This window comes from Colletes gigas, unplaced genomic scaffold, assembly GCF_013123115.1.
Source record: "Colletes gigas isolate AHSC1104 unplaced genomic scaffold, ASM1312311v1 Colletes_gigas_Sc00012, whole genome shotgun sequence".
NCBI classification, from domain to species: domain Eukaryota; kingdom Metazoa; phylum Arthropoda; class Insecta; order Hymenoptera; family Colletidae; genus Colletes; species Colletes gigas.
In genome coordinates this window covers 9,268,336-9,518,130 of record NW_025106641.1, presented here as the reverse complement: position 1 = coordinate 9,518,130, position 249,795 = coordinate 9,268,336, and the positions used below count along the sequence as shown (strand labels likewise).

At 34.6% G+C, this 249,795-nt stretch overlaps 31 protein-coding genes across 46 annotated transcripts; 15 read left to right on the top strand and 16 right to left on the bottom strand.

Moving 5' to 3' along the window:
* The first annotated feature begins 9,422 nt into the window (after window positions 1-9,422).
* Window positions 9,423-15,930, top strand: LOC122398761 (bestrophin-4-like). Of its 4 annotated transcripts, none has more exons than XM_043398922.1 (11): window positions 9,423-9,644; window positions 11,129-11,261; window positions 11,342-11,641; window positions 11,886-12,020; window positions 12,085-12,251; window positions 13,255-13,412; window positions 13,485-13,715; window positions 13,840-13,920; window positions 13,986-14,137; window positions 14,214-14,351; window positions 14,441-15,930. In XM_043398922.1, exons 3-11 carry the CDS (start codon window positions 11,463-11,465, stop codon window positions 15,216-15,218), a joined length of 2,019 nt encoding a protein of 672 aa, XP_043254857.1. In that variant the 5' UTR covers window positions 9,423-9,644; window positions 11,129-11,261; window positions 11,342-11,462; the 3' UTR covers window positions 15,219-15,930. The 4 variants fall into 4 exon arrangements, with proteins under 4 accessions (XP_043254857.1, XP_043254858.1, XP_043254860.1 ...); XM_043398923.1 differs by having other exon boundaries at window positions 9,423-9,777; XM_043398925.1 differs by having other exon boundaries at window positions 9,425-9,463.
* A 259-nt stretch (window positions 15,931-16,189) lies between these two features.
* On the bottom strand, window positions 16,190-32,720 carry LOC122398759. The gene is given in 13 exon segments (XM_043398921.1): window positions 16,190-17,091; window positions 17,227-17,751; window positions 17,866-18,319; window positions 18,471-18,478; window positions 18,541-18,956; window positions 19,605-19,806; window positions 28,033-28,385; window positions 28,894-29,246; window positions 29,415-29,667; window positions 29,787-29,996; window positions 30,732-30,819; window positions 31,105-31,158; window positions 32,596-32,720. Coding segments are annotated over 13 exon segments (3,786 nt in total). The 5' UTR covers window positions 32,656-32,720; the 3' UTR covers window positions 16,190-16,281.
* A 1,686-nt stretch (window positions 32,721-34,406) lies between these two features.
* Window positions 34,407-43,597, bottom strand: LOC122398691 (mitogen-activated protein kinase kinase kinase 7-like). 2 transcript variants are annotated; one of them, XM_043398789.1, is made up of 10 exons: window positions 43,456-43,597; window positions 43,055-43,376; window positions 42,200-42,425; window positions 41,834-41,951; window positions 41,390-41,719; window positions 38,870-38,982; window positions 38,435-38,724; window positions 38,094-38,166; window positions 35,548-35,801; window positions 34,407-35,412 (listed from the first exon to the last, which is right to left on the bottom strand). In XM_043398789.1, exons 2-10 carry the CDS (start codon window positions 43,130-43,132, stop codon window positions 35,245-35,247), a joined length of 1,650 nt encoding a protein of 549 aa, XP_043254724.1. In that variant the 5' UTR covers window positions 43,133-43,376; window positions 43,456-43,597; the 3' UTR covers window positions 34,407-35,244. The 2 variants fall into 2 exon arrangements, with proteins under 2 accessions (XP_043254724.1, XP_043254725.1); XM_043398790.1 differs by having other exon boundaries at window positions 43,446-43,550.
* Window positions 43,598-44,710: 1,113 nt separating this feature from the next.
* On the top strand, window positions 44,711-47,027 carry LOC122398835 (protein phosphatase inhibitor 2-like). 2 transcript variants are annotated; one of them, XM_043399063.1, is made up of 5 exons: window positions 44,711-44,781; window positions 45,205-45,277; window positions 45,806-45,976; window positions 46,274-46,353; window positions 46,640-47,027. In XM_043399063.1, the coding sequence occupies exons 1-5, from the start codon at window positions 44,760-44,762 to the stop codon at window positions 46,885-46,887; spliced, it is 594 nt and encodes a 197-aa protein (XP_043254998.1). In that variant the 5' UTR covers window positions 44,711-44,759; the 3' UTR covers window positions 46,888-47,027. The 2 variants fall into 2 exon arrangements, with proteins under 2 accessions (XP_043254998.1, XP_043254999.1); XM_043399064.1 differs by lacking the exon at window positions 44,711-44,781 and having other exon boundaries at window positions 44,813-45,277.
* A 4,849-nt stretch (window positions 47,028-51,876) lies between these two features.
* On the top strand, window positions 51,877-54,111 carry LOC122399235 (charged multivesicular body protein 1b). 2 transcript variants are annotated; one of them, XM_043399765.1, is made up of 5 exons: window positions 51,877-52,203; window positions 52,724-53,044; window positions 53,246-53,390; window positions 53,502-53,654; window positions 53,757-54,111. In XM_043399765.1, exons 1-4 carry the CDS (start codon window positions 52,182-52,184, stop codon window positions 53,611-53,613), a joined length of 600 nt encoding a protein of 199 aa, XP_043255700.1. In that variant the 5' UTR covers window positions 51,877-52,181; the 3' UTR covers window positions 53,614-53,654; window positions 53,757-54,111. The 2 variants fall into 2 exon arrangements, with proteins under 2 accessions (XP_043255700.1, XP_043255699.1); XM_043399764.1 differs by having other exon boundaries at window positions 51,878-52,203; window positions 53,502-54,111.
* A 308-nt stretch (window positions 54,112-54,419) lies between these two features.
* Window positions 54,420-58,541, bottom strand: LOC122398965. The gene is made up of 13 exons (XM_043399235.1): window positions 58,399-58,541; window positions 57,827-57,954; window positions 57,697-57,739; window positions 57,375-57,516; window positions 57,071-57,159; window positions 56,643-56,791; window positions 56,486-56,571; window positions 55,955-56,299; window positions 55,662-55,839; window positions 55,259-55,490; window positions 55,005-55,070; window positions 54,762-54,907; window positions 54,420-54,614 (listed from the first exon to the last, which is right to left on the bottom strand). Exons 1-13 carry the CDS (start codon window positions 58,539-58,541, stop codon window positions 54,502-54,504), a joined length of 1,860 nt encoding a protein of 619 aa, XP_043255170.1. The 3' UTR covers window positions 54,420-54,501.
* Window positions 58,542-58,963: 422 nt separating this feature from the next.
* On the top strand, window positions 58,964-61,092 carry LOC122399234 (IST1 homolog). The gene is made up of 6 exons (XM_043399763.1): window positions 58,964-59,586; window positions 59,746-60,022; window positions 60,116-60,277; window positions 60,522-60,650; window positions 60,756-60,809; window positions 60,898-61,092. The coding sequence occupies exons 1-6, from the start codon at window positions 59,318-59,320 to the stop codon at window positions 61,075-61,077; spliced, it is 1,071 nt and encodes a 356-aa protein (XP_043255698.1). The 5' UTR covers window positions 58,964-59,317; the 3' UTR covers window positions 61,078-61,092.
* Window positions 61,093-62,069: 977 nt separating this feature from the next.
* LOC122398894 (odorant-binding protein 59a) lies at window positions 62,070-63,543 on the bottom strand. Its single transcript, XM_043399160.1, has 6 exons — window positions 63,451-63,543; window positions 63,124-63,344; window positions 62,712-62,913; window positions 62,586-62,621; window positions 62,189-62,380; window positions 62,070-62,093 (listed from the first exon to the last, which is right to left on the bottom strand). The coding sequence occupies exons 1-6, from the start codon at window positions 63,511-63,513 to the stop codon at window positions 62,070-62,072; spliced, it is 738 nt and encodes a 245-aa protein (XP_043255095.1). The 5' UTR covers window positions 63,514-63,543.
* Window positions 63,544-64,165: 622 nt separating this feature from the next.
* Window positions 64,166-66,093, top strand: LOC122398683. The gene is made up of 3 exons (XM_043398781.1): window positions 64,166-64,273; window positions 64,908-65,200; window positions 65,400-66,093. The coding sequence occupies exons 1-3, from the start codon at window positions 64,256-64,258 to the stop codon at window positions 65,560-65,562; spliced, it is 474 nt and encodes a 157-aa protein (XP_043254716.1). The 5' UTR covers window positions 64,166-64,255; the 3' UTR covers window positions 65,563-66,093.
* Window positions 66,094-66,242: 149 nt separating this feature from the next.
* On the bottom strand, window positions 66,243-69,371 carry LOC122398682 (1-acyl-sn-glycerol-3-phosphate acyltransferase gamma-like). Its single transcript, XM_043398780.1, has 7 exons — window positions 69,044-69,371; window positions 67,993-68,249; window positions 67,656-67,828; window positions 67,420-67,581; window positions 66,998-67,336; window positions 66,703-66,922; window positions 66,243-66,611 (listed from the first exon to the last, which is right to left on the bottom strand). Exons 2-7 carry the CDS (start codon window positions 68,171-68,173, stop codon window positions 66,526-66,528), a joined length of 1,161 nt encoding a protein of 386 aa, XP_043254715.1. The 5' UTR covers window positions 68,174-68,249; window positions 69,044-69,371; the 3' UTR covers window positions 66,243-66,525.
* A 1,460-nt stretch (window positions 69,372-70,831) lies between these two features.
* LOC122398661 (trafficking protein particle complex subunit 8) lies at window positions 70,832-76,860 on the top strand. 2 transcript variants are annotated; one of them, XM_043398741.1, is made up of 11 exons: window positions 70,832-71,259; window positions 71,660-72,101; window positions 72,177-72,422; window positions 72,491-72,994; window positions 73,122-73,641; window positions 73,828-74,013; window positions 74,100-74,840; window positions 74,917-75,076; window positions 75,158-76,229; window positions 76,332-76,615; window positions 76,792-76,860. In XM_043398741.1, exons 1-10 carry the CDS (start codon window positions 71,121-71,123, stop codon window positions 76,597-76,599), a joined length of 4,278 nt encoding a protein of 1,425 aa, XP_043254676.1. In that variant the 5' UTR covers window positions 70,832-71,120; the 3' UTR covers window positions 76,600-76,615; window positions 76,792-76,860. The 2 variants fall into 2 exon arrangements, with proteins under 2 accessions (XP_043254676.1, XP_043254675.1); XM_043398740.1 differs by having other exon boundaries at window positions 70,832-71,277.
* A 1,434-nt stretch (window positions 76,861-78,294) lies between these two features.
* LOC122398758 (dynein axonemal light chain 4) lies at window positions 78,295-79,055 on the bottom strand. Its single transcript, XM_043398920.1, has 2 exons — window positions 78,923-79,055; window positions 78,295-78,543 (listed from the first exon to the last, which is right to left on the bottom strand). The coding sequence occupies exons 1-2, from the start codon at window positions 78,980-78,982 to the stop codon at window positions 78,295-78,297; spliced, it is 309 nt and encodes a 102-aa protein (XP_043254855.1). The 5' UTR covers window positions 78,983-79,055.
* Window positions 79,056-79,202: 147 nt separating this feature from the next.
* LOC122398757 (probable cytosolic Fe-S cluster assembly factor GJ13047) lies at window positions 79,203-82,008 on the top strand. The gene is made up of 8 exons (XM_043398919.1): window positions 79,203-79,432; window positions 79,659-79,728; window positions 79,795-79,890; window positions 79,967-80,122; window positions 80,211-80,481; window positions 80,553-80,801; window positions 80,869-81,246; window positions 81,669-82,008. The coding sequence occupies exons 2-8, from the start codon at window positions 79,663-79,665 to the stop codon at window positions 81,908-81,910; spliced, it is 1,458 nt and encodes a 485-aa protein (XP_043254854.1). The 5' UTR covers window positions 79,203-79,432; window positions 79,659-79,662; the 3' UTR covers window positions 81,911-82,008.
* A 1,112-nt stretch (window positions 82,009-83,120) lies between these two features.
* LOC122398866 (josephin-2) lies at window positions 83,121-84,794 on the bottom strand. Its single transcript, XM_043399121.1, has 5 exons — window positions 84,588-84,794; window positions 84,302-84,503; window positions 83,984-84,198; window positions 83,713-83,893; window positions 83,121-83,620 (listed from the first exon to the last, which is right to left on the bottom strand). The coding sequence occupies exons 2-5, from the start codon at window positions 84,353-84,355 to the stop codon at window positions 83,366-83,368; spliced, it is 705 nt and encodes a 234-aa protein (XP_043255056.1). The 5' UTR covers window positions 84,356-84,503; window positions 84,588-84,794; the 3' UTR covers window positions 83,121-83,365.
* A 477-nt stretch (window positions 84,795-85,271) lies between these two features.
* Window positions 85,272-87,319, top strand: LOC122398786 (WD repeat domain-containing protein 83). The gene is made up of 5 exons (XM_043398974.1): window positions 85,272-85,668; window positions 86,089-86,167; window positions 86,252-86,495; window positions 86,574-86,800; window positions 86,878-87,319. Exons 1-5 carry the CDS (start codon window positions 85,657-85,659, stop codon window positions 87,246-87,248), a joined length of 933 nt encoding a protein of 310 aa, XP_043254909.1. The 5' UTR covers window positions 85,272-85,656; the 3' UTR covers window positions 87,249-87,319.
* Window positions 87,320-87,941: 622 nt separating this feature from the next.
* LOC122399004 (very low-density lipoprotein receptor-like) lies at window positions 87,942-134,397 on the top strand. Of its 2 annotated transcripts, none has more exons than XM_043399298.1 (13): window positions 87,942-88,438; window positions 93,558-93,680; window positions 109,936-110,058; window positions 120,067-120,189; window positions 125,761-125,996; window positions 126,978-127,179; window positions 130,321-130,632; window positions 130,835-131,135; window positions 131,215-131,506; window positions 131,586-132,066; window positions 132,418-132,504; window positions 133,938-134,206; window positions 134,297-134,397. In XM_043399298.1, exons 1-13 carry the CDS (start codon window positions 88,345-88,347, stop codon window positions 134,339-134,341), a joined length of 2,688 nt encoding a protein of 895 aa, XP_043255233.1. In that variant the 5' UTR covers window positions 87,942-88,344; the 3' UTR covers window positions 134,342-134,397. The 2 variants fall into 2 exon arrangements, with proteins under 2 accessions (XP_043255233.1, XP_043255234.1); XM_043399299.1 differs by lacking the exon at window positions 120,067-120,189 and adding an exon at window positions 118,506-118,625.
* Window positions 134,398-134,542: 145 nt separating this feature from the next.
* LOC122399010 (ribosome production factor 2 homolog) lies at window positions 134,543-143,521 on the top strand. Of its 2 annotated transcripts, XM_043399305.1 has the most exons (6): window positions 141,416-141,539; window positions 141,781-142,022; window positions 142,338-142,470; window positions 142,558-142,997; window positions 143,073-143,217; window positions 143,303-143,521. In XM_043399305.1, the coding sequence occupies exons 2-6, from the start codon at window positions 142,000-142,002 to the stop codon at window positions 143,519-143,521; spliced, it is 960 nt and encodes a 319-aa protein (XP_043255240.1). In that variant the 5' UTR covers window positions 141,416-141,539; window positions 141,781-141,999. The 2 variants fall into 2 exon arrangements, with proteins under 2 accessions (XP_043255241.1, XP_043255240.1); XM_043399306.1 differs by lacking the exons at window positions 141,416-141,539; window positions 141,781-142,022 and adding an exon at window positions 134,543-135,355.
* On the top strand, window positions 139,101-140,547 carry LOC122399009 (probable protein arginine N-methyltransferase 6.1). Its single transcript, XM_043399304.1, has 5 exons — window positions 139,101-139,146; window positions 139,231-139,285; window positions 139,368-139,482; window positions 139,555-139,921; window positions 140,001-140,547. Exons 2-5 carry the CDS (start codon window positions 139,241-139,243, stop codon window positions 140,485-140,487), a joined length of 1,014 nt encoding a protein of 337 aa, XP_043255239.1. The 5' UTR covers window positions 139,101-139,146; window positions 139,231-139,240; the 3' UTR covers window positions 140,488-140,547.
* On the bottom strand, window positions 143,513-145,785 carry LOC122399006 (probable cysteine--tRNA ligase, mitochondrial). The gene is made up of 8 exons (XM_043399301.1): window positions 145,537-145,785; window positions 145,141-145,436; window positions 144,860-145,058; window positions 144,492-144,754; window positions 144,266-144,402; window positions 144,059-144,184; window positions 143,732-143,986; window positions 143,513-143,650 (listed from the first exon to the last, which is right to left on the bottom strand). The coding sequence occupies exons 1-8, from the start codon at window positions 145,779-145,781 to the stop codon at window positions 143,609-143,611; spliced, it is 1,563 nt and encodes a 520-aa protein (XP_043255236.1). The 5' UTR covers window positions 145,782-145,785; the 3' UTR covers window positions 143,513-143,608.
* A 398-nt stretch (window positions 145,786-146,183) lies between these two features.
* Window positions 146,184-148,486, top strand: LOC122399005 (cysteine-rich protein 2-binding protein). The gene is made up of 4 exons (XM_043399300.1): window positions 146,184-146,646; window positions 146,730-146,878; window positions 146,956-147,183; window positions 147,252-148,486. The coding sequence occupies exons 1-4, from the start codon at window positions 146,243-146,245 to the stop codon at window positions 148,208-148,210; spliced, it is 1,740 nt and encodes a 579-aa protein (XP_043255235.1). The 5' UTR covers window positions 146,184-146,242; the 3' UTR covers window positions 148,211-148,486.
* A 922-nt stretch (window positions 148,487-149,408) lies between these two features.
* Window positions 149,409-153,008, top strand: LOC122399007 (dnaJ protein homolog 1). Of its 2 annotated transcripts, XM_043399302.1 has the most exons (3): window positions 149,409-149,573; window positions 149,631-149,831; window positions 151,010-153,008. In XM_043399302.1, the coding sequence occupies exon 3, from the start codon at window positions 151,021-151,023 to the stop codon at window positions 152,080-152,082; it is 1,062 nt and encodes a 353-aa protein (XP_043255237.1). In that variant the 5' UTR covers window positions 149,409-149,573; window positions 149,631-149,831; window positions 151,010-151,020; the 3' UTR covers window positions 152,083-153,008. The 2 variants fall into 2 exon arrangements, with proteins under 2 accessions (XP_043255237.1, XP_043255238.1); XM_043399303.1 differs by lacking the exon at window positions 149,631-149,831 and having other exon boundaries at window positions 149,410-149,573.
* Window positions 153,009-154,863: 1,855 nt separating this feature from the next.
* Window positions 154,864-157,716, bottom strand: LOC122398823 (A disintegrin and metalloproteinase with thrombospondin motifs adt-2-like). Its single transcript, XM_043399045.1, has 4 exons — window positions 157,524-157,716; window positions 157,193-157,405; window positions 156,344-157,113; window positions 154,864-156,226 (listed from the first exon to the last, which is right to left on the bottom strand). Exons 1-4 carry the CDS (start codon window positions 157,638-157,640, stop codon window positions 155,038-155,040), a joined length of 2,289 nt encoding a protein of 762 aa, XP_043254980.1. The 5' UTR covers window positions 157,641-157,716; the 3' UTR covers window positions 154,864-155,037.
* A 798-nt stretch (window positions 157,717-158,514) lies between these two features.
* Window positions 158,515-168,354, bottom strand: LOC122398821 (histone-lysine N-methyltransferase, H3 lysine-79 specific). Of its 3 annotated transcripts, XM_043399042.1 has the most exons (12): window positions 167,824-168,354; window positions 166,978-167,034; window positions 166,618-166,797; window positions 166,187-166,513; window positions 165,826-166,093; window positions 165,065-165,746; window positions 164,526-164,994; window positions 163,681-164,304; window positions 163,090-163,514; window positions 162,769-163,002; window positions 162,436-162,686; window positions 158,515-160,965 (listed from the first exon to the last, which is right to left on the bottom strand). In XM_043399042.1, the coding sequence occupies exons 1-12, from the start codon at window positions 167,899-167,901 to the stop codon at window positions 160,526-160,528; spliced, it is 4,035 nt and encodes a 1,344-aa protein (XP_043254977.1). In that variant the 5' UTR covers window positions 167,902-168,354; the 3' UTR covers window positions 158,515-160,525. The 3 variants fall into 3 exon arrangements, with proteins under 3 accessions (XP_043254977.1, XP_043254978.1, XP_043254979.1); XM_043399043.1 differs by lacking the exon at window positions 166,978-167,034 and having other exon boundaries at window positions 158,516-160,965; XM_043399044.1 differs by lacking the exons at window positions 166,978-167,034; window positions 167,824-168,354 and adding an exon at window positions 167,426-167,722 and having other exon boundaries at window positions 158,516-160,965.
* Window positions 168,355-170,785: 2,431 nt separating this feature from the next.
* Window positions 170,786-173,343, top strand: LOC122399156 (bifunctional arginine demethylase and lysyl-hydroxylase PSR). Its single transcript, XM_043399600.1, has 6 exons — window positions 170,786-171,156; window positions 171,633-171,838; window positions 171,929-172,211; window positions 172,310-172,665; window positions 172,783-173,018; window positions 173,171-173,343. The coding sequence occupies exons 1-6, from the start codon at window positions 171,084-171,086 to the stop codon at window positions 173,196-173,198; spliced, it is 1,182 nt and encodes a 393-aa protein (XP_043255535.1). The 5' UTR covers window positions 170,786-171,083; the 3' UTR covers window positions 173,199-173,343.
* Window positions 173,344-173,646: 303 nt separating this feature from the next.
* On the bottom strand, window positions 173,647-184,044 carry LOC122399152 (kinesin-like protein KIF21A). 2 transcript variants are annotated; one of them, XM_043399592.1, is made up of 16 exons: window positions 183,672-184,044; window positions 181,931-182,315; window positions 181,205-181,651; window positions 181,018-181,126; window positions 180,711-180,914; window positions 180,311-180,612; window positions 179,995-180,238; window positions 178,645-179,546; window positions 178,204-178,553; window positions 177,939-178,127; window positions 177,712-177,834; window positions 176,399-176,567; window positions 176,232-176,337; window positions 175,452-176,006; window positions 175,034-175,304; window positions 173,647-173,833 (listed from the first exon to the last, which is right to left on the bottom strand). In XM_043399592.1, exons 1-16 carry the CDS (start codon window positions 183,704-183,706, stop codon window positions 173,755-173,757), a joined length of 4,470 nt encoding a protein of 1,489 aa, XP_043255527.1. In that variant the 5' UTR covers window positions 183,707-184,044; the 3' UTR covers window positions 173,647-173,754. The 2 variants fall into 2 exon arrangements, with proteins under 2 accessions (XP_043255527.1, XP_043255529.1); XM_043399594.1 differs by having other exon boundaries at window positions 179,995-180,193.
* Window positions 184,045-184,741: 697 nt separating this feature from the next.
* LOC122398964 (eukaryotic translation elongation factor 1 epsilon-1) lies at window positions 184,742-185,542 on the bottom strand. The gene is made up of 4 exons (XM_043399234.1): window positions 185,459-185,542; window positions 185,172-185,375; window positions 184,970-185,065; window positions 184,742-184,873 (listed from the first exon to the last, which is right to left on the bottom strand). Exons 1-4 carry the CDS (start codon window positions 185,540-185,542, stop codon window positions 184,742-184,744), a joined length of 516 nt encoding a protein of 171 aa, XP_043255169.1.
* On the bottom strand, window positions 185,240-189,994 carry LOC122399153 (inosine-5'-monophosphate dehydrogenase). Its single transcript, XM_043399595.1, has 3 exons — window positions 189,481-189,994; window positions 185,459-188,504; window positions 185,240-185,375 (listed from the first exon to the last, which is right to left on the bottom strand). The coding sequence occupies exons 1-2, from the start codon at window positions 189,805-189,807 to the stop codon at window positions 187,260-187,262; spliced, it is 1,572 nt and encodes a 523-aa protein (XP_043255530.1). The 5' UTR covers window positions 189,808-189,994; the 3' UTR covers window positions 185,240-185,375; window positions 185,459-187,259.
* Window positions 189,995-191,490: 1,496 nt separating this feature from the next.
* On the bottom strand, window positions 191,491-195,356 carry LOC122398962 (homeobox protein 2-like). Its single transcript, XM_043399232.1, has 12 exons — window positions 195,293-195,356; window positions 195,171-195,225; window positions 194,959-195,102; window positions 194,762-194,881; window positions 194,550-194,693; window positions 194,384-194,456; window positions 193,998-194,279; window positions 193,562-193,907; window positions 192,218-193,457; window positions 191,905-192,116; window positions 191,619-191,809; window positions 191,491-191,523 (listed from the first exon to the last, which is right to left on the bottom strand). Exons 1-12 carry the CDS (start codon window positions 195,354-195,356, stop codon window positions 191,491-191,493), a joined length of 2,904 nt encoding a protein of 967 aa, XP_043255167.1.
* Window positions 195,357-196,768: 1,412 nt separating this feature from the next.
* Window positions 196,769-201,687, bottom strand: LOC122399154 (solute carrier family 35 member F5). Of its 3 annotated transcripts, XM_043399597.1 has the most exons (10): window positions 201,637-201,687; window positions 201,005-201,334; window positions 199,743-199,959; window positions 199,522-199,659; window positions 199,392-199,448; window positions 198,740-199,003; window positions 198,487-198,669; window positions 198,060-198,376; window positions 197,730-197,975; window positions 196,769-197,644 (listed from the first exon to the last, which is right to left on the bottom strand). In XM_043399597.1, the coding sequence occupies exons 3-10, from the start codon at window positions 199,902-199,904 to the stop codon at window positions 197,575-197,577; spliced, it is 1,437 nt and encodes a 478-aa protein (XP_043255532.1). In that variant the 5' UTR covers window positions 199,905-199,959; window positions 201,005-201,334; window positions 201,637-201,687; the 3' UTR covers window positions 196,769-197,574. The 3 variants fall into 3 exon arrangements, with proteins under 3 accessions (XP_043255532.1, XP_043255531.1, XP_043255533.1); XM_043399596.1 differs by lacking the exon at window positions 201,637-201,687 and having other exon boundaries at window positions 201,005-201,573; XM_043399598.1 differs by lacking the exons at window positions 201,005-201,334; window positions 201,637-201,687 and adding an exon at window positions 200,563-200,641.
* Window positions 201,642-210,781, top strand: LOC122399155 (Bardet-Biedl syndrome 4 protein homolog). The gene is made up of 10 exons (XM_043399599.1): window positions 201,642-201,848; window positions 202,337-202,479; window positions 202,562-202,674; window positions 203,119-203,213; window positions 204,774-204,936; window positions 206,012-206,165; window positions 206,755-206,877; window positions 209,334-209,505; window positions 210,026-210,219; window positions 210,610-210,781. Exons 1-10 carry the CDS (start codon window positions 201,764-201,766, stop codon window positions 210,703-210,705), a joined length of 1,338 nt encoding a protein of 445 aa, XP_043255534.1. The 5' UTR covers window positions 201,642-201,763; the 3' UTR covers window positions 210,706-210,781.
* A 9,439-nt stretch (window positions 210,782-220,220) lies between these two features.
* Window positions 220,221-239,063, bottom strand: LOC122398961 (G-protein coupled receptor dmsr-1-like). Its single transcript, XM_043399231.1, has 4 exons — window positions 238,471-239,063; window positions 221,561-221,672; window positions 221,233-221,417; window positions 220,221-220,629 (listed from the first exon to the last, which is right to left on the bottom strand). Exons 1-4 carry the CDS (start codon window positions 239,061-239,063, stop codon window positions 220,221-220,223), a joined length of 1,299 nt encoding a protein of 432 aa, XP_043255166.1.
* Between the last annotated feature and the right edge of the window lie 10,732 nt (window positions 239,064-249,795).

Here is a 249,795-nt window from a genome sequence, read left to right as displayed (position 1 = left end):
TAGTATCACAGACGAGGTATATGAATAGATCTTTCACCTAATGTAATTTTTCGGCCCGAGTTTCTGGGGTCCCGGGACCCCATTACCATTTTCGTGTCACTCGCAACGTTATCAACAGATTCAGAAATTAACACAAGAGGAAGTGAGACAGAAAATAAAATTACATAAATTTTATTATTTTTTAACGGAATTAAAGCTGTAGGGTCCATCATTGGACATTAATCGATTAATTTCATTGGAATAACCAATCGATTGAGATTATTTAAAGATTTCAAAATTATTAAAATACGTAAGGATCTCATTGATAAATACACCGCAAATCCTCTATTTTTTATTTTAAATTGTAATATATAATTTATTTAAAAACTAACTCGGCAAAAACGTATTTGCGATTCGAAATCAGTGTTATTAGACCGCACACCAGGACGAAGAAGGTATGTGGAACTATAAGAAGAACGCAGCCATTAGCTCATTTTATTTGCTATGTAATTAATAATTATATTAATTACATAGTAAATAATATGACCCGGGTCTCACCACGTGGAGGTTGCTGCGACTGGAGACCCACCCTAGCCTCGCCCCAACCACCCTTCCTTTGGCGAGAAATTCGAATACCTATCTAAGGGAGAAGCTATCGAAAAGTTAAAAACGAGCTAGAAAAGGAGAGTTCTTAAAAGAACTGCCCAATCAAGAGATGAAGAACCTAACAAAATGTCAATATATGTGAGATGATACACATGTTTTCTAAAAACGAAATTGAAATGTGCAACTGCATGCACGAACTCTGACCGATGAAGAGATCAAAAACCTAACAAAATGTTGATGTTTCGTCGCGGAACCGTCGCGACTCATAAACCGTAGCATTCGGTCATGTCATAATTTTCCTCAGTTTTAAAGTTCGTTTCTTCACTTTTGTCATCGAAATTGCAGCCCTTAACATTCTCTCGTCCTCGATGGCTAACAGCAGGGACCGTAAAAATAAACTGCCGAAGTGGCCCGAGGCCGAATCTAATGGCCATTGTTTGGGTCACGTCTCGGGCCCCAAGCCCAACGGAGTTTTCCCTGATGCGAAAAGCCTCTTCACCTCCTCCAAAAGAACCACGTGGACACTACCCACTCCGCACGGACTGCGTTTCGAGCGCACGGAATGGGTGAGTGCCCGGAGACCTGTCATTCAATTGGCTGGAAGGAGGCACCAATTAGAAGCCGAAAATCATCCCCTAATTTTCCAAATTCAAAAAAAAGGCTACGTCGCGTCGGGACAGAAGACGAGAAGACAGACATCTTAGAGCGCCTATCCAAGTCACATCGAAACATTCACCGTACATCACTGTTTAACTTTCACACACACAAATCCTAAGCAAGTCAATTAAATAGTTAATGGTTAATTCTCTCAATTTCATTTTCCAACATCCTTTCCTCGGTAATACGTGGTAGGGGACGATAACAACGCGGTGTCGTACAAACGGAGTCAAGGAGTTACGACCCTTGTAAGCGCGAGCTGCCACGGTTCGTGTCTCACCGCGGAGTGTCGAAAAAACAGTTGATACATGTGAAATAATCCACCACATGTTTTCTAGAAACGAAATTGGAATGTGCAAATGCACGTATGAATCCCGATTACTAAATTATCAATATGTACTTTATTATTAATTGTTCCTTCTTAAATAAATACTTGGATTACGACAGTGCCTAACAAGACACTCGTACAAAACGAAGAAAGGATCCTGAAGATCCAACCAGAAATGTGCAACTGCACGTATGGACTTTGCATATTAGAATACTAATATGTATCTTAATATTAATCATTCCCACTTAAATTTACGCACACGTTTCGGTAATATTTAATAAACGGCAGGAGAACGCTTTTTTATCTTATAATCTATATACATTTGTACTTATATTCTAACGCAATCTGTAGAAACATGAAGAAATATGAGGACATATTTTCTTCTTGGTGGCTTCATCAATCCCACGATGTTTTTCTAAAACATACACTAATATACAATAAATTATAACCGACATGAAACAAAGAAATACGACAAGATATTTTCTTCTTGGTGTCTTCGTCACTCTCACGATGTTTTCCTGAAACAAAAATTCATATCCAATAAAATATATAGCTCATATAAAACAAATAAATATGAAAAAATATTTCTTCTTGGTGTCTTTATTAATCCCACGATGTTTCCCTGAAACATAAATCAGACAATAAATAAAAATGTACAAAGAAACTAACTACATCAAGCTACTTCAAACTACAATAGAGTGGCACATATGGGGATGAAGTTAGACGTTTTAAATATCGCAACACTACGGGGCAACAACGCGATAAATCAACAATCGCAACGCTAATTTATAATAAAAAAAATTCCAAACGCGACTTGTAAGAATAAAAGCAACCCGCGAATGGTAATTATTCGCAACACTACCCTGAAAAGCAAACGCGAAAAATAGTAATTCGCAACTCTAATTCGCAATCGCGTTTACTAAAAATTCGCAACGCTATTTTTAAAGCAAACGTCCGGTTCCTAGGTTTGCATAAAGACAATCACGAATCGTATTTATTCGCAGCACTAATATATCAACGCGATAAATATTTGTTCGCAACTCTACGAGCAAACGCGAACATTGTATATTATTTGCAACTCTAACTTTAATCAGGGGCTATTGGTACATGTACATAGACATGTACTGGCCACAAAATAAACTAACTACTACTAGTACTACAATTGGGGTAGAATTTGGGCATTGAAAATATCGCAACGCTAAATAAAAAATCGCACGATTAATCAAGATCGCAACGCTAATTTATAACGTGAAAATTACAAACGCGGTTGACATCCATTATTATATATACATATAAAAGAGTAAAAAAGCAACGCGAATCGTGATTGTTCGCAACACTACCCTGAAAAGCAAACGCGAAAAATAGTATTTCGCAATTCTACGAGCAATCACGTTTATCAATAATTCGCAACGCTATTTTTAAGCAAACATTCGGTACCTAAGTTTGCAAAAAACCAATCGCGTATCGTGCCAAGGCGCAACACTACCCTGAAAAGGAAACGCGAAAAACAGTGATTCGCAACTCTACAAGCAAACACGATTATTGCATATTCGCAACTCTATGTATATCATAATAGCGAGTTATGGGGAGGGATGGCTGGCATGTATGGTGCAATCATGTACCATCAGGTACATGCATACGTGAGCCAGCCAGAAAAATAAACTAACTACAACTACAGACGAGTTAAGTGACACAGTAGTAACAGTAATGACTTTCCATCCTCATCCAAAGATGAAGATGAAAAGCCATTCGTTGCAGCCCACTCTTGAGACAGTTTGTCAGGGCCTCTTCAGCTCATTGAGAGCCTTTTCTTTCTTCGGCGGTCCTGCCGAAGCCTGAAACTTACTTAAGACTGAGCTCGAGATTTCGTGCAATACGTAGTCTTCCAACAATATACGAATTGTTGAAAGAGCAACGTGGTCATCTCGAGCGGGACGAGCGTTTCGAAAGGGACCTAATCACGACCGCGAGCGCGAGAGAGCGACTTTAAGAGTCGCGCGATTCGAGGAGTCGAAAATAAAGCCGAAACAAACAGCATACACCGTTTGAATCAGCAAGATTTCTACTCTCGAAATCGTAACTACAGGAACAGGACTGCCACGCGAAAACGCGCCTACCCGAATTACTAATGTGGACAGTCCTGCCCTGACCCTACCTACTTAGGTTTAAACACACACACCAGAGAATAAGTTACCTACCTACCTAACCCTATATTTAAAAAATTGCAAAACTCAGTCTCTCAAACAAACACTCCACGGTTCTCATTCACAATGTCCGGGCGCGACCTAAACTAGAGAGGACTCCCCGGGGTTCCTCCGACACCCGGACACAACTGACTCATTCATACTCTAAATGTACATACCAGATTCTGGAATCGTCTGACAAAGGCTAGCGACCATTGCGTATTTATATTATAGATAACATTTTAATATAATATAAAATCTTTATATAATTTAATATAATACAAAGTCATTCATCAAGTATATTGTATTTTTTATTCTAGTACGAATTACTAGAATTATCGTGTATGGAAAAGAATACATAAATAGCAAAATCGATAATTAATTTGATAAATTGGTAAGTAAAAATTGAATGTTGCAGTTAATAGAAATCTAGAGAATTGTAGTGAATTGTTTAAACGACGCACTTCCACAACCTAACCACAGCACACACATGTGGACAGTACGTCGCGCACGATTCGCTAACCAATGTCAGTCGCCAATATTATTATAAATTATAAATAAAGTCATCGTGCCCCGTTGCCTTCGCTCATGCAAATAACACCTGGGCATGTGCATCAGCTTAGGCAACGAACACGGAAAATTATCCTGAAAATCCTGACTAGAAGAACTGGTTATTAATAATTAACTAAACGGTATCTATTCTCAGTTAAAATGACTCGACTTGTTACATGTAATATATCAACAACAGAGTACGTTAATATTGAAAAATATTATTATTCAAGAAAAATTTGTAACTGAAATTTAATTGTTTAAAATGAAAGACTTTAATAAAAATTTCATGACAAAATAATTTACTTTGCAAATTGAAATAAATTTATTAAATTATTATTCAAAATATTCAATTATCCTTGGTCGATTCTCTCGTCAAAGTAACTTTTTTAAAAGATGAAACTAATATGCTTGTTCCTTTGAGTTGAAAATCGACCAGTCGCGAAACGCCTTCTTGCACATAAAATACATCATATGATGTATTAATTAATGAAACGAATATTTAATAATTATATTAATGTTGTAAGATATTCTACTCGATCATATGATTAATATAATATTTTCACATTATATTAATTCATATTCTACTGAATTATATAATTCATATAAAGTTAATAAAAATATCTCATATATTTTATCAAAATTGTATAATAATCATATTGTGTAATATTTATTGGTAACATTAAAAAACGTGCAAGAAGATCCTAGCCTGTACTAAAAAAATATAACAATTGATGTTACTGCTCACGGGTATTTTTCATACCCGCGGTCACTTAACTCGTCAAAAATACCAAGTATACAACTGGTCACCCGTGTTGATTCGGATCTTTCATCCTACAACATGGTTGGGGACCAGAGGAACACAAATAACATGCGACTCACCAATGATGATCTTGTACCTCTGGGATGACTGCATGATGATGCTGCTGCTGCCCAGTGGAAGTCATCAAAGCCCTCTGCATGGTCCTGCTATAAAGAATAAGAAAGCAATTATAATCTATTGTTAAAGTTATAGAGATTTTTAATTAAAAATTTCAAAATATAAATTTATACTTACGTTGTTCGCTCGTGGTCCACCGCCGGATACCCCCCAGGCACTGCTGCTGCTTTTCAGAGACTGTAAGAAAACTGTAAGAAAACAATTTGAATCTATTGTTAAAACTATAGAAATTTTTAATTAAAAATTTCAAAGTATATATTTATACTTACATTGTTTGCTCGTGGAGCCCCGCCAAATAATCCTCTTCAGTGATGAACTGACTCTAATCCCGGTAACGAAGAATTTTAATTTCAAATTTAAAAAAATAATCAAGTTTATTAGATATTAAATTACATTATCGCGACCGAAGATTGAAATCGGCGAACAAATGACTCTATTTTCGCGATTCAAAATACAAGAAGAGCCACGATACTCTGGAAATACTTTAGAATAGCGTAAGAAACACTGATTCTATTCTCGCGTTTCCCTGAGATATGTACGACAACCTATTGGGGGTCACTTTGCCCTGAAAAACATCTGTTACTACGCACAAACACTGAAGGTACCGGCCGCATTGCGCGCGGCCAACAAAATTTCCTGGAAAGATAAGAAGGAAGGACACAAGGAAAACTCAAGAAGCACACCTGTGCTCTCTCAATATTTTTTCGTTCTTCAGTTACAAACAATCAATGGAAATACTGCTGTTCACATTGAATTACATCAGAAATGTAAAACTTAAATTTTCTCAACAATTATAAATGTTAAAATATTATTAATGAAATCAATTATAAAATAATTGTTGGATTTAAAAATATTATATATCAGCTTTTATTTATTAGAGTCGTAAGTGTAATGGTATTAACTGAATTGAATTTTAATATATATTTCGATTTTTATAAACGTTCTGAAACGTACAAAAATTAAAGTTTGGTATTTAATTGTGCCTGAATAGCACATAATAATTACGCAATTTCTATGTTTTACTCAACTTGCATAGAAAATTGTACGTAAATAACAATTGGAACAATTCATAATGATAAATTTGGAAAAAATAGTAAATATTTGTCACCCAGAAATATATAATCGCGATCAAAATGCAATAAAATAAGCAAATTAATTCCTATTTAATTTGCCACATAATCGAAATCGATTATAAAGTAATTTAAAAGATTGTTTATTATTTAAACTCAATTATTCAATCTCAGCACTGATATCTCACACTTTCGACAAATAATAAATCGATAAAACGATAAAAATAATAAAATATATATAAATTTTACCAATCCTTACTGAACCGTTTGAAAATGACACCATTTGAATATTTTCAAGTGTAATGGCGGCCATTCCGGTTGCCGGTACCGTGCCTCGTATTTGAATTCCAACCAGAGTCTAACAGAAATAAAATACAAATTGTAGTCAAATGCATCACAGTAAACATGTCTAACGACAATTAAACAATAATTCAACTTGAAATAATGTCTGTAAGATACGTTATTTTGTTTCGAGAGATATGAATCGACACCGATTAAACATCGAAGAAAGCGTACGAAATACGATTTACTTTTATCCACAATTCCCGCTCAATTTTACGCAAAAATATATTAATTTTAAACAAATGCACCGTTAGAGAGTAAACGCGAGCAATATTAATGATGAAATACGTACCTTCTTGTTCGCGAGAAGTCGTCACGTCTTGACGTGTCGGAGCAGGTTCGAACACGTCTCGCCGCACCGATTTCTACAATAGAAATGGCGGCCAATCGCCGTACCCAGCATCGTTCGCGAATTAATACGGAGGAATCCGATGATTGCCGAAGCTTCTATTTCAAAATGAATTCCTTCAACTTCGAATTCCGATCAGAAACTAACAGAAATAAAATAGGAATTACAGTCAAATGCATTACAGTAAACATGTCTAACGACAATTAAACAATAATTCAACTTGAAATAATGTCTGCAAGATACGTTATTTTGTTTCGAGAGATATGAATCGACACCGATTAAATATCGAAGAAAGCGTGCGAAATACGATTTACTTTTATCCACAATTCCCGCTCAATTTTACGCAAAAATATATTAATTTTAAACAAATGCACCGTTAGAGAGTAAACGCGAGCAATATTAATGATGAAATACGTACCTTCTTGTTCGCGAGAAGTCGTCACGTCTTGACGTGTCGGAGCAGGTTCGAACACGTCTCGTCACACCGATTTCTACAATAGAAATGGCGGCCAATCGCCGTACCCAGCATCGCTCGCGAATTAATACGGAGGAATCCGATGATTGCCGAAGCTTCTATTTCAAAATGAATTCCTTCCACTTCGAATTCCGATCAGAAACTGTAACAGAAATATAATAGAAATTACAGTCAAATGCATTACACTAATCATGTCTGATAAGAATTAAGCAATTATGGAACACGAAATAATATTTACGAGATACATAATTTCGTTTACAGAGATATTATGAATCGACGCCGGTTGGATATCGAAGGAGACGTACGAAATACAATTTACTTTTATCCATAATTCCCGCTCAATTTTACGCAAAAATATATTAATTTTAAACAAAAGGATCGTCAGAAAGTAAACGCGAGTCATAATAATGAGGAAATAGAGCGTTAGAAATACACACCTCGGTCGCGAAACGGCGACAGGTCTGGACACGATCAGACACGTCTTACCCCGCCAATTTTTACAATAGTAATGGCGACCGCTCGCTGTACCGAGTAACGTTCGCGAAATAGGCTGGAGAGTGGGGGCGCTCCCGATGTTTCCCGAAGCTTGTATTTCGAAAAGGAAGGTTGAGCCTCGTTTTCGAAACTACGTTAATTCGCGAAACGACGGATGCCACAACTAGAAACCGCGGATACAAAAAAAAAGAACGAGGATAAGCGGTATGTACTAGAACAACGTAAATACCTTGACTGTAGAACCATACTGATGAATGAAAACTCGTTCACATTATTCACTTTTACGATTATACGAAATTACGATGCACAAAGTTACATTTTTTAGCCATAGAGTGCGTACGTGAGACGACGAACGTTCCCATTCGATTATCGATCGACGAATTTTTCTATTCTTTTAACAAAACGAATAAATTTTATTCTTTTACTTTCTGGGTACATAAAACGATAGTCAAGGTTAGCTTAATTCACTAGCTGATTATTTAATAATTGTCAAAAAGAAATATGATACGTGTTTTATTAAAATTTATTCATTGTAACGATAATCGATTGTAACGTTGGAATATCTCAAAGCTGTCGACATTTTCCATTTGGTAGCACTAACTGATTCTAAATCACACGTTTTGGAATAAATATATCTCTTATAAGCAATAATTTAATGACTTATTAAGTGTTGTTTACACCGCCGATTGAACACGAGGTTGTGTTCTAACTAATCGAAATACTGATCTCGTAAAAAGTCAATAGTATTACAGCACACTCTGTGTTTAAAGGCAATGGCTCCGAGAATCATATTTTACCCGATCATTGGGGTCGGTAACATCAGCAGAAACATTCTCAACGACTGTGAATATTTGTAAATTTGTATAGTAAAATATTACACATAATAGATATAAAATAACTCTTCTAATAAAACGCTATCAGCTATAAAATAAACTAAATGTGGCAATATTTAGTCTTAATTCCAACCACTAGAGGCGCTAACTTCGAATTCCAATGAGAACCGATAACGTTGGAAATGACACAGAAATAGTAAGGGGGCTCACGAACCCCCAATGTTTATTCTATATCTCGTCTGTGCACATAGATATTTGCATACTTAAAAATAAAAAGAATATTTAATTGTAATTGCTAAAAAAATTTGGTGTATCGCAAAATACATCTATGTCGGTTACATTTTTTTTTTATACAGAATTTCAACCGTTCGCCAATACTAAAATAACATAGTCTAACTAAAAACAATTAATTTTTCATGCAAACCGAAGGACATTGAATTGGAACAAATTCCAGCAAGACAGGTGTGGATTTACAGTGTCTGCTGATACGAGCTTGACATTCGAACCCTTTTAGATTTGGGTATCTGCCATCAGATCAGAATTGACCAGCTTCAATGTTAACATTCGCAATGACGATGCGGATCTTCTTAGCGAAGCAGTTTGCTGCTAACGAGCTTCGTGTCAATATCTGCGCTCACGCACAACAAAATGTTTACAGTAAATATTTACAGTAATTCACAGGGACAGTGATGCGGCAGTATACGTATTAATTTTTAACTATAATACAATCGTGACAAAAGCATCGTGTGTTAACGCATCGATTATATTGCGCACATTGTAATTAATTGGAAACCAACAATTTAATCCTTCGAGTGCAACGGTCTCGAACTTTCGAGCGGTTAGTGAATGAACATAACGCGTGCGGTGAACGTCTATGGACGTTTTGCGAGCATGATTAACACGCATAATTATCAACAACCCTCCATACACGGCGTATAGTCTGTGATCAACATTTAACAACGAAAAAAATTGTAAGAAGATGTGTGTGAAAAATTTTTATTATATCATTACAGACCAATCGATCGAGGCAAAATGTGATATTATTAAGCACCAAATCGAAAATTTTAATTATTATTTCCTTCGTTCCATTACTAAAAATCTCATCGTCAAAGTTACATCGTATCCGCATAATATAATAATTAATATAACAATGGTAACGACACGTTTAGAAGGTGCCCTCCTAAAATAAGAGAAAATGTTTAAATTATCCACATCTTTCTACGTTACAAACTTTCTTTCGCGCCTCCTTTGTAATGTAAGAACCCCTCCCACTTTTGAAAACGCTACTCAAAGTGATCACAAAAATAACTTTTCGAAACTCGATATCAAAGAATTTCATTCAACTTTTATACAAATCTACAGTTCCAGACTGCTTGGTTACTTTATACACCGTGCTTTTCATTAATCTTCCACTGTAAAAAAACAAAATGGACGTCTTGTTGCATTCTGCTGTGTACGATTCGAAAGTTACATTTTCTTTTATAGACTCTTAAATAGGTTGCTACAAAGAACAAACCGCTTTGATTTAGTTCAAACTGACTCAAGCTGTGCCATTACATCGAAATCTGAACGGAAGCATTTCGAAGTTCGGCCAATGTCGCATGCTTCTGTCCAACATATTTTTAGACTGTTCCCTCGAGGAGCATCCTGTGTCCGTCAGACAATCTGTTAGACAGAATAATGACGGTACGCAAACGGGTCATATCCTATATGTATGTACGTTTGCGACACTCGCAGGCAAAATGTTACTTTGTCTATAACATTTACTCACAAATAGAATCAGACGATTGAAACTGTGACTGAACAATTGATTTTTAAATTTTAACATTTCGTTCATCTTCCTCCCCATTATTCTAAACAAATCATTTCGAATTTTGATTCATTAAAATTCCTACTAAATACTTATTCTCTTAAACATATTTAGAAGTCGTATCGTATATGTATAAATTCGCATCGGTAATTAACGCTTAGTCGGTCGTTTCAATTGTATATTCAGGAGCCTCGCGCGAATTGTATGTTTAGACAAGCGGTAGTTATTCCAATATCCAAAGTTATATTTAACTATTTCGGTGCATTTTGGCGGAACTCCCAAACAACTCGGCATTATTTACGGTGCGTAGACCGAAAAACTCTACAGCCAACATCACCAGACGACGATTCTTGTCTGAATAATGACGTTCTCTTCGCGACGTAACAACTATGTCATTCCTCTATGTTTTCCACAAGTAGACATATAATACGAACTTTTAAATGTATCGTAACATCTGACAAAATCTTGAGAAATTTAAAAAAAATTAATCTTATTTACCTATTTGTTCACAGGTATATACAATGGGCTTACAAATAGTGAACTCTGTGTTGGACAAAACATTGTGGATAGCTGACACGGTGAACCTTTTATATTAAACCGAGACAATGCTTTATTCTACCACATTTTCATTCCACTAAGCTTCAGGTACAAATTGATACCAAGCTTTAAGTCACTTCTTCGATTAAACTTAGAAAAATTGTAATTCAACGAATCGTTGTTATCAGGTTACTTAAGGCGAAGCTTACAATAACAATGAAAAGGAGGAAATTATTATTCTTACGGCAAAGTTACTTTGTTTTGAATTGAACTTTCATTACGAAACTGACAATTACCGAATGAACAAAAATGACGGTCTCGTACCAGTCTCAAATCGCTAATTCCACAAGATGTGGATTCACCAAACTCTTATTTATGCGGAAAGGTTCACTTTACAAGCTAATCTACAGGGAACTTATCCTATTTCTAATGCTTTTTGGCGCGTTGTCTACTATCTACCGGCATCTACTTACTTCAGCACAAAAAAAGTGTGCAATTGATCAGTATACTTTTCGTTAAATATCAATTCTATTAACAGCGATAGGATCAAATCTCGTTATCTCAAAAGAAATATATCAACTTCTTTTACCAACATTAGTAATTATTTTCAAATATTTAATTTTTAAATACTCGTAAATAGATAATGAACCTATCGCTAGTTAAAACATAAATTAGGAATGAAAAGGACGAGCTAGAAAACGAATGAAACTTTCAAAGTCAACTTTTTTCCAGGGACTTCGAGAAGGTTGTTCTTTATTGTGATAATTTTATTAATTTAATTCCATTAAGTTTCGTTCTTGGATTCTACGTATCCTACGTTGCTCAGAGGTGGTGGCAACAATACCAAGCGATACCTTGGCCTGATAAGTGAGTTTCGAGAATGAATGACCGATCACCTGTTGTAATATTTCATACGAATATGTTTTTACAGAGCGATGCATTTAATTGCGTTATATGTTACGGGGAACGACGAGTACAGTCGTATGCTTCGAAGAGCGCTCATGCGTTACTTAAATCTTTCTTTAATACTCGTTTTGCGATCGATCAGTTCGGCAGTGAAAAAACGATTTCCAACGCTCGAACACGTCGTTGAGTTTGGTAAATTATTTAATATTTATTAAAATAGAAACTCTACTTTAAAACAAGGTTTCTTCTAACGTAAACGTACTAATTTTAACCCATAGCACGCGCTCAAATAGGACGCGTTTAATTTACTTACGTTGAAGAAAATTAGACTGATAAGGCCAGACCTATGACAAACTGGTGGATTCAATGATATAACATTCTCAACTGTAAAAAGAATACCTTTCCGATCAATTAAAACACTCTGCGCAATGGGTATACCTTAATTACATTTTTTGTATTATTTTTGTTTCACAATAAGTTTGATTTGTTAGAAAGTTAACATTTTTTATGATATTATGCACAGTGAAATTTTACTTAGATTTTTGTTAATGCTAAAGCAAATTTATTTATATATACAGGGTGTTCGACCGCCTCTGGGAAAAATTTTAATGGGAGAGACAATCAAGAATATCAATTTCTTGATTGACACTTCGTTGAAAAGTTATTAAAAAATTAACTTCAAAAATTTAAAATCGTTCTAAAAAAAATATTTTTGGCTGCAGGGGTCAATTACAATCATTTTTGGTGAATAGACATATCCCCGAAATCCTACCCACCTCTTAGAAAAAAATTCGAGAAGGTGTGACATTTTTCGACAAAACTAAAAATCTCAAATCGTTCTGGAAAAATTATTTTCGGTTGCAGGGGTCAATTACAATCATTTTTGGTGAATAGACATACCCTCGAAATCCTGCACATTTTCGAGAAAAAAAATTCACTTCGGACGGAACTTTAAACGTTAATAACTTTTTAACGAAGCCTCCATCAACAAATTGGTACTCTTGATTTTCGTCTTATTTTGGCCTCTAGAATCTCCCATTAAAATTTTTCCCAGGGATGGCCTGAACACTCTGTATATGTTTACGTATCAGCTTTTTAAAGTATTTCGTAAGATTTATGAATACATCTTTATTAAATACAATTACCACTAATAGTGTAATTAGTATGTCACTAATGTATTGTTAATATTTTGTAGGATTTATGACGTCATTAGAATTGGAATTGTTTCTGGCTGTACCAAGTTTAGAGTTCAACACTTATTGGATCCCTTGCACTTGGTTCATCAATCTTCTAAAGGAGGCACGTCAAAGACAGAGAATTCCTGATCCACAGGGATTAAAATTAATTATGGAGGTACGATGAAATTAAATGAAAGCTAACTAATCCAGCTAAAGACAACAATTTATAATTCAATGTTAATTACAGGAATTTAATGAATTTCGCACAAAATGTGGCCTCTTATGGAGCTATGATTGGATATCTATTCCATTAGTATACACGCAAGTGGTGACACTGGCAACATACAGTTTCTTTGCCGTTGCTTTAATAGCTCGCCAATACATCGACGGTAAAGAAAAACAATTCCAATTGCAGATCGACGTTTATGTACCTGTTTTTACGATTTTGCAGTTCTTCTTCTTCGTAGGATTATTGAAGGTATCTATTTGTCTTATTGCATTCGCTTCACGAATAAATTTGATTCCCGATGACTTACGATATTCGTCTGTTTTTAACATTGTCCTTTGAACATCATTCAAAAAATCGAATCGCATTTTAATAGGTAGCCGAACAATTAATTAATCCCTTTGGCGACGATGACGAGGATTTTGAATTAAATTGGATAATTGATCGTCATACTAAGGTAATTAGTTTAATTCTCGTTTCGAGACCGTTTTTATGTAACTTTTTATTTCTAAATAAATTTAGGTATCGTATCTTGGAGTGGATACTCTTATGAATCGATGTCCGCCGTTAGTTAAGGACATTTACTTCGACGATGAAAATCTGGTTCTACCATATACGGAAGCAGCGGCGGCTTACAAGAAGAAAACATATCGTGGCAGTGTGGCAAATATGACGTTAGTATTTCTTTTATTTATAAAACAATTCTTTAAAATATAGATCGAACGGTAAATGATTAATTCGTGTTTATAGTGTTCCCGAAGAGAAACAAAGCATGTTCTTACCAAATGTTATGGAAGAAGAAGAGGAGGAAGTTATGAAACAGTCACTTCATACATCGAGTATAAGTTTAGCTACTCATAATAATGATAGCCCATTAAGCGAAACACGGTAAATTTTTTCGAAACATTTCTGCAATTAAATGAAAATAAACTTTTCGCGCAAATGGAATTTTATTAAGTTAGATTCGTTTGTTTCAGCCAGATCAGCCGGCGCCCTGATACACCTACGAAGATTGCTCAAAGTTGTCCTGAAACAGTTTTACAATTTGATTTTCAAGAACCGTCGTCGTCGTTTGACGAGCCGGTGAAGAGAGTTTCATCCTTCGCGAAGTATTCGGCATCGCGAATCGATCCGAATCGAAAACCATTTTTTACGATATCTAGAAGCCCCAAAGTCGTTATGCAGCCCTCATCTAATGGATCCTATTTATCAAAATCTGTCAGACAAATTATTGACACGCCTATAGTATATAGTCATGATATTAACCCGTGGAAGGAGTATGCTCCAAGTGTATCGTACCAACCCTCGTTAGAAACCTTAGTTGCAGATCAAACTGCAAGAACGGAGGGACACTGTGATTTCGAGAATATGCATCCATCTAATAATTTCAGTACGTTTACAAATGATAGTCCTCGTTCGAATGCATGCCAGTCTGAATCTCATGCCGACGCGTGTCATTTACAACTACCAGAAACAAACTTATCAACTTTACTGTGCGCAACACCGCAGGGCAGAGGTCTCAAGCGAGTTGTGAGAAGACACAAATCGATGGAGATTGTTAAAAAGAAAGGCATACAATGGAAACAAATTATGAAAATGCAACATAGAAAAAAGGGAGACGACGTGCTAGCGATCGAAGAAGTATTGTGTCAAACGAGGAGCTCGCCAAATTTGAAACACTTGGACAATGACTCGTTGAATACAAGCAAAGACAAACACGACGACGACATAAATTCCACCGATAAAGGAAAATAAGACTAAAACTCGAAAATGTATACATGTGATAGCAATTACGAAGTGTAGAGAATGTAAAACAATGTAGAAATTTGTTACCATTTGTTGTTCAATGACATAATTTGACCAAACATTTCATACAAATCTCATTCATTATTTATATATGTATGTATATTTCAATGTTATCGCATAAAAGGTTTACGTCACCTTTACGGTAAAAGGTTCACATTTTTTGTTACAAAATAATGGTTTTACTTTTTCAAAATAATAAAGAACGAATCCCATCGAAAAATCGTAATAATTACAAAAATATGATGCTTAAAGTAATAGTTTATGTATAAGTGCTGACGTGTCGGACCAAAAATAAAAAAATTCGTAAAAGTACCCCCTGTTTTGTCGCAATCAAAGTGACGTAATTCCTTCGGTATAATTATACTTAAGGAAAACCAATGCCGCTTTTCGTAGTATCAGATATCAGAAATTAATATTTTTTACTATCGTTTTAGTACGATATTAAACAACATTAAGGGAATAATATTAAATTTAATAATTACAACATTGATATCATGCGTAAGATATTGTTAAAATGTAAAAAAATGTAATCACATATTCAGAATATATATATTGTCGAATTAATAAACACTAAAAATATTTAGACTATACAAAAGCTGCATCAACATTTAATGCGCATGCACATTAATTCTCCAATTATATATAAAAAAACGATTTAATCGATTCTTTAAATTACCACATGTACAAGTTTAGTATTAAATAATTAAAGGGATACCGTTTCCATCTGGATTGATACATACCTTTAAAAGTGCAGTAAACGCCTTAATTAAAAAGTTCTGATTTGTGCATATTATTACATTTTACTTTTAGGAACTCGTTATAATTCTTTTCAAAATTTATTTCATATATTGCATTTTTCTATTACCTATTTCCATTTTGGCACTTACCTTATATTATCTACTCTTGTTAATTGTCCGTTTGTACTTATCACTCTTTAAGAGAAAGTAAAAAAGAACACACCAATAGTTCTAAAAAAGACATTCTTATTCAATCTCCCGCAGACGTTATTATCTTACATATTTGGATAGATTGTATAATAGGGGTTCTTAAATTGCTTTGAATTAATTGTATAAACATTTGGGTCTTCCACCGTAAACGGTTGAATAATATTTGACCCCAAACTCTTCTGATTGTGCACATTTGCAATCATGTATTGCGGTGTAGGTGGAACTTGTCCAACAGTTGTGTTCTCCACTAATTTTCTTTGAGAATAAATCAAAACTTGTGAAAGATTTACATCCTGTTGCTGTACAGAGTTTTCCACGGAAACCGCAAATCCAGTATTAGTTATTTGCTGCGCCTTGCACTTCTTTCTGTGTGCATAAAGTGATCCAGCATTGTTATATCTCTTCGTACAAATTTTGCACGCATACGGTCTTTGTCCAGTGTGCGTGTATGTATGTTCATTCAACGAGGTCAGTCTTCTAAACGACTTTGTACAAATTTGACAATGATATTTTGCTTCCCCTGTATGCATCGTTATATGTCGCGCCAATGTATTTGCACGAGCGAAAGCTCTACTACAATACTGACAAATATAAGGTTTTTCTCCACTATGCGTGCGTAGGTGCAATTGTAAATAAGTGCTCTTTGTAAACGCCCTACTGCACACATTACAAACATACGGTTTTACACCCGTATGTGTACGCATATGCGCAACAAGAGAACCGCTCTGCGCAAAACACTTGCTGCAAACCTCACAAAGGAACCTCTTTTGAGTTTCTTTAACACGTTTGTGACGTTCTATGTGATTTGCTAAGGACTGTGCCTGCGCAAAGGATTTAGGGCAAATTGTACATTTGTGTGGTCTATTGTGACGATCCTAAAACAGTTTTCAATTCTATGAAAATTATTGTAAAGAATACGAATTCTTCACTCTGATTATAAAAGTTTAAATATAAGTTTACATAGAAACATTTTCAAAATATCTTATATCTGATAATTTCAAACAACTTACTTTTTTCCTTTCTTCTATACAGTCTCCCCTGTTTATACTATCCATATCCATATCGTCTCTATCGTCCAAATCGGAGATAGCAAATAATTCAACTTTATGTTTCGATTGTTCATGATCTTTCAATTTATCTACTCTCGAAAATCCTTTACCACAAGTCTCACAAGTATATTTTAATCCACTGTGTGTGGAAAGATGCCTCTTAAGATTTCTCTTTGTAGCAAATAATTTTCCACATTGAGTACACTGTAGACTTTCAGCAGGAAGGTTTTCATCCTCGTCATCCTCTTCGTCGTCTTCTTCCTCTTCATTTTCTTCTTCTTCTTCTGCAGTTTCTACTGACTTTTCTTTCACTGGGCACTGATAAGGATCATCCACTTCTTTTTTATATTCCGCGTGACTTTTAGCGTGTGTTACAAAAGACTTCTGATAAGTAAATTGCTTTGAACAGACTTTACAAATAAATTTGAAACTTTTTCGCTGTTCCTTTAAAGAGCCGTCGTTTTTCTGCATTTTTATTTTTTTATCCTAAAATACAAAAATATTAACAATACCAAGTTAAACACTGGAATAATTATAGTATCACTTGCAAAAACAGAATCTGATGCATATAAACAAAGATAAATTTTAACACACGCTTACTTGAACGTTATTAATTCTTTTATCTTTTATGTTTGCAATATCTTTCTCTTGTTCATAACTGACTCTCTTATCTTGTATATTTTCCTTCCTATCATGTATCTCGTGATAAATCTTAACATGATTTTTCATTTTTGCCAGAGTTGAATACTGTTTGTCACAAACATAACACACATATCGTATTTTAGTCTTGCGTTTATGTATGATAGCGTGCCTCTGTAGTGCCACCTTTGTACGGAAGGATTTAATACACTGTGAACAACGTAATCTAATTGTGCGTGATATAAGAGGTTTTTCTTCATCGTCTTGTATACCATCTGTTCTTGATGTGTCTTCTGTCTGTTGACGATCTGACGCTTCAACACTTTTTACATCACTGTTAAATGGAGTATTTTTATTTTGTTCCACGTGTTCTTGAAACAGAGATAATTCTTCTTCTTTAATTGAATTAATTTGACTCGCTGAATCTACTACATTATTCTGTGCCACATGCTCATCAAACAAAGACAATTCTTCTTCTTTAACAGAGTTTACTTGCGTTGCAGAATCTTTTAATAGATTCTTATAAACATTAACGCTTTCTGTTCGTTGTTTCTGTTCTATGTTACTTAATTGACTCTGGGATTCTCTTTCGAAACAAAACAATTCTTCTTGTTTAACCAAGTTGATTTGCGTCACAGAATCTTCTAATAGATTCTTATAAACATTAACACTTTCTGTGTGTTGTTTTTGTTCTATGTTACTTAATTGACTCTGGGATTCTCTTTCGTAACAAAACAAGTTTCTTTCTGAATTCAAGCAAAAAGAGGTTTCATCTTTTGGAAAACAAAAATTATCAGGACAGAAATTTGTAGAACAAACTTCTTGCCTTTCATTGTTTTCCTTCTCAGAAGATATTACACTAGATATCACATCAGCAATTATTGCTGTGACTATGCTGGCGCTGCTAACAGAATCATGAGAAGAAGACTTGAATTTGAGAAGCTGATGGAGTTTTTCATTCGAACTTTGTATTTGACATTTAAAATCATAGGATGCATCCAATCGTTGATTACAAGGCAAACAAATCACTGGGGGTAAACCATCTCCTTCTTCTACCTAAAAATAAAAGATATGTATTGTTTTAGTATGAAAAGTGTATAATTTAATAATATCAACAATCTATTATCGTAAATATTTATGTCATCAAAAGTTGAATACATTACTTTAAATATTACAAATTTCAGTTATGAGTGATTTTAACATTGTTTATCTATACATATAATATAATTCTGTAGATAAAACTGTTATTATATTAAGTTTAATATTCTATATTTAAATTCGTAAAAACGGTTAGTGAAAACAAGCATTACTGGAAACACTGAAGATTTTTACCATAAACAATTATTATTATCATAAAAAGTGGAAAGTATTAACAGAAATTTTGTATATAACATGTCATGTAAATAGTTGCTTTATGACCAAACAGTTGAAGAAATCCAAGTGTAGAATGTTAAACCTGTTGAAAACACAGTGAGTTCTAATTGTTGTATCTTTTCAAAATTTCAAACTACATAGTTTCTATCCACTCTTGTTGGCATCAGTCATTTGGAGTTAACAGGACAAATCACATCAATCCTAAAAACTTCTTCAAAAGTCACAAAGAACATACAATATTAAATTTTAAAGAATATATGAAACAAAAGATTGAATTTGAACGAAATTCGATATTCATGTGCTATCACAGAAAAAGAGTGGCAAACTAACCTGTACGGAAGCAACGGCCATAAGTTTACGAGGTATAGCGTCCCCATTTCGAAATAGTTCACAAATTTCAACAGCCCTTTTCAAACAAATCCGACATTCGTCTCCATAGATCTTCTCATACGTATCAGCTAACTGATCATTTTTCGATACTTCCATTTTAATGCATTTGGAAATCAAACTACGACTTCAACTCCCCTCCTCGGAAACCGAAGATGTTTTTGACATTTTTCATGCTCAATGTACTTGTAATTATTGAAATGTAGTTCTGTTTAAACTTATCGAGAATACTACAAAGAAATTTGCTAATCAATTCGCGGTTAAAATTTGACAGAAAGAATCAGTAAAATTAGTTGTATTTTTGTAAAGGAATACAAAAAATGATTCGGCTAATACAAAAACACATAAGACTGATGCAAGTTACTATGTGCTAATCAGATCGCAGTAATTAATGTGAATTAGTTATTCAATTTCGAGACATTTTGGAATGTTAATGATTTTTATGGCAATTAACATCAATCTACGTTCGTTTTATAATTAATTTTGATTTGAACATTTTGAGGAATAATAGAAAACGGAATGAGTTGAGGAATCAAACATAGAAGCATTTATTATTGAGTTTTCGATTATTTTTTATTATTCTATCAATTTTGTTAATCGTGTTGCCCTTTTACAACATTCTTTCCTAACCTCTGTACACACTGCATAACAAAACTTAATATAATCGTCCCTGTTACGTTCAGGTGACATGAAAATTTAATTCGATCTTTTACGTTAAATAAATAATCATATTGATTCATATGTAATGTAGGAGTAGATACATGTTAATAATTATTTATTTCTATGAATAAAAACACAAAAGTGTATATACAAATATGTAAACGTTACTTAAGAAATCGATATACAACGCTCGATATCAATTCATAATGATACATTGCATGCTTATATGTAGATCGTGAATTAATCAATTAAAAATAATCTAATTAAAGAATATGTAGTTTTTTAACTGCAGACTTATGTTAAATTAATGTCAATTTGGCAAATATCAAAAAATTATCTACTTTGTTCGATCTAAAAAGAAAACACAAATAAATTCGAATTGAAAGTAAGCAAGGTTAAGGTAATACTCTATTATAATTTGAAATATATACTTGTTATTTCTTATTGTTTGAATTTATTACTCAAGTCCAATCAATATTACATTTCGTTTTAAATATACATATCTAGTATAGACATGTTTCAACAAAACATACACAAGTATCACAGAGTAAATACAGTTGCATTTATTCAAGTACTATCAGTTACAATTGTAACGCATTTATAATAGGGCAAATCTATCGTTTGTTCTTTCTATTACTTTCCGGTTTTGTGCTCATAATTTCATGTTGAAATAAACTCTTATTAGAGTAAATTAATTATTCAAATAAAATTATGATGCCGCATAAGGTACTTTACAACGTATGGTATATTTAACAAATAAAATATCATTTAACCGAAAAGATGAGCGTTTACATAGACATATAATCATTATATATACATCGATTTTTTAATACATACAGATCAGCTTGATGCTCTTCTAGTGTTATGATAATCATCAACAGTTCAGTTTATTGTAAATAAAACAACTCGTAGAAAAGCAATTACATTTTACTATACATATGATTCAATTCAAAACTCGTTACGCGCTCATTTAACTGTACCTACTTTCATAGAATTAGATCAGTGGTTCTCAACGGAGGCGATGTGTGAACTGAAAGGGTCGATTTTGTATAGACTAATGCAGTATGTATTTCGAAAAATTGTTATGCTTCCTTCTTTTAAATTCGAAAAATAAGAAAACATGAACGTTAGTGTGTTTAAAAATCGCCCATCTGCATCAGGCCATTATAGGAAAAAGAATCTTCAAGCATCATACTTTCTCGATATTGGATCGTCGTTTCTTCGATGACCGAAATAAACAAAAGAATCATATTAAATAAAAGAGGTACAAATTAATTTAAGCATTAATGTCAAACATTAAATAAATAAATAAGAAGGGGGTTGAAGGGGGTGATCGAAGAAAAGAGATTGAGAATCGCTGCATTAGGTAGTTGCAGCTTATACGCATGCGTATCTTATTTGAATCCAGTTACAAGTTCGTTATTTCGTACCTAACACACTTTTTTTCCTTCAGAAAATATATTATATTGGAAACGCGGTGAGAAAAGTGAACATAAACTTAAAAAATAATTTAATTGCAACGTAAATTTCTGAAATACTATACGTACATAACAGTTCACTATTTACACGTTTAATATGAGTGCTTGAAATACTAATCGTTTATAATTCGAGTAATGGCTGCCATTTGAAAATTTCAAAAGTTATGTACGTATATAAGATATACGTAATTATATATTATTCTATATATGAGTGTTATTACAAATACAATTATTAGTTCTAATTTTCTCATGATTTAGGAATCCAGAGATTGTGGATGCGATGGTGTTGGAGAAGCTTTTATACATACTAAAGAATGAGGTAAATTATAGTTACCAAATAAAATGAATTTAGCTTTTATATTAATATCCATAACTTGATCAATTGCTATATAATGATTATTGTTGGTTTTGACAGGCAATAAAGAGGTTCTGCGAACTATTCTAATAACACAGGAAATGAAATTACACTTAAATTTAACACAAATTTGCTGAACAATATGTATCAACTCCATCAAACAAAGGCCAGGTATATTATTTTTCAAAAATTATAAATATGCACATTTCTGTCTTGTCCACATTTTGTACTCATAAAAATTAAGTCAAGTAGAAAATATATTGAGCTACGTTAGCTATGTTTCAGTAAACACAATGATATAATACAAATTAAAATTACCTAATACTTGATTTAATTTAGTCCATAAATCGCAAATATTTTGATAATGTACTATTAGATGCTTATGTTTTTTTAAATGATGCATGTCACAGAATCATCCACATTCCTAGGTACTCTTTTAATATATCTTATTGTTTTATTTAATTGGCCCTCATTACAGAATGCCTTTAATTGATTCTTTAATCCTTTCAAACATTCATGTTACTTTAGCATTCTGTTCGCAAATATTTAATGCCGACCAGTAAGTTTGAATTTATTCCTTAGCATTTTTCAAACTTTCTTGCTGGACGTGATCATGACACGAATAGGTGTACTTTTTCTATAGATCTTACTTGTATACATAATCGGTTGGACATATATATACTTCCTGTAGAATCTTTCTAAGATTGTTCATTTTAAGTTTGTTCCTCTCTTAATGATTCAGTTAATTATTCTCAACTTTATCCATATAATGAATAATTAAATTAATACTTTCTGTTTCTTTCTTAAAATCTCTCATTATACCTTTTCTAGTAGAAATGTGTTTCAATCTGTGTAATAATTAAATGTTTAAATACAGAAAGAAAAAATTGTTAACATTCATTACTACAAAAAATATCGAAAATAAATTCTGCACGCGAGTACAGAACCGAATAAGAGTCTCTGGTGTTCAAAATTTATTCATTTTCAATACAAAGCCCTATTGCACTCTGTTTTAACCATTTTCAGATCTACTATTGCTCCTATGAACGTATCACTAACATTTTACGATTTTCCAGTGCTTGATGACTGAACTTTCAAAGCAATGCAGCATTTAAAAATATTTTTAATGTCAAAAGAAATGTTATGGTATTGTAATACACAAACACCGATTGTTTCTAAAAAAAACAGCATCTAATGTTGCAAATTGATAATAATAATTTTACAAGGTCGTATCTATACAGGTTGTCAAAAAAAATCAAGAATAGCAATTTGTTGATTGAGGCTTCGCTAAAAAGTTATTAAGATTATATTATATCAGATTATATTTTCGGTAAGGAATTTTTTTCTCGAAAATGCGTAGGATTTCAGAGGTATGTCTATTCACCAGAAATTATTGCAATTGATCCCCGGAACTGAAAATAATTTTTTTAGAAGGATTTGAAATTTTGTTTTCGCCGAAAAATTTCTCCACCTACTGAATTTTTTTCTCGAAAATGCGTAGAATTTCGGGGGTATGTCTATTCACCAAAAATGATTGTAATTGACTCCCGCAACCAAAAATAATTTTTTCAGAATGATATGAAATTTGTTAATTTAATTTTTTAATAACTTTTTAATGAAGCCTCAATCAAAAAATTGATGTTCTTGATTTTCGTTTTATTTTGACCTCTAGAATCTCTCATTAAATTTTTTCCTAGGAGTGGCCGAACAACCTGTGTATCATCGATTAATTCTGGTCTCAATTACATTCTCAATCGGATATACACATACTTATAAAAGTTAACGTGGTTATATCCGAGAGTTGGACTCAAACAAGAATCGTATGAAGTCTTTCACAAAAAATACTAAGTACTATATCCTTTGTCCGCTATGCTTTCAATTTTTTACAACTTCGTAACTGCTTTAAGGTGAATGGTGCATGAAGATTCAAAATTCTTTGCTAACTGGCTATTCAGTATTCTAGTATCGTGTCTTTCGATGATTACCCATCCTGATTTAACAGAGTTTTTCATGGTTTTCATCAAAGACACTGACTAATGATAAACAGTGCATCACACATAATCAGAACAATTCTTAGATACATTATTAACCCGTTAGATAATAACATATTTATGTATAGTACAGTCTTGTGAAAAATAATGAATTTCTGTTTATCGTTTTAAAAAATACATACTTCAAGGGATATTCTACACCTAACGGGTTAGATCACAATTAATTATTGCACCGCGTAATTATTTCAGAAAAAAGACCGTCTATGTACAAGTTATTTTATGGCGTTTCCTTTGTGCATCTTAAATGCGGTTAAAAAAAATTTTGGAATTAGGAAAATGGTCGTCTCGAAAGATATTATAGTTTTATAAAAAAATTCGCTTAAAAGCCAATGATAACGACGAAATACTTAAGTAATCAATCATCAATGTTTGGTTTAAAAAAAAAGTTATATAAATTGGATGGAATAATAAGCTAATTCACACGATTCTTTCAAGACAGACAAACTATGCCGAATAGTTGAATAGTTGATTATAAATCTATCTTCATAGCTGTACAAATAAGCGAAAATATATGCCATATCGTGAAAATTTACTTCTTTTCGCTCGAATAGAGTAAATCAATTATAGAAAAATACAATCACGGCTATAAATGAAAGACTGCGATTATTTAAGAAATTAGGAACCTGTTTCGTTTTCTTCAAAGATCCCAAATTTATACATATAGTATACATATAATATATACTATACTAATATCTTCATCGTGATTCCAAATTATCGCTTTTTGTTTCATACTTGTCTCTTAATTGTTGGTCTGCAACGCACGATTGTCAGTAATGACTATTTTTTTTGTTCGTTTTATGTTGTACATATTTCCAACAATCAATCTCAATTCGTTCGTATTAATTAACAAAAATACCGAGTGCCCGTATAATATACTATCAACTGTTGTGCACTAATTTCCATTGTGTCAGCGAATTCACTATCTAATGACTATTATATCATTTATTACTGTTGTTTATCATTATTATATATTTTACATCGGTAAGACTCACTTTGAGAACGTCTCTATTCATCGAACTAATATAAAAAGTGCGTACAAACTACTGTGAATTTACGATCGAAAAAATTGCTTTCGTGAAAGAAAGTATTACACTTTTCAAAAGTCTTGTCAATTATAAAAAGTACAAAAAGAAGCGAAACTGATTTGTTATAAATAATGTGTTATATACAAGTGAAAGTTGTTCGTGCCATTTTTTTCCTGTACAATGGAAGCATATTTCGTAAGCAAAAATCGAAATCAAGTAAAAATATGTATGGGAAACGCGGTTTAAAGATAGTACAAATAAGTTTATTTTACAATAGTTTATAAAATGTAATACTTTCACATATATAGTCTATATAAATAGGCAGAAAGTTGAATACATATACAGGTACACTTATACACATGTTATGTACAAATTTACGGACACTCGGCAGATTTTGCGCAAACTCTTCATCGTAAAGACTTCAATTGGAACATTTGGAGTTAAATATTTCATTCTCCTATTAATTTTCGTTAAATACTTTCGTTATCGTGGTCTTTGATTGTTGTTGTTTTTTCTTTTCTAATGAGTAGCATTCATTTATATTAATTAATACTTATTAGGCCTAATATATTGCATTTCTTAAGATTCAATGCAACAGAATGATAAAATATTCTTGAATTAAAAATAAGACAATTTACATTTCATTTGATTACTAAATAATCAATGCACATATATATTTTAGTGTATTGGTTATTTTCGATTAATTTAGTTGCATACATGTTGGTAATATATGGTCAGAAAGAAGTAACAATAATTGTAAAATAATAATTTAATAACATCGGATTAAATAAAAATGATCCTATTTTAAATTTTCAAATGCCTCATTTCGTAGTTGCACTAAATCTCACGAAACATTCTTATTTCTCTATTTATTTATTCTGTTATACCTATACGATTTTGAAAAGCAAAATAGTTTGATTTCGTATTAAAAAAAAATTACACCTTTTTCTAAACACATTCCTAAACTTTCAAGTATCAACAGTTATTAAAAATAATGTTTCTAAGATATTAAAATAAGTATCGAATAAATGTAAATAACAAAAGACAATAAATTCATAAATTTACGATACAACAGGTATTTAATGTAACAAGAAATAAATGAACATTATCGTGTTACCTTTTTTTTTTTAATACAAAATCGTAGTACACTAACCTTTTCTTTTCGTTATATGCTTCTACGATAAAGATTCGAAAAATAGTGTCGTAACAGCTTAATATTATTTGTTATTTAATTATAATGAGTATTCTTTTTATCGACAAACAATATTTTCGGTTACACTGAGTTTACATCCAATGGGAACGATGCTCCTTTGCACGTATTAGTTTTATTATTTATTTATCAAGTCAAGTATGTATCGTCAAAAAGGAGGAATAGAATTCTCCTTTTTACTTCAGTGTCTACTGACTCACTGGATTCATCGACAATCATATTAATAAATATTTTCTTAAATACGTCCAACTTTTACTTCGCTATATTAAGTTTGTTAACACTTCCTGCCATAAAGAAAGCAATATCAATTCAAATGACCTTATAACTTCAAGTATTACTTTCCAGGCAGCTGTGTTCGTGAATAAATATTATATACAATTAAACTTAAGACAGATTGAACACTTTTCACACTGCCATTAATAAAAAAAAAAATTTTTAACAGTAACTGATTAAAAGTAGTATTTTCATTTAATTTATGAGCAGCCGCGTTATATCCGACATACTCATTCGGCTTGTTAAAAATAAAAATAATTATAATGTAATTAAATAAGTTATTGTTCATTCAATTCCTGCTCGTATTTACGTTACATGCTGGCAATTACAGAATTACTTATCCGTTTGATTAATTGTACATATTTTTTATACAAGTTTTCATCCAGGTACGCGTAAAATTCTATTTGACAAGAGCTGAGTAACTTTCACAACCTTTCGTAAAAAAAAATGCTTGAACAATTTGAACGTAATAAAAGCTATATATACAATAATTTTTTAATCTTTCATTGCTATTTTGTTTCACTTGGAGTTTGAATGTAACGCTAATTAATATATTTTAGAATAATCATTTAAATATCAGTTGGTAGCGTCCACCCGTACAATAATAAATATTAATACAATGTATATTGTTAGGAAGCTTTAATTATTATGTACAGAATTTAATTTACTCAGCTCGTATTAGAAAACATTAAAATTAATATCAAAGCTAATAATAATAGTAATAAAGCTTTCAATACACGTTCTGTTCGTCTGTTCAAAATATCTTATGAATCTTGCATTATTGAAAACAAAAAATCTGTTCAATGCAAGTTGTGTGGTGCATACATAGTCTATAATCTTTCGTTTAAAAATATTCGATTTCACATCTTTAACAAGATAAATGCTGATAAATTTAACAGACAAATGTTTATAAATTCTCAAGGTACGTCGTTTTCGACATACCCTAACTGTTATTTTAAAGCTCTCTTTTGTTCAACATATAACGTTTATTTTGCATTGTTCTATACTTTATTTTGGCGTTTAAAATTTTATCCTACCTGTATTAGAAATCACGGAGAAATACTTTTGATTTTCGTCTTTTGATTCGGTAAAACACTCTATAAGTTGTGTAAATTACGAAAAAAAGCAAATCTTAATACAGTTTTACGAGTATCATTCCGTTCCAGAATTTAAATTCGATTTCAAAAGTACAAAAGTACCTGATCCAAAACAGCGACTCGCGCGTTCATCAACGTGAAAGTTACATCGGACTGATGGTGCTGGTGTTCGAATTAAAGGACGAACTGTTCGAACTATCGATACAATATGGCATTACCTTTCCGTGCACACAGGAACTGGATGTGTCGCAGTTCAAGATCAACAATAGCAGCCCGGAAACAGCAGCGAATACGCCCGCGGTCATCAGACCTAGCGCGGGAAGCTTCTTGGGCGAGAGAACTGGTCCCTCTTCGAGTTTGAGGTAGCAGAGGCCAGGAAGAACGTAGGCTAAAGGTACAGCAGCTAGGATACCGTTCAATTCAAGGACCAATCCGAGGCAATCCGTAGACATCGAGATCAGGTATGCCACAATTACTATCGTCAGTGTAATGATCAGGTACTTCCTGTCGGAATTAGGAACATATGCTGTGTGATCCTCCACTTCGTCCGTCCCTTTAATCGCTGTTAGGACTACCTGCGATAAAATATAACAATACACGATTAACTTTCACCAAAATCTCTATGGTGAATTTCCCACGACTCAAAACTTCGGAACCCGATACAAATAAGTGAGAAGAATCGTAAATTTCGAAGCGCGCTTATACAAATTTCGCTCGCTGTAAGTATTGATCTATCATCGTTCGCCTCTATTCATTGTACTTCGTTCCACCACGTACTCGCTATATATTTGCATTTACGTCGTTCCCCTGCTCATTATTCTACATTTCCCCCTTTATGATCCACCCACTTCCACCAGTTATTACACATACTATTGCATTACTCCGATCGTCATTATATCCTAATTACACTCGTACGAATGCTTGCGTTCTCTTCTTATTTAATTTTAGCTTAAAGATCACGTTACTCGAATTATCCCGATATTAATTTTTTACTTTTCTAAAACATTTTAAACAATTATTTTGGTATCAGGATTTTCACGAAATTGAGGATTATGATTTTTCTTTCGAGAATCGAAAACTCACCTCCCTTGTAACGAAGCACTCGATGGGAAAGGTCAAGAGAATGGTTCCGCTGAACATGACTCTTGCGAAGTTCATCAGATCATCGTCCCAGCAATAATTCTCCATAAGATCACCTTGAACGTACGCGGTAAAAGTGGCGTATCCGATTATCCCAAAGGCTGTCGCGATCAAAAACGAAGTGAAAAGTGACCAATGAGTGACGACGTCCCACTTTTGTTGCGTGGCTCTCTCTATGGATTCGTAGATAAGGAACGTATTATGATGGCACATAAAGGCGAATGCCATAATTCCAACGGAGGGTATTATGCCGGGGAAGTTTGCGAACCGCCAACTATCTTCCTGGCTTGGCCTGAAAATCGATTGGTATTTAATCATTTTCAGCGCCGTTGATCTAAAATTTATGTTCATTGGTCCTGAATAAAACTTGCCCAACTCTGGTTTGATCAAGTATCTTTTTTACCAGGTGTTGCATGTTTTATTGAACGTATGCGAATCTTTGATGGATTGAGTCACTTACACAATTGCGGACATCGTACCCATCCGAATCAAGATGGCCAAGAGTATGAAACCGACACAGACCAACGAAAGGAAAGAGATCTTGGCCAAACGAGCAACGTTTCTGTAAAGACACAGTGGTATTGTAATACAGACTGTCGCGAAGAAAATTACCACTTGACGGTGAGCGAAGATGCTCGTCTCGCTCATCCCTGTTACCCTTATTAGTACTTTCGTCACTGTGTCGCCGACAACAACGTTATAAGAGACCATCGCTGTAAAGAACGGAAGATTTAATTTAGCCCACGAACAATGGTACTTGTACGTAAAAGTGTATTCAAGTACGTTCTCTAAACGATACCGAATAAACCTATGGACTAATGAGAATGTTTACCTATGAATGGGTAAATAAACTGCAAAGTGGTGAGAATGTAAAATCCGGTACGGCCAAAACTGGCTCTCATTAAACCCTGGTAACTCATCTCTCCGCAAATATGGCCACTTCTGACCATTAAAATTAAAGAGTAATCAGTGAGACCAGCTACTAATATCAGTAATGCTATCCCAAGGCCGAATCCAGCTTGATGAAGGGCATAGGGTATGCCTGAAACGTTCATCGCCCTTCTCAATCATTGAGAATAATTGTTACTTCTTAAACACCAAAGTAATTTTCATTTTAATATCAATTTTGATACTGTCCATTATGCTTCAGTTATATTGAGCAAAACCAGCACTATGGCAGGTGTTTCCCGATGAATCATTCGTTATATAGAATGTCCAAATGAAGTTAGGCACCAAGCCAATAATGTCGCCTGAAGAAACAAAGCTAATACGAATCACTGAATTTAAAGAAGGCCAAGGATTTTGATTTTGTCTACGAAGATTTACACGTACGAAAGGGTATATAGCCGAATAAGGGGGTCAAATGAGCCCTTGAATCAAATTTGACATACGATGGATTCGTCGATAGAGCATCAGAATGAAACATTCTGTGCCAAGTTTCTCCTCTCTATCTTGTTCGGAAGGGTAGTTGTAGGGAAAATTCGGTTTATCGAATTTGTGCCTATTTTCCGTATTTAATCGAGTACGAAAATTACGTAAAAAATCTGGTGCACTGTGGTTATCGAGATACGTGTTCAAGAATTTTTTTCGATTTTTCAAAAAATTAAACATGCAAAAAAAAACGCAGAAAAATACGGATTTCGTATAGAAGCTTTCGAGACACTAGATTTATATAATTAATTTCCATGTTGAGCAGAACAGTGTATAATATATACATGTAATATTGATCAAACTTTGGTGTTTAAGAACGATTTATTGTATCATGTATCCAAATTACCAATGACACCACTGCCAATAATGGAATTGATGAAGTTAAAACTAGCCAGAGGTAGACTATTGAATTTTCCGGATTCTTCCTCCTTCTCCTGCAAAATCAAATTTTACGTGTCTACAAATAATAAGAAAACAAAAATTGTTCAGAGAAAAAGTGAAGATATTAATAAACTGACAACAAATTCGAATCCATACTGTCTTGACACATCGAATGAAAACCTGAATTAAATTAACTTGTGGAAGAAAGAGACATGAAGTCAATCTTGAATCTGTACTAAAGTAGAGTGCAAATTAATACAAAATCGATTTCATTGCATACAGCTAGAAGATTTGTTAGTAAACCACAATTCTGGATTAGTTAATTAATTGATGCTTACCCCGACTAATTGTCTCATATCATCGTAAGACTCTTCTGAGCCAAGACTGCCACCCTGTTTGGAATCAAAATAAACCGTTAATTAAGCGTTAATTAAGCGTTCATAGTATAATGTTATCATGGAATACACAGCCCATGCACTGCATTATCCTTTTATTTTAAAACGAAATTACAACAAAATATTTTAAAATGTCATTCTGATCATTTATTCAGCAATAACAGAAATCTGATTTCGTAATTTTTTACGTAAAAAAAAACTTCACCATATTCAAATTTTGAAGTAAAAATTTCACTAAAAATTCATTATATGCTGTATATCATCCAATTTAATTATATACCAGACAGTTTTATTCGTATGTTATTCAAAATATTTATACTGTTCTATTCAAGTGCCCCACCCTATTGAACCATATTTATGGATGAACTTATGACATGTTAAAACTCATTCCATACAAATATTTTATTATGATGTACAAGATTATATATGTATATTAATTTTATTGAAATTTATATATATATTAATTAATATATAATATATATATGTTAATTTTAAATAATATATATATGTTAATTTTAAATAACAATATTATCATGTGCCTATTATATCGTTTTTCGTTTGAAAATTAATTAATTGTTTTCCTCGATAAATAGGTCAATAACCCCCTTGCTCTCAGAAAATGTTAATGCTGAATAATAAAAAGATTTTCAATCATTCCTCCTTCACTTAATTTAAATGATTGAACCTATATATGTGAAAAAAAAGAATTTCAACCTATATCAAGTAGGTGAACAAAAGAAATACATAGGAAGAGCATCCATATACACATGTGAGATGACTTATAGATTTTTTCCTTTGTTGCAATAGTACAGGACCTTCGAAATGCAAGATTTACTTCTTGTTTTTTTTTCAAATGAACATGACTCTTAAAACTATATTCGGAACAATTTTGTAAATTCTTTCATTTTTCCTCGTTATACAACTTAGAAAACGTTTTGTTAAAATATCGATTCAAATTTTCAAATGACAAACTTGTGCAAATTGTGGAATCCATGTAGAATCTATATCTGTTATATTTCCATATTTTGAAATACGAATTTTTGCAAATGATACAAATCAACTTTTCTATTAAATTTCGACGATACTAATACGTTCTTTTTCATTTTCACCCGTTAATCAAGGTTTTGCAATTCAATCAACCTTGACGAGTGATAGATCAATTTATCTGTTTGCGCGCACCTGCTAACCAACACACGCAAACAGGAAAATCGTCGCGCGAATCACTTGAAACAAGTAAATGGATCACGTAAAATCCTATATTCTCGCTAATCGAGTTATCCCTTAGTGTACTTCTTTAATCAAACAACCGACGCTTATTTTATCGTGGCGATTCACTGGGTAGAGGTACGGGGAATACAATCTTTACTGTATCGCGTACATCCCTACGTAGGATCAAAGGACAACGAGGATTACGATAAATTAAACGTTACTTACATCCTCGTAGCTGTTCCTCGCGTCCAAGATGTAGCTTTTCTCGTTGGTATCGATAGTCATCGTGGGTGGTAGTTAAAGGGAAGAATCGAAAGTGTAACCGAATGAACGGAAAGCTTAAAGGGAAGGTCCGATGCAAGAGTAGGATCAAGCAGACGTTTAAGGCGACTGCACCCTTCCTATCTACGCGAGCTTCCGTTTTCACCCCTTGTTCCACCAGTACTATGTATGAACGGTGGTTGCAATGGGTGCGTGCGCATCGTACGTTGATGTTTTTCTGCGTTATCGAAGGGTGACGGTGTCTCTCTTATCACGTAATCGGGTGTTTCCACTTTTCCTCTAAGTCGATTTCCTGGTTTTCCTTCGGTTCTCTCGTACCGTGGGCTTCTTTGAGGCAATCGGACGATAATGAATGTAATCACAGATAGCTGACGGGGGCGTATATTTGCAAATTATTTCGCAACGAATCATTCTTATGATTTATACAGTATTTACACACTAAGCGATATTGTCGTACTTCCATTGGAATTTTTTCTGTTTTTCTTAGCTATCGACCGCGTCTTTTCTTTTTAACAACAATGGCCACGTGCCAAGTAGTTCTTATGAATTTAATTGATTTCTACGTCGGTATCTTTAATTATTGGATTTAACAATATGCTACAATAACAGAACTTACAAATAGTATTCGACAAGCGTGGGATAGGTAGTATAGACGTAGAAGCCTTAAAAAATTTAATTGACAATATGAATAACAGAATTTTTGAAGTTATTAGAGAAAATGGTGGTACCAAGCACTATTAACCTGTGAAACACTTTGTTTTTGAAGTGGTTAATAATATAAAAACATTTTTTCTTAACTCTCGTTTATTGGTTTCTAATAAAATTATCGAGTCTATTGAATTATCGCCTTTTTACTGGCGCGTACAAAATGGAACAAAAAATAATTAAATAATTTATTTTATCAAGTTTATTATCTTTAAACAATTATTTTAGTTACCACTTTATAAATAGCATAAGTGTTATAAACATACAAATAATGTATGAAGTAATAGGAATTTATATTAAAATAATTAAAAAGTAAAAAAAGAATCATTTATTACATACAATTAAAAAACAAAAAATCGTAGTTTTCACGTATTTTCACAAATGTTAACAAAACGGCGACATATGTTTTATTTAGATAAATATCAACAGGGATTAACTAAATAGTTAATAGATACATACACACTTTAAGCAAAAAACATATTTTTCAACACTTCTTTAAACACAAACAAGTCTCTTGTTATTTTACTTCTAAAATTAATTATAATGACTATTTAATACATAATAAATTTACCATAGGAAATAAGAAATCCATTACTAATACTTGAGATATCAATATTTAATGAAACATAATTATTAATATTTACTAATTATATTACTCATTAAATACTTAATTGACTGTACAAAGTAACTGTAATGACGGAAATGAATTGTCAGTAAATTATTTTTGATAATAAAATAATGATGCAATATTTTCTTAATTACTTATCATTATGTACTAATTGCTACGTCGCAGTCAATCAGCTAATCGTTAATTACAAATTACGAATTACCAATTATATAATTGCAGAGCTAATCTAATTTATCAGCAGTTTTTGAAAATTATTTTCATACATAGAATTTAAATTTATATAAAATTAAATTCAAGATGCGAAAGCGTAATTTTACAAACATGATAATCTTTTTCTTTAAATAAAATAATCACAATAAAGACAGACAAAATAAAAATTATCTTATACAACTTTTTTTATTCAAAATTAAAAATTTGCCGTAAATGTTTTTAAAATGATAATATGAATATTTTCTCTATATTTTAAGCAGTATAACATAGCAATTCGCGATTCCAGCAACTTATATCTTTTTAAAACCAATGTTCTAATACACGACATAAACGAAAAATTGTGTCCAAAACTAAGAGAAGAGATTTTCTGCATCGCTTCAAGATGCATTAGCATAACGCTTGTATGACACTGACCTGAAACAATCTTTTTAGTCGAAATAGTTACGACAAAAGCAGACAAAATAGTAAAAGTTATTCTTTCTACAGACCCACAACTTTTTAGTCAAAAAGCTTAAAATTCTCCGTAAACATTTTTAACTCTTTACGGACGGACATTTCAGATCACGAACATTAGGGAAGCGCAGAAAACTAACGTATATCTAAAAATTACTTTATCCAATGTATAAGTTTTATTTTAATGTAACGAACTGTTACATACGTATTTATGAAATCAATATTTATCAAGTTATGATAGTGGATTTCTAAAGAACTTCCTGATGCACGTCCGAAACAATAAAAATATGTTATTCGGTATATGCTGACACCGTCCGCAAAGGATTAAAATCTGTGGGAAACTTAACAGAAGTTTCAATCAAATGCAAAAAAAAAAAGATCTAACATTTAATTATAACATTTTGAATAATTTATCCTATGGCGTAATAAATACTTTTTCAAACGTTGATTTTCTGAATCGTTTTTGCAATGTATTCTCGTCACTTTCACAGAAAATTGCTCATTTTTCGTTAAAGTTAAAAGACGATAAAAACTTCTTTTTTATAGACGTAGTAATAAAAACAAACTTATTTATTTTATCTGGATATTCCTAATATTCAGGAGTGCCTTGAAGGATCTTGACAAGGTACCACAAACCATCCATTGTTTCCTGAAACTGCAGGACCCACCATTTGAGTGTTATTTAAAAGGGCACTATTTATTCTCTGATTCTTCATTATCTCCAATTGTCGTTTTAGATTTCGATACAGCTTTATCAAAGATTCCTGCAATTGGAAAATGGGCATAAACTTATTACATTCAATCTTAAACTTGCATAAATTCATGGATAAAACATTGTAAACATATTTTACTATATAAAACAATTGCTAGATCATAAGTCATAAATTAAATCAACTTGCTTTTTCATCTTCAAGTTTTCTAAGTTCCTCCTGTTGCCTTAAACTGTCTATAGTTAAATTTTTAAGTATTTCGTTTTTATGTTGCCCCAAAAGAGCTATTTCCGTTTGAACTTTCAAATACTCTTGTGCTAGTTGTTTGTGCTCTTCAAAGATTTCTTTTGATCTTTCACAAGTTTGATCTGGTGTTAATGGCCTTAAATCTGCATCCAGCAGACGGTACACATTATCTAGATCTTCGTTAGTTGTACTATTACCTGTTAATTAATGATAATAAATGAGAGTCAATCTTTAAACAATTAAGAGTAAATTATTTCTTTTAAACGAATTCTTATTAAACTATTTTTTATAATATAATAAATTAATTTTAGAACTTCTTTATTCGAATTAATGACAATTAAATACATTATTTATACCAATGGCTCACTTGATTTTTATGTTAAAACTTATTCTTTTATTTTGAACTTTGTTTCGGTTAAATTAATTAACTTCAAACATTGATTATATGGTCAAATTACAAGAAATTATGCCTTTAATCAACAACGTTCATTTATAAATGAACTGTGCCGATCGGATGGGTAAATTTTCAACCCCTATTCGCCTACTCCAAATTTTCCATTTTCCAATCTTAAAGAAGTCATCCTTCTTGACAGTGGAATAAACAAACAAAAGTACTAACGCAAAAGGACCCAGCACCGTTTTAGGGTGTCCGTGGCTACGATGTTTGGGCATTCCTCGCACATTTCCAAATACTGGAGCCTATCGAGGCTTCATTCATAATAAAATCAAGATTCTCACATGAAAGGTGTCACACCGATCAATCTCCACGAACTGCTCGATTTCCGAGGATATCAACTAACCGAACGGTGAGAAAAAGATGAGAAAAAAATTCGTAGGAATGAAATTTCCGATAACGAGGATAACAGAAAAAGAAGAAAGAAGAGGAAAGACCGTCGTTCTTGATGGTGGGTCGGGAAAGCACTAAACAAACGTGCATCTATATTGGGCCTGGTGAGTCAGCCACACCTGCTTCGAGGTATCCCCCACCAGACATGACGTGCAAGCACGAGCCAAGAAGAAAATACGGTTCTTCAGCTCTTAATTCATCTTCAGGGCTGATTAGGTCGAAACTTTGATTTTTACAACGATGTCATGGCAAACAACTGAAGAAGCATTCGTGAGAACAGCAAATACAAATCACATTTTGAGAAAATACTGCAAGTGAACTCGAATCTGCTACAAAAGAGTATTCGCTTTAATAGACGAACGTTACGCTACACTCTTAACTGTTAATTTCAATACTGGCGAAGGATAAACATTCGCTGAGCTTTACCATGAAATATTTCGTGAATTATTAATCATTTATCATTGAAACAGTTTTTCATTACTCTGGTCCCACGCAATCTCTGTCGAGACTGTGTTTTACTGTGCTATTTACAATTCTTTTTTTTTTTATTATTGAAGACTTTAGAATATGACCTTTATTACCGTCGATAGGTGTCAATCAAGAACAGGTTCTACCGATTAGTCGTCAGTTAAATTTAGTGTAGCTGCACAATGTGACTGTTTTCGCGGGCCCTTTGCCAGGGTAGATTTCGCCGATCGACGAACCCCAAAGGAATTTGTCACGGCGAAATCGCAACGTGCCAGGTGCAACGTTTAAGTTCTCTGCAATTCCACTTTTATACATCTCCGCACAAAGAACGCGAACCATTCATAAAACACGTATGAATAAAATAGAACGATGGCATAAAATTATACGAATACATAAATATATACAAATAAGATTGTAAACAATGTACATTCAATTTTAACAATGAAATTATTAATTAAAACCGCGATTTTTACATCTAAAAATTAATTTCAATTTCTCGTTATTTATTTATTATAACTATTGTCGATTACATCCGATCGCAAAAGTATAAAAAAAATCTAAAATTTGATATTAGTGAAAACATTGTATTTTTTTTACATAAAACGAAAATAGTAAAACATAAATTATGTACTTTTCGAAAGTCTAACGAAATTATATTCGTCGCTATCAATTATTTAAAAAACTTTTGAATGGCGACAATAGGTCTGCGTTCACACATTCCGCGCTAAAAGCAAGGTTTTGTGGAACATACGAAGAACGTTATTTTGGGATTAGAGTAGTATCGCGATGAGTCACAAATTCGAAGCTCTCGCCCCCGAGCGAGATCCCCTTCTTTTGCAGCTATAGAACAACGACGAACTTATCGACGAATAATTTAATCATTTGTACCGTGTTGCGCTTAAACAATGAGTGAAGAAAAATAATTCTTTAACAAAGTAAAATGGAAAAACATATGATACAAAAATTTTAAAGCAATCAATGGAAAGATTAGTTTTTACCTCAATATTAATATAACAACAAAATTAATATAATAACTAGGTTCAAATGACTCGTAATTATTTGAATACTTCACTCATAAAATTAATATTTCACTGAGAAAAGTAGAACATTTTAAAATATAAATATTAATTAAATTATTCGTAACTTATATGGTTTATAAAAATATGGCACTTACTTTGCGCAGTATTTTTTGCTTTCAATACGGGAGAGACTAACGGTGGATCAGAACTTGGCAATTCCCAAGCATTCTGTAATTATAGACATAAAAATGTGTTACAAAAATAAGTGTGAAAATATATTAGAAAAGGAGATATAAAAATTTTATACGATCTTTCCAATGACTCAACTATTAATAAATTATTTTAAAAACAATTAAAATAATAAAATCAAATGTTACTTTATATTGTCTGTGTTACTTCATTAATCAATTAATGTGAGTAATTGCTAGATACAATGGCTATAAAATCTAATATTTAAACAAATATTATTATAAAACTTGGATCAAATGATACTAACCGGATCGCAATCAATATGTAGTGGTGCAAAATTTTTGTTCTGCAACTTTTTATGGGTTGTATTGTCTAATGAATTATTATTTTTACAAGAAACATTCCTGAAATCGTAGAAGGGAGTGGATGAACTATCTCTTCCATTTGGAATTTCCGACTTTTCTTTGGAAACAGGTACACTAACTCTGATAGTACCATTAGCAGCATATCCGTTTACTTGAGAGTCCAAAGTACTAGTCACATCTAAGGTGTCATCTTTCAAAACATGGTTGTCACTAATTTCCTCTGATTCGGCACCTACATAATAATGAAAATACAATATGAATGTTGGCACATGTATTATTTTAAATGACTTCGTTTTAAATTCGTTTTAAATTCTTTCTACTATACATATGTACATCGTGTTTTTTCTTATATGTATATTTACGAGTAGTACACATACTTAGAGAATATTCAACAGGTTCCAAATGATCACTAAAAAACTGTGACAAGGTTGTCATTATTTCTACAACTTCGTCCATTGATGGTCTTTCTTCAGGAGATTTGTGCCAACACCTGAAAAATTAATTATTTCTTTTTCATTGGATAAAAACAATTTGAAAATGTTGGTCTTGGAATTATAAATCCATGTTTTCAATTAGATTGTAAATATCTATGTCAAATTTAATGCTACTTAAGATTATAGAAAACATTACATATATTATATTGTACTAGTATAGTTGATAATCTTTTCAAATAAGTTAAGTACAGATGAACCTGTAATAAATAACATTTAGTTTAAAGAAAATCAGCACCTGAAATATTAAGAACATGTGTTAATATTATTCCCATGATGGCTTGTGGAATAAACACGAAAGTGACTTAAAAAGTCGTAATTCGATGTGAAATTCATACTTGTTAAGCAATTATTAATATAGACTGTATAAAGTTAAATGACATGAAAACCTATATACTGATATTAAACCAAGTATTTGTAATTACTGAATTGTACAGTGTCTATAAAGAATTTATATAAAAATGAAGAATTATGAAATAATATAAGGTAATAACAAATAGAATCACAGCAGATATCAAGTAAAATATTTTCCAAAAGTATTCTTTATTCATAATTGAATAAAATTTTAAATATGAAGTGATTTAAAAAGCAATTATAATAAATTTTATAATTTGACTCAACAGAGCACTAAAATAGTACTATAAATTTGTAAAATATTACTATAATTCATACATAAAATAAATTATATTGCAAGAATATCCAAACCATTGAAAAGGACACAGGACTTTTTCATAAAGTTGTTGTATCAAGTAATACACTAATGTTAGAGGTAATGTAGGCATAAGCTGTAATATGGTACACTTAATAATCTTGATTACAAGGGTGGACACATTAAAAATTCTCTTAAATACTCCTAAACTGTTTTTTAACGAGTAATGTAAAACAAGAAGTAGATACCTGAAGGTAAGATCTTTCTTTAAAACACTTCTTTCTACTGGAACTATTTAACAGTTGTTCCCTTTTACCAACAATACAAACGTAATTGTGTACAATGAATGTACGCAATTACGAGGATATGGAAAACTATCCATTGTAACATTTCTTTCCTAGAATTATTTAAATGTACACCTTTCTGGAAACTATTGAAGATCTCTAGCTAATGTACATTCAATTACTCTATTAAATATTTTCCATCTTCCTGAATTCAACACTTTTCTTTCGACATTTTACTGTCAGAAAAGTTTGTGATGAAAATAACTGGGAGCATTCATCAAATTTCTTACAACAAAATCAACTCACACTATCATAGACAACAATTTGAGAAACAAATCGTACCTTTTAACATTCAGTCATCATGAGAAAAACAAAAGGAAATGTAGACGAGTCATTAGACCTAATGGAATCCATAATGGACAAGTATCATTGAAGACAATTTCACTTACCACTAAACTTTGCTCCCAGTGCCTAAACATTGAGGGGGATGAACGAGTGGATCGCTGACTCGAAGAAGAATCCGGAGTTGCTAAAAGACCCCAATTTCTTTAATGAAAATTTTATGATGAACTATGTGCCCCAATCTTCACCCTCACCTAGGATAAGACCTAAAATTCATAATAAAAAATTTAGAAAAGCTCTAAATAAAGACGTAAATCAATCTCAGAGCGAATGAACTTTCCACAATTACAACTTGTGAACAAGGGTTTTCTAAAATCAAAATCAATCGAAATAATGAAGCAGTATCCATTTCTCTATGAAGAATAATTTAAATTGTGGAACATTTTGAAGAAAATAATTCATCCCTTAATCTACTATAATATATTATTCATAACGACATGGGTACAGTGTACATAAAATTGTTTGAAGGTACTGTACACTGATGTTATCGTCATTAGCGATAAAGGAAGTACGAACACTGTGAAGAGGATATAAATTGCTGAAGAAATTTTATGTCAAACAAACAACTAATATATTTAAGCATACTTGCAATATGAGCAGAAATTTCTTGCTGAAATTTAGAGAAAAGTATAATCGTTATGTTTATTGTAATCATTATTAACATTATATTTGTAAAAATATTTTCTGTCTATACTTCAATTAATAGATTTATTTTAGATAAATTTTGTGTCTTGTATGAATTTACACTTCAAACATCATTAGTACTTTTCAATGGTTTGTATTACTATAAATGATATTGTACTCTTACATACAGGGTGTCTGGCCACCCCTGGGAAAAATTTTAATGGGAGATTCTAGAGGCCAAAATATGAATCAAGAATACCAATTTGTTGATTGAGGCTTCTCTAAAAAGTATATTAACGTTTAAAGTTCTATCTGTAGAACGGCAATCTACGAACAGTTGCGCATTCATTGCATTTTGAATCATTAAAATCCATCAATACATCCAGAAAACATTTCTGGTCACACATTACATTTATATACTGAATCATTATTGCTACTGATAGATACCTGGTCATGAGATCTTCGATTGGTTTTGGGCATCCTTCAATTAAAGGAGGTCTTTGTCCCACATGCACTGCCCACATTATTCTATATGCTGAACCACCAATTTCATCAAATGGTTTTTTTCTGGACAATAGCTCCCATAGAATAACACCCCAACTAAATACATCACATTTTTCTGTATACCTAGAACCCTCAAATACTTCTGGAGCCATCCAAGCAGCAGAACCTTTATTATTAGTCATGTATGTATTTAAATCACAAGCTGTACCAAAATCACAAATTTTAAGAGTTTGTCCACCCATTACCAATAACAGATTTGGTGGCTTTAAGTCTCTAAAAATACAAATAAAAATAATGCGATATTCAAATAACATATTACATTTATGCTAATGTAAAATCAGATTTCCAACAAATAAAAATATAGAAACACACATTAATTTATTTTACCTATGTATCAGAGGTTTTGGTTTCATATTATGAAGATATGCAACACCCCGTGCGCATTGTAGAGCCCAACTCATTGCATGACCTGCAGTATACCGCGGCTGAGGATTACAGTGTAAAACTGTAAAATGATAAATAACAGTTAATGTCAAATACTAAAAAACAAACAAAGAAACAAATAGATTGTTCTTTCTTTGTGTTTTGTACTATATAAACACTATTATTATTGCTTACTAATTTTACTATAAAACAGAAAACAAAACATATTCAAAAATTAATCTGAGGAACAACAATAATAATGGGTATATATGCAAATATTATATATAAATAATTGCAATATAATTTCACAAAATAAAAAATGAAAGATACCATTGTATAAGGAACCCCCTTCTGCATATTCCATAACAAGACAAACTGGATTTTTTGTGCAAGCGCCATAGAGTTTAACAATGTTAGGATGCATAACCCTTGATAGTTGTCTCACTTCTACTGTAAAGGCCTTTCTTTCACCTTCTGAATTTATGTATTTTACAGCAACATATTGTCCTCTCCATTTTCCTTTCCACACTACTCCAAAAGAACCTTTTCCTACTACCTACATAAAAAAGTAATTTCTTTCTAGATAACATAAAACTTTATTTATATATATATACACAAAGTAACAAAAATGTTTGTCTAAATTACAAATGAAGTAATTTATATAAATATCATATTTTAGTGTTCTTTGAATTAAGAGAATGTTGATAAAATAAAATTAACATTAATAAAACCAGCATATAAAATACAATTTAAATTGAAATAATAATTCAGTAATAACGTTTTTGAATATCCTGACTTTATGTACATAATTTTATTCACTTGTATTAAATTTGTTTGAAATTTTAGGAAGTGATAAATACAACAACAATCTGTTAAAATAAAATGTATTCAATAAATTTTTGTATTAATAGTCTTTTAAATGGAAATCTTTTTCTAAATCTTATCTTCAAAATAACAATGTATAAAAATTCAAGTACACTTCGTCAATAGCAATAATTAGAGTTACTTAAAGAGTCTTCTGATATTGTTTAGGTTATGTTTAAAAAAAAATCTATAAGGATAAATCATGGAAATTCCGAATAACTGAAAATAATCAATGTTAATTAATATTTTATTATAAAACAACAGAAAGTTAAAAATAAGTTTGTTTAAGGAATTAAGAAAATGACTGCATAATTAAGATACCTGCTCGGTTTGAATTTCATCGTAGTTAATTTCTTCAACAAACTGCTGCTGATGGCTTACTAACTGTTTACCCGCCATCACATACAGTCGACATCACATTAGTTTCAGGGTACATTTAATTACTGGGCAAACTGTCACGTTTAAATGTTTATTCAAACTTCAAGCTCAAGCTCTTTCAATATTTTCCATTTTATTAACATTTAGAATGCATGTTTAGTGAAAGGATGCATCGATAAATGTTTCTAGTTCGATACATCGATACGTTGAAACACGATCCATCGTTAAACATGGAGAACATGATGAAAGTACGTATTAACTTTTCCTATAAAAATTAATTGAAACATGTAATTAAAATTACGTGAATAGAATATAAAGATACATGTGTACATACAGATAATTACTATGTACTATAATGTGTGGTTGCTATGCTAAGAGATTTTCTGAATAGATAAAATATTATTCAATTATAAGCTTGCTTCTTGATGCTTGATATACTTTTAAATGGAATTTGTAACTATGTATAATATATATTTTATAATAGTATTTGTATATATTTTTCTTTTATTAATTCTTTCACTGGAAAACTGTCATTATTATACATCAATAGTAACATATATAATTTCTATTAAATCGTCATCTACAGATTTAAGCACAACTTCTAGTCATATTTCAATTCTATCGTAAATCATATGGTTTTATTTATACAAGTTTTTTCTCGTTGAACGAGAAGTGTAAATACGTAATGTTGTGGTCGCCGCCTGGCGCCGTGTAGCAGAAGCTCTGGGGGGCGCGAGGTTTGAATAGATTACACGAATGTAATAGGAAAGGGAGACAAAGTGGAGCCCGCGCCAATTCTACGGATTAAAAGAGGTTAATGATTTCACTTCGGGAAATAGATTAGCCAATAATTTATTGGAGACGGATGTTTGGATCATCGTGAGCTCCCCTTTGATCCCTTCTCCTAAGTGTGTAATTCCTGGAACTTGGGCCGTGCGCTATCGATAGCCGGAAACGGGCTGCGTGGAAAAGACGATAACGACCACGTGCCGCATAGGACCGTTCTCGAGGGATGGGGGAGTGTGCCGAGGAACGCGTGTGCGAGAGTTTTGCGCCCGGCCCGAATGAAAGAAAGGACGATCTGGAGGGGCCTACGTGTGGGCTGGGCCTCGACCGGCCGGCAGAGCAACACAGTTGAATCCGGAGATCGAAAGTGAACGGACGTATCATTGTAACTTAAGCGAGATCGTACTTGTATTATTTTGAGTTAGTTAATAGAGTTGAATCGGCAACGAGAGAAGCATCTTGAATTAAGAGAGCGGAAGTGTACGAAAGGGTCACAAGATTCCTGCGAAATCTTGGTTGTCTTGTTTTATATTCTTTTATTGAGTTAATTAAAGTACTATTTACGTGTGTTCAAATCCTTGTATCCATTTATTATTCTCCTTATCTAGCGATCTTCGTTTGAAACTCCCGCGTCCAAGGAGCAGAGTGCCTAAGCACTCCACGGGCAGCGTTCCCCGCCGAATTCCCTACGGAGAGTCGGAAATACGCCGCCGGACGCGCAACAAGTGTAAATACGTAACAAAATTCCTTGGAAACTTACTAGTAATTTAATGCAAAAAAGGTTACTGAAAAATTTGTGTTGGTAATAAGATATTGCTTTTTGCGTTTCAGTATTTTCAGTAAGTCGCATCCCGAGCCGAGTATGCATCGAATGATGTATAATAGTATGTAAAACTTCTTTTATAGTTATAAAAAGTCCTTAACTTAATTAATGGATTAGTAGATAATAAAGAATGCTTTCATGTATGAATATTGCGATTCCTTCTCTGTTACATTATGGTGATAATCAAGGATTAGAATTTAACGTTCCACTAACCATTCTAAACTCATTGAAATGTTGCAAAGTAATGTGCTTGAAATATTCTTCACTGTATAACGTGTTGTGCAACATGGCACCAATCACAATTCATGATTTTGTGATCTAAACTAACAATTTTCAAGGTGGCAAATTGCCATCATTTGTAAACAATTGTCATCCTGATTAGCCCTGATTTGTGTGAAAACGTTGTGACGAAAAATTATCCTTATAAAGATCGGTCATGTTTTATAATTATCAACTGTGAATTCAATTCTTCTCAAAATGGCAGAAAATCTTTCAAAACGGCCTCCCAAAGGAATTTTAAAAACATCCAGCAGCTTTGATAATCCGGATATACCTAGGTAAACATTTTTCATATCTTATACAATATGTTAAATTTATATTCTTCTATTAAAATTTTTATTTCCTTTTAATTGTCATAGAAAATTATTGAAAAAAGAGATAACTATTTTTTTAATTAATGATCAGGTATTAACAGTAGATTCATAAAATTTTTTTTAGGTTAGGTTAATTAGAACGTATGTTATTATTGCGTACTTTAATTTCTCGCAGTTTTACTTTATTAATTCCGTTTCATGATTATAAATTAATATTTGTTTGTTTCATCTCTTTTCAGTTTCAAATTATTATTAAAAATTAAAATTAAAAATGTTTAACTTTCAAGTGAATTAATATTCATATTTAAAGTACAATTTCAGTTAGAACTAGATAGAATGTATTAAAAGTATAATTTCATATAGACTCTGTTTTTGAAGCATCGTAGAACAATTTTAAATATTATGTAGAAAACAATTTGAATTAGAATTTAATTTGATACATATTATTATTGAAGGCAGAATTTTAATATTTTATTATATTTATTATTATAGACCAAGTAAAGAGATGACATGGGATGAAATGAATATAATAGCAACATTACATCCACCAGAAAAAGATTATGGTCATATGAAGATCGATGAACCAAAAACCCCATACAACTATGAAGGCCTCCACACTGAATTTGAATTTGATCAATTAGATTCGACTGCTGTTGCTGCCAAGTAAGTAATTTTTTAAACATTTATCTGCAAATTCTTTGTATCTTTCTATAAAATACATACAAAAAAGAAAGAGTCAATAGCATTTAGCAAATTTGGATTGGACATTTAAATTATATTAAAGTAGATTAGAAAGGATTTTGGTTGCACAAACACAGGACATTGTATTGTAGTCATATATAAAATCATTAATTACTAACTAAAAATTGTAATAATTAGAATTCATGAATACTGTATTTTCTTTTATGATTTGTTTATTATGAATTGGATATTGTACAATTTATTTTTTAACTTTCATAGGTTAGCAGGAAGCAGTAAACCAAAAATTTTTGAAGAATCAAGTGATGATGAAGAAGAAAAAGAGACACCAGAGGAAAGAGGTAAGTAATTAATTTTATAATAAGAATATTTGAACAATTTTTAATGGTCAATCGATTTCTTGTACCTTTAATCTTTTAACTACAAAATTTATACTTTAAGTTTGATTATAAATATTTATTATTAAGGTTATTATTATTATTGTTTGGACAAAATTCTTATATGTATTGTGAAAATATATATAGGGTACTAATCAGTAAGTTAAATTTACTCAAAAAAAGAAGAATATGTGTGAAGATATTGTTTAAAACGACAAGAGAAATATCAATCTACTTATAAAAATTTTAGAAAAACGAAAAGCATTTGAAGCGAAGAGAAAACGCCATTATCGAGAGTGGCAAGTAGTTCAGATGGCACGAAAGCAATTACTTGAACAAGATGAAGAAGATGAAGATGAAAATGACACAAAAGATGAAGCAAATGAAGAGGATATAGAAAAAGATGAAGATAATAGTTCTTTTACTTCTCAAGAACAAATTAACTTCGATGTCAGATTCAAGTGCATGCCGTCCTGTGATAAAACAGAGCAGAAGTGATATGACTAAGGACATTGATAAACAATATTATGGATTACTAAAATTTAGAGTTCTTTTATTTAACATTTTCAGTTCACGGTAAATCTTCAATGTTGTCTGACAGGTAATAGACGAATTACTTTAATAAGAATGTCCATATTAGATTAGTTAAACTATTAAGTCAATAAATTTTTGTAACTGACTGGTTTACCACTTTCCAATAATTGATTTATCAATTAATATGTGTAATTAATTACACAACGAATTTATTGTCAATGTATAAATAATTAATTGCGTAATTAATTACAAACATAAATAAATAATTAATAATTAAACAAGTATTTAATTTAATTCTTCGTTTTCAATTTGTTAATTATTAAACACTTACTAATTGATTAATAAATTGAAAACAGTACATAATTATACAGAAAGTAAAACTTTGACGCATCGTTTCAAAAGTAGAATTATAGATTTATTTATTTATTATGATGAGGTTGCAGTATTTCTGTGATATACTTTAATACTTTGGCATGCAATATAAAAAAAAACTAATTTAATTATTAATTATTTAATTAATATTTAAATAGTGTTTGTCGGTTACTAATGTGTCAATCAGTAGGTTACTTTGGCATAGATTAACTGATATTTAATCAATCATATGGTTACATAATTTTTCAATTCTTTATCACAATTGTAACTTTATTCATGTGTCATTTATGCTACATCATCTTAACTATATATTTCGTAATAGATTATTAGTTTGATAATTTTATATTTGATTAATAAGAAATTAATTGATCAATAGGTGAAATATTATTGTTTCACCAATTAATCAAGATATTTTTGTTTTTTAGCCATTTTTAACACCTGTTTTCTAAAAACTATGTTCCAATTAATTATTTTTTAGTTATCAGTATTGATTACTGAAATAGTTAACCCATTTGGGACGAGCGCCGAATCGGTGCGTCACGAGCCCTTTTTTAACTTAACATAGGCCTTTAACGCCGATGGAGACTATACATTTCTTCAGCAATATTAATTGTTTCTAGTATATTAGATCATGAATATTTATTACATTAAAATTCTTGCATGTTTACTGTGCTTGATGTTTGAAACACAAATGATCTTTTGTGCAGAGCTTAATCAATATCAGCTCAAAAATCAGTGAACGCCGACAATTCATAATTTTACAATTTATTAGAAGTATACTCCGCATATAACTGCAATTCGGTATGAATTTTTAAAGCCACAATAACATGTTAAAATACTCACGTAGAACTCACTGGTTCATGCCATTTCGGTGCTCAACTACACCTTGAGGGGAAATCTTCTCGCGTTCGTCCCGAAAGGGTTTGCAGATGTTTATGAAATTATGAGTATTTTGTTAGCAAATGTTTTATAATATTAATATAATTCGGAAACAAGCGATTCCTGACAAATAATACTTCCTAACATTTTATTGCAACTAATGTTGATTGACTCATTGAGTTGTTACTATTATAAATTGTATAGCAAACGAAAAAAGTGTAAAAATAATAGACCGAATAGCATTAACACAGAAATTTATAATATATTGTTAAATGAAAGCATAACAGTTCTTATTTTAAGTGGAATGAGGATCTCTCATTTTTTAATTATATATTACAATTTATAAAGTACTTCCTAAACAAAATTTTCCATAAAATATGCATTAAATGAGATATCCCCGAATTAGAATCTAATTCCAAATGTCTTCACATTGGCATGATTACCAGTACTAATTATTTTAATAAGTGATTATTAGTATTAACAGTTGAGATTAATTATATCTAATGAAATGTATTATTTCAGCATATAATATTTTGTGTTTTCTTATGTAATTCACCTTGATCTTGCTTAAATCAAAAAGATACCTTTACGAGTAAAATAAGCGAAAATATTTAATTCATAGAATTTTTTGCTATTTTTTTAAATGTTTTTTTATTACGAATTTTGTTTCGTCTCATTATTACAGGTGTGTTTCATTTGTGTGTTTTCTATGTTTACTAATCTTTTGAAAATGAATTTAAAAAAGGCTGGATAAGGTGACCAGTGTGGATTCATTTAAATAAATTTCAAACTGTTTGCTGTTTAATTCCATTTGTTTATAAAATTGTATATCCAATGAATGCATCAGTTAAATTCAAACATGTTTCTCACCGCATAAAGGCCTTGAATCCCTTAAAAAATTTATATTAAAAGACAAAATTCTGTTATTTCTGAAATTAATTAACTTAATTAACATTTTCATTAGATTTGTATGCACATTACGACATCTAATTATTAAGAACATAATACAAGCAATTGAAATTTGACAAATATTGGACTGCTCTTTTCATTCTTTTGTCATGTATAGCTGTTTCAAAATTTAAATTATCTGTAGGATATTTACTAACGAGAGAAGTTATACAATATTCTTTGTATTGTTGCAAAAGGGATCATTGTTTAGACAATCGAACTTAGTTGTCGTTATAAACACTCTACATAGCATGTAATACATATTTTTGTAGATTCAAAAGTTGCTTGTCTGAATTAGTTATAGATAAATATATAGATAGCTTCCGTCTAAAATATAGTATATTGTTCTAGACTGTATACTACATTGTAAATATGTGTAATAACAACGAACTCAATATATTAGGATTTATACATAGAAAGATACAGATCTGCAAATCGAAAGGCCATTTGAACATTTCAGTTATTCAAAACTTTCTTTAAAGTTTAATATCTGCATTTTGATAATTTAGTAAAATGTTAAGGGATACTAATGCATGTTACATTCATGTGCATATTATAATAACAATAATTTGGTTGCATTTTAAACTTGACATTACTAATAAATTTTTAAATATAAATAAATATGTTGCAACGTGAAAACATTTTTGCTTAAAAGATAATTTCATGGAAATATGTCTGCTTATAATTGCTTTTTTGTTCTTGAAAACTATTATAATTATTTACAGATAAGCATTTATTGTGTACGAAAAATAATTAAAGTAATTCATTAATTTGTATTAATAAAATAAGCGATACAATGATACAATGTAAATTAAACTCTGCACATAGTGCAAATTATCACTTGATTATATTACTATAATGATGAATCTTTCTAATCAATTTAGCCATAGTAAAAAGATTATGCGTTTGATTCTCTGTTTTATTGTATTAATGTATACAAGCTCTTACGCTTACATTAGCTAGAATACTCAAAGCTGCAGCTTTAAGCTTAGTATAAGTTAGCATAGAGTGAATTACACTGGATAAGTAGACTAAGAGTGATCATTGATCATCAATTTTGATTGAATTTTGAAATATGAGTAAACAGCATGATGTAATTTACAAAATCGTATAATGATTACAACTTGTGTAAAGTGTTCAATTCAAAATATAATATAATTATAATATAATGCTCATAGGAGTTTATATTGCTTTCAACTGAATATTTTTAAAGAACATTTCAAATGCTTATCTGCTTATATTTTATATAACACCGATTGTATTTTGATAAATCAAAACTGTGATATTAATTTTGTGAAAAAAAGAGAAGTACAACAAACAGAATTTTTGCAAGTATTTAAACACCACATTAACTGATCTTTTTTTTATAGATTAAATCAGTTCCTCGATAATTATTTCTATTTAATTTTCAATTGTTGAATACTACTATCCTGAGTAGATAGTCAATGACACAATCAGCTTAGTCAAAAAATTAAGCTAAATCCCATTTTTAAGGAATGGGAAAGGAACCTGACCTGGGGGCTTTCAATACGTATGAAATTGTGGGAGAAGCAACGGTATAATAGAATTCGTTGCTTCTCCCATTGTTGAGTACAGTGCACGATAGTGAGGACCTTTACGTCATGTTGTCAAGCTTATTTTTTTTGGCTACGTTAGACATCGTCATGTCCCCCGAGCATGGTTACCGTTTAGAATTCCCGGTCTTCCCCATTCTTCCCGCCGACACCGTTCAAAGCCTAGACGACGATACTTTGCCACTCAGTGTGGCTAGATTTGGCATAATTGAGTGCATCAACAGCGAGTAGTGCCGGACTCTTACCGGCTAAAACCCCACGGTGACCATCCTCGGGCGCCTGGTCACCAACCAGAATTAATTAACACCTAGAAATCAAATAAAATAAACTGTTCATAAATTAGCTGTTCAAGATCAAGAAGGAAAGGCGCGCATTCGCCTTCTTTATCGATTTCCCGAAGTTGCACGAAGTTACACGAAGTGTTGACCTGGCGTAACATGCGGCTCGTGCGGTAGAATATGTCTGCTCTCCCCACCACTTTGTTAGATGCGAAGGAAGTTTGTCGTTACTAGTGTCGCCGTCGATGCACTCAATTATGCCAAATTTGGCTGCATTGTTGCCACTTGATATCAGGCAATGTTGAAAGGAAGAGCGGAGAACTTCTGGCGGTTGAAGTAAGAGGAAGTGGTAAATGACCATTAATAATGCCACTTTTCTACCTAGCAACTCTGATCCCGAATCATCTGAAGTAATTTCTCTTATCTCGTTTCGAACATGGAATCTCGGGACTTTTTAATTTCCGTACACCACTAATTTTGGAATTTCTCTTTTTAATACGCTTAAATCAAAAGTGTTCATTTATCTAGGTTATCTATACGTGCAACAGATAAACATTTTTATAAAATTATAAATTGTAAAAAATGGGAGTAATGAAACACAACGGGCTCTTTTCATTGAACAGATAGTGAACGAGCAAACATGGCGGCCAACGTAATCCACAAAATAAGGCATTTTTAAGCGCGCATAACTTTTGGTTCCATATCTTTCTAACATTAAGTTCATAATTTTTAGAATCTAGATCAAAATCTATCCAATTTTGAAGAAATATCTCCATAATTTTTGGTTCCATAAAGTAACCAAATCCAAGTGTTTAACAACAAGTTTTTTGTGAAATCTAATTGACTTTCACGTCTAATAGTTACATTATTTAAGATTTTCTGTATCGGTATGGCAGTTTGTGCACTAAAAAGTATTTTCGATCTTTCCATCTACTAAAGAAAAATTCAACTGTCACTTGTGTTAGATCAAAGAAAATTAGTAATACTTGGTAATAAAAGTGACTAATAGTACCTTGTGCGAAGTGTTTTAAACCGATAATATATAATCCTACAGTGAAGTAACATCTATTGTTGATGTTTGTCGTGTTAATTTACTCAATGGTCGAATGAAATTCAGCTCAATCGAGTCGTGACTTGAAACGGGAAAATTTATTTTGTTCAAACGTTTATTTTTTTTTTCGCCACAACGGGTGCCGAACAATCAGTCATGTCCGTCTCTCAGATGGAAAGTATCCTTTAAATATTTCACAAATGTAACATTAGTTATTTTGAACGTTAATTGCAGATTTTATTAAGATAAAATCAATTTTGTGAAGTAATGTGAATTGTTTATTGTCTTTGCTAAAATTTTCTAATCTGTCAATTCTGATTAAGACACTCAAACGAGTCTTAATAGTTTTGATTTTAAATTAAATTATTATAGATTATACCAATTCTAATTGACATTTGCATCTAAATACTGATTACAGTATTGATTGACAGTTTCATCTTTTTAAATAAGGTTAGGATAGATTTGACGAGGTTAGGATTTAAAGTTTCAATCGAAGAATAAACGTTCATTGGATTCATAAAATTCTCTTTATAGTATTTTTAAATATTTAAATAATATAAAACGTTTTATTTCTGTTTGTTTTCTTTATGAAATATACAAAAATATTGAAAAGTGTATGTAGTTATTATCAGTATACATTCAAGATAGAATAAAATAAATTTAAAAAAAGCGAAGTATTTTCCTAAATTATTGATAAGAAAATTTATTTAACCTGAAATTTGCGGTGAAGGAGTTAGAGAGAAACTCCAAAAAATGCGAAAAAGAAGAGAAAGTTGAAAAAGCCAAAATAAAGAAAGCTATTCAAAAAGGTAATATGGAAGGTGCTCGTATTCATGCAGAAAATGCAATTCGTCAAAAGAACCAAGCATTGAATTATTTGCGTATGAGTGCAAGAGTTGATGCAGTAGCTAGTAGAGTACAAACTGCTTTGACTACTCGTAAAGTCACTCAGTCAATGGCTGGTGTAGTTAAAGCAATGGATGCTGCAATGAAATCAATGAATTTAGAAAAAATTTCAGGTAACTGAACAAATATCAATTTGATATATTAATTAATATCATAGTTTTGAAATAATGTAGATATTTATAAAATATATTTTTTTTTACATATTATTATATTGAAACTAAAAAGAACTTTTTATCATGCATACTGGTAAAATATACCATAAAGTGTAATTGCATGATCACATTAAAGTTAATATTTTGCGTAATTAATTGTAGGTCTGATGGATAAATTTGAAAGCCAATTTGAAGATCTAGATGTCCAAAGTTCATATATGGAGAATGCAATGTCTCAAACAACAACTACCAATGTTCCACAAAATGATGTTGATTCATTATTACAGCAAGTCGCAGATGAAGCTGGGTGAGTATCTATCCTAAAAATGATCGTATAATATAAAATAATTAATTACTTAATGTAACGATGAAATAAAGAAATATTAATGTCGAATTTTATTTCATATTATTTTTACAGATTGGAATTAAATATGGAATTACCATCTGGACAGTTAGGTAGTATAGGAACGTCTACTGTTAGCCAGGAACAGGATGAACTTACACAACGATTAGCAAGGCTTCGCGAATAATAATGCAAACATAAAAGTTACTTATAGCACAGATACATAAGGCAAGTACATTTAATGCTTGTCTACTATAAACAGTACTAACCTATTCAAAAAAATTGCGGTAAGAAATTGTTTCAAATGTATCTTGTTTTCTTTAAATGCAGATATATATATTTGTTTCATTGAATTGATCAATCTCAACCAAAAATAACTGAGGAGTGATAATCAAATTTTATGTTAATTTTTTAAAGTTATAATTTAAGTAATTTGAAAGCAAAACATATTGGGAAGAAAACTTAAACGATAAAGTTCTACTGAATAACTGTAAAAATTTCAAAAACATAGATCTCTATTAAAAGCTGCACAGTACAATAATTATATTGATATCTGCTGCTATACGCGCATTAATGTTTAACGAAATATCATTAATCGATCAATTTCAAAATTAGCTACGACGTAAATATATTTTTTTAATCTAAAAAGGCCATTGTTCCACCTCGTGTATTTATTTTGAACAATTTCAGAATCAATCTGATATTACAATTATGCTGTGTAATATAAAGTTGGATAGGTAACATATATCTGTAATTAATTACTATACACAAAATATAATTTAATATAAAGACAATTCGTCAATAATGTGCTTTATTAGTACAATATTATTTATACAACAATGTAATTCACGCAGCTTGTATTTTAAAAGTAATTATAGCAAAGAAATATTTGTATTATATGTATATTACTAATTGAATACGCAATATACAAAATTTATTGTATATTTCTTTTATAAAAATAAATTCATACTGAGTATATTAAAGCTTAAATTTAGACAGTATATCTTAATTATCGATATACGCATGCATGCACATGTATGCACATGCATACGCACACTTAACTATTACGAATTCGTTATGTTGTATGTGCATTACTATCATCGCTACTTTCTGAAGGGTGTCTTCTTATAAAAATTGGGCCAAAAGATTCAGTCTGGGTTAAAATTATAACTTTCTCTGCATAGTATTCTAAAAGTTCATAATAAAAGAAAATAGAATTTAAAAATTATTATTTATATAAACTTTACAAAAATATTTGAAACAACTGCAGTAAAATGCCGTTTGACTTTAATATCGTAATTAAATATGTTAAATTGAATGATCGATTGCACTTACCTAAGCAGTAGTAAAATGTGCACGCGGCATCAGTTTTATTGTAATTACTAGGTGGAATTACATCATGAAATTTGACTACGCTTGTATCATGCCAAAGGATTTCCAACAATGCTAAGAACTCTCTTTTTGTCACACTATTATTAAAACTACAATAAAAAGCGAAAAGATAATACATAAATGTCATATGCTAAAGTACTTATTTCATCGTATATATAAAATTTACAAGTAACAAAGCATACTGACCTAAGAGTATCGGACAACATTGATTTATCTTTTGTTTTTCTCCTACTTAATTGTGGAGTAGTCTCTCTGTAAACATTAATGTTTAGTGAAATTTGCATACTGTCATATAAAATTAGATTTAATGTTAAATACTAACTTTAATATGATAAGTATGTAAAGAAAAAGACAAAACAAATTTATATAATGAATACCATGTATAACATAAAATTATAAATTAAATGTAGTAAATTCATTAATTAAGTATTTAAGTATACCTAAATTTCTCTTCAATATCGGTAACTTCTAGAAGCGGAACCGAAGGTTCTTCAATTTCTTTTCTCTGTTGTTCTTCAGGCACTGTAGGATAACACTCAATAATCGAATGTAATTCTTTTAACGTCTTAGAATGATCAGATGTCTCAGTTGTAGTTATTCCAATTTTACTAAATAATTCTTCTACTTGAACGTGTGATTTATTCGATGTGTCCGGGCGTATAGTTTCTCCAGCTATGAAATTACAATTGTACAGATATATGTTTAATTTATAACGTATCTACATAAAGATAACATAAAGACACACATTGAAGTTACACTATATAATCTGTATAAAATTGCTAGAACACTGAGCCTAATCTCTTAATCAATGTAATAGAATTGAAACGATATTATGTTACTTACATTTTGGATCAATATCAAAATCCAGAAATTCATTCAAGACAGCAGAAGGTTTATTAAGATGTCGTTTGAAAGATTTAGTCAAAGATTCTGCCCATGGTCTGTTCAACAGTTTTAATGCAGGCTGAGTCAAATATTCATTTGCTGATGGTAAAGTATTAGCAGCATGCAAATGATGTTGCTGAAAAATAATGAAATAAAATGCATTACATAACTTTTCTGTGTAAGTTATTTACTTATTTATAGTTTGATTATTTCTAAAAACGTGCTAGGTTTTTCATTCTTAAATAACTTACCGTAGTATGGGCAGCAACATTTGCAATCAAGCTTCGCATTACAGTATTGGGTAGACTAGTTTCTGTGTCAAAAAGTTTTCTTCTTCTTTTTGGCCGTATTGCGCGTATTAATTCGGAATTTTCAATAGCAGGAAGTTGAATTTCAAATTCTGATGCATGTTCAACTGCAGCCATTTGTGCAATTGCCTCTCTAATCTGCAATACATATTCTTCTGGAAATGGTAGAGGAAGTACTTCTGATGGTGCAGGAGCAGGTACTTCTGGAGGTACTAATGTAGATATTTCTGAAGGTTTCAGGGCAAGTACTTCTGAAGGTTCCAAAATAGGTACTTCCGCAGAACTTAACTGTAAAATAAGACATTAAAAATAGTTCCAAAATTTAATTACAAGAGTATTAAACCAAAAATGTTACTAATACTATAAATATTCAAAGTAGAAGACAGGGTTAGAACAATTTTAGACTAAAGAAAATTATTAATGTTGAAAACAAACATGACCCCAATTGAATTAAATCTTTTCTCCTTAAGATACCTTTCGTTTTTTCGTTGGAGTTTCACTACGAGATTTTGTACTTCTTTTTTTGGGAGTTGCAGGGGCAGGTTGTTTAAATTGGGTTTCTGAAAAATACAATTGATAAAAACGACTGACATTTATTAATAGTATATTATTAGATTAGTAATTTAAAGACCTTCATTGATTTCCAACTCTCCCTGATCTTTCCTAGCAGAAAGCATTCGTATTTCTTCTTCGGCGTTAGGTAAATCAAATTCAAATGTATTACAATTGCCTAAAGGTAATAATATTGACTCGTTCCAATCAAATCTTCGTATTTCGTTCCTAGTGAATAGATACAAATAACTCTATAATTGCCAACAAAGTAAAAATAGACAAGCAAATGCAAAATATTTCAAAGATTAATAGAAAAAAAAAGGACAAATGTGGAAAGGAAAAAGGATATACTTTCGTTTACCCAAAATACAATAATGTTTGAAGATAGTTTCATTTCTCTTTGCATTCTTATAAATTAATTTTAAAACTATTAAACTTCAAACTTGTCAACTTATGAATGTAAAAGGAATTGGAGCTGTGGGACCAATGGAACTATGGAAAACTAACAGGAACTTCTGTTGTTCTTCTGCTTCAGGTAATAAGAATTTGTCCATCTCAAAATCAGTCAACATTCCGAAACTCTTTTCATCTTGCATCTACATTTAAATAATATTTAAATTAGTCTAAAAAGTAAAATGGATAGAGATCATGATTGCTGAAAGTCTCAGAAACACGGTGTTAGTGGTGAAGAAGTATGCACTTAGGAACATATTTGGTTCAAGCAATTGTATGTTTAAAAAAATCATTAACAAATTTATAACTTATTTATGTTTTAATAATATTTTAACATAGTTTGATCAAGCTTTCTTACCAAATGTTCCATAAGGGAAGTATAAGGTTCTTCTGTGATGAGATGTAATTTTAATGGCGATGCTAGGTCATGTAACATCCTATGTACAGGAAGATCATCTGGTTCCTTAAAAGCCACTGGTAGATTAAATTGGTTTCCATGTCTGTAAAAATAATATGTGTAATTTTGTTTTGTTTTAATTGATTAACAGTTTTTATTAAATAATGTGCATTAGAAATTTGCCATGAAATTGAATTTTTCGAATTACAAAAAAATACAAAAATTGTGAATGTTTGTAAAAACGTATGATATCATAACTTATGATTTTTTAGTTCATTGTTACCTGTTCATTTGAATCAATTTTATGTTTAATGAGAATACCTCATCTGTAATGAAAATAAAAAAAATTAAATTATCTTTACATTTGTTAATTTTTGTTTATTATTTTAAATTCAAATGTGTAGCGAAATTACCTTGAAGTAGTTTGGTCTGATAAAAGCGTATTTTCGTCGCGCCGTACATTAATTGCGAAGAAAGGTATAGACTAAATCTGCAATAGTTATCGCTATCCCGTATTTGGACCGTCGACAAAATCTCACCGCTAGAAATTTCGAAACAATGGAAATAATTATTACGAAAAATTGACCGTAGAAAATGCAATGATACTAATAAAAAAAAAGTTAAATAAACAATATCTTTATATAGATCATATGCTAAAGGAGCAAGTTGTGTTTTGAAGAGAATAATCGATCAGAAAATTGATCTATTCAAAAGAATCCGTAACTTTTTCGTATCTAATCCCATATATCGTGTAATATTACAAAATTAACTCGGGGTACGAAGTATTAGCTGCTAAAGGTGATTGAACAGCTACCCCCATCATACCGTTTAAATAAAACCTACTGGCGAATGCTTTTTGTTTCTTAATAGAAGATCAACAAGTTGCTAATGGGAATTTTAGTTTTATAACAATGCATAACAAACAAAACGATACCAAACATTAAAAAACAAATGCGTAATATATGCACATAAGAGATGACTTTACCAAAGAATAGCCACGTCAATCTTCGTAATCGATGCCGACCTACAAGTCTTTTTAAATATTGCCTCACTGACAGTTGCGGCTAACCAGCATCGCGCGAGTTTGCCCCTTCGTCGAAGTGAAAGCAGATCAGCCGAATAAAACATTGAAAACCCGTGGAGTTAAATGAAATTACAAAGTATAAAATGTGAGTCGTCGCACCGCCGTCTTTTCTTTCGGTTATATTATATGCGAACAAGACTATCGCCAAGTAATCGATCGATCGATTTTTTCTTTTGAAGGAGCCCTCTAAAACGACTGTCTTTTATACATAATTTAACTTCAACAATTAATACAACTTTGTTTGAAACAACGTATAAAATATAATTGCATTTACAGAGCATTTACTATACGAATGTTCAACAATATTATACTTAAAATTTGATTTATAACAATATTAATAGTATTATTAGATACGTCGGAAAGAACTTCGTATTTGACTTATATTTCTCCTTATGCGCAGATGCAACGCGCATTGAGGAAACTACAGACTATACCTGGCTATGTTCAGGTTCAACTCTTTTGTATTGTAGCATTGTAGCACGTTCAGTGTGTGTAGAAATATCTGTGACGTATGCGATACGCAAACAATGCGCCTTCATATCTAAAGTTGCTTCCTAGTATTTTATTTATATAGTGAACCTTTCGTTTATATTCTCTGTTGTATAATCATTTAAATCTCAATGCAAATTTGATAGATGGAAGATCACATATGAAAAATACAACAATACGTGTACACGATAAAATTATATATTGAATTAGATTTGGTCTGTCTGAGCTGTCATTTCTGTCATTCTCCGACTAACCTCTACCTACCTCCTACGTAAGAGTATGAGAGGTCATATTAATTTCTCACACCTCTGATAAGAACAATTAAACGAATATGTTCTCGAGCGGGCCAAATTATACAAAATTGAAGACGCATCTGCGTCTAGCAATAAATCGGCTCAAATTGCTTGAAAAAAAGAAAACCGAGCTTGCTCAAAAAGCACGGAAAGAAATTGCCGATTATATTGCCGCAGGCAAAGTTGAAAGGGCAAAAATACGCGTCGAACACATTATTAGGGAAGATTACATGGTCGAAGCTATGGAATTACTTGAAATGTATTGTGATCTTCTTTTAGCACGTTTTGGACTTATTCAACAAATGAAGTACGAGCAATATTTTATTGATGATTATAAATGTCGAATTTGTTTTATATTTCAATTACGTCGCTCAAATTTTTAACATTATTTTCTTTTTTAGTAATATACAAATATTAAATGCATTTAGTATATCTTATTATGCTAATTATATTTTCATAATTACAGGAACTTAGACGACGGATTGGCAGAAGCTATTTCTACAATAATTTGGGCTGCTCCTAGAATTCAAACCGATGTTCAAGAGATTAAAGTGATCGCTGACATTTTAATGTCCAAGTATGGCAGGCAATATACAGAAGCTTGTAGAGAAGAGGCGGTGCAGACTATCTCTGAAAAGTTGAAACACAAGATGAGTGTGCAATCACCGTCTAAACTTCTTGTTGAAAAGTATCTTGTGGAAATTGCAAAGAATTATAATGTTGAATATGAGCCAGATCCTCAAGTAAGCATGATAAATTAAAATCAATGATAATTATAATAATACATAATGTATTGCAATAAAACCATAATAAATGCATAAACTTTAACACCATAGGTAATGGATGAAGGACAAGATGCTATGTTAATAGACATTGGTGCTAATGGAGAAACTAGAAACAATTTGGATATAGCTTCTGGTGGTGGTATACCACAACCAGTTGGATTCATTGGATTTCCACAACCTCCACTATTACCCAATCCATCAGCTGATTTAGTAGTATGGGATATTTCTATGCTTGAGTATTTTTTATTTACTGTAATATAAGAAAATTTTATAGACATATTAACAAGAAGCATCCGCAAAGTATCCCTCTCCAATTTCTGACAAAACCTTCTAATGCTATCTTTGAAACTATTAAATATACAAAGAAACCTTTTAAACAAATTTTGTATTGGTTTTGATAAAAAATAACGTGATGAAAAAAAAATTAGTAATTTTTCATATTAATTTATATTTTTAGAATTCAGAAAAAGGACCTATAGGATTTGTACCTCCATCAGGGCCCTCAGATAGTAAGAGTCAAAGTGTTCTTTACAATCCTAATGTTTCTTACAACATTCCATTAGACAATTCCAATGGTAACAAGCCTGTGAGTATTCCTAATGTTACTTTTCAAAAACAATTGAAATATACAACACTTAACATGGTTTTATTTTCCGTACAATATATTTTAACGATGGAATTTTATATTTAGGAAAATGATTTACCTCCGCCATATTGTTCATTCCCGCCTGATTTAAATAAGCAGGTAACACAATAATAAGAATATTGGATTACCGTAATATCTCGTCTGTATTCGGTAGTTTTAGTAAATTTTGAAATTTTTTTTATTACAGTCTGATCAGAAACCAAAACCACAACCAAGATCAAAAATGCCAATGAATGACTTTCAGCTCCCAGATTTGCCAGCTGTACCATCAGAAGATGATCTACCTCCTAATGATCCGTCTTCTAACGAAGATATTGATTTTGACGATTTAATGAAACGTTTTCAAGATTTAAAGAAAAGAAAATAGTCTTTTATATTTATACAGATATATCATATTCATATGTATGTTATAATATAATATATGTAGGTATAATTGTAAAAATTGAAAATAATATAGTTTATTCGTTACATACTATTTTGAAATGTAAGTGACCTAATAATATTACTATCAACAATTTATATAAAATATTTCAGAATTAGTAGCTTTAAAACGTTTTGGCAAAATGTTGTGTACACTAACACAAGAATGTAAACAAATTTACAAACAGATTTAACCAAAAACGATGTATGCTGTGGTCTTTTTAAATACTTAAAATTTAGCAACATTCAAATATTATTCAATATTTATTAAATATGGATTAGAAAAAATTATAGAAAAAAATTTATAAAAATGGAAAGAAGAACGTAAAAGAATATTATTCTGCTATTGACTAATTTCGACCTTGATTTTCTTTTAGTATTCTGAATGCACTGTAAAACATTAAATTCCGCTATATGATCTCGAAAGTATTGATGCATTGTTAATAGAATAATTATTACCATTAAATTATCATGAAAATTTTTCTGTTGTAGCAATAATTCCTAACACTTATTAAATCTTGAAAAAATGATACTAATCATGTAACATTTAAAGTGTATAAATTATAATATTTTTGCAATTTTTATGATCACAATGTGTAAAGTTTAAGACATCACTTGTAAATGTTGTAAAAATCTAAATTCTAATGTCAACTGAACTGTGTGAAATTGTACTGAAAATTTTTATTACACATGTAATGTTTTCGTAGACACTATTTTTAATGCAATTTATAACGTTGTTATAGAATTTCAATTATTTCACATCACAATTTAATAGTTCATACAATACAGTGAATGATAACTGCAATATGGAAATTTTGCAACATTTATTGGATCAAATATATTAAATGTTCAGTATTTTTATTTACTTTATACACATTGTTTCTACGCTATTTTTTGTTTTATAATATATTTTAAACAATTCTGATGGATTAAGTGTCTTCAATTTTCCCAGTCTTCGCACCTCTGGAAATCGAATAATTTTTAATTTTGATTTAAATACTTGATTTTAATCAAAATAGAGTTATTACTAACAAATGCGAATTTAAATAAATACTTACTTCATGTCCTTTTTCAGCTAAACATTTCAAAAGGTTCTGAGAAAATTCACACTTTTCCCTCTTATTTGATTCAAGATAACGAAAGCATTCTATGATCGATTCTTCAACGAAATCTTTCAATTCCGGATCTTGAATATTTTGACTCATCAATGGAATCACCGAATCTCGTTCTGGGAATCCTTTTTGGTCTACCTAGTATAATTTTTCACGCGTTTAAAGAGAAACTATTTTAACAAAAGATATGTAAGTAAAATTATTATTTCAAGTTTAATTAATGAAAAATTTTAGTAAATAATTATCGACTATGTACATACATATCGTCATTATTATTTTTGTTCAGTTTTCTTTTTACATAAAAGAATCATCAAACGAAATGAATAAATTGAATTATACTTACGACGTTCAATTCGTTGAAGAAACATTGCACGATACACTGCAAAATGTTAAGTCATTAAAATTTAATAAAATTTATATTAAATTATAAAACCGTCTGTTTATAATATAGTTGTAATTTAACTCTTACAGATTGTTCTTGGCCAGTATTGTTAGTGTAGCGTGTATCTTCGTTATAAAATTCATCTTTTTTATTATTCCGATTTGAAGAATTCCACGAGTTTCGATCATTGGTGTTACGAATATTTTTTGAATTTGGAAAATCCCTGACGTTTCTATTTGTTGAATGATCGAAAGAATAGGATTTTATGTTACTGTTCCCTTCGGAAGTTCTATATCCATAAAAATATTAATTAAAAGACTATAAAATAAAATTAACATTTACTATTGTTATTATTTTTATTAATCTTCTGTCAATTTTAAATTTTGTAATTTGTAGATGTATGTAATAAGATATCAAGAAATTCGATTTAAGATAGATGTAGATAGCAATATGACTTATCAATATTATCGTTATGACTAATTTATAATTTAAGTTACACCTGTATCTTTGAGTATTCATGGATTGATTGTAAGGAGACTTATCCATTTTTGTGGAAAAAAAATTATTATCATCAACATCCTCTTCAGAACTAGAATCACTTTCCGAAGACATAGAATCTTCACTGTCTGTATTTGAATCAGAATAACGCTTTTTACAGGTCTTCAGTACCTTTTGAAATTGCATATTTACTTCCTGATTCCCCGAACGGCATCTTAATGACTAAAAAAATAATAATTTTTTGTGTAATTTTGAATATTACTAATTCTCCGTAAATCGAAAGATAGTAAATATTGCATTTTATTAAGTACTCGTTAAAACAACTTACTATTCCCTCGTTAAGGAAAAATAGAATAATGCAGCATAATGCAAGCGGGAAAAAGTTTCTCATGATACTTCACCAACGTTTCGTCAATTTAAGGTATGGTTAATAAAAGTTTGTTCCCATTCGGTCGGGTATATAAACGGAATTAACAGGAAAACGTTTTGACATTAATTGCATGTCGTTTTACTTTTGAAAAGAATACGAGTTCAGTGGACGTTCCAGTGACACGTTGTATCCGGAATTATTCATTTCCTGTTGCATGCAAGTTGTGTCATCCGAACAAAAACCAATGTAAAATCTTTCATTGTCTTTTCAGAACATTTTTCTAACCAGGAAAAAGCTTGTTTTGTGGTTCTGGATGAGAGACTCGGTATTGCAAAATGTTCGTTCTTATAGTCAAGAGCAAAACATGCGGATGGCGATCTTTGGGGTGCGATAACAGTGGCGAGTATCGATCAATTATAATTCTCATCGATCGATTAAACAATTAATTTCAACTGTCAATTACAATTGACGATTTAATTCAATTATAAAATTGCATAAATTATTGGAAACTTCTCAAAAAGTATTTTTACTTTAAGTTTGATGGAATTTTTTTAGTCATCCCATACGTTCGATAGTTAATATCGATTCTAATCCTAGAAAGATCGATACAAAGGGAAGGGGAAGTCGAAGAGGGAGAAATGTGGAGGAAAGTTGTTCACAAGTTACAATGGAACAGAAATGAAGCGGTAATTCGTTTAAGAATTTTGCACGAGAATTGTCAGTCTTTTTCCTCTTCTTTCTACTTCCGCACCAAAGGCACAAAATGCGTATTACATTTCTTGTAAGTAAAGATATTCTTTTCTAAAAGCTTTTCACATAACTCGTCCGTTAAATAAACTTTAACGATTTAAATCGAATTTGAATCGACGATGTAAACGAATCAAATAATTGCCTTTCTGAACACATTAGTATTCTTTATAAATATTCTTAATCTTTTATTTCTTAAAAATGGTACCTGTTAAACGATATATTTCTATATAATACAGATTATAAGGGAAATGATTTTGCTAAACAATAATTTAACGACACTGTGAATTATTTTGGAATATCCCGAAATATAAATTTTTCGCTACTTCGACACTTTTGTATTCGTATCGAAATAGTTCCGAGTAGATCCAAAATTTTTATTGCATTGTTATTATTAGTTTTATTGTTACAGCAATATGAAAATATATTTGTCACTTCGATACTTATAAACTTAATTTCATGCAGTAGTAGCATGTAAATGGATCGTAAGTCGAGATAATAGTAAATTGCGAGATTCGATGAACCGTAAAAACGCGTGAAAGCGAGACAAATCAGGAATGAATTGCATAGTTCGGAGAATCGATCTATTTCTCAGATCTTGAATACCAAATTAATCAGTGTAAAAATTTACGTTTTCTGACAATTATTTTCTCGTTTCTGTCGCATAGATTTTAACAAATGCAGTCCTCGTATTGGCAGCCAATCATCGACTTCGCGTAGACAATCAGGAATTATCATCACACCGTAAAAAAGATTTGAAGTTTAAAACGGAAAAGAACACTAATATCACATTACATGGTTCGAAAGAAAATAAAATTACAAACGATGAACGTTCAAAAGAAAGAAAAGAAGAATATGAGAACCCTTGGAACTTATCAAAAGAGTCAGATAGAATACAATTTCAAATGGAAGGTCACGAAGGGCCGCAAACGTACATCTTTGGATTCGATACCGGGCATGGGTGAGTTGTCTAAAATAAAAATGCATTTTAAATAAATAAATTAATATAACTTTACTCGTAAAAATTTGACATAAAATGATTTATTTATTACAAACGCTTAGCTTAGAATTTGTATATGTATGCACATGTGTCATCATAAACAAAATATTATATATTTTTTATAAGTACTTAACTAATAATACGTAGTACATTTTCTTAGAAAGAGCAGACAGTACAGATTGGAAGAAAGGCTCCAAGATGGCACAGTAAAAGGACAGTATGGATATTACGACGCGAGAGGGAAATTAAGAACGGTTCGATATGTTGCTAGACCTTTTGAAGGCTATACGGAAAAACATCATGAAATAACACACCGAAATTAGACAACAGAATGGTAGGTTCTCGTTTCCTTAAAAGATATTAGAATGAAGTGCAAAATATATTTGTAGAAATTAAAATTCACGCGATAAGATTCGAGTTGTATTGCATTAAACTTTTCGAAAGTTAGAAAATAATTGCTATGGAATTTCACGTCTTTAACAAACTTCGGCAGTTATATACTACACACTTTAAAAAATACAGTTATTTGGATTAAATCATTTATTTAACAGTAACAACAGCTATACAAGAAAAATAAAAACAAAAATGAAAGTTAAGTTCAAATGTTAATTTGAATACAGAGATAGTAAGAAGACTCTTCAGAAGACATACCCAAACATATATTTGTATATGTGCGTATATGTATTTCCTTATATACATAACATCCACACTCATAACATACACCCACTTACAAAAGTATTTGAATAAAAACGTTAAGGTAAAATATATACCTTAACAAAATTATTTGCAACTATATTATTTAATTAATATCAGCATAATATTAGGCGATTTTTCTTTTTAATAAAGTGTGCAGTCTTATAATAAATAGAGTTAAGATCCAGAAACTTCAATTTTTAATTATAACTTTCAAATTTGTTTCTTTTCTCTTAAACAAAATTTTACATTCTATAAAATTTTCAAAAATTAAATTCCAAAAATATTAAACAGTTAATATAAAGGCACGCAAATAACTAACCCAATATTATTATAACTATTGAAGCAAACAATTCAAATATACAGTTGCATATATTTAACAAGATGAAAAAAGGTACCATTAACAGTGTACAAATCAAATACTTTCGCAAGCCATTATAAACATGTCACGTAAAGTGATTTTGTACAGAGACCATCACGTGGAACACATTACGCGGAGAAGATAATCCGATAATACTCATTTAGCAATAGTCTCTAAAAAAGTATCAATTTTTTCATGATGTATTCCATTTATTATTTTCTCCTCTTCTGTTTCACTTTGATTTACTATCATCAGCTCCGTAAGAAGAACTTTTACTTATTTCAGACATTCCTATCGTTTTGTGCATGAGTAAATAGACTGAAATTAAGAAAACAAAAAACAATTGTTGTTAGAACAATAGAAATGAATGATAAATATAAAATTTCGTTTATATTACCAAAATACTTACACAGGAGAAGTATACCCACACCAATAGAAAGATATATGGTTGATCCAGATAAGAAAAGAATAATTAAATAATAAAGCATTGGTACTAAAACTACGACTCCCCAAAATATCGTATTTAAAAGGCTATAATGTCTCCTGGGAAGTTGCAAACAATCTGTTTTGGGTACACCACTGGTTGCAAAGAAATCACCTGTCTGAATAAAACTCTCTGCCAAACGATCCTGAGAAAAGAAAAGAATTTAATAACTAATGCGATGGCTGTTGATATTTCTGCAACTACTTTTACGAAATCTTACCTTTTTTTGATAAACTTTATACAACCATTCGGTTGCAGCTTCATCATCTTCTGGCACATCCTCTAATGGAATTCTTTGTATGTGCATGTGACACACAACTCGTTTTCCCAATAACAAATTGGTCATTGTTGGTTTCACTGGGTCGCTCTGCTTAAACTGTACTTGTACATCGTAAATTGCTGGAATTTTACCTCGCATGTGCGGTATACTTGCCGTAAAACCTTTTGTTCGTGGAGTTAAATGGTATTTTAATATTGGAAGACCCTTTTCTTGGGCAAACTTTTGACTAGCTTCTAGTTTTCGTGTCGTAAAACGTGTCCCCTCAGCATTTAAAAGTAACTGTAGTTCATTTAAAATAAAATAGTGATTTCAATATAACGTCTTAAAAATGAGATGTAAAAACAAATATTAGTATTAATTACCCATATACTGTCTGGATAGTTTGCAAGTTCCGTAATTTGGCTACTAATTATTTCTTTATCTTTTGCCCAGTTTCTTTCCAAGAATATACTTTCAGCAAATTTCCATGCCCAACCCAATGTTGGAATATATTGTATCGCCTTCTTTGCATATGCTTTGCAATTCTGAAATACACAAATGTTGTGTACTAATATGACTATAATTTTGATCTGAAATAGTGTGTGTATGTGTAACTTACACCAAGTACTTTAATTCGTTCGCATAAAACCCACCCAACGAGCCAGTCTATTTCATAGGTGTGGTTCATTAATACAAGCCCATGTTCATGCCCAAAGTATTTATCAAAGTCATTTTTATCTGTGTACAATATTAACTCTAATCCGGACCACCATTCTGTCAAACAAACCAACTCTAGAAACATAAATTTAAATTTAATTACAACTCTTTTAATATTATATTAATACTGCAAATAAATAAATAAAATAAAACAAAATTAATAGAATTAATTCTATAAACTGTATTTAAATTATAGATAAAATATGAAATATGATATACAGAATGAAACATTGACTTACGGGTATAAAAAGAATAGCAGAGATAATAGTTAATTTTCCGATAAAAATATTTGGAAAAAGGCCTAAGGCAAATGTACAAAAGACACTGGAAGTAATTGATTATCAATCCTGATGTGAAAAATGATATAGCAAACATCAGGTGAATTATTGTGGATTGCTTCAATATTGACATCAACCCCATCTTTTGAACTTTATTGTATGTTCAATGAAGAAAAAACATATGTATGTATCACTCGTAAATCTTAAATTCTTTGTTCCTGAAACAAACAATTTAATGTTTATGTTAAAAAATTTTAAAGGTATTTAAAAGGTATTTAAGATAAGGTAATACTATAAAAAATAATAAATATCAATAACAAATATTTATGACAGCTTAATTAGTTTCATAAGAATTATTAACAAAAAGGTCAAAGCTACACAAATTTGAATCCAAATAATCTTATAATTTATTTAAAAATTAGTAACATTTAATAAATTTCATCAATGATAAAATATATGTGAAAATTATATTTATATATTAATAAAATTAGATTATTAATATATCATATTAGTATTATGAATCATAATTAGATTACAAGAATCATATCAGTTATGAAATGTAATTCGGTAATTGCTTAATTACTCAATGAATTTAGTTGTCCATCAAATTAATTCGTCCGGTTAAACTATACATTTATTAGTTTTTCTGTATTATTTACTAATACTCTTTAAAACAGACTGTTCATCCTAACCTATTTCAACAAGAAGGAAACTCTTTCAAAACTTTCGATTTTTGAATAAAAAGTATCATAAAAATAATTTTTTAATTGTCCTTAATAATAAATTTATACAATATAGACAATTATAAAAGATTTTATTCAAATAAATCGGGCGATACTTATTTAGATAAATTTCTAAACATAAAAAGTGAGTCACTGTAAAATATGAAAGATCTAAAAAGTCTGAATGAAATTACGCATAGCGGACAGAAATTAATTATGATTCTGCGACGCGCTTTTTAAAAAATAGAACTTACAGTAAATAATAAATTTTCCATGAAAATCAAACTCACCCGTCGCAAATCATTTCTGGAATATCGGTACAACCAACCCTTCCACCTGCCACTTGGAATGTGCTGAAAAATGGTGATATACGCGAAAAATGTTAAGAAAATAGTTCAGACTTATAACGGGCGTGGATAGAGAGAAATCACTGTAGAAATTGATTGGTCAAATGAAGATAGATCTTTGTCATTGGCGGATAATAATCGTTCGATAAACAACGATCAAAGTCAAATCACGCTTAATAGAATGGATTGCATCAAAATGTAATCCCGAATGATTATCAAATATTTCGCTGGCTTTTAAACAAAATCGAAAGTATTGATATAAAAACTGGTATTAAACGAAGAAATATTACTAGATTAATCGTCAGGCAGTTAAACATACAGGATTTCGAGTTAAAAAAGCGCAAATCTCAATTTCGACTATGGCCTAAGGTCAAAGTCTTATTAACTCTACTGATACCAACGAGGTTAAACTTTGCTTTGTTACTGCATACTGACATTGACATAATTTATACAGTATTTATTTCTGATACGCGGACCAAGATAGTACGTATTAAGTAATTAATTCAATTGCGTTTATACCAGACGTATCAAATATATAGAAAATACAAATAAGATACCATACAGCGCAATGCTATAATATTGCAGCAATTACCTGTGCAATATATACATTCTGTTAACATATTTTGGAAATGTTCCAATAATATTATAAAGCAACTATGATTTTGGGGTACATATACAGGGTGTATCTCGTAACGCGGCTTCATTTGAATTATTTTATTATATTGTTATAACAATCTCCACTTTATCCAAGTGCAATTTCTGCTCGATACATAATTTTCCGTTCTTATAGAGCTCAAAGTTGAAATCTACCCTTGCCTCTTTGTTGATGGTGACCCATTTTTCAATATTATCTTGAAATCCCCTCCTTTACGATTGATTTCACTTATTATCTAATCACTGCCACGAGGCAAGAGTTTTCTTTTTGATCTTCTTGTGTCTCTTGTTCCATTGTTGCTATTTTCGTATTGTGCATACACATGTTTTGGAGCAAATTACTAGTGTTGCGTCGTAACTTTTTTTATTTAATGTATTCTGAAACAAAGTTTTCATCATCGATGTATATTTAGGTTTTTTTATTTAATGTATACAGGATCGCGAATGTAAATTGTTGCTGAAGTGTATTAAATTATTCATAAACGAACGCTGTCTGGTAGCGACGCTTATAAATCACATTTATTTGCCTTTCAAATAAAAAATAATGTGTGAAGGTCGAGACATATGTATATCTGATACGGATCCCAGTCAATGTCGGGTCATAATTAATGCAACAGAAATGAATGGTCGCACGCATCTTCGACGCGACACAATGCATTCATTTCTATTGCACTAATCTTTCAGCGGTGACATACATACTGATTTTACGACGAAATTAGTTAAAATATCTGTAACATCTGTAAAAGATGAAACTACCCTTCGAAATTTAGTTAGAAACATACTTAGTTTAATATCTTGAAAACGATTAATAATTGATAAAGCAATTCTGCTTTCGGATTTAATTTGTGTTGAACGATTAATGTATTAACAAATTCCGCCGAAAGTATGGAATAATAGTGTATAAATTGTATTATGCTGTAGATATCTGTAAAAGCATGTACATACAGATTCATGTATAAAATTACATTTGATATTTGCAACATTGAGAAATGTATATGTAGGTGTATTCTGGATGCTGGTAGGGGACGATGATGCCATATTGTTGAACACGATTAGTACCAAAGATGGCTGGCTGTCTAGTGACTTTGTATATTTTCTAGTTAAAGTTAGTATTATATGACCCCCGAAATCAACGATATGTATATGTCATCTTCATATTTTTACCCTTCGTGGGTAAATATCCACAAAACAGCTGTTCGATAGAGATGTTTATCTCGATGCCTTGGGATGCATTAGAAGTTCGGTTTCTGTCGATTGCTGAGATAATAAATGTCAGTAATGTAGCGTCCAAAATGATCATCGTCGTGTAATTGTACTTCTTAGTAATACGTAACCTCGATTACCTGTAGAAATTGTAAGAATTATCATGGCTCAATGTAAGTTAACCCCTCGTGAGTTTATAAATAATGCTTTCTCCCCACAAATTGCTGCGGTGTGTTCAACCGCGGCCGATGCAGCTTGTCAGAAAAATAATTTATCATTTGTTGAACTTCTACAACCGTTCTGTAAGTTAAATACCGAAGGTAGGATTTCATGATTATTTTTATACATTAGTTTCCAACATTAATTTTATACATTAATCCGCGATATGTCTATAATTTTGTTGTAAGATTTATGTAAAACCGAGACTATTTAGTTGCAATAAAGAGAAAGCAGCATTTTGTTATTACCTCTCTTTATATTATGTTTTGTACAAGTACATCGTACATGTAAAATACTCTATGTAGGCATAGATAATATTTTAATGTCTACTATATGTATAATTTTTATCATAATAAAGTTAACACACTACATATTATTAAACAAAATAAATATACAGATTATACATTATAAATATATTATTGTTTGTATTATATGTAATCTTGTTGAACATTAATATATTGTATAATATATTCATTTTCATAGGTCATTTTAAAGATCCGCAAGGAAACACGGTAACTATTAGGAATCTTCGACTTTTTATACAAGATGTTAATGCACAGCCACCAGACCCAAGCATCGCTAGAAAAATGTTGAACGAAGCAGTTAATTCAGTTATGTGCGAGCATACAACTTCTATCCGAATTGGAACAACAGAGCTTGATATACCTGTCTCGGTTCCTTGGTTCGAAGCATGGAGAGAAATGTTTCTAAGCGTTCAGTTTCCATCAGATCACGAATTCACAAAGCATTTTCTTGCTTGTATGGTAGTCATTTCTACAGCAGAAGACAATCCTTTGGAAAAGATACAAAATATGGGTGCACAGTTACATCAAAGTATACCTGGAAAATTGCCAAAGTGGTTTAATAACAATACACTTAGATATTATATCTTAGTACATGATGCTATACAAGACGACAGGAATAAGTATTTACATTAATATTTTTTATTTTTTATACGTTGAATTTTATTCGTTCAAATTAATTATCTATAATTTTGCAGGGCTGAACTAGTTTTTACAGAAATGAAAAATATTTATGGTGCTAATAATTGTTTTTTATTACAAATGAATTCAAGACCTCCTGGTCAATTTGACGACAATACTCATTTGCCAGATCCTTGGAGTCAATTTTTAATAAAGCCTTCGGAAACATATGGAGGTAGCGAACAAGGTAGTTCTCCTCGTACACCTGCTGATACAAGCGGTGTTTCTGCTATGCCAAATGAAGTTACAACAGATACAGACAAGTATGTTTTTCTTTTTTTATTACAACCTTTAAACGTTGATAGAATGTATATGCAAATTTTTATTTCAGAACCAGCCAGGCTGGAACACCAGTAACTTCACAAAATTCTGTATTAGTTTCTCCAGATGTAAATAGTACTGTTAGTTTTTCTTCCGAAATATCTGAATCTGTAAACACACCTTTAGAAGTTGGACAAGAAGCTGTTTCTGTTACAATTCATCCTTTGAGTCCAACAATTGAAAAATCACAAAATCTAAATTACACTGTACATACGAAAGGACAAACAGTTAGCGATACTCCAATAAATGTAAATGTTTGGGCAGATTCTCCTAGTTACATAGCAACACAACATGGTGCTAGATTGTCTACGCAAGATCTTGAAAGATTACGAACATTAATAACAGAATTTTGTTTAAAAAGTTTATTTCCCTATGTAGAAAAACAAATTGGTTTACTGAACGATGTAATTTCAAATAAGAAAGGTGTTAGTAGATCACTTTTTAGTGCTACAAGACGATGGTTTGGAACAAATAAACCTGGAATACCAGGACCTACTCCGTCGAATGCTGTAATGTATGTTGTTTATCAATACTTATATACCATCCTTTCATATAATTATAACTCATATAGTATTAGATATGAAAAAAATTGTAACATAGCATATATAAATATATAAAGTTCCAGCTTGTTTGGATTTCAGTTATACAACAGAATCGCCAGAATTACAATTGCGTCGCTTAGGTGACTTATGTTTCATGTTTGGTCACTATTCACTTGCTTACCAAGCATATCATAGTGCAAAAAGAGATTTTGCAGCAGATCAAGCTTGGCTTTATTATGCAGGTGCTCTTGAAATGGCTGCTTTAAGTGCATTCATGCAAGGTGAAACTAATAGAAAGACTATTGAATATATGGATGATGCAATATTAACTTATTCGAACAGTTGTAAAAAGCCTCAGTTTGCAACAAGGGCAACACTTCTAAGTGCTGAATGCTTGAAAGGCAGAAGTTTATACGGAGAGGCTGCAAAACAATTGATCCGTATGACTAGTGAAGATTCAGATTTGCGTTCTGCGCTTTTATTAGAACAAGCAGCTTATTGTTTCATTCGACCAAAAATGATGCGCAAGTATGCATTTCACGCTGTTCTTGCTGGCCATAGATTCTCAAAAGCAGGCCAAAGAAAGCATTCGTTACGATGTTACCAACAGGCATACCAGGTACTTTTAATTAATCCATAATCAAAAATATCTGCAAAGTATCTCTTCCCAGATTTTTACGAAACTGTATCATTTTTTCAAAAGTTTTGAGAATATAGACAGTAAAAGCGATGTTTCAACTTTTCTATTAATTTTGTTCCCTTGTGTTATTTTCCATCAAAAACCACAAAGAATTTATTTTAAAAGGTGTATAATGGAAGGGGTTGGTCATTAGCCGAAGATCACATACATTTTACCATTGGCAGACAGGCTGCATCGCTAAAACAAGTTTGTGAATCTGTTCAAGCATTTGAGAAATTGTTGAATGCTTACAGCAAACAAGCAGCTCCACAACAAGCTACATTTTTACGTGAATTTTTACATATCCATAATGTATGTATATATATTGTTATTAATTGAATTCTTTCATTTGCACATATTATCTTCCTTTCACATAAATCATAATCTGTATATTACAGCTACTGTTACAGGGAGGTTTATCAAATCATCAAGAGCTTCCTATCTTACCTTTACCATTAATAGATAATAATAATATTAAAGTATTATATGGTCCTATGGCTGTGCCATATGGAAATAATATTCCAGCAAATCATGTTTCATTTGATATGGAAGAATGTGATGATGCAAGATGGTCAAAGATGGAAGAGATGTTAATAACAGAAGCTCAGGGATCCTCGCCTATGATATTCAGACCAACCATTTCATTATATTCTAAGACAAGTAATAACAGCATAAAACCAAATGCAGTTTTGCATGAACCAGTGCATTTTTTTATCGAAATGTATAATCCATTGCACATACCGCTGCCATTATCTAACGTGACTTTGTTATGGTTGTTCATTTCTGCCGATGGACAAATTACAAATGAAACGAAGTTGTCGGAAAATTTAAAGCCAACAGAAGCGCAAGTAATCGAAACAATTATCTTGCAACCAGCTTGTAGACAACATATTACATTGTATTTAATACCAAAACAAGTAGGGGAATTAAAAGTGTTAGGTTTAAGCTATGATTTATCTAATCCAACACATGCAATAGATCCTCCAGTTGTTAACCCAACAATAGCTATTACTGGCAAAAGGTTATTTGAAATTAAAGGTCCTAAATTAAAGAATATTAAAGAAAAACCTGGTGCAAATATGTATGGCATAGATTATAGATTGGAAATGAATGTTATTGAAAAGGCACCTTTTATGCAGGTAATTAACTTTCAAATACAGTTACGTGTAAAAAGTTTGATGTCTTCCTAACATAATTATATAAATTTATTTATAGATTTTCTTTAGTAAGCTGCCCTTGAAAATGTTATGTGGTGAAATTCAAAAAATAGAAATTACATTAAAGAATGTAGGTAATGCACCATTATCAAATGTCTACTTAGCATCTACGGATGCTAAACTTTTCTCATTAAGAGACGAGGATATGAATGTACAAGGTATATTCTCATTTTAAAGTATAAAATTGAAAAATGATTAATCGTTGATAAGTTTATGGTAACATATTGTTGTTATTTCAGAGAATACGGTAAAGAAGAATAATAAACTTGTAACAAAAATTCCGTTAACCACCAATAACGATACATTAAACGTTGGAGAGACATGTATAATACCGTTGTGGATATGTGCACCCCACGAAAAGGGGACCCATCGCTTAGATTTACTTTTTTACTACGAAAATATCGATTCAAAAAGTATGGTAAAATACCGACTTTGCAGACATACATGGCATTTTACAGTTTTTGATTCCATACAAATTAGTGCAGTTGCTTCAAGAAGTGTATTATTTAAGGATATTTCCCCCACGTTGAATTTAATAGTGTGCATTAAAAATGCAAATCATATTTATGATTCCCTTATGAATGAAATCATGCTGTCTAAAGTAATGTTTGAAAGTGATACGTGGTCTGTATTTAGTTCATCTGTCTTGCCAACTGATATTAAAATACATCCTCAGGAAATGTCTCACTTAATGCTTAAACTGAGAAAGAAAAACGAGAGTGAATCAATATTTTCTGACGTATCCTTAACTCAAGAAATCGTTAGCGCAGATATGAATTATCCATATATCAGTTTCATCCAAAGAAGACATATTCCGTCGTTAGAAGCGAATGAAAATGTAAATGAAATGCAACAGCAATTTCAACGATCGCCGCAAAATGTTAACCAAACATCTTTGTCTGTGACTATGTCATTAAATTCTACTTTAATCCTTAAATGGCAAGCGAAAGTAGTTGAAGGTGGAATTATTACTAGACAAGCAATTGGTCAACATCATCTTGATCTCGAATATTTGAACAAAACTTATAAACATCCCAAGGAAATTCAAATTGAACCAAGCGAGTATGGAGGGTGCTTGAAAATCTTTGGACCAGATAAAAACATACCCACTTTTTTGGCTGTGGCTAATAAAGAACAAATTTTAGAAACAGAATTTTTGAAGAATATAGTTTCCTTTTCTTTGAGTCATACTAGACAAATCACGCATAATTTTAATCGAAGTCGATTGTGCTTTGTCCCTGTAATAATGTATATACAGAATCATTTAGAAACACAAATCGATATTAAAGTCAGTACAATAGGAACTAGCAGGTATATATTATTAAAAGATTAACATACGTTACTCTTGCGTACTTTATTTAATGTCAAAAGTAGCGATTCGGCAAATGTACAAATCACTCTGTTTCTTTTCAGTGGGACACATCTTCCAAATATAAAATCACAATTGTACTCTCCGCAAGCGTCTACGTTTTATAGATACGCTTGCCATTCAGCTATTTGTTCTCAGATACAACCACTTACCAGCAATACTGTAAAACTACAAGCTTTACTTCCAGCTCCTGGGACATACGATTTAGCCGCGCGTGTAGAAGTTTTTGTAAAACTTGTAAATACTAGAGAATTCATCTTGCAAAAGTGGAAAATGGAGAGCATATGTATTATTAATGGTGATAGTAAATAGCTAAAAAATTATAAAGGTATTATTATTACTATTAAATAATGTAATAAATTAATTTCATTTATGTAATTTAAAATCATTCCTCAATGTTATGTAAATATCTAGTGCAGATTATTATTATTATACTATAAATTATTAAAATTTAGTATGTATTATTTAACTTTTTCCATTTTTTTTTTTTTTTAATTTTTTCAGATACATCATAGTACGAATAAAATTATATATGTTTATGCATATATAAACGATTCATTACAGTATAATTAGAGTATCTACTCATAGTTCACTCTAAAATGATTGTTGTACATTTTATTATTATAGATTGATATATTAAAGTCATCTTACATAAAAATATGCTCAGTTATCATCTCTCGAGTAAATATCGAAATTATATTATAGTGACTATGTCATGAATATATTTTTTGAATTAGCATTTCATATCTTTTAAAGTATAATTGCGGAATGCTGTGAACGATAGATGGTCAAAATATAAATAATAAATGTTTATAATGGAAATTAAAATTCTTGTATGGAAATACATATTCATATGCCAATACAATAAAATGTGGTTAATTGTAATAAGAAATTACAAAAATCAATGTTTCGAACTTAAAAATAATCATATCAGAAAATTGAAATAATAAATATACGTACATGTAAATCAATTATACAATATATCGAGTGAGGATATTTGTGTAATATTATGCGTTAATAGTACAAGATATTAGGAGAAACATTTGGGCAACAGATGATATGATAATTTCGTTTATAATGGATTCTGTAAGTAATATGAATCTGTATGGAATAATCGATCTAAGAGATTGTACAGAAAACGGTAGCTTTAAATATTTAGTCAAAGAAATGCCAATTCAAAAATACTTCTAAGTAATATGTAACATTAAAATATAAAAATAATATATTTGAAGGGGCATGTATTCGTATAACAGTGACGCGTATTTATTTATGTATAATAGCTTATATTTTATACAATTAACATTATACAACAATCGGGCTTAACACCTTCACATAAATAATAAAACAATATAGAACAGTCAATTTCGTAACTGATAAATTATAAATATATTTATACACGCACGATTCTTTGCGTGCGTATGTATATCCAACATTCACACACAAAAGTAATGGTAAATTTGACGTAAATGAATCACACATAATAATTTACATCTTACATAGTCAATGTCACATAACATTATGCCACGAAGATTTCTGGGATCATTTATCAATATAAATATATATCGTTAATTAAAATTTCACAAAACATTAATCAAACGGCATCAATTGATAAAAATAAATAAAAGTCATTTAATATAGCATAAAGCTTTTTTAAAGATAAAATGAATATTAAAGTAGCTATATTCCTTTCATTTATAATATATTACATTTTTTTTCTATTTGTAGAAAAATTATAAAATTCTTTTTATCGATGTTCCGTTTATATGAACTTTAGCGATGAGAGTTTTTAAGGTACAGACGCATATAAACAGATGTATTCATACGTAAATCTAGATGTTTCTTACATACTGTACCAATTACGATTTCGTAAAATTTGTACAATATTTTTTTATCTATTAATATTCGGTATTATTCCGAACTAAAAATCATTTTTTGTAAAATCATAGTGAAAAAATTTGTACGCTTTGTTTGCATATAATTAATACTGTTCAATTTTTATAAATTTCACTATGCCGATTTCCATATGCATATCGCTAAATTCCCAGCGCAATACATGTATAACAGGTGTTTCAGTTGATAAGTTATTTCAAATCCGTAGCCTTCGCCCACAACCGTGTGCCACGAAGCGCCGAATTTCTTATCCATCGTCTCTTTGATCATTCGAGAAACGTTTTCATAATTATCGGCATATTTTTCGGCCGCGGTAACGCACAGTTCCATTGCTTCTTGTTTCATTTCATCCGACATATCGCACTTCTACAACGCAGACAAATAGCACAAACTTTCATAAAAATTAATCACATAAATTATTAAACGAAGTGATAAATTTTTTGGGTGAAAAAAAATATGTTAATACTTGGCCATAAAACAATGCAATTTAAACACGTACTCCGTTCAATTGTTTCTTTTCAATTTAATTTATTCGGAAACAGTCTGTCAAGATAAACATTTTATTAATGATAATAATCTAACACCAAAATTATTCTAATGAAAATACTTTTATATATATATGTATATAAATAGTACTTTTCAAATAATGACTTCTTCTATTGATCAAACACCGACGGAAGCGACCGAATTTATTTTTCTTCGATATATTCCCTAATATGTTATGTGTAAAGTAAATTTTACTTACTCTACATAGAGGATACGTATGTAGAACTTTAATGACGTCATCTTTCTTCACTTCGGTCATTTTTTAAAATAAAGCAGCATCAAAATCGTATCAGGTACTGCTGCCTCTATTTGAGAAACAATTAGGAAATTGCCATCTTTCAGGCGCACGTTTACTCCTGAAGTTCAGTGTTACTAACGCTACCCCTAAGTCAGAGGTTCTCAAATTGTGATCTAAACTTTAGGGTGCAATAATTAGTAAACAATGCCATACATCAGATTGTATTGCATCCAATTTATTATTTTACAATCTCGTAATCTGTTGAAAATGTTTGATTAAATATCTGTAACAAATGTATTACTACTTCTATTTTCGAGGACTCTAATTTTCTAAATTATTGTCCGTTTATATTTGCCAAACTTTTTAAATAGTCCTTATACAAATTTTAATTCATGTGATTCAGCATAAGTATAACAAAAACAGTGAGGATTGGTACATTTTTCGATCGTGAGAAAATATAATAATTTAATTGTTAAGTATATTATTTATTATACTGTTTGATATATTTTCATTTTTAATTGAGCATTATATATTAAGATTTGAATCTCAAATGATCAATTTTAACGAAGTTTTGGTTAAATATTCTATTATTTAGTAATTGAAAATTAGGTTAAGTTTTGTACTAGAGAATTTGGTTACTGACTAAAAAATCAAGTATTTTTAAAACATTAAGACGATAATTAGATATTTATTTTAGAAAAATGACATCCCGATTCAGTGGAGCATTACAAATTTCAAATTTGGATGATTTCATCACTCCATCTCAGGTATTTATATTATTCATTTGCTTTTCGATTTTTGATATGTTATTACAAATAATCCGTTTTTGACAGGAATGTATAAAACCTATAGAAATTCAAGCATCGAAATCAAAAACTGGTGCAAAAATAAAAATCGAAGAAGATGGGACACCTATGATGTTAAATGATGTATGAAAATTGTTAATATATTTGTTGACAAATATTGTTATATTATTTAACAATTTGTTCGTATTGTGTTTGATAGGCTGGACAACCTGAGAAGTTACAAAAAGTTGAAATCACACTTACCGATTGTTTGGCTTGTAGCGGTTGCATTACATCTGCAGAGAGTGTATTAATTACACAACAAAGTCAAGAAGAATTATTGCGTGTATTTAGAGAAAAACAGTGTCAATGTCAGGTAACACTGTAAAAGAATTCTTACTTTTGCTGTTATATTTCTTATAGCTTTATATTTATTTATAATATGTTTTACATATATTGTTTAGAGTGCGGACGGTACATGTTCAACCTATATAGTAGTTAGTCTTTCTGTACAAGCGGTCTTGTCCATAGCAGAACGTTATAATCTAAATCCAGAAGAAGCACAACAAAAATTAGCTGGTTATTTTTATCAATTGGGAGCAGATACCGTGTTAGACATGACTGAAGCTGATGATTTTGTTCTTCTAGAAAGTGCTAAAGAATTTGTAGAACGTTACAAAGCAGCTAAAGAAGGCTTAAAAAATCAGTTACCAATGTTATCTTCCTCTTGTCCAGGTAATATTAATAAAAGGTTACTAAATAATACTACTTGCTGGTTATAAATATTTACGTGTTTTTAAAAATAGGCTGGGTATGTTACGCTGAGAAAACTCATGGTAATTTTATACTTCCTTATATAAGTATAACAAAATCTCCTCAACAAATCATGGGATCGTTAGTTAAATATCACTTGGCCGAAACTATGGTTCTTCCGCCAGAACAAGTATATCATGTAACTCTTATGCCTTGTTACGATAAAAAATTAGAAGCGTCTAGAGAAGATTTTTACAACCATGAAAGAAAGTCTAGGGATGTAGATTGTGTTATAACGCCAAGTACGTATCTTGAATTATGTTATGATATTCGTGTATGGTATATGTATTTACAGACATTTTTTTACAGTTGAACTAGAACAAATGCTTAACGAGAACAATGTGAAATTAAACGAAATAAACGCGAAGAAAATTCAAAGACCTTTTGGATCGCAAACTGCTAATTTGAGAAACGAATTATATGGTCATAGTGGTTCAGGATCTGGCGGTTACGCCGATTTTATTCTTCGTTATGCTGCTAAACATTTATTTGATGAAGCGGATATCGCAGTTGAGTTTAAGAGTCTCAGAAATCCGGATTTTCAAGAAGCAGTTTTCCAAAAAGATGGACAGACCCTTTTAACATTCGCAATTGCTAATGGATTTAGAAATATACAAAATCTTGTACAAAAATTGAAAAGAGGAAAATGTCCATACGATTACATCGAAGTTATGGCATGCCCGTGTGGTAAGTTTCATTTAATTCTCTACAACGTGATTAAGCAAATTATAATTTTTTAAGGAAAAATTTGATTGATGTACAATATTCTCCAAATAACTGAAGTAACTTTTTCTTGAACAATGAAGACTCATCACTCTTTACGTTTATTTTAAAGTTGGTGGATATCTTGTGATCCAGCCTTAGTCATATCATAGTTAACAGAATTTTTTGTTTTTATTTAAATCAAGCTATAGGCCGCATTAGTCATTTGTCATATCACATAATGATCGGGAATTCAAGAAATAATATTGTTTAGCTCGAACGTTAATTAATTTATGAATACATAAATAACTAAAAAATAATTCCTTTTTAAAAAGATAAAAGAAAATGAATGCAATAGAAACTGAATATATTGCAATAAAGATAATATATTTAAATGTAATTGCTAGGTTGTTTGAATGGAGGCGCACAAATTAGACCCCCGAATAACATTCAACCACGCGAGTTAGCACTGAAATTGGAATCTGCATATCACCAACTTCCTCAAAGTAATCCTGAAGAAAATCAGGTTGTTCAGACTTTATATAAAACTTGGTTAGGAGGAGAACACACAGATAAATCTTTAAATTATTTCCACACTCAGTACCACGAAATAAAAAAAATGAATACAGCTCTTGCAATAAAGTGGTAATTATAACAGATAAATTAGATTTAAGGTTGTATGTATACTTTATGCTACTGATACATTATCTTGTAATTAAGTTATTATTGTCTGAAAATATATCGTGAACATTAAACAGATAGTATGAAAAAACTAATTTGTAAATAGATTGTTAAATAAAAATTTGTAAATACTTTTACTAATAAACAAATAGATAGGATTCTTTTACAATGAATGTATAAATGAAACAGTACCAACAGCAATATTATTTAAATAATAGATTTATTAGATACAACTTTTTCACAAAAAATAAAACATATACCTCAACGAACATAAACTATACGTTTTATAAAATAATAATCTTATAATTAAGTTTATTCGGTATAACGCTAAAATGTACAGCAAATATAAAACGTTACATAGATTGTGTACCAATTATTTTTTTTTTATCACATTTACATAGTAATACATTTGTTCAAAGTGCAAAAGATTGTCTTTCATAGTTTTTTTCATATTGTTTCATTGAATAATCTAACATGACTAGTAATAAATATTGAAAAAAATAGTACTTTCAGAGAAAACTATTCTTTTATATTTTTTGTTTAACAGTGTAATTGTACTTTATATATACTTCGACATAACATCCTGTAACTTAAATATATATATATATATATATTTGTATATATGTGCAAAGTAATATTTTAACTTAAGTTCTTTACCATAATATTTCACTCCTTAAATTATATATTTTATATTAAATTAGTTATTTGTTCAAAATAGTATACATTCTAACTAAATAATACTGTTGAAGTAATTGTGAAGAATACAGACAGAGAATAAAAATGTATATGTATAGAAATAGAAACACTGTGAATATTAATTTTCTTAAAATAATTACATTAATATAATGGTATTCAGTTTTAATGAAAGCGTGCTTAACGCAAAATAACACAGTGTGTTTTTTACAAAATAAATAGCAATATACGTTTAAAAACATACATATTATTTTGTTTAAATAAATATGTATTTCGTTTTGTTCAAAACGATTATATATTATAAATAATAACTTATCTTTATAAATTATAATAAAAGTAACATATAACAATTTTGCCACAAATTTATATTAAAATTAACAATTAGTGACACTATGCATATAATTGTATATATTATCTACCTTTTAGCATATTAAAATTTCCTTAATTTTTTAAATATTATATAATAATTTAAAAATACGGTCACATTTTAAACAAGTAAGAACATTGCACGATATATTAATATAAACTGAGTAGAAATGATTGCATTTTATTTTTCTTTGTGCACAAAAGTTTATATGCAATATTCATAATCTTCAATTTTTTATATTCTTTGCTATTCAATCTCCTGGATTTAGAACATTCTCATGGATGTTTTATTGCCACATCCGTTCTAAATTTATTTTGGCCTGAAGCATTGAGAAAATAACTCAAAAAACTGAAAGAACTTCAATTACCTAGAATTTTTGTTATCTACAGATTCTTCGTTTTCATTCATCTCTTTAGACTCTTCTTTTTTTAAGTCTATGTCTCCATAACTATCTTCAATATATGTAACCAACTCATGGTTTGTACCGATTTCTTCTTTATTTGCATATGTATTTATTAACCATCCTTGATTGCTATCTATTTCTTTTGACACAACAAGAAATAATTCTTTCTCCTTGCTGTCTATCTGGTCCTTCAAATATACAAGTAAATCATGCTCCTAAAAATATATGACTTTTAATGATAATTTATGATAGTTCATTTATCATATATAGGAAATAGATAATATAAATAAACGAATCGTTAACTGACCTTTCCTATAAGTTGTGGAGAATCAAGCTTCGAATCAAGGTTATAAAAGGCACCATGAATTTTTTTCAGGGCAATCCAGTGACGTCTTTTTAAAGGAAGTAATACAAATCCTAATTTATATTCTGACGGTACATTTAATATAAAGCCTTCAATATTATCTAAGCACAGACACTTAGGGTCTCTAAAAAATTTAACAAGTATATAAATAACAAATTTTTTAATTTACAATGTAGCAATAGCACATTATTAATAATTATTAAATTTTACAAACCTGCGTTTGTCAAACCAGACTGCTTCAAGTCCTTTTCGTTGTAAAGCTGCCATAATAACATTAATATCATAATTACCAAACCCTAACAATGATTTATGAGGATTAATCCATACATCTGGACTTAAGCTATAACAAATTTGATCTAATTCTTGTTTACTAAATCCTCTTTCTTGAAATAAATTATTTAATGCATGTAATGCGCAAAGCTCTTTTACCTATAAAGAAGAAAAATAGAAATGTCATAGAATATAAATTAATATGGTTTTTCATATGTTGTACAATCATAACTTAAGAGTACAAAACAATTTGGTAATTTACTTGTCTCTCATGATATATGGATCCAATCATATTAGCTGCTGTACTTGCAACCATTTTATCTACATAATTTCCCGTCTATGTTATATTATGAATTTTATTAGTTCATAAATCGCATACTTTATTTAAAATCTTTGCGGTACAATAAAACTTGAAAAGTTTTACAATGATATCATGTAACGATAACCTTCAATACCTGGTCAATCTATGAACAAAATCGAAAGGTTATTTGCTCAAATTTGATGAGAGGCTATATTAATTATTAAATAATTGCAACGGAAATACATACTGCGACGAAAATTAATTATTGTCACTTTAGAATACGCTACAATTCCACGATAAACTAACGAAAAGTATCGCCGACAATATTGATATAATATATGTAGGTATGTTTGTATATACTATTTGTTTACGTTCATTCATAATTACACTTTATTATATATCCTTAAGCAGGTTTGGAATGGTTTAGAATAACATTCATGACATTCATCCTTGTAAATGCTAATACTCAATTTCGTTTTGTACAATTACATAAAAATCGTTTGAACCTACACTACGCGTACTATCTTTATTTAAACTAGAATATCACATTGCTGATTGGAGATTTTTAGATTACTGTGGATTACTAACTAGATAATATTCGATTGCTATTGAAACTGCGAAATTATCTTCATATTCAAAGTTTACATTTCAACGTGAATACATAATAATTGACTTTTCATTTTAAATTTTATTTGAAGGATGTGTTAATGGGAACGTAATTAATACAATTTATTAATTAGTACGCACCTGAATTTTACAAATATACATTGCTATTGGTCAATACAGTGGCTCTCCAAGGATATGTGATACCTTTAGCAACACCTATTAATGGTGCTCCTCATACCAACAATAAGATTCTAATTTTTTAGGATTACGATTATTTACTATTATTATTTATCGATACCTATGGGTTTATATTCTTTGTGTACATTTGGAAAATAATTATATTATAATATATTTAATTATAGTAACGCACATTGCGCGACATATTTTATATGAAGTGTAGCTCGTGTATTTCGGAATGTTTTATTAGTTATTTATAAAAGATGTAATTGAAGTAGAAAAAGTCAACATTATGACCATCGAGTAGAGCATTACGATTCTCAAGAGCTAATCTCTAAAGCAAATACCAGACTATATAAATTATTCTAACGATTTTCACAGAAAATCCCATAACGTACTTATTTATTTATGCTATTGTGGGCTATTTGTTTGTCAGGATTCGCTGCATTTTAACGACTAATAAAATTGCATACACATGTCGTTGTTTTGACGTTATTAAATCACAAAATGACAGGCCCAATTTGATAACATAGATGTTGATCTTTGTTAGTAGTATAAGCATTTTTATCTTATTCTAAATTTATAGAAAGTTTCAAGTTAAAAAGACGTGTGGTAGAGCACATTAAAGACAAGAGGGTCTTAATTTTTACATATTGTAACGTTTAGATTTAATTAGATTATTTTGCGCTCTTAAATAATTAATTAATAAACTTGAATTTGAATTCGCTAAAGTAAGGTTAGGTTAGTCTGTGGTTGGAAATGTATACAACCAATTAGAGTTAAATATTATCTTTACGCCTCTTTGACTTGAGATTCATTATACATATGCTCTATGTTTGAATACAAATTTCGTAAGAATGATGCAAAATTATTCTAGAAAAATTAAATTATCAGTTGTATCAGAAACGTGTTAATTCCATCAGTTTTCGAGATGTTTTATCTTTAAAAGGAATCATTAAATTTAGGTTGTAATGGATGTTGAATACAAATTAATAAGGGAAATAGATTGTAAACAAGGGGCAGTAAGAGCTGTACGATTTAGTGGTATGTACAATATTTATTTTAAATTAATCTTCTATTAATATACAATGTTAATAAAATAGTAATTTGTGTACAATACTTTTTCAGTTGATGGTACTTATTGTTTAACTTGTGGGTCTGATAGAAAACTAAAATTATGGAATCCACACAGAGGTGTTACATTAAAAACATATGGAGGACATGGAGACGAAGTAATGGATGCTTGTGCATCCTGCGATAGTAGTCAACTTGTATCTTGTGGATTAGATAAATCAGTTATTCTTTGGGATGTAGCAACTGGAACTCCAGTTCGTCGTTTAAGAGGTCATGTGGGTCCTGTAAATACAGTAAGGTATGTTTAAAAAAATTTAGTGTACACACATATGTCAATACATTTTTAAAATTTTATTAATTTTCATTGTTATGATAGGTTCAATGAAGAATCTTCAATGATCGTTTCCGGATCACGAGATAATTCAGTTATGTGTTGGGATGCGCGTTCTAAGGTACAGGATCCTGCACAATGCTTAGGCGAAGCTAAAGATTCTATTTCAAGTGTCAGAGTATCAGACCATGAAATTTTAACATCCTCGTTTGATGGTAAAATACGTAGGTATGATATTCGTGTTGGTGAAATGTATGCAGATTATATGGGAGGTTAGTAAATAATTTGATACAGTGTAAATAAGTATTTTAAGTACAAATTGTAATTAAGTGTTGTACAAATATTGTAGATGCAGTGACGTGTGCGAGTTTCACAAGAGATGGCCAGTGTATAGTGGTTAGTTGTGCGGATGCTGTAATTAGATTAATGGATAAAGATTCAGGAGAGTTGCTTGGAGAATTTGTTGGTCATGAAGCAAATAATCTGTGCCTAGAATCAAGCGTGAATGTCCAAGATACTCATATTCTCTCTGGATCAGCAGATGGAAAATTGTGGATATGGGATTTAGTTTCTCAAAAAGTTGTTGCGAAACTTTCAGGATTTAAACCAACAAAACATCCTGTAGTGTCGTTGAGTGTTCATCCGCAAACAAACTGTTTCTTAGCTTCCAATGGACCAAATATATTAATGTGGAGTGTTGGGTCTTTGGTACAAGAATAATTTACTAAAAGTTTATAATCAGGACTCTTTTGTGTATTATTTAATTTAAAATACTTTTCATGCCAACAGTTTAAAATAATGAAATATAAATACAATGCTGTATCGTAATAAAATTATTCAACTATTTGTTTCTTTAAATAAACATGTTCATTTATAATACCGACTGTAAAAAAAAAGCAGAACATTGGATCAATAATTATAATACCTTAATTATGAAAATTTGTAATACACAAAGTCTTTTTGTAAAGAAGGGCTATACTTTCTCTGTACAAATTTCGCGCTATTATTACACCACGATATCTTTCACCTGTGTTTAAAAGGGATAGAATATGGGTTAGGTTAAGCTGGGTCACGATATACAGTTAAAGAAACAGGCTATGAGTACGCGCGTAGCGTAACATTAGTAATAGAAGGAGCGAAGGAGAGAGAGAAAGGTGGGAGAAGGACGATGAAATGAAACGAGAGAGGGAGTACTTGCGCGCGCAGGTGGCGCGATATCATGGTGCGTCAGAATCAGTGGTCGCCCTGTCTCGTCCGGGAGAGGGAAAGGAAAAGAGAGAAAGAGGGAACGGTTCTGTACAGCGGAGAGAAATAGAATAGCTGTGCAAGAGGAAGAAAGAGCAACGGTTTCGTACAGGGAGCGAAGAAGATAAGAGAACAGAGGGAGTAAGAGATATACAGCAAGTGATACGAAGGTGCTCGCACACGGGGCGGGCCTGCTAGTCTCAACCACTTCGTGGAGTGCACTTTTTATTTTGTACTCGAGCACGCAGCCACTCTCAATTGTCGACTGTTTGCACGTACACGATTGAGGTTCTGCGACTCGCCCGATGCAGAGTAGAGGCTATTGGACCGCGTGGTCTTATCAGACTTTGCTGGTAATCAGTCAGTACATCGCGAGCAAGGATTGTTGTTGTTGTTATTGTTGATCGATCCCCCCGGCTTACCGGCTGTCAAAGTCACCGGAAAGACAGAAATCGCGATCAAATCAGTTGCAAGCGTAAGCTGAATTTGAAAATCTCGGTGACAGTGTTAGTGGTGGAAAGTGGTGGTGGAAGATACGAAGGAGACGGGTGTGCGACGAAAGAGGGTTGTTATGGGGCGAAGCTGTCGTCTGCTGGTACTTTCGCCGCTGCACTTGCTGACTATATTCGGCTTCCTCGCGGCGGCTGATGCTTTCTCCACTGACAGTAAGTTACATTTTTTAAATATCGAAACGAGCTAAGCGGAAAAGGAAAGTACAAAATAGATGGGAACGTTGTTATTGGAAATGTATGCGACCTACAGTATTGTTAACTGACAAAACACGTAGGAGATGTGCCATGCGCCGGTGTCGCTTATATAATCGACATCTTTCGCGTACATTTTTGATGAGATCTTACAAATCGGCCGACGTAGGACGCGGGAAAGGAGGACAGTCGCCGATATAAAAGAATATCTGACGTACGAGCTCAATATCTAAGATCTGTATGAGGGGGATGCTGTTAGTGTGGAGGTTCGTTGATCTGAAAATGGGGGAAGACCGCGATAGATGGAAGCACGTGAAAATTTTGCCACATTATGCTTCTCGTTTGGAGTTCGGGGTATTCTTTGAAACTCGTAGAAAATACAGAAATGTTTAATACATATATGTATATGATTGAAGTTTAGAATTTTATTTTTTTGCGTTCCAAGCGCGGAATTTTTCGGACAATATGGACATTTACGTAAACATTGTTTTTATCGTATTTTCAAAGAAAGTGGAGAACCGAATTCACGACACTAATTTTACAATAATAATAGGCCACTTTTCTGTCTTCTTGTAAAGAGGAAATTAATGAATGCAAATTTACATATTTACCGTGTATCGAAAAAATGAAGGCATGGGTTGTTATTATTCATCGCCAATTAGAATACGAATTTTTACTGATTACAATTTTCGTAATTGCTACCATGTTCTGTATCAAAGCATGTTTTTGATTCTTGCTTTTTTTATGATGTGCAAGAAAGGTATTACTTTCAAAGTATACTAATTGTAAATATACTTAACCTTTTCATGTACGTATCTAGGTATATCAAATATTATTTATTCTTCTTTTTTTTTTTAATGTATTTATCTCAGTTTTTTTTGTTACGCGTGTGAAAGTGTAGCACAGAAAATAAGAAAAAATATAATGCAAATCGGTTGTATGACTTTAAAAGTGATCCACACATGCGGAAATATACATTTGTTATTGTACTAATAATAAAAATTATCTGAAACTTGTATGTATTGATAATGAGATACGGTGGGCATTCAGGGGTTAACATGGTTCTATTATTTAGTACATAGACTATACATACAGTAAGGTAGTCCATTTCGCGAATTTATTGTAAATATACATGAGTAAAATTGATATATAAATAAATTTATTACGATATTGATAAATAAAATGCCAGCAGAATAGTCGTAAATAAAATATGCAAGTTCGTACAGTTCAGTGAATAATAAAACTTTGTTAACTACTATGTACTATATATTGTTTAATAATTTATGAATAGATAGAGTAAAGTAATAAATTTGTTATATTTCACATTATTAAGGACGAAGTCATTTGACATTTAACAGTCAGTGAAGTAATAGAAAAATTTTCTGGTTCGATGGTCACAATGAAATATTTTCTTTTATTTTACACAAAAATATTGAATTCAATTCAGCCGTAAATTAAAGGTGAATAATGTATAAAGTTTTCTATCAGTGTTAATAATACATCGAAAACAGAATGTAATGAAAGCTGAATGAAATTATCGATTATAGACATTTTATTGTATAATCTGACCAGGCTTTTTTTTTATTTTTGTTGTAAAAAAGATTTAAATATACAATTTAATGCCTCTCGTAAATATTGAAGAATAAAGCAACGGCAACAACGACAACGAAACGTTGTTCATTTTTCGTCGTACAAATTTTGTGTACGTGATTCAAATTTTATTTAAAGTTGTATATTATTATGGTAATTATCTTCTATAATATTTAAAATGAATGTGAATATCCTGATGCAACGACAATTAGTACTGTGACGTCGTCTTCCATGCTCGCCACCAGAGGGGTCGCGCTCTCACAAGCGCTCGACCAACCCTTTGGTATATACAATTCTCGACTGACTTCCCAATATGCCAGTCGTCTAAGACAGGCCCTGCTAGGAAGCCTTAACGATGAGTCCACTAGCAGGCCCCCCCCTCCTTTCCTTTTCTGTCCTACGAAAATTCTCCGAGTTCACCACAGTACAATGACATTTTTAAGTAAATTGAAGCGTGACAAAGTTTGAGAATTTGTGTTGCTAGGTGATTAAGCCCGTTGATTTGTTCGAGCACAATCGCGTGTTGATATGTTTCTACATCGCCCGCTATTAGCGCTGTTTGAATAATTTCTCTGAGGAATTTATATCGGTTGGTACGGTACAAGCAAAGAGAATGAATTGATGCTTGTCAGGCATTATGTCGGCAAATTATTTCAGACGTTACAGAGAAAGGTATGCGTCGAAGTACCAATGCAAGCGAAACAAATTAACATCCGACTGTATGATCACAACAAGCAGTAATCGAATCGTAATAATTCCCACAGGTAGACGAGATTAAATTATCCATTTCTCTACCTTTGAGATATCGGGTAAAGCTTTGAAATTATTTCAATTTTTTTCAGTTGTTTCCCGTTTAAGTGTTAGTAGCTTTAACTTGGAAAAGTGCAATTTCAATCGGACAAATGAAAGGTACGTTTCATGAGTTTCCTTACCGACAAGATATCTAATTTGTCAAGCGTTGTTGCAGTTATTTTAATACGTTTACTTTTCTACGCGATTTACCATCATAGGGTCATTGGTTTTAAACATTCAGTATAATAAAATGTTTTCTCTGGTTATGAAGTATTCAAATAAAGGCACAGTGTACACGCAAATATCAGAATGTTAATATTGATCCTCTTAAAAGGCACTGTGTGATTTTCTTCTCCACAACATCGTATGTGTTATGATATTGATAGATTCATGCAATTCAAATAACGTGATTAAATCAATGAGTATCTCGCATTTGTAAAACGTGTTTTGTTATCAATAAACGCATATACGATTCGTGAAGATAATTTCGTTCGTTTAATGAATGTCAACACGATATTACGTACAACTTCGAGTGGTTTTTGTACATGAAAAAGCAAAGACTAATATTTTCACATTTATGGAAACGTTTCTCATGTTTTTTTAAGCTTTTTTTTAACACTCGTGTCTGACGCGATTCACGAGACACCTCTGTACGATTTACGCGCGTAATTAGGCTTCTTATGTAGATGGCACTACTGACGTTCAAATTTAATCGTAGCACTCTACATTAAAGCTGGGACCATTTCGAATAGTTCACTACATGTTTGGATACTTGACAAATATTTTAACTTTACGAATAAAATCCGTAAGTACCAGAATTTTCATCGAGAACTAAAACATTTTACGCGGATCGATTTAATATTTGCGTTGCACGACGATGGAATTCGAATTTAAAGAGCTTGCGTGCATCATTGGTCATCTTCCGTCATGGTTTTAACAGTACCGCGAACACGTCCTGAATTATTTTTACTACGGAACCACGGACGTGTTAATTTTTATGAAAGAGATTGAACGAGGTCACTTCGCAAAATTGTGAATCGCATTCAATGTTGTGCGGACAAAGAAATGTAAATGAGCGCACGTGAATAAAACCGCGCGTAATGTTCAGACGGTGCACAGACCTGAAATCATCGAGTTATCCAAAAAGGCCGTAGAGTTTCTCGACAGATGTCAACGTTAACGAAATTTTAAGTATAGATTTTTATATTTTAAAGAAGCGTTTCCATAAAGTGTGGCGCTGCTCTGCTGCGGGTAGGATCTCGGAGAATTTCGTAGGATTACAGAAAAGGAAAGGAGGGGGCGCGTTTCGTTCGGGCCCGCTAGTGTGGACTCATCAGTAAGGCTTGATGGAGGCTTCGTTAAAAAGTCATCAACGTTTAAAATTCCGCTCGTACTGAATTTTTTTCTCGAAAGTGGGTAGGATTTCGGGGGTAGGCCTAATGACCAAAAATGATTGCAATTGACCCCTGTAACTAAATATAATTTTTTCAGAATGATTCGATATTTTTTAATTTTGTCGAAAAATTTTACACCTTCTCGAATTTTTTTCTCGAAAGTGGGTAGGATTTCGAGGGTAGGTCTAATGATAAAAAATGATTGTAATTGAACCCTGTAACTAAATATAATTTTTTCAGAATGATTCGATATTTTTTAATTTTGTCGAAAAATTTTACACCTCGAATTTTTTTCTCGAAAGTGGGTAGGATTTCGAGGGTAGGTCTAATGATAAAAAATGATTGTAATTGAACCCTGTAACTAAATATAATTTTTTCAGAATGATTCGATATTTTTTAATTTTGTCGAAAAATTTTACACCTCGAATTTTTTTCTCGAAAGTGGGTAGGATTTCGAGGGTAGGTGTAATGACCAAAAATGATAGTAATTGACACCTGTAACTAAATATAATTTTTTCAGAATGATTCGATATTTTTTAATTTTGTCGAAAAATTTTACACCTCGAATTTTTTTCTCGAAAGTGGGTAGGATTTCGAGGGTAGGTGTAATGACCAAAAATGATAGTAATTGACACCTGTAACTAAATATAATTTTTTCAGAATGATTCGATATTTTTTAATTTTGTCGAAAAATTTTACACCTCCTCGAATTTTTTTCTCGAAAGTGGGTAGGATTTCGAGGGTAGGTCTAATGATAAAAAATGATTGTAATTGAACCCTGTAACTAAATATAATTTTTTCAGAATGATTTGATATTTTTTAGTTTTGTCGAAAAATTTTATACCTTCTCGAATTCTTTTCTCGAAAATGGGTAGGATTTCGAGGGTATGTGTAATGACCAAAAATGATTGTAATAGAGCCCCACAACCAAAAATAATTTTTTCAGAATGATTTGTAATTTTTTAATTTAATTTTTTAATAACTTTTTAATGAAGCCTCAGTCAAGAAATTGATATTCTAGATTTTCATCTTATTTTGGCCTCTAGAATCTCCCATTAATGTATAACAACCGAGAGGTCGGTCGAGCGCTTGTGAGAGGGCGACCCCTCTGGTGGCGAGCATGTGAGGCGACGCCATAAAAGAAAAAATTTTTTTTTAACTCGATAAATTACAAATTAAGATTCCGTTTTGTACTTTTCTTTTTCCGTGGGTTCTCTCTGTCTATCTTTTGCACGTTTCTCGTTGTTTTTTCCATTTCAACACAGAGTGGCATTTCATATTTCGTTTTTTCTATTTCGTTTCAGGAAACTCTTGTTCCTTAAAGCAATTTCGATGTGCGAATAATAAGTGTATACCGATGTTGTGGGTCTGCGATTCCACAGACGACTGTCTAGACAATTCCGACGAGACCGCCGAGGAATGCACAGGTGAGAGACGGATATTCAAATGTATCGTGCACTTTGCAGGAACGATCATCGACAATGCAGTAGTTCTCGTATAAAGACCCGAATAAAATGCGAACTATACGCGTGTCCCGTTCTCTCTCGCGTTTCGTTGAATACAAAAACCGATATTGAATAAAAGGCGGGCTCAATCAATATAAAGTCTCCAATACGTTGACCGCCGGGTACGTGTTAATTCGTAGCTGACGATCTGTTATCGAAAGTCACTTACACGCTGCGACAAAAAGATATCGCGTTTAATAATTTTATTTACAACGTAAAAATAAGTTTAAAAGAAACTTGTAGCTTCGTGGTATGGTATTTGTTTCAATTTCAGTCCCTTGGGTAAGAAATAGACTTGGTTTAACACTGATTCTACCAAAGGTAGCGAAAGACGCCTTACAAAATTTTAATTAGTTTCTAAGTTTAAATCGTATTTTTAAAAATAACATAATTCACGTTAACAATTACTGCCACAGTTATTTTCATAAAAATGCAATCAAAATCATTCACCCTTGCATATCTAACCTTCGTTCCTTCGTTGTTGCTTTCCTGTTCAGTTCGATAAATATAATTATTTTCTTCTATCCTTGCACATTTAGCCCTGGCTATTAATATCTGACCATTGTCCTTCCCCTGTTTGTCATGATACTCTGGAGTCAAACTACACCTTACGTATCTATACCACCTATTATACCTTAACCTTGACCTTTAAATCCAATTGTATTGCATTTGTACTTGTACCTTCTTTAATATTCCACCAGCATCTCTATTTTTATTCCCCTGCTGTCCTATATCTTCATTGGTATTCCCATTTCTGTTAAAATATTCTATTGCAGCTACGTCAGTTATACGTAGCTAAATTTTGAGTAGAACTTTTGGTGACCGGTCTAAAATTAAAATTCTATTATGAATCAATATGATCTCTTATCTTTTATCTTAAATCAATATCGTAAGTATTAGAATATAGAAACGCTTGAATTTAGTCACGTTGCCAATAGAAATAGTTCTTTCGAACATATTTTAGAACATGTTTGTTGTAAGTGAAATGCGTTGTTTACCTTATTGTTTTTAATTACCAACGCATACCCCGCTGGAGAAACAACAGAATCCATACGAACAACAATGGAGAATGTTATTGCAAGTATAGAGTTTCACTATCATGTTAATTGGATAAATATTTTCCAAGAAAAGCTGCGCGTCGCGACGCCATTCGATGTGGATCAGTTTACGTTCGCACGTACCGGAGCAAACGTTTATTGCTGTAATTTTAGCAGTGGCAGCTAGTAGCAGCTAATGTTTTTCTAGGAATAAAGGCAAAACATCAGTCTTAAAAATGAGACTAAAACGAAACCCTCAGCTCGCTTCAGTCCTAATTAAAAAATGGAATGAAAATTCAAAACATTCAAATAGGCATAACTCAAAAGTATCATAGATATAAAAATGTAATTTGCTACAATTCCAGTAAATACTAGATAAAATTGATTTCGTCGCTCATTTAATTTAAAAAAAAACAACACAGTCGTAGACGACGAATTTAGTTTCGAACGATTTTGAGATTGACCACTTCAGAATCCCCTAGTCGTCACCAGAATTAACAAATAGTAAACAAAATTATGCTAAATCATTACCCATATGTTCAGTTAAATAAAATAAATTTTTCATTATACTTTTAAAAAAATGATTTATTATTTTCGGGAAATGGTACCACTGTGCGTATCGATTATATTATGAATAATTCAATTTACCAGCAAAAAATTTTTGCGTTAGTAATTCTCTTTCATTTTTGCAACAATCTCGACTCGCGCGTCGATTTTTTCGCTTTGAGATTCGCTGTAGCGATACAGCGACGATCTCCATTCTTGCAGTATTTTGCAGCGACTTGTCCAATGTTAATATTTAATGCTTGCATAATAAGCAGTACAGGCTAGACCTTGCTTCATCATTGAATATGTAAGTAGCTAGGTAGATCGCGATTTCTACGTCGAGAGCATCGCTTTGCGTCATTATTAAAGTGACTTTTCATAGAAGAATGTTCCAACTTCCATTGTTATTTTATGAGCCCGCCTAAACGACATTCTGCTAACTTTTCCTCGTTCGAATAGCCGTGAATTCGGATTACTGCATCGATAACTGGAAATATTAGATCATCTCATAAATAATATCGTTTTTTATTTAAAGAAATTAATACCCACGTCTGCCACATATGTAAATCTCCAAATACTCCGTAGAATATTTTGCTACTCTCCATCAAAACATTAAACGCTTTAAAATTAATAAAAGAAACAAATTTCAATCGCCTCTCGTCGTTGGTAATTCTTCGACGCGCGGGTACGCGAAACGAAATATTTATAAAAATAAAATTAGCCGGTGGTATTGTCGTCGTAACGCGATATGAAAACATATTTCGCAACCGTATAGGCGCGAATATCGTCTATTTACACGCCGGTGCGTTTATTAAACGAACTATTCAGTTGGCAAACACATACGCGTGTATTTATTCGCGCCGGCGTAACGTAAAACTATGTTTAAGGTGGTTTTAAATATAGTGCTTCTTGGCCGTAAAGCACGAGACTCCGGCCAGGGATTAATCACCCGGGATTTGTTTACGGAATCAGCAACTACCGCGCGACCTGGTAATTTAATAATATTTTCAACAAAGTTTAAACGTAGCCGCGACCGCGCGGAAGTTTCGTCTTCTTTTCAAGTGGCGTACGACGGGTCAATATTTTGCAAACGTGTCTTTTGTTCCCCGACGCCATACGAGAGATTCGATCGCGTGCTATAAATTCTGTGCTGTTACCTGATATAGGTAGTCTATTTTGACGAGGCATTAGGGGAAAATGGGGTAAATTGGGAACGCTGGTCAGAACGGGGGGGGGTTGCATTTTATTTCGCTAATATGTGGCGCACGTTAATGGCACTGGTGGTAATTAGTGTTGAATGTGGATGTGTTGGTTCACGGTACGCGATTCCGTGTACAAACGTTTACAATCATTGAACAAATTATTTCTATTTAAAATGTCTTCTTTATCTTAAAAAACTGAATAAAATTGGTAACAGCAAGAACGTGTTTTATACGTACCAGCTCGGTAGCGAGCTGCAATCGTTTCGTTCGTAATAAATAAAGAAAATAGACGTTTGCAAAGATAATTTTATTTCGTCTAAGGCGGTTAAGTTGTTTTTCTATTAACGGGACGATGTTTATAATCGTTTCTGATTGCCGGATAACATGGCGGTGATTCGATTGTAAAGCAATTATAGAACTTTCTCTGCTGTGTCAGCCTCTTTGTCGTGGCTGTTATTCAATCGTTCAACTTCTTTTAACTGACCACGCACATTGAGATCAATTTATTTTCGCGATCGCACTCGGATTGCTCGCGCTAGAAAAACTAATGGTCATGTGGATGCGCGAATTAATATCGAGAACAGACTGTTTTAACATCTATTAAAAATAATAACTTTTTTAGTTACTTTCTAATAAATTTGTGACGACGTACAGTGACCTATGGTTAAGGATCATTCAAGATCGATGAAAGTCAACTACTGGTTGTTGACCAATCATAAAATGATCCAAGAATCCAAGAATACTATTAGTCCGTGGTATCGACCAAAGTGCTGTTTTGTAATATTCAAACTTTTAAAATGGCGTTACACGAAAACGGAGAAAGTTAACGCGTTGAAGACGATGAAAAAAGCAGAGAGATACGATAGCAATTATTCCTCCCTATATACAATCTCTGTCATTTATTTGTCAATGATAAGCCTTTTCGAAAAGTGCACCTTCGAAGGACAGCGTTCAGCGATAAGATTTTTAGTTTCCGAGGATCCAAAACCATCTAAAATTTAATCCCGCATGCAAACATTTTATGAAACGTTCCTAACGTGTAACGTATGGGATTGTCCAAATCGAAAACCGCCCGTTTATAGTGAACCATCCTGTACAAACGACATACGTCGCGACCTTATAGTGAACTCGTAGCCCACGCCGTTATCGAGTAAAAATGATGCGTTGTATCTCGATTGACCCATTATTGAATCCAAAGCCTTCGATTCGCTGGGATTGATCTCGGACGATTAATACGCGTGTGTGTGTGCGCGCGGGGTTGTCATTCATCGATTTTACAAAAATTCCATGTAATTGCAGGGTTTAAAGATCAGGAAATCGCGCAAGTATCGCGATAACGCGTACTTGAGCGTTAACGTTTACTTTATGCAATACGAGGCCACGCGATACAGGAACAGTTATAATCTCGGAAAAATTACTCGTACGATGATTGTAATAATTTTATGGGCGCTCGATTATAGGTTTCGACGAAATTCCAGCGGCGATAGCGATAGAAAAAAAGCAGACGCCCTTGTTAGTCCCGTGATTTTCAGCGTTACACGGGGGAACTTGCATCAGGTTCTTGGCGATCTTGCATCAGACAGGTTAGGCGTTTCTAATGTACTTTTTCTCGTGGCCGCTGAAAGGCGAGCGACTCCGAAAGGTGGACGATCATTCGATATTTAGTCGAAGATACTTTATACTAAATAATTATTAATCTCACGATTAAAATCTAATTGCAAGAATTCCGTGGAAGATCTCGTCATGAGCGTAGAAACGAAGTAATACGCATAAAGCGCTTATATTTAACAAGGAATAACCTCGAGCATCAAGATGTCGGACGCAGATGCCTGGAAGGCGACGTCTGGAAGTTACGAAGACTATACAGAAAAAGAACAGTAAAGTGTAACATCGTTTAAGGAACCGGACGACAGCTATAGAGGCGAAGACTTTCCCCTGTTCTGCTTCTCGGAACATGTTGATCATTCGCACGCAAACCTCGTCCGCCATGTTCCAATGGATTCTTTATCGAATTATTCGTACGAAAAATGAATAATTATCCGCTATCGATAGTTTCGTTCGATGCAGCGATTATTTCCTAACTTACTTACCAGATACGACTGTTACGGTCCCTTTTGTCGTACTCGTTTGTTACCTAAGAAACGTCTGATGGAGCCTCCGCTGGCGGAGTAATTTTCAGTTTAGCATTCGCAGAATATCCGTTCTGCTCTCGGTCTTTGATTTACCGCCGTAAATAAAACCACGATGCGATGTTTGACTCCAAATTAGCCAATCTTACTTTATAAGCCAGTCGGCCGACTCCGCTTCGGGATCTTCGTTTTGTACCAGACTCCGTTGCTTTGTTCCTTCGTTCTCCGTTTCCTTTTGTGCTTCTTTTTTACCCCTCCGTTTCTCGTTTCTATCGTTTCGAGATGTACCTCGACCGACGACGCAAAATTCCCATCGGCTTTCATCTTACCCCGCCCGTTACCCGAACGATTTAGAAATTAAACAGAAGCGCAATCGATCGCGTATTTTGCTCCCCGCATAAAATTTCTATTTATATGTAAATAAAATTTCACGGGAAATTTTCGACATTCCGCCGGTCTGGGTTTAAAGGGATCGTCGCGATATGCAAATTCTTTCTTCGACATAGGACGGAGTAACTTCAATATTCGACCGCCATTTTTACTGTATTTAACCCTTCTAGTCTAGCTTTGAAGTTACATACTCTTTAATGTTGTAATATTGTTTATTTATTTGTTACATGTAAACACAGTCGTTTTCTTTCATCATTGTTTTGGCAAACAAAGTATACGTGACTAGTTTCAGTTTTCATACATTATTTTCAACAAAGTGTTTCTTTTTTTATTATATTAATCGTTACATAAGATTTTAGGTTTGAAACGTGGAGTTGCAACCATCGGAAGAAGGGCAAGACCTACTAAAAAAAAAAATTCTTTTATTCCTTTTTTATTTCGCGCAGTTCTGTGAAATCGTTGCGTGCGCCAATAATTTTGTGACCCATTGTAGCCGTATTCCGTGGGGACCGATGCGCAGTAAGAATGGTGGATGATTTTCGGGCGCGAGCGACTGCACAAACGGGTCGAAGCTACCGCGAATCGGCGTTCGCGTTGAAATTTCGTTGGAAGCCGAAGAAAGGTATTCGAAAGGATCGCGGTTGTCGGAGTGAAGCGGCTACCAGAGCTTAGAGCAGCGTTTCCCAAACTTTCTTGGCCGCAAAACATTTTTCGTCTTACGACACATTCACGGAACGATCGCGTCCGTTGCTATTTAATTTCTAAAATGGAAAATATATATCCAGAACATCGAACAAATATTAAAAACGAACAGTTTTTGCACTCCAATTTAAAGTTAATCACGGTTTTGTTTATTCAAAAATTGTAACGATACAAATAGGCTACGGATACGTGGAATTTATTCATTTCGTTAATTATTCATTTTGTGCCACGGAGCAGACGAGTGACGCTGAAACGCGTTTGGGAAACGCTGGTTTAGAGGACCCCATTTGTTTCTGCGTTCTCCTCCCGTGCCAAACTTGGTCCTCTCCTCCGTCTGTCTGCGACTTTTTTCTTGCTCTTCTTCTTCGCTTCGTGCGTCCCCCTTCCCTCTTCCCCCCTCCTCTCCCGGTACCCTGCCGTTTCGACGCGCCTAGGGCTATCGTAATTTGTAGCGCAAGGCCTGCACCAGTTGCATCAGAACGCACGGACGCGCATGCACACGAGAACGGTTCCCGGTCTCCCGGTACCATATAATTATGGTGAAAGCCAGTCGTGCTCGGCGATCGCGCGGCATGGTGTGTATGGGCACACAGCGCACCGAAGTCAAGTGGCCGACACATTGGCGGCCGCCATCGATTGCTCCTTTCTCGCCGCTTCTCGAGGGTGTACCCCTCCTTCGTCAGCTACTTTCGATCGGGCGTATATAGGCGCGCTGTTTCAGCAAGCTCCGCGTGCATCAGCCTTCGATTGATCCTAATTGAGTTAGAAATCGTTAACGGAGCCTGATTGGTCCGCGTCCGACATAAAAGAACGAACGGTACGTTTTGTCGTACGTTCCCACGACGAAACTACCCGACGCGCAGGTTCCATTTGGGAGGTTAGGGTTAATAACTGCGTAAAGCCTCGTCTTTGTAGCTTAATAAATGTATACTCGTAGAAATATTATATTCTAAAATTCCAATGGGAGATTCTAGGGGCCAAAATAAGACGAAAATCAAGGATACCAATTTGTTGATTGAGGCTTCGTTAAAAAGCTATTAACGTTTAAAGTTCCGTCTGTAGGACGGCGATCTGCGAACAGCTGCGTGCGCACGATAGTGGTTCTCACACACAAGACTGTAAGGTCGTCGAGACGTCAGTAAGTAGGGAACGTTAATAACTTTTTAACGAAGCTTCAATCAACAAATTGGTGTTCTTGATTTTCGTCTTATTTTGGTCTCTAGAATCTCCCATTAACCCCTTCCCGTACTTTAACGAGTCTGACCTGTGATGAAGATTTTGACCCAAACATGACTATCACGAGCCAGACTCGCGGACAACAAATCACGATCGTGATTGAGTTTTAGTTCCTATCAGTTGACGTCTACCGTTTGGTCCCGGATTTCGTCGAGCTAAATGGCACGGGAAGGGGTTAAAATTTTTCCCAGGTGTGGCCGAACACCCTGTATATAGTATGGCAGTTAGAGAAACGTGGAAACGAAATTCATTCGTTTTTATCTTCACGAAGCAAGATTCGTCTATGTTCCGCAGTAAATCCTTTCATTGTGTCGCTTCTTCGTAGCCGGACAGTGACGCAATCAAAGGGCAGGAAACGAAATGCAATTGCTCCTTATCTCCTCTCGACGAGAGGCTCGCTCACGTTTGTATACGTCACAGTAAAAACGTGGACTTCTTCACTATTTATGCAGAAATGCATACATACAGGGTGTTCGGGAGAAGAAAGAAGAAAGTGAAGAATGAAAATTGCATTTTAGATTCGTTTACTTCTCGATCTTTTGAGGGAGGTATTGTAATAAACAGAACTCCGTAACTTTATTTTTATAGAAAAATACCCAGTGTTCTCGTAATGTATGAATACATTTTTCCTGGACAATGAAAACAACATGAATACATTTTTCCTGGACAATGAAATTGTTGGTAACAATTTCGAATACACCCTGTATGGGTTACCCAGTCTGAGCGTAGCTCGCGAACACCAGGGATCTCGATAAGACCGATGCAATTTGGTTTATAGTAAATTACCAGCGCCGAGCCTAAATTACTGCTCTCTAGATTTTGGCAGTACTTCCAGCTGATTGCACCAAGTGGTTCAGTAGGAACGTGAATTATGTCCGGAGTTCCACGCTAAAGACCACTTAATCGTCAAATTCGAACTGCCTTAACTTTGGAAGATTGTTATGCATTTTCACGATGACGCGAAAACTATTTACTTCACACAGAATTTTGAATTACAAGCATTCCGAACTTCAACAGCTTCGTTTTACTGTGGTTATTAACGGTTATCAAAGGCTTGAGTTCGTTGTGTCCTGTTCAACTTGTAACGATTTATGTTTACGTATAGATACAACGTTTCTAAAAAAAAGTATTTCCCCCTTGGTGAGATTCTATTTCAGTCTTTCGAAGGATTTCTGTTTCCATAAATCAACGGAGATAAGTCTCGGTCAAGCCGGGAGATAAAAGCACGACTCTCATTGCACCCGCCGCGTAGAAATAAATTTATCCATCACGATGGGAAAAAAATCATCGTTTTATTCCTCTGAAGGCTGTAAATTTGTTAAAAATGGTACAATGTTGGAAACAACGTGTAAAACTGGGTCAAGTTTTAACACCGAAATCTCGCTGCGTTTGAGCTTGCACTTCGCAGGTCGTAAGTTTTATTTTATTTTCGAGTGTTCTCGAAGTCGCGCTCTGCCTCTTTGGGGCACATATTTCACCGAAAAGGGCAGAAAGAATACGAATCGCAGCTTGGAAATATATTGGAATAATGTTTAAAAAAAGATCGAGTCCCAACGTTCAATAATTTCCGCGTTTAGATGCGGACTATAAAGTCTTATTAGGGCGCAGAGTTGACAGAGAAAGGTTTAAAAAATAAAATAATACTTTTTAATTCAAGATACATTACTTCCGTTCTACTTGACCCTCTATTGCAGCGTTTTTCAAAGTAGGGGAGGAGGATTTTTAACGTAGCAAAACATTTAAGTGAGAATATTTTTCTCGTTTCCTTTTAACATACCACTCGTCTTACAAAAGTACTCTTACATTTATTTAACGTACATTCGATAACATTATGCTTGAAGTAAATTCAATTTTTGATGATTCTGGGGTTCGCAGATTACAGGTTGAGGGCCACTGCTCTAAACGGATCACCCCTCTTGTGCAGGGGGTTAATGTAGAGGTTTAACACGAGTACGAGTATCGAGCTACGCGTGTTCCCCTTTTTGTTGTAATTCGTTGCTGCAAAATTATTTCGTCCCATGAAGTCGACTGTCAAGTTAATGACTCGGATGTAACTCTTATTACACGATTTTCCTTATCTTGGACGCAGATCGCTGGCGTTACCGAGACGCGGTTAAATTTCAAGCAGCATTGTACAACGCCGGAAAGACCGGATATTACGGGCGCCGCTTTATAGCGAGCATTTAACAAGTGTTACACACGAATGCTATGAAAAAGTAGTTCGAGATCCCTGTGAATTGGCTTCTCGCAGGGAGAGCCTTAAAGGCGAGAGCTTCGTGCTTACATCGAATGTCGAACGAAATGAAGATCGCGCAACAGTAGTTTTTTGGATACGAGGCTTAAAATTCGTTGTCTAATTTTCTTTTTAACACAACTCCCCCAAAAATTATTTTTAATTAGAAAGTTTCTTGCTGTCGAAACATTTGTATTAATTAAAAGTTCGGTGCGGTCGTTCTGGTTTAATGTTTCGCTATTGCAAAATGCTCTACGAAAGAAATTAACCCCCTTTCGAATAATTGAACTAAAATATTAACTTCCCTTTTGCATATTATCCGAGCTAAAATGGTTGTCAGAGTTAAGATTACTCGTGAAATACATTTTTATTTTATCGTTGATTTCTCTGCAACAAATTGCAACCAAGAGAGAAATAAAATTTGAGTCAGCCCACCGACGACGCGCGAATGATCGAGGCGATTAAATTATGTGGTTTGCCCTGTATATGTCCGATAGTGTTTATCACTGCTGGTACACATCTATGTGTACGGAGTGTTTAAAGAGGAATCGAGGATTTTGGAAGCGTGTAAAATAAACAAAAGCTGTCCAGTGATCGTAGATCCACGATTCATCTTTATCGATGTCTTGACGCAAACGATTTACGTAATTTTATTTGTCAAGTGTTATGCGCGAGTGCAGGTCATTGGTGACTATTGGGACACTGTACATGTAAGTCTGTTTAAACGCTGCACAGGAGGGTTTAAAGTCAGGGTTACAAATCTGATATCTCGTTAATAGAACATTTTAATCTCGAACTTCCTTTTTGTAATGCTCCATAAATCTTTTATCAGTCGACGCGTAACGTTCTGTTTGCTAGGTGACGAAGGCTGGCGTCCAACGATAAAACTCTGCTTTTGAAAAACTTTCGGAATTCTGGAAATCGTTTTTCTACCGACTGTCGAATAATATTAAATCTGACACGCGTACAGGCAGTTCCGTTTTGCGTTGATTCGAACCGCGCAAAAAATTGGTCGAATCGAACGCAACAACGTGCAATCTTCGTTTAAAAGAAAGTTCGGGACACTGGAAACATTTTTCTTCCGTGTCATGGTTCTCCATCGATAATCGTTATTTAATATTCGCTTGTTCTTTTTAAAAGGCACGTTTTTTGCGCGCTCTCGCGACAATAGAATGCTGCTGTTAATTGCACGGAGGAGGGGAAGAATCGTTATAATGCTCGGCGCCGTGCATTTTGCAATTTCTTAATCTCGTTTGAAATTGTACGAGCATTCAACTAGGTTATTGGAAGGGAACGTTCGATAGCTTGAAAGACTTGAACGTGATAATAATTATCGTCGACGCCCAACTAAATTACCTATTCACGACGGAAATGCGTTTATTTTACCTTTACTTTCGAGCACACGCAATTCTTGGTCCAAAGTTTCCAACAGAACGTTGAATTTAAGCCGAAACAGAGATAATTTTTTCTGTAACTGGAAAAGAAAGGGGAATGAAGAGCAAGGCAATCACGGAAATCGATAGGAATTTTCCTGTTACTTAATCGCAATTCAACTTTCACCGTTTCTTCGTGTCTTTATTTATTTACTTGGATCATTGGAATTGAGACGCACAGACAACGCGAACGATTATTTGATAAATAAACTGAGAAGAGCTGTTACGATTAATAAGAGTGATAAAATGCAATTGTATACTCGTTATATTCATCTGGGATTTATATTGAAAGTTAAAAATATAACTTTCATTTGCCGTTAATGGCTTTTAAGCTGATGCGGCGTTAAACAAATAAACGAATAGGAGGAAAAAAGTGAACGTTCCACTCGATGAATCGATAATTTCGCGATATCGGATCGCGTCTCCCTTGCCAGTGTAAAGTTTGGAAAATATTGGACGTGCCCGCTTGATAACCGTAGCGCATTTCGAACGCCATTTTCGCGTAATCACGGATTTAACAGCAATTAGTAATTCGAAATTGGGAGCGTGTAGCAACGAGTTTATTCGATCGACAGGAAATAAATAGTTTCGAGGTTGAACTGGTTAAAAATGGTACGACACGAGTGACCCCGTTAATAACGGAACACTCGTTATCCAAGCTGAATGAAGAATACGCGATATAAACGATACATCTCTTTCCGCACAAATCAGTGCACTGATTTTGACATGTTGCAACATGTTAAACTGTCAAGTATTTTAAGGAGAAGATTCCTCGATTGGAATAGCCAAACGCTCACGGTTCTTAACAAAAGGAAATTCAATTCTTTTGTTTGCTCCAATACTATTCGCAACTTCCGTAAAAATATTTTTATTTATCGCCACGTTTCGACCATTCGTTTTTGCTCTCACCGGAAGAGTAAAAATAAAATATTAACGTTTATAAATCTAAAATCGTTACGGGATAGAAAAACAAATTCGCGCGAGGCATTTACGTAACGATACATTTAACTATAAAATTTGAATACATGCGAATGCGTACGGATAAATATTCATAAAGACTCGGTAAAGCTCATGAATCGTTTCAAGTTTTAGAGAGTTACTGAAACGAGAGCAATGTGGATATTGCATTACTCGAAACAATTTCGAAGCTTCGGGGGATTTTTTCCACGGTTGCGTGCGGATACCCTGTGTTTTCGATTTACTTTTGCACGGGGAATCGTCTCTTTCTTTTATCTTTTGCATTTTAATGATTAAAAAATGGATATTTGTGGCGGGAGGATGGCGAAATTGCTTCCTAGATCACCGAGTGCGCCATCGGGCTGCGACACACATAAACGGGCGCACCAAGGGGTGGCGATACGTTAAAGGAAGGACGGACGAGTGGCAAGTTTCCGTCCACAAGAATCTCGTTCCGTACTGCGTCTCCGATTGAAACCGATAGAATCGTGTTACCTATCGCCGATTGCCTCCACTTCGTCGTCTGCATTCTATCGTAAACCGTTCAACTTCCTGTTGCCCTGCGCGCCGGTTTTTCAATTCAGATGCACGCCGGGAATTCCTCGCTCGGTGCAGAACGATTTCACTTTCGAGGCATCATCGCTCGTGAAATTCAACGTCGAAGATCGATCTCCATACGACGCTTTTTCTTTTTCTGCGTTTTCACGTTACACATCCAATTTAATTGAAGGGGCGATCCTCGAGGTTCGTGTCAACAGATATTCCACTCGCGGCGATCGTGACAAAATAAGTAAAAAATAAAACGTAATATTATTAATACAGGGATAAGTGGAGAAATTTTACGACGAAATTAAAAAATTTCAAATCATTCTGGAAAAAATATTTTTGGCTGCAGGGGTCAATTACAATCATTTTTGGTCAATAAACATACCCCCGAAATCCTACGCATTTTCGAGAAAAAAATTCAGTAGGTGCAGATATTTTTCGCCGAAATTAAAAAATATCAAATCATTCTGAAAAAATTATATTTAGTTACAGGGGTCAATTAAAACCATTTTTGATCAGTAGAAATACTCCCGAAATCCTACGCATTTTCGAGAAAAAAATTCGAGTAGGTCATGAAATTTTTCGCCGAAATTAAAACATTTTACATCGTTCTACAAAAATTATTTTTAGTTGCAGGGGTCAATTACAATCATTTTTGGTCAATAAACATACCCCCGAAATCCTACGCATTTTCGAGAAAAAAATTCAGTAGGTGCAGATATTTTTCGCCGAAATTAAAAAATTTTAAATCATTCTAAAAAAATTATTTTTAGTTTCAGGGGTAAATTACAAACATTTTTGATCAGTAGAAATACTCCCGAAATCCTACGCATTTTCGAGAAAAAAATTCGAGTAGGTCATGAAATTTTTCGAAGAAATTAAAACATCTTACATCGTTCTACAAAAATTATTTTTAGTTGTACGGGTCGATTACAATCATTTTTGGTGAATACACATACCCCCAAAATCCTACGCATTTTCTAGAAAAAAATTCCCCGAAACATGCGTTTGTTTAAAACATCATAACTCCCGAATGGATTGGAGGATTTTAATGTTTCAAAATGCAAGCAACGCGTATTTTGATGAAGAATATGTAGAAGTTCTAAGAATGTCCAAAATGTTGTTTCTTAACCCCGTAAAATGAGAAAAACCCCATAAAAATGGTCCAATTCCAATGGTCAAATAGTAAAATAACAGATATATTGATTAAATAACATGATTCGATAACGCCTGAAGCATGCTTCAAGATTCGTTAATGTTTGTCACCGTCCTTTCTCTAGAAAATCATTTCATACGCAACAACCCAATAGCATCTCTTGGGTTTCGCGCGATTATGAATCATATATCGCTCATTGTATCGTGCGGTAACGCTCGAAAAGACCACTGGGGTGGACTACGAACCGCAAGAATCTTATTTCATATTGCGTCTCCGATTAAAACGGACGAAACTGTTCGCGTATTGGTCGTCTCGACGTATTCCCGTCCCTCGTGCTCGACTTCCTGTATTTCGATTCTCGATTTCTTTCTTCGATCAACGAAATTTTCCTCTAGCAATTTTTCCTCCGCGAGGTTTCAACAACTGTCTCAAACACGAGGCGATTTCGCCCGCGGTCAGCTACGTCATTACTTCTTCCAGACTTCCTGAATTCCAGTTCGATCTGCTCTTCAGTCTAATTGCGCAACTATGTATTTCCAATGCACGTTTCGCGACTAAACATTCGTAGACGATGGGCAGGATGAAAAAAAGTAGACCGTCGTTATCGATACGCCGCGGATCGACCTCCTGAAATACATTCGTCCGTTGCTCTTGCGTCGATCGCGTTTCGAGCGGAGGCGCGTCGCGTATCGCTCTATTAAAATTCAATGGAACGAAGCGAAACGATCCTTTCGAGATCCCTAAATGACTTCGTTCCCCCTTTGTTCCGTACGAAAGTTTTGTTTCGAACTCTCGAGGGCTCGGCTCGGGCTTAATATCAGATTTTAACATCGGAATATTTTCCATTCAAGCTCGGTTACGTTTCGCGAAACCTAGTTCGAGGCCATACGAGCCGTCGTTGTTTGTGTTGCCGCGTGCGTTCCATCGACATATCTGGTTAACCGAGAAGTTGGGTTAGAGTATCTGGGTTCAGCCTAAACAGGCGATTCGACTTCCATACATGCTCGGATGTCGCGATGCTGTAAACCAGACTCGAGCGTTCGGAATAGAAACACCGATAAAAAAAACATACATTTTAACTCATTTGCACCGATACAGGTTTTACTCTCCAAATTAACCCTCTTCTAGATCATACTCACCTTTCCACAAATCAAATTTCTCCACAAATTTGTTCTGTCGAGCTGTTGTAACGGAAATAAAATTTTTTAGAAAAATTGTTCAATTTTGCTTTTTGCCGTACGTCGGAAGCAAACCTATCAAATGCAATGGCACGGAGCTTGGACGGAAAGCAACCAAAAATCGAACAATACTAATATACATAAAAAACGAGATCCATCGACGCCGAATGATGGTCGAACGAGAGTCCTCCGTTTAATTTCCGTCGATGGAAACAAAGCGCTCCAAAGTGGACGCGTTCTCTTCCCCCTCCCCTCTCTTTATTCCCCCCTTTCTCCCAGCAAAAGCATTCTGACGCTGTAATAGCCACGGATTGCGTGGGACGCGAATCTGTTTCATTGCCACTTAATCGGGCTCATCGCGGTTCTTGATCGTACGAGCCACGCTCGTATTTCCTGATTCAGCGAAATGGCGGTTGCTTTCTGTTAGACACGCAAAAAGGAATATAACAATTGCGTTCGATTCGTTCTCTCCCCTCCCGACGTTGGTGGTTGGTGCACTCGGCAGTATCGCGTGTCCGTCTTGGGGCCCATATATAGGGGCCCGTTTACTCGGCTTCTGGCTTAAACCATTCGCAGCCGCCATCGTGAGTGCATCGTCGTCTCCGGAGCAACACTCGATTCGGGGAACCCCGATAGCGATTTCTGATCCGTTCGCGTCGCGAGTGGCGGAGAATTACCATTCGAGAAGGGTTTTGCTCCCCGAGGAGGTAAAGTTTCGAGGGAAAACATGCTCGTCGCCTTCGACCAGTGATTCCACGAGAGATACAGCAGGAAGGGACAGGATAAGTCGGAGTTTCGCGTAGGATTCTGTCGTTCGGCGAGAAGCGAGCCGATTTATTGCAGAATCGTTCGTTCGCGAATAATCGTTTGGTCTTGAAAGTGGTCCGAGCAATCCGCCAGGAGACCCAGAAGAAAAGGACCAGAGTATCTGTGACTCGAACAGGGACTGGCGGTTCGAAGATCCGAGGCGAGGATTTTATTCGAAGATATACGAGACCAATGAAGCTCGAAAGATGCTCTGAATAGATGCTGTCGGTGTTGTTTCGTGCTATCTCCGTACTGTTGCCTCGTTGACTCGACCTGGTACAGTTCCGCGACGGTAATCGTGTACAAGACGTTTTATCGGTTCCGGTGCTACGTAAACGCTCGAGACTCCGCGGAGCTAGCAGTAAAACGATCGACGGGCAATTTTCTGCGCGGAAAGCTTCTAATAGCGGATCGTCGAGCTCACACGACGCCGAAGAAACGGATACGCGGGTTTCGCGTGAGGTTCAAGGGACACGCGGAAAGTCTTTTCACGCGAATATGCGGCTCGTCGAGAGACCGACGCGCCTTTTCACCGCGTCGGGATGCGTGTGCACGTTGCTGCAACTGGCTTCCATCGCGGTACTCGTATTCGGTGGATTCGATCATCACCACGCTGGGTTTACAGGTATACACAAGTGCACCGAGACGGAGTTCAAGTGCACGAACGGCAAGTGTATACCCGGAAGGTGGCATTGCGACGGCGACCCGGACTGTCCTGACAGGTCGGACGAGGATCCAACAGTTTGCAGTAAGTTCCATTTTATTTAGTACCTTTTTCGCGTTTAAACGATGGTTCTCTTTCAGTAGCTATTTACTTGGGCAAAATGTCTTCTATTCATTTTCTTTTGTTATCTTTTAAGTATTTGGAATGTAATAATTAGACTGCGGATGTATATGCATATTAATTCTAACAAAAAGCTACAGAATGCACTTAACGTGGGAAAATATAAGAAATACTTGAAGTAAGATACGAATTATTATATTAAGTGAGACAACCCTCTACAAAGCTCCTATTCGTTAATTCTATTAATAAGAATATGAATTTGCACAAAGAACCGCAGTCTAGTGTACACTCTGCTAACAAACGTATCGTTGAGAAAAGAAACAATACGTTTTGTTGATAGTGTAAACATAAGCTGCTGAGATATAGAACGTTGCCTAATACCCAACATGATCAGTGTACAGGCCTTTTACGGAAGCAGCAATTATGTGAGCACGTATGTACAGGGTGGACCAATAACGTTGTTCACCTTGAGTATCCCCATTATTTCTAAAGATAGTTTAAATTCCTTTCGAAGAAATGAAAGGAGCTTTTGTCCAACGCAATAGCCTCTAATACTGTTGTTCTCTTTCTACGATGTTTCGTGGAAATCAGACTTTATTTGGGCATAGTTAATTACATTCGAAGGGGCAGGGGATTAATAATTCTGACTAATAGGACTTGGATTCCTTTCGGGACAGTCAACTTCCATCAGTGCAAATCACGATCTGCACGGTTTATGAGAATCGATGCGTTGCTTTACAGTCGTTTACTGATCCCGAATGATTTTCACTTACTTATACAGAGTGAACAGTTGATACTGGTTCTCGAGGCTTCCGGATCTGAGCCAGTGTGTGCGATCTTGCACAGTGGAAAAGAGGTTCTTTCGCTTCATCTCGTCATACTTTAACTTAATATGGCGTTACTAGTTGGCTGGAATACCAACACGTTTACTGTACGCTTATCTGTTACTGTCTAACGTCTATACAAGTTTTGCACTTCGTATCCTATTGACATTAAAAACTAAAATTATAAAATAAATGCACGTGACGCAAATACATCTTACAAATAGATTTCTCATGGTGCCCTAAGTAGAACTAAGTTATCATTTTCAATAACTTGCAATAAAGATTAAAAGATTCTGTAACAGTCGTCGACGTAACTTTTGCCCAGCTAGATTAACAATCCATCATACTGCGCTCTGACACTTGCAAGAAGTTTGAAAACAAGCTCAGATCTGTTCAGAGCCTTGATTAAACAAGTTGTAATATTGGCAAGGAAAGGCTGCAAATTCGGAAGCCTCAAACGGAATTATTTACCAGGATTTGCTTTAAAGGTATAATCGGATTTTCTTCTAACGAAGGGAGTCTACGATCCGAAACAAAGCTTTTGGTTCGTTATTTCTAGTACAACCGACGAGGGGGTGATTCTTCGTAGAAAAACAAGTCGAAAAGAAGGAATGAAGTTTCTTCATACCGAAGCTTCGTTTTCAAGAAAATCGAGTTGGAAAATATACGGGATCACGTGTACTTACAGTGTTCGGTATAAGTAGAAAAAGTGAGTAATGAACAGACGCGCCAGCCAAATCGTATTCGATCGTACACGTACACGGGAAATTTTCAAATATTTTAAATTATAAAAATTTGTTTTTCCACGAGGAATCGCTCCCCCTAAAACATTAACGCTAGTTGAAAGTCGTTGATTATACTTTCTTTATCAAAATGACTGATCGCACAATGTGTTCTTACTCATCAGTCTTGCAACTTATCGTAACGATAGCTATTGAAACTGGTTCGCGTTCATTTCTATGCAAATTCGAGCAAGTTTGTCTCACGATTTTTCGAATAATCTCACGACTATATTTATCCATTCTTGAGCGATCGTTCGGAATCAAATTATGCTCGTTTTTTCCAAAGAACGTTAACGCGCGCGTTTAGAATTTTGAAACGCCCCCGCTGGAAAAGAATAAACGAAACCGAAAGAGAACAACAGAGGTAAAAGTTCAGCAACTCTTCGCGCTCGAAGTTGCCATAATTTCATCCGCCGAGCGGGCGAGGAGATTTAATTCTCAATATCGTAACCGAATAAAACGCACGAGCGCCAAGAGTTACTGCAACAATAGCGTCGTTTTATTTTTCATAAAGCATGTCGTAAACCGATTCGAAGCCTTGCGCGCGCAAGGAAGAAACGATATCTCGTAAACGGTTCGTTTGTTACGTTTAACGACTAAATTATTTGCTCGTGGGGGAGGTGTGGGGTGGGAGGGGAGGGGGGCAGGGTAAATCGCAGGCAGCAAACAGAATTATTTCGTTTCGGGACCGTTCGCGCGTATTTTATTTAAAACGGCCGCGCGAAACGTTAATCGACGCCTTTCTCTGTAACTGCTCCGGTTTCGCGCGCGCGAACGAACAAACCCCCGGCGCGATCGTGATCGTGATCGTGATCCAGCGAGCATGATATAATTCTTATCGCGATACGCATTGTTATTTTTCAGAGGTAAATTGTAACGCGATATCGCGTTAATAACTAACGATGCGCCGTGCGTCATTTCGATTTCGACGCGAAATCCAGAATTAATATTCATGCGCGCGTGTTTCGGTCGCGCGGGCGGGCACACGTTCGGTAATTAATATTCAATTATAATGGGCTCGCATGTAAATACGGGGAGCAGCGCTCCGCCGCTGATTGCTTTCGCGTTTTGCTAATTGTTCGGTACGATCGTCGCTCGGTAACGATTATTTACAACTTTCCGGCCAATTAGGCCCCTCGAAACTGGTTTCGCGACGTTCATCGACGACCGAAACTTTGGAAACGGTACTTCTTTCGATTGGCCGGTCCTCGAATAATCGGCTCGAAAATGCAATAGTTCGTATCAAACATTTGGAATCGTATTATACTTGTTACGAGGAGAACGCAAGAACGCGTTTTTTGAGAATCCATTTATCAAGATGGCTGCGTAAGGAACTCAATACGTTTTCAGTTATTTGTAATTAATGTTTCATCATCGTTCGCAGTTTACTTAGGCGTTGTATGTAGCGCTTGGAAAAGTTGTGAAAATATTTGTTTCAAACCGTTGTATAAGTTCTGGTTGAAAATATGAAGAACTTTTGTTTTGAATAACTTGTGAAAAACTTAACGTTCAAACTTATATCGGTTTTATACTTGTTTACTTTGTTTAGTCGTTCGAAAATTCGAATATTTTTTTATAAATTTTGTATTACTGTACACCATCGGAAACTTTTTGCCAAGGGTTGCGTAAAGGATATAAATGGACGCGAAGGGGTTCCTATAATAAATGGCCGTCGTAAACTCTGGATTTCCTCTTGTGTCGAACGTTTATGGGAATCGGATTAACGAGTAAACAAGGAACAATCACATAGTAAGATATAATTGAATATTTATTAGAACCCATGTGTATAGTTTCTACAGAGATATTACTAGAAAGAATGCCATAAATTGTTGAACAACAAGACGTGCGGAAGAATATATTGATTAAATTTATTATTATAGTTTGTTACGATGGTGTACAGCGAATCGTGAAAGTATTTTAACGCTTACAAATAAGAGATTTTTTAAATATGTTTTTTGATCATATTTACAGTTACATATTATCGGTCAATATTGTATTAGCAATCAGTCGTTTAATTACTTTTGTAATATTCATGTACACTCGTGTTTATAATTAATAACTTCATAATTGCTTCATGGGATGACGTATTTTCTGCAAATTCTGCCGAAGTAACTTTGACAACTTTATCCCCAGCCAACAATATTTTGAAAATTGTAATGTAACTGGTGTTTACCTCTCGTCACAGTTTCTGCCTAAAATTATTCGAACGTGTCACGAAGTAAATGTGATGAAACATTAATTTCTCGAACTACTACATCTTCCATTCATTCTATCTAGTCTCTTATTATTTCGTATAAGCATTGATTTATTTATACAAATGCTACAATTACATTTCTTTTCTTAAGATTCACGAAATTAGAAAATATCGACGGAGCTAAATGTAATTTTAATATAAAGACTCGAATCTTGAAATCGAAACGTATAAATAAATTAATGTTTGCTTATGGAACTGCAATGCTTTGATCTTGAATTAATGTCGTGCCATGCGAATATCGACCAATGGATATTAAATGTGCCAATTAATAATAAAGCGAGCGTTGGTCGGTTGATAACGTGTGCATATCTCGTATAAAATTTATGTCGCGCGCGTGGGGACAAACAGGCAAACGAAATATCTCGTGTTGATTTTGGGAAGACGATCGCGCGACTCGAAGCGATCCACGATCGACCTGTGCAAAAGCGATTCTCTTGCAGACACAGGTATGTGAAAGTGCAACTTTTCGGACCGGTTTCATGCAGGCGAGACAGATTGATGCACGAACGAAAGCTACCGTTAGTTTTGCGACGATCTGGACCACTTCCGGCTGTTCTTCTCTTGTTCGACTTCAGTCAGAATCCCATGAAGTTTCGTTGACCCTTTTAAACATTTTTTTCTGGCGACAAAGACTCGTGTAACGCTGGGTCGAGCCCTTAAAAAACATTACTCTCAAACGCTACCGCAGTTATTTATTTATACTAAATATTATAAATTAAATTAATTTTCTATCTTAGTTTTAATACTTTTTGTTACAAGTTTTAACCATTCGAAGCGAGAAAATTTGATTTGTTCAAAAATAATAACAGAAAATTCTACCTCAATGTTGCCAGTTTATTTATGATACGTTTGAATTGTATTTTTGATATTTTAATTTTTATACCATAGAAATGTATATTTATTTTTAAAAATTTGCAATTTAGCGAATTGTATTTTCACAAGAGCTCGTATTATCGTGTTGTTGAGTACGTTCTATCGATTTTGGATTTGAATAAAACACAATGTCTGTCGAAATAGAGAAGTGTCATTCGTCTATACTTTCGGAAATGTGGTATAAAAGTTGAACAAAAATTAGCTTCCTCAGAAATATTACAATTTATTACGGTGGAACGTTGATCAATTATAATGTTAATCTCAAGTAAGCCTATTACCAGAGCAGATTAGGTAAATCCTTCTGCATAATCCATTCTTAAAATATTCAAATTTGATTAAAATCAGTTTTCTTTGAACATCTGCACGATACTATGTTAAATAATTGCAAATGAGATAACCAGACTTTTAATTAAGCTATCATTTTTCATTAATAAATAATACTGTAATAAAATTATCATATTAATAGTACAAACAACAATCATGTGTTTCAATCAAATTGAAATTCGTACAAAAAACGTACCCCCTTCGAATTTAACTTTGGTTCGCTGTTCGTGTTGCTTCGTAATTTGTCATTTTGTATCGAAACAATTGACGAAATATTGATCGTATCGTTTGTAGCTAGGTTCAAGGTGTTAATTGATATATTTGATCAATACCGTTTGGCAATACATTTCAGTTATCAAATTCTGAGAACCCGTCACATGTTCGTGAAATTGGCAATTTCATATGCGTTCACTTAATAATTGTGCGCGGTAACGCGAATTATATCTTTCTTAATAATGTGCAGTCACTTTATTTTCGTCCTTATCGCTCGATCATGCGAAAATTCGTTTATCGAAAATGTTTTTGTTTCCCCATTATTCTCGATAATCGACGTTGCAGCGTATTAACGATTCTCACACGTAAAAAATAATAGCTCGGGCGCATACGACGAGCAGCGTGAACATTCAATGTCCAATTCACTCATTTTCAGAAGAACGGAATATTTGGAAAATGACATCGTCCCTGTTCATCGACGCAATTTATTTTATTTCAACGACATCAATTTTCCCGCGCAGTAAATTCCAGAACAAAGCGTAAAGTTTTAAAGCGAGATACCGGGCACTGACAAAAGAGACATATTGTCGCGTGTTGATGGAAGTCGAATCTCATTTGTCAAATCAGAACAGAGTGTTTTTAATCTGCCACGTAGAAGGTCCTATAAATCGTAGTATAATATAAAAAGAACTTTTATACAGTGAGACCACAATAGAATCTTAATTATTGGAACTAATACGGAGACATGTGTGTTCCAATAATAGAATTTTCAGATAATGGAACGACAGCTTTTCCTGCACGACATTTGATTTATTTCGATCACAAATCTCACCGAACACGTTACAAATGATATAACTAATAAAGAATTATTTTTTTGACTGCTAAATCACATGGTGTTTTTAGCTAGCTATTTAAAATTGTATTTAAGGGTTAAATCTTGAATTGTTTTCGTGATTTTTTATTAACTCTCCTCTTTGAGCTTGATATTCTAGTGTAAATAATGCACGGAATAAAACGATCGTAAATACCACATGAAACAGCCGTTTAATAACGTACATTTTCATTAATCGAGGAACGATACAATGTAATATTCTGTAGCTTGTTACCTGACCTCTTCATCGGTCGCATTTCCAAATAGCAGCGCCGATACGGTTGCATTTACCTTAGCGATATCGAATAGCGTTTAATTTACATAACTCCTCATTGTGCTGTCTTGAACGAGTCGAGTGGTATCGATTCCTCTTTGAGGAAATCATTGATCACGAATCGTGTTCGAGTTCGTTCGGGAAGATCGCGCTACGTCCGAGGTTACGCTTTTAATATTAATTGCTCGGACTCGTGACGCAGAACCCTTTCGATTGGTTTAATCATTCAACGGTTTCAATATTGCAGTGCCAATTAAGCCACGGAGACCGATAAAAGGTGAAATTCGGTAGACAACAACGTCACATGGCACGTGGCAGAAATTGGCAGAACTGTCTCTATATTAATTGAGAGCATATCAAATTTTCTCGTTTTTGACAATTGAACTTTTAACAAAGAGAACGTTAAATGTTTCCAAAAGTTTAATGGCAACGAAACCAATATTATGCATAAATGTCACCACACCAAATGTGGTTTTTTTGATAAACCATTACTGGCATATGAAACAAAACAATGATCAGCGTTCATACAGATAAAATACCGTACAAAAATGTCAATACATTTCTACTGTCTCATTAAATTATTCGTAAAATCACACGCAATTAAACGACACGTAATTTTCCTCATTTTTATGTATCTAAAAATTCAAATGCATCCTTTTCGATGCAGTTTTTTAATGTCTACAAAAACGTAGCTTTATTCCTTCGAATACTTGAGTTTCCTAAGTAATTACTCGATTGCTTTGAGAAATACGCGCTAGAAATCACGCTGAGCGCCGAGGACCGTAATTTTTCCTTAATTATTCAGAATATCGAGACTAAAACCGGACCGTGGCCAATCAGTGCGAGCGTTGTTTTCTGCGGTCGCTGCTTAAAATCAGAACCGATGACATCGGTGTGCAAATGCGAGGTGTCAAAGGCTAATGAACGGCTCGATAGCATTTCACAATACGACGTTTTGTCTCGCGGTGCTTCGAGCAAACATTCCGTGCGATATCCTTGGGAATAGCTTACAATCCATCAATGAGAGGATTCGGTGCACAACATGCCACAGATTCATTAGCACATGCATCAATTTTAATAGTAACACAAATTGAAGCAGAACAACGACTCAGGTAACGGTGATTTTAATTAGTGGGAACCTGGGTTTACTTTACCAATAAATTGTTTTGATAACTCGTTAAAGCCAGGATCGAAAACCTACATTATCTAATTAATATTTTCGTACTTGTATTTATTTATAGAATTTTCTTGTGAACTACATATTGAGTAATAGAGTAATAGAGACCCTGTATTGATTAAGTTTTTTGAAACTTCCACGTGTGAATTGAATGGCCCATACTTTTCAATGCAATAAAAATAGTAGGAGTTGTAGATGAAAAACAAACATACATGGTGTACACAAAATGGTAGTGCTATTTAACGTCAAGAATGGAGATTATTTCTCAACTCTGGTGTCGATCATAAGGGAAATCAGAAACCCATAAACTTCGCCTCTTGTATTAGCAATTTTGCAGAATGTTCGCAAACGAGGTTCTGCAAAATTCAGTTCATCGATCGCAAGCAATCAAGAAAGTCGTACGAGATATTTCGGAATATCTTTTTCCTCGTGTCCGAAGGAAATTGTGTAGACAAAATTCCAACGATTGAAAAATGGATATTTGTGGCCTGGGGGTGCAATTGCACGCTCGCGTCTCCCCGGGCGCAACCACTGTCTTGGCTCGAGATCCTCTTCCCGAAACTAGCGACACGAGAGAAACGCCAATTTGCCTGTCCCGATAAATCGCGTCCGACGATAATAAATCGCGCGACCGATGAAACGTTCATAATGCACGCGTTCGCGTTAGCGGCCCATTAGCGCGATAAAATAGAATCGCTGAACGGGGATAAAACGAAATAAAAAAAGAAAAACAGGGATTGGGGGAAGGGGTGAAGAAAGGCGTGGGAGAGAGAGGGGGGGGGGGAGAAACGGGAATGATAGAACAATTGCGATCAAAAGGGGCGAAACCGTGCAGCTCAACGGAGTTCGAGTGCAGCCCGGGGGAGTGCATACCGAAAATCTGGATGTGCGACCATCAGCTCGACTGCACGGACGGTCTGGACGAGAAAAATTGCCGCAGTAAGTTATCGATAAGTCCTAGGTCGATCGTTGGACGAACCGGCAAAGGGACCAAGGAGGAACGAGAGAGTCCAAAGGCTGAAAACTACGGAACAGGCGACGAACGAGATTATTAGGGGGGAGAGATGTCAGAGTCTTGAAATCGCAAATTGCATCCCTTAACCGTTGAACTCGTTTCCCATCGAAACGGAATTGCGTCTCCACCGGAAGAAAATAAATTATCGATCCGGTAAATAGCTTTGAAATATACGTAGACGTGGTTTTGACTGACGTTTTTATTTATCCTTTTTTCTATTATTATCTTGTTATCGGAGAAAGCCGAAGTCCGGACCCCCGTTTTTCATCTATAATTTTCTTATTATCGAAGGTAACGAGGAAGATTGTTGCTTCTGTTCTGCTTTTGTAAAATAGTAACGAGATAAGAGCACTTATCAATTTGGAATCCAAGTCATAGCGAAGAGAGGGAACGTTGAAAGAATTTCGCCGATCGAGAAAATAGAGATCGACTCGTGGCTCGCCTATTCGTCAATTACGATCGGATGACTGTCATTTCGTCGTTTCGTGGCGTTATTCTGAAATAATTATTGCACCGGCGGATACAAGTCGGACACTTTGGAGCACTTTCTCTGTTATTATTACGAATTTCTACGTGCTTACGAAATCGTCGACTAACGCGCGCCCCGACAAAGTATAATTACACCTTATCCGACGCGTTACACCGATCTCGTCATTCTTTAATCGTTAACCGGTAGCGCCGTATCTGTCGCCGGTAATTCGAGGCTTGCGCTATTATAGCAATTTGCGCAACTAGAATGTCCAACGAGAATTAAAAGTACTCTGCAGATTTTATGAACACGTCGTAAAAGGTCAAACGAACAAGCGCAACGCGACAGATAATACGCGAGAAAAGATCTACCGGGTGTCTTGCGTAAGCATCGACAGGAAATTGGACGCTTGTCCGGCTGTTCTTTGCTGCTTACTAATTTGCGACGGGGTTACCTTCGTTCCGTTAGAAAGCTATCTTTATTTCACGTGCTCGTTTCCGTGTAATTTTAGACGTGTCCAGATATAATCTATCAAAACTGTAGTCGTCTTACAACAAAAAAGAAACGATCAGATATTAAAAAGAAAAAACTCTTGTTGGCGATCGAAACTTCTTTTATTGTTTTATGTGTTTCTTTCTTGTCCGTTCCCTTTTCTTTCGCGTACGTGAAAGGTGGCGTTCACGGTGATAAAATAAAGAAATACAAAAATTGCTTTCGAATACAATTGACTCTGGGGATGCAATTCGCGGGTTTCGAGACGTTTCTCGTCTTTCTCGAGGAAAATAGGGCACGACGCTGTCGCCATTGTACGCGCTAACGGGGCCTCGGCACCGTGTGCCTGGCGTCTCGTCGCGCTTTGAAATGAAAATCAGTTCAATCAATTTGTCATCTTGTAGGGACGAAGAATTGCACGGCGGAACAGTTCACGTGTCACTCGGGAAATGGCGAATGCGTGGCACTTACATGGATGTGCGACAGCAACCCAGACTGTTCGGACGCTTCAGACGAGGCTGAGTGCAGTAAGCTTTTTCACGGGGGCTCTCCTTTACGCTTGTGCTTTCTCATGTAGATTTGCTTTCTATTCTCTAAACACAAGGATGGAGAACCCAGCGGGCTTTCTAAACATTTTGTCAAACGCGTATCCTCTTCGTTTATAAATTGCATCGTCCAACGCGAATTTTCTTTCGGAGTTTTTAGCAGAGTCGCTCGTCTCGAACGCGTTTAGTTTTCGAAAAAATTTAATTGCTGCCTGTACTGACATATTCAGAAGGCTTTCCTCTATTTTTTAAGACCAACTGGAGCTTTCTAGCAGTTTTAGTTTTCATGTAATACCTAATCTTTGCCCGGAATTGTATTTCTCTGTAAAAATTCTTGTTTAAGAGTGATTCAACAACTCGACGTTTATTCAAATTGTAGTAATATGTTTTTTAAATAACCTGGACGTATTATTAAGTTTCTTGAAATACGAACTAAAGAGTAAGCAGAATCCTCTGATGTTTAAACAGATATTAACTATGTTTACGTAAGTATCTCTGTGTAATTTTTGTAAAAATCGACTGTGCAGGAAGTATTCAGTTTGATGAGGAATCTGTGAAGCAATACGCAGTCCTCCTAATGCTAAAAGGTTTTCCATCCCTGTCTAAACATGTTGGCCGCCAAGCAACGAGCATTGTACGTTTATTTTCCAACCCGAGCGATTCATCGTCGACTTTTTTTGGTTTTTCAGCTTCTCCTCTGACTTGCAATGAACCATTCTCAAGCAGACAATTCGTCATCTAAAAATAAGCAAAACCTCTGGAATAAATTTTCTTCGTAACGAACGAGATTCTACTTTCCAGGAAATTGACTTTTTTCTTGGTAACGAACAATAAAACCGGGAAAATATTATACCACATTTTTTACGCGCAATTAAACTTGGTCATAACGAGCACTAATAGCTATGCGTTAAATCTACCTCCTATTTATTTTATTTTCGAATAATTTCACGGGAATACTGAGCAAGGAAAGAATAATTTAAAAAAGTAAATAATGCAATCACAAACATCACCGATGAATTAAATTTAGCTACCATTTTTTTAGTTCTCAACCATTTGATAAAGTTTATTTTTTCGCAATCAAGAACAATACTTGTAAACACGATTTTAATTAGTTTTTTTAAAATCGTAAAATTGATATTTGTATCAATAATTTCATTTCAATATTTTTCATGTTTTCCAAAACTTGCTTGTTATAACAGTGAGCGATTGCATTGGAATATGTATAAATTAAATTCACGATGACTTTTTATTAATTACTACCATGATCTCGTTTTTTCCGTGCTTGCTATCACCAAGTTTGACTTTTTTTTGTACAAGGAATCGTTCTCTACTCGATTCTACCACAGATTATGTAGAACGAACAGCGAATTTTAACACTAAACCTATCGACACTTCGTGTATACCCATTCCTACCAAGACCTACGAAATTTTACAATTTTCATCGTATAGAAGATAAAACGCCATTGAAAACGAGATTTGTTTCAAGTCAATACCGTAGTTAATTCCGGAGAAAACAATTACTTACGAAAATATGTTAGTTAATAATTACGCAAATATTCTGTATCCAAATTTAAATTCATTTTCAATTAAATAAACAATTTATAATCTAATTTTAAACTTCTTTGGGTGCATAACGTTAAAATAAATCTAAAAAATAAACATAGAAGAAAGCATAAATAATAATAGTTGATATATTCATCGGATAGAGAATGAAAAGCCCTTTAAAATGAGTATTCATTCAAGTCGATAGCATAATTAGTTCCGGAGATATAGCGATTTTAGTTTCAAGTCGATGCGGTGGCTAGTTCCGGGGATATAAGGCTTCGAAGTTTGTTTACATTTCATTGTTGACGTCGGCGCGAGGTCACTGACCTCACGTGCTCACGATGCACGTGCGAGAGAGAGAGAGAGGTTCGATGCGTTAGCCAAAGACAGAGATAGTCGAATTAAAAAAATTACCTTCCACATAAATTACGATATCTCCAAAACGGAAAGTCGGATCGACAAAAACCAAAAACCATTTCAAAGGGGAAGTTTCACCGCTGCCAACAGTGGTTCAATTATCAATAAAACACTAGTAGTTTCGGAACTACACGCGTCTAAAGTTTTAGTATTCTTAACACGCGTTGTTAGACTGTTCTAAGACAGTGGAAACTGAAGATTCTCTCTTTTCATCGTTGCTATACCTATTTTAAGCTAACCAGAATTTGATACTATATTTTATGCGCCTTTTTACAGAAAAATATAAATCGTTCAACCGGTCAAGTGACCAGTCGTGGTAGGTTTAGTGTTAATCATGGACACTGTGTCGTACATTTTGCTTGGAAATGGTTCATTGTTTATTATATTGAATTGAACCTTGGTGGTCAATGTGTTAAAGTTTTAACCCTTGACTGACAGACTGAAAATAGATCACACTTAATCTTTGATATGTTATTGAACTTAATAGTGAATTACACTCTGCAAATTGCGTGGTAAGTATTTCACACTGTCAGTCGAGCATCAATTTGCAATAAGATTAATCATTAGATATACTTTTTCGTAACTGCATGACTGTGGCGTTTGGATACAACCTCTTTTGAAACTTTAAATCAGGAACGTGTTTAGAATCAATCGTTTCGAGTTCAGAATTGTTATCGATTTCGGCCCGACGTTGGTCGAAAATTATTAAACAAAGGAAGATGCGATGGACTGTTAACATTGTTAGGTGGTGCCCATAGGGTGCTTATTAGGGTGGATATTAAAAGTTAACATCGCGGAGGCTGCGTTGTAAAGCACGGGCGAAACAAGTGAAACACACCGCCTTCCCTTCGTATTTTAAGGATTAATATGTAACATCGTGTGCTCCGTAATCGTTGCATGCCGCATGCTTCTCCCTAATTAATAATTGTTGCACGTACGGGACTACCACCACCGCTCGGGATATTGCGGAACCCTCGTTGTTCTTTTCATTGCGCTTTAAATATAATCATCATAATTACGAGAACGTTTTCATTCTCTCCTAATTAGTATTTTCCAAGCAACCGCATGATTGCGCTAATATAGGTAATATCTATTGTTTCGGAGATATTTATACGATGTGTGTCACGTAAAATCGTACGATTTTTGTTTATTAACAACCACAATGTTACAAACAAATGAAAGGCCTCGAGAGTGCTTTACACGACGAACGGTTAAAAATAACAACAGAATGTTGCAAAACTTCAATGAAATGTATTTAAACAAATAGTGGCTAACGTATAGAATGTTCATACAAAAAATATACCTCAATTTTATTTGTACAATTTTTACTAACAATAAGGTTTCACCTCTTTTAATTATGCTTTATTCGCCATAATGAGTAAATGAATGGAAAATGCAAATTGAAAAAACGAGGTTCAGAGTAATGGAGCTCTGCGACCTACCCTTATTTCAACCTTGTTTTACAGTTCTATGCGTAATTATAAATTCTATTTCAGAAATTAATTCAATCATAATGTACACAATTTTAAGTGACACTCACTGTATTAAAATTCTTTCTATCATATTTTGTACCTACTAATATTTGTTCAGAAGATGTGTTGTATTACTCTGATCTTTTTATTCTTTAGTTTTAATAGTTCAATAACCATTATAAAATTTAAAAGTAATTTGATATTCTTGCTTAAAGAAGAGTTTTGTCATTTTTTTAACGAGATACGCGCCTTTTCTATCAGAATTTAAGCTGTGTATATTTTTCTAGAAATATTAATTTCCTTCGCGTAGAGTAATATAATTTCATTCCTCGATAAAATCGGTATTGGGATTTTCCATAAAATAATCCAGCAAGCTTCTCTGGGAAAGTTTAACATTTCACGAATGGATCGCACAAGCTACATCTAATTTTTTAATAAAGTGACTTATGATTTGTTCGCCGTGGCGATTCCACTTGTTTATATATCGATGTTGTTTCCGTAGTGTTTCTGTCCTTTCTTTCTTTACTTCTTTCCCGGTTTTCGACATTGACCTTTTGCTGTTCGACGTGGCGTTTGCTTTCTTTTCTTTTTCAACAAAGAAGAGAAAAGTAAATTGTATATTTTATTACTCGGAAGAATCGTAATTGTCTTCCGTGTTTCGTTCGATTCGATATAAAATTGAATAGAACCGCAAGAGGTCAGAAAATATAAAATCAATATACGCTGTGCAAGCAATCAGAATGTTCCCGAAAATTTCCCATTGTACAATAAATATCTTTACGTGGTTGTATACTTTCATTGATTTGTAACGAATGATGTGTGTGTTACGTGAGTATTGGCCTTGTATAGCTCGTAGATGAACAAAATAGCTTTTGACTCTATGTTAGATTTAATGTTGAACGGTGTCGTGGCAGGAGTACGTTGCACCACGTCTGTCGTTGATCAAGGAGCGGTTAATTACCTCGCTTAATTATAGGACCATGCTAAGAAACTTATTTCTTCCGGCGTATCGTCTTGCCAGTGCAAATAGTTCATCGCATAATTTAAACGTTGCTTTCGTCGAGTGCAGCTTCGAACGTCTTATAAACTTCCAAAACTTAAATTTAATTTATCGGTAATTAACGTGACGATTTTTGGAGCGACCTTTCGCTCGCAGCTCAGCAGAGTAGCGCATTCAATTAAAAATCGACAGTTACAAAGGGTGTGTACGATCAGGACGAGCAATATTCAGAAGAATGTAAACGATCTTTGGTGAATTTTTATAAGAAACGACTTTGAGCATCACAATTTGTAAAAGTTCCTCTTTTTAATTTATAGATCTCGATGAACGGAATAAAAGTAAAAATGAATTAATTTAAATATATTTACAGATCCTGTTTCAAATATATCTAAAGAAGATAGATTTTTCCTCTGTATATAAGCTTAACTTTACTAGGATTTAACATAGTATCAACGTTCGTGATAACCAAAATGGATATATTGTCGGCTTGCAGCACGCATATTGCATGCCCATTTTTTGTTTTTGCACGCTGCAAACAATTATTGGCTTGTTTTTGTATAAAAATTATAGTATCGTGTATTGTATAAATTCGATATATAAATATATTTGTTCACTATACGTTCCTGAATTCAATATTCTGTCTACACAAACGTTGTAACCTATGCCAGAGAACACACGATAAATGTATGTCTGTCCGTGTAATATGTCTATATTGCTATATTTATTGTTTTATTCTTCAATATCTTTTACGTATTCTTCTAACATATTTGATAACGTTGGACTGGCAAAAGAAGAAACAGGTTGTCTTAGTCGTCTTTTGCGTACGAGAGAGTGACACACAATGATTAGTATAATTTAAAAAATTCTAAATATAATATATTTCAATTCTTTTAACAAAGAACAAATTTCTTGCAAAAAATAAGAAATAACATTCGTTCTCATTATCCAATATTTTTCAATGTCCACGTTTCGCCATTCTTGTTTGCACTACTTCGTAATCGTTTGTCGCGCGTTTTCGTGCTGCGATTAGCGCAACGAATCGTTAGAATCGCGCCGTGGACGTAAATTATTGCTAATGCTATGTTTGTTTCTTCGTTCCCTCGAACGTGTTCCCTTCAGACGACACTTGTCGGTCCGACGAGTTCACGTGCGCGAACGCAGACTGCATCCAGCAATCTTGGGTATGCGATAACGACGACGACTGCGGAGACGGCAGCGACGAAAAGGATTGCAAGCCAACCACTTGTCAGCCCGATACGGAGTTCGCTTGCTCGGAAAATGTTTGCATAACGTCCCGCTGGAGGTGCGACGGCGACATCGATTGTCCAAATAAGTCCGACGAAATCGGATGCAAGGTAACGGTTACGCTCGACAATGCGCGGGGTACTCTTGTTCTGTTTCGTTCGGGGATTTTATTTCATCGAAGCAGATGTAATACAGAAATATCAATAGCTTTGTAATACAGAAACCGATATACATACCGAATACCGAAATAAACACCGGGATGTTATTCTGTACAGTGTCGTCTTCTTGACGATGTCAGAGTCATGGCGTTAAGAAACGATTGTTGTGAGCGCGAGATCCTGGATGGTTTTAGGTATGGTTAGAAAAGAGAAAGGATTTCCGGACGAACCAGGGGCTCTATACCCTGGGAGCCACGGGGTTAGATTTATAAGGAAAATGTATAGTTTCACGGACGAAGGAGTGGACGAACCAGGGGTTTTATACCCTGGGAGCCACGTAGGTTTTTAGGATGTTTTAGGATCTTGCTCTGTCGGAATGGTACACCTCGAGCGGTAAAGGTGTACCGGTGAGATACCCCTAGTCTTACTGTTAATAGGGTTCAGGGTTGTATTAAATGAATAATGCAAGCAAGGATAACTACTTGAATATATTTTAGTCGATGCTCAAGTACAATGGTAAATTAACAGAACTAGTACTATTGCTAGGTTGTACTTCTCGATTAGTCTAATGAACGCTCACTAATAAAACCGCTAAGTTACGTTGCTTGATGGGGATTATAGCCCGATCTTGCCTCGAGTGTCAAAGTAACGTTGCGTCGAGAGTTTTAGAAAAACTGAGCTTCTCGAGTGAGAAAACGCGGCCCCTATATACTCGAAATTGCTCTGTTCAATGATGGCGTATTGGCTTATAAGGGAATGAAAATTGGGCCGGGTGCTCACATACGGCATGAGTCAACCCCGTCCGGAGGGGTTGTGCGTTAGATCATCGGGCCAACGCCCAAGCTACCATTCGGTCCCATACATGAATGATACGTAACACGATATACAAGATCGCAACGAACGATAATGTGAAATGTTTTTTGAATGGTTCAGGACTTCAACGACAAGGGATCGAGTCATTGCAGCAAAAAGGAATTCGATTGCGGGAACGATTTCACGTGCATCCACCAAAGCTGGGTCTGCGACGGTGGGAAAGATTGCCCAAACGGTGCGGACGAATCACCCGAACGGTGCCATAATGTCACGTGCAGGCTCGATCAGTTTCAATGCGGAGATCGTCGCGGTTGCATATCAGGTATTCCGATAACCACAGAATCAATATTTCATTTAACCCTTAGCGCGACAAGGATGGGGCGTTCTTTGCACGGAGGTCTTTAACGAAATAAAAATAAACCGAATAAAAATAGTCTCGATATCTGGAAAAATTTTGTTTCGCTAAATCTTTTCTTCAATGTATCGAAAGGGTGTAGACAAGTAAGGGGGCCAAATGTTTTTAATTTTTCACACCTACAATTTTAGATCGAGAAATCAAAAAAAATTCTCGAACACGTATCTCGATAACCACGATGCACCAGATTTTTTAACGTAATTTTCGTACTCGATTAAATACGGAAAATAGGCACGAATTGGATAATCCGAATTTTCCCTATAATTAACCTTCCAAACAAGATAGAGGGTTGAAATTTGGCACAAAATGTTTAATTCTGATCAAATTTGCTTCAAGGGCACATTTGACCCCCCTATTCGGCTATACCCTTTCATGAATTTTCCTTATTTTACGTTCTACACAATAATCTCTTTGATATGTTGGTTCATTATGCCTAGAATGAATTACCTTACCAAGCGTATTTTTCTAAGTACGTTTGTAAAATTTTATGTCGACTGCTGCATTATTTTCCAAGATACAGGGCATGCTATTTCGCAAACTGCTGTTTTAAGAAAAGCAGCTTTAGAGAGTTTCCAGTTAGGTTACCAGGTATACAAAATGAAAATGTATGGACGCACAGGTAATCAGCTGTTCCAGGGTTATCTAGTTGATCCTCTCTTTCCTCGAAAACCTCCCTTTAATCTACTTTCTCGTTTTTGTGAGCAGTTATTTTCTTGGAAGATTCTCAGTGATGTTAGTTAGCTAAATCAATTCTAAGTACCATGACCTCCATCCTCGTTATAAGAAAAGCAAGAAAACAAAAAATAAGAATGATTTCAATTATTTTTAAAAGAATTATTATTACTATAAGCGATTGAATAGGAACTATTGATTACAAGGTAGAAAGCCATCTAAGGAGTGCAAATTTCGAATTCCTTAGCATATTAATTCAGAAAAATGTATTAAATACATAAATTTTAAGTTTTGTATACACATTTACGTGCAAATACTTTCGGGCGAATCGAGAATTTCGTAGGTAGAGCGTAAAACTTCTTGAACTTTGCTTAAAAGCAAACCAGGGTGATGGTAATTTATCCAATTTCTCCTCGGCTTCCGTGCGTCTCCGCTTGCACCACGAATTCACTTTCGTGTCCCTCACTTGAAATAGCTCCACAGGTCCCGGTTTTCCGAATTCTGACTTGAAACTTTACGAACGCAATCTTAATACTTCAAACTTTTCGAAAATACGAACAAAACTTAGCGACTTGGCACTTTCTATCGGCGATGTATTGGTTGCGGGTGATAAAATCACTACATAACGTTTCGATTCGTCGCAGGTCCTCGTCGGACGATCCGACTTATTCTGAAAGACACGAATCGTGTCTGATGATAATTAGAAATATTCTAATGGGAGATTCTAGAGGCCAAAATAAGACGAAAATCAAAAATAATTTCTTGACTGAGGCTTTGTTAAAAAGTTATTAAAAAATTTCAAATCATTCTGAAAAAATTATTTTTAGTTGCAGGGTTCGATTTCAATCATTTTTGGTCATTACACATACACCCGAAATTCTACCCACTTTCGAGAAAAAAATTCCAGTAGGTACTGAAATTTTCGGATGAAATTAAAAAATTTCAAATCATTTTGAAAAAATTATTTTTGGTTGCGGGGCTCAATTACAATCATTTTTGGTAAATACACATACCCCTGAAATCTTACTCACTTTCGAGAAAAAAATTCGAGAAGGTGTGTTTTCGACAAAATTAAAAAATTTCAAATCATTCTGAAAAAATTATTTTTAGTTGCAGGGGTCGATTTCAATAATTTTTGGTCATTACACATACACCCGAAATTTTACCCACTTTCGAGAAAAAAATTCCAGTAGGTACTGAAATTTTCGGATGAAATTAAAAAATTTCAAATCATTCTGAAAAAATTATTTTTGGTTGCGGGGCTCGATTACAATCATTTTTGGTAAATATACATACCCCTGAAATCTTACTCACTTTCGAGAAAAAAATTCGAGAAGGTGTGAAATTTTTCGACAAAATTAAAAAATTTCAAATCATTCTGAAAAAATTATTTTTAGTTGCAGGGGTCGATTTCAATAATTTTTGGTCATTACACATACACCCGAAATTTTACCCACTTTCGAGAAAAAAATTCCAGTAGGTACTGAAATTTTCGGATGAAATTAAAAAATTTCAAATCATTCTGAAAAAATTATTTTTGGTTGCGGGGCTCGATTACAATCATTTTTGGTAAATATACATACCCCTGAAATCTTACTCACTTTCGAGAAAAAAATTCGAGAAGGTGTGAAATTTTTCGACAAAATTAAAAAATTTCAAATCATTCTGAAAAAATTATTTTTGGTTTCAGGGATCGATTATAATCATTTTTGGTCATCACACATACACCCGAAATTCTACCCACTTTCGAGAAAAAAATTCGAGTAGGTACTGAAATTTTCGGATGAAATTAAAAAATTTCAAATCATACTAAAAAAATTATATTTAATTACAGGGATCAATTACAATCATTTTCGGTCATTACACCTACTCTCGAAATCCTACTCACTTTCGAGAAAAAAATTCGAGATGTGAAATTTTTTGACAAAATTAAAAAATTTCAAATCATTCTGAAAAAATTATTTTTGATTTCAGGGATCGATTACAATCATTTTTGGTCATTACACATTCCCCCAAAATCCTACGTATTTTCTAGAAAAAAATTCAGTACGGGCGGAACTTTAAACGTTAACAACTTTTTAACGAAACCTCCATCAATAAATTGGTATTCTTGATTTTCGTCCTATTTTCCCAGGGGTGGCCGAACACCCTGTATAGATAAAGTTTTACGTTATGGTTTAATTGCCAGCGATCGATCGTTGATAAAAAAATTAAGGTACCCAATTTTATTCGAGCTTTTGTTCCATATTTAACGACTGGTTCCATTAACGTACGCAACGTGTTAGTGAAATAACTCCCCATTTTACTTCGCGTTCCCGTTTTGACCAGCTCACCCCTACGCAGGTCTAATGCAGTGCAATTGTTTAAATGCGTCAGGTCACCTGTATTGCAACGGTAAAGCGGAATGCGCGGATGGTAGCGACGAGAAAAATTGTACGAGCAAGGCGGTCGCCTGTGATCCCTCGACTCAGTTCGAATGCAGCGAGGGCTCGTGTATTCCCATAAACAACGTGTGCAATAAAAATCGCGACTGCCTCGGTTGGGAAGACGAAAGTGCCGAGCTATGCGGCGTGAACGAGTGTCAGAAAAACAACGGCGGATGTTCGCAAATTTGCATCGATTTGCCCATTGGCTTCCGGTGCGAGTGCAGCGCAGGGTACAGATTAGTTGACAATCGAACGTGCGATGGTAAGACATAATTAATGCATTGAACCAAGCGTCCCAAGTATCGTCATAAAAGTCTTCATTTTTAAATTCTATCTATCATTTATTAATTGCATAAATTGAAAGTGGTCGACGATTGGATTAGGATTAAAATTGTGCACCCTCGTCTCGCCGAATGTAACAAATTTCTATGACAAACGAGATCATATTGTCCTTGTTGTTTTAGACATAGACGAATGCCTGGAACCAGGCAGTTGTTCCCAGTTCTGTTTGAACGAAAAGGGTAGCTTTAAATGCAGCTGCGCTGCGGGCTACCTTAAAGACCCTAGGAATCACTCTCGTTGCAAAGCAGCAGAAGGTCACGCGAGTCTTCTCTTCACCAGAAGGCACGACATAAGAAAAGTAGCTCTGGACCGTCAAGAGATGACAGAGATAGTGAACAATACAAAAAAAGCAACAGCTTTAGATTTTGTGTTCCGTACGGGTATGATTTTTTGGAGCGACATAAGCGAGCAAAAGATCTACAAGTGAGGATTTACTGATTGTTTTTTGATTATTTTTATTCGTTCTTTTTTTTTAAAATGTTGTAAAATTATCGTTGTTTAGAGCTCCGATAGACGAGGGTAACGAACGTTCGGTTGTCATCGATGACGGTCTGACAACGTCGGATGGACTTGCTGTCGATTGGATATACAATCATATTTATTGGACCGATTCTGGCAAAAGTACCATCGAATTGGCAAACTTCGAGGGCAATATGAGAAAAACTCTTATACAAGACCGTATACAGAAACCGAGAGCGATCGCTTTGAATCCATTGGATGGTTGGATGTTTTGGACGGATTGGAGCAACGAGGCTCGTATTGAAAAAGCTGGGATGGACGGTTCTCATCGAACGGTAGATTTTCAAAACTAATTAAGCGTCTTTGAATTAATAAAATAATAACGAGATCGCTGACATATTTATATTTGCGCAGATTATAGTTGATAACGACGTGAAATGGCCGAATGGCTTGACTTTGGATTTAATAGGGAAGAAGATTTATTGGGTGGATGCTAAATTGAATATAATAGGATCGTGTAATTACGATGGCACGGGTAGACGGACGGTTCTTTATTCTCCCGATTCGTTGAGGCATCCGTACAGTATTACAACCTTCGAGGATTATGTGTATTGGACCGATTGGGACAAGAAAACGATATTCACGGCGAATAAATTTACCGGGAAAGAGGTCGAAGCTGTCACGTCCGTCCAAACACTCGAACACCCGACAGTCGTTCACGTGTATCATCCGTACAGGCAACCAGACGGAATGAATCAGTGTCAAGCCGTGAATGGTCACTGTAGCCACTTGTGCTTACCTGCGCCAAGAATTAATTCAAAGTCACCTCTTCTTAGTTGCGCTTGCCCGGATGGCCTAAGACTATTACCTGATGGTTTAATGTGTGTAGAAAAGGGTAAGCTAAATTTACGCATTGGTATTTAGAATTCTAAACGAGCCACATGCATTGGTTTACTATGCACGTCTCGACGAAAATTCGAAGGAATGACGTGAAAATGAACGTATTGCATGCTATTACAATAAATTAATGCTTACGGTTCATACAAATTCATGAGACATTTTAAAACGGGGCATGTTCGAGATTTTAATTTCGTTTCGTGTCGTTGTACCATTATTAATTTGCATTAAGCGTTAATTATATTTCTTTTTTTTTTTATACAATTATTGCCTCGATGTGTTACGTTTACGACTTTCTTAATTATTATATTATTTTGCATCGGTGTTGCATGAATATGGGATATTCCAGTAACTACAACTGTAGCACCTACAACGCAAGGAATTAGTAACCCATTCAAGAGACTTGAATCCTTCAATGTTACTACTACAACTATCAGTAAGTTTATTTGCACGATTATTATTATAGTTACGTGCCATGTGATTTGAATAAAGCGTTGCAACGCTGTTTTTCGGAAACCAGTCAATTGTATAGATTATTTTTACAAAGTTAAGCACACAGCTACCAGTGCATTAATCCAGTAAACGTATTTGTAGAACCGATTTCAATTTTTCGTCACAACTTTCCAACTACGGACAATACAAAAATGTAGTTAAAATAAACTTTGTTTAGTTTGATAAGAACTATCCAAATAACAAAAGAATAATACCATCTTTCATTTAAACAAATCTAAGAGGAGGAGAAAAGATTAGCACTTCCAAGCTACTTGACTTAAAAAAAAAGTAATAAAGTCGATATTTTCATTGGTTTCTAAGAAAATAACTTGCAACACTTTATTTGGATCATATAGTATATTGTCCATATTTATGGATCATAAACGTTTGGCTTTGGCTTATATATATACAGGGTGTGTACCTACAAGTGGATAATATTTTAAAAGAGGCTTCTACGTATTACAATAAGACAAAATTGCATTTTTTTATATTCATTCGGTGTCTCTTTAATACTTCTTCATACTGGAGAGTATGAATAGAGAGTAAATGAATACAGAATCATTCCCTGAAGACTGTCCACCTGTGGTTAAAACACCCTGATATGGGGATGGGCAGAAACTTTGCCCGCCAGAAATATTTCCGTTATTTTTAAACATAGAAATGATATTGTACACAAAAGATGTACGGCGCAAGAGGGGGGCATATGACGATAGCGTTAGTTTAATTCGAAACATAGAGGGAATCTCAAGGTCAATTTTTCTTTTTATTTAATGGAATCTCGTACTTTTTTATCTTCAATGTGATAACGGATATTTAGACAATTTCAACGATAGATGATCGTTCAAGATCACAGCAGGTCATAGAAGATGGTAGAGTCTGGGTTAGGTCTGGGTTATATGATAAGCGTTAATACAATGTCTCATATTTTCCTGTGTTGTCGGTCTGGTCTATGGCACGCGTGTAAACAGATAAATTATAAAAACAGTAAATAGTAAATTCCTTCATAATTTTTTAACTTCTTATCGTTCAGTATCGATACTAAACGTATCCAAACCATATTTATCTCTTTACTTTACTTAACAAATGAGAATACACGTTTAAAAACAATGGAAATATTTTAGGTGGACAAAGTTTCTGCCTGACATTTTGTATACGCGCGCGCGTATACTTATGTTAATAACATGTTCCATAACATGTTATTTTTGTACAATTCATGTTTTCAGAAATGTCGAAGGTGTTTCCTACAATTTCAAATACACCATATTTCGTTTTCTCCTAAATTCGAGAAATCTATAGCTTTTCAGTATAACAGTATTTAATAATTCTGTCCAATTCAATTTTTTTCTTTTTTCTTACAAAATAATATTTTTTTTTTAGATCCATCACCCTCGACAGGCGGGGATGAGAAAGTTAGTCTCGCAACCGAATCGACAGACGATGGTTTAGTCGCTGGTATAGTGATAGGCGTGGCGTCCTTAGGACTGTTATTCTTTGCATTAGGAGCAGTGTTAGGCTACAGGCATTATCTCCATCGTAACGTTACGAGTATGAATTTCGATAATCCTGTGTATAGGAAAACCACAGAAGATCAGTTCAGTTTGGAAAAGAACAGGTTTCCACTCCCCACTGCTACAGTTGGAGAAGAGGTAACTGCTCTATTCGCCGCATTATATATTTATCACTTATACAGTTATTTATAATGATCTATGAAATTTCAATGCTTCAATTTTTAATAGGCTCAGGAACCCTTAACGAGTCCTGGAACTAACGATTACGTTTAATACTCAATCTGTCAATGAATCGGGCTTAGCAGGCTATTGAAATAATATCGACCAAGTAAAAAAAAAATCATATAAAAAACGATGAAGCGCATCAACGTCGAGCGAGCCTGTCCAATAGTACATCTGCATTTGCCCGCCTGCCTGCCAACTCAGCTGTGATTATGTTTATGTTTTTTTTTCTTTTTTTTTTTTTTTTTTATACTGTGCCTATTTGTTTATAAATTTATGCATCTTGTCATTCAACTATATTATACATACGTGCAACATTTAGATTTGTTCCAAGACATAAAGGGAGAAATGTCTAGGTAAACTATAATTGTTGCCAAATAAGCGTTTAAACGTCAGTTTTCAAGTAGTTAAATAAGGTATCACAATTCCTACTTTATAATGTTCTATCTTCAGTTTACATGCGTAACATGTAATATAGTACTATTTATCATGTTAACGTGGGGTCACGTCGCATCTATGTTTAAAGTTATATATAAAGTTATATATACTATATAGAATATTTTTATCGATATGTAAGATCTTTAATTTGTTATTGTTGCAATATTTATTCTTTAAGGATATACTTCTTTAAATATAATTTTCAGTTAGTTACTTAAATACTGTTACATTATTAAAATCACATGTATATAACACACAAATCCAGAATATATCATAGAAATAATTTTTAAAAATCATTAGTAACACTATTGAATTGTCGAAGAATTTGCATACTTCTTTATGAATTTGCTACATTATTTATACATTTTAACGTGTATCATAAAATATTTTATAGTGCCAAAAGAATGTTCCAGAAATTTTTGAATTTACTGGTATTAATAACAATCAAATATTTTTTTCCTGAATCATTGTAAACTTTTTTTCTAATGTCGTGTAGATTTAAGAGTGCCGATACTTCAAATTCAAATCCAGTAATAGTTCAAAGAACGGCGTTTGAGCATGTAAATGTGTAACTCATTTTTGTACATGAAAGTAGATTTCTCCTTTTATGTCGCTAATGCGATTCAAGCAAGCAGAGTGCTTTTATCACGGTTGCAGAATCTTTTAATAGCTGCCTGTGTTTACACAGTCGGCTCATATCATAGTAAAATCACTTTTCTCACAGTTATTCTGTTGATGTTATAAATGTAATGAAATAGTTTGAAAACCAATTAGATGTAATAAGATCAGCTCAATGACACTAAGTGTGACTGTGTGTCTGTTAAAGTAAAACTGTTGTTTAGGTATTTCACTCACTAAAAAGAAGATCAGTGTATATGTATAGAACTATTGCCTCTGGCTTAAGAGTTTTACTTATTATGTACTTTATGATTACTGTATTAAATAATTAAATGTGAGACAGACGTTCTTCTAGATAAGATTATTAAGAAGTATAATAATATTAGGACGAGCTAAGAGTTGTGTATATTAACAAGTAGCAAAAATATACGTTTATAACTTTAATTTAGAAAATTTTCGAATTGTAAAATATTAAAATTGCTTATGAGGAAATCATTTTTCTTGCAAAAGAATGTATGATTTAGCAAATATTATCCAATGTTTATAAGAAAAATTTACGTGTATATCCTAATAAAATATTAAATATAATCCTATTAAAATGATTTAAAATTGTACTTACAAGTATTTTATTATTAGTTATATGCTCACTGCTGCTTTTATACAGATAATTTATGAAATCTACCTATTGACGAAGTTAATAATAAAAAATTTGCTACTTTTTAATAAGGCACATATTCTTATGTATGAGTGCAAGAAAGCAAAGTCCAAAATTAAAATATAGAGGCTCTGTGGTGATTTTAATCAAAAGATAGCAAGAGTGTGGTGAGTATCAGTTGCAATTAATTGTGTGAGTCACAAGGCATAACCTAGCCAATCTATTCGCCAAAATCGTGTCAAACATTATTTCTATGCAATAAATATTATCACTACACACGCATAATATAAATATATATTATATATATAATTTATTATAATGATTATTGTATAAATAAATATACAAAATAAATTACACTACCGTCATTATTATCATACCTATAAGAAGTGTAAGATGTATAATTTGTAAAAATTGTAATTTGGAAATATAGAATAGTGAATAATTTCTCTTCCGAGTTATGAATCATACTGGGTGTACAAACACAGGAGTGCAAGGGTGACAAAATTAAATGCCATTTTGGGCAACGAAAAAAGAGATAGATGCAAGCTTTTTAAATACGATGGATCAACGACGCTTGGGTATAGACGTAATGGACGTTTAACTGAATCGTCGTAACGTCTGCAATTTAATCGTAACAAAATTAAAAGCGCATGTTATATGCAAAAAATCAAATGGTTTCAAACATTTCACCGACGCAAACGATGAGATCCTATCTTGGATCCGACTTGTTCGGACCAAATTAGATTTGTCGTTGCATTCTAGAAGAGGAAATTGAGAGGCATTAAATTTGACTTTACATTACAGTCCATCCAATACGTAACCAAGAGTTACCAATTCATGGTTCTTTTACTTTAAAACGCTTGCTTCGGCCCCCTCTTTTATCACCCAAATTTATGGCATTTAGTTTTCAACATCCTGTATAGCTTTGAAGTTTCGAACATTTTCTTCGATAGTTTCGATCAAAGAGTTTCATGTATCGTGAACAACCAGTAGAGAAATGATATCTCACGAAGTAGCATACAAAGTAAAATTTCGTTTTTGTTTTATGGCTAGTTAGTGGTCATCGTCGTCTGATCACCATAATCAGACCCGAATTTAAGTAAGTATGTATGCATGTCTCTCCGTTTGGTTTTCGTCGCTACTAAATTGCGCAACGGATAGTGGCCTAATCCAAACTATTTCAAATAATCTTAAACAATGTGAATAGTGGTCATAACTGTTTCAAACAATTATTTTCGACAACTTTTCAACCTCTACTTTAAATGATTATAATTACGAAACAAAGGCTCGAACGCAATTTCTTTATTCTTAATTTTCGTCTTATTTTAGTGTTTAGTTATAAAACTTTTATTTAGAGTTATTTAAAACTGATAATCTGTTTCAACAGAACTTCTTTATTACAAACAGGGAACCATAAAAGTACCCTTTTTCACTCGATTTTAACATTATTCTGAAATGATTTGCAAATGCGCGTATTTGAAAAGGCGGCAATACTCGCATGGATCAAAATACCGGCCAGAAAAAGGCGGTAAATCCAGTAACGTTAGATTAGATAAAAGTAAACAGAAGACCTAATGTGGAAAGGTCTGAAAAAAACATAAAAATTTGTTGAACATCATTGGTATTAATAAAATTACCATGAGTAATATGACCAATATTCCTTCTTGCATAAAAATTGTAAGTATTTTACAGACGAACGCAGTTTTGCAGGACTTAATTCCAAAAAAAGGTTAATTTTTTTAGCCACCAACAAATACAACACAAAGCACGATAAACGCAACGTTTGCACAAAAAATTGACATAAAAGAAACGTTAACGTTTAATAATAATTTAATATCATTAGCGAATAAAGTATTTGGAGAAGGAAAATGGAATCATACTGTAACTAATCAGACAATTGGTATAGATTCTTGTATTTTCTGTATTGTTCATTTAACTTTCTTATTTGGAGTATCTTATTTTTTTATCTTGAATAATTAAACTGATTTTAGATTTTGTTGAAGCTTTTATGGGTAAATATGTTTGTGGGTGTGTAACGTTTGTTAAGATTCAATTACAAGATGGAACATTTCATGAAGATATAGGATATTGTTATGCGGAGGGAAATACAAAAGGATTATCAATACATTTTGCCAGAATTGTATGTTCATTGTTTCAATGTTTCATATCTCCGTATGGGCATAAAAATGATTCTTTTACTTTTGTGTTTAGGGTTCTCTTACAGATGCTTATAAAAAAGTATTATCATGTTTTGGCAAAACAATAGAAACTGAAATTGAAGAATTGATAAAAATACCATCTAATTCAAAGACACATAATATTTTGAAAGATAATTTGCAATGTTCTCTACGTGATATGCCTAAACCATGTGCTCAATCAACTCCGCTATTAAGTCATAAATATAACGAAGAAATAGATATTCCAGGTTCTTGCAAAATATTTGATTGCTAAGATTTTAGCCAAATTTTTTATGTTAGATATTTTTTAGAAAACATATTGTGTCCTGAAATCCTCTGTGATAAGAAAAAAGAATTGAATACAAAAATTGAGGAAAATGGTAGCTGCATGCTTTCAAAAGACTTGGATGACAAAAAAGAATCGTTGAAGTCTAATGGCAGAAGTATTCAGAAAGTACAAAATAATGTTCAAAACAAGGAAGATCAGAAGAAAGGTATATGACATAAAAGAGCATTAATGTAAATGCTAATGTTAAACTAAATTGTAAACAATTTTAGTGTTAACTGAAGAAGAACATTCGCGACTGGAGCGAAAAAGGAAACAGATGGAGAAGAAAGAAGAGTTTAAAAGACTCATGAAAATGAAAGAACAGCAAAAGATTAATGAACCTAAAAAATTTAATATTAAATATTAATCTATAAAAAAAAGAAAAGTACATTTTATACATTTATAGAATTTAAGTTATGATTATAAATATATTTTAATGTTAAATCATTGTTTAAGATCATAGTCGTATTAATTAAGTAAATTTTTTTAAATAGTTTGTACTAATGTACATCTAATTTAGACAGAAATATGTAACTTTCTGTATCAAGTCGAGCACGTGCGAAATGTTTACTATAGATTGAGGTTAGGAACTCCATGAAATAGGGGGAGAATGTTTCGAACGTGAATATTTTATCCAAATGTAAAATATTTAATTTTGATAATTATACATTTATTTGTTATAAAATAACAATATAAATAAGCAAGTTTAATAATAATTTTGTAGTATCGAAAAAATGGATGATATGGATAAGTATTTTAAAAGTTATGAAGAACTGGATGTAAGTAAATATTTACTATTATTTTTTTTATATAAATTAATTATATATAAAATTACTTAACTATTCATAACGGCTTTTATAGGTTCATCAATTAATGTTAAGTGATAAGGTTCGAACTCTTGCGTACAAAAATGCTATATTGAATTCCAAACACATGTTTGACAAAAAAATTGTTATGGATGTTGGTGCTGGAACAGGTATGATTTTATAATTTACACAAATTAGTAAAATTAAGTGGAAATAAGATTAAAGGTACCGTTTATTTGTAGGAATATTATCAATTTTCTGTGCACAAGCAGGCGCAGAAAAAGTTTATGCGATAGAAGCAAGCGATTTAGTGAATCTTACGGAAAAAGTTCTGGTGGAAAATAAACTAAATCACAAGATTACAGTGATACACAGTAAAGTGGAGGATATCGATCCAAATAACTTCGAGAAAGTTGATATAATAGTATCAGAGTGGATGGGTTTTTATCTAGTGCACGAAGGAATGTTAGACAGCGTTCTTTTTGCGAGAGATAATTTTTTGAAGGAGAGTGGCATACTGTTCCCAGCTATTGCTAAATTATATGCATCGCCGTGTCAATTACCGTCTATGTATAACTTTTGGGATGATGTTTACGGAGTCACTATGAAGTAATGACATTATATTATAGTAATTTTTAAATTTCGTTTCACTGTAACGTTTAATATCTTTATATTTTCTGTGTTATAGATGTATTGGAGAGGAATACAGAAAAATAAAATCAATGAAACCGGAGGTATTACTTGTAGATAAAAAGAACCTTTTGGGAGAAAATAAATTATTGGCATGGTTAGATTTACAATGTATTAATGTCGAAGAATTAAGTCGTCTTGGAGGAGAAGAATATATTTCTGTCTGTAATAAAAATGGGCAGTATCAAGGAATTTGTATTTGGTTCACTGTTGAGTTTCCAGATGGATCAGAATTATCCACAAGCCCCTTTGACGAACCCACACATTGGAAACAGACTGTTATTGTTTTACCCATAGACACGGAAATAGAAGAAGGTGAACCTGTTGCATTTAAATTAGAATTGAAAAGAAACTCTTCTAAATCTAGACAATATAATATGGAATTAGTATGGTTGGATGCATTAGAAGTTGAACATGAGGTCCCTTGTCATTGTTATATGACAAAGTGTATTGTTACAAAAGCGTACATGGAAGGGATAAACTAAAAATGATCCTATAAATAAGTGATGTTATATTAAGACGATTCCTAATATGTATTTTTTTATTTCGAGGAATGTGTTTATTTAATAAAGTCAAAAATGTGTAAAACATTCCTAATGTGTATATCAATAAAAAATCAAAATTATAATACATATTTTTTATTTACGTTCCCCTTTACCTTTCCCATTAATTTCCTAATTTTCATATATTCGAAAATACCTTATAACTAGTCTAAATATTATTCTCCTTAACTATTCTCTTAACCATTTCTCTATACATTATTTAATGTAATTGATAAGTTATAAACGATTACTGGAAGCGATAGGTGTTTCAATATTCCGCTAAAAAGTGCAAAAGTATAGTATCGCCATCTAATATCAGGGATTCGTACTGCTAAAATCGTGCCAGGATCACAGAATGTTAGAGGAGGTATCCGGAGTACAGGTTCCCCCACTCCTGCTACTCCTGATATACATTACCTTAATTATTCGCTAATTACTCCTTTCCTGGGAATAAAATATGAACTTTTAGAATTGAAGAATATAGTATAGACCCTTGGCTATATTCAAGGATACTTTTTATAACCATTCCGCCAGTAATTAAGACGTTATTAACAGTTCATTAGAAACAGTGTGCCGACTTCCGATATTGATTAATAACGTCTTAATTACTGGCGAAATGGTTATAAAAAGTATCCTTGGATGTAGCCAAGGGTCTATACTATATTCTTCAATTCTAAAAGTTCATATTTTATTCCCAGGAAAGGAGTAATTAGCGAATAATTAAGATAATGTGTATCAGGAGTAGCAGGAGTGGGGGAACCTGTACTCCGGATACCTCCTCTAACATTCTGTGATCCTGGCACGATTTTAGTAGTACGAATCCCTGATATTAGATGGCGATACTATACTTTTGCACTTTTTAGCGTAAATATAGAAATAACTATCGCTTCCAGTAATCGTTTATAATTAATTAATTGAGAAAATGTACAGAGAAATGATCGAAGAACTTGATAAAATATTAACCAGATTCGAATAATATTTGCACCAGTTATAAGGTATTTCAGAATTGATGGAAATTAGGAAATTAATTGAAAATGTAGGGTGGAACGTAAATAAAAAATATGTATTATAATTTGAATTTTTTATTGATATACACACAAGGAGTGTTTTACACATTTCTGACTCTATTAAATAAAAACGTGCCTCAAAATCTTGATAGCACGTTTTATAAATAAATGTAATTGACGAGTAATATGTTTTTATGGTCCTTTTATGATTGAAAATATTTGTTTTTAGGGCTCGAAGAGATTTTTCAATTTCTTGTAACACTGGTTGCGTAATTATTTATTTATTTATTACGCTGTAACCTCCTACGGGTTTATTAGTAACGGATTTGTAGTTACAATACCTATGCCGAACACGTGTGTTGTGTGGTGTTTTCAAAACGATACGTGTTCGTAGATTTTAATATTCTAAATACATCGAAGAAAATCAGTTTTTATCGTTGAAGTTACAATGCCTGTAATAAATAGAGTAGTGTAAGTATTTGCAATTTGTATACAGTTATGATAGTTTTTGGTTATGCTTGAAATGTGTATGCATGTTTATGTATGCACTTGTTATAAACAGTCCAATGAAACATATTTTGTATATATTTTTTCGATCGTTTTTTGCGTAATTATTAAGTACTTCTCGTACAATAGATGTTAAAAGGCAGGATCTATAGGTCAATATTATATTTTTGTCCTACGATCTACACAGCGAAACAATTATATATATCTGCTACTTCGTTCTTGAAATTGAAATGTTCTTTGGAAGTTTCTGTTTGTAAGTGTGAAAGTTTCTTTTCGCAGGAAGCCTACCACTCATAGAGGTAAACGGGCTATTTTAAAAAAGGAGCCGAAATTAATAGAGGATGCCAAACAGACTTTGTGTTTCAAAGGGAAGAACACATCTCAAATTGTAGTAGATTTCATGAAAGATTTGGTAATTTTTTTTTCTACAAATCATTAACTATAAATTATGTTTTGACGATAATATTTAACAATAAGATTTATGTTTCTTTTTTTGCAGTATAATTTTAAAAAACCTGACGCAATATTAATGCAGAAAAAAAACGATATATTGCCGTTCGAAGATATAACGTTTGTCGAAAAATTTTCTTCTAAATATAATGCATCTCTTTTTATGATAGCTTTACATAATAAAAAGCGACCTCATAATTTTGTAATGGGAAGAATGTACGAACATACATTGTTAGATATGATTGAATTTGGTGTAGAAAATTACAGAGGTCTAAAGAGTTTTAAAGTTCCACAAATTTCTGAAGGGATAAAACCTCTGCTGGTTTTTAACGGTGAACTTTTTGAAAACAATTCTGAGCTTGTTAGAATTAAGAATTTATTCGTGGATATGTTTCAAAGGGAAGTGGTCGAAAACATTAGGCTACAAGGTCTTGAGCATGTTTTGAGTTTCACTGCTGTTGAAAATAAAATACTTTTACGTAGTTATAGGTGAGTCGATTTTCTGATAAACTCGCTAGTATTCTTACGTTTAACGATTATTTACTTAGTGGAAATGTGCTTCAGGATACTTTTGAAAAAGTCTAACTGTAGGACACCCAGAATAGAACTGGAAGAAATAGGTCCAAGAGCAGATTTATTATGTAGGCGCACAAAGCTTGCTTCCGAAGATCTCTTTAAACGAGCGTGTAAAAAACCAAAAGAGCTCAAGGTATACTTTTTTTTTATTATAGAAGATAATATGATGATTTATTAATTTAATTTAATTTAATCTGTTTATTTAATATCAATTATAGGTAAAAAAGAAGAAGAATGTTTCCAAGGATAATTTTGGAGCTACCTTTGGACGTATACATATTGGAGCACAAAATATTAATAGTATTCAAACAAGAAAGATGAAAGGTTTGAAAAAGTCAATGGCAGAAAAGAAGACTGGTATTAAAAGGAAAAATGTTGACAAGAATAATGATAGCAGTTCAGACAAAATAAGACATGTTGCTGATTCAACCGATTAATTAAAATAAGTGTGAAATTAAATGTAAATATAATTATTTCTTTTATCACATTAATCTATGATATAAAATGTTTTTAAATACTTCGATTCAATATTTCTTGATACTCCAAGAAGTTTCTGTTTTGTAATCCTAAAAATAAAATTGAAGTCGTAATTAATTGTTTCGTAATGTGCATAATTTCAAAGTCACATTATCAAAGTATATTTGTACCTTTATGATTACCCCAAACGTAGACAGATTTGATCGTATTTCGTCGCACGCGGTAAGTAAAATTTTATCTTTCACATCTTGTTCAATAACTCTGTTTCGAACTGTTCTTCTGAATTGTACCAAATGTTCAATGAGGCTATTTATTTTACATTCATTTGATTCTTCAGAGTACGAAATGCCAAGCATTGAAAATATTGTTGATATATAATTTGCTACCGCGATTACAGGAGGTATACATCTAGTCGTAAGAGAACCCTATATTTATACACAAATATATTAGGAAAAAAATATTAATCAATAGTTGTACATGGGTATGTTTATACTTACATGGGGATCGTCGTGTAGCATTTTATTTCCTGTATCAATTAAATTCAAAATTGATTTTATTACCTGTGCGGTATTAAAATTATTTTCTAGAGCTGTGTTAACGCTATTCTTCGTTTCCTCTAAACACTAAAACAAAAATTTGATTTATGGATGCAAATATGCGCGCGCGCATACATACAAAAAATAAAATACGATAAAGCAACTGACCCGAAATAATGTAGCTTCATCTATATTGCCAAAACTACATCGTCCGGTAACATAATTATCACAATCATTAATGAAATGTTCAACTTTATTTAGTATATTTATCGGATTATGCATTATGTTATCGGAATATTTAATTCCTGAAAATCACATAATAAAGCAGTTTATCGTATTTGCGTAGAATTTAAGCTGGTCATACATTATTTTAGATGTCATTTATAACTTATACCATTTCTAAAATTGGAAAGTAAACAAAGCATCCTGAACTGATTCGCTGTATACTTCTTAAGAAATTCTCTTATACTAATTGTATTGTTCAGACTCTTTGACATTTTTTCATCTTCTAAGTACAGATGCCCACAATGTAGCCAATAGTTCACCCATTGATCTACTTCATGGTAAGAGCACGATTGGGCTTCTTCATTTTCATGATGCGGGAAAGCAAGATCTATACCACCGCTATGAATATCCACAGAATTCCCAAAAACTGTACTAATTGGAATAAATATAATATATTTATTTGTATTAAAATCAATTTAATATTGTTTTTAGTAGTTCCATAAAAATAAGATTTTGATCGTTTCAAGATGCACATACCTTGCAATTGTGCTACATTCTATATGCCATCCTGGCCTTCCATTCCCCCATGGAGATTCCCAAAATGGTTCATCTTTTTTAGCTGCTTTCCATAAACTAAAGTCCAATGCAGACTTTTTATAAGGATGACTATCATCAGATACTGGCATAGAGAACTTGCCATACATGTTGCATTTGCTTGTATCAAAATATACAGACCCTACAAATAGGAAATAATCATTCGTAAAATTATGGTAAAGAACGATTATTAAATCATTATTTTTTATATTGAATTTCATTACCATCTTGCATAACATAAGCATTGCCTTTATCTACAATGTCACTGACAAATTGAATAATTTTTGGTATAAAATTGGTAACTTTACAATATAAATGGGGTTTAACAACATTTAACATTTTCATATCTTCGATGAATTCATTTTCGTAATGTTGCGCTAGATCTATGTAATTCTGTTTGGTTTTCTTTGATCGTTTTATTATCTTGTCATCTATATCTGTTATGCACATGGCCATTATAACGTTTATATTAAAGCGATCCGATAATATTCTTCTAATGATGTCAGACTTCACATAAGTCCTGTATAATAATAAATAAAATAAAGGAAGGTATTTTCACGTTGCTATGAATGACAATTTTATTATTGGGATTAATTTTAAGCAATGAAAAACATTCTTACGCTGCATGACCAATGTGTGCAGAATCATAAACTGTTGGACCGCAAACGTACCAAGTCAAAATATTTTTATTTTTTATAATTAACGGTACATTACACTTTGTTAGAGGATTATATATTGTAATATTTGTTTCGTGACCGATAGGTTTTAACCACTGTATCGGTTTCTTTTGTTCAACCTCGACATGTACGAAACGATGATACATTTTACGTAATTTGAATCTCAGATTTTTCACGGATATATTCATTCTGATATCTTTAATTGTTTAATGTACATAGATATTTATCCATTTATTTCTTTGATTACATTTAATCATTTTAGTGTTTGCCCCAACTTCTCTTTATATTTATACCACCACAAACGAGGTATACATGTGATCTTACACCTTATGAACTTTCATGGCAAGTTTCTTCCGGGTGCCGGTCTGCCATCTTGTAACATTGACTTAAATAGCAACAAAAGACAATATAAACGAGAAACATATATATACATAAAGTCTTCTCTAAAACATACATAATGCTCAGATGGAAACTTTTAACAATGTAATTTTGTAGTTTTACTATACATTGTTTTTGAATAATTAATGACGTTTAAATAGGAACATGCATGAAACGGAATCTTTTATTTACACTATCTAACCTGAATTTGAAAACCACATTTGAATATTGTAGCAATATATAATTTTGTAATTTATTATATAAATGAACAATGTCAGATACAGTTGACAGAGAAGATATGAAAGTTGAACCTGTAGATTTTTCTGAAACAGATATTTGTAAGAGTTGTAATTGTCCCAGTGATCCCTACAATAAACCAGCCTTACGCTGTAACGGATGTTCAAGAAAAATTCATATAGAATGCTTAAAACGTGGAAGCGTCCCGGTATCTTTTGTGGGAGATGTATTCTTCGAATTGAACTGCCATCATTGCAGTCCTTTCGGCAAAGAAACAGTGGCCCGTAACAGAATGCCTTGGCTTAATGTAATTGTATTGACTCTGTATAATTTACGCGAGAAATCAAGCGGTATCAGTAAAAGAGGATACTTTCATTGGAAATCTGATATTAGCACTTTTGTCGATCGAAATTGGGATTGCTTGTTTAAAAAATCTGTGTAAGTTACTATACATGTTGATAAAATAAGTTCGTCAAGAATTATATATAATTATCATTAACATTACTTCTCTTTGTTTTCAGTAAAAAGAAAAAGAACTGGATCGGAACTATATCTGGAACCCTTTCTCATTATAGCGGAATTTTTTTTAAATCAGGAACAGCAGAATTAGGAGAGTCTGGTTGGTGGAGATTGATAGATAACGATCCACCCGAGGTCCTTATCGCTAAAAGTAATAATAATATTTATAAAACTTTTTTATACGATCCTTATAAAAGATGTAATTCCGATCGCATCTTTTGCCTTCAGACGAAAAGATGATATTGGACCGTAAAAAACAAGTCGGTAACCAAGTGAAATCGACTAGCAGATTGCACCATAGTCCGACTCCGTCGGAATCAAGTATTTCAGTCGGAGATGATAGCATCTGTGGGAATGAATTGATAAAAAGTCAAGGGTGTTCTGCATATTCACAAGCCTATGTACAACCTAATAAAACGTTGTTAGATTTCTTACTTGAGGAGGATGAATTAAGTAGTATGTACATGAACAATGAATAGAAATGTAGGAAGTTGGCAAATTAAAAAGGTATTCTTTAATTTTAGATATGGAAATCGAGGATGATACAATTCTTAATGAGCAAAGTGACACTCCATCCTTATCTGATTTAATAAGGGATTGTCAGTATCAAACTAACAACTTCCATTTTTCTCAGTTACTCGATGACTTTACATCTGATTGGACATCCAATACAGATGCTGCATCCGAAGCTATTACTAATATTAATTCAGATCAGATAAAGGAAGAAGAAGATGAAGAAGAAGACGATGACGACGAAGAAGACCAATACGAAGAAGACAGTAGCGATAGTCTAAGTTCTGTTCAGGAACAACCGCCTAGTTCTTTATTTAATGTGACGAAACGGCGTCCATGGCCCTGGCAAAGAAATAACATTGTTGGTAAATATATTTGTTTTACGCGTTTATTACACAATTTATGCTTGTACTACAATCTTCAAAAATTCTGTTTTACAGAAGAGAAGGTTCCACGTATGACGCATCAGGAGGAAGCATATTTATTGCAACAAGTTAACAAATCCGCTTTGAATTCAGCTCCTCCGGAAATTAGACGATTTTATCGAAAATTAACTGTACGAAAACTGAAACGAGAATACGGTTTACCTGTACTGGATATTGATCATTTTGGATTTAAAACAGAAATACCCGATAGGCCCTTGAAAGAATTTGGGAGGGTGTTGGACAGATTTTTTGGCGACGATTTAAGTTCGTTTGAACAAAGATTGCAGGGATATAATGAACCTACGTCCGTACATAGCCCGTATACAAATAGACTTTTGAAGCCGTTTATAAGAAGAGATACTTCATGCCGTCCATTGTGGTTAAGAGTAATGGATGAACTTCTCATCAAAGCCAATAAATTAAATCCAAAATGGATATCACCGCCAATAGCACCAATCGATTATTCCTATATCAGGCCACAACACATTCCCGCGATTAACAGTCTATGTAGCCAATTTTTCTGGCCTGGCATTGATTGTAAGTAAACATGGCAATTACGTAACAATTCTATTCTGCATTATATTCGTCAGTTATTTTTGCGTCTTAATTAATGTACACGAACGTAAATAGCACGTATAAGTTTGCATTTAGAAAAAAAAATAATGACGTTGTGTTTCTTTCAGTAACAGAATGTTTACAGTATCCCGATTTCAGCTGTGTCGTTCTGTACAAAAAATTAGTCGTAGGATTTGCAATTTTAGTTCCTGACGTCGGTTACAACGAAGCGTACATATCATTCTTTTTAACTCGCCCCGAGTGGCGTAAATCTGGCATAGGAACATTTATGCTTTATCACCTAATTCAAACGTGCATGGGCAAAGACGTTACGTTGCACGTTTCGGCCACCAATCCCGCATTAATTTTGTACCAGAAGTTCGGTTTTAAAGTAGAGGAATTCGTTCAAGACTTCTACGACAAATATATGCCTCCGAATTCACGGGAGTGCAGGCACGCATTATTTTTACGATTGAGCAGATGAACTCGAATCAACTTCGAGTACTATTGTTTATTACGTACACGTGAAATATATGTGATATTAATTAGAAATGGAATTAACTTTCATCACCTTTCTATAATAATACGTTTCTACGAAATTAATTTCATTACAATTGCCAAGATAAAAAAGAAAAGAGAAGAAGTACCGTTTATCGATGTGAAAGAAGGTATTGAAAATACGCAACTTCTCCTTTAGTAATGATAAGATGTAATCATTAGCCCGCAAAATATATTTTATATCTCAACATTTAATTACTTCACGCTTTTCAGCATCTTCAAATTGCTCAGTCACAGTGTACACATATATGCATGCGCAGAATTCTTAATGCCTACAATATATGTTCACCCAGTATATATCAATACAACATTCGGCTATGTTCAGGTTGTAACAAAAACAATACTTCTGTTCCTTTCTTCTACGTTCCAGCAATGTTTATTCAAAATTATCATTCTTTAATATCAAAATATTAATCTGTCCCATAAGTATAATTTTAACGTAATATTCCTTTATGGTGTATCGATGTTGCGTTTCGTATAACGCGCGCATGATTGCCGGTTATGTTTTCGATCTATAATCAAGAGTTGGCCTCCTGACGTCATCGAATAAGCGCTACGGAACTGCCGTCGACCCATTCTCGAAAGTTCCGGAAGCCACTAGAAGGAAAGTTTGTATATATGGACTGCGCAGCTTGTGCGACACTTTAGTACGTGACGAGAAGTGTTAAATGTTGTTTCGACCTATCTGTCAGAAGCGAACATATCGTTGATTTTTCATAATATCTCGAAAGAGCTTAGTGAATTCAGTGCCAATTGGATTTTTTTAATTGTCAAGGTATCGCTGAAAATACAGCAGTAAGTATCGAATGAAAATTGTGTACTATAGCTCTACACGAACTCGGATTCTGTCAGATGTTCACAGGGGGGAAAAAATGGGCGGCTCGTTGTGAGGAGTTGTTCTCGTACATTCGTCGCGTTATTTTACGAGAGAGAAATTTTCAAGGTGGAGATCAGCACAGCCATCGTGGACACGGTTGAATTTATTTTTACGCTGCTCGATATCGTTGTACGCCTGTAGGAACGGACACTCATCATTGCCAGAAATAGATATCGGTGAGATTCATACGTAGGTGTGCGTTAGAGAGATATCCATGCCTCTTTTCTCAAGAATATGCGAAAAAAAAAAATGGCAGATCGTTGGCATTATCGCGTTCGGTATCCCCCGTGCCATTACTCCACCTGTACCTCGATTATCGTCACGTATTCCGTTGCCTTTAACGAGTTTAATTTATTCCCGAAAATTACCCGTTAACGTTGGCATTCGAAAACGGCGATTCCCAAATCTTCCCGAGTGCATAGAATCACGTCGTCCCGCAAGTAATTATTTTTGCAAAAGGCGTACGTCGTCTAATAACAACGTTACGAGTAATCGCTTCATGGCAAAGTTTCCGTATCGCTCGAATAGATTTCTGTAACAGATTAGATTTGTTGAAACGATCTCTTTTGGAAATTTCCTGTATTAAGAGTTGGTAAACTTCGTTTCTGTGCTAATTGTACTGCACGACAATCGTGCACTTCGTAGAATGTAAAACAGTACCGACGATTAAATATCCTGTGATTTCGAGTCATGTGCGTAGATAAAAAGATATTTCCGCGTGATCGTGTAAAGGTAGTCCGTGCAAAATGAAAAAAGGTTCTTTATGCCGTGACGTCGAAGTCGTACTTGAAACTTCTGAAAGAGCTATACTTCTATGGCCACGTTGCGTTAAACGATGTTTCCCAAACCGTCGATGTAGAACACTACATAGATCCTCGAAAAATGTTCCTGTAATGATGTAATAACATTCCGGTTAGGACACGTAATAGCGACACGATCGCGATATGTACCGAATAGTTTCGAATAAAATCGATGAATTTTATGGCTAGTGATTTTCTGGGAAAAAAATACGGCAGCGAAGCGCCTTATATGTATATCTGACAGAACTGGCCGCGGTTTAATAGGAAACAATTTATGTAGATTGAAATAAGTGCACATCATTGAACCAACATGATAATTTGAAGGGATACTATAAAAAGAGATTAATCAAACGTAATTTAACAATCATAAGGAAAACTGAAAATAATTTTTATACAATAATGTAAATTCCATGTACTTGAAATATTTAGAAATAACAAAATATACTTGGACCATTGAAAATCTTTCCTATACTTTGTTATTTGTTTTCATTTAGATATGTAAATTTATACAAAAAGTATTGTATTGATTTTATATTTTGTTTGTTCTGTTGTAGATTAATCACCAATGGGGAAAGATTATTATAAGATATTAGGCATAACCAAAACTGCCACAGACGATGAGATCAAGAAAGCATACAGAAAGCTCGCTTTAAAATATCATCCTGATAAGAACAGAAGTGCAGATGCAGAAGAAAAGTTTAAAGAAATAGCAGAGGCTTACGAAGTACTTTCCGATGCTAAGAAGAGAGATGTTTATGATAAATATGGAGAAGAAGGCCTGAAAGGCGAAGCTGGATCTACAAGACATGGAGGTGGCCCAACATACAGCTTCCACGGCGATCCAAAAGCAACGTTTGCTCAATTCTTTGGTTCTGCTAGTCCCTTCCAAAACTTCTTCGAGTTTGGTAACCCTATAGGAAACAGGGTATTCTGTTTCCATGATGATGAAATGGACATAGATGATCCACTTGGTTTGGGAGTAGGGCCCCAGCATCAAAGTTCTCAAGGTGGTGCCTTCAGATCGCATTCATTCAATTTCGTGGGACCTACCTCGACCAAAGGAGGTGGCAAAGATCGTGCTCAAGATCCTGCTATAGAACATGATTTATGTATCACTTTGGAGGAGATTCTACGTGGTTGTACAAAGAAAATGAAAATCTCTAGGAGGGTTGTACAACCTGATGGCACTACAAGGAAAGAAGACAAAGTTCTTACAATCAATGTAAAACCAGGATGGAAGGCTGGTACCAAGATCACTTTCCAAAGAGAAGGTGACCAGGGCCGTGGAAAAGTTCCAGCAGATATTGTTTTTATCATCAGAGACAAGCCACATCCTCTATTTAGAAGAGAAGGCAGCGATATAAGATACCCTTGCAAGATGAGTTTAAAACAAGCTCTTTGTGGTACTGTCATTGAAGTTCCTACGCTTACTGGCGAAAAAATCACTTTAAATCTGACAAGGGAGATTGTTAAACCTAATTTGGTCAAGAGGATTCAAGGGCATGGCCTACCATTCCCAAAAGAACCATCAAGAAAAGGCGACCTTCTAGTTTCATTCGACATCAAATTTCCCGAATCATTATCGCAAAGTGCTAAGGACATATTGTATGATACTCTGCCAAATTGAACATGAAATTGAAAGGAAAGTATATGGATAATTGTCATCACAACGACAGTTCTCTAATCGTCCCAATTGACGAGAGTAAACACTCGTGTACGTTCTAGTACATAATATGTGGTTAGAGAGCTGTGAATAATAATTGTCGAGGCAAAGAAAATAATTTTATCTCATAGTTAGGGAAAATGTGATTTACACATTAGTAAGATGTAAAAATCAATTTTTTGATTTGAATTTTGGCAAGGCTTGTTTTCGTTGGAATATAAAACGAAAAATAAAGGAAAGAAAAGTTGCTTTTGTAGTACAATGGAAATCTACTTTGCCTCTACATGCGGGAAAAATGATCCTAAATACTGATTAAGATTAAATATATTACATTAAGTTATGCGATTTAACAGTAAGAGTCTGTTACCGTACAACTCCGTGATCACGGTTTAATTAATTTGTTTATTATGTACATTCAGAGTATGTATTCTGTATGCATCTTGAGTAAACGAGTTTATGCCTGTGAACGTATACGTGGTATATAAGTATTACGTTGATAGTGTAAATGCGATACGTATGTCCGATTTGTACGAGTGATAATTTCTGCTGAAATATGACAAATTGAGCCACCGTCATTGTGTTCAAATCATTACACATTATTTCTTTTTTCATCCATATATCGTCACTCAATTGTTTAATAACGTAAATAAATATGCGCAGTAACAAATTTAGAGGAATAGTATTTAAGCATTCAAAAAGAGCTCATAAATCTCATTATTGTTCATATTTACAATGGATAGTGGCACAGTTTGTTACATGGACGCAGACGTGCGTATAAACAAGTAATTATTTGTAATATCGAGCTGATTGTTTTCTTATGTCACGCGTCTTCTTAATTTTAACGGTTGGTTAATTATTTGTACGTTAAAATAATATCGATACAATTAAGTCATATGATCTGTATTTTTATTTGATCCTTTTGTCTCTCGATTCGCTCCTACGCTGGATATAACATCGGGACACTCCTAAAATAGACACCGAAGTAGGTGACGTCATCATCCTATCTCCCGAGATACTTTCACACACTACTGCATGGCGAAACAGTAGAATTTCAGTGCAAATACATGGGCGCATATTTATATAAAATTATGTACTCTCCATTTTTATACGTCTTGTATCCATACAACTCACTGGAATTACGACATCTAGATCTATATTGTACCGTACAAAGCGAATAAGAGATTACATAATAACTCGGAGCAAACAGAAATAGGTGAAAATTACAAAAATCATATGTATGTATCGACTCCGTAACATCGATTTCAATTCCAAAAATTGTTTAATAGAAACACGTGTAAATAATTATATACGTTGCAACCATTTGTAAAATTATAATTGAATCTAAAATAAATTGGAACTCGTACGGGCATATGAACAATAAAAGCGAATACTGTCGAAGTTTTCTTTTTAATTTCAAACAACAGATACGGTTTTATATTATGATCTCATCAATTCTCGGCTTGTGCTCTTTGTTCCTGATAGAGATGCCAAACAGAGCCCTGGTTGCACCGGGGACACCTCATTCCACTTTCTCACACTATAACAGATCACGCGTACGTGAGCTCGTAGAGTTTCGGAGAGTCGACAAACGCAAACTGACACATGCCCTCTTTTTCGATTCTCCGAAGCTACCCGGAGTAATTTCGGACTGTCTCGTGGGAGTCGAGAGAGGAAGGCTCATATTTGCCTTCTCGCTCTTGAACAACTGAAATGCGACCTCACGTCAATGGCATACGATTTAGAATCTCGATTGCCCAGGCATTTTTACTTTCTGACCTATGTAGGCTCACATAAGCAAAGTACAATAAGGAAAAACAAATTTTGTGAAATTTCTTTTACGGAAATACGTGTTTTAAGACCCCTTGATCATATTTTTACTACTGAAAAAAACGAAATTTTAGTTATTATTCCTATGTATCAGCGTACATATGCATAATCGTGGCTACTGGCAGCCTCTGCTGGCCTCTGCAAGCATCCCCCGACGTCAGCTGACCACTGCTGACCGTTGCTAACAACTTCTGACAAGATATAATATAATATAATATATTTATATGTATTAAGGCTTTGTATAATGTAAATCTATGGCAATAAATGATATAATTTCAAAGAATTCTATGTGTTCTCATAACTTTTACCTTTCTTTTCCTCTCGAAATAATTCCCATAGTTATAAGATACGTGCCACCTCTTCCCATATCATGTCCTCCTGATAACAAAGTCTAAAATGAAACTAAAAAACCGCCAGCCATTCTCGATTTTGCCAGCAGGTACGAGGGTGACGGTTACAGAAAAAAAAATTTAAATCAAAATTGGGGGAATCGGCGAAATTTTCGAGGAAAAATTTTTCGACGAAAAAAATGAATTCTCGATTTTGCCAGCAGGTACGAGAGTGACGGTTACAGAAAAAAAAAATTTTAAAACAGAATCGGGAAATCAGCGAAATTTTCGAGCAAAAAGCCTACATAGGTCAGAAAGTAAAAATGCCTCGGCAGTCGAGATTCCAAATCGTATGCCGTTGACGTGAAGTCGCATGTCAGTTGTTCAAGAGCGAAAAGGCAAATGTGATCCATCCTCTCTCGACTCCCACGAGACAGTCCGAAATTACTTCGGGCAGCTTCGGAGAATCGAAGAAAAGGGCATGTGTCAGTTTGCCTTTGTCGACTCTCCGAAACTCTACGAGCTCACGTACGCGTGATCTGGCATAGTGTGAGAAAGTGGAATGAGGCGTCATCGGTGCACCCGGGGCTTCGTCTGGCATCTCTGGTTCATGATCGAAAAAGGTTGAACGTCACGCGATAGGAGAGTTTCTAACGAGGCCAAACGATTTCGTGCAGTAGGGAGTACATAAAGGAAACGAGCGAATATTTTGCATGGAAATTAGAAAAGAAATTCGCGCTAAAATTGGTACATATCATCGACGTTACTTTCTCAATTGATATTGTGCATCGAAGACGATCTCCTGCGGTGGCTTCGTTAACTCTATGTAATCTTTATCGATCCACTCATCCTCGTCCGTTGGAAATCCAATAGCGTGCGACAGAGATGTCAAGAGCGGCAAACCGTCCAGCCCCAAACTGTGATATTTAATCACCTGATCGTCGAAACCGAGTCCATTGGGATGGGCGTTCTGGGGCCCGAATTCGATATCGTCGTGCTGATGGTTTTTCAGTAGCGTTTTCTCCGAACGAAAGTTCTCCGGCAGACAATGATGCTGCTGACAAAAATAATTTTGTCCCTCCTCGGTGTGACACCATGTCCCATCTGGAAAGTATGGGTCAAGGCCAAGGTCGTTTAATTCCACACGCGGTGTGTAATAAGACGCTATGTCTTTTCGACGACAGAATATAGCGCAAGCCATCCACAGTCTTTCGGGCTCGTGTGGCGCCTGGAGCCCGCCACCATTGACGTCCAATTCTGGCAATCTTTCGCTGAACTCGGTGCATCTCAACGTCGCAAATTCGTCGATGCTCTTACGTTTCTTTTTGCAAAGCCTGTCGTCTTTGCAGAGCACCACGTCGTAATGCAATCCTCGACAACCGGTGTCCGTATTTTTGGGAATCGGACTATCGCAAAATCGTCGTCTGACCTGTGCACCGGTGGATTTTAGGAGACATGCACTGCTACAGGGTCCTAATTTCCAATCGCTCCAGCCTCCCGGTCGAACAAGGGGCCCGTTTGTTCCCGAAGAAATCTGTAAAGCGTTCTTACACTCACCGCCGCGGCACTCCTTCCCTGGGGCGCATAAGGTTCCATCTAACGCTGGTCCAGCAAAGTAATAACCGCTCCTATGCGGTGTCTTGCACTGCAACGACTCGCAAGCTCTGTATAAGGTCACGACTGTAGCATCCTTATCACGCAGGAGTACTTCGCACTGTTTCTTCGCGGTCCATTCTCTACCCGGTAGATTGAAAAACCGTGTATGATCGAGCCGGTTACTCGTTTGAGAATATGGCCTGTTCGTGAGACACGGCTTCTTGTAAGAAAGCGTTTGCGCTACGTCGCGACTACATTCTGACCAAACTGTCTCATCGTTCGTACCTCTGCTGGGTGACATTATATAACCATCCTTGGGGCACGGATTGCCCGTCGAATCGTGATGCATTCCTAAGCTTTTCAAGAAAAAAAACAAACACATTTGTGAATTTCATTTCAACGCGGTAGTTTGTACAGAAATTACATGAAATTGATATCGACAGAAAATATACACACGGTACTTATTCACTTACTTATGACCAATTTCATGAGCGGCTATGTAGACGGATGTAAAACCCGCCGACGGGTATGGTTTTTTAAACTGATTTGTAACACCCAATTCAGCAATAACGCAAGAATATTGATCGATGCAGATCCCGCCTACCGTTGCAAGCCCCATAGTGGCATTGTTTTTTCGTCCAGCCTCCATAACGTAGAAATCCAAACCGGAAATGTACAAACCCATATCCCAGTGATTGGGATAATACTCGCTCGGAGGATTTTGTTTCTTGGCATAATTACAGAACGAGTTCAACAAGCTGCTCCTGTCTCCATCAAAATGTGGTAGATCCCGTGGTTGCTTCACCATAATCTCCAGTCTCACGAGAGAAATGTCAATTATAACCCCTAACGTTGGATGATGATAAATCGCTTGCACGCCGTTTATATAAGCTAGCAGCATGTCGCGTATTTGTTCGTCGTTTCTGTCGAAGAAAGGCGAGAAGAGATTGTAGCCAGGCTCGTCGAAGAAAACTGCCAACTCCAATGTCAGAGCATCGCTCGATTTCTTCGGTCTTGGCTCTTTGAATAGCTCTCCATTCAGGTCCGTGTTTATTTCATTGTGTTTGTACCAGCTAGGTTCGTTACCCCAAGATATGGAAGGAGCGTGTGCTCTCTTGACAATATGTGGCTCCCCAAAGGATTCCGAACGTTGTCTGACACGATGATCGTTAAAAAACGAGATCTCCTGGTCTTGAAGCGGCGTAATTTCTAACGTGACGTTGTCCAAGAAGACGAGGCCATGCTGCGACGAGTAAGAGTATCGTTTTACGAGACATCTTTCTTTGTAACGATCTTATTTACTGTTGGATCAAGATACTGACCATGCCACCTTCTTTGCAGAGACTTATGGCCGCTGAACTGAAGTCATTCCTGTGAAGATAATGACAAGGCGCGGGTTCGTTGAGTCCCGGTAATTCCTCCACGTAGTCTCCATCGATGTGCTTCCAAACTTGAAACCGAGGCGCTGTGATTTTGTCGTTCCTATGTAACGTTAACTCGACAAATCGATCGAAAGCCTTAAAACTTAGAGGTACCTGTAAATTTGTTTGATATAAGTATTGAAATAAAGCAATAAAGCACGAATACCCTTGTATGTTCAATCTAACGATTACAATATTAATGTTTTATTAATGGACTGCAATATACGTCTACCTCTGTACTGTCTTCTGTATTCCACAACGGCAACAAAACGATTTCGGTGTTCTGTGCGTCTTGTCCGTATACCGCGCGCAGTAAAACTAATAATATAATTTCAAACATGAAGGCCATATTTCGCGCTTTGAATTTCAAGTTCAAGTGCTCAAAGGAATGACAAACTTGTTTCTTATATATGCGTGTCGGTGCATACGCATTGCATAACCCGTATGTCGTTTATCTTTTGCAAAAACGTACACAATATACGGTGCATGCTGGCACCTGTATTACAAATGTCGTTGACACCAAGGTTTCTATGAATTAACAATATTTTACGTTCAATGTATAATGTGTATAGAGGAAATGCAGTTCACAGAAAGATATAAATTTTTGTTGATTACGTACACATACATTAGCTACTATAGACGATATTTTTTAACTATACAGGGTGTTCGGCCAACCCAGGGAAAAATTTTAATGGGGGATTCTAGAGGTCAAAATAAGACGAAAATCAAGAACACCAATTTGTTGATGGAGGCTTTGTTAAAAAGTTATTAACGTTTAAAGTTCCGCCCGTATTGAATTTTTTTCTTGAAAATGCGCAGGATTTCGGGGGCATGTCTATTGACCAAAAATGATTGTAATTGACCCCCGCAACCGAAAATAATTTTTCCAGAAAGATTTGAAATTTTTTTTTTCCGTCGAAAAATTTCACACCTTCTCGAATTTTTTTCTCGAAATTGGATAGGATTTTGGAGATATGTGTATTCACCAAAAATTATTGTAATTGTTCCCCGCAACCGAAAATAATTTTTCCAGAACGATTTGAAATTTTTGAATTTAATTGTTAATAACTTTTTAACGAAGCCTCCATCAACAAATTGGTATTCTCGATTTTCGTCTTATTTTGGCCTCTAGAATCACCCATTAAAATTTTTCCCAGGTATGGCCGAACACCCTGTATATAATGCATAATATTGTCATGGAACGGTTAAAAATATAATAAATTAAGATAAAAATGTAGTATATTTTAATGCATTAGTTACTCGATGTACAAAACAGATATCGTATGAAATATAATCTGTTCAGGTAGAACTTTGTACTTTGTTAGATACTGTTTACATCTGTTTCTTTTTTTTTCATTTCTATAAAATCGTATTGTACGATAATTACTAGCAATTCTCAACATTATTCTCTCACGCCGTAAATGAATAAATACCTAAACGAAACTAGCTTTTTTACAAGAAAGGTGTTAGTGTATATGGATGAAGATTAACACAATTGTGTAACATCATAATAAACTTCTTTCCCCCGATGATATACGCTTAAAAATGTATCCTATTGTTCTATGCTGAATTTGAATACCTACAAAGTGCTGAAACAATTTGATTAAAAAAATCTTGTTACAATACAATCAATGATTCTCAACATACAGGTGATTAAGATTTGAAATCGAAAATAATGTATTATTGTAAATGGAAGGTAAGAATGAAAGAGAAAATATGCTTATTACAAAAACCTTAGTATTAAAATATTTCAATAAAAACAATAAATAATAATCATGATCAATAATAAAATTAATAGAAGATTCGGCAGTGTATATAACACGCTAAACTTGGCAGGTGCCTACATCGTGATTAATTATATGCATTAATGTATACGGGGGATTATTAAATAATTTGATAATTAATTACAATTATATACGGCGCGCCGATCGAGTTCATTTTTTTTTACAAGGTCATTGCTGACGGTTGCTCGGTGGTTTCTTTACAATTTTCCGATACCCTATGTACGACACAATGACTAAAAAATCTTTTATACATAGACGCGCGTGTTCGATGACGCGTTGCATCTATTTACAAATTTGTTTCGAATTTACCAGCGGGATACGCGAGTCCGATCCAAACCGCTGGAAAAATCTAATCGATACTCGCAGAGATCATTCTTTGGATATTCTGCACAATCTCACAAACAAAGTGGGTAAATTTGTGCCCCGAGAAACGAATTAGATTTAACTTCCGATGAAATGACTATTCTTTGCCGTCTGTCGCCATAACTTTCTATGAGCAACAGTGAACACTTCGATATACAATCTTCCAGAAACGACGGAAGATTACAGAATCGCGTATAAAATTTGCAGCGAATATTTGCTACGAACACACGTAGGTTTTGGTAGCTTCTTTCCACTTTTTTTTTTTTTTTTTTTCTTTTTGTTTGTTTACCAACTAATATCAGCTGCAACATCCATAATATATGGCACACTCTTTACACAGCACACCTTTAACGCCTACTACATTACACATGTAACAGTCATGTACCATAATTACAGACGCGCATTACAAGCCGTTCACTTTTTCAGGGAATATAATCTCTATGATATATAGCAAATATTTATGAAGGCAAACACATTCTCACCGTATGCCATATATCGAATCAATAATGATTATCCTCTAAATTGTTTTTTTTTTTCTCACCAAAAAATGTAGTAGCTAATAATATTAAGTTAAATTACTTATCAGTGAGTAATGTATAACAATGCGTTTTACATTCCCTTGACCATCCACTTTTCAATATACGCGTGTATACGGCTAAATATTAAATAGATTCTTTACCATTGAAATATCAACTTCAATTTCGCAGTACATTTAGCCTCATAACGTTTCCCATTAAATAAATATATTTTTCGACAATGATATACGAGAAGAAAACAAAAAATTATCGAGCTCTCAGATTCAGCTAAAATAGTTGCATCATATTTTGCCATCGCAAAATAGGAAGAATCAACTCAAACACTAAACGCGTTTGAATCAAGCGTGCAATGTACTGCAACATTGTACATGATCAATGATTAAAAATTATTTCAACCATGCTATAAGGAGCACGGAGAGGGGCAATAACATTTCTATTATCAAAAGAAACGATATATCATCTGCAACCGGCATTTTCAATTCTGCAAACCTAACAATCGCTAGAGAAATCGTTAAAAGCTTCAGATTCAAAGTTACAGTATAAAAAGTAGATTAAGATTGTTCGTCATTCGAAGGCCACTGTCCTGAATGATTCCAATCCCAATCCTTGCCTTTAGGACGAAACTTACTGGTGCCTCCAGAGTTATTCCAATCTCTGTGAAAAAACTTTTTCTTAAAATGGTGCCGTTCAGGATCTGGTTGCCGTTGATATTTTAGAGGCACTGAAGACGCGGCGCTGCTTGTGTTACTGTTGGAGGGATTCGGTGGGCGGGGACTGGTCGGTGAAGGTGTGCGAGGAGGTCCCAGCGCTTCATCGGGCGATGGGATCACTGGTGGTGGTCCCGTTACAGTACTATCTGATCCTAAACCACTGTCCGGACTTGTATTCACTCCCTCTGTGGATCTTCTTCGCTTGTCTAGTTCGGTAGAAGCGAATGCAACCAGCCTATCAAATCCAGAACTAATACGGTCTTGCCAATCTGCCTCTCCATCTGCAAAAAAAGGGGTTCACTTAACCACTATACCGCTTATGCGTCGTTAGACTGCATAAGGAATTTTCATAAAAATAAGCCAAAAACCCTTTTAAATTATAGTACGTGTAATTTTGTATAAATATATTCGAATATGTCTGTACATGTTTACGTGTACGTGTTAAGGTATTAGTGTTAAAGTATAAATATTATATAATGAGGAACCACGTCGGAAGAAGAGGGAAAGTTACAAAATTTGGCTATGTAGTTAGTAAATGTGATTAACGAACTATGATTATATAACAACTAATAAATACGTGTATGTGTCCGTGTAAAGTGTATTTTAATATTCACTTCATTGTTTATTGCACAGCCATGTACAAATACTCAATGAAATGAATACTATGTTAATCGCATTTGATACAATATAATTTCATGCAAAAAAGCATGCACCAAAATTACAAAAACCCATTAACTAAAATACAATGTTTTTATTTAAATATTTCATGCTTCACTTGTTTTCAGGTTTTATATATGGACGAGTATGCTGTAAATGTTAAACAACTTTATTCGAGTCTGGCTTATTTTCATGGAAATACTTTAACTAACATTTTATACTTTTTTTGTGCACATTAACTGTATCTTTGGCTAAAATATACTAAGAAAATTTAGATCATCGTTTGTTGAATGGTTGTAGTAACGATAATAAAAAAAAAAGGAAAAAAAAATTTTGAACAACCCCTGTGGGACAACTCACCAGCAACCACGAACCAACCCACAGGCAGCCGTACTTTTTGATTTCTCCCTCTGATTTGTGTCTCAATCTCTAATAAAACAAGCTTCAAGGGTTGTGAGTGAGATTGAGTATGTGACAGACAGAGCTAACCAACAAACAGCTACAGTGCATCTAACAAATACAGCAAACAACAACAAAAATAAATATAAATAAAGATCAGGTACCAGCTCCATAAGATAAGGTAAACCATAGATAACAATCTTAAACCATTAGTGCATAAAAAATAATGAAAGATGCATAGCAGAAACTAATACAACAGTGTTTATGAAGATAAAGCAAAGTGTTTAGTAAAAGGTATAAAAGAGTGTTTATCGGTAGAATCAATAAAATCATATTTTTGGTGTATGGTAGGATCAAACTACTATTAACAAGGTAAACGTGAAATGTACAATATTATATTTCAACTCGCTTCATAAATATGAAGATGTCTAATCTATTATTAGATTGGTAATGTGCATTGCCAAGTTGAGTACTATCCAAATCTTTATTCATGAATGCAACATCGAAGATATAAATATGCTATATTTATGTATTTTTAACGATCTTTAACATTTACATTTTGTTTTTTCTTAGCCAATACAGGAAGCATATTTGACAACTTGAACGAGTACATTCCAAAGCATTTCCTAATATAATACTCTGACAGAACGTGTGATAGGAGGTATAAAATACAAATATGGGATTGTCCTGCTTACCATCGTCGCCAATACCATTTCGCTGCCTTTGTGTTGTCATTTGGGGTTCATCGACTAATGGAGTAGATGTATTAGAGTGTGGTTCTACAAGAGGACTCAATGGCGCTCCGCTTGTGCTTATCGATGACACGACTGCTTCTGTTTTCACCGACATCGAAGGCTGAGATTGACAAATGGCGGTTACAATACCATTTGTTGTTGTACTGCCATTACTGTTGCTACTGGTTGCGTATCGAGGATATGGTTGAAATCTATTACAAAATACACGCGTGTAAAAATAAATATCAATTCCAAAATGTATATATATATAAAAAAAAAAAAAAAATTACATACCTTCTACTTGTAGAAAGTATCGATTCGGGTTTCGTGTTGTGATTATTCAGTATACGGGCATGTAAAGACGCTGCTAGTCCTTCTACTGGCAAAAGTTCACCATTCGATGCAGCCTGCGATGTGTGCAATGACGGCGGGGGATGGGTCTGTGCAATAGACTGGGAAGGATTGTCAGAAAAGTACGATTCATGATAAGGTTTAATGTCTGCACGAGGTAACTGAACCGGCGTATATCTAGATAGAAAAAGATACTTGCATTATAATACCATATTAGACTGTATATAAAAATAATTATCGTTGCATAAGCATAGCATATAATACCTTTGCGGTTGCGTTACTGGAGTGAACAATACAGACGATCTTGAAGTAGCGGTTGTGCATGTTGAAACCGCAGAAGATGTTGGCGCGTAACTTGCGACATGCGCGAGGGTTGATAAACCAGCATCACCTTCTGCGCTAGCTGGTCTGCTAATAGGAGAATACACAGTTTCCGGTCTTATCATCGCACTCATATCAACGGCTGCATTTATTATCGATTGATTGGATATCTCTAAAGTCCTTTCTATCTCCCCGCTGACCAAATCGCCGATCGTCCTAGTGCCGAGCAATCCATTTCCTCCTGCTACAATACGATTGTCATGACTCGATTGCCTGGAGTCGATTGTTGGCCTATCAGAGGGTGTTAAGTGAGATGAAAGACGTTCTTGAGAGAGATGACGGCGAAGTGCTAACTTTGCAGGTGAAACCTACAATGTAAGTATAAATGATGTTTATTCGTATGTTATCGTTAAATTAATCGTCGAGAGCATGATTTCCAAAGGTTAATCGAAACATGATTTTGGGTTTCGAATAATGATAATATTATAGAAATAAAAAAGAAAAATATTAAATTCCTGATATCGCCAACATTACCTGTGTATAATCAGGTGTAGCAACGTTTTGTGGTAATGCAATACGTTTTCTATCTGGTTCAGTCTGATTTTGTAATTGCACCTGTAACTGCATTTGTTGTTGCTTATTTCTATTTTGTTGATCTTCGTTCAAGACACTTGTAATTATACTTTTTAATCTATCTTCGAAGTTTGCGACCCTGGGCGGTTCCTGAGTTCTATTTGCCGTTTCTTTATTATTCGTCTGTGGTTGCGAGGATGAAATAGACGACGAAGTAGTAGAAAAGCTAAGAGATGCTTGCGGCAGTCTGGTCCTAGAATTGCTACTTGTACTAGTATTTTGTCTACTTAACATACGACCAGCTTCTATTTGTCTGCCTGTTTCCAAAATTTTCTGCGCCAGTATTTCTGGATTGTTCTCTTGTATCTTCCCGATGTCAGGAACATCGGGCCATTCTTGTGATCTAGATCGTCCTTCTCTACTCTTTCGCGTCGATCCACTTTTTCCATTTTGCTGTTGATGATGATGTTGATTTTGCGAATGTTTAGAGCCTATTACTTCTCTTTGCTGTTGAGCAATAGCAGCAACTTGTTTCTCGCTGCTTGCCCTTTCTAAAACATTCAACTCGTGTTCCAGTTTGGACACCTGTAAAATCGATATTTAAATTATGTATCTAAACACACGCTTCATTATATAAGAATTTTATACAGGGCGATACTAGGAACTGGGATTTCGCGATAATATAACAAACTGATATAGGAAAGAGTTGAAACCCATAATATAAGGCTGTCTTTTGATATAATTTTTTTTTTTTATATAAATGTAATTTATTGCAATTTCTAGAATTACCTTGTACAAATACTAACCTGACAATGTAATCTTTTACGATGAGATAGAGTTGCGGATATTTCTTTCAATATGTAATCCTGGAGCGGTTGCGGTGGATTTGATATGCCGTTTGCACTTGAGAGATTGCTATATTTCTCTTGCAATTCTTGATGTCTAAGTGCAGTCAACCTTGATTGCTCACTTTCCATGGATGCAACTTGTGCCTGTAATTTACTTGCCTTTGCTTGCAATTGTTTATGTCTAAGAACTATTTCCTTAGCTTTTGCAAGTAAATCTCCAGGTGATGTAGCATTTATACCTAATTCCGTCATTCTTGCTTTCAAAAGAGCTACACTGTCGTCAATTAATACTTTTATCTGTTTTTCTAATTGCGCTGCTCTTGATTGTAGTTTCGAATTTCTTTCTCTTTCTTTTGCAATATCTGTATTGACCGATACTCTATATTGAGGAGTTCTCATTGATTCTAACATGAGCATAAATTGGTCCCTGTAAAAAAATACTTATTGTATAACAAATTTTTCTACATATACATGCCATATTAGAAAAACAAACGTACCTGTACAAATCCAAAAGTATTTGTAAAGCATATGGAGTAGCGGACGGAGCAGGTGGTATACTAAGTTCTTCGTGTACAGAGGTGGAATGTGACTGCAAAGAGAGCGATAATGACGATAGCTGTTGATCCACGCAACCAGGCGCTGGCGGTGGTTTTTTCCCCAGAGCCTGTGGAGATGTACTAAGTAGTGTTTGACTATGCAGCAAGTCCAGGCCAGAAATATTAATTACTTTCTTGGGCTTAGACTTTTTCACACCTCTTCCTCTCTGTTTCCCGCCTCTAGCTGGAGGTCTTGTAATACTGTTGGTCTTTCGATTTAATTTTCTACGAATTTTGTTTGGTTGTCGACGATTTTTAATATTATTTTCATCTACGTCTGAATCGCTATTTGTCCCTTGCTGTTCCGAATGATTTGGACTATCTAACTGCCTCGAAAGGTCTCGTTTGGCTCTATCACCTCTTTCTCCTCTATTTGTAATCTTATTATTACTGCTGGCAGTGTTACTTATCACAGAATCAGAGTTTTCATCGCCGCCCTGTTTATTATTCTTTAAACGATGGAAATAACGTTCCAACTTGGTACGGTCGATTACATGCAAATAATAAGACACTGGTTTACCAGTCCAAGAGACAGAACCTTTCAGAGGTGACATTTCTGAAACATGCATTATCGTACCGATATCTGCAATTGAAAAGCTAAAATTACACCTACGAACTTTTCACAAATACTTTTATTTACTTTAAAAAACGAAATACATTACCACTAAGATTTCTGTCTGTTATGCGAAAATTAAGGGGGCAAAATGATTTTGACGATACTATGCGTGCTCCATCCCGTAAATCAGCGAATCGTTCTTTCAGTTGATGATCCACCGTTGGACCAAACGCGAAATTATTAACAAACACAATTGTAGCTCCGGTAATACTTTCACGGTGTTCGTCAGCTAAAAAATCACCTTTTACCAAACGATAGTCGCCGCATCTTTTTCCGTACCAATTCAACCATTTACGAAAGTTTATTTCCATACTCTAATGTTTGACAAAAATAAGAGAATTGTAAATATAAAAGTCTTGTAATTGATTGAATTACACAATTGGAATCACGTTAAAAGAATGTCATACTTGTGCATATTTTGATGGTACATCAGCTCTTTCAACCCCGATACAAATTTTACATAATGTTGCCGCCGCCATTTGAAGAACCACTTGACCAACACCAGATCCCAAATCAACAAATACATCATCCTCTGTTACATCGATCTGATCGATCATTTGACACACAAGCTCATAACTGGTCTCTCCATACACTTCTGGCGAAAATGGTTCATATTGATTTAATTTATCTGGTTCAACTACAGCTTGATTATACGTCTGCTGAAGTATATGTCGTAATAAACCTCTGCTAGGACGTTTATTTAGCCTCTGTGATGGTAAACTAGTGCCCTTTTCCTGCATTCAATTAATTTGAGAATGTTAAAACAATTAATTATATTAAAATAACATCGAGTTATTGCCAGGACATTAGTTTCTTACATTACATATATTGTACTCACCAACTGAACTAAACTATCAATTGCTCTATTAAATTTATCGCATAAACCTTTCATACTTTCAAAGTCCCTTGTGTCATATTCGCAAAGTATGTTATTTTCTAATGGTAATTTTAAATCTGGTAAATCTTCGCAAACCCATCGCATTGTTTCGACAACATCGAGTGCACCATCATGACGATCCTATAATTAATAAATAAATAAAGCTTTAACTACCAAATGTAATATAATGGTAGTATTTATAAAACTATTCTCAAAGTATGATTATTTCACTTGTAAAAGTAAAAACATTTTTATAAACAAAAAGTTAAATTCTGTTTAATTTAAATTAATTTAATTTAATGACATTCAATATTTTTATACCAGAAATGAAACTTTTCTCTTGTGTACAGTTTGAAGAAGATGCTTCACAGGAAGGAGCTATAAATGAAGGTCAAGTTATATACTGTTCAAAATTTATAACATGCTATAAAATGTACCTCTGCTTTCCTGACATTTCTCACTGTTATAAATCACTCTTCCTGAACTTCTTTACAATACAGACTTACTTAGTAGTCATTTGGATTCTCAAATTCATAAAAGAAAATATTTTTAAACATACAATCAATTATTTATTTTATGAGAAATACATAATAATAAATTAATTCATTTATATAAAGAAGTGTACTTTAATTTGGATAATAATATTATGACAATAGGGAGTTATTTTTTAGGACATATTCGTGTAATAAAAAAAGTAAAATTAAAAAAAAAAATGATTTAATAGTATTTTATTTTATTTATAACAAATTAAAATTGAAAATATAATAACCTATTTACTATTTCAGAGGCATATTTTTGTCCGATTCTGTTGCCTTCTGATCCCACTCTTATATATACGTACACACACGCATTGTATAGAACACACAATTAATATTCGCCTACATAGATACTCGTTAACGATAAATACGGCAACAAGGATACGAGAATCTGAGATATATTGTCGTTTCTAAGTAAAAAAAAAAAACGTGACAGCGTGACAAAGTGACGGAGGAAAAAATTTGCGTTTCACGACGGATGTACGATCAGCTGTGAGAATCGGGATAAACGACAGGGTCGTACACGCCAGACCTTCGAGTTGAATATACATATGTATATACATATATCGTATACATGTCGCGGACACAATAACCGCGGGTCGGGCGCAATTAACGAAAATAATGTACTCACAGATCCGGATCCAGAGGTGAGGGGCCATTGATAGACGATTGGTTCTGCTCCGGCTGGCGAGTGCAGGCGCAGCTCCATTTTAACAGGGCCGTCGTCCTCGTCCCCGTCGTCGTCGCCGTCCACTTCTTTGGCCAAGCGTTTTCTCTGTAAGCCCAGCTCAGGGTCGTGTGACGTAACCACTCAGATCAACTGTTCGGTGGAGGATCGTGGTCTGCTCGTCCTCCCGTCACTAGGACACTACCACCACGTAGACGACGCTCGTGGACCCCCCCGCTCCTCGGTTACCTGCCCGGACATGAAAAAGACACGAAGGGGGCCACCTCCAGCGACCGTCAACTCACGAGGATGAACGTCGCAGCCGTGAAGGAGAGCATCCAACTTCGACGCGACGATGGGGCTGGCCAAAGGGGCACGCCAAAACGGCCACCAGGAACACGGAACACGAGGCGCACAACAGAAAAACACTGACAGACTATTGTGCTGCTCGGGAAACAGCGGTTTGGGGGGGGATGACGACATCAAAACATGGCGTCATGCCTCTTCCTTCTACCGTATCGTGCTTGTGCGGCAGCACATCCGGGTGTTCCGCGCCAACTTATCTTATTGCGCATGCGTTTTGGGAACACCCGGTGACACGGATTTCTGCCATATGAGGGGAATATCACCAGCTTCGGCAAACCCTTCTCCTTCGTAGCATGCAACTCGGTCTCGCGCGCCAAGGCGCTTCGTGACTGCGTAACATCGATGCGCAGAAACGTCTATCGGTGATCGTATGACCGAGCAACTTTCACCATATGAAAAATCTAACGATGATGCGACTAATGTACCTATCTAGGATAAGTTACATAAATCGCTATAAAATAATAATATTCTGTCAATAGTTTATGACTTGTAGACTAAAAAAAGGTTATCAATAGACAGATGATACTTTTATTTATTAAATACTTATTTCGTTGTATTTTTTGGAGTCAATTCCAAACAGCAAATTTTAAGGCTACGTAATTTTTGTTAAAAATATCCGTACACTTATTTAGAAAAAATGCAATTTCAAGCTTAAAGCCCGAATTTTTTAATAAGAAATCGAAAATAGTTATAATATCCATTCCGGTTCTTGAAGTAATTATGGAGAACCGTTAGTCGGAATAACTGTTACAGATAATTATAAAAATTTAATTTAATTCATATATTATCATATAGTATGATGTTTGTTCACGTAATCTATTATCCTTATCGTGTACTAATCGTATTCTCTTCCTGTAAATATACTTACGCTCTTATGAAAACATGTATTAAACTTATGGGGGATGAAACGATGGCCACAGATTGCCTATACAAAATTATATGTATACAGTGAAAACTCGATAAATGTCCTCAAGAGCTGTTCCATAAATGATACATTTTTATCCCCACCACTAGGGGGATCCCCCTTGAACCAGTGAGGCGAAGTGTAACCGGAGACGTAGCGGCTTTCTTTAAAAATCTTTATTGCCTTCGTCACTTAGTTTAAATGTCCCTGTCAGTGTGACCACACTACTGTACAAGAAGAAAGTTTTTTATTTTTTACTTTTTTTTAATAAAAATTTTACTATCATGTGGGGAAGATTTTTCTAATTAAAATGAGACTAAACACGATATAAATCGGCCAATATTTGTTACCATAATATTGAATTAAATATTGTGTACTCGTATCTTTGCAAGGTCAGTGGATTGGTACATTTATCGAACAGTGGTAGCTAACGAAACCCCCTATTTCATAAGTGTTGCAGTTTTTGATCACTTACGAAACGGTGGAACCGTTCCGTTTGAAAATAGCTACCTCCCGTTCGATAAATGTAGCCAGCACCTCGATGCGTCGTTCTTTGATATTTCCGAACATAGAAAAGGGCAGCACAAGAAGGATAAATAAAGAGAGAAAGACTCGCAAGTACAATATTTAATTCAATATTATGCTACCAAATATTGACCGATGTATATCGTGTTTAGCCTCATTTTAATTAGAGAAATCTCCCCAACATGATAGTGAAATTTTTATTAACAAAAAGTAAAAAATAAAAAATTTTCTTCTGTGCAGTAGTGTGGTCACACTGACGCGGATATTTAAACTGGGGCGATAAATCCGAGTTTCAGTCCCTCTTTCTTTTTTAGCTACTGACTCTTTCTACGTTCGAAGCGTCGGCAAACTACAATCAAATTCGAAAGACGATTCTCCTATTCCGTAAGTGTTGCTGACCGGACCCGGAGTAGCGACATTTATCGAGTTTTCACTGTATTACTATTCGTACATAACTATTTATGTACACCGCCATGCGTTTAACGGTATAATTTTTATGCATTTCTAAGTTGTACAGCCTTCAAGAACTTTGGCGCGCAAGTCAGAAGTGTGTACTACAAAGAAGAAGGGGAAACTAAAGCTACTGACTTTCTCCTCATACGGCACGAATCTATATCGCCACGTGAATCGTTGAACTTTCGACCGCGGATACAACTTTCTTGGTATGTTAATGTTGTTTCGTATTGTTTAAACAACATTACGTACGTTGATTTCTTACATAAATGGACACATTCGAAACATTACAGTCGATTTAACATATTGATAGAATCATTTTAAACAATATCTTTTAATATCTTGCAAAATACGATAAAGAAATTTGATAACATACCTTGGGATTAGAAGAATTTTCTATATGGAAAAAACTTAGATTACCAAGTGCATAAATTGTTTATAATCGCTTTTTTCGTTATTCACCGTAGATTTTGTCTATTTTAAACAAAAATATATTGCGCGCATGTCGTATATTTATACACGTGACAGAAAAAGTTTCGATTTTGATCATTCTAAAAGCGCAATTATGTGCTTCTAACGCAAGGGGTGACCTATTGGTAGAACATGGTATTTGTCACGTAGGCAGTCACATACAAGAATCAGCGCCTCTGTAGATAATGCACAGAACTTTACACAAGTACTTAAGGTAGCTGTATCAATATAATGACAAGCATAAGTGCATGGAACACCGGAAGTACGGCTGACGAGATTTCGTAATACGAAATAAAAATAAAAATTCACGCCCTTCCTTCGACTATTAACAAAAAGTGTTCTTCGACATGTCAAACTATTGAACAATGTTTTGATACTCCTCACGGGATTTATGCGAACTAAGAAGTACAGTTACCATTGAATGACGTGTTGCGCATATTTCTTGTTTGTAAATTGTAAATATACCAAAAGTAGGTTAATTAGATAATATAATAAAAGTGTAGCCATGACGGATGAATTGAAATTAGATCACCGTGCAAAAAAAAGAATCAAAGAGGTTAAAAGGAAGGCCAGGCCAGGTAAACATGTCATAACCTAATTTGTAACCTATACGTTGACGTGATATGGGCTTAAATTAATTGTAACAAACAATTGTTCTTCACTGTTTATTTTATATTAATAGTATGACTAGAAGTAATTGAGACACCGTTTGTCTTCTTGTGACGCTCGTCGTTATAAACAGAATTTGGAAATGCGATACAAAACCGAACTGTCTTTGCCGACCTTGGATGATGTAACTCCAAATTTACTGAAAGTATTATGATAATATAACACTGTATTATGATGTACTTACAAGTAAATAGTTTACCGTTTCAATTCTCGTATAAGCATAAAATATTCTTTATCATGTAGTATCAGTAACATATAACAAATTTGGATGTCAGTAAAGCCTTCTGTGTTTATACTATACAATTTATATATTTGTGTTTTAAGGTGTCCTGTTCTATTTCTAAAAATAACGCGTAACTTATTTGAAAAATAAATGTTTTTTTAGAACTTGGAGATAAAGCAACATGGGTTCAACATGGCTACAGTAAAAAGTTTGAGCCCTTTTGGAATGTTGCGGACAATGTGGACCGTATCGAGGAATCCAAAGTATCTCCAGAAGGATTTATAGAGAAGTATGAGAAACCCTACAAGCCTGTGATAATACAAGGTGTTCAAAATAGCTGGAAAGCCCAATACAAGTGGACTATAGAGGTTCATAATTAGTAAAGCACATCTTATATTATTAAAACACAAGACACATTGTTCATGTAGTTTTGATAATAATTTTCTATTGAACCACAGAGGTTAGTAAAGAAGTACAGGAATCAAAAATTTAAATGCGGAGAAGACAATGAAGGATATAGTGTTAAAATGAAGATGAAGTACTATGTACGTTATATGCTGAATAATGACGACGATTCGCCTTTATACATCTTTGATAGTTCCTTTGGTGAACATCCTAGACGAAAGAAGTTATTAGAGGATTATGTTATTCCGAAATATTTCCGCGACGACCTTTTTCAATTTGCCGGTGAGCATCGAAGACCACCATATCGCTGGTTTGTTATGGGACCTGCTAGGTCTGGTGAGTTCTTCTGTTATATTTAAGAATTTATTTTTAATAAATGGTTGTTTAAAAAAAATCATATTAAAATATGTTATAAATAATTACTGTATATGCAGGTACAGGTATACATATAGATCCATTAGGGACCAGTGCCTGGAATGCTTTGATATCTGGACACAAACGATGGTGTCTATTTCCTACTCACACACCTCGAGAACTTCTTAAGGTATCTGCAGCAGAAGGTGGCAAACAAAGGGATGAAGCTATCACATGGTTTTCCATGATATATCCTCGCACAAAATTACCTACCTGGCCACAAGATTGTTTGCCAATAGAGATTTTGCAAAATCCTGGTGAAACTGTCTTTGTTCCTGGTGGTTGGTGGCATGTTGTTTTAAACCTTGACGAAACTATAGCAGTCACACAAAATTTTTGTTCACGTACTAATTTTCCAGTAGTTTGGCATAAAACGGTAAGAATTTATACGATAAAATCCGAGCTTAATGAAACATATTAATGAATATTTCGCAGAGATTTATGGCGTCTATAGTTCGTAAATTTTAAACGCATTTTAATAATTTTCTTGTAGGTACGAGGAAGGCCGAAATTATCACGTAAATGGTTAAAAGTACTCAGGGATAAAGAACCAGAACTGGCAGCACTAGCTGAAACAATAGACGTAAAAGAAGATACAGGCGTTGCCAGTGATTCTTCTAGTGGTTCGTCAAGTAGCTCTTCGAGCAGTAGTAGTAGTAGCCAATCAGAAGACGAAAGCGCAGACGATAGTGGTCAAGAATCATTGACGGCGCACAAAAAGAAGAAGAGGTATTATACATATTTTATACTTGCGTTATACGTATTACGCATTTTAAATAAAAGTAACTTATTGAAAAAAGACTATATTTAATATTATTAGTCCATTTATTTTTTTATAATTATGAACATAATTAGACATAATACTGTTTTTAAATTTTTAGAAGAAAACTAAATAACAGCCAACCCTGACAATATCAAGCATTTGGGACCTACAGAGACCTCAGACTGTACAGTATTAATCAACAATTATTGTTTGTACTAAGAGTAAATATAATTATTACCACCTTCATGTTCATAATAAAATAAATGCTAGATAATACCAAAGTTATTCTTATTAAGTAACTTTGTTTAAATCCTACACCTAGGGGTCTCACGATAATGCACTCAATTTTTTCTGAATTAATTTTGTAACATTATATGTTTGGACTATAATATTTCTATATAATATAGAAAAGAGTTCTGTTTATTGTTTAAAATGTATTACTTATAAATTCTATTCGTGTTCAAATGCCTATTAGCACAAAGGCAGTAATGGCGCAATTGAAATTTAAAGGCAAAAACAACACATCCATTTACATTCAGGAACATAAAATATAAACATATCCCAACAAGCAATAAGTCAGGTGCATTATCATTACAAGTTCTGGTATTAATCTTCTGTTGTGTCATAAATTAATACAAACTAATAAATAAATAAAAAAATTATAGTTACGAAATAAATACAATATTTCAATAGGTGCATATATTAACTTTTCAATGAGTTGCTTCTCTGGAAAGTTCTTGCATCTCTCTTATAGTAGCTCCATAGCCTCACTGTTCCGTCACTTCACGTCGATACGGTGACCATGCAAAGCACCAAATTGGAGTGTAAACAACATAGAAGCAAAGTAATAAAAAAAAGTTAAATTAAATCTTCATATTCACCAGACACAAATTTATGATTATCGCAACAATATTATTTCCTACTATAAATTCATTCGAATAAACATAAATTTTTTTACATACAATACAGTTACGATTGCAATCACACTATTACTGGCCAAATTTTACTACAAAATCACGCGAGTACTTTCAAAAAGCAATATTTCATACACACAGCTTTGGTAGAAATGAACAACAGTTGAGTAGGAAAAGTAGATATTGTCATAAAAGTCTAGGACTGATGCTATTTTAAAAAGAAATCTGCATACTAATCTAGTATGTTATATTAGTAAACAAAAATGATAATGGAAAAAGTTAAAATTAAAAATGGATTAATTTTTGAACTATAAAAAAATGTATACATTCAACATAAAATTACAGAAATAAAAAGTACATTTTCGATCGTTGTTATTATGCCCGCGTAAGTTTAGTAATCGCATGTTGTATAATATTTAAAGCATAAGTAACAGGACAAAAGTTACTTATTATTTCGTGGCTTATATTGCCTTCTCCATTATATTAGAGGACAATTTTGCAAGTAAGATATTAGGAATAGTTAAATGTATAAATATAGTTTTTAAACAAATTTTCGAATCTACAAAAGTTGCTTAGATCGGAAAGCTGGATATCGAATAGAGAAAAGGTCGAGTAATCGAAATAATGTTGACCGTTTTCACCAACATTTATCGATTAAATAGTTTAAAACATTTCCCATTACAATTATGGCAGGTTTTTATGATAGACATGTCCACACACTTTTCGATAACAACAAAGTGTGTTTCGACAAGCATGCGCATTACCACATCAACAACCTATAAATGCAAAACAATAATAAGCAGCAATATAGAAAAATAAGTTAAAGGGATACTGTGGAAATAGACATGGATAATGAGGAATCGGGGATACGCCACAGCTTCACCTCTCCAGAGCTGCAATCAACATTCAAGATGTTATTCTATCCAAGAAAATAATTACAAACACTGAACCCAAGCACACGTAATCAAATGTTCGGTATCAGGGAATATTTACATATTTTCAAGTTATGAAAGTTCAAGTATGCTTTGGATCAGTTCATAAATAATAATATAAAGAAATATACTTACTTGCTCGCGGTAAAAACATGCTGTTGATTAGTTATTACAGCATTAATTGCGGAGCCATGTGCTCGAACTTCTCCTATTGGAGCACATTCCCCTCCTTGTTCCTTTGGTACAGACCATGCTTTCAAAACTCCTCCTCGACATCCAGACACCATAACGGATCCACTATTGATCATGCACAAACCCAAAATCCAATCCTTATGTGCATTATTCAGCGACTGGACTAATTCCATCTTACTCAGGTCCCATCTTTTGATGCACATGTCTCTTGAGCCTATAATATAAACAACTTAAACTGTAAAATTCTTTTCTAAAGAAATTACACTGTCTCACAAATAAAAACCTAATGATATTTGGAATATTGCAGAACTAATCAATAGTTTGTAATCAAAGATAAAAATTTGATCTGGGTAATATTTACCAGAAAATAATGTCGAATCACAAGTAGTTAAACATTGAACTCCATCGTAATGGGGCGGCGCTAAACTGACGGACTGTCCTGATGTGTTTGGTTCGACGAGCGATATCAAATGATCTTTGCTGCCTGCTATTACTCTACCATCATCTGCGACAGCCAGGCACATTACCGCTGCTGTATGCGGTGTGCTTAATTTTCCAATGTACGTCAACTTGCGAAGATCCCATACTCTGACTTTATCGCTGGACGCAGTGTATAACTCTTGCTCGTCCATGCTCAGTACTAGATCGTTGATAGTTGTCTCGCCGACAGGAACTTGAAGCATCCTAGACGGAGTCGATAACGCAATTGGTCCGCTTTGGGCCTGCCCAGATGAGAATAAAGTTTTCACGCAACTATTGCCTATTCTCAAGTCCCAAACCTTTACGTAGGCTGCAGAAACGCTGAACAATAAATTCTGCACTTGCGAGTATTTCACTGCTACTACGTTATTGGGATGGCCGCTTAACGTAAGATTTTCAATTCCTGTTCTTAGATCCCATACTTTCACAGTTCGATCTAAAAAAATATTGCATGCAATCAAGCCCTATCACAGGATAGACCAGTCGGACCATTTGGCCCCGGACCTTACGCTTACAGAGGTCTCAAATTTGCATAAAAAAATAAATAACCTCTCTCGATCTTTGAAAGACCTCCTACATAACGAAACAATCGACCTGTGTAACTAGTTCAAAGCCGGGATTCGCGTTCAAGTATTAATATTGATTATTTTACGATTTGTACCTTTTGAACCACTGAACAGTAAGTCTGCAGTCGCACATATAGTCAGAACGGCTTTACTGTGACCCTCTGCTACGTGAGAACATTGCAAAACGGCTCTTGGTGGCGTCTGAAATGTGTTACGCGTGTTGTAAGCATCCAACATATTTCTTGGTTCGCATTACTTTTACCTTGCCTTGATATTGAGAAATGATTCCTTTCATAGGCTGAGGATCTGTTGACGCTGGTTGCCTACTCGCAGTCAACCTGGAGAAAACGTTTTCTTCTCGACTGTTGAAACGTCGATACGTGGTTGGCGATCCAGGAGGCGATGACACATCTGTATGTGCTACCTGTTCCCTAGTTGAGGTTTGTTATGTTAGCGTGTTAGTTAGCCGGGTTCTTGTCAGTCCTAATCCAGGCTAAGTTATGTTGGTTTCAGACACAACCATGGATCATGCAAGTGCATTGCGAAACAGAGTTACAATTGATATAAATTTCATTAGTAACAACACTGTTCAATTGTAAGTATATTAATTTTTGTAACATTAAATTTTTTATACGTATATGCAAACATGTTTTCTGCTTCAAGTATATTGCAATTAATACATTAATATAAAAGAGCATTGAATGTTAATATTCAAAAATTAAACAATTTAGTAACTGATACACGAAACAATTAATTGTAAAAAGGCATGTTACACTATATTATATAAGGTAATAAAATAATTTTTATAGAAAAACAATGATCCACTGAAGGACCTTCCCAGAAGTATTGTCATAGGACAGTGCACGTTTAATGTTTGTGCTTTTATTTATTAACTGACATGTATACAAAGTAACTGCTTACATATATACAAATTTATGGTCTTTGCACAAAGCGACATGTTTCGTACAAATAGAAATTTTCGTATCGTTTATACATATTTATATTGCAAAGGCATCGAAATATATATAAATATAATACATTATATAAGTTGTACTATGTTAAAACAAGCTTATCGAAATACCTGTAATAATAATTGTATAGAATGTGTTATTATCAGCAACTTGCCCGAAAATTAAAAAATTTTGAATTAGATTTTAAACGCGACAAACAACTTTATACATATTATATCTTCCTTCCTAATGTAACAGTTCGTGTAAGTTAGTAATCTTAACAATTCGTTAACTTAAACAAAACCTAATGGCTTATGTTTTCTTTGCGTAATTTCATTAAATAAAAAGATATATTAATTTTCTTATTATCTTCTGAAGCATCAACAATAGATTCTTTGTATTGTAGTGTTTGCGATAGAAAATTTGTATCACGCTAATTTACCTCTTTTTGGCTGTGATTCGAGAGATTATTTTTGACGAAGGCACCAATTAATGGACTTGTTTGAAATGATGCAGATCTTTTTCTCAAGAAAAAAATCTAGCCAATAGTGCATAGAATAGAGCATCAAGACAAAGATACAGAAAGAATATAAAAATAAGGATGTGCTGTAGGATTATCACTCACATGGAGCCTCCACCAGGATGCAGTGGTCGTCGCAGTGGCCTTGGTGATGTGCTATCGCGTCGACTTAAGGTCGGAGATCCACCGCTTATATTACCATATTGACTTCTCGTCAATACCAATCCCCTAACAAGCATACGTTTATTCAGAATAGTCGAATAGAATATTATCTTTATTTAAAACATATAGTAAGTATTATATATACACATTCCTTAAAAATTGACACGTACTTTAAACTACCTGGCGCGCTGGGTACCCTTGTAAGTGGATGGTTATGATTTTGTCCTTGCTCCTCTGTCTTTAAATTATCTGAATTGGGTTGTACCCCGTAAAGAAGTTCCTGAGGTTGCGTTGTTCTTCGCCTTACTTTATTATTACGCTGTCTTTCCTCTCCAATTATAACTTGGCTATAAGTTTCACTAATATTTCAAGTTAAACAGAAAATTAACATAAAACATATTTTACATCGAAAAAGAAAAATGTTAGTCGACTTACTTGTCTGGCGATGAGCTCCTCGAACTTGGAGGACTATAATTCAATGTATTGTGATGATTGTTTGTAAGAGACAAGAGATCCCTGTCTCGTAATACGTGCTCTAGTAATTGATGCTGTACGTCGCTTTCTTGTGCCACTTGGTTCAACCGAGATTCCATATCCCTAACTTCGATTTGCTTTTGAGCGGCTACGCAGCTCTGTTCCACGGTAAATGCCAACATTCTTTGCAACAAGTACTGAGCTTCGTCCACAGTTCGAATTGTTGATACCAGAGCTTCAACACCTGGTTCACCCTCTGCATCTCCGTCGCCCATTTCAACCATATCGCGTTGACATTCGGCAATGCTATCCTGTAGAAAAGAATTTGAAAAAACACATCGGAAATATATCCGCGAACCATAGATTGAGGAACACTTGGTTAACGTAAGAAAAAAGACATACCTGTAAATAACTAATTTTGCTTTTCACATTATCAATTTCTTCATCGACATCAGTCGTATCTCCCCTCGAATTTGTTACAGCGTTCCTGTGTTTTTGAAGCTTCTCGAGTTCTCTGCCTAATTCCTCACGTTCTTGAAGAAGTCTTTCCATTTCTCTCTCCGTTTCCGCAGCTGCTTGCTTGGCCAATGCCTGTTTCGCAATAGTCCTTTCAAATGTGTGCCATCGTTGTTTCAATGCTTTTGGATTTGCCGATTTAGGCGGCGCTCTACCCGCAACTTTTTGACTTAGGCCTCTGTCACGTTTTCTTAGCGCTGTAACCTCTTCCTGTTTGCGCCTAAGGACTACTTCTTTCATCCTTTTATCAGCCTCCAACGTTCTGATCATGTTCGCATTTTTTCTACTTTCCTTACGTAATTGTGCTATCTCCCTGTTGCGTCTTAGTTCGTTTTCTTTGTGTCTCTGAGCTTCCTCTCGCATTTTATTCAAAAGCTTCACCTTTGCTCTTTTCATCTCTGCCAGTTCGTTCCGAAGTCCTCTTAATCTGTTCTCATTCTGCGATTGATTCTTGAGCAATCTTGCGTGTTCTTTTTTCGCGGACTGCAAAAGTCGCATTTCTTTTTGCATAGCAGAAAGTTTCTTCTCGTATTCATCGCGCAGCTTCTTCACTTTTTCTGTCGGCGGTGTCGGCTGCTGTTGCAAAGAATGCAATACTTTGTCCCTTTCTTCCTGGGTGTCCTTAATGCGAGCTTGCAATTGAGCAAGTTTATCCTCGTAGTGCTGTTTCATAGTTTGTAATCGTCGCTGAGAAAATTCTAGCTCCTGTATTAATCGTTGTTTTACATCAATGTCTGACGTTAAAGCTTCTAATTCTCGACCCATAGCTGCTTCTTCTTCGTCTTCTTCTATAAAAGATTACACGTGATAATTATACTAATATAGTCCACTTTTAAGTATCGCAAATACTCCTTTGTTAATAGATATTGAAGACAAGGACAGGTATATCTAAAGGGTGATTCTAGACGCCAAAATGACTCTAAAGTCAAGAATATAACACACAGCAACTATCATTCATTAAATATACTTCTGGTGGCAGGATCTCGAGAAAAATCGTAGGAGGGTAGAAAGAAAAGGAAAGGAGAGGGAAAGTGTTTCGTCCGGGGCCTGCTTAGTGGACTCATCACTAAGGCTTTCTAGCAGGCCCTGCCTTAGAGGACTGAACATTGGGAAGTTGGTCGAGGAGTGTATATATAGCAACGGAGGGGTTGGTCGAACTTGTGAGAGTGCTCGCCCTCTAGCGGCGAGCATGGGAGGTGACGCCACACTTCTTACTCATCCCCAATTGAAAATTACCTTTTCTATCAGAATCATCATCCGAATCATCTTCACTTGCAGTGTCTTGGCCAACTTCTGTATCATCGCCTTCTCCTTCGTCTCCGGTTTTGCTGGCAGTATTTGTACCATATGCTTGTTGCTCCTTCAATGCAGTTAATGCGTCCATTTCCTTCTGTAATTCTTTTTTGGCATCATTTAATACTGATGTAGAATCACTCTGAAATATATATCCAGAGTCACCATAAGGATTTGCTGCATTAACCTGTGTAAGTTAAAATTACAATGAGTTTATTTTACGTCAACGATAAACTTCAGTCTATGAATTTCCATATACCTGCATCTGTCGTTTCTTAAGCTGCTGATACATAGCCTCAGCCTCTAAAAGACGAGCCCTTAGTTCCTCTATCTCTTGAACGTATCCTTGTACTAAACTCGTTACTTCGCCATTTCCACCAGTTGATGACATCCACTGACCAGCAGCTTTTTCTGCCAGCAGAAGAACATTTTTTGCTGTCAATGCTTCAACTGTTTCTGAAAGAGCTTTAACTCTAGTACGAAGACTTTGCAATTCACTATTTAACATCTGATTCTCGTGCCAAGCATCGTTTACCCCATCTTCGCCAACAACTCTCTTGCCTAAAGTAACAAATAGTAAATTGAATTAATTGTTTTATGCAAACTCTACGAACCACAATAACCAATTTTCCATGTTAATTTATATTCCATCTATTCACCTTGTCTATATTCCATTAATTCTAACTGAAGTTGTTGTATCTCTCTTCGAAGAGAAGCTATTGTCCTTGAACTCTTGTCCTGGTTAATTGTAACTTTGTTCTTTATATTTCTTGCTCTGTTTGCATACTTTAGAGTACTTAGAGTTTCCATAAAGTCTCTATCACTTGGTGATACACAGGCTATCATAACAGTCTGACTATTTCCTAGAAAAGTTAATTAAATATAACAGAATATGTGCTTGAAAAATAATTGAAACCACGATTGGTAATTACATGTCTCATTTTCAAGAATATAGTACTACATTACCTCCCAGTGAGTCTTGAAGTAGCCTAGTCAATTTTGAATCTCTATATGGAACATGTAAAGCTTTCTTTGTTTTGTCACCAAGCGCTGAAATTACATTACCTAAGGCCAACTATAAACGCGAAAAAATGAATACTTTAATGCTAGTTACTATTTTTGCAATTTACTTATGGGACAATTAAAATCTTACCAATCCACAATTTATAGATATTCCTTCTTTTGCTCTATCTCCTGTAGCGCCAGTTCTCTTTAATCTTTCTGAACCAGCTAGATCCACAAAATGGAATTTAGCAGTTAAAGTTTCAAATTCGCTCGCCGGTTCTGTGCCACTTGTATCAATATCAGCATCTGGATCTTCAACTTTTATGCATTTTTGCTGTCTTATGTACAATGTGAATATCGCGTGTGATCTCGACGACTGAGTATTCATTTGGGTGGATCCAGTTGTGCGCGACAGTGCTCCTAATCGTAAATATTCTAACGCTTGTTCCGGACTAACTACGATTCGTGGTTCGACGCCAGCTAAATGGATGTTGCCCGCGGTATCTTCGTGAATACGAGCACCACCTCTTGGTCCACCTGGTTCCAATAGATCCTTCAAATCCTCGTTATACAGTTCCAAAAATTGTGCAGTGACCTGTTATGATATATATATATATGCAAATTATAAAGTTAACTTTGCATCTAAGATACATTTTATCTCATGAAATATTAAATTTCACATTCATATAGAATAGTTTATCTTACTAAGGTAACATAATACACAGATAAGGTAAATGCAGATAGCAAGCAGTAATAGAAATATTAGATTCCTGAGAGCAAAGATGAACAAAATATAGTTTATATAGTGTTTGAGTACAAACAACAAAAGCATTTAATATTATTCAAATTAAATCTTTTATCAAATGTTACACACTTTAAATTCTGGAGGCATTTGTGCACGTTCTCTAGCATGTTGCTGTTTCTCTGCAATTCCATTGAAAAGGTGCATGATAGCTCTAGGAATGATTCCAATTACAGTTTCATCAACTTCCACATCAAAACCGGTACCCATAGTGTAAGTTTTGCCAGAACCAGTCTGACCATAGGCAAGTACAGTTGCATTGTATCCATCTAGAGCTCCTTCCACCAAATGTGCAACACACGTGTCATAAATTGTGCATTGTCCAATAGCAGTATCAAAAACGTAATCATAAGTGAAGGCCTTATCTGGTCCAAGAAAGACCTGGGGTTCTCCTGGAGGTACTTGGGTACAAATTCTACACATGTCGATTACTTCACGTGCAACTTGAGGCCTTATTCTGCAATTAACAATGAAGAATTATAACAATTGCAACTAAAAGGTTTTAAAAACAAAATATTTATAATTAAAATTTTTCAAATATTTTTTTGAAAATTTATTTCTCCAATGTTATTAATTTTATATGCTACGGTGTAATTAATATATATTATAATTATTAAATTATACTGTATTTTTTAAACATAATATTTTCATCGATTGAAAGAATAAACATTTCTGTAAATTCGATCCGTTGTTATTTACTATGCACGAAGTACGATCGATCGGTATACCTATGTGCAAGCGTATTATATCATTGTTACGTCGAAAGTATTACAAGAGTTGGCAGTATCATGGGTATCAGCTGTTTTCTCGTGTCATTCATGGAAAACACGCGCGTGTAAGCGAAACGTTGAAAAGATCGAGAATACGATAAAGATAAACAAAACCAAGAATAAACATATACAAAAGAAACATAAACAAACGTAAATTTAATAGATTATATGAAAACAAAGGGAATGCGGTGGGAGATAAAAAATTCATTCATCGGATATCGAGATATGCGTTCGTTATACAACCAGTAATAAAACCTACGCACTTGACTCTTTAAAAGGAGATATTATGTGATTAAAATTTGCAACGCGGTACTGCGTAGAAAAAACGTACCGATGACATTGTAACAGCGAAATAACTCGATACTGAAATCAATATTAAACATTAAAATGCGAGTATGTACCTACATAAAACCCGTGCAACTAGAAATCGAACGAAAAAATAAAGGTACTTTAATACCGTTTACTTTTTAAACAAAAAATATGAAGAATTAAACAGATAATTCAATTTTGATATTTCGAAATTATAGTGTGCCATCATCGTTTTAAATAATTTTCTAACAGATACAATTTGCAACCTGTGTAATTGTTTTCTATAATCGTCGAAAGAATTCCACGATCCTTTCGAAATACGAAACGGCCCACATAATGGAATTTTCTAAAATCGTGAAAGTGTAACACGAGCCGATACATTTCGCAATTCCAATCATTGAGCTTGCAATAACAGTTTTTAGAATCAGAAAAACAAGACATTAGATAAGATACACCGAACAAACGTGTCCTCGTGTATACATAGTGTATGTAAATCATGGGGAAATTTCCAAAAAATAATGGTACTGTTAAAAACTGAACTTCGACGCTTTGAATTCGAACGTTGTTACGCGGGAATCTTTAGATTATTATTAATCGTGTATTGCCAGCGTTAAAAGCTGTCACCGCGTAAGAAGTTTTAGTTTGCGGCAATGAAGTATAACCGACGGAAGACCGTCTACGGTCCTTCAAAATCATTTTAACGATTCTTTATTTTATATATCCGCCGTACTTACCGTACAGCAACGCGTACACTCGTGTCATCGGCCATCGCAACGTCGTATATTGTGCAACGCCTTGAGAAGTGACAGCGACAGAACTTCAACGGAAATATCGCCGAGAAACTGGTGCGATTAGGCCGTAACTATTAGGCGACGACTATAATTTCTCGATACGCGAATATTCTGAATGCGCACGCGTTGCTATATGCGGTGGCCGCGAAAAATCCGCATTTTTCGTTGTGAACGCGCGCACAGGCGACCGTGAAATCCACTCAAACATCTCTCATAACGAAAAGAAAATCGCTATCCTAGTCGCGTCGGCCCAAGGACTACACAGATCTTGGACTGGAATCATACGTGACGGACATCTTTGGTTCTTTATGGTATAAAGCGGCTGTCGAGCATCATCTGTCGACTGTTTCGAGAACTGTAAGGACATGATCGATTAACGATTGCCGACCATTCTTTTTGAACGCGTCTTTTCGATTGTTGATAAACTGCTAAAAGTTTAGCCACAACCGAAGTATAGGATAAATATTATAAACAATGTTTTTTATTGACATTTAATTTCATGAGATTTAGTGTCGCACGAACTGAAGTAAAAAGTCAGTTCGTTGAAAAAACGGTTGTTCGGGGAAATACACTCAACTACCAAAATCGGTAATGTTAGCAAATGTATAGGACAGACGAGGTATACGTGGTATAGGAACGTAACAAATTTCAGAAATGCGACAACAGCTGGAATGTGGAATACTTTAAAAAGTTGCTAGCGTATATAGGAATTAAAATATCCTTTACTGCATTACGGAATGTAAGACAATCGTTACATGATCGATTTCGAAACTGTTATGATGTATTATACATGGTCGTCACTTTGAGCGTTTTCTGTAACTAAAGTTTGATTGCAATTATAACATAACATGTTAAAATAGCAAGAAGCTTCATAAAATACTTTTGAATTAATAAAAAGAAAAAAGAATTGAGATTCGTTATTCTTTTTATAACAAATTAGGCGAATTTATTGCACAACTAAAATATGCAAGATATTCAACAGCTGTTGAATCATTATTGTAAATTTATTTGATTCATAAAAATAAATGCATCAGATCAAAGGAAACCAAATCTAATTGTTGCCTTAATTTCTTTTCTTGTTGCATATTATCAAACCATCTTGATACATGTACATATTGAGCTTTTTCTTGGTAAGTTAATTGTCGCTGCAACAAAAAACAGGTCAAAAAGATTAGATTGATCCATGGAATGTACTAAGGATTCCTCTGCTCCACTTATTATACTGTGTTCGTTTTTATTACCATTATTGAGTGAAGAGCATAATACAGTGTGATGTCAGCAATGGTTTTCTTTGTGCCAGTTAAATATGTGTTGTCTTTCAGTGCAGTATTTAATTCCTACAAGAATATACTACTTAGTTAACTGACACAATATACACTTACTATAATACCATTTATGTAACTTACTTTTTACCATATAGTTATATAAATAGATTAAAATTACCTGCAAAACTCTTTTCCCGTTAGAAGGTATATCAGCATAATTGACACAAACGACGGTATATTCGAGCCATTGGCGTGTCAAGGCTTCTGTTTCTTTATTACTACCAAGTATATCAGAGCACTTTGAATTCTTAATTAACGATTGAATTATGGTGCTAAAGCCCTCGATTTTTTGATTCGTTGTTTGTTCCGTACTAATGATTACCTGAAGAAATGATACAAAAAACACACATGTCAATTACATATCATCTCAAACATGATTTATTCTCACAGAAATTTGTTTTTTACATTTTCGTTCATTTCCAGGTGCACTGGCGAAACATCCAAATAATTTGAAATCCTTTCTAGGCATTGAATATTACACAAAGTCATTGTTCCAAATTTCATACACTCTTTGTGTACTTCACTATTCTTGGATCGGTCGGTGAATAACTTTTAGGTTATATTTGAAAAGAGCGCGACATTTGATCCGCCTATACGACAGTCTTATTACGACTCTAAGAATACGTAATACAAATTGTTCTAACACTTTATTCAAGGTAAACTTTTGTATGGCGTGTAACGTAATTATAATGATGCAATACAACAAATACTTTCAACATCGGCTACAGGTTTATTTCAAATATATAATTTATTGTAACATGTGTATAAAATTTGTGAGCTGGAGATAATAGAATGGCGCAATATTTTTTTGTAATTTTGTAGAGCCAAGATTACAAAAATTTTTGACTTAGTTTCAATAACTCGACTAAGTCTTTTATCTCATGAGATAGTTTATATTAAACCAGGATCATAAAAATATATTTTGATAAATTACATTAAAATACATGACAAAATAACATAGAAGTCTAGTAAATTATTTTTGTTTCTATCACGCTCTAATAGGAATGAGCAATCAGCTGACAACTAATTATGCTGATTAATTTTCTATCTTTTAATGATCCCACAGTTTGGCATTTTGTTATTAAACTTATTTTATGCTAGTGTTATCTTTTTCTTGCTGCATTATATATATTCAAGGATAACTTTCTATAATTTAATACTTTCTTTGAGATTTCGGTGGATATTTTGATGATTTTCAAGAAATCTTAAACATTATACATTTTAGCAATAGAAATCAGATATACTGAATGCAGCAAAAAGAAAATGTTGTAATAACATACAATTATAATTTGTTTCGTGAATCAGTTATAGCTATAGTATCATGTTATTATTATGTCAATTGATCTACCTAAAGAATGATATATATGTACATAGATACATTCGGCAATAAATCGTAGTATTGCAGGAATTTTATCATAGAATTCAATATTTTGTTAAAGGTAGATATGTTTAAATTAATTTACATAATGTTTTATGCATGTATATGTATCAAACACATATTTACGTTTCTAAAAAAATTTTGTAAGTACATACAGTAAATCTCCTACTTATGTAATTAATTCGTTTCAAAGCTTTCCGCATAAGTCGAATTATATAAATGCGATGTATTGCAGGGAAAAAGAAAGACGCGATACCACAAGTAAAATTAATGTGACTAGTGTTAATTAATATTTACTTTGTTGCAGGTCTTGCAATGTTATCTAAGACAACTCACAATTCTTGCTAGGACTAATTTTCTTTCTCTCTATAATACACTTGCTATTTGAACTTAATTTCAAAAGTTAATGATTACAAATCTATATGTACTCTTTTATAAGAAATAAAACTGAAAATAAGAAAATTTTATTTAATTTACATATAAATACGTACAAAATACATATAGAGACATAAGTGCAGGCACAACGGCATATATATGAATCCGTGTAACTTGAGAACTGACTGTACATATAAAATAATTTGTATATAGTAAAAGTTGAAGTTTAAAATTAGATTTGTTATACATGATAATCGTGAAATAAATTTCACTTGTCTGTTGTTAAAAAATCACTTCAGTTGTATTCATAAAGTAATATCGTGAGTCGCATGCTTTCTTTTAAGGATGAAGACAACTTCATACAATTCGGTACATAAATTGTTAAAATTGACAAGTCATATGCAATTAAATGCAGGTACTATTTTACGAGACGTTCATTTAATATTTACCTAATTAATAAAGTCTTTTTTCATATGAGAAAAGACTATGAACATTTCCTTCTTGTTGGGCTGAATATGTTCTTCTTTCAAATTTGAGTTCTCCACTGTACATCATGGATCTCAAAGCAGAAATAGATCTAGCTCCAATATCTTGACACCCATGTTTAATACCACATTGCAAATATGGTAAAAATTTTAATACAGTTCCTTTGTCAACTATCGAACCACTGACACCTTGAGCTACTTTCAGTTTGTCCATTTCATTATGAAAGTATCGATCCATTGCAGAACCTTGTGCATCTTTCCTATTCATGGCTTCCAAAGAACCCATCCCTCTGTACTTCTTAAGGCGTACACCGTCGCTAAAAAAATACTCGCCCGGTGCTTCTGAAGTGCCAGCCAACAAAGATCCCATCATGACCGTACTGGCACCCAAACTCAAAGCTTTAATAATATGTCCAATGGACTGAATACCACCATCGGCTATCACAGGCACACCAAATCGTTTTGCATATTCTGAAACTTTATACACAGCGGTTGCTTGGGGTCTTCCCACAGCCATCACTTCTTGAGTAATACAAATAGAGCCAGAGCCCATTCCAACGCGCAAAGCATCAGCACCAGCTTCTATAAGATTTTTAGCTTGCAAAGTTGTTACAACATTTCCTGCAATTACTTCTAATTCTGGATATTCTGCTTTAATGTATTTGATTATATCAACTTGATATTTAGAGTTGCCCTGAGACGAGTCCAGTACAATAACATCAACACCAGCTGCAGCAAGAAGTTGCAGTCTTTGCTTATCTACATTACGTGTGCCAATAGCTGCACCGACTAACAACTGTTTATTATCATCTTTGCTGGCACTTGGATAGCTACGATTTTTTTTCAAATCTGTTCTTGCCATTAAAGACACTAATTCTCCTTTATCATTAACAATAGGAAGTTTTCCTTTCTTAGAATTTTCGAGAATTGTATTGGCTTCTTGCAATGTTACACCAGCAGTTGCTGTGATTAAACTATCTAATTTTGTCATTATTGATTCCAACTTTGTATGCTGTTGATTTACTGAACAGTCCATAAAGTCAATATCTCTGGATGTAACAATACCTAATAATTTACCCCCAACTTTTCCTGTGTCTGTGATAGGGACACCACAGAAACCATGCTCAGCCTTTACATTTAATACATCGCTTAATGTATGATTGGGTGACAAAACCACTGGGTCTCTAATGAATCCATGCTTATATTTCTTTACCTAAAAACACAAAAATAAATATCTTTTATCAATTGCAGGTATATTGAATTTCAATTAATGACTATTTAACACTATTTACTTTGAAACATGTATCTATCATTTGTAAACAATTTTATTGATCCCTGCAATACATTTTACCTATGCTTCCAGTATTTTATTAATATCTTGCAAGTGTCAGATTTATACACATAATTAAAATTATATATTTTATATGTAATATGAGTGAGACAAAAAGAAGTATAACAAATAGTTGATTTATTGTTTATCTCCAGTTTAGAGAAAAACTATTAGAATTTTGAAACAAGCTGAGTGATCAAGACAATAATCACCTCCAAAAGATCGAAAAATTAGCAAACAAAAGATAGAGAATGTACCAAAATATTTATTTTTATAGAAATAAAAAAATTAGCTATATCCGAGAATTATTAATTTACTTTTTATATTATGATTATCATGTTATTTTATACAATAAACACTACATTTCAAATTATTTTATTTCCTGCTGTTTTATTATAGTCACAACTTTGGTTTCTCTAGATCGATTATCCGAAAAACCGATTATCAGAGGGAACTTGTTTTTCAAATAATTCGAATACTATTCACAAATATGATTCTCATTTTCTCCGATACGCATGTACAGATATACAAGCGTGAATGAGATTAAAATAAATAATTCATTAAAAAAATAGGAATTTCCTGCCAAAGTACATATTCTCTAATGAGATGTTGTTTATCGACAAGTTAACTATTTGCACTTGATCATTGTTTAGTCACACACCTTATGTTTTAATGTTACTACACGACTGTATTTTATTACGAAAATGAATAAAAATCGCGCGCAAAGTATAATAAAACCTATATTTGTATTGCACGCGTATTGAAATGAGGAAGTGTTTCACGGAACCGTCGCGAACGCACGAAAATTGCGCGGTTGTTACCGGAGGAACGGAGATAATTTGAATCGAAAGCAATATACCTTATGCACTTCACTGGCTTGATATTCGGGTGTACAATTATGGTGTATTATACCGATTCCGCCGCAAAGGGCCATGGCAATAGCCATGTCGGATTCCGTAACTGTGTCCATGGGAGATGATACAAGTGGTGCCTTGAGTAATATTCTCTTCGTCAACGGTGAAATTAAATCAACTTCGTCGGCGGTAAAATCGATGTAACCCGGTAAAATGATGAAATCATTATACGTGAGACCGTCGCCGTTAGAAAATAATTGTGTTGCCGAAAGTCCGTCATCCGGTAGCGATACATCTGCCGGTTTTGTACTGCCGATCACATAGTCTGCCATGGCTTATTCGTCAGATGTAACGATTATTCGAGCCCTTTTCCTATGATACTGCCCTAATTGTATTTAATAACGCGACTAGTGTACAAAAAAATAGCTGATCACGTTCTTTCAGCTCTAGTGTTGCGAACAGAAGTCTCCCGTCAACACCCGATCTGTGATCACCAGGCGAAATGACCGAAATCATCATGCGCACAATGCCTTTATAGCTGCGGGTAAGTCACGTTTCCCCATTCTTCCACTGGTGGCACTACCATCGTTGACGACATGGCATTGCATAGAATTCACCACTAGAGGGCCTCGATCGACAATTGATTTTCGCAAGTGGTCAAATAGTACAAAGTTTTTGGTCAAGTACGGTAATCTGTAAATTTATAGATGTGAAATTTGTGATGTAAATGAAAATTTGTATGAAAAGAATAGGATTTACTTGAAACTCCGGGACATTTGGCATGTAAAGATATCACTTTTTGAAAAATTTGATACTATTTAGAACTTGCGAGAATTGACTGTTATTCGTAGATCACCTAGTGGAGAGTTTCGAAAGTGTGTAACACCGATATGTTACGGAAATTATCGAATATAACAAATATTTAATTTGAAAATTTGTTACATCTGTGTACAGGATACGGCACATCATTGGGACGGATTAGATATCTCGAATTTGGTAAGGAATACGACTTTATTTTCTTACATTTGTTATAAGCCTAACTATATAAGTTATATAGTTAATTTATTAAAGGTGTTCGTTTTTCATAACGGAATTACCTAATGTGGTCACTCTTTGTTTGAACAATGTAGATTAATTGCTTTTTCAAACTTGCATAAAGTATTGACTTACAATATGGCGATAAAACGATCGAATCTTTTAACAAAATTAACGTTTTGGCAAAAATTAAAAATACTGATGTTTAAACGTTGAACTTTAATGTTTTTTTATACAGAATGTTTAGAAAAATTCATACGAGTAATAAGTAACATGTAATTCCTTTAAAAAAAAGTGTGTTTGCATTTTTCGGATGCATCGTTGTACTTACGAGAAAAAGATTACTTACGATATGATTAATATTTTGTTAGCCAAACCTTAATTAAAAAATAACAGCAAATTCAATGCGAAACACTGTTATATCAGATTAAGTTAGCAAATTGATAGCGAATTCATAAGCGGCATCGCAACAGATGATATGCTAACAGGTGGCAAATTGGCGGCAAAAATCTGGCATTATCTGTCGTGGTGTCGTAATGTTAAATCTACCGCTGCAATCTTGTTGAATTTCCGACAGTTATTAGCGGCAAGTGTTCAGCGATAAAATATGTAATAGCAAATATTGGATTGTATATAAAAATTTAAATACGACCTTTATAGAAATTTCCAAGGTCATAAAGCATTTCATTGGATTTTTAATATTTAGATAAATAATCGTATCTAGACCTTTAATCTGAACATACTGTCCATAAATTAACTTATTTCTCTCTAATAACAACCAAATTAATAATTTCCAATGATAAAGAATCTTTGAATAAAATTTTAATTGTAAACACATGTATACAAAATGGGAGTATACACATGCAGAATCAATTACAAAAATACTTATCTGATACAAAACAAATATGAATTAATAGACAAAGAATAAACCATAGTAAAATAATTTTAAGTTTGTACACTGTATGCAGATCATCATTAATTTATGCAATATTGTTGCATTTCTTACATGCATGCTAGAAATCATACAAAATTATATAAAATTTAATATGATTAGTGTGGTTCATTGAAAATGTACATACATATATCATGACTTTGTCTGTAATCTTACTGGATAGAAAAAAATTTGTTTTACACCATTGAAAATACCACCAAATGCTTCTTGAAATGATGACAATACATAATCCACAATAAATTCCAGATAATTCAAATTCTCATAATTATCATATTCTTCATGATAAAAATATTCATACAACATTGGTAGAAATATTACTAAAATGTACATCATACCACCAAAAAAAACTAAAAATGATGTAAAGTAATTATCATGTATAATATATTAATGGAACATAGTAAAGAACAAAAATTTTAAACCATTAATTAGACCAGGTACTCACTAATAGATTTAAGTTCCAAAAATTGTTTGTCTTTCTCTTTATTTCTTTTATATCTCATTATATTATGCATAGGTTCACCATCAGTAAAATTTAAAGCCATATTGTTTGCATTAGTATTTTGAATATCAGCCATGGGGGCTGACAATGATTTTATATTTTCATTGTAATGTAATTGGTCTGTTTCCACAATATTTGACTGGTGATTTGAATCCCTGTACAATCATAACATTATAATGCAATTATTTGTTTTTGAAAGTGGCTGAAATAAACGTTTCCTTTTTTTAGAACAAGTAATATTCTTTATATTACTTACAATGCTTTATTAATCATACTAGAAAGAGTTGAGCATTGCTGCAATGTTTTCAGTTCTGGATTTTGTAATTCTTTATCATATGTTTCATCTGCATTTTCCTTTTTACCTTCTTGTGTATCTATTGCCAGCTGACAGAGGTATTGTTGCTCTATGCTGTCTGTATTTTCTATTTTGTGTCTTAATTTGTTATAATACTCCCAATAACTTTTATTTAATAATTCTTGGGTTTTAGGAGAAATACCTTTTGGACTTTCAATTGTATCAATTGTATTTGATCTGGGAGAAATTTCACACTTGCACTTATTATTCTTTAAGCCCGATTTTGATAGATTCCTAATCACTTTATGACATAAATGTATATCCCCATCATGTTGTAAATGATTTTGCTCAATAAAATTTAAATTACTTTCAGTTTGGGTATTTCCATTCTTTTCATGTATAGGTAACTTAACATTAGAATGATGACCAATCCTTTTTGTCTTGTGATTATGAAATTTATGAATAGTCATTTGACTACATTTATTATGTTGACAATTCGGCCACACTAAAGTATAATCAGAATCTACCAATGCAGAATGAGAATTTTTTTGAAAATAAGATCTTGCTTTCCTAGAAAATTTTGCTGATGCCTTTTTTTGTTTGTATGCAATATGTGGTTCAGAATTTCTGCCAAGCTTCTTAGTGCATTCATCTTTTGTGCAAGGTAGATTTTGTTCAGATTTATTTTTAGTTTTTACTTCATGGGGAGCTGTTTTCTCTTCCTGATATGGCTGATTTTGATCACTAATAATTATATTTGATCGAGGATATTTATCATTTTCATTTGATATAACATTTTCTTGATCATAGTTGTCTATGTTGATCCTGTTAGTTTTTACAGTGGATCTATTCGCTTCATTACATTCTTTCTTTTGAATATTTCTTCGTGGAATAAATTCAGAATCTGTTGTTTCTTCACCACTGGTATTGTATACAGTTTTCTTTGCCTTTAAATGTTGAAAAACATTATTGTGCATATTTCTTTTAATCGTACTTGGAATATAGTACTCAGAATCACTAGATTCTTGTTGTTTCTGTTGAGTTTGTGTACTCTCCAATTTTTCAGGTATATTTGCATTCACTGAGATTTTGGTAATTGAACTACTGTCATTTGGGTTTAAACAGTTTTCTCTATTTTTATCAGATATAGTACTTTGTACTTTTAAACTGTTGTTCTTTTCAGTGTCATATATATTTTTCTCTTCATTAATTTTCATTTCACCATCTAGAATAATATATTATATGAAACAAATGGAAATTAAAATTAACTGAAAATATATTTCTCAGGATAATTATTATCATTACCAAGAGATTTATTGATATTTTGCATTTGATTTAGAGTTACTTGTGTGATTTGTTTCAAAGATTCTGTATTAGGAGAATTCACGCATTGTTCTGCTTCTTTCATTATAAATGCAGTGTCAGATTGTTTTCTATGTTCTGAATTACTTGAACATTGCTGGATAACATTATTTGTTCCTATAGTAGGTATTTGCATTGGTATATTTTGATAAGTAAGAACTGGAACTTGTAGATTATAACATTGTTTTAGATATTCTTGAGGCAAAGGGATTGTATCAACATGTATTGCATTTAAAGGATGGGATTGAAGTTTTTTGTCCAATACAAAAAACAACTGTCCATTATTTTCCTAAATATATTAAAATAATAAGGGAATACATTATGTTAATTGTTGTATTTCTAATACAAGATTATGATTATATAACATGAGGATATGTACTTGTACTGGCAAAGGAGTTATATTCACTTGTGTATCTACATCATTCATTGTTGATTTTGGTATGTAATTATAACAACTTGTGTTCTTCACACATTTATCCATTTCTTTAATTTTATTGTTGTCAATATCTTCGATATTATTACCCAGAGATTTTGATGTAGTACTATTTGCACTATTTTTTTGCTCTAAAATTGGTTCTTGATTGTTATTAACATTATTGTTTCCTTTAGAATTCTGAATGCAGTTATTCTTTTTTTCATATAATTCATAATTATGTAGAGTCTGTGATGATAAATCCTTATAAAATTAAAACATATAAGATATCGTTACATTCAATATTGTTGACTAAGTTTTTAAGATTTGTGTTTCAAATATATTATATTTACTGGTCTTGTATTGATCTTCTCCATTCTCCTTGTTCCATGAGGCTTTTCTGTTTCTTGCATTTTTATTTGTTGCCTGTATTGAAATATTAATTTCAAGTATTAACATAATTGAATACAAATAATAATGATATATAATATATTATTTTCTATTAAAAGTAATGTGTACAAATTAATATCTTGCTCAGGTATTGACTTCGCTATCTCTTCATTGTGTAAAGATTCTGTGAAACTAGTAAGGTCAGATCCATTTGCTTTCTTCTCTACTGTATCAATTGATGTTACTTGATTCCTTTTGATATTCGTTACTCTACTCAAAAATACATAATTAACTTTTTAAGTTGGTGATTTTTTTATTTGTGTTAAAAAGAAAGAAGATACTTTTTAAAACGAGGATCAATGTAACCAGGCAGTCTTTTTAAAGTGTGCATACTTGAAGTAATTCTTTGGCAATTAAAAGAAGAATATGCACTGTCCTTGGTTATTGTTGATTTAGAAGATCTGAATTTTAAAATATATTAAATTTATTATCGATATAACTTATGTAAAAGTTTAGGAAATGTAAAACCAATACTTACTGATTTAGTGGTGTTTGTACTATAGTGTGACTCTTTTCTGGTGTTCCAGTTAAAGTGTCTATGCATGAAAGTTTAATGCCATTATTAATATCATCAGCTAATTTTCGTTGCGGTATTTTTGGCCAGGAAGGATCAGCTGGTATTCTAAAATTGTTTAGGATTAATGAAAACAAATCTTACATGAGTTTTGGACATTTATCTTAAAAACGTACCGCAATGATCCTGTATTGTATTTTTGTGGAATTGGTGTTAAGTTTTCACTGTTTACTGAAATCATATGCATTATTTGCACCTTATATTATTATTGAACAAAAATGTGTTAAATTAATTGTACCTTTTATATTCAACTGCAGAGCATCTGTTTTATCTTGATATGCCATGTTGAAGCAGTCACACATTTCAAAACTTTCTATCTTTTTTTAATACATTTGTAAACATCATTCCCGGACTAATAATCTAAATTATTAATATTAAAAAAAATACAAAAACTGTATAGGTTTAACGTTAATTTCATGTTTCACAAAGTAATAGTTTTATACTTCAAGTGGAACTATTCTTGTTTTCCTGAAGTCAGATGTTCTATCCATGCATAGCTAAAATAATTTACCTCTTCGAACAAATAAATTTTTTATTTTTTACTAAGCATCAATAATCTCCTGTACAAAAAAATCTAAGATAGTACGGTAATCAGTCATTTTCTTTTATTAATGACATGTATTTATATAATATGTATATAATTATAATCTTAATTTTTAAATATTGTATGTACAATAAATATACAACTGTAGTAGATGCAGGAACAGTTAACTATGATCTACATCAGTATCTTATATCTTGATTTATGTTACACTAAATTGAAATATATTTGCGCACCATAATAATTATATCACAATATCAAGCTAACATTATTATATTTATATAGTGATTTTTTTAATTATTTTATTTGCAAAATATCATGATAAAATTTCACTTAACAAATGTAACTTTTTTATTGTGTATGTGTATACATATTGTATATGTGCAAGGTTTTAATGAGTATAAATATTATAAACATGTAGCACATGTCTAAGATTTTTCCTTTTTATTATAATGTTATAAAAAAAATTGTGCGCATTGTCAGTTAAAACCGAATTATTAATATTTGATCAATAAATCATATAATAATATAATAAAGTATACATGTGTGTGTATGTTCATGAATAAATATATCAATTACAGACATTATGGTGTATGTAAGAACTACTTTAACGAAGGAATGTATCAGTACAATTAGTTTGACTAGATTTGAGAAAGATGATGTAGTTTAACGCTCTTATATAAAAGTTTTATGCCGTAAAACGTATCAATCAATATTTAATTTTTTCTTCACCACCATATTTGTTAGTATTACTGAATTTTAAATTGGTCCAAGATCTAAATATATCTTCTCTTGTTCCTGTCTTACGTCATTAAAATTGCACAAACATCTCACTGACATTGTCCTAAAGTTTAGGGTACACTTCATTTTGAATATGGCATATAAGTATATAATATTAACAGACATTCTTACAACAGAATCTAAACTAAGTTACGTGCTTCTGGAATATATAACAAAACATAAATCAAGCTCTTTTACAGTTCTTACAGTTTTTTTAAAGAGATTTTTAAATAATGACAATACATAGTCTTTAAAAATTTATCAAAATAATACTTTAAACAAAGCAATAATAATAACAATTATAATGTAATTACTATTAATTTTAAATGTTATATATATTACAAGATGTAAAGTAAGTACCCTTTTGTTTCTCAGCCTTTTTTTAATGCAAGTATATATGATTTTTCCAAGAAAATCGAGAAACCAAAGAGTGTATATGTCACTGACAGTTTTACAGATTTCTACAAGTTACATATGCAAATAATTTGTCTCTATTCAAAATAGCAATACATGCAATGGGATAAAAGTACAACGTTACTGATAGAAACTTAATGCCTTCAACGAATTTATCACAATCTACACATTATATTGCATAAAACATCTGAATTAACTTCAATTCATATACAACTTTTTAAAAATATACAATAAATACAAAAGCTAGATATAATTTTCAATAGCCTTAATTCTGTATGTTCCGTAGGATTACGATCAAGTAGATTTAATTCTTTATAACTTTCTAAAAAAAAATAACACACTCGTGACGAGGCTGATACTGACATTTTGATATACACGAACGAAAGTTTGATAATCAATTTTGTTTTCAAATAATGTGTACATCGTACAATGCGCAATTATTGTCTGGCAGTATTGTAGTATTCTGCATAAAGGTAAAATCTAATTTTTATGGCAAATCAGCACAGTAATGTATCCATTGTAAAAAGAAAAAGTATGACTTCTAGTTTATGTTTAACATTGCTTACACAATCATCGTGAAAATGCTTTGTGATTAAATATGCACAGATCATTTAGTTTAAAATATATACAGTATCCTTTCATCATAGGAGATTAGCTATATCAAGAAGACATATACACAGTACATTGATAACGTTTTATGCTTGTAAACAAAGCATTTGTTGTTAGGTGTGGAAATATACATACATAAAACACATTTATTACATAGTTTCTTCATTATTGTCGAGTTAAGCTTCGTGTTCACCATTATTTATTCCTATAAGCGATTCTGTTTGCTCTGCTTCAATATCTGGTATTCTAAGATGGAAAATAACGTGTTTATTATAATAGCGTTACTTGAATTAAAATTTACTTGCGATAATATATTTTTAATCTGCAATACCTTGTTGATCTATTTTTTCTACAAATCCAAATGTAAATTCTTTTAATCAAATCCATAACTGGATCCCAATTATCGTAGTAGGACAGAAGAGACACAGTCAGAAATGCTAAAAGCATTGGAATGGTTCCTAAGTAGAAAATGCAAGGATACTCGACCTTTTTTAATAACACATCAGCTATCATCGACATTGGCATAGTTAAACTAACTGCCAAAGTTGCTATGAGGGACGACGTTAAAAAACAACCCCTAAAAGTACAAAATAATAACTTGTACGTTGGTTAAAAAAATGCTGAGTAAATGAATCAAAGTAATCAGTTTTTATAAACGTACCATAGCCAAAGTACTTCACTTAGAACTGTACCAATCAGACCATTGATAATCAAAAATGTCCACTGATGAGTATTTGGCCATTCAAATTCCTCCCAACGGCCGTAATGAAGGATAAAAAATAATGGCCATAAAAGCGTCAAGTTAAAAAGCCCAACAAAGCCGAAAAACATTGGAATATCTATTTTATCTTCATGATCCACTTTTCGTTTTAAGAATACAATGTAAGCTGCATAAAAGAATGCACTGACTAGCGCCAATATTATGCCTGTAGGTATCCTATTAGTTTCTATTGTTAAATCTGAAAGACCGACTAACACCTAGAGATCGAAAGAAATTTTTCATTTTATTTATAAATTGAACGTTCGTATAAAAGTTTAAATCATTTTTTTACGTTACACGTTTTATTATAATGTCAGATTATACGTACTAGTCCGAGAATGCTAACAGAGACAGCAACCAGCTTAGACAGCGTAAATTTATCTCCTCCATTGCTGGGGAAAACAGCAGCGAGGAACAATGTAAATAAACTTGAAGTTGATGACAATACTGTTACAACTCCTGCTTCAGTTTTTGCTAATGATATTTGATAAGTATAATTTGCCATAAACCACTACAACGTGAAATATTTGTATTAATTTCACGAATGTATGATAGTTATGCAATGCTAAACTGTTACGTACAAGTAAACAAAACATAAGTGCAATCTTTGCAACTTTTTGAACAGAAAACTTATTAGCCTGCCGCCTTGCATGTTCTCCGGCTCTTAAACTCGCTTGATAACTGAGTCTTGCTAATAACGCTTCTGTAGCGTCACTTTCCGACATATGTCGGACTTCAGCTAACTTACTAAATCTTACAGAACGTATAGAAGAATCATCGCTTTCTGTGCCTGAAGAACGATCACAGTGATCCGGTGTTTTTATTGGAACAAATGTTGGATCACTCTATAATGGTACATGTTTATATTGTTATTACTGTTAACACCAAATGATAATAACTTGCGATGATTTTTAATAAGTAGAATAATTCATAAAGTACAGTAGTGCCCACATAAGTGACCGCATTTTTGCCCACTTAAATGTCCGCGGTTATCCCCACCAATTCTTAGAAGCGGCTTCGAATATCGAGCGTGTCGAGCGTAACTTGACACCGGTCGTTATCGATACATTGTATATATGGTTTCGGATACCAGCTATTGTATTTCATTTGCACTGATCCTCTTTCCTTATCTCCGTTGAATTCTGAGAAGTGACCATGCCCACATAAATGACCGCGGCCGGTCCCGAGCGTGGTCACTTAAGTGGGCACTACTGTATAATAATTTTCACTTACCAAACTTGTATTGGCTTCTGAATAAAAGTTATCATCTTCCACATTGGGATCTATAAACTAAAAACAAAGGAAGTGAAGAACAGGACATAAAAATTATGTTTTAAAAAAAATCATTTGCATTGAAATATACCATGTATGTTGCTGGTTTATTGCATTGGTCCCGCCATGGAGGCCAAAAACATAAACCGAGCAAGTAAAGTGTAAACATGGATGTTTTTACATATGTGCTAAAAAATGGTTTTTCAAATGCTGCTTCTCTATAAATATACTGAAATGTAAAAGAAATATCATTAGATGCGAATTATATTTTATAATTGTACGTGTTAGATTAGCATTTTATGTGATTCTTACTTTAGTTAGTTCAGAACTGGAGACCCAAATTATATCAACTAACAGTAAAACTAACAGTCCCAGAACAAGCCTTTGCGATTTATTCATCATTGCTGCAAGTTTATGAGGATCCTCCGCCATCCCCTGCGGTCTGCGCTGTCGTAATTCTACAGAGCAGCTCATGATATATCCAATATCTTCTACTTTTTTAATTATGGCATCATGATGTAATTAGTTCCTGAAAAAGTGATATTATAGTCAGTAAAAATCAATTACAATGAGTTCTTTCCATAAAAAAATACATATAGGTCTGTCTAACTTTAACTAATTCTCAAATCTCAGATTGTATATCAAATATATTACAGAGAAAAAGAACATTTTAGTTAATAATCATAAGACCTAAGATTAAATAAAAATTAATCGACATTCTTTTATTTGTGGTATCATATTCTTATTAATTCAGGAATAATCTTTTTCTCTCTATATAATATATCATATTTGTACAATTCAATTTTTGTGGAAAGCTTTAAAATCATTAACTTCATAGTCGAGGACTTATTGAACTTTTATTTGGAAATTGACATACAATATGAAATAATAGAATTAAACAAAGTAAAAGTACTACATTGAATCATGGGCTACTATTCAATTTATATTGTTCTATAATCTGATAATAAAAACAATGCCAAAATGATAAGACTTAAAGTATACGTATCTATTATTCAAAAACTAAGTTATAAAACACATTAAGTTGAAATAAAAATTATTAATATAGCAGTTTAACATTCTTGAAGAAGTATATGGAAATAAAGTGCTTTGATACAAATATAAATTCAGATACCTATTTGTTTACTTTTAGCTCAATTCTAATAGCCAGAGTTCTTCAGAGTAAATAAGACAAATGAAACACATGTTGCACAATATTTGCCATATAAATCACTCAAGTGTGTGTTAGTAAGGTAACAGAAAGAGTAAGGAGACAGGAAGCAAAGGATTAAAACGGGGGACAAAAAAACAATGTTCAAGGTTTCACTACTTTAATGTTTTCCTTTCGGCTACAAATTTATATCTCACGCTGTTCGATATAATGTGATATAAAAAATTATAAGGGGTATATATCTGTAAAAAATGTTTATTGGTTTGTGTGTGATAACAGGTGGACAAGCGGCAAGTGTGTGAAACCGTAGTCATACGTAAGATAACCTATAAAAGTTGCAAATGAGCGTGAATAACAACGTTTCAGCGTGATATTCGTACATAAGTTTAACAGAGAATCGACTTACAATTAGCGATAACCTTCAATTATCCGGTACTGGCGACTAATCATGCACTGATAGTTTCTTTACATCTTAGTATCATGGAATCACGAGCATCGCATGTTGCTTAATCGGACTACGCGGGCGATAGTACTCAAACGTTGATTTACAGGTTTCACACTCGATTTATTTATAATTATTTCACGATCTTTTCCTACTATAATTTAATTGTAATAATACTAACATTTCCGTCTCGTTATCGCGTCGGAACAACTACCCGTAACCATGTTGATGCGCCGATGACGTCTCGTAATTTTTGTTATCACTCCGATGGCGCTACGTGTCTTGCACGGTGTACTTTTGTCATGGATTTTGATTCAAGCACCGTTCTTTTCTAATTTCTAATTCCCTTTCGTGTCTCTGCTAAGAAATTCTTTGAATTGATTTTCTAAGCGGATGCTTCCGAAGCAAGATCCAATCTTGTACCGTTACATTTTGGTTCGCCAGTGTCAGAAAGATTGTAACAAATATCAGATTCTCTTCAATTTACGTTTGAATCAAAGAGTAAGAGAATACGATTAACCGCAACGAGGTTTGTCTATGTTGTTTTTGCAGATAAAGGTAACCCTTGTAATTATTTAAGATACTTCTGTGTAAACGGGACTTTAAACCGAGGGTTGCCATGACGAACAACAGCAACAACACACCGCTAGATTTCTCGATTAACGTTTGCACGACGGACAGTTCGAAACATATTCGTGCAATGTTAGTTTTGTGTTCCTAAGAATGGCTAACAATATTCTTAGTAATGGTCGTATTCAACAACAAACGACTGTTTCGCAACGGTCGAGAAGCGATACAGGGAAGAAAGGTGGTTTTTCTTTTGTTTACACGCGTTAAACAAAACAATTGATAAAAAGGCATGCACACTTAACTCTAAAAATTTTATTAACATACAGGAGGTTAGAATTGAAGTTTAGCTGTTCAGACTCTTAAATCAATATATAATTTAATAATTCTTGAATCAATTAGTTTTATTATTTTCCAACTTTATTAAGAACGAAAATATATTTCGTTACATAGTCACCGATAATCTCGATAGTACTCCGATAATCAGTCGTTCGCGTAATCGAGATTCGGATAATCGGTGTTCCGATAATCGACGTGTTCCCTAATATCGTCAATTTCACGACATTAATCATGGTATACGCAGGTATTAGAGAAGGAAAGAAAGTAGATAATTCCAGTAATAAAGATTTTGTCTCTCTGCATTAAGAATCGTAATTCAAATACGTATTCGTTCACAATATTCGTGCGCCTGTAATATAATATGTTGCTGGATTTTCATTGTCGGTACAGCGCCGGAAATACCAGCGATAGAGTGCAACAATTGGTTGCTGCATCGCCATTATACTCGTCACGAGTACAAAACCTGTAAAATCCTGCTCGATCAAGAATTGTTGAGATCGAATGGACACAATGAATACGCCAATTACTTGAAAGTAAGATAAATAAATAAAAGATCAAGCTTGATATTGCATTTTAAACAAATTTAAACACGGAAGTTCTTCTTCATCTTTATAGGGTTTGATACTTAGGAGAGAGGGAAAGATTCAAGATTCCTTGAACTGCTTCCAGGCGGCGTATAATGTTAATTCGACGAATGTTAATAACGTCAAGCAAATCGCCAAGTCGCTGTGAGTGGCTTATTATTTTTTAGATCTATTTAATATTCTCCGTTTATAAATTTAAGAGAATAAAAATTTTATGACAGCTATATTCTGCGCTCTAAAGTAGACAAGTATCCTTCGAAAGATCTTGGCATGCAATTTTACGTTTTTAGGGTTATTTTCGGTTCAGAAGTTACTAATTATTCTCTGTTAGAACTATGTCAACTATGTCAATTTTTTAAACGAATTTACCAGGCATAGTTTCATAACAAAAAAGAAAAATGTTCTGTTTTAAATTTAAATAACGAAAGTAGCGAAATAACTGCTGGTTACTTGTTCATTTTATATTCATTAAAAAGAATGTACGTTTTAAACGTTTTAATATGAACTAAATGGTTCCATGTTTTTTGTAAAACAAATTCATACTTGTTGATATTGTATTGTTCCTGATAATTTAATACTATTTACTAGTTTGATAATGGGCAGTCACAAACGCGCGATCGAAGCGTACTCGGAAGCTGAGAAGATATCGACTGTACCGGACTGGGAAATTTATCTAAACATAGGTGAGTCACCATTGCAGTATGGTGATTATTTTGCTTTTGATTTCATAAATAAATGAATTAAGAATTTATGAATTAACGAGATATTCCGTACATATGTTTAGTGATGTGTAGAGTATGTACAATATTTTTTTTCAACATAACGTTGAAAATATAATTCTAAAATCGTTTGTAGAAATATTGTAAAATAATGGAGATACGCAACGTGTTCAGCAACAGGTGTCCGAAACTTTAAGGGATGGTACTATACAGGGTGTTCGGCCACCCCTGGAAAAAATTTTAGTGAGGGATTCTAAAGGCCAAAATAAGGCGAAAATCAAGAATATTAATTTGTTGATTGAGGCTTCGTTAAAAAGTTATAGAAACATTTCCGGCCACACAGTATATTTTCGGTAAAGAATTTTTTTCTCGAAAGTACGTAGGATTTCGGGGTTATCTGTATTCACCGAAAATGATTGTAATTGACCCCTGCAACTAAAAATATTTTTTTTAAAACGATTTGAAATTTTGTAATTTTGTCGAAAAATTTCACACCTACTCGAATTTTTTTCTCGAAAATGGGTAGGATTTTGGTGGTATGTGTATTGACCAAAAATGATTGTAATTGACCTCTGCAACTAAAAATAATTTTTTTAAAGCGATTTTAAACTTTTTAATTTTGTCGAAAAATTTCACACCTAGTCGAATTTTTTTCTCGAAAATGGGTAGGATTTCGGGGGTGTGACTATTCATAAAAAATGATTGTAATTGACCCCCGCAATCGAAAATAATTTTTCCAGAATGATTTGAAATTTTTAAATTTAATTTTTTAATAACTTTTTAACGAAGCAGCAATCAAGAAATTGATATTCTTGATTTTTGTCTTATTTTGGCCTCTAGAACCACCCGTTAAAATTTTTCCCAGGAGCGACCGAACACCCTGTATACTAAAGTAAGACAAAAATCACGAACGACGAAATTGCGTTACAGAGTTATTAATTGCTAAAAATACGCATAAAAGAAATGTGAAATTTATTATATTATATTGTGTAGGCGTACTTGTATAAAAGAATATTAATCCTCTCTATTTAACAACCCCGTACGATGGATTTTAATAGATCCTTGTAGATTTTAGCAAGAAGATTGGTACAATATTATACAACGATTCATTTGATATATTTTATAAAATTTTAATAAGAATGTAACTGTTAGTACAACGTTTTATTCACTGTTTCGGACTCCTGTTGCCAAATAGTTAGCAGATATTTTACGGAAATGGTTTGGAGTAGAGATTAGGCGCGTGTGGTGTCGGAAATTATATCGCTATATTTATTAGCATAATACGGTACGCGGTAAACAGTACGTAACTGTTAGTATAAATTACCTGATAGTAAACTATACGAATATACCGTACGACTTCGTTAATTTTTCGAATCCAGCATTCTTCGTCGTTAGAAATATTTTCTAAAGGTGCTTTAGATCAAAATTAAAAAATCTAATTTGTGCTATTTTTTAAATATTGGAAACTTTGTTGATAAGATGTACATAAAACTCTAGGTGTTATAATGGAGTGTTATTTTTCAGGCGAATGTTACGCGAAGCTGAATCAACTGTACGAAGCGAAGAGGCACTTGAAGAGATCGATCGAGTTGACGAGGAACGAATTACCATACATTGCTTTAGCCAGAGTCTGCATCTTGGAGGATCACGTTACCGAGGCTCGAAACGCTTACAACGCAGCTCTGAGGTACGAATGGCGGCAGTGTTTCCCGTTTTAATGTATTCCGCGATTAACGCTCGCATGACCTCGCTTTGCGCTCGAGAATTTCATTCTGCGCCGCGGGATCGTCGGCTTGAACGTTCTTATTTACGATGCGCTTGTCGGTGTATCATATTCCGCCTCCCGTTGCAGATAAAAAATACATCTCCGATTAAGAAAGATGCATAGCAAACAGTAACGAACGGAGGAGATGTGTAATTTGCCACGGCGACGATTACCTCGTACTTTTTATGGCTTCTTGAATAACGCAAACGCTACCGATGCACGATATCGATTATAAGTTTTTAAATTATTTCTCATTCCTTTCGTTCGAAGATGACATTATTTTTTTTTACTCGCACGGTTATTTGCGCACCATTTAATTCTCCTTGCTTAATTACGCCTGTTGGTACACGGTTGACGAATGGTGCATTAACGAATTCAACGTTGGCATAAAACGATTCGAGCATAGCTCCGCGTGCAAATAAATGACGATCGCAGTTGTTTGTTTTCCTTTTCCAAAGTTCGCTGTTAACTGTACAATCGCGTGTTCATTATTTTATTTGATCGTTTAGCCTAGGTAAAGTGCTCGGGATCGATAAATGCAAATCGTTCTGCATACGAACGAATGGTAATTCATTTCGAGAAAAAACTTAATTGTATTCCTGTTTAAAAATACACTCGGCTGGATAATGCGGATAATGATTACCACGTGCACCGTGGTATCATAAATGCCTATACAAAGCTTGTTCCAACACTGAAACGAGTTACAATAGTTTCCAATTACGTTTCTTTAATTATATGCTGCTCGCATGAAATGCATGAGCTAATTTTTTTTTCACGTATTTGTTGGACGGTGGAAGAATCTGTGGTGTCCAATCGTCCATATCATGGCGAGAAAAGGCTACGAAAATATTCAGGCCACCTAATTCCAGTGATCGAGTAATCGGGTTATCGGGAGATGCAAATAACCAGCGAGAAATTCCATCCGTTGACAATCACGAAAACAGACGAGCTGCTGATTTGCTCGGTTCTTTTTTTACTTTCTTGATATTTTTTCCAGCGGGAATCCCGAAAGCATCGAGGCCGCGACCGACCTTGGGCTCCTCTATCTTAAAATCGGCGACGTTCAACGGGCGTTTCAACAATTTGGAACAGCCCTCGCTCATTCCCCGGATTGCACTAGAGCGATACTGCCGATAGCTTACGTGATTCAGGTGAGCGTGTAACCATGCTCGTGGTATGCCAGGCACGACTTTGATTCGTGGATTTCAAGGGATGAGAAATTGTTTCCGCATAACGGATGATTAATTCTTCGTTCGTCTTTTCCATTAGCTGTTCCAGCTTTACGAACACAGAGTTCTCGACGAGGGGGAAATTTTTATATAAAAGTATAGGGGATGCCCCAAGTGCAGAGTTTGAAAAGACTTCGAAAATAACTGCTTTAAACAACTTAAAAGTCAGATCATATCGTTTCAAATTCGTTCCACAAATGTGCAACAGAGCCATCAAGATACTCTGTATATCCAAATATTCTAAAAATAACGGGATACAGGGACCATTTTCGAAGACTCAATTTCCTTTCGCATAGAATGCATTTTCGTTAAACGAAACACTGATACACCGATCCACTGGTCACGAACAAAGTACCTACACGTTTGAGTACAAAGTATCTGCACCGTTGTTGTAATCTTCTTCAAGAATTTAATTAGAGATACTCGTTCGTTGGGGTTGCGTATCTAGAAAGGAGGGCGGGAAGGGAAGAACTTTGTTCGACAGGGCTAAAATGTTTATCGTGCACTTCAGAATCACCAGGAATACGACGTAGCATTGTCGAAGTACAAGCTGGCTGCCCAATCGATCCCGGAATCGCACGCTCTATGGAACAACGTTGGAATGTGCTTCTACGGCAAGCAGAAATTCGTTGCTGTAAGTACTTATTCGCGGACGTAATCGTCTATGACAGGGAAACCTTTTGGCATTGGAAGGCCACGTGCCACTTTACGGATTCCTAGAAAAGCCGTAGACTCTATGTTTGGTCAATTTTTACCTTAAATGTAAATTAAATGCAGAAAGTATGGTTTTGTTGCTAGCGTTCCCTGCAGGTAGCTTGATACAATTCATGAAAAGCAAATATATACGAATGGAATGTCCCAACCGATATTGTACTAACACCGTATCTTGTATGCTAGTGATTAATATTATGAAAATGCATATTGTGGTCGAAAAAAATGGATTTCTTTCGCGTGGCGAATATCACACAAAGGGAAATATTTATAGCTTCGTGCAGGACTACTACGATAAAATGAACAGCTTTACTGTTCGGAGCTGAAAAGAACTGTCCCGTGGGACACCATGATATACGGCGAACGTTTCCCGACTTCGTCTGTGAATTGTATTTTTTTTATGTCTGGCTTAGTTTTTGCGCGTTGGGTCGCAATCTAAATTCAACACCGATCAATGGGAGAGACTTTTTCGAAGTCTGGCTTAGTCACGTGCCCTTCAGGGAGGGTGTAGAATTCCGACCAATGGGGACGCGTTTCTTCTAAAACAGTTCTCTTCGATTCTCAACAGTGCAATTCTGTTTCTCTGTAGAGATCTAGCTTATATAATAATAAAGTCTCTAATTTGTATAATGGAAGTTCTACCGTACTTGCGGCCCCGTTACGCCGTGGCCGCAAACATGGAAGATTAACAGCTTAAACCAGTTTTTCCCCTTACGAGGACGTAGAAATTGGCGAATCGGTGTGGACTTTATCCGCGGCGGGGTGGATATGCGCAGACTGTCGGATTTAACAGCGATAATTAATTTAAAGTCCATTAAAGGGGACGCGGTAAAGGGGTTTCGGAATGACAGTTGGAACACACTTGTGCCCCGGAGGAACTCAATTAAAGGACAAGACAGAAGCGTGTAATGCACCGATGCGAGGTGCAGCCGGGACGGGAGAAAATCGGTAAATGCAAATTAAGGGCTGGGTATTTCCTAATGAAGCGCAACCCATTCTCGAAGAACACGAATCCGTTATACCAAACAAAGTCGATTCTAGTCGGGATTCGAGCCCGGGGGTTCGGCGAATCTCCAACAACAGACAGCAGCTCATTGTCTTTTTTATCAGGATCTGAACGAGACGTTAATGAAAGAGGGATTTGCAAAATAGGGTGGAACCTTGATTATCCCTATTTAGTCAAGGGACGGGATGATTAGATACTTGAACAATTACGTTTTAATGAAAAGACTGCTCACTGTGAGCGAAAGAGAACAAAAGTCGTGACGGTAATTGAATCCACGTTCTAACTCCTCGGTCATTCTTCTTTTATTTAATGAACGTACTCAGCATGATGAGAAAAGACAAGTACAACGAATAGTAAGAAGTACTGATAATATAATACGGAGCAAAACTTGTATCAGTGTCTACTTCGATAACACCGGGACACTTTTTCGAATAATTCTATTTTATTTAAAATTTAAAAATAGAACGTTGAAACATTAATTGTAATATGGATTTTCTCTGCTATTTGCTTCATAGTGGGATGCTTAATTAGCACAACGTAGGTCGACAGCCTGCGTTTCGCAGAAGCTTCTTCCCCCAATTAGTCGATCGCCGAGAAAAATTCTCTTCCCTTCCAATAATGTAACGTAATAAATAGAGTCAGTGCGAGTTATTCAATATTTTCTTGATGGTTAACAGACCCTTTGCAAGGTAGACAGGTTCGGAGAGAATCTATGAATCCGTGTTTGAGATGCAGGAAGGAGCCCGTACATGAAAGTTTCTTAATCCGCTCTTCCATTATTCCACAGGACCCGGCTGCTTGTTAGCGGGCCAAGACGCCAAAGTCAAGTGGATTAAATTCAAAGCTCGGCTTTAGTTACCGTGTGGTTGATAAGAAACGCGAGTGAAATTGTCCGATAAGAAAAAAGGGGCATGCGGCATCACGCGTTCGCGGTTCCTTTCGACGATTTAAAAACTAAATCACTTTCCTTTCTATTCTCTCCATCCATCACGAATGTATTTCGAAATTAATTATTCCAAAGCAAAATACTTTCAAGCATTTTGTTTAACGTTTCATTTATTTTGGTCTTCCTCGGTAACTTTTGTTTCTCCTTAAAATTGTTTAGGCTAAGCCATTAGTAAGTCAATCACGACATTTTTAACTCGATCTCGAGAACGTTGCGTTTAATAAACAATGTCGCCTCTGAATCTGTTGTGTCGTTTCCATAATCCGGGGCCGCCGTTTGGTTCGCCAATCCTGAATTACCGTCTGCATCGGTCTATCTCATTATAGTTACGTATACATATTTGTGCAGCGACTATTTCGCGATGTTTGCTAATAGAGATACGAGAGTTGCAGGACACGTCGGTTTTAATGCTCTGATTTACTTCCAGGCAATTAGCTGTTTGAAGAGGGCTCACTATCTGAATCCAATGGCTTTTCTGCCTGCCTACAATTTGGGGATGGTTTTCCTAACTACCGGTCAGCCCGCTTCGGCTGCGATCTATTTGTGCGCGGCGGTCAGTGCTGACCCGAAGAACGCTATGCCATATCTTCTGCTTGGACGTAAGTCGTTCTTCTATATCTTTGGAAAAAGAATTTTAATCATCGCTCAATCACGAACAACCTTTCTCTTATTGCACTCTGTTAATCTAGGTCATCCATCAATATTATTCATAATTTCTTATTGTCAAATAAATTTTTCTCAACTTCACGCGATATTAAATGCAGAGGAGGCATTCTGGCGACCCGCTTGCGGCATTATTTCTAAATCTATTTTATTATCAATGAAAATTCCATTCGCTGCGTCGTCTCTTTTCTTTTCCTCAATTTCTTCGGTTCTTTCCGTTCGTTCGTACTCGTTATGAAGCCATAATTCGTAGAGAAAACGCTCGGCCAGCGAAACGTGCTTGAATTGAATTTACAAAAAAGAAGCCAGAAAAGCCTGTGCTTGCGGATGTGAAGTAAGAAAATACGGTGGCGCGTCATTGACGCATAAGAAATTTTAATGGCATCGATTTTACTTCCTGTTGCCACCCACGGAGTCGAATAACGACCGCGATAAAGAATTTAATCGTTGTTGCAGTCGCTTTGAAGCGGTTAGACGATCTGGAGGGGGCTGAGAAGGTATTGCAGAAAGCTCACGAATTGGCGCCGCAAGACCCTCTGGTGCTAATTAATTACGCGATAATTCTGGAGGCTTTGGGCAACACGAGCAGCGCTGCTGAATTTTTAACCGCGCTGAATGATATTACGGCTGTGATCGACGTGGACGACGAGGCGAGTTTTGTATTGGCTCTGCTTATTAAATTTTTCTATATTTGAATACTCCAGTCATGATATAATTGCCAGTAGACGTCTAGTAGACATCAGAGTTGTTAGAAGAAATAAACTTCTTTTCGTAGTCATTATGTTTCTAGCTCTGGGAAAAACTGTTTCATTAGAAGATGTAGAAGTTATTGTACTGAAAAGCATGGTAATTTATATAGTTTCGGATTCGTATAGACGCTACTTTACAAATACTTCAATTAGTCTACTAATTCGAGGTTTCACCGTACGCGAATTTCGGTTATTCCCATTTGAATATTAAACTATTTGAATGGTCCCAGTCCTAGTTCCGAAGTACCGATTCAAAGCAGTTAGAATGGCTCGTCTCGTTTGTTTTTGCAGATAACGCAAACTGCGAAGAAACTATCGTCGAAACTCCAACAGGAGAAGGCGTCCAGTAATGAGAAGGCGAGAATCCTTAATGCAGACGAAGTTTAAAACGGTTACGCCGGTCGTCGAAGTCAAGAAATCTTGAGACATTTCCCAAGGAACGAATAAAACTCATTGAAACGTATTCCGGCTGGCTTTTTTTCCGTTTCATAGGTTTCGATGCGTCGAAACGATCGATTCGTTTTACAAGGTTCGCAAGTCTGTAATGGACACGGACAAGGATGCTCTTCCAGCATCGATTAACTTTCATCCCCCCGTGTTTATAACGGGTCCTTGCACTGTCACGTCTCGACGACGTTCTATACCTCAGTCTTCCTCGTTCAGGAGTCCACGTGTCAAGGAGATTCAGTTTTCTCATTTCAAGTTGTTCCGAATGGCCGTCGTACATTAATTCCCCTGCTCCCAACGGATTGCATTCGGAAAGTCTCAAGGATTTACGATGGTCGGCGTAGGTGGATCACCAGGTTAGAAAACTTTGATGAAACAGCGTTGTTTCCTTTTATTAAATACTTTTAATGTAAAACTTACAATTGCCTCTTGCAAATTAAAGGCAAGAATCAAAAGCAGGAACGAACAATGGCGATTATTATCGATGAATGACGAAATTATTAGTTAGAATTTTGTCGATAATTATGTCGTTTGAATTTAATTAGGCAATGGCGAATAATTACGGTGCATGTCGATGTCATGGGAGTATATCAGTGATTGGTAAATCGCCCTTTCGATGTTTCTCCCGCGATAAGCTCCACCCTCGCGGTTAAACCTCTTCCGTATAATCCTTTTCCTCGTGAACCGTGATTACAAAATTGGTAAATTATGGACGTAATTAAACGGTTTCGTGGTAGGTTGCCTGGCACGACGCGGCCAAGTCGCTTCAATTTTCTCCGGACGATCTATCATCCGCAACATCAGCTTTATGCAACTCTGATAAAGCTCGCGTGCGTCTTAATTAAAAGTTTGAGGAACTTCATTGTTGCGTTGTTTGCCACGGTTGATCACATTATTTTTCGATTGACGGCGCTATTAAATTTCGCATTGGGTTAAATTTCATTGTTTGCATTGCGATTAAATGTGATTTTTAAATAAATAAAAGAAAGAAGAACCGTGCAAACTGTGTTGTTCGAATATTACTTATCTTTACGGTATGTATGTTACATTTATGATATTTTATTAGTTATTTACTACTAATAGAAATTGTTTTTATGTTACACTTTAAATATTCAGATGTCAAATAATGTCTGTTATATTCAAGATATTATAAATGTTCCACGTGAGTGTTAAATTGAATTTCAACGCGTCTCAAGTATTCTCTACGCCTTAAATATTAAATTTTCAAACCGAAGCTGTCGCTTGGATCTTTGTTCGCGTCGCCGCGGAAAGTCTTTAAAACGCTTTAACACATTTTCCTGCATATTTCCATCGCATCCGTCAAACCGAGGAGGAGACGCCCGTCGTTCGAGCGTATCCATCGTGGAAACGTCGCGACAACAGGAAATTGACGTGTAGAATCAGGTCGAAAGTCGTTCCATGCGTTCTACCTTCGACATCCTCAAACTCGGACGGTATGAAATATGTTTCTAGTGTTGGTTTTCGTTCGACACGTCGGATTAAGTGAAATGGATGAACCGGCGATACACAGAATCCCTCAAAATATCAATCATCAACATACGGAGCATCGCGAAGAAATATTTACAAACTTTGTGTTAACTGAGCGTTTAATATTCGATAACTCCTTAAGAATGTTATTATTAACTTTTTACAATGTTTTCAAAAATAAAAAATAATTGTCATGTTTCCAGTTTCAGACAAGGCCCTTTTAACGAAAGAAGAAGCGCATAATAGGAGTACAGTAGTGTTCAGTCACAGTTGAATTTGATGTATTTTATTTTGTATTAATAAATTGTATTACTAAATTACCCATGGTTGTGTTTATTTAAAATCAAAAATGAATTTTTAAGGAAAAACGATAGGAGGGTGCCTAAATTTTTCGTCGAAAAAAATTTTTTTCAAATTGTTCTGGAAAAATTATTTTCGTTTGCGGGGGCCAATTACAATCATCTTTGGTCAATAGACATACCCTCGAAATCCTAATCATTTTCGAGAAAAAAATTCGAGTAGGTGCGAAATTTTTCGACAAAATTAAAAAATTTCAAATCGTTCTAAAAAAAATATTTTTAGTTGCAGGGGTCAATTACAATCATTTTTTGTGAATACACATAACCCCGAAATTCTGCTCATTTTCGAGAAAAAAATTCGAGAAGGTGTGTTTTCGACAAAATTAAAAAATTTCAAATCATTCTGAAAAAATTATTTTTGGTTTCAGGGATCGATTATAATCATTTTTGGTCATTACACATACACCCGAAATTCTACCCACTTTCGAGAAAAAAATTCGAGTAGGTGTGAAATTTTTCGACAAAATTAAAAAATTTCAAATCGTTTTAAAAAAATTACTTTTGATTGTTAGAGTCAATTATAATAATTTTTGGTGAATAGACATACCCCCGAAATCCTACCCACTTTCGAGAAAAAAATTCGAGAAGGTATGACATTTGTCGACAAAATTAAAAAACTTCAAATCGTTCTAAAAAAAATATTTTTAGTTGCAGGGGTCAATTACAATCATTTTTTGTGAATACACATAACCCCGAAATTCTGCTCATTTTCGAGAAAAAAATTCGAGTAGGTGTGAAATTTTTCGACAAAATTAAAAAATTTCAAATCGTTTTAAAAAAATTACTTTTGGTTGTTAGAGTCAATTATAATAATTTTTGGTGAATAGACATACCCCCGAAATCCTACCCACTTTCGAGAAAAAAATTCGGGAAGGTATAAAATTTTTCGACAAAATTAAAAAATTTCAAATCGTTCTAAAAAAATTAGTTTTGGTTGCTAGGGTCAATTATAATCATTTTTGGTGAATACGCATACCTCGGAATTCCTACGCACTTTCGAGAAAAAAATTCGAGTAGGTACTGAAATTTTTCGACGAAATTGAAAAGTTTCAAATCGTTCACAAAAAATTATTTTTAGTTTCTGAGGGCAATTACAATTATTTTTGGTGAATAGACTTGCTCCCGAATTCCTACGCATTTTCGAGAAAAAAATTCCTTACCGAAAATACAATGTCTGACATTGATTATGTTTAAAATATCATAACTCTTGAATGAATTGGAGAATTTTAATGTTTCAAAATGCAAACTACGCGTATTTTGCTGAAGAATATGTAGAAAGTCCAAGAATGTTGGGAATATTATTCCTTAACCCCGTAAAGTGAGAAAAATCCTATAAAAATGGTCCAATCCCTCATTTGTATCATTTTATATGGGGGTATAGTCAAACTATCCAACATATTTGATTTTCTGGCATTGCTCCAGTCCTGAATATGCCGAATAATTTGAATTTTACTGTATTTAAGAATGTTCCTGCGAATCTTGTCTCAGAGACGAGCAAATCCATAAATAACGAATAAATATGTTGGATTGGTTCGTAAACTAACTTCGTGAATTCGAGTCTATCGACAGATATTTTAAGCCAACGTCCAATCGTGCGAAACCGCAGCCAGAAAACTAGTTTACTAGCGAATCCAAAGTTTGTATTCATTATTCGCGAATGAAGTTTGCTCAACAGCTGATCCCAGCCTTATTTCCTGTACCAAATAGTATCAATTTACTATTTTCAATTTTTCAGCGATCCGCGAAGAGACGAGCGACTGGCACTCGCCAATCTCGAAGGACCTGAACCGATCGTGGGTGTCGAGGGACATGCCAGAGACGTTCAAACTTTATCGCGCGACGATGTCGCGGAGTATCCTATCTGATTTAGCCGAGACAATTAGTTTAAAGCCTCTTGCAGGGATACTGTAGCGTACGCAATAGGATGCACAGAAAGACGGGTGGAACACTGATGAGAGAACTCAATTAGGAGAGACGACAGAACGATACGTCGTCGCGAGATGCTAGACGAGGGTGCTGGCAAATCGGTGAATACAAATTCTTTCTCTACGCGACGATAGACAAACAACAGTCGAGCATCATAGAGGAATATTGTCCCCATTTTTCACCTAGGATCCATCAAAGGGTAGATCCTATTACAGAAAAAGAGAGTTTCCTTTTTTCTATCTGTAATATTTTCTATTTATATACCGTAGCCTTTGAAACAGAGAGGGACCCTTTAAATTCTTTGATCTTTGGAAGACCCTACGACCGCATAGCCGGGAACTTGACTTAGTTAGCGAACAAGTTCAGTTACAAGCTCTTTCTTTTATCCATCTCATTTTCTGTAATAAGTTTCTATCCTACTTTGTCGCTTTGTAAGATAATTGCCGTGCCACTCATGAAAGCATGACAGACTAATAACGAACGTATAAGATTACAAGCTATATTAGTACGAATTTGCAGCAGATTTTAATAGAATCGATCAAATGTCGTAAAGTTAATCGGGCAAGTTCATTGAAAATAATATTCTTTAAAATTAAAGTCACTTTGCGCGGCAGTCCGCAAGAACGTTATGAACGCGGTCGCGTTGTATAAAACACTGTAAATCATCGGCTGTTACGTATCTTTCCCTGTTCCCGATCAACGCGGGAATCTTTCTTTTACGCGATATAACGCACGCAACCGTTCAATTAAATTCGCGAACTTCTTTATTAAGTTTTGTATATAATTAAAGGGCGTTAATAAATAGACTTAATAACACGGCACAGGTGGGCGGCCCTTAATCTACTTGGACTTTCTAGCGAATATACCGGTACCAGTCATCGTGTTAATTGAGTTTCGAGTTCGTAGGACTTGGAGCTCCGTGAAACATCGAAAACTTTAATTACACACAATAGTGTAGGATACGTGGGTTTTCATGGAACAGCTGCGCTAGTATACAGCAATCTATACAAATAAAATGCATTTGTGTCTGTTGTGTTATTGCATCATGGAGAAAATTGCCGGAGGGATCACGCCGAAGCTTGAAACGTGTACAGGGTGTTTATCTACCGGAGGTAAATATTTTATGGCGTAATTCTGAAAGCCAAAATATACCAGAATGGAAATCAAGAATGACGAAATTGCGCTCGAGCCCCCTTTCTATTTTTAACGTATAAATATTGCGATAAACAACATTTTTTTTTCTACGGAGAAACACGTTTCAAGGTATCGTTTACGTTTTCACCGTCGTAAACAAAAATATTTTTTTAGCGTTTTAATGGACATGGATTTCAACGAAACTTAAGACTTGATTATTTTAGATATAGCATCTAAAATTAGATACTTTTCATATATATGTTCGTTATTTGTTAACGTTTGGCCGTATCTCCCTCACAGTTGATTTTAAAGGAGAAGCGTACGTAACAAATGTTATTGGAAATTAAATCCGAAACCTATTTTGTTTCATACATAATTTCAACAGAATCGTTAGTAACCAATATATCGACCCGACCTTTCCTACCTTCGGTTCTCCGGTGTCCCAGAAATAGAATTTAAAACGAAAAATATCCGGAGGCTTCGAATAAATCGGTTAATTATAATATATTCGAATTGCAAACGATCTGACGATTGAATCTAATCACATGCTCATTAATTCATCGAAATAAGTTTGCATACGTCGGGGATTGAATATCATTTTAGCGTCGATCAGGTCGCGCGAATTGAACGAATGAAACTCACCGGAGCGCGGCAAGCGAGAAAAAACCCCCAGGAAATGCGAATAAAAATTGAAATAAATATGGTGGCTCGAGGCGGTGAAAATGCTTTTGTGCCTCGGGATAACCGTACATTATATCCAAGAGCTTCGTCTTCGTTTTCTCGCTCAGAAGGGACGAGAACTCAAGACTCCAACTGGCTAAGCAAGGCCACGTTTCGATCGTGTTACGCGACAAATCTTTCTAATTGCGATCGAGCGTGTTGCACAATAGAACTCGAGTTTCTGGTCCAGGAATGTACTCTATCCAAGTATAGTCCAGGAAGTTAATATTGTCAAATACAATATCGCCATCGTTATTGATTTAACATTATTCAATTAAGAATTTGAAAACTTCAATTAAAGACGTTACTTGGACTTTTTATCACAATGTAGCCATTTCCAGCACTTTTAGCTTTTCAGAATAAATACATATGATGAATAATTAATCTAAAAGCATAACGTAGAGTAAAGAGGAGAACACGAAAGACTAAACTTTTTCGTATATTTTCCCCTGTTAATGGATTTTAATTTATAAACGAAAGGCAAATAGAAGTTCGTTCACGGGCGAGTCTAAAATTTTTACTCGTTGTTCGTGAATAAAATCTCATCAATTACGACACTTCGTTGAGAATCCCCCGAATCGCAAAGGTGAAGCAATTTCGGGGGTTGAAATCGATTTTCGATATAGACGCGACAGGGAACGAAATTATCACGTTACAGCGATCAAAAAACGTCTCAGCTTTTCTAAAGTGTCGGTGTTTGCATATTCATCGGAACAGAGAAACATCGAATGGATCGATCGTTTGCATAATTGTGTAACCATCCGTTTCGATTACTATGACGCTTCGTTGTTTCCTACGATCGAGAAATAAATTCGATTATTTTCAAGCAATCCCAACGATTTTCTTCGATCGTTACGGATAGTTCATGATTTCTTTGCGTTCGATTGCTCTTCGAGTTTAAAAGACGTTAACGGCGGAAATGAAGCAAAGGTTCGCACGGCATGCTTTATTCCCGATGAAATTGCTCGAACGTTTTTTAGTCGCTGTACCTCTCTTTTTTCCATTCACCTTCGGAACCGGAGCGATCAAGGGGCGAATTCTCGATTAAGTAGAATCGAACTGGTGAACCTGAATACCCCGAGCAGCGACGGTATTTAAAGAGAAAACAAAGTAAGTGAAAGAGCTCGACGAAAGAATCGACGGCAGGAAACGCGTGTCGATTTCTTCCTCCCGTCTCATTTCCATTCGGAAATGTAATAAGTCTCGCGAAGTTTTATCCGAGTCTCATCAAAGGTGGGCGGAATTTCTATAAGAACACCATTGCTTACGGTAAAAAGATCATTTATCGAAACGGTGCAGCGCGTAAACAAACTCGCGTGTTCCCGTTTTAGAATCGGAGACATTAAAACGCTGACTTTGCGTGCAAATCGAGTGAAATCACAGATGGTCGGATTTCGCCCGGAAATATTTTGAAAAAAATACGGAGCCAAAGCGTGAATTACGCGTTACGGAAGGGGAAAACATTGAAAGCCAATGATCGATACGGAAACGTTTATTCGCAATCTCTATAAATGAATGTTTCGTTAACGTGTACATCGGAACGGACAGATTTTTAGCTGGGCTCAATAGCTAAAAAAAACTCCGTCTCAATTTCCTCTTGCGATACAAAATAACGGAACAATTTATTACCGCTACGGTTTTCACTTGTTTATTTACAGGGTTTCGCATATTATGTTTCGTACGGTAATACCTAGATCTACGACGTTATTTCCCACATTTCTGCTACATTAATTACATTAACGCGTTTATAATACGGTGTTCGGGCATTGATAAACCTTCTGCCCGTTTTCGTAATTCTTAATCGTTCGTTGTTAGGTGTACGACATTAATTGATCGACCGACGGAAAGTTTCGTTTCCAATCCTGCCCACGCGATAAATAACTTATTTTCTATTCGTGTATTAAACGCACGATCAAGGAACGAGGGAACGTTCGCGTTTAACTATAAAATAATTCGTAAATAAATAATACAACGGCCCCGCGACGTTGTCGAATATACGTTGAAATACGAACCACGAGGCGGTACCGTTTAATAACAAATTACTTTATATTATTAGAACGACATCGAATCGTGTGCGCAAATAATAATGTATAAACAGTGATGAATCACGCCGCGGAAACGTTTCTGCACGTTTTCGCGCACCGTATCGTCACGTTTCTAATTTGTTGAGTTTGCTGTGCTAATACGCGGGTATTTATGGCGTTCGATGACAATGTTGACGATTGTGTTAATAACGCTTCGCGTACTTTATGCGACGCGCCGTACGAATGCAAACACCGGACTAATCGAACGTCGGTACAAAAAGCAGAGTATGCAGTATGTACAAACAAGTTTGCTCGCGTTTAGAAACGTTTGAGCGTTAAGTTCGAATAACGCAAGGGTGTGTGTCAGCTTTCCTTATCTTCTATTTGCGTGTTAAACGCACGATCAAGTTTCTGTTCGCCTTAACGGGGCCTGTCATTTGCAGTAACGGCAGTTAAGTTAATTGCCATCAATCAGTGTTAAGCATCCCGGCGTTTGGGGAACACAAAATTCCTTAACATAGTAATTTTTAACTATTTCGGTCGGCCAGACACGTTTTCCCCTCGATTATGACTACTTTTTTTTTGCTTCCTTCGCGTTTGGACTGGTAAAAGTGTTTGAATCGACGACAAAACAATTTTTTCGTTCGGTTATGTCATCATAGCACTTTCACGGCGGGTGTCACGTATACGTGACTTTACTTGACACCGATAATAATAATAATAATAATAATAGGCCAGTTTGTCAGTATTCTGAAAAATCATCTTGTTTCTTTAAAAAAAAATTACCTAGTTCGACCTTCGAAATTTATCTGTTAACCGGTTAAAACATTTGAATATGATTATAGTCTTCCACGAGGCTATTAATGTTATCGTTTCTTGTCTCTTTGGAAGCCACGTTTTACGTTATCACCCACAATGGCTCGGCGGTGTTCTCTGCACATTGTATAGTTTATGTGCTTTTAGTTTTGTAAAAAAAAAAATGTACATTTTTCCCTCTTATTTTTAATAATTTTATCACTCGTGCGTTGAAGCTTAAATGTTATTAATCCTCGACCGGTAGAAACGAGGGAAAAATTGCCCAAAATATATAATCGTCTATTCGAAAGTTTGCATACTCCATTTTTAGTCTCTTGCTGAGCAAACAAGCTATACTGCCTACCAATTACATTTACTGTTTACTGGCGAATTTAATCGAAGTGATACTACTTTACAAAGTATGCTAAATTTTACACAGACTATATTTGGGATTACAACAGCACTTTTGGCTATATTTTGCCTCTCACACGTGTGTGCTTTTGGGCTATATTTTATCAGATATGTGTAGTATCGTTAAAAGCGTGGTTCGATATCAAGAACACTTTAAAATCTTCGCCAGGATTTGAGGGCAAAGACACGACACGATAAATTCAGCATTAACGCTGTATGGATCTACGAAAAATTTACAAAGAATATTAGACAAACTACATAACAAATAAATTGATCTACCAATCAAGGATTAACAACTCTTCAGCAGTTCTATTCAAACACGATTCACAACGTTCGTTAAAAACAAGTAGCCCAATACAACAAAACCTGAATACCATTACACAGACTAAGTTCAAATTCCGGCTACTGTTTCATCGACTCTTTCTGTAGAAGAAATAGTTTACTCTACCATTTGAGGGTTAAAAATTCCTTAGCGATTAAGAGTCAAAATTTGTAATAAATATTAAAAACAAACAGTCCAACGTGTCAGTGTGTTCACCATGAAGATCCTATCTATAGATCCCTATAGACGCGTGGTCTCCAGACCCTTCAGCCTGCATCATACGTAAGTGCTCTGGACGTCGGTCTGTTGCGTGGCTGGTTGCCATTTCTTCATGATCCTCGGCTTGAACAACTGCCCGAAAGTGGTTCGAAACTGTCGGGACATCGAACAGTAGAGGATGAAGTTGATGGCGCCGTTCAACAGCGCCAGGATGTCCATCACCTCGCCGAAGTTGTGATAACAGTTGCGGAAGAAACAATCGCCCAGCACGCCGGACAATAACCCCAGAACGCCTTGGGGTATCTCTGTAACCAGGAACAGCAGCAACACGGCCACAAGCATCTTGGTTGTTCTGTCCGCTCGTTTCTCGGACTTGCTGGGCTTTTGTTGGACCACTCCGTTGCCCAACGTGCTCGACGCTTTGCACTGATTGTAGTTCTTCAGCGCTTGCTTTCTGCCTTTCGCTCTGGAACGCAATCAGAACCTCTTAACCCGAATTCTACGGGCACGATACGCACACCAACTGAGTGTAACTGTAACGTCTGCTAGTGAATTTATTTACTAAGGACACTTTACGTATTATTCAATTTTAAAATACATCAAATTATTGGTGTACGATTCAAACAGGTAAGATTGGGGTTAAATAATTTAATTTTATGCCAAATAAAAGTTTTGGCTTGTGAGTCTTTGGGGAAAATAATATAAAAAAGAACAGAAGGGTTTGTGACGCTTTCTTGATTTTTTTTTTTAGATTTAGAAACAGAAACTCTTGTGCCATTGGCTCGATCTTTCACGGTGATATTGATAAATAGATTTGACTTAATTTCGAATACAAATACGGTTTCTTTTTATATTCAAAATTGTTTAATTTAATTAATTCTCTATTTACAGCGTCCAGCGTGTGCTTTGGTCCCTTTATCGTGCGTCGGAGGAAAATAAAGGGTTAGTCTAACACGGAGCCTCTCTATGCGACTAGACCTTCGAGAATGGAAACGAACAACGTACCGAGGTATATTCTATTTTCTGCGAGAAAGTTTCCACCACTAAGGGGCCATTGTTACCGAATTACCTGTAAAGAGCTTTTATCAGCCAGCAGCTAATAACGGTGAGAATGCCACACGGCAATAGCTTCACGACCACCCCCAACACCCAGAAATTCAACTGGAAGAAGAAATCCGTGTACGGAGTGTAGTCGGTGTCGACGATGTAAGCGATTTCGACGGTCCCGTTGTCGCTCAACATCTTCTTCCTTATCTAGCAATTAAAGATTCACCTGGTCAAAGTATTAAGTTTCATACACAAAATATTAACAACAGCTTTCATCCATTATAAACACAGGCGCTGTAATAGCGTATAGTCGTTTAAATATTTAAATGTACATTAAAGGAGCAACTTACGCCAAATACCAGGTAGCTAGGCGCACACGCGATGAAGGGTACCACGAAGCTGCAGCAGAGGGCTATTCTGCAACGTGACGTCGTGCACCATGCATGACTATACTGTGGAAACCTGCGACAACCAAAGATAAGTATAATTTAAATTAATAATCATCAGTTTACATTTTTGTGACTTGTAATTTGAAACGTTACGTTAATAAAAAATTTAATTAATTCGCGCGGTGCACAATTTCTTTGTAACGTTTCTCTTGCGTACCGTACGGACGAAAAGAAAAAAGATAACTTTACTAATTGAATTAATACAGCGATTCAATCCTTTCGGAGTATATTACGATATTTTTGATCTCTCTTTTTCGAACATCCCCACGACCGTGTAATTACAATATAAATTTTGTTAAGGCTTTAAAAATTTTTAAAAGCTTTGTACCAGTCGCGTGTCTATCACAAGATTAGAATAATATTCGTCCGAATGGACGTCACCAGAGTCTTATAAAAAGAAAATTGTTCGAGCGTGTGTGGCTAGATGAAGCTCCGCGAAACGAATGCAACCGGGTTAGATAAAAATTGCTGTTTATTTTTTGCCGTCCCTCTACTACCGCCTAATGAGTTCGTTCTTGCTCAAGCACTCTCATTAAACGCATAATTTCTGATAAGCATTTCCATTGTTCTCATTAGCGTACCGTGTGGTCCAAACGAAACGTTACAAGCTGTTTTCTTGGAGACCAATGAAAATATAAAAATCACTTTTTTTTATTCAACACATCGACTGCCTTTAACACTTGTACATTTGTTAACAGAGTTAATAAGACATGCTACAAAACAGTGAATCTTTTCGCGTGCAACAAATTCTTTTTTATTTCAGGAATAAGTTTTCATCGTGATCCCTGCAGCCATTTCCCTGTGACGTCATAGCAAACAGACAGATACTATTAAATTTTTTTCTCTCAATATCTGCGGAACAGGATAGTATTGGTTTAATAAAAATCGGTTCGATAGATTCCGAATTAACCTTCTAAAAATGTTCAATTCGGTTTAGATATCCTACAAACTATACAAAGTCAAAATCGAATATAATTACGTACAATTTCGATTAATTTTTTCGCGTGGAGAGACTACTATTGTTATCTCGACTCGTTATATCCTTCACGTACCGCATGACATAAAAATTTCCTCGAAAGCTTTCCAGCAAATCGGCTCTTACGGATCTCGTTCCGCGCGTATAGAGCTGACGTTTGCGAGAAAAATGCAACTTCGATATCATAGGTCCCAGCCCATAGACATCTGTAACCGGCGAACCTAAATCAAACGAATGGACTCAATATTTCTATCAATTTGATCTTTCCCGGTCGTTATTTCGCTATTTTTTATCCGACGGTAAATCCGCTTGGCTCTTCTCGATGGTACTCTTCAACTATCGTTGCGCTTAGTACGGTACAATGTCGACGATAAAAGAGTTTGTCGTTGTTCAGCGATAAGCGAGACGCTCTTCCTTTGTAACGACCTGAAAAAAGCTCGGTCGAGCATCGCGTCGCGGGTAATTTCGAACGAAGAACCCCCCCCCCGCTTTCGTTGAACTTTTATCGCGCGCGTCACTGTCGGGGCGACTATTATCAGAAACATTCTCGCGTCAGGTCACGCGATAAATTCTCAAATCGCGTTTCGTTTCCATTCCGCAAACGGCGCGCATCGTCGGGCGATTTTTGTACGAAATTAAAATACGATGCGCGGGTATTTTCGGGAAGGATCGAATTATGTCGAATTAGCCGTGCCGTGCACTTCGTTCGCGGCTCGTCAAAGCGCGTAAAAGTGGGACCATGGTTGAAATTGATTTTCACTTTTCAGCTGTCAATAAGCGTTGCAGGGGACGGACATACCTCGTGAATATTACCCGACAATTTCGTACGCCGACGTTATTAAATTTTGTTTGGTCGGCGCGCGATCCAACTCGTGAATAAATTTGCGTCCGACTATAAACGTTGTATTTCTACTGAAACCAGCCGCGATCCTCGGTCGATTTTATGGTTGAACTCGATCAACGGGCCCGCTCTACGGAAGCATTATTTCGATGAAAAGGCTATTTAATAATAATACGAGGTTCTAAAGTTCGAAGTTTATAAATTTTAATCAGCACCATTTCCACCAGAGCTGTTCAAAAATACGTTTAAAAATATTGAAATTATTTTACCAGTTTAACCATTTTTATTATACAAAGACACCTTTGGAGAAGAAATAATATTATTATTATGCAACAAGGAAGAGTTTTAAAAGCACTTTGTTGTCAATTATTATCATTGTTAATTTCGATATGTTTTTTCATAAAGCATCGAAGTAATAGTTATTCAAGCACGAGAGCCTTTCGTGTCGTCAAAGACGTTTTGAAACTCCACAATTTATCAAAGCGCACAACCCTTTTTGAAGAACATTTAAGGTTTCTCGTGCTCCAATAATCGTTATTTTGATATTTTAAAGGTTCATGTAAGCATGTTATACATTGTAAAATGTTAATAACATACAGGTTGTATTCTCTGGATTGTGTAAATATTTAAAAGAGAGAGAAACACAATTTATTTTTTGTTATATGAAGTAGTATCGACAGTTTCTTATTATAAAAGTAAAATAAAATAATTACGTGAAAGGTATTTCTGCTTCGTTGGTTTGTTACTAAGAAACGCTGTCATCTTTTAATCGTGCTTGAGCAGTTGAGTGCCTGTGCACAATTGCATCATTAACGCGATTAGCGTTATGGGCGTACTAAAATTTTATTAGGCGTTATTTAGCAGGTGGCAAAAGGGAAGTCTGGCTGATGTTACTTTGCGATGCAAATTGGTAATGGGAATAACGCGCGACCTTTCAAAAAGGAAAAAGGAAATCGTACGTTTCTCGTTGCATTCGCGAATATTAAGTTACGTGTTTCTTGCACGATGGCCGGGCGTATTTCGTGCATTGTTGGTCTCGTTTCTCATTAAACGTGGAACGAACGTTACTTTCTTTCCAATATAAAAATAATTCCAGAGGAATCTCCGCCGCTTGTTATGAAAATTCCTGTGGATTTCTTTGTGACGTTCCTTCTATTATTTTTTTTTGGCTTGTAAAGAAGGAATATTATTCGCCTCGTAGTGAACGAACGAAAGTTCATCGCATGAGAAACGTTGGTGTCTTACGAAATTAATACCTTTCGAAGTAATTGAATCGTATATTGTAGGCACAGAATCTTCAATTATTTAAAATACTTGGAGCAAGTTGAGAGATAGTCAAATAGAGTAAAATAACACCAGAATATTATTCTGTTGTCTGAGAATGAACGGACTTTACTACTGAGGGTTGAATAAAACGTCTTTATAAATAAGAGTGTCGTTAATGCACTGTGGTTTATTATGTCTTATCGATTGTAATAAATTTGCTTTTGTTTGGTGATGGTTCATACTTCGATTATACGAAGTACAAATAAGTACTTGCCATTGTGAGTGAAAATTAATGCTCTTCAACAAGTCACAGGTTCCCAAGTATTAAACGATAAATAATTAGATTAGAACTCCATTAAACAAGTTATATTAACTATTTAATTTAGTAGTGTCACACTACTATTTTCTAAAATATTCGAGAAAAATATATATAATGTATTTCAAACTTCGACAGTTATTAAATTCATTCTATTTTGTGAGGGAGAAACTTTATAAAACGAAAGAATTAACTTATTTTAGCAACTGCTGTACCTTTTATGCAATTTAAGGCGATAATAACGTCATAGCAAAATTTTAATGAAGTATTGTATCGTACAATACGTCTGGCATAAAACGGAACTTTCTACTAAATTTTCCTTATACGAGGTTATTTGTTAGTCTGTATCTTTTTAAGAAGAATTAAAACGATGAAAGGAATTATCCTATGCTTCGTTACCAATTAAAATATTAGATTCTAGTATTAATAAAACAATACGACGAAACGTCTTTTTACTATAAACAGAAGAATATTCCTTTTACTAAAAATTCAAAGCTTTCCAGTCTTGCAGAAGCGAGTTTACACAGTTTTTTGTACCGTCCGTCCGGATATTGAAGTTTTCCGCGGTACTATAAACAGAAATGTTTTGAAAAAAAATACAAAGATGAAAACATTAAGCATTAGCTTGATATCATTTCTCATATTTTCTTACACTTTGTTTTTTTCAGAGTAAACCCAACGTTTTCGTCTCTGTAGCGTTTAAAAGAATTTCCTCTAAAAACATTACTCAATACAATATCAAAAAAGACTCCAATATCGCAACGTATAAAAATATTATGTAAATTTGCCACAACAGGAGATTCTTAAATGTTTGTCGTTGTTTCGTAAATTGTATTATTTTTAATTACCACCGAAAGAAATAAAAAAACACAGCGGTCGAAGGCTTTGGATGTAAGGACATGTTTGTTCGGACTAATGAAGATTTTAAACTTATAAATATTTATCCGCGAGAAGCGTGGTGGTTGTCTATAAACAACCCCCGAAAAATCTACTTTCTCGAGAGACAGTCATGCTCAGGCGTGCCTGGGAATAAATATTCCTATTCATTGCTTCTTTTTTGTGCCGTCGAGACAGATTTATATCGAAACCACTTAAAATTTCAATATTCTGAACAAACAGGATCACCCGACGGAATATGGGGGAATTAAATATGAACGGAACAAAACTATTGCATCGAGACGTATCTTTTGATAAAAATTTGAAAGTCACTCAGTAGCTCAGGATTCGAGCACCGAAGAAATAGGCGTGAACAAACTAAATATAATTTTACAGATTTGCATGTATTTGTGCACTTAAGAAATGCAATTACATTCGATTATACTGTTCGAACTGTTGGCGAAAGTTTTTTTATTCCTAACTTTATACCAAAGCCAGTAGTTGCATAACAATGGCGATTATACTCTAAACTTCGTTCATTAATTTGAGTTATTGTTCAGCTAAACAATGCCAGAGCCTCGAGTACAGAATTTATTGAATTACATATTCACGGATCTAGCATAAGCAGATATAACAAATCGCATATCTACGTTCTGTATTTATTCATGTATGATCATTTTTTCGCGTGTACACTTTTCTAACTGACCACGTATATTTGATTTTATTTACAACAATTAACTCGTAAATCTCAATTCACCCAGTCTGGCACACATCTAGAATCGAAATTTACTTTTCTTATTGCTTTCACTTCGAAATGAACTTTTTCATCGTTTTTGTAACCCCGTTTTGCCGCTTGTTGTGTTTCGGCGTGTACATCAACTACCCTTTCCGTGAAAAAAAAGCACAACAATATGCTTTACCAGTTTTATTTGAGCTCAGTTCCCATGGAGATGGGAAAACTGAGGATGAGAGATGTACCAGGAGATTGCTGAGTCCCGTAAAGAAATCCTCGGGATTAAGTATCAGAAATATACAACGATGCTCGAAGGAAACGTCTCTCCCATGCTTTTCTCTCGATATTCCCGTGTATTTCCATTAGTATTTTTTGCTTTCGCTTCGACGCAAACAACCCCAGCCCTCGAGAATCCAGCGAGCGAGTATTCGAAGGTACTCCCGAAGGTATTCGTTGTATGGTTAAAAAACAAAAAACATAAACACGCTGGCAATTGACCAGCCACCGTGCAGCTGCAAATTTTTCATCTATTGTCTCCCCCTTCTAATTTCTTTTTAAATCGAAACGACATTTTTCCTTTATTTCGTTCCTTTTGGATTCACGTTTAAAACCCTATAGAGAATTTATAAGACATACAATGGTAATTTTAAATAAATAATAATGATTCATACAAATCTCCTGGCTATTGGTTCAGGTGCGCTTCCTATTATATGTTACATTGTCATCTCAATTTTACGAGGAGATTCACGCTCTGTTTGATTGTACCAGCTCTGCCTCGTATTTACAGAAATCTACGGATCTAACTATGAATATTTATGTTATAAGGATGCCGAGATTCTGTGCGCTTGGCAGTAATTGCTGGAACAGCGTTTCTCAACCAGGAGGAATTCAAGCGTTTCCAAAAGGTATTTCAACAGAACGCGATATTCTGTAAGTCATTTACAATTTGCAAACTTCTGCTTTCTCTTCGATTCAATCAATTAAAAGCTGAAAACTATTCATCCACTATTATTACTTGTATCGATACCTGCGTGAGTTTTAACTTTTCCAAAATGATTTGCATTGTGCACTTTCAAGCACTCCAATTGCGAACTCAAGAACTGGTAAAAAAGAAACGATCTCGAGTTTCAGATAACTATATTATCACAATAAAGAAAGTAATTCGATTCGAGTTATAAAATCGGATAACGTGGCAATGAAATTTATACCGAAACATTCCAAATATGAATTCTCTGCAACACAGTTGGGGGATGAAATAATCTCTGTTTAGGGTAGTGCGCGTAATATTCCGTGATACGACAACATTGAAGAACAAAGTAAAGAAAGTTAAGAACTACTGTGCTAAAGCTTATCTTCTGAGCCACTGTTGTTGACTCAGAGATTGAGCTTCATACTGAAGATTCCATCTTTACATTCTCTGCAGGCAGAGAGAAGTTCGTGGATTTGTCTACTTACGTTGAAACATTTCGTCATCTGACTAAACAATATTACTGAAGATTAAACAATACAGATTGAAGATATCCGTGACGCGGTGAAATTTTGCAACGCAAGAGACGAATGATAAAAAAAAAACCAAAACTATTTACGTCGCTTGAAAAGTCCGTGGCGCAATATTCAATATTCAAACTCGCTATAGTTACAGAATTGTAACAATTAGAATCAAGCAAATATATATATATATATTTGTTTAATTAAATTGCTCGTAAACATTCAGAAAGCTTTTTCATTTGATTGGGCTATTCTTTGGGATTTTTATGGGCGTTGGTTAGTACCAATTAGAGAATACAAGAAGATGAATTCGCTAAACGTAGTGTCCCCTTAGAACCATAAACTTAGATGTTCCATTGATCACCTAAGTCGTGGTCCTTTAAGACCAGCAAATCCGTGGAGTGGGTTAGTTTCGAGCAGTAAAGTTAAGTGGTTTAAGAATGAAATAATGTAAGGCGGAACTTTTTTGTCCAAGCGGTTTTCCCCTCCATTCTTGGTTATACCCTCTTTTAACCACCCTCTGACAGCTTCCTCAATTAATCTCTCGCGATTAATATCCTTTCCACTTAAATAAATGATGGATGGTAGCGTTATTACGAGATCGTTCTTAAATAAGGCAATATGTAGGCACTATTCGTCATCAATTCAATACTATAAGTGCCTGCGATACCCAAAGGATTAACACGTTTCACATTTCTAAATTATTTACAGCTCATTTTAATGGCTACCCTTTGCTTAATTTTACTATAATTATTTTGTCATTTAAGAAACAAATGAAAGTCATTTGCTCCGGTTACAAAGTGACTTTCATCAACGAGGCTGTAGTTGATTGGTCGTAAAGAACTAAACGTTTTAATATCGGGGGTTGATAAAACCGAGTTTATATCTGGTTTTATATTACATAGTTTCAAACGCAAATTGAACTACCTCTTGTATACTTTTTTTTTTTTTTTAATACAGCACAAAGGAATGCACCGATAAATTCATATTACTATTTCATATATTCTTTGAGCAATCAATTTAATAAAGCTTCTTGTACCAGGAGAAAGACACGAACAAAATTTATCTTCGGATACGAGAATTTTTGGGTTTTTATTTCTCGAATTTTTGCCAATAAAACATGTAAAAATCCGTTTGTTATTTGCGCACGGCTAACAAGAAATGTTGTTTAACTGCAGCACGTCGATTTTGATGAAGGGTAGTTTGCAAAAATTGTTCAACATGAATTTTTTTTTTTACGGTTCGATTTCATGTACAGGGGAAAGTGAAACCAGGCCTTCAAAGTGTGAGAAACTGTTATCGAGCAACCTCGGAAACAAACAGGATTGGGGAAAAATGTTCTGCAGGGTGTTCGGTAATTGGTGGTACGATCGAGCGGGAAATGAAAACGGGGGAAAATTCTACGCGGCGAATTAAATCGAATAATCAGAATAACGTGTTTTTTGTACGTTTCATTTTCGAGAGAAAAAGACTTTGGCACGAAAAATTGTCACCGGAGAAATAATATCTTCCTGAACGGTTTTCGAGCGGAAAATGGGGCTTACTGGAGTATCAAAAATTGGTCGCTTTATTTATTCAGAAATCCAGATACGTGTATACCTATTTCTTAAATAAATGAAAAAAATTAGACGAGGCAAGGTCGAGGGAATGCAATGGTACCAACTAAGCTGCAATAATTTCTGTACCGTTAAACATTTACGGGGTCGTCGGTCGATTAAACAATTAGGACTTTGTAATAAAAATTCCACCCGTCGGGAAACTCAGGTGCACGCAGCCAAGTACAAAATCTTGGTAAAACAGATATTGCCAGATGTAAACTTTCCCCGTGAACGTCTGAATATTATTCCCGGCGGAAGCAACACAGTCCACGGAAACTTGTCGTTTCGCGGCACGACGAAGGAAGATTTTCTCTGCTACGGTGTAATTAGGGCGGGTTTAATATTCAGAGGACACTTATCTGCCCCCGAGTGTCTCGATCGTCCCGTAAAAACGAAAGAGTCGCCGGGCAGACGAAATGATTTAATTTAGAAGCTCTAAGTACGGGTCTCCTTGGATATTATACTCGGTCTTCGTCGAAGGTAGCGGGTAAATGGGGCGCGATACTTCTTTGCAGAACGTTATGCAGATGCCTTATTTGAGGAAGCAAATGGCCCGGTCGCCGGTAAAGTCGTGGGAAACGTTTCTCGTTAAAGGGAAACGTCTCTACGGGAACTACGGTCAGAGGATGACGATCCTCCGCGCCGTTTGGGATTCTATTGTTCCAGCGTCCGGTACTTTTTAATTGTATATCTTACGTTTTCACGGCTGGCTCGTCGACTACGCGATCGTTTATTCATACGGCGGACGTGGCCCATTAAAATTTGTAATTCGAATTTGTATTAGGTGTAACCCACTTGGAAAGTAGGATAAACCTGATCCATATCCACGTCAGGCGCAGGCCAACATCGTTCCCTGTTAAGGAAAGCTTGCTCGTGCGTTCCTGGCGGCCTAATCCTGAAAAGGGTAACGCGGTTCTACACCTCGAGTGCTATTAAACGGCACACGTCACATCCTAATCCCATAGAAGGCAATTTCTACACGAAGCACGAGGCCGTCTGATGTTAGAGGCATATTCTATAATCTCGTATATTATAATCGACTCAACGCCTGATACAACTTCTACGTTACCTTGGCCTATTAAGCGCGGTACAATATCCTATAAATCGGTTCGTTTCTTGAGCTTCACCGAAGCCAAACCAGTCGATTCACACTTTACGCGAGTGTCACCATGTCGGTTTAATTTTGGAACACACTGTACATCGATTTACTTGCACGGGTGCTTGTAATTTAATGTCGATGAAATGATTTTTTTCAACAATTCGAACTCTACTTTTACTTATTTTGCGCGACAAGACGTCGATTTTCTTCGGTTTCTTGCTGTCGAAATCCAAGAGAGTTTCATTTTGGACGAAATTCAGCCCCGCACTCGAGGTAACCCAATCTGACACGGACGATCTCCTATCACCAAATTAGGTCCAGTTACGCCGTAACATTCACGCGAATTTCGCGCCAATTGCGCCACCGTTTCCCCCTGTAGCGTAAGATATGGTTATGACATCAAACTAAATGGCCCCACCAATCGTCTACTCTTGGCCCACTAGGTACACGGTCTCTACGTTCACGTGGAACATTTGACACGTGGAATTAACTTAACTCCGGTCGTTTTCTAACAAGAAACATTGGCTGAAGTTGCAATACGCGATCAATAGTTACGTTTTATTGTGATAATTGGTTGGCTAAACTTTGGATGGAATAGTGAAACAATTTTCTTTCACCCTGTTTACATTTTAATTTTAATTTTAATTTTAACGAGGTAAAAAGTTGATAAATAAAATTAGAAAAAGTAATATTTTCTGAACTATACACGCCGGTAATTCAGTTTTAATTTACGTAAAAAGAACCCGACAAATATAAATTTCCAGAGTACTCTGAGAGATCCAACAAGTGCTTCCTTCTCAATAATTTATTATTATTCAAATAATTATCCCCATTGAAACTACGAATAATTATAAAATAAAACGATCAATGTTGCTAAGTGTAAAATAAGAGTGTTATAAATCCAAAAGGAAAACATTCCATTTAAGTTGCCATTGCAGTAAATGCTTAACACGGGAACAATGTGAAACATTTTGTGTTCAGTTATTCGAAAAGTTCCGTTTACTAGAGTTATTAGCAATGACACGTAGCGTCTAATTATGGAAAAATCTTAATACGCCTAAGTTTGATACTTGGCTCTCACTCTAGCTTTTATTAAAACTCAAAGACAACAAATTATGGACACCACCAAATAGACGGAAAATTAACATTCCATTTCTAAAGCTTGAAAAGTAGTTAAGAATTTAACTTTACTTACAAGCAATTACTTCGTTTTTAAAGTCTTGTCAAACGATAGGAAGTTTCAAGATTTTGGATTCTTTAAAATTATTTACATTTATCGCGATCAGGTGTTTGTAATTTTATTCTATTTATTCGAGTTACGTTTGAACTTTCCGCGTTGACATCGAGAATTTCATTCCCCCGACGTTCCTCAAATTAGCAACGATCTTATTTAAACTTGGAGTTCCCGTTGGCACGAAATTCTGTTTTTCGTTAATCGTTCATTTTTAATTCTGTTTTTTTCGCAGCGTGTTCAGCGTCTCGAGTCTCCTCGTCGAATGAAATGCAAACTCGCGACTGATGAATTTAAACGAGCGAGTCGCACGAAATGGTTTTCTCGAGAGTCACATCGAATTGTAAAACAAACACGCGATGTTGGATGGACCGTTTCATACCGTTTTTGCCAGTGGTACGAACTTGGTTGTTAACGAGAATTAAAGAGAAACTAAAATACTGGTCACGCTTAGCCAACGACTATTTTAAAATTGCCAAATGTTTACATTAAAAGTTGTTGTTAGTTTAGAACGTACCAAACTTTCTTTGTTTTAATAGCCAAATTTTTAGCTAAAAATTTTTTACGACTCAGCTAAAAAGGGACGAGTGCTTGTTTTTTCATTCCACCTTTCAACGTAACTCTGCACGAACAAACAAAATTAATATGTTCCTATTCTCTTATCTAATCTTCACAAAAATTTAATAAGAAATTCAAAATATATAGTTTGATTTCTTTTCATTTCCTATTATATGTGAAATAATTTTATCCGACTAACAGACGTCGTTTAAAATATTTTTCATCGTCGTTAGCAAAATGCAAATGATCATACGATAAAAATGCGTTTAACATGCGCTATGGGGATAGCACAAGCTTTTTGACGGAATGTCCATTGTTCCGTAGATTAATCTCGCTGACAGGCATTGTGATAGGCACTTTTCCAGGCGCATATTCTTTTCCTTTATTTTTATTTACTCCGGTTCGACAGCTTCGTTCACCGGGGCAAAAATAAAAATGCAATATATACGTAAAAGAATTGTAACGAAGGGACAGAGTTACAAGCTGTTTTACAACCTGATTTAAAATCGTACAGTGTAGCGGGACAGCTGCCGTTCCTCGGGTTCGATTCCCCCTCGATACATTGAATTAACAAATCAAAGGATATTCCGCGAACGCGCCGCAGAGAATAAATAACTCGGCGAATTGTCCTAGTTTACAATTCAATATCGCCATTGATTTTTGTGTTTTCTAATGGAACGGTTCGCTACTGAAAAAGTAAAGGCATTTATTTTGCACTTCCGCGCGAACGGTCATGCATTTTCAAGCACCCGTACGCCTCTTTATATCCGTTTTCAAAGCTGCCCGATTGTTAGGCGGGGATCATAAAAATAAAAACCAGCCTGTTTCGCTTCGATATTTGGATCAGACGATACCGCGCTTATAGAAGCGAAAGATTGGCTCTCCTTCACCGGCAACAATAACTTCAAACAACGAGAGTAATCTCTGCTTTTTTTTTTTATTTCTATTTGGGTAAACTAAATATGTTTCCGTTTCGAATGAAATGTTGACTGACTTTTTGCGAATTTACTGCGAGATACAAATACGTTCGAATTTCGAGCCTTCGCGTTTTAAAACAAATAATTGCGTTCGCAGTTTATATTTTTTGCTGCGTTTTTTAAACGAGCAGTTATTTCTAAGAATCGCACAGATTCTTTGTTAAAAAATATCCGACAGTTTTCGAGATATTAAATATATCTTCCACCCTCGATTCGTCTCGCGAGAGGATTCAGAATATTTCTGGAAATATTTTTATTTTCAGGAGAATCCGCGATATCCCGGAAAATTATTCGAAAGTTTAATAAAATGTCATTATCTTTCGGAAACGTACCGGTTTGAGGTACCGTATTTTAAACAGAATTAGTCTCTATCCGAACGCTGGCTGAATATTTTGCAAATTTATTTAAATCTCTGTTGGCCGCGGCGAAACGTATCCGAGGCTCCGTGTGGTTAATTCTGTGGCCTAAATTCGTAAAACTCGATAAGCGAAGCCATCCGTGTAACCGCGGGGAAACATACCGTAAGCAAACAAACACGATGTGTTGTTTTGTTGCTTTAACGAACAGTCTCGTTATCGCGGTTGCCACGTTACCTTCGTTTATGCAGGGAACCTGAATTGGTCCATTCAGTGTGTAATACCTATCATTTTGTTTAGTATCACTGAACGTGTTTGCTTATGATTTGTAGACGCCCGTCAAACACAGATGGTTATGATACCGTGGTATGTGCATATTGTACGGAGGTCAGGATCGCTTTAGATTCACGCCGGCTATATAACGGTTAATGTATACTGTTGGGAATTTGAATGACATACTAGATCGATAAACGTCAGTGATCGCCTCTGTGTACGAAAACACCTGTAATCAGATAATTGGTGGTGTTTGATCGCTTATAATTGGTTAGATCGACACGATCCGCATTGATGATATTTGAGAAATTTGATAGTAAGGTACCATCGAACCTCGAGTATCAGAGACTGTCCAACCATTCGATCATCCAAATGCTGATTAAAGGAATATTTGGTTATCGGAGCACCGATCAATTGAACGTTCGATCACCCGAATAACGATGTCTAACAAGAACGTAACACATACTTCTATAATGTTTCATCTGCTCCACGAATAGGAGTAGCTTTTTGCACCAAGATAGATAAAACGTAGAGAAATTCTTCTGAAAAATCGTTTTTTTTTTTATTTTATACGAAATTAGTTATCGTTATTCGTTCTCGTTTGGCTCGTGTAATTAATTTTCTTCGATCGTTATACAAGAGTCCAAAGCATTGAGAAACCTGGGCGGTGCTGTATAGTTATGAACGAGCACTGTGCAAACAACAGATCGGTTGCATTATTTATCAATGGACGAGCAACTTGACGCAAGGCGTTAACCAACTCAACGACGCGACTGTGTAATTACGCCCCCGATGATACGGTCACCTAAATATTTGCAATTCAGAAATGTCTTTGCGCGTCTCGGTAGCATCGAATGATAACGCGGTTAGGTCTTCGAGCGTCAGCGCGTGGAAATTAGATATGTCAAAGTTAAATTTCATCCACGCCTCAAGTAACGTAATTGGATTTTCGCTCTGTCACTTTCGGCTTCTCGCTGTCCAGTTCCCGCGGTAACTCGATCCCGTATCTCGATATCGATTATCCAGCCAATTTCGACCACCGTATTATTAAAACTGACCGTTGCACCGCGAGAACAGTCTTCTTTGATACGAGAAGCGGGACACGCGGGTTTCTCGAGTGTCACAGCCGGATCTTAATTGGTAGAGCTTGCTATACAGCATCCATCCAACGAGCACGGCAGAGCGAAATTAAACAAGGTCTTCGCAAAAGGTGGACGAGTTGAAAATTAATCCGTTGATGGGGCGTCGTATAATAATGCGGTAGCTCGTAATAAAACACGGACGGACAACATTGGTTAACCGTAGCAATTTCAGGAAAAATTAGATCATTATAAAATCACTTTAAAAAGAAAGGGAAAGAAGGGTCTTGCAAATATCACAATTTCAGAAGTGTTTTAAAATCGTATTGTTCGACCTCGTTTGTTTCTAGAAGAGTAATATCAAACAGTTTTGTTGCGAAGCTTTTCTATTATAAAAATACGATAATAACAGATTTTTTTTATTTTATTGTATAAATGGTTCGTTACGATCGGAGTGAACGTTATTCGGTTCGATGAGACAAGCTTCATTCCTAACAATTTTTCATTTTTAATCCAGCGAAAATCTGTTTCCTGTAGACATCTGTTCACCTTCGAGAGGAAATTCATCTTTCACGGAGTCTAACGCTTTGTCAGATTGAAAGTCACCCGTAAACTTTTTTAATGAAACTTGATAGTTCCCTTTACATAATTTTGCAGTTGATACGGGAAGAAATTTCACGACCTTGCGCGATGTTACCGTGAAGTTTATGTAGCATTGAAGAGATTGCGTTTAACGTCGTGCAATATAGTGCAACGCGTGCTGAAATGATGTTCTTTTATAGTAGATCAATATCACCAACAGTGGAGATCGTTAGAAGAGTCATTAAACGACTGTGACAGAAATCATGAAGCATACAGGATGTTGCGACTTTGTTGTAATTAGTTTGAATTATTTTTATTCGCGATTTTGTATTTTCGATCTCCACGGTGTACTTTTAACATTTCACCATCTTCTCCAACAAACAAACACGAAAACAATTTTCTCTTGCAATGAATGGTTCCTGTTCAGCAATTAATGTGCAACCAAGAAGCGTAAATCTGTCGCTATCCGCTACAATAATATTTCCTCCCGATTGCGATCCTCGATATTTATGTCTACTGTCCTAAAATTTCGTTGAAATAAATATTCTACATATTTTGCAAGATATTAAAATATTTATTTGCTACAGTTTGTACTAACAAGTATCTACTAGGTTTTCTTTTAAATTAATAATTTTTCTTTTTTTTTTTGAAGTAGGGGGATGAGGATGCAGTAACATGTGCTGCCTACGGGTGTATTTTAAGCAAACACGACTCCGCTCGTACTCTTCGCATTAGTATTGATGATCATCGTTCATTTTTCGAATTAAATGCATACGGGATACTTCGTTCAACAGAAAATATTTCCCTGGTAATATTTCTCGCGCAAATACAGTTTGTTTTTACTCGTTGATTCGTGTTGCTCTTTTCGCGAGACAATAAATTGAGCGGAAATCGCCGGTAGTTTTTATTTTATTTGCATCGCGAAAAACGTAACGTCGCATGACGAAACCGTTTTTTCCGTTTATAATTTATCGCTGGACGAGTCCCGTTGCGTCACGATCCACTTTTCTGTATTGGTAGAGAGGTTAATCACAACCGGTCAAATGGCCGGTGAACGATTTATATTTTTTTGTAGAAAACAAAGTTTGGTAACAAATTCTGGTTAGCTTTCGATGTAAATACGAAATACGTATATAGCAGAGACGAAAGGAAAGAATCTTCAGTTTTCACTATCTTAGAATGGGCTAAAAATGGTCAAAAGGTATTAAAAATAGTCAAAATTTAGACGCGTGTAATTTGAAAACCATTCATGTTTTATACATAAATTGACTATCATTAGAAGCGGCAAAGCTTCCCCTTTAAAATGCTTTTACGTTTTCAAGATATCGTAATTTATGTAAAAGTTAATTTTTAAAATTCCGTTATCCCTCGCTTCCCGTCTTAGAAAAGGCTATTAACGCGTATTAAAAATGCTAAAACTTTAGACGCGTACAGTTCCGAAACTACTAGTGTTTTATAAATTATTGAAGTACTGTTGGCAGCGGTGAAGCTTCCCCTTTAAAATGGCTTTTGGTTTTTGTCGATCGGACTTTTCGTTTTCGAGATATCGTAATTTATGTAAAAGTTAATTTTTAACATTCCGTTGTCCCTCGCTTCCCGTCTTAGAAAAGGCTATTAACGCGTATTAAAAATGCTAAAACTTTAGACATGTACAGTTCCGAAACTACTAGTGTTTTATTAATAATTGAGGTATTGTTAGAAGCGGTGAAGCTTCCCCTTTAAAATGGCTTTTGGTTTTTGTCGATCAGACTTTTCGTTTTCGAGATATCGTAATTTATGTAAAAGGGTATTTTTCTTAATTTGACTATCTCTGTCTCCGTCTGACGCGTCGCGTCGTACCTCTTTGTCGCGCGTGAGTCGAGACAGTCGCGTGACCAGGAAGTAGTAGTATTTCCAAGAATTTACTACGCATTGTTTACTACTGTCGCGCGCGCGAGTTCATTCATCTCAATGAAACGTAAACAAACGCTTCGGACACTTATATCTCCGGAACTAGCCACCCCATCGACTTGAAACTAAAACCGCTATATCTCCGGAACTAATAAAGCTATCGACTCGTACAAACGCTCATTTTAAAGGGCATTTCATTTCCCACCTAATGATCATATCACCTACTATAATTTTTGCTATCTTCTATGTTTATTTTGAAATTTACTTTGATGCTACATACGCAAAAACGTTTCAACAGTTCCTATCGATTATACGACCGGTGTGCGATGTAACTAGATCATAAATTGTTTATTTAATTGAAAGTAAATTTAAATTTGTGTAAACCCTCACCGTCTAACTGCCCTAAAAGTTCTGAACATCAAATATAATATCCTATTTAGCTCAAGCAAGATTCATGGGTTTCACTATTAGGGAATAATTGATCGAACGTACGACGACCGTCGCTCGAGCATAAACAATTTCGACTAATGGTACGCCCATGTCCGTAACTATTACGGTGGCAAAGAGTTAATTTGTCTTCCTAGATTACGTCTAATTATCCCGAATAATTCGAACAAGCCTTGTGCGCGACTACGCCTCGAACCGCAAACGGATAATCAAGATTCCGCTCACCTGATGGCGATGTACCTCCAAACGGCCAACGTGAGCGTGATAGCGATGCTGATTGTGTGCAAGAGCTGCGCGAAGTGCATGTGGAAGAGAACGAACACAGCGCATCCGTAAGGAAATATCTGCCTCTTTGGCAGCACGATGTACTTGTAGATCGCGAACGGTATGTACTCGAGCATCACGAGCATGTCCGTGGTGGCCAGACCGGTGAGGATTTGGTTTATGGGGGTGGCGACCATGTCCTTTCGCGTCAGAACGACGATGTTCAACATGTTGGCCAACGTGCCGAACAGACATACCACCAACGCCACGTAACCGTGGTAACTTTTGTACTCGACCGCCAGGTCTTTCACGGTACCGTTGCAGTAGCAGGACGTATGGTTGCTGGACGTCTTCAACAGCGTCGTGGTGCCGATGGTGAAGTTGTTCACGTAGTCCAGGTCCTCGACGGTGATGTTCATGTCGTCGAAGTAACCGGTCAGATTGTCAAGGCGATTCATGGCTGTCACGCGACGTATCAGGAACTTCAGGTGCAGCACGGTCGCGTTCAAGCGCATACGACGCCAGGCGTCCTTGTCGGGAACGTGACGGAGCATCGCATCCTGGGGAACGGTGGTCGCATCGTTGCTTCTTCTCGTAATTGCTAATCAGATTTCTATACCCCGATCCAACGTTTCATCTTCGTAAAACAAATCACTCTGTGCTGTATTCTTCCGATCGAATCAGTCTGTGATCCTCGAATCCCACGGATCAGAGGTAGCTTACTATTTCTGATGGGTCAACGTGGCTATCAGCAATCTGTTTCCGATTCAATATTTAAACGGATCCCAGCGTTCCATAAAAATGAGTGCCGCAAAAGATAAATATGCGAGGCCAACGCTCTGCTCTCTTAAAACAAATCGTAATCCCACTTTCGCGGCAGTCGAACGCGGTATTCGGTGATCCCTTTCCGTTCAATATTTAACCACTCGATGCCCTCGATGAATCCCAATGCTGCGTAGGGATTTGTTTGAATGTGCCAGAAGATAAATATTGTTCTTTTAATCGATCGATTGGCAGTCGAATCGGAATATTCCACCCCCGGTTCCAAACACGATCCTCTAACGTTTCCCGCGGCTTTGTCCTCGTACAAATTCTCTTTCCGTCACGACGAATTACTCTTCCGGGGCGGCGGATCGTATTTTCCGGCCTGCACGCGGCAAAGTGTACGTTCCGTGGAAACGCGTCCAAGTTACGACGCGCCTGGGACGCATTCGGGCGGACGCCGAGGATACGCCTGGCGCGTTTCTGTATGACGTTTTTCACGAAGGCCGCTGCATCCTTCTCAACTTTTCCTTTTATTATCTGCTTTAGTTACCCGACGTCGGATCCGTGGAAAGTTCGCGGTTAACATCACGGTCGTACCGGGCGGCTGTACGGAACTTCTCAACCTTGAAAAGCTTCCGTGGAGTCTTTTCGACGTCGAAATATGGAGTCTCTACCTCCCTCGCTTGTTAATCCAGCAATTTGTATTCCGTCGGAATACTTATACCGTGGAATCTATTAGACCCTTCTAAAATCATTTCGTTCTGTTTCGTGACCGGCCTGACGATCTTCGCCGGATGAATCCCGGCAGCCGCAGATTCCTCGCGACGTTTCCCTTCGCCAGCGTTGTACGCGACCCCTCAAATCAGTTCATATTCCCTCGTCAGCGTCTTCTTCCACAGAATTCACCCTCCTCGAGTTTTTTCACGATCGATTTGCAGCGGCGGGATTCGTGATGCGCGCTCTTTCGGAAAGTTTTCCTCTCCGGCGGAACGAGTAGCCCGAAATCTGTTCTCCCGTCTACCCGGGACGGCTTCCTTAACCCATTACGTTCTCGGAGGCCTCGATGTTCATCCCCCCGCGACGGATAATCCCGCGGGTCACCGTCGGAGCATTAACGACGAGTCCAAACTGATTGGCGTCGATACGGGGCACGACGTTTCATCGTACAGGAATCGATACCGTCTTCGGTCACGTCCCCCAGCTTTCCACTCGATCCAACCCTCGAGAACAGGCTGATTATGGGATTTCGACCGAATACCCCCAGCTGCTAAAAGCCTCCCTCCAGCCGCTTTACGGGGGGATCGAACCTGGAAAAAAGTTGTTTGCGTTCGATTAAACACTGTCGCGAGAGGCACTGGGGGTTGTGGTCTGTGTCGATGTAAAGTCGGGGGAGACGTTAAGTGGAAGCGTGACCTTGTTTCGGAGATATTGATAAAAAAGTCGCGAAGAAATTAAACGAAAACGTGGCTGTATTTTGAGGGATCGTAGTATAAGTTAGAATACTGATGTGTCGTTGGAGACGTTATCTATAATAACGGTCAACGTAGCGTGAAATTAACCGGTATAGAATAGAGACAGTCTAGATCAGTGAGGATGGATCAAGAATCTGTTGTGGAATCGGAAGGTAAAATAGAATACTTGCCAGGATTTATTTTTGAACTAGAGCTCATGGTTAGGTGTCTAAATTTTTCGGGGGGAAAAAAGCTTTTAAATCGTTCTGAAAAAATATTTTTGGCTGCAGGGGTCAATTACAGTTATTTTTGGTCAATACACATATCTCCAAAATTCTGCTCATTTTCGAGAAAAAAATTCGAATTTGTGACTAAATTTTTGACGAAATTAAAATGTTTCAAATCATTCTGGAAAAATTATTCTCGGTTGCGGGGGTTAAATACAATCATTTTTGGTGAATAGACATACCCCCGAAATCCTATCCACTTTCTAGAAAAAAATTCGAGAAGGTGTGAAATTTTTCGACGTGAAAAAAAATTTCAAATCTTTCTGGAAAAATTATTTTCGGATGCGGGGGTCAATTACAATCATTTTCAGTGAATAGACATACCCCTAAAATCCTACGCATTTTCGAGAAAAAAATTCGAATAGGTGACTAAATTTTTGACAAAATTAAAATGTTTCAAATCACCCTGAAAAAATTATTTTCGGTTGCGGGGGTTAATTACAATCATTTTTGGTGAATAGACATACCCCTAAAATCCTACGCGCTTACGAGAAAAAGATTCGAACAGGTGACTAAATTTTTGTCGAAATTAAAATGTTTTAAATCGTTCTGCAAAAATTATTCTCGGCTGCGGGGGTCTATTACAATCATTTTTTATGAATAGACATACCCCCGAAATTCTGCTCACTTTCGAGAAAAAAAATTCTTTACCGAAAATACAATGTCTGACCAGGCGTTGATCTATTCCACTGAAATTTCATACGTATGTTTAAAACGTTATAACTTCTGAACGGATTGGAGAATTTTAATGTTTCGAAATGCAATCAACGCGTATTTTAATGAAGAATATGTAGGAATTCTTCGAATGTTCGAAAAGTTTTTTCTTAATCCCATAAAGTGGGGATCTACTCCATAAAAGTGGTCCAATTCTTTGTTTGTATGACTTCATACGTAGGTATAGTCCAATTATCCGTCATATTTGATTTTCTGGCATTGCCCCAGTTCCAAGTATGTCGGATAATTGGAATTTGACTATACAAATATCATCGTTGGGGGTTGAGGATTTAATAATTCAAGGAATAAACATTTCCCTGGAGATAAACGAGGACGAATTTGAAAGAAAAATATCACAAAATTATATCTCCTGTCGAACTTGATATGCGCGGAATTTCTTTGGCGTCGCTTTTTATGGGTTAAACTCATCCTCGAAGTAGGGATCTCGCGTCCAATAATATTCAAAATTTATTTCCTCGATCATTTGGAGGGCACAACTCCAGACCTTACATCCTGAACGGTCTCATGAATGATGGCCAATATCCCAAAATTGGCTATTCCCATATTTCAGACTTACGTGTGCCCATGCTTATGTACTCTGTGGTCGAGATATTTAGGAAACAGCAAAGGCAAGTTTAACCATGCTTCAAGTTTACTTTTTTAGCATAAAGCCCCTCACTGAATATTTATCTCTGTGGCCTTCCTCTACACGGGGAATGTTGATTTATGACGAGCAATATCCCATAACAAACAGCAACGAAGAATAACAACGACGAATATTATTTTCTCTTCGAGCAAGCGCGAAATTCTGTTTTTTCGCGTTTGATACCACATCGTCTGTTCCTGTTCGACGGACCGAGGGAACTCGGAGATCCTCTCAGATCCAGTAGAAGATATAAAAGTACGTGTGTTATCCTACCGGTGTAGACGAATCGCGCGAACCCTGCTAGGCGAGAGTTTCCGTCCGTAGCAAATTGGGCTGCAGCCAATCTCGACCGAGCAATTTTGCAATGGCTGTTTCAGTTTAGGTCGAAGGCAGGTGGAAAATGCACGAGGCACGTTTCGCTCGTCGAATGGAAATTTCAGTTGCGTTTCCCGGCTACCGAACAATATTTCATCGCGGCGAAACGGAAACGCGGGACAAGAAACGCGTGCACCAGGGCGGAAACTTTAATAAGCGTTGGTTAACAATTTCCATGCTCCAGTTATTTCATTATACGAAGACAGGATGCTGAGAAACGCTGCACCTGGTTTTCCACAAATATTACAAACGGACCAAGGTATGGATTTCGAATCGAAACGCTCGAACGGGTACGATTCATACGTGTTCAGGTACACGTGCAGCCTGTTACAAATTGGAAGCATATGGCGTCGGTGCTTAAGTTGGAGGACACTGACCAGAATAGAATCTCGCGCGGACCATTACAAATTGAAAGCTTACGCTGGAAATGCTCGAGTTCGCTGGAATATTCAGGTTGTCTCGTAACGCGCGGAGCTTACTGTACAGCGGCGAACAGAGAACGCGAAAATTATACCGGTTCAGTTTTGTGCGTGCAACAAACATTTTTCATTATTTCTTCATCTCCCGTCGCTGGCTGTAGTACGATCGTACATTGTATGAAGCAAGTTCGAGGGAACTTTCGTTATTTAAAAATTATGTTTGCCGACCCGTCGAACAGGTCGAAGTGGAAAACTTTTCGTAGAAGAGCGGAGTTTAAAATGGTTCTTGAAAATGGCAAAGTAATTCCTCGACTTGAACGCACGTTTTTAATAAGGCTCTCGCGAATGGCGGAGGAGTTAAGAACAATCGTCCACGCTGTCCAGTTCTTTAGAAGAAATGTTTTTCACTTTCCATGAAATTGCGTTCAAGAGAAAAATACGATAGATTCGATCCGCTTTGTTCCTCGAGCGTAAAACGACAGTATGTTTGCGAGGAAATTGAAGAAATTCTGCAAGATGGAAGAAAATATTACGGAGAAGGTGTCCTCGATCACACGTTTCGGGGTTCGATCTGTGGAATCTTATTTTTCGGTTCGTGTAATGATTACCCCATTGCTTTTTATAGTGGGAGCAATGGTGGACCCCCCAGGGCGGGATAAAATGAACCAATTGCACCCCTTCCTACAACTTTTCTTATACGTAACGAGACAAGAACACTTCGTACTAAAATTTTAGTACACGTGACGAGACATGAATAAATTCTATACATGAGTGTGTTTCATCGCGTTCAACGATAGGTCGTAAGTTTTCCACGTTGAGTTTTGTATTTCATAAGAGATAGTAAATTTCACGGTCTCTTTTTCTTAAATAAAATTCCTTGTCCACGAATAAAGTTTCTTGAAGATCGAAAAGTGTTACGAAGTATTTGTCTTTGTTGACTGTTGGTTGCAACCCCTATACACAATTTCACGGCCTCTTGTTTCGGGGGGGGGGTTAATATTGCTTTAAGATTTTGCTCTAACGGTACCATAAACGCTTACAAGCTTTCACTGTGTAAGTGTACGCTTAATGGACGCATAATTCACTATATGGATAGGTAAGGGCTCCCCTAAGCTTTTGGAGAATGCTCCTTCGTTTGAGTTGCGTAGTAAAGCAATTAATTCTTCATTACGTCCCATTACGGCAAAGTTGGCATTATTCACAAGCGTTTGCGTTGGATTAGTATTTTTGGATTTGATATTCCGAACCATGGGAATAATCTTGCTATATCAGTGATTCTTAATAATTTAATAAAAGATACTAAAGGTTGTATGCGAGTGAAATATGCTCGGATTAACTGTATTCGCAATTTTAAAAGCGTGCACTCGATATTCTCTCCCGAAAAAAATGTCGAAAAACTAAAATCGAATTGGCAATCGATTAGGAACGATTATATCCGCGGCACTCGACGAGCACACGACGCGAAATTCATCTGCTCCGCCGTGTCACCGACGAAACATAACTTCTATAATTAGTGCGGTCGATCGTGGGTAGAAGTTCCGTATTAAACTTTCATTCGTGACAAATTACCCCCTTTAATCACGCTGTGCAAAAAGCCCCGTTTACACTGCTCAAGATGTGCTCCGTTGCGTAGAAACGAAATGAAATTCCGTGGGAATGCGCGTGGCCCATAAATAAATCCAGCTCGTCCGGAAAAAACGAACGTAATACGGCGTGTTTTTAACGTTGTTAAAGCAATTACGGTATTCCGAAGTGTCTTTTACAATATAAATGCTTTCTACATTTTTTTTCCTGAGCACAGTCGTTCCCGGAAAAATATAAATGAAAGGATAAATAATTCAATCAAGCGCTTCGTTTTTTAACATACGTTCCAGTCGAGCGAAAGCATTTTTTTTCACGCTCTTCCATCGCTCTTTTATAACTTTCCGATAGAAATCAGCGCCCTTTGATTCTAGCCACTGCTCTATATAGCGTTTCGCTCCATCGTTTCGACTCGTACCTTTTAAAATTTGGAAATATAAAAAAATAGAAGACTGTTCTGAAACCATGGCGAGGACGCGGGAAAAATCTCCCCTCGATATTCCCGTCGAAATTCCGCGATGGAACGCACTGATGAGTTTTCCGGATCGTTTTTTCTTCGGAGCCCGTTTTCAATTTTTTAATACCTGTTTCACAATAGCAGCTATTCTTCTTGGTCTTAGAAATAATTTATAAACGTTATTCCCTCGGAATTGTTTAAAAAAAAAATATATAACAACCCCTGGTATATCTGGATCAGTATTTATGCAAAAATCTGGTACTCTTTCTCCGTAGAGAACGTTTCGAAGAATCGTTAAATACATAGTTACCTGAAACTCCGTTCCTGCTATGCAATTTTTTCCCTCGCGAAATAATTCGCCCAATGAATATCATTACCTTTCCGTTCAAACTTCTGTTCGCGCGTTATCCCGCGAAACTTACGCAGTTAGCTCGTTCGCGATCGAATTTTCCCCGCTCCAGTATGCATAAGTATATAAGCAACTGTAGGAAATGTTTAAAAAAAAAAAAACACCGACGACGCTCCTCCGTCAAACTTGGACGAAAGTCTAGAATTCTTTCGCCTTAAACTCGCAAAGTTTGAAGCGTACTAGCTTGCCGTTGGCGTTAAAGCCGATTTACCAAGCACTGCACGGGCGAAAGTTAGTGACTAAACAAGTAACACGCGGGGCAATAATCTAGGTAGTCGGGGCCCGGACGGAAATTCGCCTAACTGGATCGAAGTGTTCCCAAATTTGATTTTCAACGGGATGCTGAAAACTTCACGTTTGCTAAACGACAGATTTTCTTTAAAAATTGTATCGAGGCAGGATCCGATTAAAGATTGACTCGAGAAGGATTACCCCTTAATCTCAGCGTCTTCAGACATTTTGTGAAATGTCTATCCACAGAACCCTGGGTTAAAATTGTCCACGTTCCCTTGAATTTACCAACAAATATATTAAACGGTTTTTTACAATAAAACGTCACTCTCAACAAATTTTTATGTAAAGTTGGTAATTAGAATCAGAGATACAGGGAGGATCAAAGTAGTTAGTTCGTTAACGTGTCAGTGTACGCGCTTTGAAGTACAGATTTTTAACTCCAATAATTTCAAATATGGTAACCACAGGTTTTGCTAGCTGGTGACAATTTGGACCACACGTTGATGTAAATTAAACCAGTTGCTTTAATTGCTGCTTTGATCTCCGCGATCAAACCTTTTAAAGTGGTTATTTTAACAGAATTTTCAATTTTTTTTAGAACTGTTTAAGCCTGCAGCTGATTTAATTACAACATTTAAGATACATCCATTGGTGCTCAACGATTCGAGGTACCCTTTATCCGTCGAAAAATGATGGAAGCGTTTATAAATCGGGAAATCCTTTCATAACCGAACGAATCCCTTTGTGTACACAAGAAAGGTACAACGTCACTTTTGCCGAGCATATGCAAACAGAATTAAAACCAGAATCTCCACTCCCCGGAGCGTTTTAAAGTTTCAGCGCAATTTCGCGAAAACATATCCGTGCATCGAGAATTTTCACATCTCGATCGCGATCCACGTACACAGCCAGGGCTTCAGTTTTTTCCTTTTCTTTCAAAGAGCACGTAAGAGCACCGTCACGCGATTCGTATTTCGCTACACTCTCGTTCCCGTGAATTTTTCAAGGCTTACGTGTTCGTGCTATCCAAAGAGCACCGAGTAAATGTTTGACTAAAATCCTATTGTGCATCCCGCGAGAATCCATTTTGTTCCTGTTATTTCGGTTTCCCTGCGATGTACCGGGAGGATACCAAATATCGCGCGAATCAAAATCCCGTATTAATTCCCCCCGGCTAAAGCAACAAATGAACAGCAATTATTCCGTTGGACGATGATTACACTTCGATCGAGCACCGAAGAGATTAGAGGGAGAGAAAAGGAAAGGGAATAGATAGAAACTTTCGTGTAACGACTAATATTAATATCGATCCCGGAACGATATGGTCTGCAAGTTTGAAATTATATATATTTTTTTTTAACAGTTAACTAAACGAGGACACGCGTTATAGAGTATCATTCGTGTTTAAACGAACCCTGAAAGTTTGTGAATCTTTCCTTGAAAGCTCTTCTGCCGTGTAACCTACATAAGAGCACTTAACGCGGAGAACCTTCCGTATCTCATAAGGTGTTAGTCTCACAGGGCAGTTATGTACATTAGTCTTACTTATTAGTTTACGGAAGTACTATGAATCTTAACCCTGAAACGCGGTTGTTAGAGTTTATTAGAATACTCGAGCAACGAGGGAACGTCGTTATAATGGTCCGATGCATCGATGTTTCGCAGAAACGTCGATCGCTGCGTTTCGGCCACGAAACCAAATATCGCGTCTAAACTCGTGAACGTTACCGCGTGGAAAACTAATATACACAGCCGATCGATCATCGTTGAATGGTCACGCGGATACGGAGTCGCCGTCACACATTGTACATAGCCGCGAGTTGCACTTGGCCATATTGTAACCCGGACCCGCGAGAATGGGCTTAGTGACAACAAATCCCATCGAACTTACCCCGGCGAAGCGTCGATACGATCGCGATCCGTTCAATGCGGTCGCAATTACGGGGATCGGAATTTTGCGAATTCGGGCACGCCGCTGCCCGTAAACCTGCTTACTTCGTTTGTTTCTACGCGCCACCGTGACGGGAAACTTCGCACAATAGATCCGGGAACGAATCCAGCTTTATACGCGATCCACGATCTCGAATTCTCGATCTTCTTAAGCACAAATAAAAAATTAACGCCATTAGTTGAATTGGACTTTTGGTTAAATTGGGATGGTAATATTTAACAATTACTAGACTGAGGCTGTTTATATATTTATGGGAATATTTTAATTCTTAAAAAACTGATTAAGAAATACTCAAAGTAAGATACGAATTATTTATATTTTGGGGTTGAGATGATCCTCTACAAAGCTTCCATTTCATTAATTGTATGTACATTAGAACTACCAAATCAGTCAAAATGACCCATTTTTGTAATTTCAAATGAAATCTATAAAAAATTTACTAGACTGAATTTTTGGAAATTTATTGTAATTTTCTGTAAGAAAATGAATGAACACTTATTTCCATTGCATTGTAAATAAACACGCTATAATTGTCGGTGGTTCTGGCGTTAATAAAAATTTGCTAGTACGTGAGCTGCTGTGGCGGTCACTTGAAACTGTAAAATATTATTAGTTTCCGTTTTCGAGAACACGTTCATTCATCATTCGGCTGGGATCGCGTTTACAAAATTACAAGCTCCATCGACAAATAACTGGGGGCAAGTTTTGAGTCACAGCGACCGCACGCGTTCGCAGTCTAGCGTGTAAACTAAATTCCAACGAAACCGCGAAATCAACGGAGGGTATTTGAGAGCGGCTACTTTGCGCGGAACTCTTGCGCGTTTAATAGAAATTATTATCGTGCCCCGGGAAAGCTGCTTTTATTACTTTTTATGTAGCTCAATTTTTGCACTGCGCTATTTACACGAATTTTATTGCAATTATATGATAATTCTATGATAATTCTATGCTTCAAAAATCGTCTGAAGTCCTTATACACCCTTAAATATCCCCGAAACGAAGTTCCAGCGAAAGAATACTTCTGAGACGAGATTTTGAAGCTTCATTAAATTATTATAGTGCCCCAGGAAAACTGCTTTTATTACTTTTTATGTAGCTCAATTTTTGCACTGCGCTATTTAGACGAATTTTACTGCAATTATATGATAATTCTTTGCTTTAAAAATCGTCTGAAGTCTTCATACACCCTTAATATCATCGAAACGAAGCTCCGTCAGAAGAATGTTTCTGAGATGAGATTTTGAAGCTTGATTAAATTATTATAGTGCCCCAGGAAATTTGATTCTGTTATTTTTTTGTATACCTCAATTTTTGCACTGTACTATTTAGACGAATTTTTTCTTCAATTATATGATATTCTTTCTTCAATTATATGATCTTCTTTGCTTTAAAAATCATCTGAAGTCTTCATACACTCTTAATATCACCGAAATGGAGCTCCATCGAAAGAATACTTCTGAGAAGAGATATTGAAGGTTGATTAAATTATTATAGTGCCCCAGGAAATCTGTTTCTGTTATCTTTTATGTAGCTCAATTTTTGCACTGTGCTATTTAGACGAATTTTACTGCAATTATATGATAATTCTTTGCTTTAAAAATCGTCTGAAGTCTTCATACACCCTTAATATCATCGAAACGAAGCTCCGTCAGAAGAATGTTTCTGAGATGAGATTTTGAAGCTTGATTAAATTATTATAGTGCCCCAGGAAATTTGATTCTGTTATTTTTTTGTATACCTCAATTTTTGCACTGTACTATTTAGACGAATTTTTTCTTCAATTATATGATATTCTTTCTTCAATTATATGATCTTCTTTGCTTTAAAAATCATCTGAAGTCTTCATACACTCTTAATATCACCGAAATGGAGCTCCATCGAAAGAATACTTCTGAGAAGAGATATTGAAGGTTGATTAAATTATTATAGTGCCCCAGGAAATCTGTTCCTGTTATCTTTTATGTAGCTCAATTTTTGCACTGTGCTATTTAGACGAA

Bases quoted from the DNA above. Each gene is read 5' to 3' on its own strand.
- LOC122398661 (XM_043398740.1), top strand. From the start codon at position 71,121: ATGGCTCAATGTAAGTTAACCCCTCGTGAGTTTATAAATAATGCTTTC. The intron at 71,278-71,659 runs GTAGGATTTCAT...TCATTTTCATAG, and splicing joins CTGTAAGTTAAATACCGAAG to GTCATTTTAAAGATCCGCAA. The intron at 73,642-73,827 runs GTACTTTTAATT...TTATTTTAAAAG, and splicing joins GTTACCAACAGGCATACCAG to GTGTATAATGGAAGGGGTTG.
- LOC122399005 (XM_043399300.1), top strand. From the start codon at position 146,243: ATGTCAGATACAGTTGACAGAGAAGATATGAAAGTTGAACCTGTAGAT. The intron at 146,647-146,729 runs GTAAGTTACTAT...CTTTGTTTTCAG, and splicing joins TGCTTGTTTAAAAAATCTGT to TAAAAAGAAAAAGAACTGGA. The intron at 147,184-147,251 runs GTATGTACATGA...CTTTAATTTTAG, and splicing joins TGAGGAGGATGAATTAAGTA to ATATGGAAATCGAGGATGAT.
- LOC122398962 (XM_043399232.1), bottom strand. From the start codon at position 195,356: ATGTGTGACTGCTTCAACATGGCATATCAAGATAAAACAGATGCTCTG. The intron at 195,103-195,170 runs GTACGTTTTTAA...AAACAATTTTAG, and splicing joins TACAATACAGGATCATTGCG to AATACCAGCTGATCCTTCCT. The intron at 191,524-191,618 runs GTAAGATTACAG...TATGATTTCTAG, and splicing joins AACAAATTTTTTTCTATCCA to CATGCATGTAAGAAATGCAA.
- LOC122398761 (XM_043398922.1), top strand. From the start codon at position 11,463: ATGACGGTCTCGTACCAGTCTCAAATCGCTAATTCCACAAGATGTGGA. The intron at 12,021-12,084 runs GTGAGTTTCGAG...ATGTTTTTACAG, and splicing joins GCGATACCTTGGCCTGATAA to AGCGATGCATTTAATTGCGT. The intron at 14,138-14,213 runs GTTAGTATTTCT...TCGTGTTTATAG, and splicing joins GGCAGTGTGGCAAATATGAC to TGTTCCCGAAGAGAAACAAA.
- LOC122398965 (XM_043399235.1), bottom strand. From the start codon at position 58,541: ATGTTTTATTCGGCTGATCTGCTTTCACTTCGACGAAGGGGCAAACTC. The intron at 57,160-57,374 runs GTAAGAAAGCTT...ATTTAAATGTAG, and splicing joins CTTCCCTTATGGAACATTTG to ATGCAAGATGAAAAGAGTTT. The intron at 55,071-55,258 runs GTATACTTAAAT...TAATGTTTACAG, and splicing joins GATATTGAAGAGAAATTTAG to AGAGACTACTCCACAATTAA.
- LOC122399235 (XM_043399765.1), top strand. From the start codon at position 52,182: ATGTCCGTCTCTCAGATGGAAA. The intron at 53,045-53,245 runs GTAACTGAACAA...AATTAATTGTAG, and splicing joins GAATTTAGAAAAAATTTCAG to GTCTGATGGATAAATTTGAA. The intron at 53,391-53,501 runs GTGAGTATCTAT...TTATTTTTACAG, and splicing joins CAAGTCGCAGATGAAGCTGG to ATTGGAATTAAATATGGAAT.
- LOC122398757 (XM_043398919.1), top strand. From the start codon at position 79,663: ATGACATCCCGATTCAGTGGAGCATTACAAATTTCAAATTTGGATGAT. The intron at 80,123-80,210 runs GTAACACTGTAA...TATATTGTTTAG, and splicing joins AAAAACAGTGTCAATGTCAG to AGTGCGGACGGTACATGTTC. The intron at 81,247-81,668 runs GTAAGTTTCATT...TGTAATTGCTAG, and splicing joins AGTTATGGCATGCCCGTGTG to GTTGTTTGAATGGAGGCGCA.
- LOC122399009 (XM_043399304.1), top strand. From the start codon at position 139,241: ATGGATGATATGGATAAGTATTTTAAAAGTTATGAAGAACTGGAT. The intron at 139,286-139,367 runs GTAAGTAAATAT...CGGCTTTTATAG, and splicing joins AAAGTTATGAAGAACTGGAT to GTTCATCAATTAATGTTAAG. The intron at 139,483-139,554 runs GTATGATTTTAT...GTTTATTTGTAG, and splicing joins GGATGTTGGTGCTGGAACAG to GAATATTATCAATTTTCTGT.
- LOC122399155 (XM_043399599.1), top strand. From the start codon at position 201,764: ATGGCTAACAATATTCTTAGTAATGGTCGTATTCAACAACAAACGACT. The intron at 203,214-204,773 runs GTGAGTCACCAT...GTTATTTTTCAG, and splicing joins GGAAATTTATCTAAACATAG to GCGAATGTTACGCGAAGCTG. The intron at 206,878-209,333 runs GTAAGTACTTAT...ATTTACTTCCAG, and splicing joins GCAAGCAGAAATTCGTTGCT to GCAATTAGCTGTTTGAAGAG.
- LOC122398786 (XM_043398974.1), top strand. The intron at 86,168-86,251 runs GTATGTACAATA...ATACTTTTTCAG, and splicing joins AAGAGCTGTACGATTTAGTG to TTGATGGTACTTATTGTTTA. The intron at 86,496-86,573 runs GTATGTTTAAAA...TTGTTATGATAG, and splicing joins GGTCCTGTAAATACAGTAAG to GTTCAATGAAGAATCTTCAA.
- LOC122398964 (XM_043399234.1), bottom strand. From the start codon at position 185,542: ATGACTTTGTGTAATATTCAATGCCTAGAAAGGATTTCAAATTATTTG. The intron at 185,376-185,458 runs GTAAAAAACAAA...TCATTTCTTCAG, and splicing joins ACCTGGAAATGAACGAAAAT to GTAATCATTAGTACGGAACA. The intron at 185,066-185,171 runs GTAATTTTAATC...ATATTCTTGTAG, and splicing joins ACGGGAAAAGAGTTTTGCAG to GAATTAAATACTGCACTGAA.
- LOC122398682 (XM_043398780.1), bottom strand. From the start codon at position 68,173: ATGGGGTTGATGTCAATATTGAAGCAATCCACAATAATTCACCTGATG. The intron at 67,337-67,419 runs GTAATTAATACT...AATGAACTACAG, and splicing joins ACTATCCAGACAGTATATGG to TTACTTTTAAATGCTGAGGG. The intron at 66,923-66,997 runs GTAAGATTTCGT...TTCTTTTCTCAG, and splicing joins ATAAAGTTTATCAAAAAAAG to GATCGTTTGGCAGAGAGTTT.
- LOC122398683 (XM_043398781.1), top strand. The intron at 65,201-65,399 runs GTGAGTTGTCTA...ACATTTTCTTAG, and splicing joins GGATTCGATACCGGGCATGG to AAAGAGCAGACAGTACAGAT.
- LOC122399004 (XM_043399298.1), top strand. From the start codon at position 88,345: ATGGGGCGAAGCTGTCGTCTGCTGGTACTTTCGCCGCTGCACTTGCTG. The intron at 88,439-93,557 runs GTAAGTTACATT...ATTTCGTTTCAG, and splicing joins TGATGCTTTCTCCACTGACA to GAAACTCTTGTTCCTTAAAG. The intron at 127,180-130,320 runs GTATTCCGATAA...TAAATGCGTCAG, and splicing joins TCGTCGCGGTTGCATATCAG to GTCACCTGTATTGCAACGGT.
- LOC122398961 (XM_043399231.1), bottom strand. From the start codon at position 239,063: ATGCTCCGTCACGTTCCCGACAAGGACGCCTGGCGTCGTATGCGCTTG. The intron at 221,673-238,470 runs GTGAGCGGAATC...TGGTTGTCGCAG, and splicing joins TGGAGGTACATCGCCATCAG to GTTTCCACAGTATAGTCATG. The intron at 221,418-221,560 runs GTAAGTTGCTCC...TTTAATTGCTAG, and splicing joins CTAGCTACCTGGTATTTGGC to ATAAGGAAGAAGATGTTGAG.
- LOC122398691 (XM_043398789.1), bottom strand. From the start codon at position 43,132: ATGGCGGGTAAACAGTTAGTAAGCCATCAGCAGCAGTTTGTTGAAGAA. The intron at 41,952-42,199 runs GTATCTTTCATT...ATCATTTTACAG, and splicing joins AGGGGGTTCCTTATACAATG to TTTTACACTGTAATCCTCAG. The intron at 35,413-35,547 runs GCAAGTTGATTT...TTCCAATTGCAG, and splicing joins GAAAACTTGAAGATGAAAAA to GAATCTTTGATAAAGCTGTA.
- LOC122399006 (XM_043399301.1), bottom strand. From the start codon at position 145,781: ATGAATATATCCGTGAAAAATCTGAGATTCAAATTACGTAAAATGTAT. The intron at 145,437-145,536 runs GTAAGAATGTTT...ATTATTATACAG, and splicing joins GCACACATTGGTCATGCAGC to GACTTATGTGAAGTCTGACA. The intron at 144,755-144,859 runs GTATGTGCATCT...TATTCCAATTAG, and splicing joins GAATGTAGCACAATTGCAAG to TACAGTTTTTGGGAATTCTG.
- LOC122399007 (XM_043399302.1), top strand. From the start codon at position 151,021: ATGGGGAAAGATTATTATAAGATATTAGGCATAACCAAAACTGCCACA.
- LOC122398835 (XM_043399063.1), top strand. From the start codon at position 44,760: ATGCATCGAATGATGTATAATA. The intron at 44,782-45,204 runs GTATGTAAAACT...TCAAAATGGCAG, and splicing joins GCATCGAATGATGTATAATA to AAAATCTTTCAAAACGGCCT. The intron at 45,977-46,273 runs GTAAGTAATTTT...TAACTTTCATAG, and splicing joins TCGACTGCTGTTGCTGCCAA to GTTAGCAGGAAGCAGTAAAC.
- LOC122398894 (XM_043399160.1), bottom strand. From the start codon at position 63,513: ATGAGAAACTTTTTCCCGCTTGCATTATGCTGCATTATTCTATTTTTC. The intron at 62,914-63,123 runs GTGTAACTTAAA...TTATGGATATAG, and splicing joins ATGAATACTCAAAGATACAG to AACTTCCGAAGGGAACAGTA. The intron at 62,094-62,188 runs GTAAGTATTTAT...TTCGATTTCCAG, and splicing joins TAGCTGAAAAAGGACATGAA to AGGTGCGAAGACTGGGAAAA.
- LOC122399152 (XM_043399592.1), bottom strand. From the start codon at position 183,706: ATGGCCGATGACACGAGTGTACGCGTTGCTGTACG. The intron at 180,915-181,017 runs GTAATGTAGTAC...TAACTTTTCTAG, and splicing joins ACTTCAAGACTCACTGGGAG to GAAATAGTCAGACTGTTATG. The intron at 180,613-180,710 runs GTGAATAGATGG...TTGTTACTTTAG, and splicing joins ATTAATGGAATATAGACAAG to GCAAGAGAGTTGTTGGCGAA.
- LOC122399153 (XM_043399595.1), bottom strand. From the start codon at position 189,807: ATGGCAGACTATGTGATCGGCAGTACAAAACCGGCAGATGTATCGCTA. The intron at 188,505-189,480 runs GTATATTGCTTT...TTGTGTTTTTAG, and splicing joins AAGCCAGTGAAGTGCATAAG to GTAAAGAAATATAAGCATGG.
- LOC122398866 (XM_043399121.1), bottom strand. From the start codon at position 84,355: ATGGTTGCAAGTACAGCAGCTAATATGATTGGATCCATATATCATGAG. The intron at 83,894-83,983 runs GTTTGTAAAATT...TAAATTTTTTAG, and splicing joins GTCTGGTTTGACAAACGCAG to AGACCCTAAGTGTCTGTGCT. The intron at 83,621-83,712 runs GTCAGTTAACGA...ATATATTTTTAG, and splicing joins CTCCACAACTTATAGGAAAG to GAGCATGATTTACTTGTATA.
- LOC122399234 (XM_043399763.1), top strand. From the start codon at position 59,318: ATGTTCTCGAGCGGGCCAAATTATACAAAATTGAAGACGCATCTGCGT. The intron at 60,023-60,115 runs GTAAGCATGATA...TTAACACCATAG, and splicing joins AATATGAGCCAGATCCTCAA to GTAATGGATGAAGGACAAGA. The intron at 60,810-60,897 runs GTAACACAATAA...TTTTTATTACAG, and splicing joins CGCCTGATTTAAATAAGCAG to TCTGATCAGAAACCAAAACC.
- LOC122398821 (XM_043399042.1), bottom strand. From the start codon at position 167,901: ATGGAGCTGCGCCTGCACTCGCCAGCCGGAGCAGAACCAATCGTCTAT. The intron at 166,094-166,186 runs GTATGACATTCT...GTCAAACATTAG, and splicing joins TACCATCAAAATATGCACAA to AGTATGGAAATAAACTTTCG. The intron at 163,515-163,680 runs GTAATGTTGGCG...CTTACATTGTAG, and splicing joins CTACACCTGATTATACACAG to GTTTCACCTGCAAAGTTAGC.
- LOC122399010 (XM_043399305.1), top strand. From the start codon at position 142,000: ATGCCTGTAATAAATAGAGTAGT. The intron at 142,023-142,337 runs GTAAGTATTTGC...TTCTTTTCGCAG, and splicing joins CCTGTAATAAATAGAGTAGT to GAAGCCTACCACTCATAGAG. The intron at 142,471-142,557 runs GTAATTTTTTTT...CTTTTTTTGCAG, and splicing joins TAGATTTCATGAAAGATTTG to TATAATTTTAAAAAACCTGA.
- LOC122398823 (XM_043399045.1), bottom strand. From the start codon at position 157,640: ATGGCCTTCATGTTTGAAATTATATTATTAGTTTTACTGCGCGCGGTA. The intron at 157,406-157,523 runs GTAGACGTATAT...ACAAATTTACAG, and splicing joins ATACAGAAGACAGTACAGAG to GTACCTCTAAGTTTTAAGGC. The intron at 156,227-156,343 runs GTAAGTGAATAA...TTTCTTGAAAAG, and splicing joins GCTCATGAAATTGGTCATAA to CTTAGGAATGCATCACGATT.
- LOC122398758 (XM_043398920.1), bottom strand. From the start codon at position 78,982: ATGACCGAAGTGAAGAAAGATGACGTCATTAAAGTTCTACATACGTAT. The intron at 78,544-78,922 runs GTAAGTAAAATT...TCTGCGTTGTAG, and splicing joins ATACGTATCCTCTATGTAGA to AAGTGCGATATGTCGGATGA.
- LOC122399154 (XM_043399597.1), bottom strand. From the start codon at position 199,904: ATGAGCTGCTCTGTAGAATTACGACAGCGCAGACCGCAGGGGATGGCG. The intron at 199,449-199,521 runs GTATATTTCAAT...CTTTGTTTTTAG, and splicing joins ATAAACCAGCAACATACATG to TTTATAGATCCCAATGTGGA. The intron at 197,645-197,729 runs GTATTGCAGATT...TTTCCATCTTAG, and splicing joins AGAAAAAATAGATCAACAAG to AATACCAGATATTGAAGCAG.
- LOC122399156 (XM_043399600.1), top strand. From the start codon at position 171,084: ATGACGGATGAATTGAAATTAGATCACCGTGCAAAAAAAAGAATCAAA. The intron at 171,839-171,928 runs GTTCATAATTAG...ATTGAACCACAG, and splicing joins AATACAAGTGGACTATAGAG to AGGTTAGTAAAGAAGTACAG. The intron at 172,666-172,782 runs GTAAGAATTTAT...ATTTTCTTGTAG, and splicing joins CAGTAGTTTGGCATAAAACG to GTACGAGGAAGGCCGAAATT.